The 207,118-nt window shown below is 33.2% G+C and overlaps 5 protein-coding genes across 10 annotated transcripts; 3 read left to right on the forward strand and 2 right to left on the reverse strand.

The window, feature by feature from the left end:
* Nucleotides 1-33,771: 33,771 nt before the first annotated feature.
* LOC148279639 (protein held out wings-like) lies at nt 33,772-53,654 on the forward strand. Of its 5 annotated transcripts, none has more exons than XM_088229636.1 (7): nt 33,772-33,887; nt 38,096-38,236; nt 38,677-38,779; nt 39,668-39,775; nt 42,206-42,538; nt 47,106-47,204; nt 48,197-53,654. In XM_088229636.1, exons 1-6 carry the CDS (start codon nt 33,807-33,809, stop codon nt 47,189-47,191), a joined length of 852 nt encoding a protein of 283 aa, XP_088085762.1. In that variant the 5' UTR covers nt 33,772-33,806; the 3' UTR covers nt 47,192-47,204; nt 48,197-53,654. The 5 variants fall into 5 exon arrangements, with proteins under 5 accessions (XP_088085762.1, XP_088085764.1, XP_088085765.1 ...); XM_088229638.1 differs by having other exon boundaries at nt 39,698-39,775; XM_088229639.1 differs by lacking the exon at nt 39,668-39,775 and having other exon boundaries at nt 42,245-42,538; nt 48,197-53,549.
* Nucleotides 50,153-157,018, reverse strand: unc80 (unc80, NALCN channel complex subunit). Its single transcript, XM_088229642.1, is given in 61 exon segments — nt 50,153-53,893; nt 55,274-55,392; nt 56,831-57,006; nt 58,506-58,729; nt 59,408-59,545; nt 61,117-61,254; nt 62,325-62,444; nt 63,457-63,634; nt 64,714-64,898; nt 65,282-65,479; nt 65,671-65,794; nt 66,089-66,223; nt 68,053-68,169; nt 69,613-69,816; nt 70,440-70,592; nt 70,679-70,853; nt 71,434-71,579; nt 71,760-71,978; nt 72,383-72,578; nt 72,800-72,994; nt 73,148-73,293; nt 73,833-74,026; nt 74,599-74,739; nt 74,884-75,016; nt 76,509-76,564; nt 76,567-76,756; nt 77,368-77,531; nt 78,021-78,216; nt 78,847-79,072; nt 80,854-81,083; nt 82,896-83,007; nt 95,007-95,170; nt 97,361-97,480; nt 100,243-100,478; nt 102,017-102,287; nt 105,347-105,503; nt 109,224-109,407; nt 110,797-110,932; nt 111,017-111,081; nt 112,698-112,839; nt 112,928-113,118; nt 115,302-115,559; nt 116,604-116,799; nt 118,685-118,811; nt 120,132-120,280; nt 122,659-122,846; nt 124,640-124,878; nt 126,059-126,195; nt 126,791-126,976; nt 128,747-128,938; nt 131,641-131,779; nt 134,738-134,767; nt 135,888-136,039; nt 136,609-136,990; nt 138,780-138,956; nt 139,053-139,228; nt 140,376-140,485; nt 143,127-143,340; nt 145,741-145,903; nt 148,290-148,435; nt 156,884-157,018. Coding segments are annotated over 61 exon segments (10,203 nt in total). The 3' UTR covers nt 50,153-53,780.
* On the forward strand, nt 84,448-91,648 carry LOC148279641 (glutathione S-transferase-like). Its single transcript, XM_088229641.1, has 4 exons — nt 84,448-84,670; nt 88,772-88,939; nt 89,531-89,670; nt 91,391-91,648. Exons 1-4 carry the CDS (start codon nt 84,511-84,513, stop codon nt 91,559-91,561), a joined length of 639 nt encoding a protein of 212 aa, XP_088085767.1. The 5' UTR covers nt 84,448-84,510; the 3' UTR covers nt 91,562-91,648.
* Nucleotides 157,019-168,319: 11,301 nt separating the features above from the next.
* Mlc1 (Myosin light chain alkali) lies at nt 168,320-178,628 on the forward strand. 2 transcript variants are annotated; one of them, XM_088229635.1, is made up of 7 exons: nt 168,514-168,644; nt 168,956-168,983; nt 176,154-176,311; nt 176,646-176,796; nt 177,045-177,131; nt 177,569-177,640; nt 178,141-178,628. In XM_088229635.1, exons 1-6 carry the CDS (start codon nt 168,642-168,644, stop codon nt 177,592-177,594), a joined length of 453 nt encoding a protein of 150 aa, XP_088085761.1. In that variant the 5' UTR covers nt 168,514-168,641; the 3' UTR covers nt 177,595-177,640; nt 178,141-178,628. The 2 variants fall into 2 exon arrangements, with proteins under 2 accessions (XP_088085759.1, XP_088085761.1); XM_088229633.1 differs by lacking the exon at nt 177,569-177,640 and having other exon boundaries at nt 168,320-168,644.
* A 5,059-nt stretch (nt 178,629-183,687) lies between these two features.
* Nucleotides 183,688-187,382, reverse strand: LOC148279643 (uncharacterized). The gene is made up of 2 exons (XM_088229632.1): nt 187,071-187,382; nt 183,688-184,388 (listed from the first exon to the last, which is right to left on the reverse strand). Exons 1-2 carry the CDS (start codon nt 187,258-187,260, stop codon nt 183,880-183,882), a joined length of 699 nt encoding a protein of 232 aa, XP_088085758.1. The 5' UTR covers nt 187,261-187,382; the 3' UTR covers nt 183,688-183,879.
* Nucleotides 187,383-207,118: the final 19,736 nt, after the last annotated feature.

Here is a 207,118-nt window from a genome sequence, read left to right on the forward strand (position 1 = left end):
AATTTATTAAAAAAAATGCTTTGTTTTAAATATTTTTTTAATTATGCTAATATGTCTTCTTGCCCATACTCATCATCGTGGTTTCGAATGTGGCAGGGTTTCCTGTATATCTAAGAAGCGTTCGAAAAGGGAGGGAATTTCGGCTGTGGACCTTTATAGGAACTTCTCCGCATTTGCTTAATGAAGAGAAAACCACAGAAAACTCATTCACGGACTATTGATAGACATCAGTAGGCCTCCCGTTTCGCTTGAAGACATCACGGCATTTTGTGCCCTGTTATTATTTATTGTCCTTATTACCTGTACTAACCTAACCATTCAGCAAACCATCTGTTGTGATAAGTCATTGTGACTTATTACGGAATGGATGTGCCTCAGATCCTCACCAAAGCTTCTGCATCGCGCCTCCAGGTAATCTCTTACAACGCTGAAATGGGGGCAATGCATCAACACGTGGGGAACATCTTGAGGGGTTTCATCATCACATGAACATCGGTCGATCTTGGCGCAGGTAGCTCATAAACCCGCCATGGCCCGTGAGGATTTGTGTGAGTTCGAAGGTCATACGTTGCTTTTTCCCGAAATCGCATGAAAAATAGAAGGAAATTGATTTGCAATATTTTGAGTTGGTCCAAATGTTTGTTTTACCCCCCAGGGAGTCATTAAGATTAACAAATTACAACAGGGATGGAGAACATTTTAAAGAAGGAAATATGGAAGTCAAGGCATTTACAGGGATTATGACCTGTCATTGGCCGGTTCAAGTGGTTTATTGTTTAACATTTACCATTTTGAACATCCATATTTCTTCGAAACCAGCCGATGACGAACGAACGATTCGAAATTTTAAATTTTATTATACATACCTATATGGTTTTTGTCTCGACGTTTCGATGAAGGTTTTAAAATTATTATAGCCGCCAAATTTACGGTACCTGTTCTTTACAACGGCTCTTTTTTTATATTTCATCAATATTTTACTTTTACACATTTTTGACATTTATTTACATATTTATTGTTGTATAATGTTTTCATCCTTGTTATATTGTTAACGTATGTGTGAGCAGTTTTAAACGTGGCATTGAAGCAGGCGCACATTATATACATATTCGTATGTTGACAATGGATCTCGGGCTCGATTCCCGGCATGGTTGATAAGAAATATTTATTTTAAAGGGGTTTTTTTACACCAGAATATTTCATAGTCCCTAGACTGGTGCCTGAAGCGTAAGACTGATCATCTTACCTGCATGTATCTTATCCTCCTAAGGAGTTATGTAACCAATGCAGTGCCCTATGCACCATTAGGTGCGGAAAGGAATGGTGAATATGATGACGTATGTATTTTATTTTATTATCGTGCTCAAACATTCCATAGGCCCTCTCTAGATGGTATATCGGGACGGGAGTAGTAGTTGCCACACTGTCAGCGTATAGAAATAGGAGTGAATGTCGTTTACGAACTATTTACCAAGTTTCAGCAAATATTCTGCCGGAGAGAAAGTTGCGCAGAAATGTGGAGTTCAAACATATTAAGTTCTTGCAGGATCACTACTCACTACATTATCATTTTGTGTACAATTCAGAAAACTGTTCAATAATTTAACTGCGTGGTTTGTGTGAAATAATCTAATTAATTTTACTGACACGAATTTCACAAAATCAGTGCTTCATATACTAATTTTATTATGTAACTATTTTTAAAATAAAGTATTTCATAAAGAATCTTTCGTTTGAAAAAAGGACGAAAGCTATGATATATTTTGATTATTCCACCTTAATGTTTTTTTACGAAAAGCTCTTTCTGCCTTATTTTTAAAAGTTCATCCAAACCCAATTTTGATTTTCTTTACGTAATAAATTCGCATTTATTAGTTAATAACAAAGCTATGAATGTACCTTTCTGAAACTTTTAGATGCAGGTTCTGCAATGCGGATGATAAAACTTCTGTACACATCCTATGTAAATGTGATGCTTTTATTATTTTTATTTATTTATGGCTTCAAGTGCAGTAAATAAGTACTTTGGCGGACTTATTTCTAAAAGTGATATCTTCCAGCCTACCAAAAAACAGACTGGTCAAAAGAAGAGTTGGTCGAAATTTAGTACTAAAAAACCATAAATATAAATCAAAAGACACATACATGAAATAAAAACAACCTAATTAATTAAAATTAACAGCTGTAAGGGCGATAAGGCTTGCAAAGAAAAATGGATGAAAATATATAAGTAAAAACAGTAAAAATTCAGGGAATTCAGGATTCTGGGGATAGATAATAATGTTTCGGGGGTCTCTTGAAGGTGGCTAAAAAGGTGCATTTTGTATATGAAGAGGTAGCTGATATCAATGCTTGAAGGGGAGATTTAGCAATATGAGAACACTCGCCCTCCACCCAGTAGCCAGGCTCTTTAAAGACCTGGGCTCGGAGGCCGAGAACTAATTTGCGGGGACCCGTAATAATAGATCTACACTGGTCGCTCATCCACATTATTGTTTTATATATTTTATTTCATGTAATTATCTGAAATCCGACGACAAACTCAAACATTCGTTTCGCTGTGGTACCCGTACCCCCCGCAATTCCAATAGCAGTGTTCCATTTTGTCTAATCTTAGCAACCGACGGCCTTAAAACATAATGTATAAATTGAAAGAGAAGCTGACTACAAAATCCTTGCATGTGCGTACATAACTTAGTCTATAAATCTAGAATCTAGAGTGGTCGATGCGCGAGTAGGTTGTTTCTAGACGTGCTCTCAATATTGCGGACGAATGTGCCCAGTGCCCACTTGTTTGCTCCACTCGCATTCGGAAGTGGGCAGATACAGGTATATATTATACGTAGGTACTATGATTATTTACTTGTGCAATTCTACTCAGGCTGGATCTATGAATGAATCGAAGGTCGTTTTGTCAGTAGTCGGTAGGTACATAAAAAAATGCGTAGGTCGATAATGTCTGTTTGAAAGTAAAGTCGATGTTAAATAAATTAAAAATACTTCATATATACTAAGAATATTAAGAACACATATATAGAATTATCGATTCTAAAAAAACACAGAATTTTGTTAAAAAGTTGATCAAAGCTAACTTGAACATGAACATAAATAAATACCAGTAGCTTAATTACAAATAACTATCGAAGTGCTAATAAGCGACGTGATAACAATTTCTCACCATGGTTGTTTATCGTATTCGCGATCACAATGCAACATCCGTGAACACCTAATATTGAATGCCAAAATTTTTACGTTTCGCGACGTATAATCATGCTGCGCAATCACATATTTTAATTACACCGGTGTAGATACGGAAAATATTCCAAAACTGCTATTTTTATTTATTATTTATCACGCTATTTATTGCATTTAGCTGGAGGTTGGCAAGCCAAACATAAAAAAAAGCAGTTGCCATAGCAATTATAATTTAATTTTTACTGTTTTGTATTAGATACTCCTTACTATTTTGCAAATGCAATATATTGTGTTTTTTTTCATAGTAAACGCCCATTTTTCGCCGGTGAACTGTATTTAAATAAATACGAGGAAAATAAAAAACAAACTGGCACGAGCTTAGAATTAGAGATCTTATGACTGCGATAACTTAAGCATGTTTATTATTGTTCATTGTGATCGCTCAAATGCTTAGCATGTTTTTAAGCACGTCGATAGTTATTTGTGATCGATCTACTGAGAAAAGTTCAAAATCAGACTCCCGCTAAGAAAAAAGGCGAAAACACAAAATTCTATCGTATATAAAAGGCAGTAAAAAAATATTATGACAAAATTTATGGAGAAACAAATTTAAACTTAATGTTAAGACGTAATTAATAGAGTACAGATAAGAATATGTTTTTGAGTGCCCTACTTCAAGATATTTTTCAGTACCTCCTTCCATATCCCCTCTATCCCGACAGCTGACAAGACTCTAAATAGAGGCTCAGCGGGTTATTCCTTTAAAAAATATTTTAAAATTTAACTCAGGACCTCAATAATGGTAGGCGAACGCGTCAACCACCACACAAGGCAGTTCATATTTAGGATTTTTGACTAAGAGCAGCCACCGAGTCGAAAAATACTCGTTCAGGGTTCTGGCTCTATTTTGCACACAGAACTGTATGGAAGAATATACGTACATAGAGAATTTGTTGTTTAGTCTTGTGATATTATTTTCTATTATATCCAGAATATGCTACTTTTCCTCTGTTTATGCGGAAATCCCTAGAAAGAACCAGATGATTATCGTTGATGAGAACCGTTGATCCTTTTAAAGATCGCTGTTACTAAAACACTGGATAATCCCGTGTTTTGAGGATGCCGGCATCAGGTTAACGGTAAGTGTCGGTCCACACTGCGCCCTCCGGTTCACCTTACCGGGAGAGGTGCTTGACTTATAGCTTTGTTGTTGTTGTTATTATTATTGATAGAGGAAAGCATAACAGACGGGCACATGAGTTCCCACGCGCCTTCACTGACCGGAATCCCCATAGAGACCACTTCAGTACTGGCCATATGGCCTTCTTTAGTGTTTTTTTGTACCGCCCTTGCCGTCCACTAACATAACTAATTACTCCTATCCTATTTTATTTTAACAGTGATTGCTAAATATTACCGAATAAATATACATCGAAACATATGGAGCTAATACGTCAAGTCTTTTTGTCACGTTGTTCTTGTAAAGATGGGAATCGTAAAGTGAGATGGATACGATCTTTATTAAAACTAGTCAGGTGTGGACTTAAGGAAATATTGTTTATTTGGTTATTTATAATTTTTTCCTTATTTACGAATTGCCTTTTTAATTTCTTAAACTTCCAAATTGTCTTATTCTATTTTCAACATAAAGAACTTTTTATCCAGTGTCTTTTTTGAAATTATGATTATTTTCTATCAGATGGTTTGCAAATTCAGAAAAAATATTAGTTATGCACCTGAAGTGTTCTTTTACTCTAATATTAAAGTTTCTTTTAATTTTTCCAATGTAGATTGAATCGCAATCATTACAATTTAATTTTTATATGCTAGATTTATTATATCCAGGGACTTTATCTTTCCGTTTTTTTAACAATGTTCCTATATTATTAGTTGTGTAGAATGCAGGTTTAATTTTTGATGGCAGGGAATTAGACAATTTTATATAAAAATTGTCATTTATAAAAATAATCCGCCTCTTTTGTTTAGGTGGGTTAGCTTTATTTACTGTGGGAGAAGAATATAAATATTTATTTATAAGTTTGCGTTTTTGTTTTTCTAATTAAAATTCTAAGATTGTTTATGTTAAGTTACTTCACTGTATTATATATCATAAGTGCCAATCTATTGGGGCTTTCATAAGCCTGTTGATTGGCTTTTATAATGTATTTTAAACATCCATGGGTTTTGTAATAATAAGATATGTTATAGTTCCTTTATTGTGTACAGCTCCATTAAAGTGTGTGTTTTTGTGTAAATTGCGTTTAATTTATCATCCTAAATTATTATTGAATTAACAGTTATTAGGAACAATAACTTAATTTGTATTGGCTGAGGCCAAATATGACGAATTTTGGCCGAGACGTTAGAATTCCTGAAATAATAATTTATACTAACCTTAAATAAATTCATGTACTATTGAATGATATGTTCAATTTTTGTAGCATATTTGAATAATCTCGATTACAATTTTGGTATATTGGATTTTTGACAAATTTCTTTTATTAAAAATAACAAAAAAAAAACAACATTTACCAGTGCACTCAACAATAAACTTACGCAGTATGCATTTATTAAGCTCTATTGCATAGAACAAAAATGTTTCAAATTTTTGGTTTGGTTTTAGTTTGATTTTTTGTTTGACAACAAACGTGTAACGGACGGTTTCGGTTAGCGCTTGCAATTCTCAACCCATGTACCTACGGCCCGTTGTATTACTGCAGTCTTTAGCTAACTTCGCGGTCAATAATCATAGAATGGTTTTTCTCCGTATAGGTGACTCTATTGGGTTATTACTCTAAGCATAATACACTGAAAAGTCTTTATGACGCCTTAGATGATTTAAAAATCAATATATATTTAGATTTACCTGGGACAGGACAGTTATTACATATCATTGTTTATCTTTTTCTTGTCATCGAATTAATAATATGATCGGAATGGATGAATTGCGCGCACGTAAATCAAGATTATCTGCAATTACATTTCGTGTAATCATCGCTTGTCCCGCAGCCTCGCCTTCGTACTTTTCGAACGGTCTTTCTTTCTTTCGAGAATATTTCCCATTTCTCCGTCACGCCGTTTCGCAGGCTCTTTGTCATGTTTGGCAAATTGCCCAGCTGTTCCTGCCTCGTGCTCCCGAGAACTCTGACCTCTACCGGTGCGCAGATTCTCATATCTCGGGGCTTTCTTACCTTTCTCCTTCGCCAAGGGAATCTCGTATTTGCGGGATTAAAGGCCACATTCGGAGGCCACCGCGAATGACCGTGGACGATGATGACTCGAATGAAAACATTTTCTTTTTGAAAAATATTGTTCGTCCGCGAATTACATCTTACATCTCCGGGGTATTCAATTATTGCACTCCCGTAATTATTTTATATTTTTAGCGTAATTAAAAATAATCATGCAATTTAAGTATCGTTATGGATTAGACATTAATTGTCTGTACGTACTCGTGTATACAGATTTAATGGAATATTAACAAATAATATAAACAAAAGTTTTTTTGGTTTGAGAGTCAGTTGTTACGTGCAATTACCTACAGTTGTTTCAATTCATTTTTATATATGAATGAAACAAAGCTGCACGCGGCTATTAAATATATGAACCGAATCAATCATGTGTATTGTCTGTCAGCCATCGCTAAACGTTACATAATAATCGTGTAATGATGTTTAATGTTGCTATAGTTTGTATTTCTCCTAATTGCGCTAGAACCGTCATTGTTTTTTTTCTTATTCTGTTGGTTTTTTGTGTTGCTCGGAAATCAATTCACGGTTCTAGGTTATGGGTGCTGTTGCCTGTCGCGGCGTTCGCGTTCGCCCAAATAATGTCGGTCTCGTCTGTTTTGACAGGAGATTGACTGCCGTATTTAACAAATCGATTCTTTGGACGCGACTGTTATCTTAGCATTTTAATTTTATTCACATTGCTCTTTCGTAAGCTGTGCAGCTATGGTTTTTCTTTTATTTGTAGTATTTATCTATGCAGCAAGAAAAATTGTTTCGCTCAAATCGATACCCTTTTTACTGACATAGAAGTGCAATTTCAAATTTGCAAACTTCAGTGTGACATTCAAAATATAATTCAATGGAGCGAACAAAACAAATTATTCTTCTATGTCTCCAAATGTTTTGTAATGGCATACACAAGAGCACCCACAACAATATACTATCGTTATCTCATGGACGGAGAGAAGCTTGAAAGGGCTTTAACGTCCAGAGATATAGGGTGTTGTTTGACGCTCAGTTATCTTTTAATCTTCATATAGTTCATCTATGTAACGACTCCCTTAAAATGCTTGGTTTTGTTCTTAGAAATGCCAAAATCTTTTCTAATTCTCGGATTATGAGGACATTGTATGATTCTTTGGTAAGAAGTCGTTTTTCGTCGTAGTCGGAGTTTAGTTCCATTATTTGGTCGCCACATGAGGCTCGATACTCTTCGATGGTGGAGAGAGTGCAGGAGAAATTTCTGCGCTATCTGTACCTAAAAGAGTGTGGATACTATCCTTGGCTCTTCCCAACCGACTTTTTGCTGGGGATGCCAGGCTATCCGTCATTATGGAGGAGGAGGGACGTTCATTTGGGTGTTCACTTTTTCCAGGTGATCGGTGGTCGCATACATAACTCAGAAAATCTGATGGATGTGGGTCTGTTCGTACCAAATAACTATCTTCGACAAAGACAGCATCGATTGTTTTACCTACCACGATGCAGAACCAACCTGCCAATGGTTATGCCGGTTGGTAGAGCAATCTTGCTACTTAATCGCATCACCTCGGATGTCGACATATTTCACGACAGGGGGCCTTCCCTTAGGAATGCACTCTCTAACTTTTAATTTTTTTTTTACATTCTGTTATATTATTTTAATAACATAACTATCTACTTTAATTTGTGATCTATTATTGTATTTAGAATGAATTGGGTCTTCTTTCTGTAATGTTCTAAATATCTGAATAAAATAAATGAAAAAGAATTTATAATTTTTCTTCCAAAAGTGGCTCAAGTTTGAACTCTACGAATCTCCTTTTTCTTCATAATATGTTTGTTTAGTTGGTCTATGATACTCGTATCTCTTGATCGCCTGTAATGTAAATGATAGTGATGAATTATTGTAATTTATGTAACATTCTTGCGCTTATAAACACACATGGCCCATTCATTCGATCTGTTGGTGGTATGAAGTACATTATAAATATATAAAGAGCGCCTCGTCAGCATGCGCGCCGGCCTCTAGCTTCCGCGTATCCCAGCATCGGTTTAGGAATAAATTCATTGCTAGTAATAATTATTAAAATCAAATTATGTCAGAAACAACCTACCGAAAGTTGTATCAATTAAGGTAAATTAAAGGCAGGTTTTTTTCCTTCGCTACATGAAATAATAATAATAATAATTGTCTGATTTATATAGCGCAATTTTTTGTGAAAAATCACTTTAAGAGCGCTTTACAATTGTATACTTAAACTTACATTCTAACTAAGCTAAACTCACATATTGTATTTTCTGATTTAAAATTAAGGGTATGATAAACTAAAGAACTGAGATTTTAGTTGGGATCTGAACTGACTGGGATTGTCGATGATTCGTAAGTTTGAAGGCAATTGGTTCCAGGCAGAGGGGCCGGCAACGACAAAAGCACGATCTCCGAACCTAGTGTTTGGAAAGCGCCGAATTGCGACAAGTTTTCCTCTGCCTGAATCAAATGCTGACCTGATAGTTGATTTTCTTTTATATGTATTTTCTATTCTATTGATAGGTATTTTGGAGCTATTTCACGGAGGGATTTGAATACTGTCCAGCAAAGCTTGTATTTCATTCTATCTGGGCTTTTTAACCAGTGCAAATCTCGAAGAGTTGTGAGATGTGAGAATATTGTTTTACTCCCGTAATAAGCCTTGCTGCTGCATTGAAAACAGATTGAAGTTATCAGTTTGGTATTTTGGGAGATTTGGATATATTCCATTACAGATCATATATGTAGGTAAACTTTTTCAACGAAACCGACATTAATTTTAGCTAAAAAATATTTGAATTTGGTGATGTATTAATTTTTATGCATTTCCATCTAGGCTTTTTTCTTATTTCTCACAAACGCTTGAATTGAATTAAATTTTCGTGTTAGGCGTTGTAAAGCGAATGTTTGCCTGAAATAAAGGTTTTTCTTTATGCTGAAGAACACGTCGTGGTATTCCACTTGACTACTCATTAACGTTTGTTTTCAATGTTCCTGTCGAAATTGTATCGAGTTTCTCGCTTCATGAGTGGCATCTCGCTCTCGAAACTTCGGCTGCAAATATTTTAACAGTGATGCCTGCGAAGTGTGCTTTTGTCTCTCGAGTCGCTGTCAATATCACGATGTGCATTCATTCTAGATTCTCGAATTGAACTTGGGGCTGGGATTTTGCTCGATCACTATTATTAATCGTAGGTATATCTTATTATAAACGTATCTGTAGGTAGTAAAGTATAGGCAGGTGAACATCGTATTGGGATTTATGTAGGTTCACTAAATCCTTCGGTATAGCGATAACAATTTAGCTTGATTTTTAAACAAGAAAACAATTTACTGAAAAATCACTCTGGTTTGAAAAAACCCATTTTTTGGCAATTGGCCTTTATTACCTCCGCTATCATAACGTTTCCTCACAAGGAAAGAACGTTGCAATGAAACTCCGTTGGCCTAGAATTTTGATGCAATTCGATTAAATTGTTTCCCTTTTCTGGGCATGCCGATTCCAATAGCTGCAAATCAATATTAAGAGACAACTCGTCCCCTAATATTGTCTGTCAATAAATGAACCCGATAAAGAACTATGAATATTCTGCACGTCACGTATGTGGCTTTTCACCCTCAGAAGCATCACGAAGGTTTAGACTTCCAGTTCTGGTTTGTTTCCAATGATCTTTTAACCTTTACGCCAATAAACTTTATTTAATTCTCTGAAACACAATGTCGGCGATGCTTACACGAATAATTACACCATGCACGACCAAACACCTAATTTTTAATTACAGATTTATTTGAAACTCGTTCATCACTTTGCTACACGCGCGATTGTCATTTAAATTTTATCGCTGCTATGGAAAAACCGATGTTTTATCGATGCTTAAATACGTGTGTGTCGAATCCACCGAATTATCATCAATATTTCACCGAGCACGCGCGTTCAATTTAATAAACCGAACTTTTATTACTTATAAACGACCATTAACGTAAAGTTAAAGTAAAGTAAAATACGGTCGCCTTTTTACTACTGTGGATTATAACAACTTTTCTTCAGATAAGTAATTTTATTATCTCCTTTTGAGTTCGGACGTTCGGAGAGTAAAGTTCCTTTCTTGACTAGTTTTACTTTTTTTTGCACCACAACAGGCCTAGAGGCCCAATTGCAGTGGTGAATTACATCACAGGACATCCAGACTTGAGAACAATCTCGTTAATCATACATTCTGTAAGTACCTAACAGCATGCATGTTATGCGAACTGCTTTTATTTTAAGGAAATTCCGTTACAAAAAAAGTTATCCCTTATTATATTTGTGCTTTACCGTATCAGGGTACTACATAATAATCATACATGAAATGATAATACGAGTTTATTTTAAATTTCATACCGTTTCTCTCAATGTCACGTCAAATCTAGTCTATTGGTTTTTCAAAATATATCGAAGGCGCCGGCGCTACACGAATTCGTAATGTTCTCTGATAGGTTCGAAGGCGCCGCCTATTATCCAATGAGGAGTCGTCGCTCTGTTCCATTTAGCGGACGCGGACAGGAGTAAGTTACGCCTTTCGTTCAATTGTAGTAATGGGCACGCAAACGAATCGGGGTAAATACTCTGTAGTGTAAATAGGGTTGGAAGATCACTATACCTACATACAAAAGGGATTCGTATGGCGAAAGGGGATACTTGTTCTCTCTCTATTCATCGGAAGACAGATGCTGGAAGAATTGAACGCGCCATATTATTCGTTTTGTTCCCTTTCCATCACGCGCAGTGGGTTGAGTTGATCCGATTTGTCTGTTTTCTGTTCTCGTTTCTCCTATTCGCTCTTTGTACTGGCCGCCGTTCGTTTCAATGGTTCCTCGGTAGTTATCCGTGTTCTGCTCCGCCGGGCGTGTGATCGATCCAAGCCCCGATTAAACCGACCGGTCAGTAACATTTACGCATCTTTATCGCGTATCGAAGTATTCCGCAACCATCACCGTCCCTTGTCTGCAACTTTCTCTCAATTTTTACAGTCATAATGACGCTCTTTATCGGTTGTGTCCCTGCCCAAAATATTTATTCTGTCCTTGGAGATGTGTCTAAATGAACGGGTTTCGTTTCGGAATAAAACACACTTGTGAACCGGTTGAATGTGTGCTTCCGCCCACCTATACTTTCTCCCGCAAAACTGTCACAATTGCCGCCTTCCGAAATCTTCCGCTTGATTATCATATCCATTAATTATGTATTCAATTTTGTCTATCATGATGTTGTTTATTCGGTACTTTTAAATAACCTCTTATAACTACCGTCATGAAGACAATGTTTATGTTATCTTAGAAACAAAATCATTCCGGATGAGCGTAAATTTCACCCCATAATAATTACGAAGATCCGTTACCTACATTAAATAAGCTGGAAGGTTTACAATGGCTCTCGGTGTCATAAAATGATAATTCTTATTGCCTATCCATCTACACTCTACAGCGAGGTCAGTGACGGATATTGCCGCCAGTGTTACGGGTCAGAAGTGGCGTGGAACGCTATACCTCATGGTTCAATGGCTATTTAGACAGGGTTTACGGTCGCTACTCGCATCGGTCGCTACTCGCATCGGTCGCTATTTCTTATTTCACACACGAATGTCGACGGTTACAGATCAGCACTTTTTTATGCATTTAATTTTGAGACTGCCTGAACATGTTTGTACACGAAACATTCTGTTGTAATTGAGTGCCCTTATGTCCGTGCCTTCGAAAAATCATTTTAAGAGTCAAAAGCGTGGCGAGTACGAAACCCTCTGACCACTTGAATCTCCGCCACTTGATGTCTTCCTTCTTGAAACCTTTATACGATTGTTGAACTGCTTCTACCACAGGCCCTCAGTGAACGATTGAAGTGTTGGCATCACTGAACCATTTATATGGATATTAAAGCGCACCGTACCACATACTCGTTTTAGATAGATTATATATGTTATCTTCTCCGTCATTAAATGACTTAAGAAATAGTTTATTTTCATCCCGTTCTTAGAAGTTCAACCATTAACAATTTTAAATCACAACCATTATTGTTGTTGTTCACCTGTCTTTTCTTGATCAGCTAGACTGATTAAGAGAAGTATGTATTACTGCGATTGATGAAACAATTCATGATTAAGTTTGCAACTCATTCGTGACAACTATGTTTATGGGAGGCATATTATTTTCATCTCTATTGACAGGATACACAGACAGCCCCAACATGGGATGTCTGCCAAATTGTCAATACATCGATAGATGTTAAATTAACGCAATTCTTTGTCGTTCTGCTGAAATGTTTTTAGTTTGTATTTTATTTATTTAATTAAAATAGTTTCTCGTCTCCTCTTCTCTTCTCTCTCTTTTTCTAATTAGAACCTCTCGGTCTACATTTTGATCGAATTAAAGCCCTTTACGAATATTGCACTTCATTCGCCCATTTTCATTCATTAATCTTTGTTCCAACACGTGTTTTCAACGCCTCGCGATTGTCCAATCACTGGTTACAATTGACATGCCTAACCAGTCCAAGCCCGATTAATTAATTGGCCGTGTAAATAAACGCCAGGAGACCGTCACCCATCAGTGTGAATTTTCCTCAGCGTTTGACTTTTGTATGCGATTATGCGTCACCAGTTCCTCATCACGAGAAATAGCTTCGATCTCTTATCGCTTGCCAGAGATAATTAATTAGTTACCAGATCTATAAATCACTAGATACACCCGACTAGTTAACGATGGATTACTTCACCTTCGACCAATATGACGAGAGGGCACTGCATTTGTATAAAATAGCTGATTTTTTGCTTTAATTGCTTCGTAGGGGAATAAAGTCTTCAATCAAAATAAAACAAACAACTTTTATTTAAATTTATTGCCAACTGCAATTTTAATATGCACTTATAAAAACTAATTAAATGATTATTGTTATCTACAAAAAATATAACTAATGGAAAATAAACAAAGGCATGACAGCTTGTTATAGATTTTGTTTAGATCTGAATCCTCATAAACAATTATTATGATTTGTTGTCCGTGTCATATTTTGACCTTAAAATAAAGTAATACTTAATTTAGTTTTATTATTTGATGTTTTATTTGCAAACGAGTTCTAGGAATATCGGATAAAGGTACTTGATGTCTTCGTAGTTTTGATTTAATCAGCATGTTAATTAGTCCGTTACTTGTAATTATTAGGTTTTGTATGTTGGTTTGATTGGTGTCCTGACGAAGAGACGGGTACGTCTCGAAACCGGTAGACATAGAAAAGTCGGTAAGTGGTTATATGTTTAGTAAAATGTTTGACCACAAAGTTAATAATGCTTTAAATATTTAAAATATATAGCTATTAATTCTCGTTGCCCTTTTTTATTGTACCATGTCGCAGGTAAATTTAATTATGAAAGACTAGGTACTTTTTTATTTATTTATTTTCGTTTTTACTTTGCGTTTCGTCAATACGTAATGGTGATGAAGATACCGCTTTATCAGCTTAAGCATCTGCAGAATTAATTAACTGACCTTATTATAACTTTTTTGATATCGCACTGCGATGAGTATCATCATTTTATGCATTTATGTCTTCATTGGTGATTTTATCATGGACTTATTTGATCTAAAGCTTAAAAAGTAAAATACACTTCATATGTAACAAGGAATTTGTAGTATTTATGCCGGAGAGTAGGTCATAACTAACTTACTGAATTGATAAATACATGTGCCCTTGAGGTGATTTTCACAAAAACGGCGCTATATAAATTATCCAAATATATATAAATATATATATATATATATATATATATATATATATATATATATATATATATGTGGTATGGCTAGTATAGGGTTGCCATCCGTCCCGATATATCGGGACTGTCACCGTTATTAAGCCCCCTGTCCCGACGTCCTGATGAAACCTATAATCTCCCGATTTAGAGTCACACAGTGCAATGTTGTTAATCAACATAAATATTCTACGGCCGTACTGACTATGAATGTGTAAATATGGTTGCAAATGCTTCCAGCAATTGATGTATTTAAAGAAATTCATTGAAGCTCATCTTGCCTCGATAGAATGGAAGTTGAAGAGCTCTGTGAAATATATTTTTTTTCAATTTTTTAAAATTAGCGAGTATTTAATTTCCATTTCTACTCATAAAACCACATTGAAAAAAGTAATATACATAATTGATGTTGGCCTAGTAAAAAGCAACGATAAAAAATGTCGTCTGCCAGGGACTGTAGAATCAATAGTGCAGTATTACGTCAATATTAAGTCAGAAAAAATATATAAATATAAATTGAAGCACCACATAAAATGTAAGAAAAACATATCTATTACATTTCTGAAAAACCATTATAGAATTGCCTTTTTTTGTTGCTGCATATCCCCATTCCAGAACGTCCCGCAAGACCCTAGCGAAATATGGCAACCCTAGGCTAGTACATTGTTTATCCACGAAATTCCGGGATTATGATCATAAAACCAAAACAACATTCAATTATCATTTGATTTTGCCATATTTACCATTGAGTATAAATAAAAAGCAGATTGCATGTAAACATTGCTTTTATAACTGTGCTTCTGTTAAAACTGTTTAAAAAGTGTTTATTTGTGAAGATCGAGTGCCGAAATTTAACTATTTATTATAAAACAATTTCTGTATGATATAGTGCTACATATCTATGTTCATTTAAAAATACAAATGATACCTTTTTTCCTGTATCACGTAAAATTACTCGAATATCAAAAGTAATACACAAGTTTATCTGACATCTTAATCAAAGTAAAATAATAATAATCAGAAATTTTAGGCGGGAAACATGCGTTTAGTAATAACAAACTAAATTAAAAAGAAGCGGATATATTCCTTGGTACCTACACTCTACACTACGCACACAGATGCGTTTCTACTATCATCTCCCAGGGAACAGCTAAATGTGAACCAAGTGTTTTTACGTAGAGACGTTTTTAAATTACGCTATTATGTAGGTAGGTATAGTTTATTTTGGCATCAATAACGTTTTGGTGGAAGTTTGCTTCTAATACCCTCATATACAGGGTGTTCTTTAAACCCTGTCACATCCGAAACCACGATGATCAGTATAGGCAAGAAGACATATTGGCATATTAAAAAAAATATCTAGAACGCAGAAATTTAAAAAAATATATATTTCAAAAACAAATGGTTGCTTACTTTTGTAAGGGAGAAACGAGGGGGGCGCCGCCGCGCGGTTGACGGTATATCAGACTCCTTCCTCCCCCTTCCTGGTTTTCCCCTGCAGAAGTAAGCAACCGTCTGTTTTTTTTAATATTTTATTTTTGTAAATTTTATTCATTCTAAAAATTTATTTTAATGTGCCAATATGTCTTCTTGCTCATACTGATCAGCGTGGTTTTGGATGTGACAGGGTTTAAAGAACACCCTGTACGTTTTTCAAACATTTTTATACCCGTATATTAAAACATGCAATCTTTTGCTTAAGCAAAATATTACATTAATGTAACACGACGTTACAACACCGTCTCCAGACGATTTTTTTAGCACAGTCTTTTAAGATTTACTATAATCAAATGCCACACGTATTACACCTAGGTTCTATCGGTGATGCCTGGCAGCATGCGGAGAATCAACCCACAATTACCGCAACTTTGTACAGGCTGTAATTTCGTGGCGCTTGGCATTTCGGGGTGCGTTTCACGTGTGGGAGCCCTTTAACGACTCGCCAGGTACGAGAAGTATCAAACAGGTCGGCCGCACTGTCGTCAGTGGCCACTCGCAGCTCTCAGCAGGCTGGCGGCTGGAGCCTTCCCACCTCACGCGCGTGGGACCGGGCCCTGAACGCTCCGAGTCCCGCCAAGGCCGTAGCCCACGTAGACCTACGCCTTCCCTATGATGCCCTGGTAGCTCGTGTTAAATCAAACCAAATTTATGCGCATTGAGAGCGGATTGCACGCATCCTCTGTCTACTCGTTTATCAACAAAGCTCTACGCTGGCACTTCTTCGAGTTATTATTTTTCAATGTGCTTCCATTGCCACGGATTCCAGTAAAATACAGATAAATATTATTCTGAAACTCCTTCCTCCAATTTGCAGGCAGTGATATTTAACGTTTTATACCGGTATTTTTTGCTTGCTGTGAAATAGTCGAAAATGTCTGAATTAAAAGCGAACAAATGAGCCGCCTCTATTGAACATTTAACACAATTTTAAATAATATCCTGTGCGCCAGGTGCTAGGTGAGTCGTTCACGACGTAAAGCGTTTGGAACAAGTTAAAAGAATTGCTCTTTCATCAACTGTTTATTATCCAGTGTCGTCCCACGGTGACTTGTCTGGACCCAGTCATGCTGAGTGCTGAATTATTCACTCGAAACTTGCTTATCAGCGGAGGAAAATACAACAAAAACACAGGTGTCTACGCCTACAGCGAGGATAACGCATTCGATGTTTCTTATTATCTTATTTTCTCCATTGCATAGCATAATAATAACAGTTTTTTATTGGTTTATACTGCAGAAAACTCCCCCTTTTTATAATATTAAAACAGTAAATTTATTAAATGAATGCTGGAGCTTGAAAAGAACATAACGTCTAGATCTCTCTGGATCTGTGATTTTTTATATATTGGCCTTAAAGATATTTTTAATCGGCCATAACAAAAATACAGCGTAAGGTTTTACACTTTTTACCTCCGTAGTGAAAAACTTTAGGATGCATTTCTAAAAGTGTTGTTTATTTTTTTTTAAAAAAAGTAAACGTCAGATAACCTTCCTTTATGTACTTGGGTTGCACGTACACTAGGTACTTACTGTAAGCAAAGCATTCGAACTACATTTCTCTGTTAGCAATTTATTACTTGCATCAACATAGGTGGGCGAGAATTGCTCGGTGTACTTATCATAGTCATTACCTTCCTACACTTACTATTCGTCACTATCGACCGTCTCTTCAGCACCACCTCTAGAATTATCATTGGTTAAATTATTACTTTTAATGTAAATACGTCACTCGCGCGATTTATCTCAACTGTTTATTTTGTATCGACGTTTTGCTGGACAACCACGGAACTGAGTGAACGCGTTAAGAAAATACGTAAACCGTCTTCATTCCTTAAAAAAGCACATTCTACAGTACATATCTGTAATATATATCTGCCTTATTGTTTGTTTATTGTTAGAATTTTCATTCGTCGTTTTATGATGATGCCTTTAAAGAAAATCTACACAAAGATCTGGCTCTTCAACATTTAGAAGAATCTTACGAAGGTTTGTTTGTGAACGGAGATATTGTCAGCTTTAATGAAGTAACTTTCCTGAAACGATGATGAGTTCAATTTTACGTAATGACCATTAACTCATTTTACAAGTTTTTACCGCAGTTTCAATATTTTTGATGAGTTTATAAGATTAACGAACTCATTTAAACGCACGATGATCTCAATTTAGTAGCTTTTTAGTACTCTTAATGTAGAATTTCTTCCACCGAAATGAACCATTATTTACCTAACCTCGAAATTTCTCAATCTATTTACTCAACACAGTAACAAGTATGAAATATTCGCCTTTTGAATCAGTAGCCCACGGGCTTAATAACGATAATTGTTTCTATTTTTGATAGAGGAAACGTTCTATTTACACTGACTTGATTATACAATACCGCTTAAAATTCACGAAAATGCCACGGTCTTTTGCAAAAGACCACCATATTTACAAAATGACAAATAGCGATACAACGTTACCGGCCCGGAATACTCTTGTATTGTTTTAATGTTCCGTAAAAATAAACATTCATAACGTTTTACTTTTTACGTGTCTTGTATATTTGGTATTTGAATATTCATCAGTTTGAGATCACGTCATGGTGTAGTAGATGATATAATATTGGGTTCGCTACCATACGATACTGCTATTGTTGCCGAGAGTATTGTTATAATTCTTCATTAATTCTTAGGTATCTTGGGATGGGTCGCACTCTAATCTGGAACACAATGACCAAATTGTTAATTGTCTCTGTCATTGATTCCATTATATCGACCTCCTCTTCTCTAATAGTTGACCCGCTGCGGTTGCCTTTTATTATATTGCGATCCGTGTCCATCTCGCATACCTGGCGTGAAAGGATCAACCCGCTTTTCTGTAATTTAATCAAGTTTAATACGTCTTTACGTGAGGTACTATCATACATGGCAAAAATAGTAAAGGCAATTGTTGCAAAGTTGAGCGGAAGGTCTGTTGATGTCTGTTAGTAGTCCGGATTTTCCTAAATGAGTTTTCTGTACGTTTCTCTTCATCAAGCAAATGCGGAGAAGTTTCTTAACAAGGCCGCAGCCGACTATCCCGCCAGATCCTCACACGATAGTTAGAACAGTTAGAAATAACATACCTACCTATTGCAGTCAATATATAAGCCTTGTACATAATAAGCAACTCCCATCTTTAAAAAATACATTTAATCACGTTAGGATGAGTAAGGTAAGATTGACCAAAAATAAATGAATACAGATTTTATTTTACCACACATTATCCGATTTCTGGTTTCATTGTAACCACTGTAAAATCAGTATATTTTCATGCAAATAAAACATACTGATATCTCCGTTTTATATTATTTATTTTATATACATATACAATTTATATATTATGCATATGAGGGCGGGCATATTGCCCTAAGATTCAATTGTCGGTAAGCTTAAATATTACCGATAGCCGAATCCTCACTGCCATCTGAAATTCAATATAGTCGTTAAATATTCAGTCGAACTTTTATTTTTTTGTTTCTCATTTATTCGAGTAATTGTTATAATAAAATATTGCTAAATTATGTCGTGAGTGGATTAAAGTACCGACTTGCCATTCTGTCAACACCGAGAAATTTCTCCAGCGTTTTGCATATGACGCGTCAATTATTTTCAGTACCTCCTGCGTTGAGTGATATTCTGTCAAAGGTTTCCAAGGTTCGCAGCAAGGATAGGTGCCATAGGTGGGTCTCGGCTAGTTCTCTCCGGGGCGGAATCTGATTACCGATTACCATAGTCTCGTTAACAATATTCGCCGCACCCGTCAACATGGCTGACACACCACGGAACATAGTATAACGCGTGCAATAATGTCAATTAGACACGCCACATTGCTGATCAGCCACACAAAGATTTATTGTCTTCTGACCTTTGTTTCATAACCTATTAGACGCAAACCACGTTTCTGTTCACGATTATCACTTATCCGCCGTTTTTTTCGCTCTATGCTACTACAAAAACTACCTTCCTGATATGATCGTGTTCGATATTTTTGACGTATTATCGCTACAGAAATAATTATAAACAACCAAATTGATAATTGCCGCGCATATAAATAACAATTCTCGTTTTGCAATCTTGATTTAAGACGTCAATTAATTGGCATCAACAAAAGTTTAGAAACCTTCGCCTTAGTCAATAAATCAATCTGAAATTATCCCGCAACCTCTTATTAAACCTATCAAATTCGAGTTATCGAAAAGCTACCATTTGATTGGTTCTCTAGTTAGAAAAACACCGAATAAAAACCTAAGGACGGATCTTTGCAGTATGAAACACTTTAGCCGAGTCATTACAGATAAGTACCGAATTGTAATCAAGGCAGTTGAGTAGTTTTGAATGGGACACCAAAACGGGGCATAACTACGTCCGCACATTGTTACAAGATGACTCTGTTGTCCATAACTTCAAGACGAAGAAAGAACTACAAAGTATACGCAGTTCTGCACGCGTCCTTGCAAAATGTGTATTGCAATGTATTAACATGATTTTGGTAGCTAATTTTAGATGGCATTTTTCTTTATTTATTCTGTATTATAAGGATGTTAATATTATAAATAATAAACGACCGCTTCAATAACGAAGTGTGCTTATCTTTTAAATCGAATTCGCAGTCACTCATTGTATGGTAGCTCCAGCTGTTATGACGCACGTTTTATGTTATTCCCATTAGATTTCTAACAGCGTTTGTTCCGAAGTGCCCCTGTACATTTTCTCGAAACTCTCAACTGCCTCGGGGCTTGTCTTCCATTTGTATCTTTCCCTTTTTGCTAGTAATCTGTTGGGAGTCCGAGGGTTATGCGGTATATTGTTACGACGCGATATTTGTTATTACTATGACTTAATCGCGAGTTAGTTGCATTTTAGTTTGCAATCCAACTTCCGAAGTAGTAAAATATTGCCACATATTGGGTCTCGCAGGTGAACCTTTACGAATCTCAAACAATGCTATTTATCGCAAAAACGGTTTCTTAGTTTCCAGATGCATAATACTCTGCCCCAGCGGTGCTAGAAGCACTACCGTACGTAGGTAATTCGATGTAATTTTCCGCGCATTTAGGCACCGACAAGGTTAAATAATTAGTTACGGTTTAACGTTATTGCAGTTCTCAGGCAATGCCGAAACCTTTCGCCCCGACACTATTACCGCAGGTGTTTCCATTGTCGCGTATGGATTTGCGCATTATGTTCCCTTTCTCACTTTGAGAATGCGATTAAAACAATTTAGGCACAAATGTATCGTTCTTCTGCATTTCTGTTTTGATGTTTTGTTATTGAACCGTTTAGCAACTTCTGGTTCTTGGCTGCCACGAATCTGTCGCCGCAGTCAGATCACACTTCAGTAACTGAATCATTTTATTTTGGGTCGCGTGTTTAAACTGTAAACCTGTCCTGTTCAGACAGACTTGCTCGTAAACCCGCCATTCGCCATTCGCCATTATTCCAGTACGTGTAAGTAACAGCACGCGCCCAGAGCAACCATCAACATCTCCATTTTCCTCCCATTATCTTCATCTGCCTCTACCAATGCAGCATTTATAAATGCATTTACTCGAAATATGTATTTGATTGCGCCTTGACGACATAGATTTTTGAAGTAGCGCTTACCCACCGCGTTATAATATTCCTCGAGGTTGGGGTCAATTGCATACGATTTCCGTCGTCGTGAGTATTCAGTATTTACTCATTTAGGTGTATTCCTACACAAAATGGAGGATTCTGCCGAGGAACGTAAAAGCGCTATTACTATTTATCCACACGATAAAATAAAGTGAAGGATTGATATTTGTATCTAGTATAGTAGTTATTGGTTTAATTTATGTCGATATTTACGTCGAGCTACAAATTTCTCGGGTAGATTTATATCTAGCAAATCCAATTTAGATCCCGCTTCTTGGAAATCTTCATTCTAATTCGAAGATTAGTCGAATGTACTCGAGCTTTTGCGCCGTCTGTACCACCGGCTCGGCAATAATTTTATGTTATTATAATTATGAATATTATTATTGCGATTCTCGATTAAACGAGTCGGCCTCTTGTTCGCTAAGTGGAGGAGTTATGTTCAGTTTTTACGAGCACCTTTCTGCCAGCAAACAGTATCGGCACGAGCTCCGTTAATCTGAGTTTCGTGAACTGGTTCTTCTGTACCCGTATCGACCTGGTGAGGTCTCATTACCGAACTTCTTTTTTTGTTGTTGTAATATTTATTTTATCGCGAGCCGTGTCTTCCGTGATAACAGTTATTCAAAAGAAAAATGTAAAATTGGATCTGTTGTTCGTTGTTTCTACCCGACAAAAAAGTATCGAGCAGTTTTGGTTAAATCTGAAAATAGAAAATTTTCAGATTTTTACACAATAAATTAAGTGTAAAAATCTATCATAATGTTGGCATTCTCGGTCTAATTTTGTTCGAGTAGTATTTATTTAATTTTTTGATCATTTATAAATTATTATCCAACGCTAACATTATTCATCACGAGAGATAGAAAATGGATAGTATTTTGTAAACTTGGAAGAAAATCAAAACGCAGAATAAAATTATTAATGAGTTACGCCTCCTAGTTCAAATATGTAGGTATAACTTCCTGTTATGTCGAGTCTTGATTTGTCAATATCGGTGATCGTGTTTTTGTTTGTTTGATTACGATATAATTCAATCCAATATGAACTTTAAATTTACAAAATAACGATCGTAGCACGACACGATTTCCCAATGGCCGTAAAATTTCTTCAACAATCGCGTTTATCTGAATGAATGAATTCTGTGTGACATCCGAAGGTTAAATGGTAATAATTGGGCGAATTTACAGTATCCTATCCGACAACAGCTCTTACATTACCCGCGCAGTGCAACGCGGCGATCTCATTATTATATCCCCCGAGATGTCATTTCACAAAATGGCGTCATCTTCGGCTCATCTGTAAACTGAATCGGCGCCACTTCCTTTTAAGGTCTCTTCAGGCCCACAAACATATTCGAGAAAGGCCCACGCTATCTAAAAAAGGTCCGGGTTCGATCGCTGGTTGAGGAGATTTTCGAGAGCATTAATTATTGCGGAACGTCGGTAATACCAATGCATTGGCAGCTGGTGATGAAAGCTGGTCTCTGCACTCCACGCATATATTACGAACATACCTGTTTTGATACGATAATCTCGTGTTTAATGATGCTATTTCTAGTTTGTTAGTGAAAATCTAGTCGAAGTTCAGTGTGTGTAATTTATTAAGATTTAATATGTCTACTTTTACTATAATACATACATTTTAATCTACGTGCTTTATTATTTGTAGCACATAAGCTCTCTGAGACATTTCTCGTTTCAATCCCGAGTGTTGGCTGCAGCGAGCATTTTCCCTCCTTCTCCTCCTTTTAATCGTATTTTCAAAAAGAAGTATCATAAATAATTATAAAAAAAACATCTAATGATTTCAAACTTTAGCGTTCAAATGTTAGCGTTGGATAATAATTTATAAATGATCAAAGAATTGGGTTGTGGTCCTGTGGCTAGTGTCTCGGACTCACGGATCGAAGGTCCGTGGTTCGAATCCCAATCTACCCCAACTTGATTCCCATTTTCTAAAAGTGAGTTATTTACAACTCGTTGAAAATGGCCCTCAAAATTAAATATTTGTGTAAATTATAAGAACGCAAATATTTCCTTTTCCCCAAAAAAAAATAAAAAAATAATGCAATAAATAGCATGTTAATTAACAAATAACAACAGGGATGGAGAATACCTTAAATAAGGGAATATGGAAGTCTAGGCATTTACAGGGCTTATGACCTGTCATTGGCTGGTTTGAGTGGCCACTTTACACACTGTGTAACATTCACCATTTGCCTATGTTTGAACATCCATATTTCTTCAATTCTTCCACTTGTTGATTTTAGTGAAGTTAACGTGCTGAAACCTTTATTGCTGCGAACAGATTCATCTGACTGAATTATTTCGCATACTAGGCAACGCCTGAAAACAATTTTTCAATTTTTAAACTTCTTCTTGATCTTTATTTTATTTCGTTTTATTTTCTCTTTCTATTGTTTTCTTTACTGGTGGGAGATTTTAAACAGGGATAGTTTGGCGCCAGTTGTAAATGAACCGATAGAATATCTGACTGGCCTCCATCTCGACCACTGAATTGTATATAGTTTTTCTCATTTTCATGCTTTTTTCTTTCCTGCCATACACTAAATGATAATAGTAATAACTAGTCACAACTTAACCGATAACCACTCTACATATAGATATTTATATTGCATTACTTACTAAAACTGAATGTTTCATGTACTATTTTTATTTATTGAATAATATTACCCGTAGTTTTTCATTAAATATTGCAGCTACTGTTATATATATTATAAACTGTCTCGGCCAAACGGAATAGTCGCGTGTGTCCTCTCAGCCCGAATCTGACACAGTGACCCGGGAGAAACCGCCATTGCATCCTCATTCCGATTTGTTCCGCAGGACCCGAGCTGGTCAGACCGGTCGACATTTCGGCGGTAATCGGAATCGCTTTCGCAACATTGTTTACCGCCTGCCTTCGTCACTCGCCGCAGCCTTCGTCCCCGTATCTTCACTCGGCGCGTCCAGTAATGGGCCATTCGCCGAACGGGTCTCGAGGGGGGTTATCGCCGATGCTCGCGGCGCACGAATGTCCAGCACCTCGCGATGATCGTGCATGGGCGCTTCCTCCCGCTGACGTCGAACTTGTATAGTGATCGAAATATATTATTATCTATTCCAATACGTTTTATATATTAAATGTATGTATGCACTACTGTATGTTCGCATTGACATACATGACGTTAAAATAATAACATCGTACATATTTTATTTATTCTGTTTGGTAACAGCCGCTACATTTTATATGTGTTAGCATTCTAGGCCAGTATTTTCGCTTCTTGAAAATTTATTGTCGGTTGTCTTTCCCAATTAAAATACCCACGTTTTTACAAAATGTTTGCAACGCTGTAAAAGATGGACAATGATTTATCTCGACCATCTATTGTGGGAGCACGTTGTGGCTTTATTTATATTTTCAAAAATCTCCTGGATGTATCAAGTATCCCGATTCGAAGTGCATTTGTTGTTCAGATATTCCCTCTCGACCCTCCAGTGAGGCGAGGGAGCCGATCGAGAAACAAACCCGTCCGTTTGAACTTAAAACGAGTACGTTTGGTAATTTTATCGCGGTGTTACTTGTGACTATTTTTGTAGTGTTTTGACACTTTGGTGTGGTTTTCAGAAGTATGTAATACTTTATTATTGCACGATTAATCATTCCGGTAACCGTAAAACTCTACAAGCGTGGCCGAGAATGTCTTTGAGATGAGAGAATTTATTTTCGTATAGGTCAGAGATATCTAAGAATATTCGTTCTCATTACTCATTAGCATTAGAGATGACGTAATATTTAAATATTGTAATTTACATTGCAACCGTAACCCTTATATTATTAAAGGTATTAGCTATTCCACGTATGCCCATGTAGGTAAAGTGAATCTTCCAAACGTTCTCGCCTTTGCATTTGCCTTTGCGTGATTATAGAGGGCACTGGTTTATGGTGTTTTACTGGCATGTGTGATGTGTGTCAACAATAACAACGACGTGGCTTTACCGATAGTTTTACACTGAAGACATTATCCATAATTAGCCAATTATTCGCTTTTTTATTCCCATTTTAGCACGGCATAGCAGAATATTATAGTCATCGTATGTAAATTAGTTGCATCAACATTGGCGTTCCCCGATTTAATGAAACTGCTTTAGAATCACACGCGGTGATTACAGACTCCTTATTTTTAAGTGTAAGATGCTATTTTATTCATAATAATACATATGATATTTGCATTCCTATATGTAAATTATTTTGATTTCGATTGACGCAACGTCACTTTAAATTTACAATCTAATCTCGCGCGGTGACTAAATCTTCAATTCCTAATTGTGTAAACATCCCGTTGCTCCGGTTTTATAATAGCGGCATTTTTCTTCTCAAAAGCTTTCTACATCTTCTGATATTTTTGATGCGGTTAATCCGTTTTCTGCAGTTAAAAACGTTCCGGACCAGAGCCATTTGTTCCGGCTAACGAACACATTGGGATGCATTCTACGAGTGTGTTATTATAATATTGTTTATAGTTATAGAATCCGGCTGGATTCAGCGAGCGCGAGCGTCTTCATCTCGGAAGTGTTGCGTTACTGGCGCCTTTTAGGATAAACAACGGATTCGGCGACTGGAGATTTGCTACGCGATTTTAATAGTCCATTTTCTACAAACATCCATCTTTATAGCGCTGGTCCGTCGGCACCGGTCGGCGCGCCTGCTCCCGCTCGTCTCGTTCTCATGTCACGTCCCGCTTTGTCTTTCGAGCTGCCGTTTTTTATATCTGCATTTTATTCGAGATTTAAGTAATCAAACTCCGGGATACGATAAATACTATTTTTACTGATTTTATTACTGTTGCTTTTATAAAATACACAGCGTTTCCTCGCCGTTCTAGAGAGAATTAACGAATTCGAGGCCATTCGTATTTACGCGTAGAAAACATATTCCGGTTGTTTGGTATTTTGATTTTCATCTCGCCACTTCAGAGCGCTCTCGCTGTCGAGAGACTATTCGCTATTCGTTCGAATGTGATCTTCGGTTTTTAATAATATTTCTCAGTGTCGGTTGCATGACGCGTCTTTGTCATCCTCCTGGGAGCTTCGAGGCATAATAAACTTCTGGTGATTTATACTAATTTGATTCAATAAGACATCTCGAACGATTTTATTGACTGTGGTCATTTATCACGATGCGTGCAGGTCACCGTAACTCGGTAGCCGATAGCGTCTATCAAAACACCGCGTGATAATTTTTACAACAATCTCACTTGGCGCTGAATGTTGCAATATCTGTTGACATAACGAGTGTTTAATTAGTCGTTTACTTTCCTGTTCGCTTGAAAACTGCCGTTTCTGGTTTATTTATACTGTTTGCAACTGCTTCGCTCATGGTAATTAGTGTAAATAATGATGACATTTCATTGTTTTATTTTTTAACATAAATCGTAGTCTAGCGCGATAAGTAATGTGTACCGTTCGGGAATTATAGTATCCTTTTATTTGATTAATTAATTATACCAGTTTTCTGCTGGTATCATCAATGTAGGGCATTTTATTACGTAAAGTAGTAAATTAATTGCTGTCGTTTCTGCGGAGAATATTCTGCCATGTTTCAGACCTCGTAGGTTATGGCGACTATTTCGCCGTATTGTATTAGAGTTCCTCCGAAAATAGTTGTACTCGTAGCTAGCGTCGTTCTCCGCGGAAAGTGGAATGGAGTGAGTGTGCCGCGATTACTCAGTCAATGCCAGCGATGGGAAGCGAGCGGAAAGCAGAAGAGACGCAGGAAAGGGGAAATGATGGCAAATGGAACAGTTGGCGCTCTTCCAGGGTATTCATAGACCACCCGCTCCCGCACCCGCTCCCGCACCCGCACCCGCACCAACGCGCCGCGCGGCGGGGCTAACAGACTGTCTGTACGCCGGGGATGGACGATCCTGCTTCAACGCCATGTCGATCTACTTCCTCATTGTGGATTTTTTATTATACTTACCGAAATAATATGCCACTGATTGTTAGATATTTGTCGGTCATTCAAATTATGGTGAAACGGTAAAATTCAACCACGAGTCTAATGTTGCACATAAAACCGTATCTTTAGTTTAAAATACCCGAATGAAGCGCATTCGCTTCGGATTTCGTTGGTACATTTTACCACGTATCTTTGCCCTGCCAAAAACTCAACCATACACCCATTTTTATGCCTCTTATAAAATTTTTCTCATCATTTTAATGCCTGTTTTTTTCAAAGAATATCAATTTGTAATTTTATTATTCGACACGAGTCGTCCCGTCACGGCATTTCCGGGGTAGGCGGAAATTATATTTAAAAAAATACACCGGAAATGCCGTGACGGACGGACTCGATGTCGAATAATAAATTACAATTGATATTCTTTGAAAAAAACAGGATTAAAATGATGAGAATTTTATAAGAGCATAAAAATGGGTGTATGGTCTAGTTTATGTCTTAAGCCTTAACAAGATTAAAACCGTCAAGAAGGCAACAGATATAAAACAATACAATTCTCCTTGACATTCAAACTACAATGGCGTTCGCTTTTTCAGCCTATGATTCCTCATTCCGACGCAGTCTGACTTTTCTACATACAGACGTGTTCCCATATTTTCTCCCTGGGTTATGGCACTAGAGCAATGATTTTTATGATAACTATTTTCGAAAATTTCATTCTGATATTCTTTCTTTAAAAAAAACTAAATCGGTTCAGTTTTGTGGTGCGAAAAACGGAACTACAAAACGTCGATTTTATTTAGGCGCAATGAGTCCGACGTGACGTTGTCTTTTTCTCTGCCACCGCATATTCTCTGAAGTCGTATTGCAGAAAAAGATGAAAGTGTCTCGGACATGTTGGTTTAGTTACGAAATTCGCGGGCCGACGAAAGCTGTGCCATTCCTAATCACCACAATAATAATATTGAGTTAGTCGACTGAATGGCTCCCAACGTCTCGCCAAAGGCCACCCGGTAGCCGACATGTCTGATGCTGAGAGTTTGAAGGTTTCGAAGATATGCGCTTATCCTACTTAAATGGAATAGAAAGGGCTGGCTCCAATGAAAAACATAGTTTTTTTAGTGTTTTTTTTTATTTGCAATCCTGCAAGAGTGTTGGCCATTTTAGGCTGACTCGATGGCTACTCTCAGATAAGAATCCTTGAAAAGGAAATCGACTAGAGAAAAGTTCACCTCTTAGTGTATTGGTTTGCGTTTTCGCCCTGAGGTCATGAGTTCGATTCCTGGGAGGGTCAACAATAACTGTTTGTTTATGAGGTAGTTTTACATTGGAATATTTCACTGTCCCTGGATTGGCACCTGAAGCGTAAGCCTGTAACACATGATCAAGGTGTACTGCGTACTCTTCTGTGTACCATGAGGTGCGGATTGGAGTTTGATGATGGCAATTATCAAACTTAAAATATTATAATTTTTAAGTCGAATGAGAAAGTTCAGTGGTTTTATAAAAAAAATAAAAAATTAATAGACTATCAAACTTAGCCAATTAAAAAAAAATATATCGTAGCATCATCAGCGCTGTGATTTTTTAAGTTTTGTAATTTTTAAATTACCCCGCCCGTGACGTCACAATTTCTCTTCGTTGGGTTCTGCTTTTTAATGAGTTAGTTAACTTCCCGTAAACCAGAAATCTATCACAACACTATTGGTTAATTTCGGAGTAGTGACGTCGTTCAAAGGATTTAGTTCATTTTTATGAATTTGTTTTATTATTTTGCTCTACGTTTATAAGCGTTTTATTTCTCTCGCCTTTTAAAGTGGCACGTTCTGTTGATATGTTTATTTACTTTTGATTTATTTGCTCGCTTTAATTAAACCGGCCATAAATATTTTAGACTTTCGTTATTTCGAAAGCTTGAAATTCAATTAGTGATTAATGTTTTTGAGAATTTCTTGGACAGGAAGTCCATCTTGATCCACTGTCGCATGTGGTGTTTGGTGTTGTTTCGTCACACAGTTCAGCTAATGTCTTTCCTAGACTCGTAAAATCGTCTGAATTATTTGCCGCCGATTCGGAATGGATATTAGCCAATGCTGTTGTGTAAAAGTTCAGTGATTTTATTACATTATTTATTTATTTGAAAACGAACTCACAAACTTATGCACGTCTGATTTATTTTCAGATGTCTGTCCATCACTTGTGGTCGCTTGCAAATAAGGTATTACGAAATAAATTAGTGGAAAAACTTTATAATTAAATTAAACTAAACTAGCTGTCGCCGACATTTTGTTCTAGAATATTCGGCCCTTCGGATCTCATTTGATTTCCCCCCTCCCCCCCACCGACCACGGTTAATTAGGTAGGATCTTCGACACGCAGAAATTTCAACCATTTGGGCCTCATAATGTATTTTTTGTTCGGAGCGATCGAAAAATTGTTAGTACAGAATAAGAATAATATATCACTCAATATAATGCTACATGCTACTACACAAAATATTCAGATGATTTACTGAATCTAGTATCTCGACAAAATTATATTTTCATTTTGGGGGATTTATAACTCTTATTAGATGTTCCGTAATCATACGATATGTGTGGGACTTGATGTTGATGTGTTAGATTTGATTTTCAGAATAGTTTTTTCTGTCTCTTGGAAAAAGTTGATTTAGTAGATTGGTGGTAACGCACGCCGACCGACAATGGCGACGATATCAAATCCTTATTCAAACAAAAAAATGATTCGTTAGCGATCGGAATGATTGAAAGATGAATCGGTAATTCAAAATAATGTTTCCAGAACCATTTATTGCGGACGACAACAGGACCTGCATTGAATTGAAGAATAATTATACTAAATGTCGTAAAAAAGATTCGTTAGCGATCGGATAGCTTGATGATTTGTCCATCGTACAATTGCGGCATTCTAATTATATCCACGTTTGCAGCAAACATTAAATTTATATATTTGAGTTCTTATTATTTACCCAAATATTTGAATTTTCAGACCATTTCCTAAAAGTTGTAAATAACTTGTGCTGGAAAAATGGCAGAGTTGTGTTCGAGTGGGATTTTTGTAATACGCATCGAATGATGAGTACCGCAACACTCGCACAAACAGGCGTCGTGGCGCAGTTGGTTAGACGTCCAACTGACTGGCATCGCGGGTTCGATTCCCGCCAGTTGCAAGAAAACAATCTAAGAACGATTTTTTATCAATTCGTCCGGGTGATGTGTATTTTTCATAAGCTCCTGCCATATTCTTTATTTCCCATCAGCCGGCTAGTCTCTGTAGCTCAATCACAAATAACTATCGACGTGCTAATAAGCGACGTGATAACGAGTTCTCACCATGGTTCTTTATCGTATTCGCGATCACAATGGAACTTAAACAATGGAAATTAAACGACATCAACTCTTTGCGACTCTTCATGGCTTTGTGAAGTTAACGCGCTGAAACCATTATTAATGTGGGTGAATTATTTTACATATTAGGCAACGCCTGAAACTTCTTAGGCAGAATGGTGAATGTTACACACTGTGTAAATTGGCCACTTAAATCAGCCAATGATAGGTGTTAAGCCCTGTAAGTGCCTAGACCTTCATATTACCTTCTCAAAAATCCATTCTGTTGATTCAATATGTTAATGATCGTAATACTCAAAATACAGTTGGTTAGATGAAAATATTATGTTTGAACATAAATAGGTACCTACTGGATAATGTGGTGACAGTGTATGTATGCGTGTGTGTGATTGATGTGTTCTCGTGTGCGTGTGTTGGTTAGCTCGACCACCCCCGCGGAGAGACTTACAAACATTCCACAAATAGACGCCTGGAACCGAACCACAAACTAACTCCTCTCTCCCAAACCTGTCGTTCTAGCCTCACTGGATGGACAGTGGACGGTGCGGTGGATGACTGGATGATAGTGTTGATTAGCTTTGATAATCGTTGATAGTTATTTCACTTCCAGTTTCTTTTTGATTATGCGCACACACACACACACACACACACACACCCTCACACACATACACACACACACTTAAGTGTCGTTTACGCGTGGACAATACGATAAATAGGACAATATTGTCTTGTCCCAGCTCCGTGAACAGCCTCGACCCTCGGGACGGAACGCTGGGACAATACGAAAATTCGGCCGCAATTCACGTGTGAGCGCTGCGAAAGTGAATACACGACGGCGTTTATTACGAGCGAGTTCATGAAAAATATTTATTTATTCAATTATAATTAAATAAATAAATATTTTAGTAATTATTAATATACACGGCACGCAGTACCTTTTACCTTACAGAAATATATATTTAATAGAAACTTCAATATAATGTGAAAAAGAAAAAGAAAGTATCATGTTAAATAATTACTAAAACAGCAGTTTCATATAAAGAACATGCTTAGATTATATAAAATTAAAACAATGTTTGCATTTAAAATATTTAAAAAATAATAAGGATTTTGAAAAAAAATTTAAGAGGTAAAAAATATAATTATATTAAATACAAAGAGAAATGAAATACTTTTTTACTAAATAATAAAAATATTGTTTTTCTTCCGCTATTTTCGGCAGAAAAAATGCGCGGGAGCGACACGTACACGTTGAGCAAGTCGCTATTTTCATAAGGTCCTGTACGTGCCCGTTCACACAAGGACAATGCGGCCGCGCGCGGTTGTGGGGGTAATCATTGTTACGCGGAGATAGTCGCCCGTCAATCTCCGTGACAACGTCTCGGAACAATTTTTTGTCCTACAAATTGCTGTCTACACGTGGACGATGGTCGAGTCCTGGGACAGAACAATATTGTATTGTCCACGCGTAAACGGCCTTAGGCCCATTTCACACCATGGTAAAAATCCACATGGCACGATAAAATGACATAGGGTGGATTGATACTTATGGTATTATATTTTTTTTATTTATTTAATTGCAGGAAAGTGCACTAACCGGTACACCATGAGAGCATCTTCACTCGATTTCGTTTTGCCGGATTTTAACCTGAGTAGGCGCTGGATATACATTTTTAAAATACAAAAGATCAATTATAATAAACGTCAATCCACCATTCCGTCCCGTGTGGATTTGAACGATATTTGTGAAATGGGTCTTGCTCTCACTCTCATCCAAATAAATATAAACACACCCTCTTACAATGTTTTGAGTTTGTCCAAATTTTTGTAGACAAGGACTGGATTCAACCCCGTAGGGAGCTGTTAATATCAACATATTACAACAGACACGAAGAACATATTACTAGAAGGGATCCATAGTGCCGATGACCTGTCATTGGCTGAATTAAGTGGCCACTTTGCACACTGTGTAACATTCACCATACTGCCTATATTTTAACATCGTTGTGAAGAAAAACGTTAAGTAAAACGTTAACAGATGGAAGGGTCGAAGGAATATAGATCTTCCAATATAGGCAGAAGGGTGCATGTTACATGTGTGTAAAGTGGCCACTTAAACCAGTGACAGGTCATCAGCCCTGTGGAAGCCTTGACTTATGTATTCCCTTCTAATAAAATGTTCTTCATGTCTGTTGAAATATGTTAACACCCTCTTACATTGAATTTACTCACACACGCACAAATTTAAGCACATATCATAATTAATATGGGTGATTGTTAATTTGAAACTTCACCGGTCTGATCTGTCTTTCAACTTTATCGAAATATGTAATTAATTATCGTTGGCTGTATGTTTTCACAAAATGAATAACGGATAACAATCAAACCAATCGATGCAACCAAAATAATGACACAATAATTGCAGTTTAATATCATTCACTTCAATAAAAGTTTTTACTCCTGAACTTCGCAAAACAGTAAAAAATTGCTTCATAACCACCACAATTTCTCTTTCCGTGTCCGTTAATGCATAAGGCACTGCATAAAACAACAAAAGTTCTTATTTAGTATTCTCCTATCCCTTCCGTGCAATAATTGTTAATGTTAATTAATTAATAATATACAAATATTGCTAGTTCTATTTTCGCATATTTTTTTTCTCGCATTTGAAACTAAAATGACATAAATAACGCATTTTAATAATAAATTTGGCAATAAGCCAATACAAATATTTATACACAAAAATTTAATATATCAGGTAGTGGTCTTGTGGCTAGTGTTGCGGACTCTCGGATCAGAGATCCGAGGTTCGAATCCCACTCTACCCCAACTTGATTTCCATTTTCTAATAGTGAGTTATTTACAACTCGTTGAAACTGGCCAAAAAAATTTAAATATTTGGGTAGAGGTTATAAGAACGCTAATATTTCTTTTTTTTTTTTAAATAAATAAAAACATGTGCATATTTCTTTTCAATAACTTTTCTGTAATAAGCTGACAATGATTCCTCTTTAAATAAATAAATGAATTAGTAATACTAAGTAGTGTTTTTTGATCATTAAATAATTATTTTTTCTTTTTTGTTTCCAGTTCAATTTTGTTGGACGGATATTGGGTCCTCGGGGCATGACTGCCAAACAGCTGGAACAGGAAACAGGATGCAAGATCATGGTCAGAGGAAAGGGATCCATGAGAGACAAGAAGAAGGTATGTTATACCATGTATTGCTCTGCTGGTGCATCAAAAGTGGCTCTTCATAAATCAGTCAAATAATTTTACTAACAATTTTCACTCTTCTTACTTGCCATTACAAATAGCCCAGTCCCGATTGTCCAATCTTCGAAGGTTCAGTATTTTATATTATGTTTTTCCTAAGGTAAAACAGGTCCAGTCACCGGATCGAATTATATAATTACATATCTGAAAAATAATTATTAAGGCTGAACCCTTTCATTCAGGGTTTGAAAATATCATGATATTTATATCAATATCAAGATATCCAGTACACATATCATATCTTCGTCAGTAACCTGAACATGTTTAGAATAAAAAATTGTATGTATTTTCGGCTTTTCATACAGAAAACTTTATTTTACTTGGTAGATAAAATTGAAGATAAATGTCAACATTTTATTTTATTGTCCAGATAGCTGCATTACTTTTCTTTGGTGGTCTATCGTTGGTTTACCAGGATGATTTGGCAAATTTTAATGACTTTTTCATTGGTTCCGGCTATTAAAGGGCATCCAGAGCAGGGTTGGTCATCAATTGACATTTCACCTCTTTTAAAATGGGAAAACAACTCAAACACTTGAGTTTTCCTATAGTTCATCATGTTTGTAGGCTGTTGTCAACATTTCATGAGTTTTTGTGCCAGTTTTCTCGATTAGGAAGCAAAACTTCTAGTACTTGATCATCCATTGCAAAAACAACTGTCTCAAAAAAATTCACACCAGCCAAACGGAACCGTCTTCGGAACCAAATTTCCCGGTTGTACGAGCGGATGAACGCAATAGAACAACTTTACGAATCATTTATGTTAATCTTGTAAGAAAAACGTTTTATATGGAAACCACGTTATAGGAGGGTTGTTTGCAATTTTTCGCCTCCCGTTATATGGAAACTGCGTTATAAAAATACCGCGTTATAGGAGAGTTGACTGTACTCGGTGCGATATGTATTACTGAAATCTGGGTGATGTTTATATTTTGATTTTGTGACAGTGTGCTTTATTAACACAAAAATTAATGATCAATGACTTCAAACATAATAAAAATTATTGAACCAACAAAACAAACAAACCATTACGCCGTTTCCCTGTAAGGGTAGGTAGAGAGGATAGAATGCCACATCGCTGTATCTTTGCATACAGATCTTGTTTCCTCTACATTCATCTTCTCATGCACGCGCGCCGATTATTCCGACCTTTGACATGTCCATCTTCAAGTATTTGTTAGATTTGGTCATGTCATGTCTTTCTCGGTCTTCCTCTATTTCTGAATCCATCAACATTCGCATTGTAAATATTTTTAGCCGTTCTTTTGCTGTCCATTTGCTCTACATGTCCAAACCAACGCATAGCTCCTTTCTTAATTTTGTCGATAGTGCTAATCTCAGCCTTTCATTATGTACGGCTCTCAACATTTGTGCATTTATCGTACATAGTTTTACCACACATTCGCCTGAGAAATCGCATTTTGACAGCATTCAGCCTACTTTCATTCCTGTGTTTTCCAAGCCCATACTTCGCTCCCATACATCAGGGTCGGGACCAGAACTCAATTGTGCTAATTTTGCCTCTTGCGACAAACATTTATTTGCCAAGGTTGATTTAAGTACACCGTTCACCCTGCTCCCGGCACTCACCCTCCTTTCAATATCTTTCTCAGTCATTCCATCCCTAGTAAAAATACTTCCCAGATACTCAAATTCCTCTACCTGTTTCAGTATAACTATATACTTTCATTTCTTTAAAAAACCATCACATTCAATTTATTTCAAACCACAATGTGTTTGATCCATTTACCCTATCTCATGCTGGAAGGTTACTTGATTTCATATAAAAGTTTAGAATAAACAAATATTTTTCTATCTAAAACCATTTTAATTTTCTCAATAACATTTTTACTCCTTAAATCTAGATTTAAGCTTTTCACTGTTTTTAAGTGTGGGTATTAGGATTTCATATCTATATGTTCTTGAAAAAAGGTTTCTTTAAATTTAGATAATCTTATCTTGATGTGAATTTCTGAGATATTCATAAATAAATATCGTAGTTTCAACTTGTCCCCAATCTCAAATTTCACCATGTGAGGTAACAACAGTTCTCCTGACCCCGGTGAATCATAATATGAACCTGTCGTACGTAAAGTCAACCAATGTTAAGTGAATCTGTGACACAGACTGTTGTACAAGACTGTTGACATCATAGCCTGCACCTACAGCGATGAATATCTCGATACTTATTTGATTAAATTGTTAGCTTCCTATTGTGGTCAAAACTTGCAAATTCTCAAAGGTAAATAGTATCCGCTTTGTGACGATCAATTCCGCAATGGAGGGAGATAATATTTTTTTTTAATTCCCGTTTATCAAGCTTCCCTTCAGAAACCAGGAATGGAAGAATGGAAACCAGGAAAGAATGGATCAGGCTTTGTCTCAAATGATCTTATTTGGTCTGCTAAACTTTAAAAAAAAAGAGTTTCTTATTAGCTTATTTGTCGATCTTTTAGAATAATTGTATTGCATTGTTATTAGATTGTCTTACTTTCTAATAAAAAGTATACCAACGCATTTCTGTACAAATTAGGAGGTAAACAATGTAGGAAGAAGCCACTGGAATGCCAGTATAGATTTTTTTTTTACAGTAATAATTTGTTAAAGTACTTTTAATTCTTCTGTTTTCAACCTTAAAAAAATGTTTTTTAACATTGACCAATAGTTAAAAACTGCATAAATGAATTTTACTATAATGAATTCTACTACATAATAGGACTGTGTCAAGTATACATAATTCATGGACTTGTCTGTGAATAAAGTTTTAAATGGACAAAACCTTCGCCAATATAAATATTTAGAGCTCTGAATTCTTCTGCATTGTTCTGCATACTTCTGTTTTCCTTTAAGGTGACCTTATTTTATATTCCTGTACTAATATCTTTGACTAATATGTGTATTTTATTTTGGCTGCAATTGTATTATGACAGGGACTCTCAAATAAAGGTAAAATTATTATATTTTATAATTTCATGCATTGTATCGTGACTACAATGAATACATGTTTTCTAAAATGAATGTGTGATTTGTTTTAAATAACTATTTTTATTTTAATATCTTTGTTTTTGAGCAACTTTAATTTGATTGTAAATACGTATATTATATAAATGATGTTGCATTAATTTATGAAAACCAGCATAATAAGTACTATACTAGGTACATGTAAATATTATATATACCGTGTCAATACAATATAATTGATAATATTTTTAACAAAACCCCGTTAAAATCACATTTAAAAAAATATATTTATAAAATATTTACATGCAAAGTTACCGAAATAAACTCTAAGTAATAAAAATCTTCAAGAATGTAGATTTTAGCATTTTATAGAAATGTATATATATGTAATTAAAGACATGCTATACATATAACGAAATGTCTCTATATTTGCTCTTAGTTATATTGTCGACTAAGGAATGGAACAAATATGAAAATATCCATCTAGATTTTGCAATTTTTCTTTAATGTTATCAATCCTATCATTTCAATGCAGTGTCCCTAGAATCAACCCTGTATTTACAAATAAATAAATACTGAAGCGGGTTGTGGTTTAAAATTTAAAATTTTTCAGAAAACCTTCAAGACAGAATATAGCTTAGTCCCCAAATAGCTTAGTAAATAGGTTTCATGGTAATGTTGCACCTTAAGTCCAATGGATTATTGAAGCTTCACTGATTCAATATATTCGTCTTTTTTTTTGCACCACAACAGGCCAGGAGGCCCAATTACAGTGGTGAATTACAGCACAGATCATCCAGGCTTAAGAAAAATCACATTAAATTTTTGTATTCTCACCGGGAATTGAACCCGGAACCTTCCGTTTGTGAGTTAAGCATCTTGACCACTACACCACAGAGGCCGCCATTATTCAATATATTAAAAAAATATTCTTTATATAAACTCTTGATTTTAATTACAATTATTAAAACCTTATTCTATTGTAATTTAATTTATAACTAGTATTTAAATATAAGTTAGTAGTATATAATTACTTAGTTATAGGTTTCTTCATTTTTACCACTATTTCTCAATCTCTATTACTTACTGTACACACATCTTTTGTAAATGTAGTAAGTTAAGAATTTTACGTTGACTTAAATTATTTATGAATTAATGGTCACGTTTTGTGGGTTCAGGAGGATGCAAACAGAGGGAAACCGAATTGGGAACACTTGGCAGATGAACTTCACGTCCTGCTGACAGTTGAGGATACCGAGAACAGGGCGGCTGCTAAACTGGCTCGAGCTGTCGACGAAGTCAAACGTCTCCTCATACCGGTAAAATATTCAACTTCTTTATACTTAACACGGTTGAACTAAGCTCGATGTAATCGGGCAATGAAAATATTTATCATCAAGAAATAAAAAGATTCAAATGTTTTGAAAATGAAACTGTTTGGTAGAGATCTAGCCGAGTAGAAAACAAACGACAATTCTTATCACAGGATAAAATGTTTTTAAAAATAAAACCACTGTCGCTATCTATAATAAGTTTTGGTTTGTAATCCTGTTTTTAAAAAATATAAATATGTGGGTATCTTGTATCATCAGATTTCCTAGAGACCACTTAGTTTATCTTGAATAGGATAAATATTTAATCTTTGTTTTACATATCCAACAAGCATTTAGGAATAAATATACTGGCAATATAATTTGGCAGTTATTTGTAAAATTAATTATCAAATAATGTTTGGACGTTTAATGTTCTCAACTTACAGCAAGCGGATGGGGAAGATGAGCTCAAGAAGAGACAGCTGATGGAGCTCGCCATCATAAACGGTACCTATAGAGACTCCAGTGCTAAAGCCACCGTCGCCACCGGTAAGTTACCTAGCCCACCCTCGGGGGCTCATTGTCACTGGGTATTGGGCAGTTCAGTCACTCTGCATGATAATCAATTAATCCATTCATCCCGATGATTTCTCGCAGAGCATTCCATCAAATGGGATAACTCTCTTTCGCTTTAGAGTAAGGATTCAACCAACATAACATCTGACATCATTTCCTGTTTACTTGCAAACATCTACGGATACCGCCCAATAATTCATTAATTACTCGCAGCGAGATGGACCTGCTCTACCATAATAGCGAATCATACAGATAACTTTACCACTGAAAAATCTAAAATGTCATCTTTTCTTAATGCAATTAATTTGTTTTCAGTTGAATTTGTGAAATAACATGTGTTTTGTAACAGTAACAAAATTCTTAAGTACAATTAACAGTTTTGAAGAATCATTTGTTAAATATTGTTAAATAATCATAATTTTCGTACCTGCAATGTGAAATATATGTATATAGCGACTTCAGCATCAACCCATGAGATTTTCAAATGACTTTGAACTGTTCCTCCGAGTTTTGCTGCGTGCTGCTTGCACTTGTTCCCATAGTCTCAGACTTCATTACAAATGTCTTTAAAAATATCAGAAATTATGCACAATATGTGGCATAATCATCAGCATTTTTGCTGCTTTATTCTGAGAAATACAACCGCGAAATACGAAATACCCTTGAGGTATTTTGTTACGAAAATGGCGCTATATAAGTTATCCATAATAATAATAATTCACCTACATAACATGCTCCTGCACACATTTGTATTATATTCCGGCGATGTTACTAGTTTCACATTGAAGGTACAAAAATTCCAACTAATCCCATTGAATAGACTGTTGACTAATAATGAAATATGTCTTGTATGCACTGGAGGTGAGGCTGACTCTTCTCCTTACAATGCAGGGATGGGCAGGCTGGATGGAGCGCCCATCTTACCGTTCTTGACACACTACCCCCGTTTCCTCGACACTTCTGACTCAGGCACGTAAAACAATAACAGCCTCTGTCTCCCCCACTCCTCACTAACGCATCTCCTCTGTACACTCGGATTAATACTCTCCCCCCCTTCTTCCAATCCAGCACTTCGGAGTCACGAGAAGTGTCAGCCGTGAGGATTACTGGTCAATTTCTCTATATGTTTCGTTACATTGTCAGCAATTTCTCTCTCAAAGCGTCTTGACTGATTTGACTGACTAAAAATTTTATGTTCATCATGTATTTTTTGGAAACAAGAAATATTTCTTATATATATATATATAAAATCATTTACATACTTTAAAGAAAGATCAATATATACAAATACATATTCTTTCTAATAAAGAAAAATTATAAAATTTAATGCTGTTCTGTATATTACGTACATCGAAAAAATGCTTAAATGATATTATACAGATTTTTGGCATAATTTATTTTGGCTCTTTGAAATTTGCAATTCGACTGATACATGGTATTTTAAATAGACCAGTGATTAGTCTCAAGGAGCAAAAACACACGAGAGCAGCTGTTGTTCTATGTTTTTCTTGTGGTAGCATTATTTGAAAACAATTCCCTTTTTTTGTATCGCGAATTACAATTATAATAATTTTGTACAAAATTCAATTGTCGACTGCTAAAAAATGTATCTATTCGAATCCGTGATCATTATCTTCAACCTCAGTTAACGCACAAGACAGGTGCACTAATTATGCATCTTTGTTGGACTTCTGAAAAACTGACAAGATGAATGAATGTTATTGTTTTCCACAATCATTAAATTATTTCGGCTGATTAGCTCCATCTGATAAACATGTTTCATCTCTTGTAATTTCTTTTTTTAATGTTTTATTCTTGCCATTGGATTTGGCACAACTCCAAGATTCGTCAGAGAGCAAAAATTCGAAGATTGCGGTAGATTGTCCACAAAATTTATCTTGGATTAATTTTATTACACCGTTTCATAGCGTGTCATGGAAATTTGAAGAAATATAACCATACGATGCACTGTGTTGAGTTAAAAAAAATCTAAAACGTTTAAAGTTTAAAACGTAAAATGTTTTTTGTGTTTTGCCTTAATTATCAGTGTTGGTTTGTGACTCCGAAGATTGATTATCCTCCCCATCCTTGTCTTAACATTAGCTTAAATAAAAATTGCTTTATATTTATACATATTATATAGAATTGGTGTTATTTTTTGCCTATGGTTTTACAAATTTTATGTTTGTTTTAATGAGTTTTTACTAAAATTAATATACCAATTTCATCAAAATCATATTCATTATATAAATAATGTTCATTCGGATATAAATAATATTGAATTATATATTGCATGATTTGTTTCAGGTATTTTTTTTCACATATTATTTAGAAAATAAAATTTCACAAACTTCCTGTCCGTTTAGTGGATAGTGTCATCCAGTTTTATAAATAATACTATGTTTTTTAGTGGGTAAAAACTTAAAACACTAGGTTGACTGCCAAGAATATGTTGAGTGTACATTGTACATTCTTATTGGATTATCCATTCTATAAGAATATCTTATTATGTTAAAATTCCTCCAAACACTATTATTACAGTACTCGAACAAAACTTTGACAAAAGGTGACAATTACTATTGTGTATCTTTATACACTTTTGTGGAAGGTATATGTAGCTGGGAAGAAACTTCATTTATATCAATTAAATGTCACGGCCACTAAATCCATAATTGACTTGCTATTATCAGAATTTACCTGATCTAAATCATTCGGATAAATAGTTTCATTTGACTGTATTAAACGCCCTCGGGGTATCATTCGGCCTCCCCTGTACTGTAATTAGGGTTGCCAACTACATCGACAAAAAATCCGGGAGGTAAAATAAGAAACAACTAAATTAAAATAACGAGTTTATTTAGAAAAAAGTAGCAGAATTTATTTATTTATAAAATGTAATTTTGAAAATTATTGTTTCTGAAAAACATCACAACTAGGCGTGTTTTCTTAAAAATTGTTATTATTCACACTGCGTGCAGAATCAGAGAGACTTTTTTTATTTACTATGCTAAATGAAACATACTAAGGCATTTGCGATATTGATGAATAACTGCAACTTTTTAAAATTCCTTTCCCGCATTCATTTTTATAATTAATTTTACAAATAAGTCAACCCCCCCTAGAAATCATTATAAAGGAATAGATTCCGGGAGATTTTAGGTGCATTTCGGGGGTCAGCAGACTAAAAGAATTATCAGCCTATTTCCTGGAAAATCCCGGAATTCTCTGAGGGTCGGTCTTTAACTGCATTGGCTAAATTTGCCTCAACATGGACAAAATGTTGCCATATTACTTTACACTAATCATATTTGACGTACATTTGTTGGACAATAATGAAGTTTCTCTCCGCTGTACACTGGGCAAAATGTCTGAGCGCGTGTGTTTTCCCGCCACGTTTAGACGAGGACTCACGCCGGCAAATGAACTTTGCGTTTGCAGTGAGCGAGGAGGAGTGGCGGCGCGTGGCGGCCGAGACGCAGCGCCTGCTCGGGGGCGGAGCGCTGGCGCTGCGCGCGCCCACCGCGCCCCTTGGCGCGCCGCTGCTGCTGTCGCCGCGCGCGCCCGCTCCGCACGCCGCGCACCCTGCGCCGCAGATGCCGACCGCCGCGCTGCCGTTGGACCACCAGCTGGTGTACGCGGCGGGCCCCTACGCCGACTACGCGGGCTATGCCGCCCTCGCCGCCGCCGGGAACCCCCTCCTGTCGGCTGACTACGCGCAGCAGGACCACGCCGGTGGGTTGATGGTCTACTAACTAACGCACACAATGGATAAACTGGCTCCTTTCCCCTTGCATCATTCGAAAACAAGCCTGGAAGCGTTTTTCTGTGTTTATATATGATTCTGTCGAAATGCGATCTCTCAGGCGAATGTGTGGTAAAACTATATACAATAGGTGCATCGATGTCGAGATCCGTGCATTATAGTATAAGGCTGAGATTAGCATTATCGACAAAATCGAGAAAAGAGTTTTGCATCGGTGTGGACATGTAGAGCGAATGGACAGCGAAAGAACGGCTAAAAAGATTTACGGTGCAAATGTTGATAGATTCAGAAATCGAGAAAGGCAGAGAAAGATATGGCATGACCAAATACTTAAAATGCATGCAAGAAATGAGAATAATCGACGTGTGTATGAGGAGATGTATGAATGTAGAGGAAGTGAAGTCTGTATGCAAAGACAGGATGATATGGCATTCTATCCTCTCTGATGAATTGTTTGTTTGTTTATTTATTATATGATATCAGCTCGGATGCCGTCCCAAACATCGATAAGAAAGTACAATTGACTCGAAACAACACCAGAAAAACGCAACCAACAATAAAAATAACAACTGTGAGGTAAGGTTGTACTATCTAACCAAACTTGTGGTCAGTTCACGGTTCACACACATGTTAATTGTTATACTGTGTGTGAATTATACTTTTATATCAAATACTCCTACAATGGAGAATCTGATCCTGAATTCTTAAAAAGTGTCAAATTAGTGCATCCAAAATTCTAAATAAATTCAATCCGCGTAACACTTTATAACAAAATACGACTGACAGGTTAGGTTGTATAACCTTACATAACCTCTTAGTTAGATATGCCACATTTATACAGAGCGTCTAATGGAGAATCTCAAAATGTTCCAGTTATCACATAAAAAAATGAAATAGTTTATCTATAACTTCTTGAACCATCAAATACAACTTACTGTCAGATTCTGTAACTTTACAATAACCTGGAAATCGGCTATATCACCGAGTGTCCAATGGAGAATTTTATCAGTCACTAAAATACTGTGTTACTAAAACACATCGGAACACAACGTGTAATGTTCTCTTTGAACAAATTTGTTGTTCAACTGCTGTGTTAGGGCTAGATTTTAAAATCAGATACACTTTTAGTGCTTTACAAATGAATATTAAAGTGTATACAGTAATCGATGCTTCTCTTCGCCTGTATTCAACAATGAAGTCAACAATGACAATAATATATCATCTCCATTTCTCACTTTTGTGCCGCAATACACAATACAGAACACATGACTAATTTTAAAACTAATCATTTTAATTAGCATATTGTGCTCCATTTGAAAATTATTTATATGCTAAACTAAAAACAAATGAATAATTCTTCAGTAACCTACTCTAATGAAATATTCACACAATTTTGTCAATAACTTCTCGTTTCACACAATAATAACATGTATGTCTTATTCGTTGATGACCACGAACAACGTAATACTTGACGGAATTGGACATAGTTATTAAATTAGATATCAACCTGTCCATGCATTGATTTTTTTTATAATGCATTTTATTTAGTTGCCTGTTATGTTTTTTCTTGGTCGTCAATATTTTATATTTTAATTTTCAAAGGTCCACTATTTTTGAAATAGCTAATCATGTTCTATGGAGTGAAAAGAATTAATAAAAAGCTACAAATGGTCATCTAACATAATGTACTAATTTTTTCATTTTGATGTGATCATTTTTACAAATTTGAGTAATTTTGCAAATCTGGGCTTTTTATAAATTTTTTCCACACTTGTGTATTTTAATATTTTTTGACATTTAGCAAAAGAAAATAGGTATGCTTGATATAACCAATTCATTTGTATTCTCTACTATCCTAATATATTTATCTTCATATAGTATTTATAATTTACAATAATCACAATAATTATTTTTACTCTTCTCGGCAATGCAAGTTTCTTCTGCACATTTCGAACATTTATACTTTGCACGTTTTCAATTTTAAGGTAGTAATTATAATAATAATATGAAAATTCTAACAATAAACATACTTAAGGAATTTTAACATAAGGTTTGCGAACGGTTAAGAGCTTTAAATAAATGAAATAATTATTTAAGAGATTTTAAGAAAACAATAATAACACTTCATTATCGCAATCATCCAAGAATAAAGATTTCTCTAAATAATGTGGACGTTGCGGGTTTGATTCCCGTTTAATAAAAAAAATCTGCAGCGTGAGACTGATCACCTTGATTTTGTAAAAGATAATAAGATTATGGGTGGAATGTACCCCCTCACGCATCATGATGGAATGCGATCAACAAAGAAACAGCGGTCCAATAACCTTTCTAACACTAGAGATATGACGAAGAAAGAGAATATACATATTACTAACGCGATAACACTGGATTCCGGATTGCATAAAGCGTGTGGCTGAAGGTTTTGTGTGGGTTTACAGCGACCAGATATCTGCTGGCGGGATTCTGACATGGACCCCAGTGTCCGGTCAGTCCCCCCCTAAACAGAGCGTCTCTCCGCAACTTGCTACTCGACACGCCTCCGTTCTGTTTCCGCTGCGACGGCGCTTACCTCCGCTAGCTAGTGTCGCACCCACACCCCCCCCGTAGTCGCTCGTATTCCGAGTTCGCATCAATATGTCATACTTGTATCATTAGGCTAAGAAGATTTTTTATCTGATTTATATATATAATAGTTGAAGATATTTAGTATTATTTTATTTATACACAGATATTTTAAATGAATTAGCCATGATTATTGTATAAAATTATGATATAAGATTTTAGAAAATATATTTGAAGCAACCGATGAACAGTTTTAGCGGGTGGGAATATAATAGTTGAATATGTAGTTACCCGGAGTAGCCTTTTAGGGAAGAATATTGTGCCCGGTTGTGGTTCTATGCGATATTCTTACATTTTATAAACCGTCCACTATTTATGGACTGACCGACTCTTTATTTCTTTATTTATATTTAGTTTTCGGATCCCCGCTTGTAACATAACTAATCAATTTAATTAAACTTGTAACGGAGAAGCTTTCGTCTCGAAGTTTGACATTAATGTTTGATATTAACACGGAAATGGATCGCCACTATGACGAGGAACACTGTCACGGTTTAATGCGGAATGTAACACTCTGTAACATAATGACATGTCATGTGACAGGTAGTGGCATCAAGGAAAGTAAAATTCCATAGAGTAAATATTGTGAATAATTCTAATACATGAAAAATCCTTTGAATCAGGACCGACAATTAATTTGATCATTAACTTCCCTCTACTTAGTGTCCGCTAACCAATAATTATGTAGCATTTGGTGTTATCTAATAAACGTTGTGAAATTGACAGACAAGCGCGTGGGACCAATTGTAGACCGTACGAGATAGGTTTTCATTTTAGCTTTTAACATCACAATTAATTCTATCTTTAAAATAACACAAATAAAAAAAGAAAAGCGAGTTATGCGCCGGAAATTGTAACTCTTAATAGGAAAAAAGCGTATTTAGGTTAGTATTGTTATTATGAGAATTATCAAATCTTTATCTCGATGAAAATCATGGACAAGCAGGTTGCAATATAATCTCATAAAATGAACAGAAATGGAGTAATTGTTCTCCATTGTCTCTTTTCCCAGTATGAAATGATTATTTTAGAGTATATTTTTGTTTTCATGATATTATTATAAAATAATTTACCTAGTTGTTATTTTATTTTAAAGAACATGTCGAGGACATCACTCTATTGAAGGGTTAGTTCAGGTGCCAAACAGTTAGGAATATGGAGTTCAGTGCCATTAAATAGCTTTACATCACCGAGACCGCATAATAGCGAATTACTAAATGGGTTTGATTTATAGAACTGTATCCATGACATTAAATTTTACGGCAAAAATCTTAAGATTGTTAAAAACTGTTTAATAGTTATGACATTTCCCCCAGTGATATCTAAATTTAAATTTAATTTTTATTAGAACTCGATAATGTAAATCGAGGATAATATTTAATGTTATCGCAATATCTGTAGCTTATTTTAAGTAGAATTGTGTGTTTGAGTGTGTGAGAATGTTGTCAATTTGATGTATTTATATACGCGATATACCGTAGGAACCCTGTGTTCTCCATTTGATATTACAAATGTTATGAAGACATATTTATTTATATTTTATATATCCACCGTAGTTTCTTTTGCTAAATTGACATCATTTATATAAAACTCAGATTATATAAATAAATATGTCGTGACAATAGTTGCGGTGGTGCATAACGGCCACAAGTATCCGAGGATTGGATGTATTCATTCGTCTGTTGTCATGGCATATTTCCAGTATTTAATGTACGCATTTTGTCTAAAAATGCTACCGATAGTTTTGTTTTGTTGTCCCGCATTCGGGTAGAATGAAACATAACGTATTTAATGTTAATGATCGCAAATCGAAATGCCGACCTGCACATTTTCAACACGATAATGAATGTGGTGAAAGTCTGCGGGCGGCGTCTGGGTTTGCGGGGACGGGAGTTGAGTGTGTGTGTGCTCCAGTGGCGGGAGGTCGAGCTGCTGCCAGCAGGCGACACTTGGCGCAGGTCCGTGACCATCCGTACCAGCGAGCCGGCGCCCTCTCTTAACATTACTCGCAAGGTGAGGCGCTGTGGCTGATCTGATTACCTCTATTCGTGTTGATGTTTATCTGTCGGAAAGAAGGATCGTACAAGAGATTTAAGCGCATTTCTATGTATACCTTGAACTATTTATTTTTATATTTACGCTACTAGACTCGTTGCGAGAAATTAGTACTGTTTTTAAAACTAGTCCCGCGTGCAAGCGGTTTCGGGTAGATCGTGGCATCGGGGGCCGCGAGATCCTTCTTTCCGCATTCTGTCGATAGTGTGTCTTTTGTATGACTGCTTCCTATTGTTATATTAAATCCGATACGGATCTATTTATAAATTAAGTTTACTTTAAGGCTAGTTCTGTAAATTCTATTCCTTCAGTCTAATTGCTGTTTTATATTGGATAGCCTCATTCGACTTGGGCCTTTGTGGAAACTGTAGCTTAATTTGTTATTTTTCAAAGACCGTGAAATGCATTTGCTTTTGTGCTCCTGACTTGTTATCCTTGCAGAGTGTTGCAAAATGATTATTTAGAGAGAGAGGTGAAATCATTTCACGGTACAGTTATTTTTTTATACATTTGACAGCAAAATAGTTTATACAAGCCGACCGGACCGACAAATTGTATTGTTATATTTAATTTACCTGAGATTTTGCATTATATATTTAATGTTATTTTATACAAGGTGCTATATTATTCGATGCGAACAATTATTATGAAATAAAAGAAATAAATTGACCAAAAATAAAACGAGTATTATTTTCTTCAGTAAATATCAGTTTGCACCATTAAACTCACAATAATCTCTCTGTTCTCATTAACACCGGAATGGATACAATCTCAGTGGAGTAACAAGATTAATTAGCGGTTAGACTAAAACACTAACTTCTGTCCACAAGGCCAAGTTGTTGCGAGTGTATATAAAGGAGCATGGAGTGAATGGGCGCCGCACCAGAGCGGGAGCATACACCTTGTGGGCGATACTAACTGTTTTCTCTCTTCTCGTGTAACCCGACTAGGCTTGGTTGGAGTGCTAACGGAGGACGGACTAACAGCGGACTGCGGCCGTAGCTTCCCATCATCTGTAACCACCATTAACTGCTGTATACAGCCTAGTGCACCCGAAGCCTCCACTCCCTTGGGATTCACTCGTATTGTTCATCACCATACGACTACGTACCTTCCATCTGCCATTACTTAGTCCGCGTGCCTTGACGATACCGATCCTTATATTTTATACAGAGTATTGTTTGTCGGGAGAGCTCCATCGAGTGTCTTCTGTAGATTTATATCTAATTCGAGTATTGACCTTTATAACTTGAGACGAGTCTGTACTCAGTATGCTTTGTAAATGCTTTATAAAACTTTAACATTATTGACATGTAAATGTATACAAATAAGAACAAATGCAATCCGCACTTAAGCATCATCTGCAAACGTTATGAATTTATTGTTGGAAGTTTATTATGTATATCCAATTTTATGAATTAACTTTGGTGCTCTTTTCGTATATTGTGTGTTCTACATTTTTCTCATATTATATTTTCTCATCTTTATTTACACAATTCAGAATTTATGAAATGAATTGATTTTGTTATAGAAATTATACTTCCAAGTTAATGTTAAGTAAGTAGATTTTATGATTAGAATCTCAACCTTAGTGCCAAAACAAACAGTTTTTTGGTGTCTCTCGGGAAGAAAACAACGAATGACTATTATTATGTTGGATTGTTTGTATTATAAATATTTAACAAGTAAGAAATGTAAAGCTATAGCATCGCTGTTAATGTTATGTTAAATGTGCCATTATATACCGTTACTGATACTGATGGATCACCCTCTAAATCATCTACCTGCTGACTGTATCTCGGGTGTCAGGCCAGTTACTTACAACTTGTTGTTTAATGTTGTCAAATCTATTCGCCTCTTAATGACTCCCGTCCACCTACTGAGGCACACCTCCGTGTGTCGACACATCTAGGGTACTTAACTAATTTTATGTCTCTATAGATCTTCGGATTGTGAATAACAAACGTAATTATAGTAGACGAAGGGGTGGTGCAGGCAAACTTTACTCTCCCTCCCCCGAGTGGGGTGATCGTGCATGCGCTTCACACTCGGATAATGATATTAATCCACGAGCAGTATTCCATTAACCGAGGGCCGCGGCATGCTAAGGGCGGTCCCTCGCACCCGACAGAAGATCTTTACCAAAGATATTGGACAATTTTATCCGATGATCTGTTTAGAAACTCATTTTTCTTATTCTTAAAAGTGAAGATCTGGGGAGAATACTCTCGGTTTATTAGGTAGATCTGTTATTATTATTAATTAGTTAAGTTATAATACTTTATTCACAAAATAATTTAAATATAATCGAGAAAATTAGAGTAGTTTAATGAAATAATTAAAAAAATACAAATAATTTTTAAAAGATTTTTATATAAAACAGTATACATATATATTTCATATATACACATATAGTTTGTATTTAATATGGTGAAGAGAATAATTTAACTGTGACTTAATGTTGGTCCATTGCAATAACAAAATGTCGGCAAGAGATGGTGTCGAGCGTTTTCTATGTGTGTTGTATCTTTGTTTTTATTTCTTGGCAATAAAATTTATTATTATTGTATTTAATAGTTTTACTTAATTATTTAACAAAACCTAATCCTTATCATAACTGCCGTACATTATATTTCTATAAAATGTGTTAACTCCCCCTAACCGTAGATCGGGCGCTGACCCGGTACTCGATATTACATAATATTTACGTACCTGGACGCTTGGGAAACTATATTAACCACTGCCACCTACATGTAATATCACCCACTGCCTAACTTCCGTGTCGACTTGCATCTACTGGGACCTAATACTACTAATCCTGCACACCAACTAACGTAGACAACAGAATAGGGTGGGTGGGGTAGGGAGCTACTTGGAACTTCTACGTGCCAAAATAAAACCACCTCTCGGCACTAAAACAGTACAATATATTACCCGAATTTGGCTCTAACGACATTCAACAAACAATATATTATCATTTGAAACATAATACGGTTTTACATAACAATGTGTGTCGGCTAACAAACGAATGGGAGCAAATACAAAACATTATATCACTCACTTCCTAGTCAAAAGTTAACATTTTCATAAGAACAAACAAACACGTGGGACATTGGACACATCCACATTTTAAGGCCCCAGCAATACAAACTGTTACAGTCATAATCGAACACACATGTCTCATGTCACCGGAGAATTCCATATTCAAACACATTTTACTTGAACATAAGCTGACAGAAAGGGGAAATATTCTCTCGGGAGTAAATTGTACATATTTATAATCTATATACGTAATGTTTTATAACTACATATTATTTATTACAATGTGTTATTTTGTGTAATTCTTCCGATGCCACAAGTACGATTAGTGTCTGCCCTGATCTAGAACCATTTTGTGTTGTTATTTTAATTTAAAAACATTTTATAAATTGATGTGTATCCCGTTGGGAATCCTACGTACTTAAAACATAGCTTTACCTTCAATAGTTGAGATACGTGTGCAAGATATTTTGAATATCTTAATTGGGTATTTAGATAAATATATAATCTGACCTTACGTACCTATTCGTATCAAGTATTGTGCAATATGATGAATACATATTTTACGAATGTTCAATATTATTATTTAAGAAAAACGCAACATTTTTTATGTTGAAAATTGACTGTTTTGAGCAATTTTCTTTCTTCTGTGATTTTATTTTCAGTTATAATTTATTTAAATATATTTTACAAGAAAGTTTTAATATTATTTTTTGTTTAACCCTTCCGCTGTCATTACTTGAAAATACAATCTAAATGAATAGGAAAAGAAAAAGGTAAGAAGTAAAATGAACAGGGAACTAAAGAAAACCTTTGTACATAAATACTTGAAGTATGTGTTCATCTATTTCAAACATTTATTGGAAAAATTACTCATAAAATGGGTGTTTCGCCAAAAAAATATTTATAGAGAAAATTAACCAATACGGGTGTACTAAAATTGTAGTGTAAGACCACAAAATATTAAAAATTTTAGTGAAACATTTAGCATTTGCAAATTATAGCTGTAGTGTTTTTTAACTACATAATTATTTATGATATTCTGAGTTTGTCCAAATGTTTGTAGACAAAAGACTGACCCCCTAGGGAGTCATTAAGATTAACAAATTACAACAGGGATGGACACTTAAACCAGCCAATGACAAGTCATAAGCCCTGTAAATGCCTAAACTTCCATATTCCCTTTTCTAAAATGTTCTCCATCCCTGTTGTGATTTGATAACATAATTATTTGTTTATTAAAAATGCCTAGACAGTATAATTAATATTCGTCAGTGAACGTACCAGAAAAATCCAAATTCAATTCGACAGAAAAAAGTTTTTACAAAGGCTAATTTAATAGCATTACAATGACGTAGGATGGACTCGAGTGGACTTAATTTTTTTTTAGTTTCATAAAAAAAAAAGTAATTACAACAAAATGTAATAGGATAATTAGTTTGTAATGAGATCACCATAACTCAGTTGAAAACGTCATAAATATTGGCAATCGATATCCTCATTTATCGCATTTACCGAATTGATGGATTCTTTATCAGGATACTGAATAAGGGTGAAATCACCTATTCAATCAATCAATTAGAAAATTCTAATTACCAGTACCCGTATGATACTTAAATGGGTGGTCAAAACATGTGCTGATCACAGGAAAAAAAACACCCGCTGAATCATTTCATTATTAGTGGAGGAATTGCAAATATTAACATTTCAGTTACCCAATGAGGAAGTTCAATGGTTTTTTCATTACTTGTTAATGACTATCAAATTAAGCGAAAAATATGTATCATATAACAGCACCGTGATTTATTTATGTTTCGTAATTTTTAAATTACTCCGCCTGTGATGTCACAAGTTTGGAGAGTTCTGCTAATTTGTGAGTTGGCTTCCCGGAAACTGGAAATCTATTACAACACTATCATTGGTTGATTCTTAAGAATTTATGACATAGTTCGTTTTTGTTAAAATAATCTTTAATTTTTTTTTGTACGTTTTTGAGAAACTTCGCCAAACTATTAAATGCTCTAATTTTCACCGCGTTAAAGAAAACATTTTTCTTTCTAATTAACCATAGAGCTGAGCTTCCTCATAAGAAAAACAAATTAGAATACATTGTTGTATTCTAATTAAAATTTTGATTACGGATAAAAATAATATGAGTTCCTTAAGACTAGCGTCTTAACCTCAGAGTAATAATGCGCCAAGCTATAGAGGAGCCCAAACGTAGGAAAACCATTCTATGACCATTAGGTACTAAGTTAGTTACAGTTCGCAGCAAAACAATGAGCCGTACTCAGGTCGAGAATAAATTTGCATTGTAAATATTTTTAAATATGTACCTGTGTATTTATTATTGCAGGGTTATTACAATTTATTTTTCTATAATTCGTATATTTATTTTATAAAACTGAAAATACATGTGTGTTTTTTTTAATTTTATTCACAATATAGTTATGTTACATTTATTGAGACATAAATCCCAACTCCATGGAACCAAAGTCCTGTGTTGAGTTTGTTTGTTTGTCCGTCACATCTCCGAAATGGCGAGTCATAGCGGCCTGAAATTTGGACACCTCATATTAGATGCGATTTCAAGGTTAACATTGCTATTTTCGAGTAAAATTTGAATCGACCTCTACTCGATAAAAACTCAAACTTCATATGGATGCCTAGTGCGGCCCCGACATATTGCCCGTAATCAACTGTCATTATCAATAGGAAACATACTTTATTTCAGAAATTTATCTCCCAAATTGAGAAAAAATAGTATCTGAAGAAAAATAGTATATATATGTTGATATAAGGAATGTTTTTAAGCAACATAATACACGTGTCGGGACAATAAATGCCAAAAATCATGGGAAAATATTTGAAATCAATTACCTGTGAAAACTGACTCCTTTAACACCCTTGACACTCCTACTGCATACATGCGAACATACTGCAATTCACCATAGTAAATTTTTATTTATTATAACGTAAATATCCAAGTTATTTACGAACAAAGCCAAGAACAGCTACAAAAGCATCCGATTGAACCGTTATGTTTATGATGTAAAAAAAAAACAAAATGGCCACCAATTGGTTGCTAACCAACAAACCAACATCGCTTGCGTTCTATGAAACATAGTGATAGGGCTTCTCTCTAGGTTATGCATTATTACTCTGAGGTTTTAACGCTATCAAAAGAATATGTTTTCTTAAAGATAAAATAAGATCTATAATGACTTTTGTAGAGATTTACAGGATTTTATCAAGATAAAGTTGATATTTCCACAAAGAAATATGGAGTTGGAACATATCAGAATGGTGACCAAAGTTATTAGCTATGTTATTTATTATGCTATGCCTTCCATATTCTTCTCTTACATAAAATTTCTATCTTTGTTAAGACAATATATACATGTATCTGCATTTATCTTGATAAAATCTACATTTGCTCATTCGAGGATGATCGACAGTGCACCTAAGTCATTTGATCAAACTGAGTGATGATGTCTATATGAGTGTGTCCTCGTCTCTCACGGAGGGGGGGGAGAGGCGCGAGGGAGGCCGGTCCCCGAGGAGTGCAGTTCTCTCCCCTGAAGATGAACCATTGAAGCTGAATGAACCTGGGAAGGAATTTTGTTAAATATATTTTTTATATTCAAAATAAAAACACTGAGTTACGTACAAACTCATTTCGGGACAGAATATAGTAATGTAAAGGTAAAGTAATAACAATACATAACACTGAAATAATATTATAAATAAAATACAGTGGAACTCTGTTTGTCCGAACTCCGGTCATTTGGATTGTCAAATATCCGGATCGTTGTCAAGAAGTAAAAAAAAGATATAATAACAAATAAAATAAAGCTATCAACTTTGCTGGAAATGTTTAAGTAAGTTTGTAATGTGATTCCAATTCGCTGTATTATTTCAAAAGCGATGTTCTAGTAAATTTTGTGTTTTCTTTCAAAATATGGCCTTAATTTAATGGTTAATCAAATTATTCAGATTTCGGCATATCCGGGTAACGTCTGGCACTCATTGATCTGGATAATTGGAGTTTTACTGTATATCAATACATTAATTTTAAATAGCAAACAAATATTTCGACACATACATCAATTAAAATATAACACAATCAAACAAGAATTAGGTAGGCTGAGTATAATATAGGTACGTAAGTATAGAGAAAATAAAATAAATCTGTAAAGTCAATAAATACTCAATATATTTATATTATTTTAAAACCACACGCATGTATTATTTGAAAAACATAAGTTTTGGATATTCAGTAGGTATTATCCATAATCTAAAATGTATATTATTAAAAAAAATAAAAAATGCATTTGTATGATTTATCCAAACATATTATTTTTGTGGGCTATTTTCAACAAGTTGTATTACCCACTGAGAATCAAGTTGTGAAAATGAAAATCAAGTTGTGGTAGAGCAGGATGTGAACCTCGGATCGTTGATCTGTGAGTCTGTGATATTAGCCATGGGACCACAACTCGGTTCTACGATGAAATAATAGTAGAAACAAATAAATGGCCTCCTTTTTGTAAAACATATCTATTTTATAATAAATCCCATTAATGTGTATGTTGGATTCAATAAAATAAAAAATCCACACCTGATCTGTTTCCGTATTTCACAATATCAAAAATTTATTTCAAAATATTTATTTTTCATCTAAACAGTTTTTTTTATCTTTACATAAATAAAGGACAATAAAAATTAAAAGTATTTTCATTACTGGCAAAAAATACAGCACCATTTTTTTTTTTTTTTAAATCCTCAAAGTTGAGCTTCACACACACAGTTCCGGGCTTGATTTCCGGAGAAATTAAACAGTAATAATGGGATTTTTCAAGTTTTAGATTCCATTTTCTGTGATTGTTCTGCCCTATAATTCTCCCCTATCATTGGGAAACTAGGCTTGCTGTGGCGCTAAAACAAATCTAACTGTAAAATGTAAAGAGACAACCCGATACACATACCATCAGGACTGCGGTGGTGAGACAGAGTAGCTCCGCTGGAAGAGGAGGCATCGTGGGGCTCGGGAGAGGCGAGGGGAGGAGGGGCGCGCTGAAGGCTGTAGCTTTCCCTAGAAATTATTCTACTTTATTTTCATCTCACTCTAAGTGACCACTTCTCGTTATTATGAAACCGCATGCCTTTTCATTGAAAAAAAAACATTTAAAATACAGTTTTCCTTTCACTTAGAATTGGGGATGGAAAATTTTATGATCAGTTTTGCACAATCAAACATACATTTAAAAAATAGCACAACATAAGTTGTATTATTTGATCTCCCATTAAAGAGTGAACTTTGAAAACAATTGTTATGATGAGTTTTTTGTTGTATTGATTTAATCAATCACAAATGAAAACACCATACTCCTTAAATTAAATGAAGTGTAAGTGCCTCCTGCAAGACGAGAGGTACAGTTGATTTGTATGTGTTGATAATTTATTGTTCTTTTTAGTATAATTATATAATGTAATTTTTAGTTAATATGTTTGCAAAATAAAAAAAAAAACATTATTTAATAAGAGTTCAGATTTAATAATACAAATTAATAAGCAATGTCACAACACATAATAAACAACATGTACATATATATGTACAACGCATTAAAATGTTTAATAACCCTATGTTAGCCTGTCTGTAAAACTAAGTAAACATACAAATTTTATTTGTGTTAGTAGGCACACTAGAATGATTTAAATGGTAAAAAATTGTTATACATACATAAAGCAGACGGTATTGAAGATTTGAATGGACTGTACAACATACTGGTTTTCAAGACAAAAGACTGTTGTAATTTTGCGTAAAAGTGTCCTTGAGGTAATAATATATTATGAAAATGGCGCAATACAAGTTAATCATCTTGAGTTTTTCTGGATAATTTATAAAGTGCCATTTTTTGTGAAAATCACCTCAAGGACGCTGTACAGTAAATATCTCAATACGTTTTGCAGATACAAAGCTCATAGGCGATTGAGATTCTAGTTTTCCATTTCCAATTGAGTTAAAATTTAATTATGTATACGAGTTAGGTAACTACAGGTCTTGCAGCTACTGAGCGCATAGACTATAGAAATCTATTTTGAATTGAAATTTAATTGAAATATATAAGAGTTAATATTATATATTTTTTTGCTGCTATAAAGCGTATTAAATTAAATTAAATTTTATGACTCAAAAACAAGTTTAACAATTAAAAAAAAAAAAAATACATTGAACAAAGTAGTAAGTTCGGCAAGGTTAAGTACAAGATACAACGGCATAAAAAATAAACAGTAAAAATTAACAAATATAGCATTTCTTACATTTTATGGTGAAAGCTATGACTGCGATAACCAATAATAATATTATGTAACAATAAATAACAGAACCAATTAAGGGTTTTACGTAGGAAAAATATAAAACATAAAACTAGGAGTATATTTAATAATAAAAATAACCCATAAGTACAATAATTCTAAACAAATTAATTTAGTTTTTTTTGTATTTTCTCACTCAGACAGGGAATCATTATTCAAGAAAATACCTGTATCCCGAAGTGGAGGAGGTTTGCGAGACTTGGCTCTCGCTGTCCCAGGATAGGTCTGCGGGGGGCAAGAGTGGCGGCGGGGGTCGCAGGGTGGGGGGCGCCGACAGAGGGGCGGGGGGAATGTCCTCCGCGGGGCTCGAGCCCCCGTCAGAGTCCAGGCGGATGTTAGATACCTACATAGGTACAAGTTATATCTTCTTTTTTTTGGGATATGTAGTTTAGTTATAAGATGAAATTAGTATTCCAATTAAAATAATATGACACGCTTGATTATTTCCTTTATATTGTCGGCCTAACTTGTAAAGCTGGCAAGTCCCAAACTTACTTTGGTTCAGGGGAGATTAAAAACAGTTTTTACTTCAGTATATTAGTATTCAGTATATTACGAAAGTGATATTTTTTTCATATTTAAAAATATATATAATAGAACACTGTATGAGTATACAAGTTTTACACACATATAGATTATTTGAAGTCCTAACAGACAATGCAGTATTTTTCATTTTTGACCATTTATGAGTTTAACAAGTTAGGATGATGATTGTTGAATGAAAAATTTCATTGAAATATGTGATTAATTGTACATTTTTAATGAAATTATTTAATAAAGTACGCCAACTTTAGATCCGACAAATTCATTAAAATGAAAATAGATCAGAATGATGCCATAACTTTATACTGACAGAATTCATCCAAAATAAATTAGACTAATAAACAACTATTGCTCCATCTTACACATCAATACAAACAACTGAAAATAAATGTTAGTATATTCATTTTGAAATACCAATGCAGTGCCCTATTCACCACTGGGTGTGGATAGGGATTTTTTTCCACCTTTCACAATTTGAAATTGTGTTTTTACCCAAATTGCTCAACTAAAGCTCAGTCTTTACCGATTTTGAGATCGTTAGTATAGATTGGTCTAAAAATGATTACCTTTTGATTTTCAACTATTACTAATGATTAAATCGGAAGTTAAGGAAGTCCTACCTTCACCATGACGGTATGGTTGAAGACAAATTCTCCTGAGCAATTACGAAGATACACTGCTGACCCTCCATCTTCATATTTTGAGTTGGTACATCGATATGTACTGTGATTTGATTAATCACAAATTGACAATACTGCAGTGAGGGGTAAAATGAAAGCTTTTGAAGTCTCTATGTTTTGTTATTTTCTTGGTTTGATTGTCGATTGTAAAGAAACATTAAATTTTCCCCAAATTAAATTTAAAAATCTGATATTCAATATGTGAAACTGAAGAAAGACATAAGTCATTATAAACAGTGTTTGGAAAGGGGTGGGTGCATTCATTGTGAAACAGGCCTAAACAATTTACACATGACTTAATATTTTGTTTTTAAATATGTACCTGTATTTCAAAATATCTCGTCTTTTGCATAATATAACACTACGTTACGGTACCGTTTTCAGGGGGACTTTTTAGCACGGCCTTTTAAAAGTTATGAAAATTTGTCATTGTACGGCAAATATAATTTGTTATAACATTGCCTATTATTTAGGTTTAAAGAACTTATTCATGATTATTTTTTTTAATTTTCACGGTCATTCGGATGCACAACGCATTACAGCGTCCATCACAGGTTGGCATCAACCCTGTGTTAATGATACATGACTCAATAATCCACAAAACCTCATTGTACAGTACCTTATTCCTTCTACTCCTCCTGAGGCGGAAGGTGTTGCGCGACTGTGCCTTGCAGCGTTGCAGACGCGGGGGTTGTTCCCCCTCGCCCCCGTCCCCCTCGCCGCCATCCCCGTCCACCTCTGCATCCCCGACTAGGTCGCTACACATGTCACTGCGCAGGTGCTTGCTGCCCTCTGCATGCGACACACCCTGAGCGGGAGACAGGGGAGTGCGCGTTGTTTCACCTACAAATGATTGACACGAAACAACAATATTATTGTTATTATAGATAATTAACATAGTGCTATTTTCGTGAAAATCACCTCAAGGGCGCTGTACAATAAATAAATATCCCAGCACGTCTTGCAGCTACAGAGCGCATAGACGATTGGAATTCTAGTTCCTCGTTTCCTTTTATGATCTATTTCAATTATAACAAAAAAAAACTACAATCGATATACATTTCCTTACTCTAAACAACTGTAAAAAAATCTCGAACCTTTATTGCTAATAATAATTATAATTTAATCTGGCTGTACCTATTTAAAAAGGTTTTTTTACATACTTTTTTTTGTATGCTTTTTGTATTGGTAAATATTGTATATTTTTTTATAATATTTTTTCCCGATATATGAAAATCTAAGGCAAATTTTCCGAGGTTAAATTTCTAAACAAAACAAACTAATTGAAAATTGTTCTCGGCCTCAGACTTCTGCTGGATCCTGCATTAATGTAAGTTTGTAATTAACCCTGAAGAAGGCATAGTGTTTTGCCGAAACTAGTTGGTCATTAAATTATAAAAAATAATGTGATACATAAAAAAAACTAAGTTGTTTCATTTTAATCTATTGAATTTAGAGATTACATAGATTTTTTCTTTAATATGGAAATAGCACGCCAATATAAATGTGTATGAAATTTACCTGATTGGTACTTGAACTCCACTGATGAGACAAATCTTAACTTGGGGTGGGAGGATGCGGGGGTGATGTGTGTGAGCGGAGGGGCACTGCTCGGAGGGTGGGGGTGGGAGGCGCTGTGCGGCAGCCCGCTTCTTACACCTTTCAACACAATATATGTTTATTTTTTAAGGAAATCATAGTCTTTATATAAATACAAAGTACAAAAGAACAATAAAAAAAAAGACCAATTACAGATGTCATACTAATTTATTATGAATGCAGGAGAAGGGGAAAAAAATAATTAAATTCTAAATATATATATAAATATTAATATTAAATAAAAAGTACATAAAAGGGAGAAGAGATTCTATAGCTCCAACTATACTTTCCTCCCCTCTCTCTCTGCTTCCACGAACAGTTATATTTCTTAGTAAAAATTCACAACCAACAATAATTAATTAGATGCAGGTAGTAGATGTACATATCAATAAGTAAAGATTAAGAGTTAAAATTAAAAGTTTAAATGAAAATTAAAATAAAAAATAAAAATTAAAAAAGTTAAAACTAAAAGATAAAATTAAAATTAAAAATTAATATTACTACATATTATTAAAGCTTTTGCTGATGCACCTATATTTAGGACACTGAAATACAGTATTTTTATTGGTCTACTTCGGTCATTCTCAAAGTGGGCGATGGCGCCCCCTTGTGGGCATTATTGGAGGCCTTCAGGGGGGCGGTAGAAGACTCTGATTGAAAAAATTGGGCGGTGTTGAGGAGGTTCAGGGGGATATTTATCACAGCTTTCTTCGCCTGAGTGCTGTGTTAGCAATCGAGTTCTAACAAGCTTTTGTCAAACATAATGAAATTAACAAATTCGAAGTGCATGAGATTCATCTTTCACATAAGATAAGTTTTAAAATGCTTTTTTTTTTTTAAATAAAATTTCTCTTATTAAAAAGGCTTCTTTAAAATATAAGTTTGAACTCATAAATAGGATATTGCACATTTGGACGTAGTTATGCAGAAAGCGTCCAATCCTCAAAATGCTAAAAATTAGTTTAATGCCGATTTCGATAGCATACTACGATATCTTTATGTGCTGAAAACATCCAAGCTCTAAGTGCTATACTTTTTTGCCAATTAAAGAAATTTAAAAAAAGAAAAAAAGAGCTGCAGAAAACAGTCAAACCACTTGGATGTTTTCAAAGTTAATATAACAGTGATAGCCGTGATGTGGGTTAGAAATTTATTTGATTGGCAAATAAGTATAGCATTCAGAGCTTGGACGTTTTCAGCGCATAAAGATATCGAGGGTTGGACACTTTCTGCATAGCTACGCCCATTTAAAGGTATTAATTGCAATGCCTGTTTTCAAGATGCACAACAGAAGGTAAGATAAAAAAAAATGGGGGCTCTCGAAAATTGTTCATTCAAATAAATTTGAGAACCTATGGTCCACTTGAAAAACACAGAAGTTTGATAATTTTTTTCACAGCTAGGTAGGATTTTGTTTTAGTTGAAGTAGAATTGGGGACATTAAAGTGATTGCCCGGTAAACGGGTTTTAAAGTTAGGTTGATACATTTCTTGCCGTGTTCAGTCATAGTGACCATTGATATTGTATGTTTCAATCATGTTTTCTTCTACCGTCACATTTTATTCATTGAAGGAGCGCTAGGCCAAGTGTTTTCACTGTACTATGCTAGGGTAAATAAATCGACAGTATACCGGGATAGAAGTGTTGCGAATTGAAAATAATTCCAGAGTCAGGATTAGAAGCGAGGGAACTTCCGTTCATTCCATCCGTAGGTCCGTCACTGACGGATATGTTCACTTGATTAGTCGTAGAACTACTAGAGACAGATTCTGAAATGAAAATAGTATTTTAGATACTAAGCACGAGGCATAAGTTCAAATTTAATTAGTTAAACCTGGTTATAAAAACCTAAATAACTTAAAATACGAGCGAAGATTTTCACGGTCACTGATATCAGTACGTATCTTTTTTGGGTGATCCCGTCTAAGTTGGATTCGTTCCGATCTTTCGGCTACCATTGCAGGAGCCATCTTCATTTCATTCATCACACAGTTTACCCTGAAGTTAGCTCCTGCAATGTTAGTTGTGTAATGGTAACGTCAGAATGAATCCAACTTACATGGAATCACCCAAAAAAGATGCATAATAAATAAAAAAAATTGTTTTCGATTTACAAATTTGCATTTATAAATAATTCAAATAAATTAAATATCTTTACTTTATATTTTTATATTAAGAAATGATACATTTTTCTAAATGTATTTCATCAATATGTGTGTTCCAGCTGAGGACAGAAAAAAGCCTCATTGAATTTGGACGCAATAGTGTGTTCAACAGCTTAATTAAGGCCCAGTTATTTGATCTTGGAGCCAGTTGTTTGATTATTAGCAATAGTCAAAAATGAAAAGTAATATTAAATGTTTTGAAAAAATATTCCTATTATATTATTAACAGAAAATATATAAACATATATTTACAGAAAAAAAACAGTTTTTGAAAGTTAGATTTTGACTACCGATTTTTAATTCTTACTAATGATTAAACAATCGGGCCTTACATATTAGGATATTAGAAAAATTATAATATTATGTAACAAAGTCTCATAGAGTCAGTGAAATGTATGGGTTGAGGAATGTGAAACACATATAAGCCTTTAAAAAAAATCCAAAGTCTGTTGAGTAAAAAAAAAAAAGCGTAAGATTGATCATCTTTCTTTCACAAAACAAATGTTACAAGATACATTTATATACCTACATTGTTTTTCCATACCAATAAAGTGCCTTATACTCCGTTATGTGCAGGTAAATGCAATTATAATTATGTAGAGCATCTGTTTTCTGGTCAACGTAAGCATAATATATTTTTTAGGACCAGGCTTTGAAGAATAATGAGTACCTACCTCTCTGTGGAGGAAGGGTCTGGGCCCGGGTGGCCTTGGGGTGGTGGCCCCTGAGGGAGGCCAGGGAGGCCCGGGACACCTCCGGCCCCTTCTTGGTCCCTCCTGCAAGCTCTTCTGCTTCTATAAGTTAAAACAATATTAACAGTCAGATAAATTGAAGAAATGGGTTTTTTAATACATCATCAGAATGGTGAGTGTTACTCAGCAAGCGATCGGTTGAACCAGCCAGTCATAAGTTATGTAAATAGCCAGATTTCTATATTCTCTCCTCAAAAAGTGTTCTAATGAACCTGTATATGTCTATTTTTTTTTAATGTAAAGCTTAGACTTGCCAATGACAGTAACCTCATAAACAGTGAATGAACATGTGAAGAAAGAGAAATAATTGAGTATTTTTGTATATTTTTTGCAACACAATAAAATGTGTCTCCATTTCTAGTAGTGAATTAGAGCACATAAAAACTATGTACATCTAGGACACTCCATTTATGTTCAAATGCTCTAGTGGTATACGGATTCCACAGTAATAAATATGCATGTAAATAAATAAATAAATAAAATTACAGTGATCTTATTCGTAAACCAGGAAATCCCATGCGTGACGCAAATGTCTTAGCCATTACACCACAGGGGGCACTTTATAATGGGCACCTATTAAAAGTATGCTTTGAATACGAGAACGAAGAGGTTAGCCATGATTTGATAAAAAAAAAAATACAGGCGTAAAAGTACACAGAAGCAAGTGTTAGGAATACAGAATTACAATTTCTTTGTCTAGGTAAGGATATGTTTTGATAACTAACCTGTAGACTTCACCCGGAAATCAATGTTCACTATCATCTGACCTTCTATCATCTTAAAAACAGTGCAGAAGGGAGTCATACATTTCTTATATGTAAGCAATAAACAAACAGAACAATGTTGAATTGCTGACCTAGAAAATAACCTCAATTCCCCACTAGGAAGTAAAGTAAACACTGGACAGTTACCATATAAGCAGTAGTACCCTTAGGTACCAGCAGTTACTCAACCAGTTGAATACTGAGTTCAGTAAGTAACTCTCACGCTCTTTTTTTTATGTCCAACAGGAGTAGGAGCTCCCCTGCCCTCAAGAAGAAAAAATCCTACAAACCTGCCCTGCTCTCGTCCAGTTCTTCTCTTAAAGTCCTGACTTCCCGGGCCAGCTCGGCCAGCAGCGCCCCCTTGCCCCCTGCCCCCGCGGCGCCCCCTCCCCCAGACACCCCCCGCACACGTTCGCGGATCACAAATTGCATGTGGCGCTCGTGGTCTCCTATGGGAGGCTGGGATAGCTGGAATGCAGAAAGATGGAGAATATTTAATAAAATAATAACTTTAACCAAACTACTCATAATTTTCATGTTTATAATATTAATTTGTGAGCTAGGTATGTTGAATTAAATAAAATCGTTACCCTGCAATATAAAATATTATAATAAAATGGATGTAGTGGGAGGATCGAATGTCTTGCAGGGAACCTGCTTGCACAGTCTAGGCTTAAACTTTTCAAGTCTTTACCCAGTCTGTATAATGTATGAATGTGATAACAATAAATTCAAATCAGTGGGTAATCTTTTTGTTTTATTTTTAACATCACTAATTGTGTCAGGGTGAGTTATTATGTGTTTTTAAAAACACCACCAGTGCTATATATATTATTATTAAAAACCGTATTACATGCAACATAAAAAGGCTGAAATTGCAAGCAATGCATGGAGAATGCTTAAAATATGCAAGTGAAGTGTGAAAATATGAAACTTACATTTTTAAAAACATGGTTATTATTTTTCTACTAGGAAAAATTTAAACAATCTTTGTTTTTATTAATATTGAAAACAGTGTGTTTTTATAAATTTTCTGCTGTAAGGTCCTGCCTTCAATCAATCAAAATATTTTTATAAATTGAGTATGCACGTGTCATGTTCACCGGGGGAGAGTGCTTAAACTTAGGTGCTATATTAAGCGCATATTGTCTGTGGAAAAATTTAATTTGACATATTGGTTCGAAGTCAGGGTTGTTTTGTGAAATGTTTTCAAACTTTTCACTACATTTACAACAATTAACTATGTTTAATTGTTTAGAGAGAAGCCGCGCGGCTGCTGAGAGCGTAAGAGGACTCATACAAGCTGTGTGTTTCATTTTTTAAGTTGCTATAATTAAAGATCTGTAAAGATAGCGCAAATATGACCCATCTGCAGGTTTTCAGTAAAATATGCTAAGACCTATAAAAATAGCTAAAATATGCAATTGCTATCAATCTCTAATTATTATACCCCACACTTCAACCTAGAAAAACGCTGTGTGTTTTCCAATTTTTATGTTCATATAGTCATTTGCATTAATTATTTATTGACTTTGGAAGTTCAGTACCTTGTGAATGATGAATGGCAGCAGCAGAATGTAAAGAGGGCAGCGGTGGGTGACCACAAACTCTAAGAAGTTCCAAAGGACGGGAGCGGCTTCATTACGTTTACCCAACTCCCGCATAGCGCGAGCTACTCGACCCCATTCCGCCACCAACTCACTCTCGAAGCATACCAACATTATTTTAAGAGCTGGAAAAAAAATGAGTTTGCAATTTACAATGCAATGTATAAACAGATAATGTATATTTTCAGATGAAACTCTCATAGCCAGGCCGTGTTGACACCATCAATTGATAAGATGGAGTGTCATAGAATAGTCAGATCTGTCAGGTGTGCCAAATACCTACCGAGTAAGGAAGAACCACTCCAGATGAAGGAAGATTTTCCATAGGTAAGGCTAGGCTATGACTTAAGTCAGCAAATGATCACTGTCCTCAAACATGAAGCATGGATTTTAAAGAGTATTTTTTCGATTAAATATGCAAATTTTTTACATTCTTTATTCTTACAATTCACCTTAATAATAAATAAATATAATATGTCAAATTAAGGGATATTTTAGATGAGTTTACCTAAAAATGCAACCCTGTAGAGTGAGACGGGGATGCGAACAGCTCGTTTGGCATCACGACCGGCCGCGGTGAAGGTGAGGGAGGGGGCTCGAATGTCCCCCCCGGGAGGCCCGGGACCCAGGGCTGCCCCCGGAGACATGGCCTGAAGGACAGCCGTTAGGGCAAACGATATATCTGATTGTCGCATCCTCGGGATGTCTGAAAGCAATGACAAATATTTATACATTTAATACAAATTTTAACACAATGTTCATCTTCCTACAAAATGTCACAAAAATTAGAGAACACAGTTTCAAGTATATGTTGCTTCGAATATTGTAATAAGTGTCTTATATTTTTTAATGTAGTAACTTCTACACAATACATATTATTTACATCTTGCTTCTAACCTTTTCTTCCACTACCAACTCGCAGGCACAGCGGCATGAAGAGATTCATGAGAATATTCTCAGCTTTCTCTTGTGTGGGAAACACAGAACTGCCTCCACAGGTCTGTTCCAGAGAATATGTTTCCTGGAAAATAATCGTTACTTGGTTTATTTCATAGAAAAAAATCAATATTAATTATAATTTCTAAAAGACATTGTTTTTATTTACATTCACACACACCAGCATGACATCTACAGACAGATCACCTTGCCCTCATGTAACAAATGATGAAGCGCCCTTGAGGCAATTTTCAAAAAAATGGCACTAGATAAATTATCCAAGAATAATAATATATGATACACAGTAAATCGTGTAACAATGCATTGCTCTATGCATTATAAGGGGAAGATAGGAGTGAGAAGAGCGAGTCATATTTACCCCGGTGTTTAGTATTTGTAGAGCAATAAGCCTGACTACCGTGCTGCAAAAGTGGGGAGGGGGGGGCTGGGCCATCAGGGCTGCGGTAGCCGAGGAACATCCCTCCAGGCACCCGCTATCTGAGACTATCAGGGACTGCAATAGATACAATATTCATCTCTGTAATGGATGGAGAACAGCAGATCTTGCAAAAGACATATTATTGTCAGGCTTATATTTTAACGCTGGCTTGACAAGTCGTGTTAGAAATGGAGATGGGTTGAGGTCCTGTGGTGGTAGTATTATGGACTCTTTTTTCAGAAACAACTGAATTTTTCAAATGTTATAATGATCCATATAAGCAAAGGATTAAATATAAAACAAATATTTATTGAATTAAAATTTAAACTATTAACTGAATAAGTTCAATAAAGCAGAATATAATAATTGAAAGTATTTTTTAAATTCAAATTTGTGAAGTTTGATGCACATAATATTACTGCTTTAAAAAAAATTATAACTTACGTAGTTTTGTGAAATAGTTTATAATTAAAATAAAAAACACTTTAATTTTAATCACTTATTATTTATTCAACTGCCTATTTAGTAGATTATTGTTAAAATTATAAAATATGATAATATTAATTCCTAAACACAAGCATTTTGTTCAATTATAATAGAAACGTCAAATATAAAGATATAAAATGTAATTATGCACATTCCAAAATAAAGAATTGTAATACTTTTTTTAGTGAAGTAATTATTTTTTTAATATTCCTCGATATGATAGCTTATGATGTTTCAAAACCGGCTAGTATTAAAACAAATATTAAGTGGTTCAAAACCAAGTATTTTTATCTTCATTATCTTCTGTCTCATTGATGCCCCTGAAATTTTGCAAAAGATTCTTTTTAACGTTCCCACCCGTAGACTAAGAAATAATGAAATGCTTTTCCTCGGTCACTACAGGACCAATTATGGTGCACAGTCGCCTTTGCCCAGAATGATCAGGCGGGTGAACGATCATCAAGATCTTGATTATTATGGTGTAAGGATGTCTTTCTTTACAAATCAGCTAAAGAATCTGTATAGTTAGCCTATGCTTTTTACTTAATCTAAAAAATCTATCATCTGTCTTTGCTGCTTATTTCTGTTCCTTATATTTTTTTATTCCTTTGTAAAAATTTCTTTTAATTGTAATGTTTATAATGGACTTTGTCCGTAAATAAATAAATAAATAAATAAATAAATAAATAAGATGAATAATCACAAAGTTAGTGCGTAAAATATATTTTTAAATTTATTTTGCCAAAGTAAATTAGATTTTTTTGGAACAAATAGAAAAGTAAGTTATGTATCGTCGGGTTTCTGGTACAAGTTGGTAACTACATTTTACTATTTGAGAGATATTGCAGTTTTAAAGTTAAAAGCTCATCCTAAATCAACAATTCAAATAAAACTGCAAACTGACTATTATAAAATATCATTTTTTGTATCTATAAAATATTTTTATTTACTTTTTAAATAAAAAATATTTGACACTATTTATGAAGACATCAAAAATTTTGTAGTTATTCACTTGTGCCAGAAACCCAACGATATTATGTAGCTTATGAAATAAATATTGTAGTTCATCAGAAATTGCATCTTACTAGGCAATATGTATATCAATATGTGAAATAGTATGTGAATAGCCAAAAATATTTTAAAAAGTAAAATTACTGTGAGAATTAATGTGAATAAAATATAGTTTTGAAAGTGTAACATGTGTAGTATGTGAAAGTAAATAAATCTCAAATCATAATAGTGAAATAAATCAACCAAAAAAATACACACCAATGAAATAGAATCAAGAACACAGCAGGATCTGAAATGAAATCATGAAAATTAAGAAAAAAATTGTTGAATTTTTTTGAGGTAAAGAAATTTAAAATTAAATTTGGAGATAAAAAAGGTCATGTATAAGTTGCAGAATATGTTTGTACCTGACATGTGTTAAGTAAGGTTTTAACATGTTGCCAGTGCATGATGTACGGGCAACGATTCATGGTCTCGTAGATTCCTTTAAGGAGACCAGAAGCTGCATCCCAGTCGGTATTCCTCTGAAACAAAATATTTCCAATCAATAATCGGAATCATTTTTACATAGCAATAGAAGATGATGTTTATGAGTTATAGGCATGAGTATAAAGAAAACATTGCTTTCGTAATCAGAACTATGGGGAAATTATTGTTGTCAAATATTTAAATATAAAATAATATGTATCATTTGACACATATTATAATGTGTATTACATCATAAAAATATGGCTATAATGTCAAAACCAGCTAAAAATCAAGCAAAAGCAAGGTCAGTTGTGTGTATTATACTCGTATCATGGGGTAATTAAAATTCATATAAATTATAATTCAAAATCAGGATTTTTTATTTAGAAAACACATATTCGTATCTTCCTCAATGGATTCTGCAAATAGATGCCATAATGTCTTTTTGTAGCATTCATAGAGGAGGATACAAAAATGTGTTTTAAGTGGTTCACTTCAAAATTTTAAGCTACCTAGTTATAGTAATTACGCCACGATATTATAATTATATCTAATCTGGCTTCAGACTCGAGCTGTGAATATCTAAGTGTGAATGGTTTTCATGCCTTTCCATGGAGTATAAGCCTTGTTTCCCATTCCGAGTGGGAGTTATTTACGATGTGAATTCATACCACAACTTCACATCATCAGTGGGCTCCTCTTGGGTATGCTTGGGACCAAAAGTTTGCAACTTAGAAGGGATGGGTCTACACTGACCCATTTTTTCAGAATGTTAAGGGGTTTCATCGATAACTCGGCCATTTTAGAGAGTATCAATTTTTATGTTCCTGATAGCTATCTCCGACAGCGTCAGCACAGACTGTTTTACCTCCCGGTTTCCAGAACCAACCTGCCTCTGGTCATGCCGATTGGAAGAGCAGTCAAGCAGCTGAACATTATCACTTTGGAGATCGACATCTTTCACATTAGTGAAACTATGTTTAAGAGGCAAATACTCTTGCTATTAGAGAGTATTATACCTTAATAATGTCGAACCATTGCTCAAGGGTTCTTGATTTGATATAAAGTTCCAATTTAACGTCTTAAATCCTTTGTTATTTGTTATGTTACTTTGTGAATAAATAATTTGGATTTGCATTTGAATTTTTTGAAATATAATAAAACATTGTTTGTTAGTGTAATTGTAATTTATTGTAGAAATAAAAGACCAATGACACTTTTTCCATTCAAAATTGGTTTTGATTTAAGTATCACTCTCATTTTATTTCTATAATATAAATATGAAAAAATAAAAAGATAAACAAAAAAAACAATAAATAAAAACATCAAATACGGGTGGTTATTGCTACACGTTGGCTACGTATAAAATTTAATAAATAATGAAAATAATTTATCTCTGCCAAGTCTTTTTTCCCATGATTTGAAAGCAATAGAGAGTGTCCGCACCAGTCTGGTTAGTATGATTTATTATTTCACCGTTCTAATAATTGAATATTTACCCTGATGCTGGGTTTTTTCGATATCTTCAAGAAGAGCTTGTCCAGTCTGCGGAGTATGGTGGTGAGTGCCGGCCGCATGGCGTCGTTAGACCACTCGGTGGAGGGGAGGATGAAGGACATATAGCGTTGGAGGCCGCGGCAGGCCATGGACTCGGGGTCGTAGGGCGAAACCTTTAGAAGGGAATGCGCTATGTCTGCAAGGCGCTGAAAGGGAAAAGTGTTTGTGAGAAATCGTTTCTATATTCAATATTATTCAACCACGATTAATATAGACTGTCCACGCGGGTGAATAATTTAGAGAAGTGCAAATTTTTACATGCACAGTGAAAATTTTGACTTCCATGAGATCAATAAAAAGGATTTACATATATCCTTCTGGCACAAGTTGGTAACTAAAATGTCACTATTTGCAAAATATTTCAAAACATTCTTTTTTGTATTTTACGTATTTTTAAAGGCGCTCCTGAACTTCCTTTTAAACAAAGATTTTTTTATGCCAGTTATGAATCAATCTATTTTTTTTCAGATTTGTAGTCACCGACTTGTTCCAGAAACCTGACGATATCACCTTTGATTTACCTTACAATATATATTAAGGATAAGGTATTCCAGCAAAAAAATTGTTTTAGAAAATAGTATAAAGTTTTTTAGAAATAATAAAACTAATGACATTTCAATTATAGAAACGATGATACATTCATTTTTTGTTGAGATATCTAGCCATCTGCTTTTGTTATTTTTCAACTTATTATTTATATTTATTATTATATATTTATTGAATAATTAAAATCCTAATATAGTAAACTGATTAAGATAAAAAAACATACAACATGAGATCGGGTATCCAGCAATTCCAATGGCTTAGAATCTTGGGGAGAGCGCTTGGCTAGTTCCTGTAATCTCACTGTACACCGACCAATGAATTCTCCAACAAGTGACAAAAGAACGTCTCTGGGTCTTCGATATTCTGCTCGAACCATCTGAAAAGCAATAAAAATAATATGATATGATTGTTACTCACTAAAATTCTGTCTACAAATAATCATCAATTGTAATTGTGTTTTACCTCAGAGTCTTCATTGATGGTATCAATGGGAGGATGGGCTCTTGAGTGATCACTAACGTATTTAGAATGTGATTCATCATCAAAATCGAATCCTGGAGAGTAAGGACCTCTACTGAAATTTCGTTGAGAAGATCCTTTGTGTTCAGGAGATGATCGGTATGGGCCGTTATAAGATCTGCAAGAAGAAAGGAAAGAAAGGTTAGAAGGAAAGGGAGGAGAAAAAACCTAATGCAGATTAAAAAAACCTAATGCCTAAAATTTTTATTTATAATGTTTTTGTTTGTATTTGTGATTAAGATTTTATTACATTTAATAAGGTGTGTTTCAAAATTATATCAAATGTTTCCTTCGGCAAGGGACACGGCATGTAAAAAATATATACGTGCATTGTGAAAGAATAAATAAATAAGAAACAGAAAAAGCAACAAGTGATTGGGAAAAAAAATTAATTTCTTGAAGATTATACCGTGGGGTAATTACTAAAACTAGGTAACTTTAAAATCAGGATTTTTGAGTTAACCACTAAAACACATCTTGGTATCTTCCTCCATGAATGCTACAAATAGACAAGTGGTGATACATTCAAATAATAGTATGATGATTTGAATGCACGACATGTATATTTGTAGCATTCATGGGGAAGATACAAAGATGTTTTTAGTGGTAAACTCAAAAATTCGGATTTATAAGTTACCTAGTTTTAGTAATTTTCCTAGATATACTTGCCGCCAAATAACAAAAAAACTTGAACTTACTTAGAAAGACCTTCACAATTGTTGACGAGAGTTTTGATAGCTACAGCCAGCTGTTGTATAATTTCTTTCTCTGTTTTCCCTTCACGATTGTAAGATGGAGATTGAATTTGTTTAACATAGCATGGAAGGATGGCCTCTAATATAATCTAAAAGTAAATATAATGTAAATACAAAACATTGTCATACAGTTAGAAAAATATTAGTACACAAAACATAAATTTAATAATACATCAATAAAGCTTTTTGAATTTTTGGAGCATGATCTGTTCGAGTAAAAATACTTTTGGCTATACTCTATGTAAGATTTAGACTATAGATAAACGAACCAGCATTTGATATCCTCGCACACTCTCAGCAGAATAGGAGACTACCATAACGCACAGACTGATACAGTCCAATACGGTAACCATCTCATTCTCATCGTGGTAGCAGAAGTCAATGGCTTTCAAAGGTTTTTCTTCCTTCACCAGTTCAGCAATGTTAAGAGGATCTGGAGAAGGGGTCTCCAGACTGAGCAGAAGATTGAAGAGACAGCTGGATTGTACCTGGCATTAAAATTAAAAGTTAACACCAAAATAAAATTTAATTTATTGATAGTTTTATTTACAAGCAATGGGTACAGTGTACATAAATAATCCAGCAACATCAAACATGTGGAAATTATATTTTATAAAATGAATTAAATATAAATGTTTAACCCCAAATTCTCCGATGTTAAATCGAATTCATATTACACAATAAAAAATATTATTTGATAGGCGAAATCTTTTGAAACACACATATACTTCCGATGCATAGGAGATTTTTAGTTTCTTATTGAAATAATTGGAAGACAAAAACTGTAAAGATTACAAACTGAGGATCGAATTCTCAAGTTAAGGACAAATTTAAGATTCACTGTGTTTTTTAATGAACTCAATTTGGTGATTTAATAAATCAATGCAGGTACCTTGTGAGCGTCACCATAAGCACCGTCTTCATCAGTGTCCAATATGGCAGAAACAGAACCAAACATTTGAAGGATGAATGGTTTCCTGTTCATCAGGTAGAATTGCTTGACGGCATACTCTATGGTGGTGGTTACCAGCTTGTTAGTTTGATGATTAGAGTAGATTTGAAGGAGAGTTGGCATAATGAGCAAGTATCTAAAAAATAAACAAATGAAATTATAAAACATAATCTTATATTGAACCTTTACAAAGTAACTCTTCAAGTGGTTAAGCAACGTAAATGGAAAGTAGAATTCATTGAGCATGGAATAAAAATTCAGATGTTTGTTATATTTTTTGTCACTTGAATTATGTTCCATTAGTAGGTTTCTTTTTAGATTTAGTTTTATGAAATATTTCTAGTTCAATAAACTCACCCATTCGTGGAGAAGATATTCTTGAAATTAAAAGCCGCGTTGATGTATGTTGCCATTACATATCTGAGTATACAGGAGTCTTCGCTGTGAAGTATGACGGCTCCATTTAAAACATTGAGGAAGAGATGAATATCTCCCGAGTAGGCAAAGTTCCCCGCCATGGCTTCAAACATTCTAGCAATGAGACGCACCCACCTAAAAATAGATCGTAATGGTCAGAGAATATATTTTGAAAATGGAAATTAAAAATGCAAGTAATGTGGCATAGTCAAATATGCCCCTTAATTTAAAAAGAAAACTTTACAATTATAGAGGTATTTGTCATTTTTTATTGAAATAGAATATTACATGAATTTATGAAGAACATCTAGCCCCAGCAATTGCTCCCCCAACTCTCCCCCTTCATATAGGTCCAAGTCACATTCCAGAGCTTTCCGGGGGAAGGAAGGAAGCTTCATTAACTCTTCATGTAGAAACACAACTCTTTGAACCACCTGAAATAAACATTTCCAAATACACACCCAGTTTTTATTGAAAAAAAAAGATAAACTTGAAATAATGTTAGACTAAGCATATATGTAATAGTGCGTTGTAAATGCTTTATTAGATTATGATTATTATCATAAAACTAAATAAAATAATAATCATAAAAAAACCATTTCAATCCAAGAAAATACAGACTTGACGTAATGAGGAAAGAAATCTGAAAAATTATAACTGTCACTAAACCAAAAAAAGATTAAAAACTCAAATTACAAACTGGTTTAATTAAAATGGAAGCACCTGTTGGAATGCTGATTCAAAGTTTGTTTTAAAAACTTTAACTTTGTCATCACAAATTAACTTTTGGGCCAGTAATTACCCCAAAATAAGAAAACAGCAGATACTCCAAAAACACAGGGTCTCAATTTTCTCAGAAATATTTTTTGAGACAAGCTCTATTTGATTATTTATTAAAGTATGACCCAATTCCACCAATATAAAATTTGCAAACATATAAAAAGAAAATATGGTTTATATGCTATATTCTTACCATGTCAACGTTTTTGAGAATGGCCCAAGTGAGATGGACTTTCCCAATCTCTAAAAACTTGTGCAGTAATTCCTGCCTCTGTAGGGCGGCTCTAGCGCTGCTAGCCCTCATGTGCACCAGCTGAAGTTGAGGATACTGGGAGCGCTTGAAGAAATACATGTCCCGGACATAGCGAAGCGGGTTGTGTATTTGATCTGGAAAAGGAAATGAATTTAGGTTGATGTAATTCAGAGCCAGATCTACCATAGGTCAGTAAGTGTCGAGTCGCTAGATCCTGTTAGATCCGGCGCTGGATGTATTAAGTACCAGCTACAGAAGAAATGCTATAATTATAATAATTTTTAATAAAAATTATGAATAAAAGTGGAATAAAACTATGTACGTATTTTTATTATTATAATTAAAATGCAGTTCCACCAAGAAATGTCAGTAGAAAAATTCAATCTAGAAAATGGTTTATATAATTTCAAATTCACATAGTTCAATTTCAGCTTGATTAGGGCAGATAGGTGAATAACAATAACTTAAATCAGCAAATGACAGGTCATAAGACCTGTATTTTACAACTTCTATATTCCTTTTTAGAAAAAAATATCCGTCTCTGTTCATACCTATCATCATAAACAAGATTGATATTTAAAAGTATTTGTCTATTTTTCTGTCTATCTAATTTTTAATTTACATAAATACCACTTCATTTGCAAGTTGATGCTAAGATAATTTTAAAATAATTTGATACAAAATAAAAAAATATATACAGACTTACGTGTTTTGTAATCTATAAGGACAAATTCTTTGTGTTGGGGTTCATCAATGCCAAAGAAATCTAATGATTCTCTTAGGATCTGACAGAATTGAGTATCCTCTTGTACAGGGAACTGAGAAGGAATTCCACCTTCGTCTCGATCTGAAAAAAACATTTTGATTTTGAATACTCGTAATTTAAAATTCACAACATAAATTAATTTAAGCAAATAGTTAATAAATAATAAATTAGAATATTTGAGATAATCATAATAACTGTACATGTAAGTAAGTGTTTAATTTGTACCTTGGGGACCATGAACTATTATTTTTTTGGCCGAGGGTACATTTGCTGTCAACAGAATTGAAGCATCACATTGTTCTTTCCTTAATATTTGCTTCAAATCTTTAAACATAATCCCGTGTACGCTGTGGACAACCTAAAAAAAATAGGCAAGTAATAATAATCTCAGAGTAATAATTCACTACCCCCTTAAAGAGACGCCTTTTTGCACTATTCCATAGAACAAAAGCGTTCAAAATGTTAGGTTTAATAACAAATGTGTAACATATGGTTTCGGTTAGCACTTGCAATTCTCGACCTGAGTATTTACGGCCCATTGTATTGCTGTAAACTGGAGCTAACTTCGTGATTGATAATCATGTAATGGTTTTTGTCCGTATGGGCGACTCTATACGTGGGTGGCGTATTATTACTCAAAGATAATAACAAACCAGAATAATTACCGTGAGAAGTTTTATTTATCAAAAAATAAAGAATAAAAAATTGACTGCTCTTGATCATTTAATAATTTGTAAATTCATTAGATTCATCATCATTCCCCTTTGCACACCCAGTGGTGCATAGGGGACTGCATTTTAAAATAAAATGCAGTTTATTTTGATCATCAGTTACATGAAGGTAAGGTGGTCAGTCCTACGCTTCAGGTGCCAGTCTAGGAACAGTGAAAAATTGCAGTTAGAAAAATCTTTTGTCAGGAATCGAACCCAAGACCTCAAGAATGGTAGGTGAGCGCGCCAACCACTACACAACAAGGAGGATTTATCTCCACTTAATTTCCTCATTCAGGATTTTTACCAGAGAGCAGTCATCGAGTCTAAAACACTCGTCCAGGGTTCTGGTTCTATTTCACACACAGAACGGTATTCTTCATCTGCCTAGACCAAGAAAGTTTGGTTTTATTTTTATACAATATTTTGTGTTTGTATAGTATATTTTGAAATACAAAAAAATGCTGGATTGGTTTCTTTGTATAAAAATCAATTTGGGGTTAAATAAAAATGAAATAGCTATCTAAATTGTACCTTTTTAAAAAAAAAAATAGCATAAGGTCAAAATACCTTGAGAAATCATCAATCACTATAATATATTATAGATCAAGTAAGTAAAAGAGCCGTGTAGGGGATTTCAATAAGGAATACCATAAACATATTACAACAGAGATGAAGAACATCTATAAATCTTCAATTTTTCCATCTGTTGATGTTTGTTAAATCCAGTCCTTGTCTTAAAAAATTTGGACAAACTCAAAACATTGTTAGTGAAAAGTATAATTAAAATACTCTTACTTCTTGTAAAATTAATGTCCAAAAATTTGTGTTACTTAATTTTTGGACCATGTTATTTCAAGTTTGTGTAAAACGAGGTTCTAGTGGGCATATTTATAAACAATTATCTATGGATGTAAAACCCTTGTAGGCATAAATAAATGCATAAATAATATTAACCCATGAAATTTTTAAATTATTTAAAAACTTTTTGATAAGACTTGTGACCTTTTGTTTATTTTCTCTCTTTTATTACAGCAGGGGTTAAACTTTACATTACCTTTTTTTAATATTAATTTATAAATACATTAAAATGGTGTATTTGGATACATTATATTAAGACCGCTTGCATGTTTTTCTTACCATCCAGAGAACAGAAAGTGCAGTTCCAATGAGCATCTGACCATCCTCGTGTGGGAGCGCACATAGAACATGATGTATCCTATGATGTAGTTGTAGAGAGCAAAGGCAGCTTGCTGCGGTAATTTAGGCACAAAGCGAATGAGGTGGCGCAGAAGCTGGAACATCTGTTCTTGGCGCTCTCGAGTCAACCTCTCCAGGACGTAGCGCAGAAACAGGGCAGAATCTTCTACCAGGCAGCACCAGATCACCTGAGGGATATGCCATTTGGATATTAAACTTTGTCCACCTCACAGTGTGCTGATTAGCACATTGCCTGTTATGGACCCTGTTTTGATTCTCGGTAAAGTCACATTTATTTGAATAAGCTATTTTTATTAAAATGTTTTTTTTTAAATAATATGATAAAAAATAAAGGTTAACCATTCGTAAAATTACTATGAAAAGTATTGTATTATTAAGAAAGGTGGAAATTCATTGTAATTCTATTAGTCTAAATAAAATAAAATAAAATTACAGGCGCAAGAGTGATAAAATCAGTTATTATTCAATAAAACCAAGAGTAAGTAATTAATTAGATTTCCAAAAATTAACTGTGTTTTTTCTAATCAAATTACTAAAATTATCGTTTTGATTGTGTGACTAGTGTTCCAGTCTTACACATCAAAGGTCCAAGCTTCGAACCCCACTGTACCACTAACGGATTTCCATTTTCTAAAAGTGAGTTATTTACGATTTGTTGAAAATGGTCTCAAAATTAAAACAGTTGGGTAAATCATAAGGACACTAATATTTATATTTTGACAAAAATTTAACCTGAAACAGAGAACATTTCTGCAGCGTAGGTAAATAAAATTATAACCTGATAAGCCACTTCATAGACTGCATTTCCATCTGGTGACACGGCAGCATCATCCAAAAGAGCCACGATATGGATGACAGCTGAGCAGAGGCAAGATGGGAATAGAGAGTTGGCCGTCTGAGCGTGGTGAGAAGTATTACGAAGACCTTCACCAGCTTCTTCATCTAAAATCAATTTGAAATTTAACATCAAATGACTATTAAATCTGCTTCAACAGTTTAAAATTGTACCTTTCATAACACATTGCCATTTTTTAGATGTAAGTTGTTCATTTTTTGCCTTGCATAAGGCTAATATATACTGCAAAGAGTATATTCCATCTAACTGCTATAACTATTGTCTGAGGATCTGGCAGGAAAGTTAACTGTTGCCTTATTGAGGAACTTCTCTCGATTTGCTTAATGAAGAGGAAAGCAGAGAAAACTCATTCAGGAGAAGTAAATAATTTGAGAAGTTCATTTTATTTGTCACTTTATTTTTCTATAGTAATGTTTTAGAATAACAGTACAACTAGCTAGTTTTCTTAAGATTAAAAAAATGGTTGTCAAACCAGTATTACATGTGCCAAAATTTACTTGAGGTAATTGCTTCCACAATCATTCATGTTGTAATAAATTCAGTACACGGTAGCTTTGGAGATTATTTAAAAGAACCTTCTTCACCTTCAACATGGTCATCCTGGGGATGTTCTAAGGACGGTTCCCAGGCAGCCTGACGAGTGATGGGTATAGTGGTCAGCAGGAAGCCCTCCCTCTCAGCCCGCCTCTTGTCTTCTCGCTGCTGTAGAGCGCGTCGGATGGCCTCAGTCTGCTGCTTTTTGCGGGTCTTAGTAGCTGTCACTAGAGAGCGCTGTAAATAACGATTTTAGATGATGAGTAAATCTACAGCATTTAAAATTTATTATTAGTTATTATCTAATTGATGCATAACACTAAGCACATTTCAAAATGTAGAAGTATCAAAAGATATAACAATTTATATTTTTTACCTTTTTATGGTAAGAGAAAGTCATATTTGCATTTGTTACATCGGAAAAGGACAAAATAAAGTTAGTGTTGTCAAATTCATTTTACCTACTTTTATTGCACATTATATTTATTAGGGGCAGTAAAACAAGTTTGGAGCTGAATTTGATAGAACAGTTTATAATTGTTCAAGTTGAGTTTAAATTTTGATAAACACAAATGAAAAATTTTGGTAAACACACTATAAAAGAGTTAAGTTATTTTGTTGGGTGACAAAACAATTTGGTTTGCATAATATGTGGTTTGTTTCTGGTTCTGACATTCTGGGAAAACCGAGATGGTATTTTAAAGTTTATAATATTAGTGTTTCTTGGGCCTTATTATAAATCTGGTATAAAGTTACGTCTAAGCATAGTGAAAATGGAAACACCTTCCTTATTCTACCACTATGCTTAGGCGTAACTTTACACCAGGTTTATAAGTAAGGCCCCTTATCTAATTATACGAGTCTTACATGTCTCTCCTGATTTAGAGTGACTTCCATGTCCTTGGTCTTGACATGAGGACTCCACGGGGGGTCCACAATGGGCAAAGACTCGATGCCAATCTTGGGAGATGGGAGAGTGAATTCGATTCCCGGTGGAGGCACTTTGAAGGTTAGGGATGCTCCCTCCTCCATACGCGGCCAAACCTGATATCGTAGTTTCCACATCACTTGGAAACGAAGGATAGCATTTATCCTGGAAAGATATGGTAAATGTTAACAAAAATAACAACACAGATGAAGAACATTTTAGAGATGGAAATATGGAAGTCTAGGCATTTATAGGGCTTATTACCTGTCACTGTCTGGTTTAAGTAGCACTTTACACACTGTAACATTCACCATTTTGATCATCAATATTTCTCCAATTCCTCCATCTGTTGACTTTAGTGAAGTTAAACAGCTGAAACCTTTATTGTTGTGAAGAGATTCACCTGATTTAATTATTTAATGTACAAGGCAACTGTGCAGTGTTTTGTCTACAATCATTTGCACAACCTTAAAATTTTGAAAAAAATAAATATGGTTAAATAATAACCTTAGCATGTAATATAATATGGAAACTTCACTGATCCATTAGAATTAAGTCTAATTTTGTCTAAAACTATATTATTGTTCTGTATGTTTCCTGAATAAAAGAAAAAAAAAATGTAAGGTCAATGTGCCAAAAATATTTTATTTACTTTTAATTAAAAACCTAAATTAGTGTGTTAAGTTATACAGAATTTATATGAGACAGCATCTCCTTAAAATTAACAAATCAATCACTAAACGTTAAATCAGTGCGATTAGATAAATACATATTTTATTATTATTGATTAAAATTTTTAATGTGAAATCATTTGAATTATAACAAATATTATAAGAAATTAGTTGAGAATGAATGAATGATAATTTGTAAGATTTCTTTGTTACATAATTACTTTAATTTGTGGTCTGGTTAATTATTGTTCACATGATGATAAGCTTTTCGCATACTGTTTTCTTAATGTGATATTGATAAAAAAAAAAACTGTTTCTGGCAGTTTTTTCTGGGTCGCAATTCCATGATTCAATAATAGTTTGAGTCCCGGTAATTCAGACTTTATCGCAGCATCCATCATCAGGGCTACTGGTAATATATTATTTTTAATTAATGATATGATTTATGAGTATATAAGTGAAAGTACTGAATATAAAATTTTGAAATCGTAGATTTATGTTCATATTTTTCAATTACATATATCACTAATTTCAGTAAAAAACAACTTGCTTCCTTATTCAAAGTTAGTGGTTCCATGGCCTCGATTACAGTGGGAAATTGACAGAGTTATCTTCAGTTTTCTACACAGTACAATCAAATTTTCCATACGAAAATACAGATATTTATTGATTATTTGAAGCATTTTCGTCAGTAACCTGCTATTAAACATGTTAGGAAAGAAAATTCACACAGACAATTAAATTATTTGGGTCAGTATTTGGTTACAATGGAAAGATATTTCTGAATTGAAATCTTGCGTTATTTATTTAACCATTTGTTGCAAAATGTATGTTATATTGACATTATTGGAGCACAAAGAATAAAATAATTTCAATATTAAGTCGATGTTTAATAATATCATCATACCAGAAGGGTTGTGGTGTATTTTTCATAACCTCTCTCCATATCCTCCCTTTCCCTTCTGCTGACAAGCCTTTAAACTAGAGGCTTAGCTGGTTATTCCTTTTTTTTAAATCCCCAATGGTGGATTTTGATTCTGATTCTGATTTTTTCAGATGAAGAATACAGTTTTGTGTGTTAAATCGAGTTGAGATACATAGTGGTTTTAAAGGCGGTTCTACACTACAGTATTTCATTGCTCCTAAACTGGCACCTGAACCGTAAGGCTGATCAACTTACCTTCCACGTAACAAAAATGACCAAGATACACTGCGGTTGGTGTAGTAATGAAGGATGTGGATAGGGAAAAGGATGTTCTCATGATGATTTCTCACCTCACGCTAGGGTCTGTATGCTGGAGGTCCTTGAGCATAATGTCGCTGGCGTGATGGGGCACCTTGACCGCGGCGAGGATGAAGAGGGAGGCTGCGCTGGCGGCCACCTCTTGACACGAGTCCAGCAGAAGGTTCCAGCAAGCAGGCAGGGATCCAGCCAGACCATCTTCGCTCATGATCATGGCTCCCTTCACTAGCGTAGCCAACGGGGAGTGGAAAGCGTTCCGAACCTGGAAATTATCAGTCGTGTCACATATTTAAAACGAATTTATTTTATGAAGCATAAAAATATAAACACCAAAACAAAAATAAAAATATAAACAGAACATATGATAAATAAAAGGCATAGAAATTCATCATCAATCCCCATCCAGTGGTGCATAGAGCTCTGCGTTTCTAATATACAAAATAATTAAATACTTAACAATTTCATTGGTACTTTCACTCTAGACAAGCATCTTTGGACTGGTAAGTGTACAGAATCACAATTAACTGTATGTTTTGCGACAATTATTGTATATAGAGCTCCTTTACCTTAACCTGTATACTTGAACCTCATACAACTTATTGCTGAGTCATAATAGTAACAAAAAATGTTCTCCTTAAAAATATCTTTCAAATTCATTAATTCAAAGATGGCATTTTAGGGTAACAATAAATTATTGTCTATACTTGTGGCAACCAATGCACCTAGTTTATAGAGGTCCAACCCCCATATTGGAAAAATGATATGCTAATTAGGAAACATCTTAAAGTTAAAACAATAGCAGAAAACATTATAAAAAAAATAATGTACATACACTTATGATTTAGTTTATACACGAGGAATGCGGCAGATACACAATATACACTTATATGTTTATAAATTTGTATAAACTACTTTAATTTAGATTTATACTTCGACCAGTTTCGAGGTTACTACCTCATCGTCAGGAATTAAACTAACTTATAATTACTCTAAGAAAGAGAGAGAATCTCTCTCTTTCTTTCATTTTTCTGTCTCCTTCACAAAATAATTTAGCGAGTAATTATAAGTTAGTTTAATTCCTGACGATGAGGTAGTAACCTTGAAACCGGTCGAAGTAACACTCTGAATTAAAGTGGTTTATACAAATTTATAAACATATAAGTATAAAATGTCATACCACAAAGTGAAAAATGTTTTTGATAACAATAATAGATTCACAATATAATAAAAAAAATATAAAAGCTAACTAGTTATAAGCAGGAATGCTCGTGGAGGCAGAGAAGGGCAAGCACGTTCAGACAATAATTTACTGTTGTCGCTCTGTTTTTTGGTTCCTACACTCCTTTGTGCATTTGTTGTGTGTAAGCTATTTTTTTTTATTCATTCATTTTTGTCCATTTTTTATTTTATTTATTTTTTTTACAATATACTTAAGAGGTAAAACAGAGTATTAAAAAATAAAGGATAATTACATAGCAATATAGCAATGAAATACATATTGATGAAATACATATTAACAGTAAAAATAGTAAACAAAAAATCCCACAAAGGCATGGCCTGTTTGTGGGTATACAAGAAATGTTTACGAATTTTCGCTCCCATAACAAATAGACAGTTTCAATATTTTTGTGCAACATAAAGAGAAAAGAAAATATTCTGTAACAGATTCTAAGGTATTTTTTTTTATAGTAATTAAAAAAGGAAATAAAAAATATAAAAAAACATAAAAATATTCCTTATTATTAAAGGGCAACAAACAAAGGTTAATAAAAATAATATGACCTCACTGGGGTTACCCGTGCCAAGAACATTTAACAATATACTTTTAAAAAATATTTTTACATGTGAGAATAAACAAAGAAGACTTATACCCGTATGCAGAGACAAACCTTAAGGTGAGGAGAGTACATTCTATTGTCTTCACCTTCGGGTTATTCTCTGCATTTGAAATTAGAATGTACTTTCCTCACCTTAAGTTTTGTCTCTGCATGCGGGTACTAATATACAGAGATAATTAACAAAACTTTAAATTTAGTTGGTTCAAACTTAAAACTGAAGGTATCTGTTTGCTTACTTGAGTTTTGATGTATTGAAGAATCGGTGATACTGGGGGAATTTTCTGCCCAGAACATTTCCCAAAGGAGAGGTTTTCTCTTCCTGTACTGTCGATCACAGATCGGTCTAGCCTGTAGATCAAGAATACATAATACATCAGAAATTAATCAGAATAAATGTTGAGCATTATAAAAAGTATAATATGCAAGTTCATTATGAGTCTTGAAAATTTGGGTATAGATGCTAATATTATAATAATTATAATCCATGTAAAAGGTGTTAAATTCTTCGCATCCTTTCGTAATCTCATCTTATTATAATTCAGTATGCAGTACTAACTTTCAATATGATCCCTGTAATTCGAAACAGTATTTATAAAATTGACTTTACACATTTTTCACTTCTTTTGAATAATTTTTTTATTTAAATTAATGATTTTGAGAGTAAAAAGTTAATGAAGTAAGTTTACGTAACATAATCTGTCATCTACATAACTGCTAATCTTAGTAGCGTTAATTATTATAAAATGTAAACTAATTATAGAAAATATTATATTGTATTAAAATAATACTTTAATGAGATTGATTATATAATTATTCTTACATTTCGATTGAAAGTAGATTTTTTAAATACAGGATGCGAATAATAATAAATATAATATGAATAAAAAAATATATACTATAAGCCATTTCATGTGTAACATAGACTACGGTGACTGAGTGAAAGCTGTTTTTTTTAATAGTTTATCTCTTTGTTCAATAATTAAATATATTAATTGATTATTCTAAATGCAAATGTAATACAAACATTTAAAACAAAGAAAAGAATAAAAATAAATGAAAACAAAATAAAATTAAAGCTTCGTGAAATCAAACAATAATGTATCTACTTATTTTAAGTTAAGCAAAATTGTTGTTATCTCATGAGCCAATCTCCAATTTAATTTTATGATTCAGCATATTGCAGTTTATAATATCCTTTGGTATCAGATAAGAAAATTCAGGCACAAAATATAGCAATCAAAGGGTTTGGTGTCCATAAGTATTTATTATTATATTTTGAAACAGCCAATCTTCTACTACAGATCAGTTAAGTGCCTTGTGTATGCTCAATTAGTCATTATTATATTATAATTATTAGTTATATACTTTGATATTATCAAATGAAATATTTAAATTTTATACCAATGAAGAAAATGACCTTTACTAATATCAAATTAGGTTAAAAAGCAAATATGTGTAAATAATTCATTACTCCATACTAAATAGTCTTAAATGGAAAGGAGAAAAAGAGAGTAAAGTCGGAAAGAGTCAGATGTTTAAAAGGAGAAACTGAAGATTAATGTTTCTTTAGATGTAAGAATTATAAATTAGATTACAAATAAAAGATTTTAAAGTGGATGAGTTAAAGTAAATAATAATGAAAAATATATGTACAACAATATGTATTTTTTAATTGGAACATCCTTGGTAATATAAATAAGAGATATAAGAGTAACGACTTCAATATATACGCTTCAATATATATGTACTTTATTTGTGTTCTTATCTCTATAAATTCAGAAACACAGAAATAATGAATTAGTTGTTAGCCTGTAGACCCTGAGAGCGGAAGCTTCAGAATTTATTTTTAAAATGCCTGCCCATTATAAATTAACTTATTTCGATATCAAAGGGCTGGGGGAGTGTATTAAATATATTTTTGCCTACAGAAATGTTGAATATGAAAGTGAAGTAGTTATCTTGTTTACCGCAGAAGTTATAAAGGAAAGCAAATGGTTTCAAATGAAAAAAAGTATGTTGTTTTAAATTTTTTTTTGCAGTAATATAAGTTTTTTTATAAAAATATTATTGTTCACTATGAAGATTAATGTGCTGTGTTTAGCAAGTATATTCACATATTATAACTGGATCAAAATAAAATATTAAAAAAAAAGATTTCTCATAACACGGGAAAGTTTAGTTGATAATTATTTTATTACCCCATTATTAAAAAAAAAACATGGTTCTTTTTCATCATCACTGCGATTTTTAAAGCTAAAGATTAAAAAAATCACTGTTTGAATTTTGACTTGTTTACTCGTATTCACACCGGGCATATTTCTTTCATTTAGTTGAAATAACACAACTGACAATATAATTCGTTTACCTATAAACAACATAGCGGAGTGCGTATGGATAACTATTCCTGCCGGCAAATTAATCTTAAACCAAAATGTTCACATAGCGTGTGTCTATTTACCTCAAGGACGCAATTACAACACAGCGGTAAATTCTTTTTCATCATTATTAAGTTCGGTCCGTGACCAATGTCCCGGTGACGCTGTAATAGTGATGGGTGATTTCAATATGCCAAACATCACCTGGATTATTGGACAACATAACAATTCTCTTATACCGCACTCCGTAAGTCATCACACTGACGCTGCATTTATAGATACCCTATACTACACTGGACTTTTACAATATAATAACATTTTGAATCTCAACGGTAAAATACTTGATTTGGTTATTAGTAATATTGAATGCCAAATACTGCAAAGTGATTCACCTTTAGTAAAGGAAGACTCCCATCACCCTGCATTAAAGATCACACTTCTGGTAGAACCGGTTAATAGCTCTCTTTTTGGTGCTCAAAGGGAAGTTTTACTATTTCGATACGGTGATTACAATCAAATTAACAATTTTTTGACAAATATAAATTGGACAATTCTAAGTGAGATCGAAGATATTGACTCTGCCATAAAATATTTCTATAACAATATCAATAAAGCCATTTCTACATATGTTCCGAAAAAGTTATTTAATCCAAAAAAATATCCGAAGTGGTACAACTCCTCTTTGATAAAAATCATAAAAGAAAAGAAAAAAATACATAAAAAATGGATAAAATATGGTAATCCACGTGACTATTCTGAATTTTCAATACTTCGATCACGACAAAAGAAAGTTCAAAAAGACTGCTACAAATGTTATATCAACACTATTGAACGTGAAATACCACAAAATCCTAAAAAACTATGGTCTTACATTAAACATCAGAATAAAGGATCAAATACTCCACAAACCATATGCTTTGAAAATGAAGTTGTGTCAGGGGGAGAAAACGTATGCAATCTCTTCCTGAAATACTTTAATTCTATTTATTCATCACCAACCACAGCTTCAATTACATTCACAGAAGAAGAAAATACCACAGATCAATGGGCTTCTGATAATATAGGTTCTATAATTTTAAACAAGGTAGAAGTTTTTAAATATTTAATTAAGCTCGATGTAAACAAAGGTGCAGGCAGCGATGGGATTCCACCTTTATTCGTTGTACGCTGTGCGCAATCTCTAGTGACTCCGCTGACTTTACTTTTTAACAGATCACTTAAAGAAGGAATTTTCCCTCAAAAGTTTAAGGAAGCACTTGTCATTCCAATACATAAGTCGGGAGCAAAAAATTTAGCTAAAAACTATCGCCCAATATCAATTTTGTCGGTATTTAGTAAACTTTTTGAAAAAATAATATACGATCGCATATATCCCCTTATTTTAAAATATATTCCAAATCAACAGCACGGTTTTCTAAAACAACGGTCAGTTTTATCGAATCTTACAATTTTCACAGACTTTGCTATGCAAAACTTGCGTAGTAACAATCAGACAGATGTCATATACACCGACTATTCCAAAGCATTTGACAGGGTAAATCATCAAATTTTAATTAATAAATTACGGTGCATGGGTATCCATGGGGATTTACTCAAATGGTTTACATCATACCTAGAAAAAAGGTTACAGAGTGTAACAATTGAAGGCTATAATTCACACTTTGTAACTATACCTTCTGGTGTACCACAGGGTTCTCACCTGGGCCCTCTACTATTTAACGCATATACATATGATATAAACAAATGCTTTAAATATTGTAAATTCATATCCTTTGCTGATGACATGAAAGTTTACGCCTGCATTAAATCTCACACTGACTGTGCAAAAATGCAAGAAGATCTCGACAGACTTTTTCAGTATTGTAATCAAAATTTACTGGAATTAAATATTAGTAAATGTCATTCATTTTGTATTTCGCGCAAACAAACAACAATCAGCTTTCCTTACTCTTTTAATAATACCCCGATCTCTATAACAGATAGTCAAATTCGCGACTTAGGTGTTATTATTGACTCAAAACTAATGTTTAACATTCATATTGAATCAGTCCTAAAAAAAGCATATAAAATGGTTGGACTTATTATGCGAGTATCAAAACCTTTTAAACATGCGGAGACATATGAAAAACTCTACAAAACATTTGTTCGTCCCCAGGTAGAATACTGTACTCCTATTTGGTCACCTTACTATAATGTAAGTATTAATAGACTAGAAAGGGTCCAACAAAATTTTTTTAAGCAGGTCGACTACCGGTTAAACATTAACCTTTCTAATCATGCTGAAAGTATGCAGTACCATGGAATAAACTCTCTTAAAAATCGAAGAATAATGTTGGACCAGTTATTTTTATTCAAATTAATTAATAACAAAATTGATTCTCCTAACCTACTAGAAAGACTTCCATTCCGTGTGCCATCTAGACCGACAAGACAAAATCTTTTGTTTTACACTGAAAACGCGTCAACAAACTATTTTAAACAATCTACAATACCTAGAATATGCGACCAATATAACAATATATTTACCGAGGCTGATATTTTTTGTGACAATGTATGTAAATTTAGGTCAAAAATTATTGAAATTTTGAGAGAAGCAGACATTTAACATTATTATTATATAAATATTTTTTCATTTCGTTACTTTTACATTTATTATATTGAACATAATTTAAATTATTGTATTAAGTGTAAACAATTTTTTTGGTGTGTGCATGAGTTTCTTACTCTAATATACAAAGAAATTGGCAATATATGTGTACATACTGTTTGTTTACCTAGTAAAATAAAATAAAATAAAACATAGATTTTTAATAAATTGCTTGACAAACTCTTTTTCTGTAATTCTTAACTGCATTGTAAGTTTATATATTGATTACAAGAGTGGTGATTATTTTGAATGCAAAAGTATTCAGAGATAGTCAATGGCGAAGAACAAAAGGCAGTTAGTTAGACATATTATTTTTTTTATTTCTTTGCCGAGTATTTAATTGTTGGTATACTTATTTGAAACTTTAAAATGGTAAAACAATAAAATATTGTTGAAATTATCTTCCAGTATTTGTCTATTACTTATTTATAAGCAATATTTTTTTGACTTCCAAATATTTATGGTACTTTTAATTTATAAAAAAAAATTACTAGCAAGAAACAGTCGGCTATAGGCTATAGCCAACTGTTACATGCTAGAAAATTCGGCCTTTTAGGCCTCATTTTATCGGTCTTCCGGGCATCGCTTTATCGGCTCTGCAAGCCTCGCTTGGTTAAGATCTCGGATACCCGGAAATATCAACCCTTTATTTATTGTTGTTCGGAGCAAGTATAATGTAATAAAGGGAAATCAGTCCCTTAAAATAATGCTATCAGAACCACACAACATATTCACATATCATAGGCAGTCAGTAAGCGGTCCAAATATAAAAAAAAGAAGAACTGTAATTCTAAAAATACTTCCAGAGCTGCGCAAAATATTCAGATATATTAAACATCCAGGCAAAACATTCGGTTAGTGAGTGATCAAAATGTAATAATGAAGAATCTGTAATTAAAAATAATTCTACCAGCACTATACAAACATAGAAAGTAAAAACATATTTAACTTAAATTAAAGGATCTTTTGTAATAAAGTAAAAATAATTTTAGTTAGTGTTAATTATTCTAGTTGATTGGAGGCATTAAATGTATTGTACTAAACTTATAAGACATATTTATTATTGAATTACATATGTATTTGATTTCAGCAATGCCGTTTGGTCAGTTACCAGTTTTGGACGTGGATGGAAAGCGATTGTACCAATCCCAAGCTATCTGCCAGTACCTGGCCGGCCAACATGACTTGTTAGCTGGGGACGCCTGGGAAGATGCCCAGCTAGTGGCTATAGGCGGTTCTCTTCAAGACATCCTCATTAGTAAGTTCACTAGAATATTTCATAGCCTTTCTGTACTGGCATAAATTATCTATCTATGGCATCTATTATTGCGTCATGACGCATAAAAGTGATAATTTATCTCACATGTAATAATAATTTCATGAAGGCAGATTAAAACTAATTTTTGATACCTGCATTGCGATTCGTACGCGGATCATAGTGAGAACAAGATAATTAGGAGGAAAGTAAAAAGAAAGTTTTTTAAGAATGATCTTCATAATCCATTTTAGTGCTATTTTCATTGGTTCAAGGATTGAACTATGAATACATTCTTACTTAATTTTAAATCAAAACATTATTTTTCACAATTATTTGTCTTTAACTCAAACACTAAGCACTTAATAATATTCTTAGTGCTGAATATTCCAATTCAAATTTGTTTTTACAATCCAACATTAATTGGCTTCCCATAGTTTTGGGTGTTTAGAGTATAAATCAACGGTGTTTTACACTCAAATGATGCATCCAACCATTGGGAACATTTTCTGGAACAAAAGTCATTTTCGGCGAAATGTGGTCTAAAGATAGCTTTAACAATTATACATACAAATATTATTTGTTATTTTGCAGGGGTTGCGAGATTCTTTTACGAGAGGGATCAAGTAGTAAGAGCAAAACTCAAAATAGAGAGAGAAGAAACAATGCTCCCTTTCTACTTGGAAAGGTTTGAAAATATTCTTAAGGAAAAGGGGAACTACTTCGGCGGAAAGGTATGCATTCAAAAATACATTAATAATCAATTGTGAGAATTTGGCAAGCTTCAGATTTTTTGATCCAGGAGTGGTATTTTGAATCTTCTCTACCTCCTAGAAAGTGATTAATTTAAAGATGTTTATTTTATAATGCGACGACGCTTTGCTTCATATAATGGCCACACTGATGATTAAACGTCAAATGGTGTATAAAACTGCTTTAAAGTTTAAAAATGGAAATAAAACGAATACAGTTTGGTCAATTCAACCTAATTAAGTGTTTTGGGTAATGCTTAAGGTCACAATAATGTTCTAAATGAAAATCACCATGTTTGATTTCACGTGTTCATATTTTTTGACGTTTAATAATCAAAGTGGCCATTTATAAAACAAAAATTAGCTGCATAGTAAAAATAAATATCCCCAAATTAACTACTTTCTAGGGCAGCGGTTTCCAACCTTTAACTATTGTGCTTCCCCAAAAAAAATATTTTTTTTCCGCGCCTCCCCACGTTTTACTTTTTTAATTGTTATAATAATATAGACACGTTTTAAATAATAAAAACTTTATTGCAACAAAAAAACTGAAAATTACAATTAAAAGAATAAAAAGAAGTTTATGATCATATACGTTCATTTATATTTATTTTGGAGGATGGTACATAATCTAAAAATTGAGTGTGAGGGTTGTTGTTGTTTATCGGCGCAAAGTTTATCAAATCTTGGGAGTAATGTGGAGACTGCCACTTGAATCTTTTTTTCGACTACTAACCTGGCTCGATATTTGGTTTTTATTGCAGCAAAATAGCCCATTTTGCATAAATAAGACGTTAAAAAGGTAGAAGTACCTGCATTTCTTTGCAATACAAAAATTCATACTCTCCGCCAAGATTCATCCAAAATTATAATAGATAATTCTATTTTTTTTTAATTTGGCGCCTCCTCTGGCATAGTCCGCGCCCCCCAGGGGATAGAGAAGATTCATAATTGCCCCCCAGAGTAAGCAACCACGAGGTAGCAACTTGTTTCAAATATGTTTAATTTAGAATTGAAATTTATTGCAACTGAGAGGAAAACACTTTTGAAAAGGGAATATGGAAGTTTTGGCATTAACAAGGGTTATGACCTGCCATTGGCTGCTTTAAGTGGACACTTTACACTCTGTGTAATATTCACCATTCTGCATATGTTTGAACACGCACTTTTCCCAAACGCTTCCATCTGTTGACTTTTGTGAAGTAAAAGAGCTGATATCTTTATAATTATTCTGGGTGAGATTCGTCTGGTAGACAAGTTTCACCAATTAGGCAATGTCTAAAAATTTGCGATTTTTGTACTTCTTATATTATCATTTATTTTTAACAATTCAAGAAAGTACAAAAAATTTTCAGACTAGGCTGATATTACTTCCCTAGGGAGATACTAAGATTTTAATTTTTGCAAGAGAGAGAGAAAACATTTTTGAGGGAATATGGAAGTGTAGGCATTTACATAGTCAAAGTTTTTAACGTTACACGGTATGTAAAGTGGCCACTTACAGCAGCCAATGACAGCTCTCTAGTTATATTATAATCGTGATATTTTCCTAGGGAGTTAAATCCAGTCCTTGAGTGCAAACATTTGGAGTACATACTCAAAATATTGATGTTCAATTTACTTTATCTACTATATTTATTGCAAAATGTTGATGCCTGTCAAAATTTTTAAAAATCATAGAAACTTTTAAATTTATTTTTAGTTGACTTGGTTAGACTTCTACATCGTAGCGGGATTTGAGACCATAAACGGAATGATGGAAAAGGATCATATTTCTGGAAAATATCCAGCTCTGGAGGCACATTCCAAGAGAGTCTGGAACCTCCCAGGAGTTAAGGAATACATTGCTCAAAGACCACCAGCATCTCGCTAATTATTTCTGGATTAAAATATTCTTTAATTTTCCTACTGTGTTATTTACATACATATTTACAAATAAATTTGATAATTCACCCAAACATTTAAAGTTATTATTTTCTTATTCTTATTGTTTTTTTATTTATTTAGTTGTAAAATAAATCACCTTGACCAACTAATATACCTTTTAACAAAAATGTAATATACGATACATAATTATTGTCTTCTATTTTTAACTATAATATATGCCATCTATTTTAACTAGTCATGCTAGAAAATGGGAATCAAGTTGCGGTATAGCGGGGTTCAAATGTCAGACCTCAGATCCGCGAGACAGCTAACAATATTTTGAGTGACACAAGAACTGGATTCCACCCCCTATGGAAGTATAGAATATTACAAGAGAGCTGTCATTGGCTGCTTTTAGTGGCCACTTTACACACTGTGTAACATTCACCATTCTACCTTTGTTTGGACATCCATGTTTCTTCAATGATCGTAAGCCTTGACTTCCATATGCCCTTTTATTAAATGTTCTCCATCTCTGTTGTAATATGTGAATCTTAAAGTTTATATCTAATTTAAAGTAAGAACTATGCACGTTTTTCCCCCTATTATTTGACATAATATTCTGTCACCTAATAAGTGTACCTATGTACATTATTTTTATTGAAGATTGGTTGTTTACTCAGAAATCAGTGAACTGAATTTAGTATTTTAATTTAATGGTAGGCCAAAAATTCAGGCGAAAAAAATATTTAAAAATAACAGCTTGTCTAATTTACTATTGAGATAAAAAAAAAAACAGTAGATAATTTTTGATAGTGGGGTCAAAGATGATATTAAAGTCATTCAGATCTAAATTTATTGCAATGGAGAGGGAAACATTTTTAAGAAGTGATTATGGAAGTTTAGGCATTTACAGGGCTTATGACCTTGTCATTGGCCGGTTTCAGTCCCCACATTACACACTGAGTAACATTCACCAGTCTGCCTATGTTTAAACATCCACATGTCCTCAACTCTTCCATTTGTTGACTTTTGTGAAGTAAAAGAGCTGAAACCTTTATCATGTGGGTGAGATTCATCCGACTGAACCAATTCACCTACAAGGCAACGCCTGAAAACAATTTTCTATTTTTTATACTTCTTCCTTTACCAGTTAGTTAATTCAACAATGTTTTGAGTATGTCCAAATGTTTGCAGACTGGCTGGATTTCCTCCCTAGGGAGTTATTTAGATCTAAATTTGTTGCAACAGAGAGGGCAACAGGCGAATTGGTTCAGCCGGATGAATCTCACCCACACAATAATGTTTCAGCTTTTTTACTCACAAAATTCAACAGATGGAAGAGTTGAGAAAATGTAGATGTTTAAACATAGGCAGAATGGTGAATGTTACACAGTTTGTAAAGTGGCCACTTATGACAGGTCATAAGCCCTGTAAATGCCGAGACTTCCCAAAAATGTTCCACATCTGCTGCAACAAATTCAGATATAAATAACTCCTTAGAGAGGAAATCCAGCCAGTTTGCAAACATTTGGACATACTCAAAACATTGTAAAATCATTAAATATAATTGCCTACCTATGCGCATTTCTTATCTTCATATTATAGTGTCAAAGGGCAAATACAGTGTGCGTTTTATGTTCCAGACCGATGTTTTTTCAAATAACTTTTTAATGAAACACAATCTCATAATTTAAAATTAAATAATTGTTTTTTTTTTTGTCTTTGACAATTTGTTTGAAATACGATGTCGGTCAAGTGGCTGCCTCTTTCCGTGGCTAAAATCCTATCTCAGCCTTTCTTTACGAATGTTGTCCTTAAGCATCAGAATTGCCGTAGATTTGCTGGTGTACACAGGGGTAGTCAAATCAGAGGATCGTGGGGTCTAATCGATATCACCACCTTTTGACATTATTCGGCCGGGAAAAAGTTTCTCTGAAATTTTGCATCGTTACATGAGCTCTGTGTGACGTGGTACGATCCCGTAGGAACCTCAAATGATGTAACCCTATTGATCCAATTCGGGTACAAAAAAGATTTCCAAAATGTTATAATGGTTTTACAAGATCTTAATTTTTGTGCACGGCATCGATGAGAGGTGCCCGGATATTCACAAATACCGTGCCTCACCGCATCAATAATTTCTGGCGTGTGTTGGGTACCTACGTTGTTGTCCAGACTGTGTTTTATCTCCCAGTGTACGAAAATTTTCAAAAACATTCATAACACGCTGAATATTTGACTTGCTTGGCACCAACGAATCAGGCAATTTCGTTGGAGAATTCACAATTGAACGATTATTTCAATACATATTTTTTAAATACTTTCAACGCGTTATTGCCGCATTAGATGCTTCATAATAAATTGTTACGAAACACTCTTCCAAACTGTCAAATATGAGCCGACAAATGACAAACAGTATTATTATAATTCCATGTGACAACCAAACCAAAATGTCGGCCAAACAACATCAGTGGAACATAAAATGCAATCTGTATACTGTATACATACGAGTATATCAAGAAAAGGGTGCTGCGTTGGTTTGGACATGTAGAGCGAATGGACAGCGAAAGAACGGCGTAAAGGATCTACGATGTGAATGCAGAAAACGAAGAAGACCGAAAAAGACATGGCACTGTGGAGAGCACCACCAACTAGCCGTGAAGTTGGTGGCGCCCTCCACAGATGGTGACCCCGACGTGATCCATTTGTATGGATGGGTGCGTGAATTGATTTGAAGTTAAACGAGAAAGATGGATTACAATTGAAGTTATTTATTGAGTAGATATACACGAGTTACATCTTTACAATTTTGTACAGAAATAATTTACAATAGCGAACACTGGCAAGGAGCTGGTGGACGGGCGACACGAAATGCCAAGATGAAATGTGAATGTTTTTCCGATGCACGACGTTTAATAACTTGTCCGAGCTGACGTTGCTTCGGATTACGCGTTGCAGGCCAAAGCGGTGTTCGGCTCTGCCAACTTCATGGCTCGTTAGCTGTGCTCTCCACAGCACGATTAAGTCCATCAAATACTTGGAGATGGACATGTCAAAAGAAGGAATAATCGGCGTGCGTGCATGAGAAGATGTATGAATGAAGAGGAAGCGAGGTCTGTATGCAAAGACAGAGTGATATGGCGTTCTATCCTCTCTGCCTACCCCTACGGGGAAACGGCGTGATGGTTTGTTTGTTTGTTTTGTATATGTAGGTACTAAAATATGTTGGTATTTAAATAGTGAAATATGTGTGAGAAGTCAGAACTACTAGGAATAAATTATTTTCGATGAAAGATAACACGTAATAATTTTTAATTTGATAGAAGGTTTGAATTACCTGAGTTCAATTCTTGGCAGGGTGAACGCGAATCCGCGGACGATGGTTTATACAAATTAAAATTGTTAAATAAAAATTACGTTGTAAATAAGTAAAAGTAAAATATATTTACTTGTCTTTTCTTCCAACACTATCTTTTCGCCTTATTGGTGATGTTTGAGAACTTGTCTGATCAGACACTTTCCTTCCCCTTCTGTCTTTTTTCATCTGCTGCTTATCAATGTCCACATCAAAGGTTGTTGTCTCTCCAAACACTCCGAAGTTTTCACCGTAAATCTAAATTAAAACAAACAAATTGATCAAGCACATAAACACGAATCTCGCTGTTTTGACTCGAGAAAATCTGTCAGAAAAACAAATGACAACTGATAACTATAGACAACGCTTGAAACAATAAGAAGGATTTTGAATATGGAATAAAACATGTGAATTACTATTCATAGAAAATAAAAAGGTACCTGTCCGATGAGGAAGTTCAGTGCTATGAGAAATAGACAAAAAATGTTTTCTTAAAACTGGTGAAACCTAGAGCTGAAGTTTCTCGAAAATGTATGCAGATATTAATAAAAATTATAAATATTTAAGAATTAACTTTGTGGTCAAACATTTTACTTACTGTTATTCAATATTTGTATATAACCACTTACCGATTTTTCTATGCCTACCGATTTCGAGACGTACCCGTCTCTTCGTCATGACACCAATTAAACCAACATGCAAAACCCACTATCCACCTTCACCATAATTGTTGCAACACATAGCAGCTTCACATAGTTGTTGCAATAGTGCATATTTGTCCTAATAAGTGCATGTGCTTATTGAAATGCTTGTCATGTTGGTTTTATATTTTTGTGCAACAGCTGTGGTGAAGGTGTATAGTGGGTTTTGCATGATGGTTTAATTGGTGTCCTGACGAAGAGACGGGTACGTCTCGAAACCGGCAGACATAGAAAAGTCGGTGAGTGGTTATATACAAAATTTAATAACATTAAATTAATAAAAATATTTTTAAAGAAAGAACTACAGTAAACCCCCCTATAACGTACACTAGTATAGGGTTTTTTTATAACGTTTGCTGCAGTTTTTTCCTATAACGGTGGTTTCCCGTATAACGCAGCAGGTCTGTGTCCCTTGACCTTGATAGACACGTTCAGCGGAACTAACATTGATGACTCATTGGCACATCGCTGCTCTGTCCCAGGGATATTCATTTAAAAAAAAAAAAAAAATATTTGGAAGTTCAATAAAAAAATACATTTTTTAAGTAAGCATTACCAACGTTCTTTATATATATTCTCAATTTATATATAATATATTCTCTTTCATCAATTATATAAAATAAGTGTGTAAAATCAAGTTAAGTCATAATAAAGATTAAGTTTAGTGAAAGATAAGAATAAAGAAATAAAATTGAGTTAAACATAAGAAACTACATTTTATTTAATTAATAATAAATTAAAAATAACAAAATAGACTAAAATTAATTTACATACACAACAATAAGGATTAGGCATTTGATTTAAGATACATAGACATATATAAGATACAGTGAGTAAATATGTTCTACTTGGAATAAATAATGATCAATTAAATCGATGCACACTTAAAAAAATTGAAACTTAACATGTAAAAATGCGTTCAATAATTTAGTAACAGCGTGTGCCATTGTTTGACAAATATTTCGTCCCCATTACTTTATTTGACGAGTGAGCTATTATTTTTATTAGTGCTAACTAGCACCAACTAGGTATATAATCTTAGTGCTGAACTATGACAGTTTTAGGGTGTGATCAACCTTACTCACTTTCAAGTACCCTACATACGTACCCGGTCTAACGTTCGCGCGGTAGATGTCATACGCATTATCTCTCGATGTAGATAATACTTATTTACAAAAATAAAAAGTCAAATCGTCACGTTGAACTACCCTGCCCGCAAGTTCCGGGAAGAATACGTCATCCCGCACGAGTTACGCCCCCCCTATAACGTTCCCCCCGATAACGTGGTACCTATCTCAACGTTATAGGGGGGTTTACTGTTCTTTAAAACATCATAAGTCCTAATGAACAGCTGTTTAGAATAGCCAATCAATTATGTATTTAGATATATTTCCGGATTTCAGAAATCCGTATTTTCATTCGTACGGGTTTCACTTTTTAAATGTCAGGACAACTCACAGACAACTAGTGACGTCACGGGAGGAGTAGTTACAAAACTTTTAAAATCATAGCGATGATAATATGATACATAAAAGTAGTAAAAATATGGCTTAGTCTATCAAATAAATAAAAAAACACTGAACTTCCTTATTGTGTATGACGCTAACATCGGCCTTTTATGAAATTTGGCAATCGATTTTCTTTTAAGGAAATTTTATACAATATTATTTCTAGTGTTAACAAATTAATGTACATGATTGAATGATCTTAAAACATAGTTGTAAGTTGCAAAAGAAGAAGTGCTTACTTTTCGAACAGATTTGATAAGTCTTGAGCTGGCTCTCATACTCCTCTTATAGCAATATGGATGGCAGAAGTTTTGATGAGAACAATAGTAGTTGAAGGAGTTAATTGTTTGAACCATGACCTAGAACAAAAAAGAAAAACTAAGTACCTTAAACAAATATTTTAGGTATATTTCAAATGGGATGATCTTTAACAATATATTTCTTTTTTGGGTGATACCGCGTGTTGTATTTGTTCCGACGTTTCAGCTACCATTGCAGGAGCCATCTTCAGGGTAAATTGAGTGTTTTGTAGAAAAAAATATGTGTTTAAGAAATAGTAATTTGTACCATGTCGCAGTCGGCAGTAGGCACATTTCCATTGGTTTTTGTAGTATGTAGTGCTGGGAACCATGTTGAGTTTAATTTAAGCCCGTCGTCTTTGTTTATGTTATTTGGGTGTCTGTGTATTTCAATTGCCTCTTTTATTATTCGTGCACTGTAATTACTAGGTTTATGTAAAATTTTCGATTCAAAGGCGAAAAAATGTCCAGTGTGTATAAAGTGTTCCGCTATTGCAGATTTGTCAGGGTGCCCAAGTTTACACGCTCTTTTTTGTTCGTCAATTCTTTTCTTTGCCGTGCGCCCTGTTTGTCCTATGTACACTTTATCACATCCTTGGCAACTTAGTTTATAAACAGCTTCCGTTTTCAGGGGATTCTTATCTCTTGGGTTTAATAAATGGTTCTTTATTTTTACCACAGCCCCAAACGTTGTTCCAATATTATGTTTCTTTAGCACTTTGGCTATCCTGTCAGTAACATTCTGTATATATGGTAAGTATGCAGTTCCTCTGGTAATATCTTCTTCCTTGTTCTTCTTTGTAGCTTGCGATTTGATAATGTTGTCAATTTGCTGCTTCTTATATTCATTACGCTCTAATGGATCTATAATTTTGTTGACCTCATGGTTAGGATGATCTTTTTATAATATTGTTTCCAAAAGCTACCTTATAAATTAGGTAATCGTAATTTGATTCAAATATTGGTATCGTTAGTGATCTGGCAATTTATACTATGTTCGGACCAACACTCAACCAAATCTACCAACCCGTCCTTTAATTTCCTAGTGCACTCTACAAACCAATAATTCTACATTGAAGTGCCGGAAAAAACGTTCTATATTTAGTACTCATTCTACGAGTAAAGGTCTTCTAACGCACAAAATCAACCACCGAGCTTTGAGAGCGTCTACTCAGACCGCCATCTCTATTCAACCTGTGCCTGCGTCGCGAGACCGCAGTTTCTTCACCGGGTTCCAGCATCACGTCACATCTCACCATCAGCAGGTTAATAAAGTTGCGCAAACTTCCTACCCCAACAATACAGTCCACTCTCTAAATTCTCCTTGGTACAAGATATTTCTTCACAACTCGTCCACTCATCAACATGCTATCAATAAAATAATATTTTGGAGAAAATTTGAACTCATCTTAAGTTTGAATTTAAACATTGCAATTCGAACTGTGAATTTCGGTTTTGTTACGAATTTAATGAATTACATATTTTTTTATTGCGAAAACGCTTGGGGCAGCGTAAATGGCTTTATAACATAAAATATAAATAAATAAATAAATATAAGAAAAACACTTAAAACTTTTGATAAGTTAGGCCATATTATCCGATCGCCAACGGTATTTGTAATTACAAGAGTAAAGTTAGTGTAAAGCGCATTTGAGGATTTTTTTCAAAAGTGGTGTTATATTGGCTAAATACATACATACTGGCCAGCAATATTATTGAGTGTGTACAAATGTCTGTAGATGGTAACTGGATTCCAAAGTTATTATAAAAAAACAGTGATATTAAAACAGAGATGAAGGTCACTTGAGAAGAGAATATGGAAGTAAAGGCATTTACAGGGCTTATCATTTGCTGGTTTCAGTTAATATTTTTCACACTGTAACATTAACCACTCTGCCTATGTTTAAACGTCTAGCCAGCACATTTATCACATTCTTACATGTTTCGCCATCGTGGCTTCTAAATTAGGTTTTTAACTTTTAAAAGACTGTCAAAAAATTTCGTTACAAACGGTTCTAAAATGTGTTGTGTTACATTAGTCAAAAGACGAGATATTTTGAAATACAGGTATTCAAAAACATATATGGCGGCCTAACTCGGAAGGTTCCAGGTTGATTCCCGGTGAGAACACAAAAACATTTCAAAAATATTTTTGTCAAGTCTAGGTGTGCTGTAATTCACCACTGTAATAGGGAAATGTCACATACTACGAATACCGATAAAAATATATGAAATGGAATGAATTTAGAATAATTAATTGTATTTTCGAAATCAATGTGGATATTGTGGAGAAATGTTTTCATAAATGTAAAAAATAAATTCAATAAAAATACGTCGGTAGAAAAACGCAACATGTTGGCCTTGACAGTTGTGACGTCAAGATTTGTGACAATGTTCTAAACAAATTTGAATGGGCAGAAACAAATAAACATGAATCGTGACGTATTAGGGGCGTGGCCAATGGAAATATCGTTTTTGCGGCAATTCAAAATTACAAATTTAAAAATATTTTTTATGCTTCTAATAACTAATAAGTAACAAAAAAATATTTATTTTACTGGACAGTATTTCATAGATCTTTATTACTTTAATAATATAAGAAAAAAGTGATATTTCCTTATTGGGCCTCCTGGCTTGTTGAAGTGTAAAAAAATATAATTAAAAACTGTAATACATGTTTATTGTTTAATAATCTATTTTCCATAATTTGTAAAAACAATCTTAACATTTAAGTCTGTTATAGCAAAATACGACTTCATTATTATTTTTAATTCTTGATATTCTAACAAGGGTAAAAAAATATTCTTATTAAATCTGCCTACTTTTATCCACGGCATTCCTTTGCTAGTGTCATCGGTATCATTGCTGTCAGGACTCTCGGGGGGATGGTCGTGGTCGTCGCTCAGTACTCCCGGGCTCTCCTCCCCTCCGCTGCCCTCGTGGGGCCCCGATACTCCCTGCCCCGGGGGCCCGGTGCCCACAGCACCACCCCCGACGTCTGAGTTATCGCTGCGGTCAGACAACGAGCTGACCTTGCGACGGGACTGGATGGAAGCATCTGAGAAATCAAAGAAAAGCCACGTTGTTATGTTTTTTAAATAATAACATAAAATATCTACCAAAGAACACATTACAATGCGACCTATTAGATTTTGCCGCAACGTATCGGTTACTCAAAAGAGATATTGCCCATATAGAAACCGATACTCGTACACATTAATATTCAGCTATACCAAACCCACTTCACCTGTTTGACCGTTCCTTGTTCTTGCAAATTTGAGATTTTTTAACGTTTCTTATTTTGTCAAAATAAATCAGTAGATCAATCACAAATAACTATCGGCGTGCTAATAAGTGACGTGATAACAATTTCTCACCATGGTTATTTATCGTATTCGCGATCACAATGGAACATCCGTGAATATCTAAAATTAAATGTCAAAATATTTACGTTTCGCGACGTATAATCTTGCTGTGCAATCACATATTTGAATTTCACCGGTGTAAATATGGAAAATATTCCAAAACGACTATTTTTATTTATTTATTTATTACTTATCATGCTATTTATTTCATTTAGCCGGAGCTTGGCAAGCTAAATAAAAAAAAAGCAGTCGCCATGGTAATTGTAATTTTATTTTCACTTTTTTGTATCAGACACTCCTTACTTTATTTGCAAATGCATTATATTGTATTATTTTTTATAGTAAACGCCCATTTTTTGCCAGTGAACTGTATTTATTTACGAGGAAAACAAAAAACAAACGACACGAGCGTTGATTTAGAGATTACAACGCGTTGACTTATGACTGCGATAACTTAAGCATGTTCACTATTGATCATTGTGATCGCTCAAATGCTTAGCATGTTTTTAAGCACGTCGATAGTTATTTGCGATTGAGCTTCAGTCTTCTGTATGAGGACTGCCGTTTATCTTTTATCTAGTTTAGTTTAATTTAGTTTAGTATATTCTTCACATAGGATTTATAAATAAATTAGAAATACATTATACAATTCAACAATTATTAGCAAATTAATCTCAACAAACGAGTAAATCAAATCCACAAGACAAAAAATTAACAAGATAAAATCGATAAACATGAATCTAATGCCAAACTGTCTTGTACTGCAAATATTCTTCGACTCTATAGAAGCTTTTTCCAAACAGTCTGTACTTGACATTTAAAAAAAAAGCCAAAGCCTGAATTTTAAGAGGTACCTCGTTATAGAATCGTATGCAGTTTGAGGCAAAATATATATTTTTAAATGCAGTCTAGAAGTGGGCACAACTAGCTTATCTTTATTTCCCGTGTTAAACTTATGGAAATATTTTAAAATTAAAATCTCTTAAAATCATAAACATTTTTGTGATAATAAATTCCGACTTTTTACAAGTCCATTCACACCTTTTCAATCAAGACTTTTCACAAGTATCTGTTGGATTTGCCGATCTTTCGCTGTCCACTCGATTTACATGTCAAAACTAACACAGAACTCCTTTCTTGATTTGGTCAATAAAGCTTATCAAAGCCCTCTCAGCTTAGCCCTACAGAATGCATGGATCTCGCACTTGTCTTACGAAACGAATGAACTTACACTCTTCCATTTCCTTCCCATCTTTCGTGTTCCTCCGTAGCTTCAGCGACTTTCTCTTGAAGGAGCCCCCTCCGGCCGGGGCCCCCTGGGGCGGGTGGTGCGGCGGCAGGGGGGTCGGGGCGTGCTGCAGGAGGGGCGGCGCCCCGTGGGGAGGGGTGCCGGCGCCCTGTCCCTGCTGGGTCCCCCGGCGGAGGAGGAACGGACGCCCGGTGCCGGGCACTACGCGGGCTCTGGCTGTTTTCTTCTCTTCTATAGCTGTACCATCTTCCAGCTAAAAACAAATAAGTAAATTTTTGCGGAGATATTTTTTTACAATTTACCTGAAAGAATTTCACTAGTGTCTGTATTATAATAGCAAGTTAAAAAAATTATCTTCAACTGTCTATTAAGTCGGCCTCGTAGTGTAATGGTCAGAGCGTTTGCCTACCATGCAGGAGGTCTCGGGTTCGATTCCCGGTATGGTTGATATGAAATAATTATTTCAAAAGGTGTTTTTACACTAGAATATTTCATAATCCCTGGAATGGTACCTGATGCGAATGACTGATCATCTTACATTCATGTAACAAAAATGATCATTATACGCTTCGGTTGATTATCAATGCAGTGCCCTATGCACCATTCGTTTCGGAAAGAGAATGACTATGACGTCTATAAAGTGAAATTGATTTTTTATAGGAAAATGTATTTATTTGAATGAAGATTTGAAATATCATCGTCGGTAACCTGAAAATGAACGAGTTTTTTATATTGAATTCATACAAAAACACATATTTTATAGACAATTGAAGATAACTCCTAATTGAAGTTAAGTTTCCATTGTAATCGAGATCAGAGGTATACAGTAGGTGTAATATTGCAAGATTGTTTTCTCAAAAGCTGTTATCTAGATCTGCCAACAATACAGTAATGATTGAATAGATCTGAAAAAACAAAATGTAAACTGAAGAAATGTTCACATACTGGTTAGGACGTTAAGACGAATACCCATCATCCATCATCTCTTCCTCACAGAAATATTGCGAACATTAGGAAAACTCACGTACAGCAATACTCACGTTTATACTTACAGCATATATTTTCTCTAATTCCCCTGACTGTACTGGTGGGTTTTTATAAGCTGGCGCGTGCGCTATACTTACACATACGCATTGCGTAGCATCCGTGAATAAGCCCATGGTATGACATCGCACGGCATACGCATTATGAAAATAATATCTGTCACTCTCGCGCTCAGACGCGCTCATGAGCGTGACATAGACAACTATTGCTTTATTAGTTGGTAATGATATGGTAATACAATATACACAAGATGCTTCTGCGTTCGTCTGAATTTCGCTGCGATTCTTAATAATAATAAAATAATAATATATACGAGAATTAGGTTATGTATTAAAAACACTGATTTATAAATATGTAAGTATTTTCATTTAATCGAATCATGAATAGGTCGATTATGTAGTGATGGCGCTTTCACAAAACGTACACAAAAACATTTTTAATGTACATAATACTGATTTAAAAAATCTCTTTTGGATTAGAGCGGAAAAAAAAACAATTACTTAATAAAATGTCATGTATTTATGGCGAGTATTTATTTTGAAACAACCATATTTTTTATTTAATATTTTGTGTCCATTATAATAATAATGAATAGAGTGTAATTAAAATGCTCAGTACAAATTATATCGGAAAAAATATGTACACACACTTATTAGTAAACAATAAATCTTGTTATTTGTATACTTAAAACAATCTACACAACTTTGCATTCTAGTTTTGGAATAATTGACTAAAAAAATATATTTTTGCAAATTTAAATTGCCCCGTGTTCTTGGAAAGTCTACAATTATTAAAATGCAATATTTTAAAAAATTATTCGAAAAATTAAAAATAATGAAATAAAGTATTTTAGTCAATTAATATTACATTTTCTTAACCCATTGTATTTTTTTTAATACACAACCCTCTAATATAACACCGAATTAAAAAAATCAAAGTGGCACATTAGGTCAAAATTAAAAACAACGTTTTTTAAAATCAACATCCTGTAGATTTTAAATGCGTTAGTGTGAGTTTTCTGAACGCGCCAGCTTAAGTAAAACCACCAGTAAGAGCAAGTATCTAGAGTTTTAGGTACGTGGGAGTGTTTATGAAGGAAAATGACAAATGAAATGGTGGCTCTAATAAAGTTCAGTTTTTGCTTGATTTTTTAAATGAAATCATCACATGAATTGAGAACAAATTTAATCAGATGTCAGCTCTTGTGTGGCTGTGATGTCACACTAGTCGATATGTCTTATGAGACACAAGACTTGATATATCTCTATTATTTTTTTAAATGATGAATTCGTATTTTTTGTAATCTTCAAATGGACATTTTCACACCCGATTTGGAAAATGAAATATGTATGACTATGCTAAATGTTAATACAAAGAATATTTATCCTTGCTACGCGAATAATGAATGTCCGCCAATTCAGCAACACATCTGTACAGATACCTTATAGGTACAAGAGAGAACACGAAGATAGAAGTCATAACAAGGAAGACAGAGACGCTGTTCTGCGGCGGGTGTTGTGTAAAACAGATTCAGTCTTCAGTCGGTTGATGACAGTGATAGGGGGATGCACGCGCGTAACATGAGCGGTGTATTTTTTTTTTTTTTTTTAATATTTATTTTTGCACCACAACAGGCCACGAGGCCTAATTACAGTGGTGAATTACATCACAGAACACGCAGGCTTAAGAAAAATCAAATTGAAATTTTGGTATTCTCACCGGGAATCGAACCCAGAACCTTCCGTGCGTGAGTCAAGCGTCTTGACCACTACACCACGGAGGCCGAAATTAGTGATTTTAAATTTACTTTGCTACAACAGGGCTAAATTATCTGTTTATTTGCATAAATTATGGAAAAGGAATTATTAAAGTTTTTTTTTCAAATGTCTGAATTTTAGAATATTCCGTCTTTTACTAGTGGTAACACGATGTTACATCACCGTGCTCAAAGGGATTATTTACCAGTCTTTTAAGAGTTAATAAAGACAAAAAAAACACGTTAATCTAAAATATTTTTAATGAAATGCGCACGGTGATGTTTTTGAGCCTCTTTCTCAATGCCAATGGTATGTCCTGATGAGATAACTAACTGTAGAATTAAAAAAACTTTGGCTTCAAAACATGCAAGAATGAACCGGGATTAGAAATATGAAGGAGCTTTTTCGCACTGCTCAGGACAGAGAAGCTTTCTTCCAAGTGGTTGTTAGTATTGGGGGGGACCTGACTTGACATGAGAAGGAAAAGATTTTTTTTTTTAAATAGACTCACAGTGGCGTTGCTGCTTCCTTCCGACTCGTTCTCTGGCTCGTGCAGTACAAAGGAGATCTTCCTGTCGGCATCTCCTGCTATGGACTGCAGTGACTGGGCGGAGGCCTGCGAGTGGCCCATGCTGGATAGGGCCATGCTCCATCTCCGGTTCGCCTCCCTGATCCAGTTTACGGGAGGTGATACATTACATCCCTCTGTCACTTCGGGCACACGAGTAGCGCATTCATCCTTCTCCAGGTATTGTCACACTGTCCAACATTGCTGTAATCCCCTACTCTTTTCTTTCCAACGAGATAACGCAATACCCCACTAAGTATTCTACTAGCTTTCAGACAAATGGTGTTACATAACTGTTAGACAAACAGCAATATTTTTTGATAATGAATGTTCTTGATGGAAATTCACCGTAATTTATTATGGAGATAAAAAACGAGTGATACTTAAGTCCATAAACTTTATGCTCGAATGTGGGAAATATCAACCACAAGCTTTATTGATTTCTTATAAGAAAAGTTACCACGATAGGTGTTCAAACAGAAATAAAAGTAGTGAGGGATTACTTGTTGGGCATTCATTCAGTGGGGAAAATGTAAAGAGAATAATTAATCGATAAAAAGTTACGAGCACATGGAAGAAAAAATAACCTTGACAGTATTTATAAAATAGTGATAAAATTTTTAATAAATGTGAAATTTAAGACTAATTAAGTAGAAGTAAAAACATGCCCAGTATTATTGCAAGCAAAGAAAGCGATTTTTTTAGTGAACTTACTTTAAGTATTTGTCAAAATGAAATGGGCATTCTTTAAGAAAATATGAAAATTATGTCTCAAAAGGCTTTTAACAATATTTGGGAAATAAATAATATTGTTGTTTAAGGTCATACTTACGGTTTACGGATGATATATGATAGTGAAAACATTAAAACATTGAAAAAAACACACAGGTTGGGTTTATAATGACACAAAAAGATCTTTATAATCAGGAATGCATGAGTTTTATGAGTACTATCATCATTTGATTGTACTGCCTATGTAGGTTTCAGTTCAAATCGAATGTGATTTCATTTCAAAGACTCATTGATAAAACTGGTCAACTTAGCGATTTTATTGATGAAGGTGAAAATGTCTTTGGTAAATATTAAAATTAAAATAAAATATCAACGTTATTTTTACACAGTTGATTAGTTAAATGGTTTTCTTTAGAGTGTTTTTGATTTTGTGTTCATTTCTAATACGCATTGTGAGTTCATTGTACTGTTAAATTTGTGTTGCTTTGATTACAGTTATAATCAATGTCTTTACCATAGAATTAAGAATAGTCCAGAAGGAGCGTAGAATTATATTTGAATACATCGGACTGTGTCCTAAAATCCTCCCACTTTGCTCCACCTTCGCCACGCGCATGTTTGAAGTCACCGCGTAATGTTGCCAGATCGCGAAAAATATAACCATACAACAAATGTAAAATAATTATATTAAAAAAAAACAATTGGTTAATTTCTCTGAAATCTTATTGTACACGCGGAAACATTGATTGACACAACATAGTAGATACGTAAAGGGTTATTTAATAAGAGTTATTGAATTAATGAGCTTTAAACTTAAAAAATAAAACAAATTTTGTTTTGCATAAAACGGATATTGTTATGTCATGTTAAATAATATTTGATGTTTTAAAGATAATGTCGGTCAAATTTCCACCACGACGTTGTTTAATCCGAGAGATACAATTTTAGATGAGCAAATTAGCGTAAAAAAATTGTCTACCCATGCAACACTAATACAATGTCCATTTTGTTTTCTTTGACAATCTGACAGATGTAAAAATAATTAAATTTTTAAGTAATGCATTTGCTACTTATACATGCATTTGCTACTTACACATAAAATGTGATCCCATCCTGTTTCTTTAAGATCCCAGCAGTATTTCTATTCTTTAAAACGAGACAACACGGCAGAGTTGAATTCAAATCGGGAGTTGCGTACTGAGCGACGTCTACAAAGAAACTAATGGGTCAAAACGTAAAACTACTCCTTTAAGAGTAGTTTGGTCGCCTTCTGTCTGATGCGCGTATGCGGTTTCTGGACTATTCATAATTATATGGTCTTCACGTTTGTTGCATATTAGTGATAGTTCGTACCAGTTTTTTAAATGTCATTGCAACAGCACTATGTGTTTGCTACGTGCAATAATGTCCATAATGTAAGTGTTGTTGGAAATATTATATGATAAAACACATGTAGACAATACAGAGGGATGCATTAATATTTCGTGTATTAGTAGACACAAAATTATGTAGGAATTAAAACATTGAAACGTCAAAACTTATGAACATTCTCAGGCAATGATGCAAAATGTTTTACAACACTTAAGCCCATGGAAGTGATGGAAAGATTTACTGGAACTGTAAGTCTGGAATTAAATCTATTTAAAATTTATGAGTATTTTTTGTTTCAAATCATGGGCCGAATTTAATTTAAATTACACATAGTTGGTTTTAAATGTTTAAGGTGAGTGTAAATTTTGTGAAGCTTTGTGATATTTTGAATCTAATTGTATATATTTTGTGAAAAGGTTTTTTTTATTTATCAAATTTTAACTGCCACACCTTTCAAAGATTTCTCAAGAGAAATACTATATAAATATAATGATAGAGTTAGATTATTATAAATATTTCAGAAAAGGTTGAGAAAAATTTGCAGTGATGTAGGTAGATTAAAGTTTAGTTAAAAATAAATAATAAAATTGAGGGGGATATTGGAACCGATAAACAATGATAATAACGATTAATTCCAGACTTTGTGTCAATGCAAAATAGACAGATTAATTGGCTGATACATCAACACAATGCAAGGCCAGTTACTTAAATCAGTAGTTTCCCAAACAAACAGACGAACTTGCATTTGAGTGATGGAGTAATTTAATTCAAAATGTCTAATTATTTTGGATGTTAGTTTTTTTATGAAACCACTGATCTTTTACAACATAATCAATGCTCTGCATATCTCAATAATTTGAATAGATGATTCCCGACTTATATTTGCCTCCGTTGACTACAATAGATCACAAAAAATTAAGCCACGAACCGAAAAATACTGCATACTCCCTGACCCAACAATATATTTTTTTTTAGTAAAGTTACACAGTTTTATACATTCACTATTTACACTTATAGATTACGCAGACAGGGTATAGTCTAAGCTTATAATCAACCAATTTGTAAGTTTTTGCATATGTTATCACTAATTCATGCTATTTTTTAAATTGTCGGGATATGATTAGACAGAACGTATTCGCTGGGAGCTGTCGGGCGTGGAAAAGAGAGTGATCTGTCTGGTGTTCTTCGTTTTATTTTGACAGCGGCCTTTGTTAGCAGGTCCTGCATTCCATGCGATGTTCAGAAATCTTGTTTGACTTTTGGCTTTTCAGGTAATTTTTCAAAATAAGAACCTACTTTAGTTTACAAAATGTCCATCAAGAACATATGAAATATTCTTTATTTGTAATTTTTTGACTCAAAAAATATTCTTAAATATTTGTTTTAGTGTTAACTGATGTATTATACAAAAAAAGAAACGTAATTAATTATCGTATTAACTAGCCGAAAAAGCGTTTAATTTCAGCATTCAGTAGTCTTGTAATGGGTATAGGGGTGTGAAGTATCATGGCTTAATTAATCAGTTCAAGTATTTACATGGATGATTTTACGGTAGATATTAGAAACGTGTCAGAATATTGAAAAGTTTGGCTTTACAATGTCGTGTTTGAGATATGCGAAGCGTTAGGCACTGAACAGCCGCAGTCGAGAGAGAAAGAGACATTCCGGGAGAGAGAAAGCAACATGTATACATCTATGGCTCCCTATAAGTACCAACGACCTATAAATCCTCTCCCAGGGTGCTGGCCTTTCCTTCACCGAAGCTCTGGAGCTGGTCTTGGGCAGGTTCTGGTAGGTTTCTCGCAGGAAGGCGGTGATTTCAAGCAGCAGGATGCACGCCACGAGGCGCAGGGCCATCGGGCATTCTGCTCCGATGGGACCGCCGGCTAACTGGAGACTCGCTGTAGGAGAAAGGGATATTTTGAATGATTTTATGTAGGGTAAAACCACCAATGATTGGCATTTTAAGCGTATTGATTGAGTCAATATTCATTTGTAAATTAAACAATCATCATTTGAATGTAAACGTTTTTTTTTTTGCTTCATCAAATTAATGTTAGTTGATTTTAAACTTTTAATTGATATAAAGAGGATCTTTCAATTTTTTAAGATAAATAAAGACGGTTGAAAATATACTATTTCAGCCATTTATTGGCACCTCTAGTTATTAATTGGCACAGAAATTTGGTCAGTTAAAGCACTTTTAAAATTTCCATGTATTTGGAAAAAAAAGACGTGATATTTTTTATAATCATTGAATGGATTTAATATTATATAAAGCTAGGGTTTCCTAGGACAGCGGTGCCCGTATTTTAACGGCCGTAGTGAACGGTGATGCGGTGGACAGCCGGCGTAACGGTGACTAGAGTGTGGTTTCCTAGGAAAACGGTGTTATCAACACCATTTAACTCCGTTTCCCTAGGAAACCACTCTCTAGTCGACGTTACGACGGCTGTCCACCGCATCACCGCTCACTACGGCCGTTAAGATGCGGGCACCGCTGTCCTAGGTAACCCTAGCTTAACTCAATCTGAATCAGACAAAGAGGCAATGCTCTTTCTATTTAAAAAGTTGTTTTAAAACTAATTTTCTTCGGAGTTTTTCTTTTTATATAATATAAGCCAATCATTTTTGTACTAAATGCTCTAATAATTTACTTTACTTGCCGCAAATAATAAACAAAAAAAATATCAATAACGCATGTAGAATACTGATTGGCATGTGTCAATAATTCCAATATTAACACTAAAACATGTTAGTTATTGGCACAGTGCCAATCTCTGATTTTGTACAATTTTTTCTTTGTATAGTTGGCACCCATTAAAAAAGATAATTTCTTAGTAAAATAATCACATTTGATACAAAACTAGATTAATAAACATGTATTCAATCACTGGTAAACATAATAAAGTTAAGTTTTGTACTAACCTTGCTGAAAATTAAAGTTCACTACGCTCTATCCTTAAAAATCTTAAGAAACTCTCGATTTCTCGCACGTTTGAGTGGAGGACATTGATACATGATTTTAAATAAGAATACTAACATAATAACAACAATTAATTGTGGCCAGTATTCATGAATATAATTAAACTTGATAAATTTAAGAACTCCGTTTTCAATACTAAAATGACTTTTTTGACAATATATTTTTTTGATTTTGAATAAGAGATTACCGGCGGAGGGGGGGGGGGGGGTGCCGACGATACCCTGGTTTACCCTATTATAATTTAAAATAAAAAAATAAATATTTTAAAATAAAAACAATACCTAGCATTATTAATCAAATGTACCTTCATCGAGGAAGTCTTCTTCTTCATCTTGCTGCAGAAGTTCCTTTTGTTTCTCAGGATCCGAGACCATGGAGATAACTTGAGCCATATGCTGTTTGTCTTCATGCATCATCTCTTCCAATCTCCCGGCAATGGCCTGTAATAAATAAAATAAAGTGTCAATATATGACGGCAGTTAATTCAATGCGGAAATTATTAACATGAAGGACATTGCGTTTACCTCTCCCCACTGATAAAACATTTTCCCTGCTGCTCTCAATCTTCTGATTCCAGGATGTGAAGAAACTAGAAATGTGAAAAGTATAATGAAATCAAACCATTTCAAAAGAGGTTTCATAAATTACATAAATTACGTAAAGACAGAAACATTAATGAAAGCCTTTGGATAAATATTGAATAAAAAGTGAGAGATTGAATTGCATGATATATTTTGCAGTGTAACTCCATAAACGTATTTTAAGCATAAATAAATTAGAAAATAAATTTAAGAAGGAAAAAATAACACGTGCGGACAACTTTGGTAAAGTGTTTGATTTGTTACACAGGAAATTCCTAAATGGTCACTATCAAAAACGAAACATGAATCACGACAGTAAAATAATGGTAATTGTTTCATTATGATTAAGATAAACGAGTAATACCCGACTTCGACAGCAAAAACTGGTCTAACGATAAAATTTACTCGTTTATACCAAAACCGCACTTGATTTTTACCCAAATAGGGCAAAATATACATTTCACTGTGACAGTAAGATTTTACATTGATTAAGAATTAAAATTTTAACTGATGCCCTAATATAATCAAAATAGTTATTCTTTCAGTCCGGCGTTTCTGTTTCACACGAACAATATTCGGGGCCATTTTTATCCCAGTATTCTCATCCCCGTAAGCTAAAACTGAAAGAAAGTATGGTCGAAAAAATGTTCATGTCGTAAAGCTTGAATTGAAAAGTTTGAAAGATTTGTTGACCTTTTTTACATGATAAAGACAGATAATCTTAAATTTGTTATTTTTTTATTTATTATAATTCGTTACTCGGGGATATTTGCGATCGACACTCGGCATAAAAACCCAGAAAAACTAAATTAATTAGCGTCTGAACGGTCGTGAAATCCTGACAATGTTTTTTATTTTTCGCAAGAAGCGAGGAGAGCTGGTGGAAGGGGGACAGCGCGGTGGTCGGCGCGTCTATCTCCCCCAAATACAATTACGTCAAAAATGCTGCTTGAGGAAACTCCATTTATAATAACTTTTGCAATTATTGACTGAGTGTAAGCAAACCAAAAGCTTGATATGCAAATCATTTAGTGTCCCTTATGTCCAGATAATATACGCATATTGAGTTCAGAGTACTTTTTTATTATTTTTATCATATAACACAAAGTATTTTACAAGTATAATACGTTGAATTACATACTCAGGAGTTACAACAACTCAATTCGGGACATAAATAATATTAACAATAAAAAAATAACACATATTGAGAACAACAAAGAAACACAGCAAGTTTAGAACCTTTATAACTAAATATAGCACAACAATATATACGCCAAAAACCCTTTCTTACACAAGCAGAATAAATATATATAAAAAACGCTTTTAAGAATGAAAAAAGAAGTGAATCTACAAAGTGAGATAAGGTCATTAACATCACATGCCACGCAGATGATGCAGCCATAGTAATGATGAGAACATATCCATCTCAGTCAGTAAACATCTGATTTCCTAAAAAATGTCGTATAGTACAATGAACACATGATTATTGGAAACATAATTCGGATATCCAAAACGTGTGTAAGACCGATCATGGTGTATACAACAGAGGCGAGGATAGATAGAGAGAAAATAAAAAATACGAAGAATCAAGGAGTAAAACTAAATAGAAAAACCTTCCTCTTACCTCTTCCTGGCACAGGAACAGAAGGTCTGATGTTAGGCATATCCACTTTCATCCACTGTGGCCACTGCCCCTTGTTGCACGAATGTACCAAGTGCGCGCACTCCAATATAATACAAGCCCTGGAGACTACTGGAGTATGAGGCTAAAATAAGTCATTTTCATAGTTGAAATGTTTATCCACATTTATAAAATTGACAATGTATAGTCCAAAACTGTTTTATTACACTCACCAAGTCTAGCAGAGCAGCCATCAGATGAGGGTCAGGTATGGATCCTGGTTGGCAGGTGTCAAGTAGAAAAGAGAAACGTAACATTCCGCTGTAAACTGGTTCCAATGGAACGAGTTTTCTCTCTTTCAGAACGACGACTTCTGATTCCCGAGTACTGTCGCCCATCTCAAAGGAATTTCGACGACTCATATCTAAAATGAAAGATATGATCAGTTTGTCAACTTGGCTCAAGACCTGGAGAAATAATGAAAAGTGGTTTGAGACCATGATATAAAGGATGTGATGATTTGTGTTTGTATCAGCACGTGGAAGATCCCCAAAACAGCTTTGTACCGTCCGCATCCGCCAAATAACGGAGTGAGGAAACATTGTCAATAGAGGGTACTTTTTGGCTTTATCCCACTGTATTCCTCTTGGGCATGCTGGGACCAACAATTCGCATCTTAGAAAGGATGAGTTCACCACACTGACCCATTTTTTCATGCTGATAAGTCATATCTAGAACTCGGTCATTATGAGGTGAATCAAATATTATTTTTTTGGATGGACATTTCCGAGTGTCGGCTAAGACTGATTTACCTCCCGGCTTTGGGAACAAACCTGCCCCTGGTCATGCCGGAAAGAAGAGCAGCTAAAAATAACTTTAAACATCGACATCCTTCACATCAGTGAAACTATGTTAAATGGCAAATACTCTTGCTATTATTGCCTTCATAATATCGAGCGTTGCTCAATGGTCCCTGGCCTTATATGTTGTCCTAATTTAACACCGTACATATTTGATTTAATTTGTAATGTTATTATATTTTGGTTAAATGAAAATTAATTTGAATTTACCTTGCAGAGGCAACAAACATTCGCAAGAAAGAAAACTACAGTTTTTCATTCAATTTACACCTTCAAAGATATCTCTTAGTACAGATTAAAGTTCATTTTGTTAATATATCAATAGTTTGAAGTGTATTAATTATACTGTGATGTTGAAACAAAAGTATGTAACAATCACACAATGAATTTTTTGGCTTTGTATGGCATCTAAATAGGCGTGAAAATAACGTAGGAATCGTCATCAAAATATCAACTACCTTGAAACCGTCTAATTCTGCCCGCTTTTTTTGCAATTATGTTAATTTTCTCAAAAAAATGTAGGTTATGCATTGATTTTTAATGTCTAAGAATGACCTTGGTTATCATTGAATTGGGTTACAATTGTAAATTCGATCATATTTAAATGCAATTCCAAGCAATTTAAAATTTTGATGGCGGGCAAAATTACTTCCATATTCGTCCATGTTTGCCCGCAACCATTATTTGTTAAACTGTAGCTCATATGGCGTTCTTGTCTAAGAACTTCTTTATTGAATTATTATTTTCAATAGCTAACTAATAAAATATTCGTCTAAAAACAATTGGGCAAATTTACCCGCCGAACTCTATTTGTTTTCATACAAGCAATTTATAGGCCTTAGGGTTGTCAAAATCTGGTTGATAACTTAAGAAAAATTAATCTATCTTGTTTATTTAAAGAAATGTTTTATTTAAGTACACATACCAATAATCGTAGTCTTAATTACCTAAATGTCAATTTTTAATATCAGGTAGGTACACACACACTTTTTGAAATGGCAAATACTTGTACCTATGTTGTGAGAAATAACTGTTTCAGAGATATACTTAATGAACAACTAAGAAAGTTAAAACCAGATGACATCAATTATAAAAATTATTTCGGAATCTAAGTCCATAGCTACGAAAGTGAAAACATATTGTTTGACGGTGGATAATAATAAAAATGTTAACTCCAGATATAATGAAAATGATCAAATATGGAAATAAATTGTATACCATGCAAAAATGAGAAATGCTTCAGAAACTATTAAAATGCAATAAAAGGAATATAAAAACACATTATCAAATTAATTAAGAAAGGCAAAGAAGAATTAAATTGAATTATCCACAATGATGATAAAACTTTTGAAAATCTATCGGCAGTCAGGATCCGATCAGATCCTGTCGTCAGGAAGGAGGGGCACTTAACGTGGTTTCTTGAATATTAAATGCGATTACACGAAACGGTGGATTTATTGATCGCAAAAATAACTTATTCGCGATCGCGGCGAGAATATCAAAAGCACATGCGCCACGATCAGTTCAGTTATTATTATGTATTGGTACCTACGGTAGACATTGCAACATCTTAACCAGGGCCCAGGAGGTAGTAAATAAATTTGAACGCCTCAACCTAGTCAATGTGTTATACTCACATAGAGTAATGTGGCGAAACCTCCCACAGCGTCTTCGATGCTTTTAGCGCACTCTATGAAACATTAGGCCAATACACGTATGAGAGTAACGATAAGTTACATACACTTACAATTCCCCGGCGTCTCCTCCATACTGCCGTCCCTCTTCTTCCCCATCTTGCGCAGGCCCAGCCTGCCCAGGCGGTCCTCCACGCGGCGGCGCGCGCTGCGCAGCGTGCGGCCCGCGCGGGAGCCCCCCGGGGCCGTGCTCGCTAGGCGGCTGCGGCCTGCGGGGGCCTGCCGCACTGGAAGCGGCGTCTCACCGGGTGGGGAGTCCGAGTCCCCGTAGGACGAGGAGCTGGAGCCGTACGGCTTGCGGAACCATTTCACTGGAAGTTACGAAAAAAGATCAATAGAAATACATTTCTATAAAATATATTTTGATTTTTTGTGACTCATTATTTTTTTTCATTTTTATAACTAAGGTCTTCAGAAAGTCAATGTATCTTTCCTTAGTGGCTTCATTTTTAATTACTTCCTCTGGGTTTTCAAAAATTTGGTCGTATTGTGTGCACATTTATTTGTAGTTTAACCTCTCGGCGTCAAACATAGGACAATCCTGTAATACATATATGGAGGACTCCTGAAAGATGAGTCCATCGCGAGGGCAGCAATCTATTTGGACATTTCCCCAGCCTTTCTCTTATTCAAAATGAATAGATTGTATATTTAGACTACAACTACCATCATACAATTTCCCGAAGAGCTAGGATACAGAGGATGTGAATGAAACTAGGAATGTAATGCATGTCTATCCTGAAATTCCTGGAAAATATTATTAGCATCTTCCACATTCGTGGCTTTCGATTACGCCCACTTTTGTCATGACCGGACTTCAGAATTCGATTTGTATTATACTTAATTGACCGTCCTTGTTCATTCACACTCGTCATATGTTTGACCATTATTTTATCATCCATTCATTCCACACGATCAACTCATCTAGTGACTCAATCTTATCTATTACACCCGCCTCAGATTTGCATTTTCGTCTATATATGAGCACGAAACCTTGTTATACAATGACTTTCATAGTACGGATAGTACAGGTAATAAGGACAATAAATAATAACAGGACACAAAATGCCGCGATCTCATCAAGTGAAACGGAAGCACTAAGCAAATGCGGAGAAGTTCCTATAAAGGCCCACAGCCAAAATTCCTTCCCTTTTCCAAAACTTCTTAGATATAGATAGCCAGGAAAGAAAATCCACTTATGAAACATAAACCTTGTACAATATAAGCAAGGTCAATAATTCTGCAACTCCCATTTAAAAAAAGAAAGAAAAAAACCCTGTCATGCATTGATATCGCTGCATTGTTTTGCTTCATCATGCTGTCAATGTAAAAATAAAATGAATGTGACAATTTACCGATTCCTCCAAACTTTTTGGATTTCGAAGAAGTTGATTTGTTAGACGTAGTTGACTCTCCCATGGCACATATTGCTCTTTCACTCTGTCTCGGAGTAAGTGGATGCAATATGCCGGCATGTTTCTTCCGCAGGTTTCCCAGGGGACTCTGACTGGCCTTGCTACTATCATCACACGCATCTGTCTCCAAAAGACTCTGGAAATGAAATAGAACAGCATTAAACTATTATTATTCGTAAGCTCCTGACGTTACTGCGACCTGTGTAGATTTATTGTGACGTGTTTTTGTAAATTAGTTCTTACCCTCCAAGTCTTGGCCTTTAAAGAGCTCGGCTACTGAGTATTTTATTTATTATTTTATTAATACTAAATATTATTTTTCATTTCAGTATTTTATATTATTTTTCATATTGCGAAATCTTCCCTTAAAAGCTTAGATCCTAAAGTATCCGGCTTTAAGGTAAGGGGCGAGCGCTCTAATATCCTAAGATTTAACCAGTGCCCCCCGAGGATGCGGCTTCTTCTATATATTTATAAATGTATAATATCACATTCATTTGGAGATGTCCTATTCTTGAAAAGAAAAGGAGACGATGCTTGATGGCATGACGGAGGTAATGAGACCGACAAGGAATTCCGATTTCTTCTGCAAAGCGAACAATTTTGGTAAACTTTCAAAATTGGTTAGCGCATGGGTGGAAAAGTGGGATGCCCATCGTAGAATCTAAATGCGCATCGTTTTTTTTGGCTCTAACGGGATTTTAATCGGATCACCTTCATAGCGACAGTGCGAAACCAAACTCAAGTCATGTATTGTCTATTTCCGTAAAAGAGAAGAGGATTTATCAACTAAAACACCAGTCGGGGGTGCTGGGCTGCGCTTTCGCCGCCGTAGTGTGTTATTAAGGACGCTGTCCTAGTATGTAAGATTGGGTTTCCATATTGCGTGGGGTTAATTAGGTTGGTTAATTGGTTGATTGATAGATTGGTTGATATGATTTTACTAGGATGATGCCAGGTTCCTCTGACGGCGATAGGGGCATTAAAAGCAGTCAATGTAAACAAAGGATTCAAATCGTTTTTGCAATGAGCTAATCTGAAAAGAGGCCACAAGACCTTTAAACGGATCCGGATAAGTGGGTGGGGCTTTAATATCACATTCATCTATAATGTGTTTAGGTGTTTGTAACGTGTTTGTAATGTAACCTCTATCTAAAACAGAGGTTCCCAATTTTTTTTGTGTCGTAGACCCATTGCCATGTTTTTCGGTTTTTGGTAGACCCCTCACTTACCTGATATTGATTTTTCATAAATTTCTAACTGTAGTGGAGTTTAGTGTTAAAAACTTCAAGTTAAAACAAATGTTAAGTTTTATACATTTATTAATTGAATTTAAATTAAAACTACTCAAATTATTTTTTTTTATCTGTTATATAAAATAAACGTAACATAAAATAAACTAGGCAATGAGTAAATGTTTTTAGTGAGAAGGATGAACCTGATGCTTTGATAATAAATTATCAACATTTGGCGTCAATTTTGTCAGGTTTAATCTTAAATCTCCTCGGCCAATGATGTCCAGTCTGTTTCTTTTTTCGTTAGGAGATTGGTAACAGCGCTGAACCCCCTTTCCACTAGGTATGACGATGGAAAGGAAATTAAAAATTTGCTGGCCATATTCCATAATACAGGATAAGTAACGGGTATGTTTTTTTGCAGCCAGAAGTACAGAAATACTATCAGTGTATGTTGAGATCCACTTTCGTGGACCCCCATTTTCATTTCATGAACCCCCAAGTTTTTTTTTCGTTGACGTAGACCCCTTGCAGGTTGTCATAGACCCCGGGGGTCGATATAGACCACGTTGGTAATCACTGGTCTAGAAGTTTCAGAAATGTTAATACTAGCAAGGTGTTAATTCTATCTGCAGTGTCTTGTACATTAACGGCTCCAGCGATAACGCTCACTTGATTTCAGCTATATTTAACTAGAAAATAAACTTATATTTATCCGATAAAACCGTCAATACGCGTAAGGTTAAGTGAAATATATTTAAGAAGAAAGATGAGAAAAGAACTTACTGCACAGGTGGATGATGTGCTTCTTTTCTTGAGCAAAAACTTTCTATTGCTTTTGTCTTCGACCACAAAGCTACTATCTGCTCCAGTATCTGACTCCCTTTCTTCCAATTCTGAGTGATGAATGTGTCTAAAAATAAAACGTGTTTTGTTATCTTAAAACAAAACCAGAACCTGGCAAATCACTAGGAACTGAACATGGCGTGGTAAAGATTAGATTTTTTGGTCAAGGTTTTTATTCAACAATGTTTGATTATGTCCAAATGCTTGCAGACTGGCTGGATTTCCTCCCTAGGGAGTTGTTCATATTTAAATTTATTTCAACAGAGAGGGAAAACTTTTGATAAGGGAATATGGAAGTCTAGACATTTACAGAACTTATAACTTGTCATTGGCTGGTTTAAGTGGCCACTTTACACACTGTGTAACATTCACCATTCTGCCCATGTTTGAACATCCGCATTTCCTCAAATCTTCCATCTGTTGACTTTTGTGAAGTAAAAGGTGAGATTCATCCGGCTGAACCAAATCACCTACTAGGCAACGCCTGAAAACAACTTTCCAATTTTTATACTTCTTCTTTTACCAGGTAGTAATTCAACATTGTTTTCAGGCGTTGCCTAGTAGGTGATTTGGTTCAGCCGGATGAATCTCACCCACGTGATAAAGGTTTCAGCTCTTTTACTTCACAAAAGTCAACAGATGGAAGATTTGAGGAAATGTGGATGTTCAAACATGGGCAGAATGGTGAATGTTACACAGTGTGTAAAGTGGCCACTTAAACCAGCCAATGACAGGTCATAAGCCCTCTAAATGCCTAGACTTCCATATCTCCTTCTCAAAAGTTTTCCCTCTCTGTTGAATAAATTTAAATAAGGTTTTTATTATTTAGAAACGAATGACATACCTATAACAGACGAAATTGACTATTTATAAGTTATTTAAATATTATTCCATCCATTTCAAATTCCATTCATCAAATTTTGCATAACCCGGCTGAGCCCGGCTCTATTATTCATTTTTAAAGCGGTATAAATCTTCCGTTTTTTTTTTGACGGACTGTGAAAGTTAAGGGTGCGAAATAGGCAAACAAGGTATGCTGTGGGCGTAACTACTGGCATATATGTAAGAAAAATATGTAATGTTTACTATGAACAAAGATTTTCTAACCCAAATTTTGTATTAAAGTTTTGCCAACATTGGCCTTTATGGATAGCCTTATTGCAATGTTCGCACATATACAACACGGCCTCACTCCTTCTTTTGTGCTTTGTATCCCAGAGCCGTGTAAACACGTGATTACACGGGACCTGGACACAATGCGTGGTTATATAATCACGTGTTTACACGGCTCCGGGATACAAAGGTGTACTTAATGGAAAATTAGACTGTCACGCCGTCCATACGTCTAGTTTCTTTTTTTAAACTTATGCTTTAATAATTACGGTACCTTATTACTCTGGTTGTCTGCGTGTTTGATTCAGGTTTATTCGGCCTTTCTGCAGAGTCGAGTAGGCCACTCAGAGCCACTACTCTGAAGACTCCTCCGTGAGCTTCTTTGACGTAAGTCATGAGGTGGCGTATATCTCGATACAGAACCTGAAACAATAATCACAGAATATTTTTCAGGTTTTCTTGACGTTTGAATGGATTGTTCATTTACTAAAGGATAACAATATCATCGCTCGCTTCGAAAAATAGCGTGGATGCTTGGACTAGAAAAGAGACTATTCATATACTGATACTCGTATGGAATTAATGTTGAATATTTATATAGTCCTTAAAATATAGCTTGATTAGAATAACATTTGTCAGAAAAAGTGACGACCTTACTTTGTAGTAACGTCAAAGGAGTTATTTATATTGACACACGAAAACTCGTTTGTATCTGGCGTGTTGATATTTTTTTTTAATACAATGCTTGACACATAAATCAACATTAATGTATAAAATCAGCTTTAAAACTTAAAAAAACAAAAATAAACCTAATTATTAACGACGTTCTTACAAGGTTACACAATTTTGCAAAAACGGACAAACGGCAAAGATGGACAAATTGATCGAATAAAAAATAATTCATTTGATGTTGTTCATGAAAAAAGTATAAACGTTTTATTTTTCGGTGAATAATTGTGTTAAACACACTATAATAGGCTTTTTTGCGTTTTTATACTAATTTTCGGAAACAGAGTTTCATGATTGCATGAAATAACTGATAAAATCGATTTGATCAGGGATCAGTAATTTTCCATCACTAATGAAATTAGTTTGAGAGCTGTCATTCTAATCAAGCTTTATTTTAAGGACTATAGTCTACAAAAACGTAGAACTAATATTGACTCTATACATATCTATGCTCGGCATACTAAATGGTATAATCAATGTGCCATCATTACTGGGACAGGTAAAATGCTATATTCCGACTCGTAGGTTAAGAAACAAAGAAGTACTGTTCATCGATTAGCATAGAAAAAACTATGGCCTTAATTCTCCAATGATCCGTGTATTGTTAACTCAAGACAAGATCTGGACTTTTTTGGTTTAAGTTTACACCGATTTAAACGAGCACTAAATAAATAGTTCAGATCTTATCTCGATGTCCCTTATTAGTCAATGCTTTTTTTAAATGTTTTTAACTGTACTTATATTGTAATATTTATCCCTATCAATTGTAAAAATAGACAATTTCCGTACATAAATAAATAATAGGGTAATGAACATTCAAGTTAGTGTAATTTATTTAAGGCGACACGCAACGACTATAAAATAAAAATAATAATACGTTAATATGATAAAACGTTATGCGTAAAGTAACTGTAAAAATATTAATTTTTAAGCAAAACAATAACGAATATTGCACTGCTATCTGGTCTCCTGTTTAGAAATAAAATATTAATAGAATCAAAAGTGTTCAAAAAAAATTCCTGAAAAAACTAGAATACAAATTTCATTTGCATTTTCCAAATTATATAGCTTCATTAAAATTTCATAACCTTGATTCATTAGCACACACAAGAAATATTTTTGATCAGATCCTGCTTTACAAAATTAAAAATAGTAAATTTGATTCCCCAGAACTCATTAATCTACTTGCTTACAAAGTAAACTAATCATCGGAAATATTCTACGATCCCTCGTATATGTGAAGCATTTAACAAAAAATTTAATAGTCTTGATATATTTAACACCCCATACAATGTACAGAAGAGAACTAATAGGCTTGATTCAGAATAACAGAGATTAGACGTTTTGTCTATTTTATTGCTCTTCATTCATAATTCATTTAATCATTAAATCAAATGCAACTTTCCACTCTTACTTTCGTCCAATCATCATTTACCACTCCTTATCAATTTCCTCCTTTTCCTTCCCACTATCTCCTTGTTTTGTCCATATTTATCTTATTTTAATATATGGTATATTTATTATTTATATGGTTTAAGCTTTAAGCCGTCGTCGCTTATAACAGTATTATTTAGTGAATACATACAGGTGTTCTTTAAACCCTATCACATCCGAAACCACGATGATTAGTATGAGTAAGAAGGCATATTGCCACATAAAAATACATTTTTAGAACGAATAAAATTTGCAAAATTAAAACATAAAAAAAACATATGGTTGCTTACTTCTGCAGGAGAGACACGAGGAGGGGGAGGGGGAGTCTGATATACCGTCAAACGGGCGGCAGCGCCCCCCTCGCTTCTCCCCTGCAGAAGTACGCTAACATTTGTTTTTTTTTAAATATTTTCTTTTAAAAAAAATGTTTGCTCTAAATATTTTTTTGTATAATTGGATGGCAGGCCCTAATATGCATACATTTTATATGGTTTTTTTAAATACTAATTTAACCTGTACATCTGTTTGTAGATCTAGTCAAAAAGTTTCTTGAAATTATTATATCAAATGATTAGATACACCATATAAATCACATGTTGTGTATCCGAGAAGCAAAAAGTCAAATTGTTAATACTTACAATATCTTCTTGGATCTTTACATCTTTGGTATCTGTGACTAGTCTTGTCACCAGGACTTTAAAAACACACTGAATTAATTGTCCTTCCATACTGGGTCCTCCTGCGGAGCCCAGACCGGCTCCAAAGTTAGTGGCATAGCCCCCGTGAGTTGCGTCAGGAGATTTCACATTTCCACCTCGCTTCTGATCTGTGTAATACACAACATGGTCAGTACTACGAAGGGTATTAACATATTTAATTGCTTTAGAGCTTAAAAGCGAGAGAAGAAATACGGAAGTAAATGAAATGTTTAAATAGTTTGAATAAGAAGAAGAAATGACGGAGAAAAAATGTGGAAACGGTAGGGTACAGGGTAGAAATGGAATGATGATTGCTGTCATGGTTATTAGTATCTGATTTCATAAAACTAATTTCACAGATTTCATAAATCTTTAAAAATCAAGTATCTACTGATTTAAAAGTACCATATTATCTGAATAGTCGAATTAGCATATTTATCTTGGAAAAACGGCTTAATGTTAAAATATCCCATAATAATTTTGGATCCACTTTGAACTAATCGATAATAATTGAGCTATAAAATGAAAGTGTGAAAGTTATCTGGAGAACAAAAGTTTACGCCGTGCAGATTAAATGTCATGCCATAAAATGTCATATCATGGTATTGTAGGATGGGGTGGTGCATATGCCAATATATTAAACCCTCTTAAAATATTAAAAATATTAATTATTAAAGTAATTTTAAAGAAACCCTCAACATTCAATACGGAAAGTCCATATTAAATATACTTAAATATTTAAGGTTCATACAGTACACTCTTTATAAAATAAATTCCATTTTACTAATTTGCAAAGAAGAAAAAATAAAAGAATTTGAGATGAATAAGTCACTCAGATACCAAAATAATATTAAAATTCCTTTAATTCCACACAAGTCATGGTCAAAATAACTTTGTCTTCAAAAGGTGTAAAAAAATATAATAATCTCCCCAATGAACTAAAAACTATTAAAAATAATATATCAATAAATAAATTTAAAGTAAATCTAAAGAAATTTTTTGAACACGTGTGAAAACTGCATCAAATTTTAATTATTATGAATGTATTATTACTTTACGTTTTTTTTCTTTATATCTATGTTTTTTTTTCTCATGTACTCGTATATTCAAAATTATATAAACTCTTATAAATAAACAACTACAACAGTGTTAGTCACTTTCTAAGCACAAGAGTTAGTTTTTTTTTTGAGAGTTATAGAATTTTAAAAAAACATGTAGGTACCTTTTATGAAATTTATTATTAAAAAAATAAAAAATATTCCCTACGGATGCAAATCGCGGCACCTCTCTAGGGGCCTCTAGGGCCCAAAACAGCAAACTATTAAGTTTTGAGAATAGGTGCCCCGGAAAAATACTGGTGGTATGACTTTGTGGGATGTGGAAGTAAGACAACAGACGCAGCTACTTCTGGTGACAACTGTCATCAAGGCCTCCGCTCGACCGCTTCCCGGGCCATATATTACGGATGCCTCCCGAGAGCCTTACCTACGCTTGCCTACTTTACGAGGCATCAAATTCTCGCGGTCCTGGTCAATCGCGGCTGATAGTCCGTTGGTGATTCACTTCTAAACTTCTGAACTAGGGACGCGGACCTGACTTGAGAGGATACACGGGAGTTGGCCACAGACAGAGAGGCCTGGAGAGATTTGACAACACATGCTTCACATAGGGAGCGGACAAGGATTCAGTAAGTAAGATATGAAATAGTGGTAGTTCGACCTTTTGTTATGAGTTCGTGATACTCGCAAGAGACTCGGAACCACAGCCCAATTTATAATAAGTGGTGTCGAGAATAGGAGGGAAAATTAGATCTGAAGGTTTTGTCAGTCAGAAGAAATGATCCGTGGATGTTCATGCATTGTAAGTGAGGCGCCGCGAAGCCAAGCTCTATTAGGAGGGGGTCCAGTACTGTTATACTGACTGAGCGGCGACAGCAGTGTGCTGGGGTCCACACAGAAGGCCAGGTAGGCGTGAAGGAAGGCTAGCAGGCGCGCCAGGGGGGCGCGTGCGGCGGCGGCGCGCAGCAGGCGCGCGGCGGGCGCGGGGGCGGCGCGCCGCACACGGCCCAGCAGGCAGCGCGCCTGCACGCGCAGGCACTCCGCGGGTGGCCCGCGCGCCCCGCCGCCACAGCCCTGGCTGCAGCCGAGCTGTTGGATCACCCTGGCAAAATATAAACAATTAAATCATCAATCAAAGGAAATTCCCATTTCGGTAAAAAAGAGTGTGTTATATATACCCTCGACTCGATCATCAAAACTGTTTCAGGTGTGTAAATAACATAGTCCATTACTTTTTCTGGTGTCTTACATAATATCCGCATAGTGTCGCATTTACAAGGAGTTTTTTTTCTTTATGGAAATGTGATTCATAATTATTGATCAGATTTTAGTTTTAAGCCCGTTATTTTCTTGACTTAAAAGATATAACTAAACTTGAGTAATATATAATAATAATAAAAACTATAATCATGGTTTATCAACAAAAATAACAATTTCTTTATCTACTACATGCACACTTAGGCAATAGATTTCTCTGGATCATGTCTAGTCTGCCTAACTAGGTACAACCTGTTTTAAGGCAGACATTTTTATGCAAAATAAACATTACCACCAACTTGTTAATTTATTATACGGTTATACAATATAAATTTATACCATTTATTATTTAAGAATGTTTTTGAGTAAATTTTCCGGTTTTTCTTCACCTAAACTCAGTATCAAATTTTTAACAAATTTATTTAATTGAATCCAATGTTTTGCAATGTTCGGGTAACATATTTAATATTTTGGGGCTTAGAAACCTGAAATTTCTTTGCCCGAATTCTGAGTCTGTGGTAGACCACATGACCCCTCGTCTAGTTTGACTTCTGATAGTGTTGGAGTGTTCCTGTTGGGATTTGGTACAATAATTTACTTTCAGAAACATAATTTGCCTTATATCTAAGATCTCAAGTTCTTCAAATAACTTGACGCTGAGATACCTGAAGGGCTTTTTAAAAATTGTTTTAATTATTGATTTATTAGTGCCTCCCCATCCTATTATGCCATAAGTTCTATTTGAGTTACATAAAAAATATAGTTGTTTGAGTTTTATTAGGGTTAAGATGTTACGTATCGACTTGAATATATGGGAAAGTTTTCTAATTTTTTGTGTTATATGTTCGATGTGTTCTGTCCATTTAAAATATTTATCGATAATTATTCCCGAATATTTTAAATGGTTTACTGATTCAAATATTTCAGAGCATGTTTTTATTTGAAGGTTTGGTTTAGGCTGAATATTGAATCGTTATTTTGTGACATTCCTACGTCTATTTTTTTTTAATTAAAATTTTACTTACCGCATTATTATGTTTAAAATAAGATAGTGAGGGCACGTGGCTGTATCCGTTTTGGTATTATCTTTACGTTGTTCGGGCTTTTCAGCGGTTGGTGAATCTTGGCTTGACTGTCCCATTAAAATATTTGGTTCATCATTCTGTAAAACGCAAACATCGAATTTCGAGAAAGAACATCATCGTAAAAAGACACAAAAATCTTCGAAAGCATTCGTTCTTGAAGCCTTAAAATAGTAAATAACCTAATGCATTTTTAAAATTATCATTTTTAGGCCACTGATTGAGGAAAATAAAATTTTAGAATTAGGATTTCGCCGTCAAAAATAACTAAAAAAAAGATTTTAGGGAAAGCTTGATTAATATATTATGATATAGTACAGCAAAATTAAAAAAAAAACAGCTTATTCCAGGGGCACAAACACTATCTATTATTGACAATATTTTAGATCTATCCAAATTTCTGTAGACAAAAACTGAATCCAATAAAGGTTTTAGATCTTCAACTTCACAAAGATCAAGAGGTGAAATAATCGAAGGAATATAGATGTTTATACATAGGCAGAATGGTGAATGTTGTGTAAAGTGAATACTTAAACCAGCCATGACAGGAAATAAGCCTCGTAAATGCCTAGACTTCTGTATTACCTTCTTTAAAGTGTTCTTCATCTCTGTTTACGGATACTTTCTACCATAGCTGATTTCTGATGTCCAAACATAATTCAAGTATCATGTTACCTTATCTTTACACAAGTCAACAGAACACTGTCCTTCCTTGGTTGGGGAGTCGGAGTGCGTTTTGGAGTGACATCGTCCTAATTTCAGAACTCCAACATCAAGTAATACTTCAACAAGATTCAGCATCACCTCAATCACGCGAACAGTCCAGCATAGGTTATCACGAAGAGCAGCATAATGAACCGCCTATGAACATAAAGATATTTATTTTTAAATTAATATTTATGTTGAGTAAGAAATAAAAAAGAAAGGTGGGGTAGTGAATCTAAAATAAAACTATTGGTCACAGGTATGAGCAGTTGGAGATGCCGAAAATATTTTGATGCACTTCTTTTATACCATATCTTATAGGTACTTGAGTATAAATAATCTTTAGCTTATTTTAAAAAAATATATACACTATAATTATTTTTATTTTTTTTAAACCAACTAAACTTCTAAACACAGTTCTATATTTTATTACTTTATATTGTATTTAAAAAAATTATGTTGTTAATGCACTCATCTTTATATTTTTATTTTTATACCAACTATACTTCTTAACACTGTTCCTATCTTTTATTTCTTTATATTGTATTTTTGAAAAATTTATGTTGTTTATATACTCATCTTCTTTTTTTATACCAACTTTACTTCTAAGCACCGTTCTACCTTTTGTTGCTTTATATTGAATTTTTTAAATTTTATGTTGTTTATATATTCATATTTTATAAAACTTTCATGTATGTAAAAGCCTCGTGGGCGTGAAAAGTTAATAAAAAAAAATAAAAAAAATAAAAAATAAAAATAAGGTTCAGCAATTCTTGAATGTCTTTTAATAATCATTTCAAAAATATTTCATACCACCCTATAGAAGCCTGTTTTCTTGCACTTTATTTATATTTCGTAAGTTATTGTTTGTTTTATGTTTTAGATTGTTTAGTGTTTAGTAGTAACATACCAAAGTTTCGATTTCGGTTTCAGCCAAAAATTGGCCTAAACTTCGGGTCACCTGTGGTTGGGATGTGTCGGATTACATTCGGCTGTACTCGGGTGCGTCTTATGGCTCGTGACTCCAAGTTCTCGTGAGTTCTAAGATCTTTCATATTTATATTTTTGTAATCACTTTATAGTTACATATTATACCCAGCAATGTTAGACCAAAATAGCCATAAACAGAAAATGTTTCATAACCAGCTGATTATTTGCACATGTGCTCTAGATGTGGTACTTAATTAATACTCAAAACTCCCCGCCTCTTCCCCGCTCGCGTCTTGAGATATTTCATTATACAGGATGTTTGGTGGTACATTATATACTTAAAACCGTAAGAACTTTTAAACGCAAGTAGCTAGAATAATTTGAAGTATGACGTTTTAATCTCAAAATTACGTTCTTATTTATTACATGAAAACATTGGTTGAAAGAGCGGCGTTGTTTCGCTATCGAGGCGTAATTAATATACGATTTTTGCTCACTGCAACGGCGGCGCTACGCAAATTCTGTAAAAGTTACAGTATTTGCGCGATAAGTTTAGTTCCTTGAATAAAATAAATGGGGAATTGAGTTGCCAGACAAGAGGCTCCAGAAAAAGCTGTAAACAGTCGTGTTCAAAGCCTAGCTTCGTCTGTATCATCTGCGTCTGATGAAAAGGTCAAGCGAGGAAGTGATTCAGTGTTGAAAAATCGACAAATGTCAACCCCCGATAGCAAAAGCATGTCATCCAAAGTATACTAATGATTTAAACATCTGCAACTTCTACTCCAAGTTTTTCTAGTTGCTTGCGTTCAAAAGTTATAACAATTTGAATTTGTAAGTTTTAACAATAAAAACGCCTAATTTTGGGCGTTCTGAAAAGACTTTTAACTTATTTAAATAAGTATCAGTTTCTGCCGAAATAGAACAGAAGCTGAAATTCTGTTTCGATTTCGGCAGAAAATTTTGTTTCGGCTGGTCACTAGTGTTTAGATAAGTTACCTTCAAAACAACCATGAAATCAATATCTCCATCTTTAGTTATGTAGCACAGAGACCCGGGAGCTTCCTGTATTTCATCTGTGATATAGGTGATATTGGAGTCTGTCTGTGATCGTGTTAGACTTGGTTTCCTCTCTGTGGTGATGTGAGCTCCTTGCATGCTCACTGAATCCATTTGGGATTCCAGACTTCCCTGGAATAAAAAAACATACATGTAGATTATCAAATATCTTGTGAAGTTACGCACGCTGCTAGACCTAAAGCTATCTGTAATCTAATAGTCTGCATCCAGATGAAAAATTAAATAATCCAGAAGTATGAATGTAGTCTGTTGCCAGTCTACAAATGTAGCTCTGTAAGATTTGACGCATGTAAATGTTAACGACGTTATACTTCGATGGTCTATTCATTTATTTCATGTTGAATAAATAGTGTAACGGACAGAGTAATTACTTTAGTTACTGACTGATTGTATAATGTATAGTGCTGACTAACTGACTGTCTAACTAAGGATGCTACTACTTATACTTTAAAGTAATTGTCTATTGTTAAACTCTTTCCCTGGCTGTCAGCAATTTGTTATCCGCGCGTTGTCAGCAATTTGTCATTAGTAGTTTGAATGTTTTGATAATTGTTTCCACACAGGAAATGTATGATTCCATTTTGCACTGTCTTTAAGACGATAGTAGGTCAGATAACTGTGGTCATTCGTTTTCGGGTGAATCGTACAGGTCCACATTTATTATTCTCTACTTTATTTTTACAGACTCTTAACTACTGCGTTGGAAAAGGTAAAGGTTAAATAAATTCGTCGTTTACATAGAAATAAATTGGTTGAACGTAATCATCAATTTAACGAGAGATGTATGTACTAAAGCCAAAACCATTTAAAAAAAGAAATCGACACAAATATCTCTTAACTCGAATTTTAAATACACCATGGTAGTGTTAAGTGCCAACCCAATGCCTTTTGTTATATTCAAAACAAGCTTAAACCCTTGTTAGATAATTGCCATCTCCCACACCTTAATAACTTATATGGTATCGTAACTATTTTATTTTTGATCTTTGGATTGACATTTTATTTTAGCCAATGGTTATTTATTAGTCGTAGTCTCTACTCATTTGACGATTTATATCTAAAGTCTATACGCGTCTAATAATTTACCTATCTTAATGCTCTCACCTGCAAGGGGCGGATGTCCCAAGGGACAATATTGTCTTTTTAAGGATTGACTATCTAGATGCACCTTGCGATGCTCCAAACTGAACCTTTCATAAATTAACCTATTATAATCCCCTCCATTTACTGAAAATGTACACTTTATAACCCAATACATTGGTTCCAGGAGGACACATTGAAATTAGATTCCTAACTTAGTACGTCGTGACTACGACAATTTATTATTAAATGTAAACTTGAATATTATTAAATTATAAGTACAGTAAACCCAACGAGTGTAGTTGGACACATCTTGTTCTCTTCAAAAGTGTACTAAATAAAACAATACCATCTTCGAAGCTGCCTTTTATTGACTACTGGAGGGCGATTCAATTACTCATTACAAAGTGCCCCTCAACACCTTACACGGCACATAACAGTAGTTTGAATTTGAAACTTTACGAGTACCCACTTACCGCAGGACTTTTCACTCTGTAGGAATAATGCATCATGCCCTTTTTGTAATGAAGCATTTTGTGTATCTTAAATTTCCATTTCCATTCGTGGTTTAGATACAATTTAATCAACACTGCAAAAATTTTGCGAAGTTTTCTTATCTTTATTTATTATTTATTTTATTATTTTATTTATAAATTTATTGCAAAAAAATAATATACATACTTAATAACAGGAAATCTATATAAAACCAATTAATGTAAAATGAAAACGAAGTGTTCTCTGTTTATGATAGTCTCCATCTAACATGGCATGGCCTGTGCTAAGATGCAGATTTTCTATCTTTAGAGCGTAAGTAGTCCTATACTAATAAAACAATAACATAAAAAAGAAAAACTAAAACTACTTAATTATAAATGCCTAGCTAATCAAATGTAAGAAATTAAAAACCGTTATTATACAAATAGAATGTATATTTATGTGCCAAGAATACATGTTACTTAAACATAAATAATATGGTATAATATATAATAAAACAAATATAAAGCAATGAAATACATAAAAGTATAAATAACATGTGTACCAATTATATAAAGTACTACGTTTTTTGATTTCCATATATTTTTCAAAAAAATCTCTGGCTACACTATTTATATGTGCAGTTATTTTTTTTTTTTTTTTTTTTACAGTTTGAGTCTTTTATATTTGGCAATAAATCATTAAATATTTTTGGAGCAATTACATTGTACTGCTTTTTACCAAAGGCGGTTGATACAAATGGGACAATACAATTAATTTGTGTTGCTGAACGAGTGTTTATATTTTGTTGGGTTCTTTTGACCTCACTTAATTTATCATAAAACTTAAGTAGTAGGCACCTCACAAACAATTGTCTTACATCCAATATCTTTAACTCAGCGAATATATCTTCCGTTGAATACCTTAAGGGTTTTTTGAAAATGATCTTCATGATCCATTTTTGTGCTATTTTTACTGGTTCAAGGATTGAACGAGAGCAACCTCCCCAAGCTAAATTGCAATATGATAATTTGTTTTGGGAAAAAGCAAAGTATATTTGTCTCATAAGTTGAGCATTCAAAATATTTCTTAGGCTTTTATAAATGTATGCTGTTTTCCGTATTTGCTTGGATATTTCTATAATTTGATCTTTCCAGCTATGTTTAAAATCTATTATCTTTGATACCGTTTGTTCTCATTTATGTTTCAGAAATCGTTCGAAAAGGAATTTATTAATTGAAACTGATTTTTTTACCAACCTGCCTGGTCTTCATATAGTCAGGTGAAGGTATTGGAGTATGTTCAGTGACAGTGATGATGGGATTCTGTGTGGCTGGAGGATGGCTGTGCTGAAGGTCGAAAGGTTTTCTTCTGTCACTTCTCATTTCCCCAATGTACCTATATAATATCATGATAACAAGATAAGGTTATATGATGTGTTTCAACCCTTCTCTGTCGTCAGATAAATTATTCAAATGATCAACCATAATCGAGTAAAAACAAAAGATCTTATAACAATAATAACAAAAAGTAGTTTGTGTTTCAGAACCTATTGCGCTGCTAAATTTTGTTTCCATCGATGTTAATTCTTCAATACATCGACGCCCCGATGTATCGATGTTTTGGTACGCGATGTTGCATAAGAATATGGTTTAATTGCCATAAATATATCAATAAATCCGTATTGAAAGCGCCAGGTCTCAGAAATAGAGCAAAACAAAGTACAGGTAAACGTCGTTCGCTTTACACCGATTTACAATTAAGCTAGGGTTTCCTAGGACAGCGGTGCCCGTATTTTAACGGCCGTAGTGAACAGTGATGCGGTTGACAGCCGTCGTAACGGTGACTAGAAAGTGGTTTCCTATAAAAATAGTGTTGATAACACCGTTAAAAAATAAAAACACTCTCTAGTCACCGCTACGACGGCTGCCTACCGCATCACCGTTCACTACGGCCTTTAAAGTACGGGCACCGCTGTCCTAGGAAACCCTAGCTTTACGCCGGTTGGTGCCGGCGTGGGATTCCCCGGTACGGCCGACACCAGACAACAGTAGGCGCCGCGATTCTAATAGCAGACACACTTTTACACATTGTTTTATTATATTACCGTGTACGCAAGCAGCCTATTGTGTGTGTGAAATTGTTTCCGAGCTAGTTTTCGTTTTGTTTTTAAGAAAAATAAAAAGGTATTATTATATTTTTCATTTATAATTATTAAAAATAAAATAATATTGAAATATTTGTAGTTTATGCTATGATTCTGCAAGTAAGGAAGCAACAATCAAAGCAAATAAAATTGAATGCTTTTTTCAAAATAGTGTGAGAATTTAAATTAGTACCGACGAATTGGAGAGTTAGTATTTATTATAAAACATTCATTATTTATATCAAGAGATTATTATTTATTTTGTAAACGAATTTCAACTATATTTTTGAAATACATTTATAATTTATTTTGATGTAGTAAATAAACATGTTAGACTGTCCTTATAATTTTGACACGGAACCGAACCTTATATCTTCCATTATATTTGTGTTCATTTTACACCGATTTTTTTTACGCCGGTGTCTCTCGGAACGTAACCCCGGCCTAAAACGACGTTTACTTGTACATACCTACATAGTTTGCAAAATTTGTATTTAGTAACTTCAAAATTATTTTACCTTTATTTTGAAGATGCTTTAATAATTTGATTACTTTTCATGCAATAAATTAATGTTGTCTAAATTGGCAACTCTGTTTAAGAATTTTCATAAAAAAGGGTTTGGAAAAAAATACGTGGGTTAATATACTCAGGTTTAAATCTTTTGAAGATTTAATTTGGAATGATTGGAATGAAATGATGTGATGGCAAAAACCAAAGAATCAACATGGCGACGTGGACTAAAAATGAATAATTAGATTTAACATAGTTATTATATTAATGGACATTGTAACATTAAAATAAGATGACAGTATGTTATTTATAACACAAGACGTTACAATTTGGGAATATCAATTTCTACAAAAGAGAGCAACTCTATCAAGGGATCAAAAAGCCTTTCAATTTGAATTGTAGTAAGAAGAAGTGAAGCCTGTTTAATGTAGTAAAAAAGCTTTGTACAAAATTACTTCTAAGACTAATACGTCATACATATGAACTACGAAATAAAAACAGTGTGAAATATTATGTACTATAATGCAATCCGTAGCACAAATATAATCCCATTGATTGATGCAATGGTTTAGAAATTATAGCATGACCCAAACATTGATGTCCAATGATTTAATATTAGTTCGATGCCACCGTTTTTTACGGCGAATTTCTTTGCGGCAAATGATAGATTAAAAACGATAAATAGGTATTATTGATGGCCAAATAAAGTAGTTTGACAGCTAGAATAAAACCAACAGTTGCTTCTTGTCTGCTAGAAGCAATATCAATAATGTTATTAATTAATGAAGCAATATGGTGCAAAGTGTCAATCCTGTAATCCTAAATTCGCTCAGTACATAATATGAAATCTTAAAAGGTGAAGAACTTAATATCGTCAATGATTAATGCTTGTAAACCTTGTAAATTGAATTGATACATCACGAAGTGATTTAAGTTCTTGGGTTAAAAGATTTTGGTATTTAAATATGTACATACTAATAGGACATATCAACTAATGTTTTCCTTTGCCAGAGATTCTTCCATCATTTATATATCATACTTTTATTCAATTTTAAATAAATAACCTTCAATTTTTTGTAGGTAAATTTATGTTTTTCCCATGTTCATTTAAATTATTTTCCTCATTTTGTACTTTATGGGTCTTACTAATAAACATGGTATAAAGTTACGCCTAGCCATAGTGGTAAAATAAAGATGAGTATACCACCCTTATTCTACCACTATAATAAGAATGGTGTTCCCATCCGAATTCTAGCACTAGGCGTAACTTTATGCCAAGTTTATGAGTAAGGCCTTATATATTCCAATCAACCGACAAATTAAAAGCTGCTATTTTTCTGTTACCTAAATTCAGAATTAAATCAAAACAATCTGATGCCAAAAATATTTAGGAGATTTTTTCGTGATTTATATCTCTCTGGCAAATGAAACACTATTGCATTTTTAGTTTTAATGCAGCCGATACGTCTTAGCTTAGCGAGTGCCATATTCCAACCATCGAATCTAAAGCCTGAACTCTAAAGACAATGGAACTTTGTGATCATGATCTGGTTTTAAAATAATGCTCAGTATATACATACATACAAAATTACACAAGTGAAGAGAAGTGGCGTGAACACAGCCCAATAAAACAGCACTACAAGAAGCTAATTAAAGTGATACAAGATAAGTGTTAAGTGTTCCTCTCGTGGTGACTTACCCGCCCGCTGTCAGCTCGTCTATCAAACAGCTGTTTGTGTTTAAGACAGAATAGGACGGAAAATATAGAATCAATAAAGGAGAAAGGTAACAGAAAACAGAAAGTGGTAGTATTTTCATTACATGCATTTGAAACATTACTTATCGAATTAGACTCGATAAATTTAAAACAGACAAACCGATAACAACCGGTGTCTCTTCATTCAAAGCTAAAATAAGATACTCAAGTAACTAGGTTTTGGTTAGCTTTTTTGTCAGTTTCGATACAAAAAAAGCTTTTATGTGTTTTATTATCCTTTGTTATTTTTAATAGAATTAAATATATATTTTGAGTAGGTAAATTCATTTTTACATGTTCTACCAAATCTAACGGCTTTGAATGTCTCGAAAGCACTGATTGATTGATCCAAAATATTTTGGAATATCTTCTAAATCATTTTCTAACTATTTTAGAAGAGAGAATTTAATATGTCCAAGTATTAGATAATTATAAATTAAATGAACGGTTTTCCAAGTATTACTTTTTATAGTGAAAATATTTAAAAGGTTTACGTAATTCTTAGTTTGGGAGAAATGTTGAAAAATCTACAAAACTAAAGGGGCAATGTACAACTGAATTTTGGGGGTGCTACTTATTTTTATCAATTGTTTATCTATAGGATAAATAAGTTTTTTCTAAAAATAAATTTAGTAAATAAATACGTCTAGTTTGTTAGATTGGCGATCATGCTTTAAGATTTATACAGCAGAATGGTATATACTTGAATCATCCAAGTAGGTTTGTTTGTGAATTAAATTTGTAACCGATTGTTACCGAATCTGAAAATCGTGCTTTACCTTGATAAACAATATCGTCACTTACTAAGTGTCTGGGATTTTCAATAAAATAAAAGTTTTTGATGTGCATTTATTTGCCATACAAGGATTTAAAAATCAAATTTCATCACTTATTAAGTAAAGTTAAACTATTTAAATAATTATATGAATCATGATTGGAAACATTTGGTTGGTCAGATGTTAGCTGACAATATCGTAAAATGTGTAATCAAGTTAAAGTAATAATTAATAAAAACGATAAGTAATTTATGAATTTGTCAAAACTATATCTAAAAAGTGCGCTGGATTTAAAATAAGAAAAACGATGTATTTACCTGAGGCTTGGCATGCTTTTTCCTTTAACCAAATTGGAAGGTGTTGCCATAACCTTACTGTGTGCAGCCACAGGTGAGAGGGGAGGAAAATTGTTCCCGAGAGACAAACCAGATCTATCTCCATCTCCGGTGTCTAAACTTCGATGATATTCCTAAAAAAAACATTGTGCATAGTTAAATGGTTTCAACTCGTCACAACAAGAACGCGTTCTTTTTTTGTAAATATCAATAAAATTTATAAATTGATAATATTATATTATTATTCATAAATGAAAATGAACTAAATCCTTACCTAACTAAAAACATCTAAATATTATACTACATTACTTGTTCATCCCAAATCCTAATCGATCCATATAGTATTAACTAAAAGTCATGTAAAGTTATGCACCTAAATATAAAATATTCTTGACTATATTTAAAAAGGGTATCGGTCACGAAATATATTATTTTGGATATATAAGTGTACTACATTTTAAATTATCACACTATTTATGTACATGAACTGTGATTTATAAAGGATCTCAGTTGGATCCCTGTGGAACCCCTAAATGGCAAACAATTTTTTTTGTCTCGACACCGCCAATAGTTAACCAATCAATTGCTCAAGAACAATAAGTGAAAATAAGGGTAATGATTCATATTTTATGTTCGATCAAATCCAATAATCTATTTGAAATAATATCTAATATGACTTATTTTAGTATACAAACTTGTTTACCACAAAACTCACCAACTGTTCGTAGGGAACGACTTTGGGATCGTCGTGTCCAATTTTCTCTAAAGCCTTTTCTGATTTCGACATTAACTTTGTCTCGACGAACGCTTTGAGGTCTGCCATTTTCATTCTCCTCTTGACCTTCTCACTAGCCCTTCGTGTGATAGTCGGTTCTTCGGCAACTTTTGCCACGCCGTAGAATGGGTTCTCCGCAATCGGAGATACGTCTTTTAATTCGGGAACTTCCATGAAATTTTTCAGTGACTCACGCTTCTTTGACTCGGGGCTCTGATAAATGGATACTTCAATTTTTGGTATAGGAAGTGAATTGCTCCGTTTTCGTGGTTGACTTTGGTTGGATACATCATCGCTAATATCTCGCAATCTAAAAAGTTTAATTGGAAAGCGACGAATAAATTTCATATGATTTTCTTAATTGACAGGTTTCTCCAAAATACGTATGGCAAAACAACAGGAGATGTTTATTTATTTATTTATAAATCAACGGTTCAAATAACCTTTTACGATAAAAAGTTTTACAGAAATAATCACAGCAGTGAACAATTCATTATGTAATATATAATAAATAAATAATAATAAATAATTCAACTAAATAATTAAAACTAAACAAATAAGTAAATTATTTTTATTTTATTTAAAACTGCAAAAAAGTCAAAAAAAAACATACAAATATAAGATGACAAATAAAAGATAACAAATTGAAGTGAGAAAACCTTATGTTCTAAATATTAATATACCATTATAATAATAAAAATACTTTATAGTTTTATTCCACTTTTATTTATAATTATTTTATAAATTTTTTACCAGTGACCGGGTTTCGTCGTGACCGACATCGTCAGACTGGTGGGAGACTAAACAAATTTATATGTTATATACAAGTGCAAGCAGGGGTTGTAAATCACGATTTTATATAATTATGTAAATAAAAGAATTTAAATGAATTAATTTAAATTAAAATAAATATAGCAAGTTAAAATTGAGAATAATTTAACATAAACATAAAGTGACTAGTATTTAGCTAGGTTATAATGAAAAAGAAATATAACGCCACAATAAGATTTTATAAATAATACGTTTTTTGAATCAATGTGAAAACTTAAATAATCTTAATAACACCTTTATAGTATCAGTTGGTTGGAATCTGGCAATGAAACCACAAATGTACAATTTATATATAAAGAAATAAACAAAAATACATATCCAAAAAAACAAAGTTAAATTTATTAATATATTTTTAAATAAATTCATTCCTTTTCTAAAAAATAACGAGTGAGATTACATTTTAATGCATTTACAGAGTTTGTATAAAAAATATCAAATATTTTTTCAAACTTATTTCCATACCTATGTATTCTGGATAAAGGTGAATGCATTTCGAAGTTGGTACGAGAATTGTTACAATAAAATAATTCTCTACATCTAGTGCACCTACCAGGTATTCGAATTTTAATTAGTTCAAGTAAAGCAGGGCTGTCAATTATTGATTTCATTATTTTAAATAAAAATAACATATTAGCTATAACTTTTCGGTCTGACAATTCAAGTAATCTCATTTCACTTCTAAGAAAATCATAATTTAAGGCATTTTTAATTTATAGTTTATAAAGCGTAAGAATTTATTTTGTACCCTTTCAATAGCATGAGAATGAATTTCATAATAGGGTGACCAAACTGAAGAATTGTATTCAAGTCTACTCCTTACTAAGCAGTACAATTGTTTAACAGTAAATATATTTTTAAAATTTGACGCTACTCTCAAAACAGATCCAAGCATCTTCATTCCATCATTAGAGATCTGATTAATATGAAAGGTAAACTGTAGTTTCTCATCAAGTAAAATACCTAGATCTTTTATTTGAGACACTCTGATCAAATCTATACTATTTAACATATAAGTAAATTTAATCGAGATATACCAAATTATATAAAAATGCTTCCAACAGAAATAATTTTCGTTTCTCATGCAAAAAAGAGAGACATATATTGAAAGCCTGATCTAGATTTTATTCTTATTTTCAAGTTAGGTTAAAAGATGTATCTACATACGAAACGGTTCAGTAGAACATAAAAATATTACATTTTGATTATGAAGTTCAATTTAAAATATTGTATTTCGCAAACATTAATTTAATATTTGAAATGTTCGTTACCTGTTGTAAATGTAATGCAATGCCCAATAAACGCCCTCTTCTTGCCATTGGGAAACAAATAAACACCTTAAAACAGCTACATCCAAGAACGTCGCTGCTAAAACATCTCCACCTTTTGACGAAGAAGCAACATGAGGAGATTTACCGCTGCTTTCCACTGAATCTTTATCAGAAGAGCTGTGAATATCAAAGTTGAATCTATTTATGTTAAAGGATAAGACAATACAAATTCTGAGTCTGTATTTAGTTTAATGAGAATAATGCTCATGGTACCTCAATTTTTGCACTTGAGGTGTTGCTGCCTTGGCACTTTTCGTGGATTCCTGTCCCATATTGACCACGATTCCTCCCTGATGATGAAGCATACTCGTGTCCGCAGTGTATATGGAAGGATCTCTTAGCAAACCGGAACAGTAGTTATTGTGGATTGAAGGAAGCCGAAATATCACCTGAAAATTTTAAGAAGGTATTTTTTATTTGATTTTATAACTCATCATGAAAGAGTTTTGTTTCAACCATTTGAAATATCCACAAAAAGGTTTGTTTCTTTTCGTGTGTGTTATTGTAAATGTCCGTATCAAAAGAGATAAATTCATATGAATTTTATTCGGAAAACTGTTTTTAATTATGCTGTATCCCAACTCAATACAGGGGTCTTGGCCTCATAGAGTTAGGATACGTTATTATTTTTTTGTAACATGTATCTTTATATGAATAAATAATAAAAAATAAAAAGAATTAATGATTTAAAAGTTAAGCGTTAAACTATTAACAGGAATGTCTTTCTTCAGTTTTCAGCATCGTTTTCAACATGGTGGTACAAAATAGTTATGTAAAAAATCATCAATCATATAGACTCCCTTTAATTGATGATGACCATTTATTGATGTTACCTTTGAATTTAATGTCAGAGAGTAAAGATTTTCAGGCAGAGGATTCTGGATTTAGATTTGAAAATAAAGTGATTTTCTTGACTTTGAAGTATAGATACGTAGATTTCATTTTCGGCTTTCCTTTAGATGAGAATTTTCCTCAAAATTAAAACCGCAATTATTTTTAAATGTATAACTCTTCTTAAAGCTCTTTTGCAAGAATGTTTTGATACGATATAATTTAATATAAACTTACCACGTGTTCCTCCTCTGTGCTCGAGCTTTCCTCCGGTATAGTTTCCGGGAAGACGGTGTCCTTTGGAGAGGAAACCCAACCCTGAGAAATGTGTACCTACATGTAGGTAATTTTACACATTAAGTGGTGATTTCGAATTTTGATCATGCGTCGATATTCCATCCAACTTTAAACCCAAGTAATTAAGAACACATTGGTTTTTAATTTAATATGGCGAAAGTATGTTTTGGTTGTTAGAATTGCTGTGTGACGTGGTGTGGGCGGCAGCGTCTCAGTCATTTTTAAAATTCGGACGACTTTAAAACACTTGCCTATAGCGTCAAAAAATAAACCAACCTACGTAGTAACTAGGAGTGTTCTATACAAGTTTAAATATATATTGTTTGGTAATTTTAAAGATGGATGGGCAATCGAAATACCAATTGGATGAAGGAATGAATGAGAAGAAAATTGTACATAATATTGTACCTCTTCATCAATATTGACCGATTTGGGAGTCTGATGATCTGAGAAAGATACGCTGACAGTCTGACTTGGGGGGCTTTCTCCTGCCATGTATTCATCCTTGGACGCTTTTCCTGGAACATTAATGACAAAAAAAAATACTTCAGTATTATGATGAGAAGTAAAATCTACAAAAGCGCATTAATAACCTTTTCCTCACTGGCCCCAGAACATCCGGGCGTTACGGTGCTGTGTAGTCATTACGCATGCAAAAAGTGAGAGATTTTTAATCGGAAAAATGTAATATTGAATTGCTTCTATTATTTATAGTTGAAGTCAAAAGTGATGTATTGTTGATCTAATTGCTTAAAAAAATAAAAAAAACCATTAGCTCATTCTCGCAAAGCTGGCGACAGAACTGCTCCTGACGAAAGTCGGCGAGCTGCTAACTGGCGTCTGGGAGAAGTACTAGAATGCACACCAAAACTACTAGAAACTTTACTGTTCGCGCGTGAGAAACGTAAAATTGTCTCTCTCGCTCCCGAATATACCTGTAATATCGAGAGTAAGACGTAGTGTGTGAGACAACTATACACAAGGATTACTATTTTAGTACGTATTCCGCAACATTTTATTTATTTTATTTTATTTTATTTTATTTATTTTATTTCATTTTATTTGGGATTTTTACAGCTATTACATAAACAAAATAATTAGAAAAATCTTAACAATACTAAAGCCAATTAAAAAAATCCACTGTAAATATATTGACACATAATATTTAAGAAAAGAAGTTTAGTAATTGTATTTGTGTGACGTTTGTATTCATGTGTATGTGAATGTGTGTATGCGTGAATGAATGAGGGAGAGGATACATGTGCGTGTGGGAATGAAAGAGGGAGAGGGTGCGTGTGTATGGGTGCGTAAGTATGAAAATAATATATTTGCTTAAAACTTGTAAATTGTATTTAAAATGGTACAATAAAGAGCTTAGTAAAAAGTTAGAAACCTTTTTGTTAAAATTCAAATGACGAAATGATATAAATTGTTTTTTTTTTTTTTTAAGTATGTTTGATTTCAAAACCGTATTCTGAAAAAAAAAAAAAGCATTTTATTTTTTAAATTTAACTGATACACATCGAATGAATAATGTGCGACGAGTCCTATACAATACAGTAACATGCGACACATTGGTAAACGTTCTATTGTATTAATGGTTTATTTCTGATTTTTGATAAAATTCTTTTTCTGTTTCTAATAAGTAATAATTATTTAATTAAAAAAATATGTAAATATTATTTAAAATAATATAACCGAAAAATACCGAAACTAAAAATTTATTATATGAATGGAGAGAAGCTATTAAAGTTATTAAATGCAATGTGTAGTAGCTACATATTACCGAGAAGGGAGAGTTATTTTTTTTTACAATAGAAGCAAAATAGATAAGTTTTTTTCTTAAAACCAGGAGTAACCGACTAAAGTTTTAGTTTCGGTTTCGACCAGTTTCGGCCAAAACGTAGCCGAAACTTCGGCTTAGCCGAGACTTCCGGTCGGGATGTGTCGGATTACGTTCGGTTGTACTCGGGTGCTTCTTATGGTTCGTGACTCAAAGTTTTATGCTTATATTTTTGCGATTCCATTATACTTAATAAGTTTATAGCGCCCACTGAAGAACTGTTACATATAAATTATTATGGATTACATAACAACGAACCAAAAAGCGCTTAAAAATAAACAAATTTACTCATTAAATTTATGTTTTTTGATGTTTTTTTATTTTTATTTTTTAATTATTAATAAAACATATAATACAAAAAGTACATATTATACTCTCGGGAGTTATTAAAGAAGCTCATTTGGGACCGTACATAAGAAAAAACATTTTTTGGACAATACATAATATCATACAAATTAATACATCCGAAATAAAAAGAAAACATTATTGTATAAGAAACATAAAACACCATCTTATATAAACTACATTAATAATTATCACTATCAAAAAGTTTTAAGAAATATTTTTTAATTACGACACTTCTGGATTTTTTATTCAATTTTTCGTGTCTTAGCTCATCAGGCAGTTTATTATATTCGGAATGTCCAATATTTTCCAAGGACCTACTGCCAAACTTTGTTGAGCGAAACTTAGACACATGAAGATTCCTTGAATAACGCGTATTGTAATTATAAATATTATGACCATGTTACGTTTTCTCAGTACTTTTTTACGGATTCGAAACGTAGACACTCATCCAAAGCACTTCAAAAAATATCGAAGCTTTTAAAATGTGGTGCTACAGGGAGATATTAAAAATCTTCTGGGTGGACAGAGTCCAAAATGATGACGTTCTCCGACGGATGGAAAAAGATAAAGAGGTCCTGAAGACGATAAAGAAAAGAAAACTTGAGTACTTTGGGCATGTGATAACAGGCGAAAAATATAACATTTTATAAGCCATTCTACAGGGAAGGGTTGAAGGAAGACGCAGTGCAGGTAAAAGGCGCATCTCTTGGCTGAATAACTTGCGCGACTGGTTCTATTGCAGCACTCAGTCCTTGTTTAGGGCAGCTGTTAATAAAGTGAGAATTGCTACGATGATATCCAACCTCCATCGGGAAGAGGAACAATAAGAAGAAGAAGAAGATAATGATTTTATACTGCAATATTTGGTTAATCAATGCAGTCCCTATGCGAAATCGGGTGTGCAAAACAACTCGTTATAATCTAAATATATTTATTTATTAAAACACTACGTGAAGGTTGCATCTTACGTCCAGGGAAAAGGTCTGTCGTTTTCTTGGTCGACAGGGGCGCGCAGGGCAGGGCCCTTGGCCGGGGCCGGACCATGGCGGAGAAGCACGGTGCGTCCGGCCTCCTGAACTCCCAGAAGGCCTGCCAGATCTTGAGTCCGTTCTCCAGACGGAAGTTCTGGAAGTCGGATTCCTTCAGGTGTTGGGCAATGGGGGCGAACAGATACACGAAAAGCTGGAAAAAATAATGTATTTGTTTATAAAAACAAATAGTAAATCGACGGTAATAGATGGAAGCTAATGGTAGTTGACGTTGATGGTGAGTGGAAGCTGATACAACATACGATATGATCATATCCAATCAATTTAATCTCAGTCAGTGAAGAATTCACTTCTCTCTTTTCTCAATCCAATGTATGTGGGCACTGCTAAAGAGCTTTATGTTTTCTCTTCAAATTGTGATGTGGTCTCTTCGATGAATGTGTAGAAAATAAACGACAGGGTTACGAATGATGAAATCAGGCGAGAGTGCAAACCTGAGATAGGTGTACTTAATAATATTAAAAGAGGGTAATTAAGATGGTTTGGTCATATAGAACAAACGGATGACGAAAGAATGGTAGAACAGATATATATGGCGAGAATGAATTGTAACGTAGGACTTGGATGACCGAGGAAGACGTAGCCTGATCAGATTAATGTCAAAAACAAACACAACCGAAGGGCATGTATGACAAGATGTATGAGTCTGGAAGAAGCTGGAAATGTATGTCAGGATAGACGTGTGTGGCGGTCCATCCTCTCTGCCTACTACGGGAAAATGGCATACTGGTAGTAGTAGTAGCAGTAGCAGTAGCTGTAACATGGCAGTAGCAGTAGCAATAGCAGTAGCAGTAGTTTGTAGCATGGCAGTAGCAGTAGCAGTAGCAATAACAGTGACAGTAGCAGTATAGTAGTAGTAGCAGTAGCAATAACAGTGACAGAAGCAGTATTAGTAGCAGTAGCATGGCTATAGCAGTAGCAATAGCAGTGACTGTAGCTGAATCAGTAGCCTTAGCCGTAGCAGTAGCAGTAGCAGCAACGGTAGCAGTAGTGGTAGCAGTAGAGGTAGCTGTAGCAGTAGCAGTAGCAGCAACAGTAGCATAAGTGGTAAGAGTAGCTGTAGCAGTAGGAGCAACAGTAATAATAGCGGTAGCAGTAGCAGTAGCAATAGCAGTAGCAGTAGCAGTAGCAGTAGCAGTAGCAGTAACAGAGTATTAATAGTAGTTTATTTATTTATTTATTGTGGATAACTTATATAGCGCCATTTTCGTAATAAAATACCTCAAGGGCGCTTTACATGGTGATTCTACTGTTAAGTTAATTTAATTGAAGCTTTAAATTTGTAATTTGATTAAAATAATTTATTTTGTTGTCACGTGCTACGGATTTATTCAAATGATTTAGAGAACAAGTGGGTTTTAAGTTTTTTCCGAAACATCACTTCACTTTCACAGCCTCGCACCTCTGCTGGGAGAGCATTCCATGCCATAGGGCCTGCGACCGCAAATGCGCGCTCACCAAATTTAGTGCGCTGTTTGCGTAGAGGTATAATAACTTTTCCTCTCGCCGTAGACGTAGCTGATCTAAGCGTGAGACGCCTGTCAGCTAGTTCATCTGGAATGCATAGTTCCCTTAGATATTCCGGAGCCGAGTTGTGCAGTGACTTATACATAAGCCAACAGAGTTTGTATTCGACCCTCTGTGGAAAACGTAGCCAGTGTAGTTCCCGAAGTAGTGGAGTGATATGACTGAACTTAGAGATTCCGAAAATAAGTCTCGCTGCGGCATTCAATACAGATTGTAGGCGAGTCATTTTGTTCATTGGTAGACCTGCATAGATACCATTACAATAATCGACTCTAGACACTACAAACGCATTTATTAATTGACGGGCGGCATCAACCGGCAAATTTTTGCGTATGCATTTAATTTGTCTCAGCTGGTAGAAGCATGAACTTATCGTTCTACTAATTTGAGCGTCAAGAGATAGGTCAGAATTGAGTAAAACTCCCAGTAGTTTAACGGTGGGTAAAACGGCACTCCCTACATTAGTAGTACTACAGTACTGTACAGTACAGTACAGTACAGTACTACAGTAGTAATAGTAGAAGCTTATTATTTTTCCAATGGTGAGTCTATGAAACCATTCAAGAGGATTTTATATGGGAAAACTAGTTCATTATTATGTTACCTTTTTTGTAACGATTCTATTTAAAAATTTATAAGGGAGGTATGTTTATAATTATCAACGTTTCCAAAGCGATATTCAGTGTTTTTGAGTTTTTTTTTTGGTTACATTCAATCTAATTAATTTGTAATAAGTTCGTATTTAGGTTGATATAATAGTAACAGTGAAGCAAATTCAATTTGCTACGATCATGAGCAAATTTAAAATGTTTGCGAGGAAGATATGGAGAAGTAAATGGCTTTGAAATTCGTTCAATTACGGGATGAAACTAGCACAAGAATATGCATAAAATCAATAGTGAATGGTAAAAATTATAACAGATTTTCAAAAAAGACATTGCAGTAGTACGTACAACGGAAGAAAAATGTGTTGTTAGATCTAAACTAGGAAAACTAAGTTACTTACTGATATTGAAGGAACAGAAAAGAGATAGTAGAATGGGTTGGAATGATATATTCCTTTCTCAAAGTCAGCTTCAGCGCATTCTTCTGCTGCATCCAAGATAATCCAATGAAGGGTGTATAAGAGCTTAGTTTCCACAGCTCCCAGACTCTGCATATCCTTCACTCTGAAAACAAGTTTGAAATATTGAATTAAAAATTACACATATTATCATTGACACAAAGGGCTATGGAAAGGAGAATGCTAGTTATTTCATCGAGAGACCGAAGAACCAAGACATAGACACGAGCGAGATCAAAGGTCACCGATGTGGTGCACAGGGTTACCAAACAGAAATAGAGCTGGGATGGTCATATACCCAGAACCAAAGACTATAGATGGACTGAAAAAGTCTTGGAATGTCAGCTTTAGAACAGGTATAAGAAGTGTCGGCAGGCTTCAGGCAAGATGGTCTGATGATATAAGACGGGTTGTAGAAAGTGGCTGAATGCGGTTCGCTCAGAATAAGAAGATGTGGAGATCTAAGCGGGAGGTCTATGTTTGCCATCGGACACGAGGCTAACGATAATGATGATTACCTTCTCAGTGCTAGGACTTCATTGTTAACGGATGATCCCGTAACAAACAGTGCACACCTTATCTTGCTTTTAATATCTTTATTTGTGTTTCCATTCCTTGTCAACATACTTTCTACATAAGCGATTTTTTTATTTGATTTGCTTTATTCAGTTCCATGACAAACATAGTCTTATATAATATTTACAACACAATATTTACATCCACACTTATTCTAACATTATTTATCACTATTGTACGCTTCATCATCATCATTCTCTTTCCGCACCAAATGGTGCATGGGGCACTGCATTGCTACACCAATCGCATCTTGATCATTTTTTGTTACATGAATGTACGATGATCAGTCTTACGATTTAGGTACCAGTCCAGGGACTATGAAATAGGCAAACGCACTGACCATTACACCACGAGACCGACAAATCGTACTCTTACTGTCCTAATTTATAATATTTAAACTGTTCATTTATATTATGTACACTTACATTAACTTATGTATATTCACTATTTATAATATATCTAACCAAGTATTTTCTACATACATAATATTTACATTTGATTTGAAATACATTTACATTTTTTTATTTTTAATGTTTCCTGGCATTTCTTCAAACGACAGGCGCCACGCCGTGGCGCAGTTGGTTAGACGCCTAACTGTAAGACTGACGTCGCGGGTTGTGGTGTATTTTTCATTGCTTCCTTCCATATCCTCTCTTTCCTACCTGCTGACAAGCCTTTGAAATGGAGGCTTAGCGGGTTATTCCTTTTTAAAATAAAAATTAAAAACTTTATTCCCTTGTACATAAGGCAGTTCAGGGACATTGCTTTTGATTTATTTTTCAGTCTTATATTTTTAGATCCTCTTGTTGCATAGTTATTTTCTACCTATTAACAATCTTCTCGCATTCAATCATACTTTCATATTTATTTCTAGAAAAGAGAAAAAAAATCTTTAAAGATTTTTACTATCTAGTATTATGGGCGGGTTTTTAATCTTATCTCCCTCTGAAGAAACATGGAAAATTCTGACCCCCCAACGCATCGCTTTTTACATATCTTTTCCAAACCATTCGTCAGCATTGTTCTATAGGAAAGAAAATTGATGTAACAATGGAAAAGGTCACGGGAACGTACTTTGACATTTCGCTCAACACTTAAAAATGTTAATGATTATGGAGGTAAACAGCGGGCAACAGTTGGGAATAAAACAGAAAGAGTGCAAAAGATAATGATATCCATGTTTTAAAAATAACTTGGCTGTGAATTCATCCATTTTAAAGTATAGTCAACAATATTTTGAGTTTGTCCAAATTTTCGTGGACAAGGACTGGATTCAACTCCCTGGGGAGCTGTTTATATTAACAATTTATTGTTGATAAATTACCTGGTCCATGAAGAAGTATAGAAATTGAAAAAATAATATTTTCAGGCGTCGCCTAGTATGTAGGTGAAATAATTCAATTAGATGAATCTCACCCGCATAAATAAAGGTTTCTGCTCTTTAACTTCACAAACATCAACAGATGAAAGAATTGAAGGAATATAGATGTTCAAATCTTGGCAGAATGGTGAATGTTACACAGTGTGTAAAGTGGCCACTTAAACCAGCCATTGACTGGTCATAAGCCCTGTAGATGCCTAGACCAATTCCCTTGAGTTAGGCTTTATGTCGCAATAAATGTAAAATAATAAATTATTTGTAAATGTAAAAGAATAAATCTAAAAAAATCACACCGCGCTTAAAAACAGTTCGAGCTTTTCTGGGGCATCATTATGAGATAAACGATTTTTTCTTTAAATTATTCGGCCATACGGTCTAGCGTGAAAATGCAGATATTTTGTAACATTATGCACGAAAATAACTTTGACGCAAATAACTTTGACAAGGAACAGAAGTATTTTTACCAGGCTGGATCTACGTGCTAACTGTTTATCTTTAAGATAGATCACATTATTTATTATTAAAGTCAATTTACCTGTTGTGAAGAAAAGTAGCTGCAGCGTGCATAACATGAGGTAAAGCAGCTTGTATAAGTCGCCATCTAGGGATGGATTGTATGGCCTCTGTAAGACTTGGCGATAATCCGAATTGGATATTCTGCACGAGAACTTTCTCGAAGGACTGCAAAATTAAACACGTTTTTAATTAATTTATTTTTTTAAACGGAACAGTGGCTGGTGGTCCTTAATTCTCTGTCAGTTATCAAACATCAAATAAGAATAATAGTAACTGACAGTGAGAAAAGAGTTTTATTTTATTTTATTTTTTTAATAGGGTAGAGTGGGGTCAATTGAAACGCGGTGTCATATGAACCACCTAAAGTAATCGTGCATGCTTAAATTCTTCGCTGATAATTTCATTTTGTATGCAACAAAATACAGCACAATACTCCCCAAATAACTTCCTTTAAAAAACATAAATTACCTTGCTTAATTGATATATGCACATGTTTTTATATATACACACTTATTAAATATGTGCATACATTTTCACGGTCCGTGTGAGTTGGATTCATTACAACGTTTAGGCTACCGTTGCAGGAGCCATCTTCAGGGCAAACTGTGTGTTTTGTTGAAAAAATATTTTTTATGTACTTGTAATGTGTACCGTGTCGCAGTCGGTAGTAGGCACATCCCGTGTCAGTTTTGTAGGGCGTAGTGACGGGAACCATGTTGAGTTTAATATAAGCCCGTCGTCTTTGTTTATTTTATTTGGGTGCTTGTGTATTTCGGAATTTGAAACGTCGTAACGAATCCAACTTGGAAGGGATTACCCAAAAAAGTTACTTTCAAAATATTTCATATGTATTTTCCGATTTTGTATTTCCAACATTTAACCCCCTTTTTTAAGTTAAGTTAACAATAAAAACATTGATTAACTGAATCGTATTATGTTCTACATGCAAAATAAGATCATGTGAAAAAGTAATTACTTTGGATTATATTATACTGTTTATTCAGAGATCATGGATGTGAGTCTAAATTCAGTGACGTGAGACATCCAAAGTAATATGCGTAATATATATTTTTTTAACAAACTTAACAACAAACACCTGTGATTCTTGTGGTGTATAGATTTATTTTTTAATGTAAAAATATCTGTATGCATTCTCGTTAGCGTTGACTCGCGGGACAACTTTAAGATAGGCAAGTTGCCAAAGTATTTCTCTAGTCGCGTTTACCCATTTGATTTATCTTAGTTTGATAAGAGCTTAATTGAGACATTGGAAAAAAACATTATTTTTAACGTGAAACATTTTTCCACAAAATTTCGTGAAATACCAAAATATTTGGTAAACTGCAAATCTCTAAAAGATGATTCCTACTTATTATTTGTAAACAATTTTTGTCAAAATTTAAATAAAATCATTAGATAAATTAGTTTTATTTGTAGAAAAAAAGGTATCCGATGAATAAATGTTTTGATATAATATTGATCAACGAATTCATTTTAAACCTGATGAATATTTTGAAAATCATTTATAATGTTTGGAGTTCAAATTTTGTAATGGAAATAATGCTGAAAATATAACTTTAAGAAAAAAGACATATTTTTTTTTTTTAATAAAAGAAATATTTTCGTTTTTATAATTTACCCAAATATTTAATTCCGAGGGCCATTTTTAACGAGTTGTAAATAACCCACTGTGTGAAAATGGGAATCATGTTGGGGTAGAGTGGGATTTGAACCACGGACCTTTGATCCGCGAGTCCAAGACACTAGCCACGGGACCACAGCCCGATTCGATTGTAAATCTAAGAGTTAAAATTCGTATACATTTAATCGATTAAACAAAAGATAAAATGTTTATGGTTAGAAAACTAACCTCTTTGTTTTTATTTTGGATATCGATAAAAAGAAACACTTCACTATTACTGTATAAATATCCTTGGTACCATGAAAAAATTTAAAATATTTATTCTAAAAACGCCTAGTTCAAAATAATATCGGCGTAGAAAGTAATCTCTATTTGGCTAGTTCACTTAACACATTTTAATAATTGAAATGAAAAGTTTTAATGTTATTTATCTTGTTTTTTTAAATAAACAACTGATAAAATTATTAAAATAATAGTAAACACATATTTATTTATGTGCGCATATCACCGAATTTACATTCAAAGAAAAAAAAAAGTATTATAATAATAAACTCACCTTGCATGCTTCTTTGGTTTCCTTTGGGGTGAAGCAATGAAACATTATCAAGTAACATATTAGTACATAGAAAAATACAGGTGAAATTACCAGAAATGGTAAATAGGTAATTAAATATTGGTTAAGAAATTAAAGTGTAGAAATGATATGAGCAGTCATAATTTTAACATCGTTTTAATTTAAGCATACAAAAATATCATAAATTATTGTGTTTAGTTTTAGTGTTGTTTTTTATATATTTCCGGAAACACATTTATCTTGGGATAGAAGCAGACCATTTAAAAAGCAAAGCATGAAATGAAAAGCAACGATAATATATATTTATATACTAAATTCAATATGAATGTAATTTAAAAATGAAGTGCTAAATACCCGTTATCAAATTTGTACAATTTTAATTTACATTGATTTCTAACGTTCTGATGGTCAATAGGTGAATACTAGTAAAAATACCACATGTCATATATTAATTACTCGTAAAATATATATTATTTATGGTACCAATGCAATATTATTAAACTTGCATTTATGATATACGTTCCAATGACGTAAAAATTCAATAAAATGATTAAATCAATTTTCAAAGCAAATATCGATATTGTTAAAACTATAGTAAACAGCATATATGTGAATTATGGAATTAAATATTTTAATTAATTATCTATTCTTAAAATGATGAAATATTTATAATATATATTTAAAACAAAAAAAATACTGAAGTATAAATGGTTTTGCACATCATGGAATAAAACTGATTGGTTCTATATCATTCATCATCATCATCATTCCCTTTCCACACCTGGTGGTGCATAGGGTACTTCATTGTTACACCAATCGTAGCGTATCTTGATAATTTTTGTTGTATGTAAGATGATCAGTCTTACGCTTCAGATACCAGTCCAGGGACTACGAAAAATTCTGGTGTGAAAACACCCTTTTGAATATTTTTTTTATATCAACCATGTCGGGAATCGAACTTGAGACCTCTCGCATGGTTAGCAAACGCGCTGACCATTACACCACGAGGCCGACATGTCATTAAACGTAGTTTTCAAAGTTTTATAGATCTATGCAGCGAAAATATGAAACAGTAAATAGCATGACGAAAATGAGCAATTATTCGATTTAAAAAAAATGTATTATACAAAGCGGAAAGAATGTAAATAGGTGGGTTTATTATTCCAAACATAAAAGATTTGAAATTTCAAAGAAAGGATAATGCTATCCAAATGCTATCAATAAACATTTTTTTTTATGTGTAGTCAAAAAATAAAAATATGAGTGTTCTGAAGACATAAGTGTACTCGAAAAATAGACTAAAGTAGTGTGATGGTCATACATAACTGTCTAGTTCATAAAAAGTTATATGTGTGTAAAAATGGGAAAGTAATAAAAAAAAGCAATGTGAAGTCACGAAAAAAATAAATGAAATAATAATACAAAAGGCGGACACAGTGAGGTCAATTGAAACGTGTGTTTTCATAATTATTTTATTTGCATGGAAAATTGCCGAGTTGAGTACAAAATTAGAAAATGTGACTGCCATCGTTTTATTATTTGTCAATATTCAGTGCCTCAAAGAGCATGTAAAAATATTTATTAGGGAAAAATAAATATGGCCCTGTTTTTGCCTTAAAAATACCACCAAATTCTATGAGCGGTGGTTGTCGATTTAGATGTTAAAAATGATGCTTGAATTTGTTATAAAATTCAACCGATCGTACAAGATGCATCTCTTTAACCCACAAACAAATTGTGAGGTTGCCTAAAATTAAATTTTGTGGTTTTAAGTTGTAAGGTAAATTTAGCCAACAAATCATAGGCAGACGGATACAAATCCAGAATTTGATGAAATGACATTTCGATTTTCTTATCCAGATTGTGATAATGTCCATTGATTTTGAAGAAATGTAAGTCTGATAATGAAAGATTCGTATCGAAAATACAAATTAATGCTATAAATTATTAGAAATCACTCAGAGAAAGTAGATTCTTTAGGCTTTTGTTAAACATTTGACGTTTGGATTGGCATCCGCCTGCTTCTGAGGTCCAAAAATTATCTAAGATACGTTTGGTATAAATCAATTTCAAACGATGTTCAACTAACCCCATTTTAGCCTGATAGGAAAAGCAACAGGTAAAAAAAAATAGAAGCAAGTAATGAATGAGGTTATAAAGCAATGTGATGAAATAAATGTGTAATAAAAGTACTCACGTGGTGTCCAGGAGCGTGCTGACAGAACTGTGTTGTAACAACACATAGAGAAACATAACAGGCGCGAACATAGCATGGCACGAGGCATGTGGGAACATACAACATCATATCACATCATATTTACACATGTACACATTGACAGAACATTCGGGGAGAAGCACATCGGTCAGAACACTGGCAACACCATGGAACTAGGGTATTAGTACTAACGAGGTAAAAATAACAAGAGATTTGGAAACATGGTAGACCGGATTGTCATTCAAATTTTCACCTTAGCGACAATGTCGCTAAGAAAAATGAATTGAATTGCGGTTATTTTCTACACTGGTATATATTACTTGTTAAATCCATTTTTATTATTTTAATTTTAACCGTTTCCTTTCAGAAAGAAGAAAAAAATTCTTGTTTAATATACATATTTTAGATTTGTATACATAAATTTTAATTTTAGTTTTTTTTATTTTGGTTGCATTTATGAGGACCCACAAAGTTTCAAATATATTCAAGTATATGTTTTTTCTCTAATTAAATTGTATTTTATTCAACTTTCAAAAAATGTTTTACACCATTTTATCTAGTTTACTTAAGTTTTTGTTTTCATTCTTCTTAACACTATTTTTTTTTCAAAGCATTTTTTTTTTATATATATACGAAGGGAGATAAAAAAACGGAAATTTCGCCATAACTTTTTTATTTTTTAATATTTTTACACCAAATTTTGATCACCTTCAAAGTATTCTCCATTGACCACAAGGCACTTCTGCAAACGATCCTTCCATTGTTCGAAACATTTTTTAAATCACTTATTGGGATGTTCTTTTGGTCTTCCAGCGATTTTTGTTTTTCCTACTCCACAGTGGCAAAACGCTTTCCTCTCATGACCCTTTTGAGTCTGGGGAGTAAAAAGAAATCACAGGGGGCTAAATCCGGTGAGTAGGGTGGTGAACAATTGGTGTCATGCCATTTTTGGTCAAAAACAACTTTACGAGAGCGGCGTGAAAGAACCAGTCACCTGTGCGCCAAAGATCTGCTCTGATTTGCAAAGCTGTTTTTGACCAAAAACGGCATGACACCAATTGTTCATCCCCCTACTCACCCGATCTAGCCCCCTGTGATTTTTTTTTACTCCCCAGACTCAAAAGGGTCATGAGAGGAAAGCGTTTTGCCACTGTGGAGGAGGAAAAACAAACATCGCTGGAAGACCCAAAGAACATCCCGATAAGTGAATTTAAAAAATGTTTTGAACAATGGAAGGGTCGTTTGCAGAAGTGCCTTGTGGTCAAGGGAGAATACTTTGAAGATGACCAAAATTTGGTGGAAAATATTTAAAAAATAAAGAAGTTATGACGACGTGAAGTTATGAAATCCCCGCTTGTTTGGGTCCCCCCTCGTATGTTCACAATAGTCTGAACTCTTTTAATCGAATCTTAATTAAAATTAATATCTGAGCTCCAGATGACAAACTATCATTTAATGGTTTCTTTTTTTTATAATTTTTTAATATTGTAAAATAATGTGTATTTTATTGAATAAAGAATACATAAATGTAAAAAAAAAGAGATATGAAGTATTTTTGGTGTAATATCGAAATGCACGTCATAGATTGTTTTTTTTATTTGAAAATTTAATTAAGCATGTTGACATGAGTCGCTAAGGATCGAAAACGATGAAGAAGAAACCGATACTGTCCCCAATCACAATAGGAAGTTAACAGGGTAACCATCAATTGTCTAAAAATAAAAAAATATTTTATATTGAAAAATGAAATTGTTGACTTTTTCTAAGTTATAACACAAAGCTACTTTATTAGCTCGATCATTGACCATAAGCATAGTTTTTTTTATCATATTTATTAAGAGACCCAGGTTTGAACTAGCAGCATCTATTGAAATTAAACAAGTTTTGAATATAAAAAACATACAATTACGTGCATTTTCGTACAGAAAATTCCGATTTTACTTGTGTAAAAAAAAGGTTATAAACATTTTATTTTTCATGCTGAAAACTCGATATTAATTTAAAGACAATTGAAGATAACTCTGTTAACTTCCTATTATTTATAATACGGGCTTAGATATTTATTGCAACAAGTATCGACATATACGTATTATATGTTTGTAATTGATCTTATGACGCCGCCGCCGCCGCCGCGCCGGTCCTGTCCATCAAAGTGCGTCGCGACGTCACGCGTCTGAAAATTGCATACATGACAAAACGTAATATGGCTGTTTTTTACAGCGAGCGAGCAGTTCTGGAAAAAAGTTTGTTACACCAAGCAAACATTTAAACACAACACACTTCTAGATCTAAAACACAATATTTACATAAACATGTTTAAAGTTAAATTTGTGTTTTTTATGGACAATTCTTGATGGAGTCCTTAAATGAGTGATAATTGATCAAGTATTTTTTTTTTTCAAAATATAAGTTGTTATTTTATTGGTTCAGTTGTTTATTTACAATAAAAAATACCCAGGAAAACTCAATTCCATTTTTAATTGCATTTTCAGGCATTCAATCCATTATTTTCAAATATAATTTTTACACATTCTCGTATATTCCAAAAAGATTTTTTAAAAATAATAAAATTAAGATGTAAAGAAACATCAAAAAGAGTAAGACAATAACTAAAAAATAAAGTGTAAAGGCGTTGATAAAAATAAATATCAATACAATCGAAGTCGGGTTTTTTTGCACGATTGACCAATGCAGTAACTACTACACGTCGAAGCGAATAGGTCCCAATAAGTATTGAAATAAAAAGTTCATGTACTGCAAAAATGATATACTCACAACTAAAATATTCCTGAGATCTAAATTTGTTGCTACAGAGAAGGAAAACATTTTTGAGAAAGGAATATGGAAGTATAGGCATATATTTAGATCTCAACAAATCCCTTGGGAGGAAATCCAGCCTGTCTACAAACATTTGGTTATGCTCAAAACATTGTTGATTACACTAATATATTTTTTTTTTATATAAGAGCGATTTTTGTAATAATAATAATAAATGGTAATTTTATTTTAATTTTCTTGCTTTTTATCAGACTTATCAGATTTATATTTTTATATAAAAAGAATCACTATCTCTGTTAAAAAATATGAATTTGTCAAAACGTTTTGCGAAAATAAAAATGTTCAATTATGAAAAAAATTTCAGTACTCTGAAATCCGTGGAAGCTTCTCGTGAAAGTAAATGTAGTTACGTATTCTGTTTGTTATGTATGTATTGTATGTGTTCGCAGTTACGGTACTCTTAGGCGCTAAAAGCTCTATCCGGTTCTTTCTATTTTCCGTCTCTTGTTCTATAGACTGTACTTCTAAATACACTTGTAGACGTACAATAACTTTTTAAGCACTTTACCATTTACTAAAACGGTTGACAACGAATTATCGCTCAACCCCATTTTAAAGTTTAAGGCAAATTTTTGTTTGTTTATTTTTTTAGTTAAAAAAATCTAATCTTAAACTTGCAGAGATTTCATCATTATCATCATACCTTTTTCACACCTAAAAGTGTATAGGGCACTGCATTTGTACACCAATCGCAGCGTATCTTGATCTTTTTTACCACATGCAGGTAATATATCAGTCTTACGCTTCAGGTGCAAGTCCAGGGACTATGAAATATTAAACAGTGTGTGAAGTGGCCACTTAAACCAGCCAATGACAGGTCGTAAGCCTTGTAAATGCCTAGACTTCAATATTTCTTCTCAAAATGTTTTCCCTCGCTGTTGCAACAGATTTAGATGAAATATTCTAGTGTAAAAACACATTTTAAGATAAATATTTCATGTCAACCATGTTGGGAATCGAACTCAAGATCGCTTGCATAATGGGCAAACGCGCTGACCATTTCACCACGAGGCGGCCATGGAATAGACATTTATTTGATGTATTTTACACTAAAAACGGCTAAAAGACCTAATTACAAACCAGGGGTGGTATTCTGAACGCAAAATCACGCGTAGAAAACGCATTGTTAACGCGTATTTACGTACTAAATACACGCAAAAAGAACGATTGCTTCGCGAGGAATCCCGTTCAGAATACCAGCCCAGGCCTGAGAAAAATTGCATTAAATTTTTGTGTTCTCATCGGGAATCGAACCTGGAATCTTCCATGCGTGATTTAAGTGTCTTAACCATTACACTACGGATAAAAACATTGTTTTGCGGGTAAATTAAAAAATGATCTTACCATGCACGTTGCTTCGTGCAGTTTTCCCAATTTGGGTCTGATGAAGGGAGATATCTGTCTCCAAAGGAATATCTGGATAGGAATAGGCAATGCTTGGTCGTTCAAGGAATCATCCATTGGTTTATCTTGCTTCATTGTAAGATTTTCATTGGGGCCTAGATAGAAAAAGTATTAAGAATAATTAAAATACCCGAGTACAATAATGAATTTAAAACGTTGGTTCTTTAAGATCAATGTATGTAGTTCTAGTATGTTTTATAACTGTCTTTCGTTATCGAAATTAATTAATAAAAAGTCTTAATCTTTTAAATTCCCGTTTTAACGGGTTGACCCAAGTTAGATGAAGATTAGCCTAAAATATTAAAATGCTCTAGTGTTTTATAAAGATTTCCTGAAAATATATGTGTACATTGTCGTTGAGCTAGCAATATCTGTAAAATAATATTTTTTAAAAATCAGGAGATAATTTAAACACTGTACCATTTGATGATAGATTTAAAAAAAAAGTTTTTAACACTAAATTGTGTAATCTTAATAACAAATTATAAAATTATCACTTAAGTTCATTAGGAAAAGATTTTGGTAAAAGTCAAGCATTGATTTAGTTTTTTATAAGGTGCTTCCCACTTTTCAAAAATAAAGTCAACGCCATTAACACAAAAACAGCTTAATAAACTGATTGAAAGATCCTTATTTCTAAGTCAAATATTTTTAATTGTCATGGGAAAACGTATTTTTTTATGCAAAATATTATAAATATTTTTTCTTCAACACTAAAATATTAATATTATTAATTTATTACAATTAATCGTTATCAATCTTTACTTTAAATGCCAGTCGGTAGATATTAAAACGCTATAATGCAATAAAAAACATAAAAAATGTATGCATAATTTCGACCATCTTAAAAATAAAACTATAAATCTCGAACATGGCAAACACCTTTTATTTTTTATTTAAAAAAAGGGATACATGTTTCTAAATCATTAAATATTGATGATATTAACAAATTATTTAAATTTAATTACTTATTATAATAAAGTATAGTTAAGATTAAATTTAATACCTTAAAAAAATAAAAGATGATTTACTGCAAAGGTACTTATTTTATTTAAAACAACACGTTTAAATGCAAATAAGAGTATACATGTTTGAAACAAATTGTTTTCGAATTAATTTATTTGGTATAAAATCATTAAATAATACAAAATAAATCGTATTTAAAATATTCAAAATAGAAAACCGCAAATACGTTTGAAGTATCTGTAGAAAACCCTTAATCTGGGTCAAGATTTCAGTCACAGCATCCGTAAATATCATCCCTAATCTGAATTTAAATAGCTAAATAATTTCGAAGAAACTTACCCTCAATATTTCACTCTCCCATCATTCAGATTCCACTGTCACGGTAACCGGGAAGGCACTAAAGAAATTTGAGATAAAAGTTTCTATTTAAAGGAAGGCTCTTTGGCAGACGTTAGCTCCCGGCTTGAAGGGTTCTGAATGAGTTTCCCGGAAATTCTAGTGGGGGAGGAAATACATCCTGCGCGCGCAACCCCTCAGATGCAGCAACATCAACAAAAATATTTGAAGGAGTTACTTTGAATTATTAACTTTTATCATCGAAACATTGATAATGTTGGCTGAATAAGTAAAGTTATTTAATAATTGACTTTTATTTCTACGATAATTTTATAAAATTTATACATATTACATAACACTTTACAGTAAATACATATATTCGTAAATGACAACATATATTTAAATTTCGTATTATTTTTTAAGGTATTTTATATTATCATGTTTGAACATATGCAGAAGAACATCATTTATCTGAACTCCAGTCATTCAGATTGAAAAATATCCAAATAGCCAAATTAAAAGGAAATAATAAAGGAGATGAATTTAACTTTAAATTAATTGTGCGATTAACTTTGCTGGACATGTTCATTTAAGTTTTTAATGTGATTCCAATTCGAAGTTTTATTTCAAAAGCATTATTGGAGATTTACTGTATTTAGATACACTTTTATTCAAACATTTATGTAAAAAATGTATTTGTATATCTTATTGGACCCAATTAAATATAATAATTAGATTTTATTAATTTATTAATTTTTATTTGGGAAAAAAACAACAGTTTTTACATATGTTGTAGTCAGAAAATGAGAATTTGTGTAAACGAAAATTGTGAAAACAATCAATATAAATTTTCCACAGTGGTGTAAGCTATTGATTAAGTACATTATCGGTATCAACATATGAGCAATTTAACAATTAAAAAATGTTAGGCACTTAGAAGTTGCAAATAAAATAAAAATACATAGATAATCATATAATTTAAAGAATAAGATATACAGTAATAAAAAATATAATAAATTTAAAGAATAAGAAAAGAAAAAAGTTGTTTAAAAACAATGTATAAGGTACAAAATATAATAATGAACATACGAGTACATACATAATTACTGAAATCGAATAACTAAACGGGTGTACTGTCTATAAGGAATCTTCTATATTTCATAAAGGAAAGATAAAAAATGTCTGCATGACCGGAGATTTATCTCATGATTTAATAATTGTAATAAAATAAAATTAATAATTCCTATTTAACTACAAAAACATTTCAATTGTATTTATTAAAGTCACTGTATTCGTAACATTTTCAAAAATAATTGATCGAATATATATGCAGAAGGTACCAATAAATAAATATTTGAGTGTGCCATTTTATATTTTATTATTGTTACATTGCCTTATGCACCATTATGTGCAGAAAGGAAATAACGATAATAACAATGATTTGGTATGCGATATTTACATTTATTCAAAGAAGTATGCATAAAAAATATCCCGTAAATTCAGTTTTGATTATATTTTTATAACGCCTATTGTTATTTATTTATTTTATTTTTTTGCGAATCAATTTCTTATATTGGTAGATATGATACTATAATCGATCGCAAATATTTCCTTCTTGTTCCCTTTTCTCTCTCTCTAGCTATTTCCTCCTCTTTTCTCCCCCTCGGGATGGCGAGAGTGTTGTCATAGCAACCAGACGGAGGCTGTATCCGCCGCCATCTTGGAACAGCTGTTTTGACAGGTTACGTAAACGTCACGCTGACTTCCACGTGAAGATGTCGAGGAAATGTATTTATGGCAATGTCTTAATTCAGATAATCAAACTCCATTTAAGCGATTTTCTTTGGAAGGCTATTTAAATGTTGAAGCTAAAAATAAATGTTTTTTAAATTGATTTTAAACCGTTTTTTGTTAACGGTTATGTAACATTTTACATTTAGAGTGAGAAGGTGAAACCCGAAAAATAATTAGTATGGCATAATTGGCGATTAGTAGTCCGACATCTTTGTGGCATGAAAAAATTTGTCCTTACCGAGATAAACTAAAACCCGTCTATGGAAATCAATAAACAATAAACATAAATGATTAAACAGAGTATTAAAAAAATAAAGCATAATTACATAGCAATGAAATACATATTAATAGTATGTTTATAAAATAAATAGTAATTCTTAAATATATATTTTAAACATTGAAAACAATATATTTGTCTTAGATCTAAAAGTTTAGCTTCTTGGAACAATTGGAAAGAGGGAAAAGTACGATTTTTGTGAAGCATTATTTTTAAATAAATTTTTGAACAGTTTTTAATGGTTTAATATGATTGTTGTAAGTTCCCCCGTCCAATTATTCCATAGGAAAGCGATGACTGTACAAGTGCATAATATACCATTTTAATCGTATTTAGCTAGGCGTAAATACTTAGTCTTTTGAACAACTTATGACCTGTCATTGGCTTTCGACCTGTCAACTACAATACCGAGCAGATACATTTACACTATTAGGTGCGAGTTATGATAATGTTTATGAAATATTGTGTATAATTTTGTTGCGAAACTTGAATTGATAGAAAAATAGGCTTGTTTGAGAAATGGTGGTAAAAGTATGTTCGTCCCAAGGTGATATCTATTTATACTTACTAATAAGAAATTCAAATCTCTCCCAGGGCTAATTGTGGACTGAGTTACTCATTGGCAAAACACGAAGCTTTAAAAGCTGTAGTTTGTGGATATTCGAAAAGAGCTTGTAGTTCCACTGGTATGCATGCAGTCGAATTTTTTTTGTTGTTTTTTTTATTTTACTTTAACTAAATCGTTTGTTTCAATTATACTTATAATATAATAAGATATTTTTCATAAATTATGTATCACATTGCAATTTGTTCACTAGGCACGGTGATTATTTTTGTGTTACATTTTTTTGTAAAAGGTTCTTTGAACCGTCGATGAATAAATAAATAAATACAGTTCTAAAATAGAACCGATTTCCTGGACAATAGTTTTCGATTCAATGGCTACTCTTACGTAAAAAAGCTGAAAAAGGAAATAAAGTGGAGAAAAATCCACCTTGAAGGGTACTGATTAGTATGTTCGCTTACCATGCTTTAAATCGAACCCAGGCGATTTCTAAAAAGGCCAAAATAAAACATTTGATAAAATAAATAAAACAACTTTGTTTTATTTATTTTATTATAATGAATAACCACAAAGTTAGTGCTTCAAATATAAACTTTATAAAACATTTGTATAGAGAGTGGTTTTGCAGTGCAATATTTAACTGTCCCTGGATTGGCACATGGTGCGTAAGACTGATCCTTGCCTTTTTGTAACACACAATCAAGATACACGTCATGTACTTATTCAATGCAGTGCCCAATGCACCTTCAAAGGGAAGTTAGTATTTTAGGAGAGCAAAATCAGCATTATTTTTTAATAAGTATTACTCTATTATTCTTGTCTGTTTTAAATTGAAAAGATATTTTTTAAAATTACATCATTTTATATAATTTTCCCAAGGAGTTTTTGTAAAAAACTCTTTTAGGGACATGCAGATAACAATATTTATTTACATACGTTTTTATATTTTAAAAAATAACATTATTTACAACAGCAGAATGAAAATAATTATACATTACAAATTAAAAGGGTGTAAAAAAGTATCAAAAAAATTACAAAATAAACATAATACAAGGTATGGAAATGAATTCAAAATGATATATACACAAAATAATAAATGAAAAAATAATAATAAAAAATAAAAAAAAAATAAAGTTACATGTATGTACTTATATATTAATATATATACAAGCTGAACAGGAGAATGCAAATGTTAAAAAATTACAAGAAAGAAAAAGTTTTAAGAATACAAGTTTAAAAAGTATGAAAAGCGTATTGAAATAACATATACATAATACAAGCTAAAAAAGTATGAAAAAGTATAAAAATCATTTCAAACGTATTAAAAATTACATAAATGTACAAGCAAAAACGGTAAAATATTAAAAATCACATGTTCAAGATACGCATTCTCTGGATCAAATAACATTATTTATTCGAAGTACTTCTGGAAAAAATAATTCTTTAATTCGCACGTTCTGTTTTTGTATTTTGAAATTGGTACTTTAATTTTTTGTGGCAATTTATCAAATTCCTTGAAACCTAAATGTACTGTAAAGATCTGGTACCAAACTTCGCAGACTTTACAGATCCAATACAAATATTATTTTTCGATCGAGAACTGTACTGATGGATGTCTCTATTGAAAGCGGGCTTTACGTTACTGTGCATTGAGTCGAGAGTTGTATTGATGACAGTGCTAGTTATCTCGAAATAGGAAAGCACACTAAAGGCATGATTTTTGTTTCAAAATAAATGTCTTATACATGAGTATCATACGGTAGGTGAAACACGTTTCTGATCGGTCTATTTTGAATAACCTGCACCTCCGAAATTTATTTATCTCATTATTATAAATAATAATAATGGTTTGTTAACAAAAATTACAATTTCTTCAACTACTACATACATACTTAGGTAATAGATTTCTCTGGATTATGTCTAGTTTGCCCAACTAGGTACAACCTGTTTTAAGGCAGACATTTTTAAGGAAAAATAAACAATCACATGACTAGGTACCAACTAGTTAATTTATTATAAAGTTATTATATATAAACCATTTATTATTTAAGAATGCTTTTAAGTAAGTTGTCCGATTTTTCTCTACCTAAATCCAGTAACCACTTTATTACAAATTTGTTTAATAGAATTTAGGTCATGGTTTTGTAATGTTCGGGTAACATATTATTTTGGGGCCCAGAAACCTAAAATTTCTTTGCTCAAATTCAGAATTTGTGGTAGACCCAATGACCCATCCTTTAGTTTGACTTCTGGTAGTGTGGGAGTGTTCCTTTTGGGATTTGGTAGAATAATTTGCTTCAACAAATTATTAATAATTAATATTTAATATAATTATTACAGAAATATTTAATTCCCTTATACCTTGAATATATTTTGAAGATGTTTTTTAAATTGACCTAAATTTAATGTCTTATATTTCACTTAAAGATTCTTCTCATCGTTTCTTTGAATCCCTTAAAATAAATATGTGTATATTTATGTTTTTTAAAAAAAAAAATATTACTATTTTATTTTGTTTTTACATCTGAGCATGTTTTTCATTCTTTATTTCAACACTTAATTTTTAATTACTCTTACAAATTTTCTTCATTTTTAATATTATTTCCATTTGTAAATACTCACTACGAACTTTAAAATATCTTTTTTTCACTTAAATTTTCATTTTTAAACGAGTTTCATTTATGATTTTTTTTTTCCTTCTCTTTTTTATACTTTCATAATTAACCTTACATATAATTGCTTTATAATATGGAAACTTCACTGGTCCATTAGAATTAAGTCTAATTGTGTAAAATATTAAACTTTGTAACTGTACTGTATGTTTCCTGAATAAAAGAAAATAAAAATAAAATAATAAAATAAAATAAAAATTATTAAATTCCTCGAACTACTTGACGCTGAGGTACCTGAACGGCTTTTTAAAATTAATTTAATAATAGATTTTTGAGCAGATTCGAGAGGTTTTAATATTGATTTTAATGTGCCTTCCCATCCTATTATGCCATAAGGTATAATTGAGTTAAATTTAAATAAAACACCAAACATTTTCATTATTCCGATAGTTTGTATGTAGTATGTAGATAGGTATTATATATTATGATAAAATACGTATTTCTTCCATATGCAAAGTAAATTTGTAAGGTGTGAGGTAATACACCGCGGGTCAATCTATTCCTTTCTGCTATTTCTATATTCCACTAGTGGAACTTCTTTACACAGAGGTGTGCCTGTTTGATGCTATCAAGTATCGCCCCCTTTTATCTTAATGATCTGTCACATCGTGTAATACCTTTATAGTCGCCACAAAGAAAACTCTTACACCGCACCCGGGAAAATGTCCGCCTCGTAGAGTAGTGGTTTGCCTTGTGCATATATTTATTTATTTATTTGGTTAACAAACAACAAAAAATAGTATTTAATACACAGAAATATTCAAAATAAAAAAAAGGCACTTCTGATTTTTCATCAATAGGGAAATATCTCTTTTTTTTACATTTTAAAATTAATAAAGGTCCAGTAAAAAAAACGAAATTCTATGCTTATTAGTAACATAAAAAATATTTTTAGTACTCTGTAAGTAAGTACTCTGATTTACGTACAGTAAATACGAATAACATCTACTATTCGGAATAACCAGTGTCAATAGGGAAATTTAAGTTTTTTTTTAAAACATTTTTACAGTAATAAAGGTTTATGAAATATTGTCTAGTAAAAAAACACTTTTTTGTTATTTGTTAGTGGCATAAATAATATTTTTAAATTGGTAATTTTGAATTAGCCACGCCCCTAATACGTCACGATTCATGTTGATTTTCAATATTGTTCCTGATTATTAAATTTTTTCAGAACATCGTCACGAATCTTGACGTCACAACTATGTATGCCAAAAATACCGCGTTTTTCTAGTGACATCTTTAAAAAAAATATTTATTAAAGTTATATATGTATAAAAACATTTCTTCATAATATCCATATAGATTTTGAAAATACAATTAATTATTCTGCATTCATTAAACATATTTTTATCGGTATACGTAGTATGTAATATTTTCCTATTATACTCGTATGTAAACACTAATAAAATACATATTAAAATAATTATTAATAACTGTCTTCTGTATGTGGATGATGCCGTGCTTCTTGCTAGCAGGAAAGAAGACCTGCAATTATTGGTAACAAAATTCTACGATGTATGCAAGAAAATCAATTTGCTTATGAATGTTGATAAATCCATACCACTATTTGGTATATTTGATTATGTGTGATTCTTAATTTGTATAATTTATATTTTAAAAATTATTTCTGAATATCTTTTTTGCATTGTATTCTTTGGAATTTGATTATTTTTTACATTTACCTTTTTTTCTAGATTGTGATTCTATGTCATTATAATTTGATCTAATTAATTTTACTATGTATTTTTATTGTTATTTATTGTGGCTTGACACGGGCATAGCCTTAAAAGCCTTAATAAGTTCATAAATATTTAATTTTGTAATTTTGAATGAATAAATAAATAAAAATAAAATAAAAAATTATCGTATTATCATTCTTTAACAAGGGGGTTAATGTTTATTTTGATGTTATCAAAGATTCGCAATATGTTAGCCCAGCTGGCAAAAGTAACCATGAAGTATGGCCAAAAACATAATTGAAACTTGTCCAAACTGAGGAAAAATATTATTAAATTATTATTCATTTGAGTCGGTCGTTGGCAAAGGAATATATTATTATAATACACAGCGCCCTTGAGATACTTTTTAGAATAACAGTTGCACTAACCAAAGTTCCTGTATTCTAATTGATTACTTGTTTATTATTTATTTATTTTACAAATACATGTTGTATGAATATTTGACCAGCTAAATCAATCTAGTATTTGTAAGTCTTTATATTAAAAAATTAAGAATGAATTATTTTGCAAATAACAAATTTCGTAAGTTCAAAAACTAGATGTTGTTTGATTGGATAATAAAACCACGTGACAGTAAGACCGCAAATGTTGGTACAAGAAATAAATGTTGGGTATACAAAGAAGTCCAATTGTTTTACATAAAAAAACACTTTAACTAATAGCAAACGAAAATTTATCAAAAATCTTGAATTAATTAATGTATTTATTTAGCATCAAAAGCACTTTAAAAAAATCGTTACGTAAATATTAAGAATCAATTTAAGTGCAAACATACTTCAAAATAACATTTTTTACTTAACAATATTTTGAGTTTGTCCAAATTTTTGTAGACAAGAACTGGATTCGACTTCCTTGGAAACTGTTTATATTAACATATTACAACAGAGATGAAGAACATTTTAGAGAAGGTAAAGTAGGTGACAGGTCATAAGCCCTGTAGATGCCTAGACTTCTATATTACCTTCTCTAAAATGTTCTTCATCTCTGTTGTAATATGTTAATTTTTTTCTTATATTAAATTAAACTATTTTAATGATCTTGATTATAATAAATAATCATAATTAACTAACGGACTTAAAATTAGGGTACAAATTTTTCTTGCTCATTCTTTGGAACATAAAATTTTTAAAGAATTAAAAATAATTTATTTTTTATTGTGAAGAAACTGAAAGAATCAACTTAAAACCATAATTATTTTCTGTAAAAGGAAATATATCAGTTTGTGCAATTAATGGTTTTTATATGATATGAATTTTAAATAATCGCACGTGACTTTTTCATACATCAGTCAGGTGGGGAATTTGTAATCTTACACGCTAATCTTTGTAAGCTTCAGTAACCTCCAATAAGATTAATATCTCACGTGTTAACGAGCGTAAAAAAACTGCTTTTTCGACGTGAAAAATATTTTGAAAGGTTACAGTAGTTTGATAAATGCACAAATAGTTTTGAAGAATAAACAAAACAAGCGCTAGAATAAATCAAACTTCCTATAATGGGTACTTTGTATTTTTTCCCACAAAATTATAAATAACTGTTGATTAAAAGTCCTAAATAATGTAAACCATTGGCAGTGAAATAGTTTTGAAAATGATGATTATGTTTGTTATTCATAATATATATTTTTTATGTATCTCTGAAAATCATACAATCATATGTATAATCGTAAATCATAATGATATTTTTCTTATCAATATATTTATATTGAGTGAAATATAAACATGGGTCAAAATGATTTTTCTTAACATCGAAATAATTAAATTAAAAATAGCAGGGTATAAAAGGAACATTCAATTAAATCGTATGTTTCTTCAACATTGTTATTGATTGATTGAAATAATAATCATCGACATCATCCGCAGCCAAAATGGTGCATAGGGCCCTACATTGGAACACCAAATGCAGCGTACCTCGTTCATAATATATATGTTACATGAAGGTAGGGTGATCAGTCGTATGCTTCAGGTATCTATTCAGGGACAGTGAAATATTTTAGTGTTGAACCCCATAAACCAAATATTTCACTTCGACCCTGCCACGAATCGAACTCGAAACCTCGAGATAGTAAGTGAATGTGCCAGCCACTATATTATGAGGCCGATTTATCCCCGCTCAATTTCCTTTATCAGAATTTCTACCTGAGAGTAGCCATCGAGTCGAAAACACTCGTCCAGGGTTCTGGTTTTATTTCACACACAGAACTGTATTCTTCATCTGCCTAGACACTGACAGAAATAATAAAAAGTGTGTATTTAAAATATTCCATTGAAAAATGCAATTAGTTTTGTGATTTGCAATCCAGCCGTTCAATTTGATATAAAAATCTCATCAAATATTTGTTTTTTTATTTTTTTATTTAAATTTCATAAACCCTTACGGGTTACATACATTTAACAAAATATTTTCACTTTTAAAATTCACATTCTACTGTTAATAATAATATTTTTAACATCTTTTGTAATGGTTGTCTGAGTCTTTTGTTTAGTTTTGTCTGGTAGTTTATTGTATAATTTCAGTCCATGGTTTATTAGTATCGATTGTCCTTTTCTCGTTTTAAAAGATTGTATATGATATTTTTCTGATATTCTCGTATTGTGTTCATGTTTACTACAGTTTTTTTCAAGTTTTAATTCTTCGTCTGCAATTACACCAGTGGCTAATTTATGAATAAATTTTAAAGATTCTAGTTTAAAGAGTTCAGTTACATTTAATTATTTAGTTTGTTCAAAAAGTTCTTTAGTTGCTGTTAGATAGGGAAGGTCATATACTAACTTTAATATTTTATTTTGCTGTATTTGTCGTCTGTTTATGTCATTTTGATTTCCTGTTCCCCATAGTAGTGTTATTGACGGATTTCTGAATTTTCTTTAAACACTTTCATATTTATTAGTAAGGATACATTATGAAATAGCGACTGTCCTTGCACCATTTCCCTTGCAAGGAGAGCTACAACATAGTTCATAGTTTCTTCTCATTATATCCCCAAAACTTCAGTTATTTTCGCGAGGCTCCTACTCGAGGATCAGTCTGAAATAGCTTAGCATAAAAGTAGTGTTACTTTTGAAACAATCGCAAGTTTTCCCCGACGCCGCGTCCCGACTCCAGCGGAGCAGACGGACTATCGCCATCTCGGTCACGGGTCGAGGGGTTCGGGACAGCCAGAGCGAGAGGCGAGGCAGGAGAGAGGGTCTTAAAATAGAAGCAAAGCAGATTCCTGGGCCAATTCTCAAATATCCAGACTCGAGCGCCATCTAACCCGGATAAAACTCCGCGTCGTGAGTTGTCGGGGCCCCACTTGTAGTTTGTGTTTCTGCGAGTGAACTTGAAGAGGGATAAGCCGCAAGCCATGGTGAGTGAGACCTACCCCTAGCCATGGTACCGACCAGCTTTACTGTGCCCAGTTTAAACAAACCAGTTAAATGCGAGTGTTTTGAACCGCCATTTGTGTCCGCGTTCCGATTCTGGAAGAAAAAGCTCAAACGAGCGCTGATTGTAATTTGACACCTTCTGTTGTTTGTGTGAAGACTAGTGTTCTTTCTCTTAATTGGTCACAGTACCACAACTCCTTAATATTTCCCGGTGAACCTCCCCTTTACCCCCGAAGATCCTGGTGAGTTTAGTTGTTTTCAAAAACCTAATAGACTTTTTCTTTGTTTTCAGGCTGATTTAAGCGCAAAGGACGTGGAAAGTAAGTGGACATTATTTTTGCTTTGAGTGTGAATCTGAATCAACAAGTGAATTTGTGTCCATCGATGATATAAGTGGACGCTATTTGTGTACGAACTACGAGTGCTACAAATGAAATATACATTATCATGAAAACGAACGCCGTATTTAAAACATGTGAATCAAAAGTTTATTTGACATTGAAATGGGCGTTCACCATTCAACACAACATACGCATCCCATTAATTGATCGAAAACTATAACAAATAAGATTAGCATCTTTTTAAGTTTTGCTATCGGTGTTAATCTCACATTTTATTTTATGAAATTTGAGCCATTTAAATTAAAAACCATTTCATAAAATTTATACTTGTTTTAGAACCCAAATAAACATATTTTTTAAACATTAATTCATCGATCAATCATTGATCGATCAAATAATTAAGGCAATTAAATTATCTGTAAATTCAACGGCTTTATTCACTATTAATTATAAAATATTTAAAAGAAAACACCATCAATCAAAACGAATCGTATAAAATATTTCAAATAATGTCCTTTAACTTATGGAAAAAAAATAGTGCATTAAAATTAACAATTTAAAATAACATTAAATCGGATTGTGGTTCCGTGGCTAGTGTCGCGGATATGAAGATCAGCCGTCCAAGGTACGGCCAACTCTACCACAACATAATAATTTTCTAAAAGTGGGTTATTTAAAACTCGTTAAAATGACCCACAAAATTTAAATATCTGGGTGAACCACGGGAAAGCAAATATTCCTTTTAAATAAAATAAAAAAATTTAAGGGTATAAAAAATAAATATAAATAAAGCAAAGAAAAATGAGGAAAGGCGTTTGATTATTTCTGCATTTTTCCCTGTGGATTTTTTTATTTATTTTTTTAAATCATGTGTTTTGAAATGCGTATTCAAAACTTTAAAGCATGGTTATAAATTTCGGTATTAATGTTGCTTATCAGCGCAGTTGACGCATTTTAGATATTTCATTACTTTTTCACGAGTCCAAACACCTGAGTCAAATCCACCTCACGTGGAGAGAAGGGGCGTCTGGAATCGAACTCTAGCGGATCTAAGTTTAGCCCCGGACTTATAAGGAGACGGATACTGGCGGGGAGCAGCGCCAGTAACGGACCAAGGCGTGGCTATTATTAGCGCGGATGCTTGTAAAGAGGAAACAGACCACATTTTCCGTCCTATTTTCCACCGGACACCATGCGCTAATAAATGTCAACAAGTAATTGATGACGTTCAGTTGTGCAACCGCTTTCATGCACCGGATATCCGCAGCACTACCAACAAATGCAGTTTTTATGAATGAGCTAACTTAATAATTTATCAAGGAAGTATATCCGAATTTCGTAAATTTTTAAACCTTTGGATCAATGTCAATGTAAATATCTCATCCAATAAATTTTCGTAGGTACTGAGTTCCATAAGTTTTAAGATTTTTATATAATTACTAAATTCAGTTCTAAATAGGTCTTGAAGGGTCAATCATTACAAAACTTTAAATGCAGGTTTTTTTATCAACAATATTTTGATTTTGTCCAAATTATTTTAGACAACGACCAGATTAAACCCTGAAGGGTGTTTTCAGGATTAACATATAACAAGAGTGTTGGACAATATTTTTGAGAATGGAATACGGAAGTCTAGGCGTTTACAGGGCTTATGACCTGTCGTTGACTGGTTCAAGTTACCACTTTACGCACTGTGTTAACATTCAAAACTCGGCTTGTTTTTTTTTAAAAGAAATATTAGCATTCTTATAATTTACTCAAATATTTCAATTTTGGTAGCCATTTTCAAAGAGTTTTAAATTACTCACTATTAATAAATGGAAATCAGATAGGGTTTGAACCTCGGATTTCTGGCTCGTGAGTCCGCAAAACTAGCTACGGAACCACAACCCGATTCGAATATTCAATTTGTTTAAATAGCCATATCTTTTTATTTATGCAAGATTCATCTGACCGATTTCTTATTTTTCATCGCGCTAATATCTACACCTAATGGTGCACGGGGCACCGCATTGGTACGCCAATTGCAGTTTATTAGATAAAAACAATACGAAAAAAAAGTTTCACTCTGAAGACTCCGATTTAGGAAAATTAATAAATAGAGGAAAAGAAAATTCATTAAAAAAATAGTCATCGATTTTCTCGGAAATCGAATAACGGATCTTGAGCCAAAAACAAATCAATTACAACAAAAAATAATAACAAAAAATATGTTTTTGCAAAATAAATATGTCGAATTGTATTAATTTTAATAGTTAAATTCAAACATTAACTATGTCCTTTCATAAAACCGGTCTTTTTAAAGCAGTTTATTTTCTTAACATATTAAAACTATTTTTAATGCTTTATTTACTTATAGCGAAAAATAATTACATATGTGCAGCGTCTGTGCATTATTGTGTTAGTGTAAAAATACGCACGGACTCTGCATTCATTCGGGTTTTACCTTCTAGGTTAATCTGGCCATTATAGTACGAGGCGGAAAATCTTTTTTATTGGATCTCTTTGAAGATGTGTGTCAAAAAACATGCTATTGCATTGCATCTTTTATTAAAGAGGCAAAAACAGAATTACAGCAAAGAAAAAATAAGTACTCATATGGATCATCAAAAAATAACTTAAAATATTTTTTTATCAAATAAAGAATGAAAAATACAAAAAAAAATAAATTAGGAAGCATTATGTCCCTGAATTAAATAACTTGCAATAACAATTATTTTTGTACGGTAGAATGTAAGTTATAACTAGTTGTTTAAGTTTTTTTTACAACTATCTAAACAAATAAGACTATAAAAAAATAGATAGTGGAGCTAGGTAGAAGTAAATTGGAATGACTCATTCGCCCAAACCAATATTGAATCACCTGCTTCACAAACATTTAGTTTATGTTGTGTTTTTGTTCTTTTATTGTGCGTTTTATAATATAAATAATACGGTTATACATAAATCAAATATAAACATAAATACTTACTGTTTAAAGCTGTCTGAACATTTTGTCATTTCTCTGTATATTTAGTCATTGTATATTCTCACATGTAAAAAAAAAGAATATTTTAAGTGTCCTCGGCACGGGTAACCCCAGTGAGATAACATTATTTTTATTATTAATTATTGTTTATAATGTAAAAAAAATGAGTAAATAAATAAATACATTATGTTACATTTTTACATTGCTAAACTAATCTAATTGTATGCTAAACAACATATCTTTCATTATTATTAAAAACTTTGAAAGCGCCAAGATTCACGAATATTGATTTAATTTTGTATTATTTATAATAATAAAAATACTTTATAGTTTTATTTCACTTTTATTTATAATTATTTTATAAATGTTTTACCAGTGACCGGGTTTCATCGTGACCGACATCGTCAGATGGTATTATTTGTTTGTTAACAAAACAGTTTACAAAATAAAACAGATTGGTAATCATACTTAAATAAAAGTAAAAAGCATATGCATGCATTATATTAATATATTTTTTCTTTTAATTTTATTGTAATATTACCAGTCAACCTAGGATCTTTACGCCATACTAAGACTGGCAAGTTTTTTTAAATTTTTTTTTATAAGAATGTGTATTTTTTTTTTGATTTAGTCAATATAAATTACAACAATTCTTTTAAATTAATTTTTATATATCTTCAAACTTTCTCAAACTTCAAGAAAAAGATATGGATAACGAATATAGTGCATCCGAGATCCTAATTAACCAAGGCACCAAGAGCCGATCAACTAAGACCCGAAGGGCCGATTTAATACGCTTAAATGATGTTTATTACTTTTCAATGCAATTTAGGAATGGGAATTAGAACGCAGAAAATATTTTTTTAAATTAGTAATCGGGACTCGAACATACGCGATGTTTGCCACTACGCTAAAATAAAACGTATCTATGGAATAAGATTGACACAGGTGTTTTATCTTTAAAAACATTACCTTCAGAAAGAGTGCGGAAACAATATTTTACATATACAAGTATGTAATATTGAAACAAAAATACATGTACTTACGTATGTAGATAAACGAAATTTAACTAAAAAATTTTAAAATAAAAAATAACACATTCATTACAAACTTAAATTCAAGACGAACAATTTACAAAAATAAAAAAATACGTGGAAAGACTCTTGCCAAAGCAGTAGGAAAATCCTGATCAGGAAAACCCCTTCGGATACATGGAACATAAATATTAACATCCAGAGCGATGTTGTTCAGCATAGCGGTGCCTTTCCAACAGGCAAAAAGTGGCCACTTTACACACCATATGGGCAGAATGATGAATGTTACACAGTGTGTAAAGTGGCCACTTAAACCAGCCAATGACAGATCCTAAGCCCCGTAGATGCTTAGACTTCTAAATTACCTTCTCTAAAATGTTCTTCAACTCTGTTGTAATAATCTTTGTTTGTTTCGCCTTGCCCATTCACATATATTAGATATATCCACTTGAAGAAGACGCAAATCGTCACTACGATATTTCAACGGTCCTGGACTGGCATTTGAAGCGTAATACTAATCACCTTAGCTTTCATGCCATATAAATTATCGAAATACGCTACAATTTGAAAAATAATGTAGCGTACAAGGCACAATTGGGAGCGGACAGTGAAAAATAATAATTAAATTAAATGTAAATTAAAATAAATGTAAATCTACCATATTTCCTTTAAAAAATATTTAAATACGCATAACATAGTATTGTGTAAATTGTGTTTTTTTTTCATTTGTTCTCTATAATTATTTGTTAATTGGCAGATTTCCAGAATTCCTTACTCAGAAATAGATTCTTGATTTCGTAACATTCGTTCAGACTGCACGAATTTGAATAATCACACTTGGAATATACGGCCAAGTAAAGCAAATTTATTAGCCATTATTGATTTATTATTTTTTTATAAGCTCTTATGTGGAAATCCGTTGCATAGAAAAAATAATTAAATTTGATTTTATATTTGTACATAACATATTTTAAATTACGATACCCAAATAATTCATAAAAAATATGTATGTATGTATGAAAAAATATACTGTATTAAAAAAACAACATTAAGTAAGTACAAATAGATATTTCACACAAGACTAATAAATTGATTTAATGTTCATTTTCCGCTGTCATTGTAACAGAGATGAGAAAGAAAATGTTTTTTATGATTTATTGATTTTAAACGGAATATTGTGCCAGTCCACTGCCTATCCATTTTTAAATTCCTTGGCTGGTATCTGAATCGTAAATAGTTGAAAAATGTGTTATTGGTGTTATCGGGCCCCGTAAGATAAAAACAGCCAGGATGCTTTCATACAAAAAACTGTGATGATCACCTTCTGAAAATAGTATTAATCACAAAAACGATATTTCTGAATTTGCAGAAAACACCCACAGTATTACGAAAATCTTACGGTCTAGATGCTGATAGAAGATTAATGCTTTCCGAAATTCGGTTCTCTTAAATTAATTAAAATGGATAAATATACTATAAGTATATTAATTTTATAAATTCATAAATATGTTTATAGTTTTAATCATCATCATCATCATTTTTTTTTTGCACCACAACAGGCCAGGAGGCCTAATTACAGTGGTGAATTACATCACAGAGCACCCAGGCTTGAGAAAAATCACATTTTAATTTTTGTGTTCTCACCGGGAATCGAACCCGGAACCTTCCGTGCGTGAATCAAGCGTCTTGACCACTACACCACGGAGGCCGCCGCCGCCGCTTAATACAGAATGTCACCTCATACATTCAAAGTTTGAATAAGGTATAAGATCAGATCTGGCTATTCTAGTTGTGTGATCTACCAAATACTAGTCAAATACATAATTAAATTATTTTTTGTATTTAAAAAAAAACTAATGTATGCATTAGTTATCATTTTTTAAAGTTAAAAATATCCCAACTGTTGTGTAAATTGGATTATTCACTCTTTTCGCAAAAGTTATTTAAATTTAACCTTTCCATGGCTGGCTGCTTACTGCATAAGTACATTCAATTGGTGTGCAAATGCAGAGCTATATGCACTATAAGGTGCCTTAATGGCTCACTCATTAAATGGTTTTCAATGTATGTGTACATTTGTTTATTTCAATATAAAAAATGCAGTTTAATAAAATTTCAACTCAACAGCTCTTTCAGCAGAGCGGAAATGTTTTACATAAGAATAATTAAACTTGTTTATCATATATTCGAAATGACAATTACAAATAATAATAGTAAAAATAAACATAAGTTAATATATCTTAAATTAAAAAAATATTTTTAAGTAGCCACAGATAAAAAAAGTTGCCAAAATGAATTGTTAGTATAAATGTAAAAGTAAGAGAAAAAATAACTTTTCATATTAAATAAATACATATTTAAATATCAATTTAATTTTTTTAATAAAAAAACTGTGAATTGAATAATAATTCATTAAAACATTTGAATTCCAATGATAATTCAAAACGAATTAAAGTTATGCAATAACAAATAACAACGTATTTATATTTAATTTATAAGAAAAAAATCTATCTAAAAATAATTAATAAAAAACATTTTGTGTGAATATAAATGATGTAAGTATGTATGTATTGTAAGTGTCCCTACTTAACAGGGATTTTCTAGCGAGTCGGGACAAGATCACAGGCGTGTGTCTTTAATGGCGGTGTTTATAAAATCTATGTCTCTGTGATCAACTAATGTATAATGTTATTCAAAATTAGTAAAAACATTATTTTTAAATATTAATAATATTTTTAAATAAAAATAATTTGTATAGTAATTTATAATAAAAATAAGACAGTAATAATTTCAAACAAAATAAAGTTTTATAATAAAGAATAAAAACGTTTTTAAATATATATCTGCATTCATTACAAAAAATGCAATATACAGTCAAATATGTAGCAACAAATTGTATTCTATAAAATAAAATAAAAAAGATTTGAATGAAATTAATCCACCGTATAATATATTGAGTAAACATATTTTTAAAACATTCAGTACAGTATTCGAAAAAATTCAGTATACAATTTATTTATTGATCATATGAATTGGTTAGATACATGTATATGATTTAATTAATAAGATTCTAGTTAGTTCTGTGACGCTGTTTCGTGTATTCTATTATTCTATCATCTCTAATTGTTTTTTTCTTGTCTTCATCAGGGGCGAGCTTCGCTTTCTCCATCTTCGACTTCGAGGGTGAGGGTCAGGTAGATGCCTTCAACCTTGGCGATGTGCTCCGCGCGCTCAATACCAACCCCACCCTCGCCACCATCGAGAAGTTAGGAGGCACCAAGAAGAAGGGAGAGAAGAAGATGAAGGTACATACATATACATATACTATCACAAATTGTCCTCCTTTACCCTTTTTACTATTTTAATTTTAAAAAAGCGTAGATGAAGGTACATATCAAATTATTTACACAGCCCGCTTTAATCTTAAATATATTATTTGTGAAATATTCTCGAGTTGAAGATTAGATTGATATATAGAAGATCTTTACATCGAGTAGTTGTGACTGTTAGAAAAATGGAAATAATAATTATTGGTGTCTACAGTTTTTTGTATATACTAGTTATCATTTCGAAACTGAAAGCCTTCATGTCAGTTGAATTGTTTCCTTGACTTACCTCTATGTTATTGTTTTTCCGAAGGTTGATGAGTTCCTTCCCATCTACAGCCAGATTAAGAAAGACAAGGACCAGGGTTGCTATGAGGACTTCCTGGAGTGCTTAAAGCTCTATGACAAGAATGAGGATGGAAACATGCTCGCCGCTGAGCTTACCCACAACCTGCTTTCTCTTGGTAAGGACTCGCCAAAACTTCACCACAAGCAACATAAATTTAGGAAATTAAGCAATGGTAAAAATCAGACGATAAGGGCAGTTTAAACCTATATTTTGTGGAGATTTTCACAATATAACAGAATAATAAACATATATCTTCCAGATTTGATTTTATTTCTGATTCTAGATGTTCATAAATGTATCTCGAAGAAAAATTTGTACGGTTAAAGCAAACGTCAAATTACTAATTTTTGTTTTTTATTACAGGTGAGAAACTTGATGACGCACAAGTCGATGAAGTAATAAAAGACTGCATGGACCCCGAAGATGACGATGGCATGATCCCCTATGCGCGTAAGTTTCTTTCAGTACATTTCATTATTGTACATTCTTTGATAAACTTGAAGGTATCCAGAACCCCTCTTGATGCATTTGAATCCTTAGCAACACAACTCAACTCAACCTAAAAAGAGGCGAACCGGAGAATAGTAAAAAAATATTAGTTAAGTAATTTCTGAACACCCGTAGTTCGCATGATCTAGATAATGCATTCCTTTAAAGTTCTTTCACCTTTTATATATATGAACCCCAATTGCCTAGATGTATTTCGCATTATTATTAGAACCCTACAAGCATTGCGCATTTGTAAACCTTTACACATAATTATAATTTTAAGTTTGTAGGTATTTGTAAATGATTTCATCTTCCTTGTCTATAACAAAACCCTGTAAATGCACTACCCGTTTACCCATACACCATGATTGCACGATTTTGTCCATTTCTACTTTCAGCTTTCCTCAAGAAGGCTATGGCGTAAGTGTTTGACTCGTCTGGACCTCGCTATGCAGTTAGTTCATAAGATCGTAAGTACCTATTCTGATTGAAGCAGCCATTCTTCGGCTAACGTGTGTTGTGATTTTCTAATTATTTCCATTCACAGATTCTTGGAGTTCTATCGCCAGAAGTTCTACCACTTCTTCATTCAATGCTTTTTTGTACTTGAATCATCCACTGTGGAATAATTATTTTTTTACCTATCTACTTAAAAAAAATAACCATACAGATTTTCCATAATCGATGATCCAATAAAATAAAAATCTAATAACTGTTTTCAGATTTGTGCTCTACTGATTACTGAGGCGTGATTTTACTATTAACGTAACCATATTTGTTTCTAATGAAATGTTATAAATTAATTTAAAAGATTTTACTGGGCCTTAACACTTCTGCTTTGATGAAAAAATGTACTTCTGTTGTATCATTGTACTATGGGCAAATAAATACAAACCTTTTGTTGGTTTGACCACTAAAATGCCTAGTGAACATTTGAATGAAAGTAACATTTTTATGTTTCTGTAAACAGCTTTCCTCCGGAAGATGTGTGATGGTTGGGGAACAAAACCAGAAGGGGAGGAAGGAGCGGAAGCCTAAATCTATTTCCGAAGCAAGATTACTAAGTTATCAAATGTCAGCCGTCAGCTGATCTTGTTGCAGCCGCCATCTTGCTGATCTTACCGCCGTTTTCTGGTGCTACCAGACAAGTTCATGACAGTCACACAAAAGCTCAGGGGCCCACGTTCTGTTCCTTAAGACCAAACAATCAATGCAAAGAACTTTCACATCATATTATCATCAGTTTTATAAACTTTTTTATCCGGATAATCACACACCAATTTGAACATCTTTGTGTACATAATAGGTATATAAATTAATCTGTATAACATTAATTTGTTATTTATTTGTAATGTAATTAAATGTATTATATTATCGCTACATCTCAATGTCATACGAGATAGTTTTAATTTTTGTTAATTTATTGTTTATTTTAATTTGTCAACAAAAAAATAAAAACATATTATTTTATAAATAAATATTTCCTACAACGATGTTTCAATAAAAACTGACCATAGAAATATACATTCTCTGACAGTGGAGTTTTGTTTAACGTACATATACCTAGGTAAAATGATTATTTATTTTTAGAACAAATTATTTACAATTCTAGCATAGACACATTCTTATTCTAAATATAGGGGGTCAGCACTACATAAGCTTCCGGCGTCACTGCGACCTGTGTGTATCTACTGTGACAGGTTACCTTAAATTAGTTATCGTCCTCCAAGCCGTTCTTAAAGAGTCTGGCTACAGAGCAGTGGCTAGTGGCTACTGAATGCAGGGCGAGTGATTTCTTATTGCTAAATCTCCAATCCCAGGTTTTTTAAGTATCGGACTATTAGGCAAGGAGCGAGCACTCTTACACCCTTAAGTTTAACTAGCGGTCTTCCGAGGATGCAATTTCTTTTCTTTCGTGATAAGGATCACACTCACATATAATGTGTATACATAAGTGTTTTATCATATGCATTGCAGAACTTACATCTAGATTCAGAAAGGTTCATTCTAGCAAGGTGTTTATTCAATCTGCCGTGCCTTGTAAGTTAAGGGCTTTAATGACATCCCATTAGTAGTTCCTTCGCTGACTGACAGCTTCAGTTTCAGCTTCGTCAATTCATAAGCTGCTTTGTTACCCTCAATATTTGAGTGTCCTGATACCCAAATCAATGTTATGCCGTTGCACTCATCAACACAATTAAGGCCCAGTAGATATTGCTTATTTAATTTAGAATTGATCTCCACCGAGCAGCTTTGCTTTTATTTTGTTCATATTTTTGAGTTTCTCAATAGTTTTAGATTATTTATTTATATTTTGGAAAAAATTGTTGTGATTTTTGTAACTAATGCTCAGCAAGCTGGGGAAGATTATAAAGGATTACTGACCCAATTGTATAATTGAGCTCCACTGAGCAAAAATACAATTGGGTCAGTTATCCTTTATAATTGTCCCCAGCACGCTAAGCATGAGTTAAAAAATATTTTTGATTGAAGAAAAAAATGTAATACAATCCAAAAGTATTGAGAAATTCAAAAGGGGTGGGTTTATTCTACAAAAAATGATTTAGGGCTCTAGTGTAATAAAAATGATTGGAAAGCACTTTTGAAAACGCTTAACAAGTCTCCAGTGTCTTTGTGAAACTTACTATATTATCTACATATTATTTTTTTATTTCACATTTTACATAACACTTTTTTTTAAATATGAATACCTCACTGGGCTCAACCCGTGTCGAGGCGTTCGTTTACATGATTTAATATATATACTTATGGTGTCTAAAAAATAAACATAAAATAATACATATTAATACTTAAATCCACACAGATATATTATATACATAAATAATAGTAAGAAAAAAAAAAGAAAAGAAGAAAAAGAAAACAAAACTATATTATTAGTACAGCTCACATAATTAACTACTGTGCAGACATTAGGTCAAGTAACAAGTTACTCTCAGTTCCCGGTGGCCCAACGTCCGCATAAATGCCAAATATACGAGTATATGACATATATTATACAAATACAAAAATATTTTTTTATAAATAGTCTACTGCTTTGGTGGGGTGACCATCTCAAGACCATTTTTTTACAAATAATTTATATTGCTCAAGATTTTAATCTACTTTTGTGGCAAATGGTATATTGTTATATATTCTTAGAGCAAGGTATATTTGACTCCTTTGACCAAATGATGTTGTCATTTTAGGTGCCATGTACAGCTGTTTTGTTTTAAGACGTGTTTCATAGCTAGTATTGTAAATTTTATTTCCTCCGTGTTTATGAGTGTGAACGAGAAGTGCCTTAGCATACAGTTGCCTGACGTTCAGAACACCTATTCCTTAAAACACCTTAGCTGTAGGTGTCCTGATAGGGACCCCGAGTAGAGCCTTGAGAACAAACTTTTGTGCGATTTCTAATAGTTGAATAGCATTTTTCCTGGCCCCACCCCACGAAATTATACCATACTCAATTAGACTTTGATATAATGAGAAATACACTTTTTTCGAATTTTATTTTCTGGGAGATAGAGGGTTATAATATCCTGTATTGGTAGAGAATTGATGAACACTGAATGTATCTGGATTACATTATTACATAGCAGTGGCGAGCGGTGATTTTTTCATAGGTACTCAGCAAAAAATGTCCATTAACTTGTACCTCCATAATATACAAGCAATATAATATAACAAGCAATATAATTAAAAATGGCTATTTTTTTTGTGGATCTGTGAAAATCAACTCAAACAACAATTAATATTAATTTCGCGATATGCATAGCTTTATTCTACACTATTTTAATACAACACTTGTACAAAAGTTCATTAAAAAATATCACAATAACATTCAGTAGATATTTCCATTTTAATTGAAATCTTAACACTTAGCAGCGGCCGATTCCCTTTAAAACGAATAATGCCGAAAACGGCCACATCAAACGCCACATACATACATAATATGTCAACGGTATCATGTCAAAGAAAAATAGTTCTTCGGAAACATTGTTCGAAAAACCAGTTTCCCAATAGAGAATCTTTAAATAATATTTGTAATCTACAAGCTTATTTTGGTACAAAAAAACCAAACTGGGTTAAAGATATAAAATATAAAGTGTACTTGTTTTATGGAGGAATAAGCTGAGGTTATCGGCTAGTTTCATCGTTCATTGAGAACGGGCTGGGCGCTAGGCGCACATTATAGATATTTTTTTGTAGGAAGATATAAACGTTGGCGGTGATTCATAATATAACAATTATTTTACTTATTTTCCCATAAACGTAGTTTCTATAAAACTTTTATATCATTACTATACATTCATTGTTTATTATGTGTAAAAAATGAATAAATAAAAAAAAGTAAAATATAATTGTAAGCTGTGCATAATTGCTTATTTGGATAATTTGCCCCTGTTACATAGTTATGGGATAGTGTGTATATAAATACCATTAGTTGTATCGAGGCGGTAGTCAATAATTTTATATAACCAGGTAAGATCTTTCGCATTCCTTCTTTCATCAAGACTTTTAAGTTTGAAAAAAGTTAAAGATCATTACGAGTATTATTGCATAAATTTTATAATTTACCATTGATCCATGCAATATGTAAGCATTATTGACAAATTCGAGAAATGAGCGCTGTGTTGGTTTGGATGTAGATTGAATGGAGAGTGTAAGAACAGTTAAAAAGATTTGCGATGTGGATGTTGATGGTTGCACAAAATGAGAAGACTGAGAATGATAAGGCATGACCGAAGTAAATAAATAATTGAAGATGGACAGGTCCCTAGCCCAATGCAACAGAGATTTTGAGATACACATGAAGTATGTTAATAAATTAATGTTTTTAAATAATAAAATATTGAAGTTAAATAGTTCACCTATGCGAAAATATTGATCTCATAATTTACTTGAAATAATTTAATGCAGTCAGACCCTTTGCGCACCTCAAAGTCCAATTATTTCAGAATGTCTTTCATCATCTCTCGGTTGCTTTGGGCTAGCGATGTCAAAAATCAGAATAATTGTTGTGCGTGCATGAGAAATAGCATTTTATTTATTCATATTTTTCTCTTACAAACTATAACTAATAATAATAATAATGTGACCTCACTGGGGTTACCCGTGCCGAGGACACTTAACACGAATGTAGAGGAAGCGAAGTCTGTATGCAAAGACCGAGGGATATGGCATTCTATGCTCTCTGTATAACCCTACGAGGAAACAGCGTGATGAATAGGTGCGAAGGTTTTCACGGTCACTGTTATCAATATTATGTATCTTTTTTGGGTGATACCGTGTATGTTGGATTTGATCCGACGTTTCGGCTACCATTGCAGGAGCCATCTTCAGGGAAAACAGGTTTTTCAGGTTTTCCCTGAAGATGGCTCCTGCAATGGTAGCCGAAACGTCGGATCAAATCCAACATACACGGTATCACCCAAAAAAGATACATAATATTGAAAACAGCGTGATGGTTTGTTTGTGATGTTATAAAAATGACAATAAATGCAGAAAAAGAAAAGAAATTATTAGGTTTATGTTAAATATTCTCTTGTATTGTCGAAGACCATCAATTTGGCTGCAAAAACATAAATAATTATAAAAAGTTCTAATGGCTGGTTTCAATCATTATTTAACGCATAGTCAGATTCATCTAATGATTTTCTTAATCAACAGGTAGAATAATTTAAGAAATATGTATGTTTATAAATAGGCAGAATGTTTAAACCAGCAAATGACAGGTCATAAGTTCTGTTTCTTGAAAAATATCCCTCTATTTGAAATATCAAATATGGGAATTTCATTTGAACCGGAATTATTTTTAAAAACACAAATTCAATCGAAATTCAAATCATAAAGGATATTTAATGAAGTACATATTTTCCTTGTAAAAACATAATATTTATTGCTTTAATACATTTAAATAATTACAGATTAAAAAATAATCACAGTAATCCCTATTAAGGGCAGTGACAGGCAGTCTTATATGTCTTATTATTATATTATTTATTGCTTTAATAAATAAAAATGAATATGTACAACAAGTACATAACTTAATATAAATATATATTTTAATCAAATACGATTTTTGGTTTAGTATTTTTATCAAAAAGTTAGTTTAGATGAGACACCTTTCCTTTTAACATCAAAGCTAAGTTGTGCATAATGTTTACAAATATTTTTAACAGATGTCAGTAATGGAAGTAAATATATATTAAAAACAAAACAATCTAGAACGATAATTAAACTATAGTTAGAAGAAATACTTATTACAGTAAATAACCTGATAATTCTTCTGAAAATTAAACTAAGGCAAGAAATTAAAACAACTACCACCTAAACGATAAAGAAAAACCAGAAAAACGATGTCATTGTGGTGAAAAGCAGTTACAGTCAAATTTACCTTGAATCACTACAACTTAAAAAAAAATATGATGGCAAACTTGTATGGAAATACCATAATATTTATTATACCTCCAAATAAGACACATATTAAAAAAATTCAACAATAGACACAATATTTTGGTTTAATTTGTATTGTCAGTTATTAAAGAAGAAAAAATGGCTGTTATTATAAGACCTATTATAAAAGTGGAGCCCAAAAACATGTTTATGAATATTAAATTAAATTTAATGTTGTTTTGAGTTTTCCATGTTATCCAGCATTTCAATAAATAAATAAATAAATAATTATATCACTTAGTTCTTGGTTCTAATAAAAGCCACGTTTTGATAGTGGATCTGTTGAACTAGCTCTTGCTCTTTTAAAAACTTCTAAAATTTCACATTTGACATCTAATTTCATATATTCTGGTATTTGTTTCATTTCTTTGACGAGGGAAAGTAAGAAAAGTCTATCTTCATCATTCGATTCCTCACTTTGAAGTGCCTTCAAACGTTTTTGCTCCCCGTATTTAGCTAGAGACTCATCCGAAGAGCTTTGTCTACTGATCGGTTTTCTTCTTCTGGATCGCTTTGTCACAGGAACTTCTATGGTTTCATCAGATGGGTTATTGTCTTCGTTATCGGTATCATCATCTTGTTCTTCTCCACTGGAGTAACTTTTTCTTAATCCTGGTCGCAGGAATTGTAAGCGATCAAAATATACATACTGTTTTCTTCCAGTCAAAGCTGCGGAACTTTTCTTTTCACTTTTCCTTTTGACTAACTCCCTACAAAATGAATTTCTAAGGCTCTTCCATTTTCTTTGATAGTCTGCAGCTAAAAAACAGAAAACATACGATAACTTTGATTTTCAATATAAAATCTTGTGAAAATGGATGATGGAAGAAATACTAATGTAGGCTGAATTTATATTGCAAGTAAAATTCATAAAATTTTAGAAAAAACTGAAGGGCTAGTTTTATTCCCTAATCCTATAACACTCAGTTTAAAACGAATTGCAAACTTCACTCACAGATAAATCCATACTTAATGTTATGAAAGTGGGTTTGTTTGTTTGTTTGTGTTTACTTCACATCTCAACGGAGCGACTGACTGACCAATTTTTTTGCACAAGGATTGCTGAAGAGGTGAGAAGTAAAATAGGATACTCATTTTTCATCCCGAATTTCGAAAAATGATTATGGGAAAAAAATATATATCAACAATGAGCAACATTATTTGAAAATGAGTAGGTTTAATTGTACGTCGAAGTTTCTCGAAAACGTACAAAACATAAAGATTCATTACTGTGAACTACGTCATAGGTTTTCGATAATCAATTAAGAGTGATATGATAGATTTCCAATTTCCGGGAAGCCAACTTCACCAATCAGCAGAACCCTCCGACGGCAATTTCAGCAAACGCCTCTCAAAAATTCTATAAATTTGAATTAAAATCTGTAAATGAGGTTAAAAGCACTGTTGTGGCATTACCCAACAAACAATGTATATTAAATCCAATGCCAACATGGCTTTTAAAAAAAAAAAATTAACGTATTAGCCCCATTTTTAACAGACTTATTTAATATACATCAATGGAGCACGGCATTGTTCTAATAGCCATAAAGAAAGCTAATGTAACTCCACTTTTAAAAAATTCACAACGAAGATCTTTCCAGTTTTTGCCCTATTTCAAATCTTCCTATCTTATCAAAAATACTAGAAAAAATTGTTTCTTATAGGCTCATTAATTATATTGAGCAGAATTCTTTATTTTCAGTAAGGCAATCGGCATACCGACGTTTTCATTCCACGGAGACAGGAGTGATAAGAGTACTGTCTGACATTATAACGGCTGTAGGCTCTGGTAATCTGGTGTTGATGACTCTTATGGACATGAGTGCTGCATTTGATACTGTAGACCATAATATTTTGCTTGAACGCCTGGAGAAAACTTATGGTATCCGTGATCAAGCACATATGTGGTTCAGATCATATCTTAATGAAAAATATTATGCCGTTGTGTTCTAGGGTAAAAGTTCACTCGACTTTCAGGTGTCTACTGGAGTGCCTCAAGGGTCAGTACTCGGACCACAACTCTATCTCCAATACACTAAAGATATAGATAACATCATCAAAGAATGTGGATTGTGGTCTCACTGCTATGTAGATGATACACAGATTTATTTTTACTGCAAACCAGGCGAGAAAAGTGTGCTCGATAATTTAATTGATGGATGCATTGAAAAAAAGGAAACTGGATAGCTGAAAACAGACATTAAACCCATCAAAAACTAAACAATTATGGGTGGCTTTAGCCAGACGACAGAAATTGATTCAGGATTCAGCACTACCCGATGTAGAGAGTATCGCTTTACCCACCGTTAAACTACTGAGAGTCTTACTTAATTCTGACCATTTTCTTGACGCTCAAATTAGTAGAACGATAAGTTCATGCTTCTACCAGCTGAGACAAATTAAATGCATAAGCAAAAATTTGCTGGTTGATGCCGCCCGTCAATTAATAAATGCGTTTGTAGTGTCTAGTCGATTATTGTAATGGTATCTATGCAGGTCTACCAATGAACAAAATGACTCGCCTACAGTATGCATTAAATGCTGCAGCGAGACTTATTTTCGGAATCACTAAGTTCAGTCATATCACTCCACTACTTCGGGAACTACACTGGCTACGTTTCCCACAGAGGTGGAATACAAATTCTGTTGGTTTGTGTATAAGTCACTCCGCAACTCCGCTCCGGAGTATCTAAGGGAACTATGCATTCCAGATGAACTAGCTGACAGGCGCCTTACGCTTAGATCAGCTACGTCTACGGCGAGATAAAAAGTTATTTTACCTCTACGCAAACTAAATTCGGTGAACGCGCATTTGGGGTAGCAGGCCCTATGGCATGGAATGCTCTCCCAGCAGAGGTGCGAGGCTGTGAGAGTGAAGTGATGTTTCGGCAAAAACTTAAAACCCACTTGTTCTCTAAATCATTTGAATAAATCAGTAGCATGCCAAAATAAAATAAATTGTTTTAAATAAAAAACAAATTTAAAAGATTCAATTAAATTTATTTATCTATATAATCACTTTGTAAAGCGCCCTCAAGGTATTATATTATGAAAATTGCGCTGTATAAGTTTTCCATAATAATAATAGAACTTGTGACGTCACAGGCGGAGTAATTTCAAATTACAAAGCTTATAAAAATGGTAGCACTGATAATATGATGCAAAAAAATAATAATAATGGCTCAGTTTGATAGCCTTATTAAGAAACAAAAAATAAATAAAAACCAATAAACTTCCCCATCGGCGGGACTTACGAGTTACTAGAATGACACAGCGCCACATTTGAAATTTTTTGAGAATGACAATCTGACAGAATTACAGAGGTGTAAACAAATTTCGGACACCGTACAAAAAAAACACAATATTTTACATCTATTGCATTATGTTTTGTATGTTTAAAACATGCGCACATTATTAAAGAAAAATGTAATGTGTTTTTACCTATAATATTCTTTTCCTCTGTGGTTTTCTCCTTGAAGTCCGGGCACATCGAAATCATAATTTGCTTCCAAGCGTTATTTTTGCTTATTTTGTTTTTGTATTCCGGGCACTCAATATTCCATAACACTGGATGGGCCTCAATTTGATCTATGAAAGATTCCTTGCCCGTGTCGATAGAAAATCGATCCATTGTAATCAGAACTATATCAATAAGATTATATGAACGTTTATCGTTGGCCAAATTTTGACAGTTCGGAAACACGAGTAGAACGAACGCCGAGTGGTAGTAGACGGGTGGCAGCTAGCGGCGGCCACGGTGGCTTGTGGTTTATGTACAATTACATAGTCGATTAGGTCGGTTATTGCATGGCAGCATTTGGGCGACGCGCGCGCCACCGGTGGCGTTTTCATTTCGTTCGAAGTATTGATGCTTTGAAGCTACATATTTTTATGTTTTTTTTAAATTATTTTGTTTATTAGGGAAAACAGCAGCAATACAATATTATACGTAATCATAAAATAAAGCCCATAAATTAATCCAAAAATATAATTTTAAAAAACTAGTAAAATTATAAAATAAAGCTTAAAAAAAAATACAAATGAGATGGAAAACCATTTTAGCGAAGGGAATACAGAAGCCTAGGCGTTTAAAGGCCTTATGATTTATGATCTGTTATTGGCCTGTTTAAGTGTCCAATTTACACACTATAACATTCTGCCTTTGTGTTAACACCCATATTAATTTCCTCAACTCTTTCATGTGTTGACTTTTTGTGACGTAAAAGATCTGAAACCTTTGTAGATGGGGGAGAGATTCATCTGGCTGAATTATTTCACCTACAGGGTAACGCCTGAAAATACTTTTCATTTTTTATCCTTTTATTTATACCAGTTAGTTTTATCAACAATGTTTTCAGTAGGTATGTCCGAATTTTTGTTCATAGGCTGTTTTTTTTAATGTTTATAGAACTAACTTTGTGGAACATTGTTATATATAATAAGTTGCAACCGCAACAATAAAGGTTTCAGCTCTTTTACTTCACAAACGTCAACAGATGAAAGAATCGAGGGAGTATAGATGTTCAAAATTAGGCAGAGTGGTGAATGTTACACAGTGTGTAAGTGGCCACTTTAACCAACCAATAACAGGTCATAAGCCCTGTGGATGCCTAGACTTCTACATTTCCTTTTCTAAAATGTTCTCCACCTCTGCTGTAAGATTTTAATATTAACTGCTCAATAGGGTTGAATCAAGTCCTTGTCTTCAAAAATTTGGACAAACTCAAAACATTGTTAATTAATTATATATACCATTTTTATATTATAATTGAATTTTCAAATTTTAATGAATTGCATTCTACTTTTTTATTCAATACTTTATTAGTTTTTACTATTCATTATTTTTACGTCTACAAGAAAGTTAGTTTTCGCCATAAATATCATTAATTTTATCATGTAACAAGAACAACAGAAAAATAAGATGTTTGACCGTTTGATAAGTGATGAAATTGACGCATACGAGATACATATTTTAATTGCTTCACAAACATCTGAAAATAATTTATTTTCTGGAAATTTTCCCGCTAAAATAATTCGCGAGGAAAATGCAGATGCTCGGTTGTTTCCGTCATACATCGGCCGCTTCCGATGGTGTTCGGGTGCCTTCGCTGCCGCTCGGAAAACTTCGCGTCGCGAAAATTTGAACAGGATTCTCTAACACTTTGTTTTCAGTTTAAAAAGACGCGTCGCGTCGTACAGAAGTATCGGGTGATACGTCGTTTTTTTCTAAATCAACATTGGTAAATAATCCATGATTCATTATTATCAAATAAATTACTATTCATTTTGTTTATTACTTGTTTGGTTGTGTTAATTGTTACTTCGTGAGCATTCATAATAGCAATTTAACGACGAATGTGAACAATAATAATAAAGGCGTGTATGTAAAAAAAAAAGGTTTTTTCCAATAAGAAAGTGTGTTTTTTTATGATAGTAAGTTTTTACGTGTAAATAATTTAAAAAGGTAAGAAACTTGTCTGACTTACACATCACACACATTTTTATGATTAATAATGAATAATTATTAGATTAACTATAATAATTGAATTCAACTTTTATTTTGAATATTTCATTTGGGAATTTGAAAGTGGTGCTATAAGCAATAAAACACGTGTTATGTTTTAATTATTTTGGTATTGTAATTTAATCAATAATATTATACTTAGATACACTGTTGATTTCATTACACCAAAAACTAATTAAGATAAAAATATTTTTTGAGAGTTTAGGACGAACATAATCTTATCACATAAGTAATTATTTGCATAATTATAAATAAGTTTTACTTTTAAAAAATTATTTAAATACCTGAAGTCAGTTTGTTTCACAAAAAAAAAACAAGATTCCAGAAGAAATAATTTTTGAGTAAACATAATATTTCTAAAAACACTTTTAATGTGAGTGCTTTTTCACAATTTGGGTAATGAAGAAAAATGCATACATTTGTGAGATGATTATCAGTAGTGCAATAAAACTCAATTAGTTTATCTAAATATTGTATTTAATTTACAATATACAAGATTTTTTACTTCCATACAGCGAGGCACATTTTTTATGATGTACTTAAAAATATCTGAATTAATTGTTTTAGAAAATCTTTTAATAAATAAAAAAGTATTTGACCAACGAAGCGATACGCCTCGGATGTGGAATAGGGAAGCGATTAGTTAGGGGAGGGTTAGGCGTTTGTGGAAGGGATGCTAGTGCGAGAAATTAAGGATTGTCTATATTTTCTAATAATTATAATATTAAAAATAAAAAGATTTTTAAAAAGATTACTGTGAGGAATGTTCCTCTAAAATTTGGCGGCCAAATACATAATGTTAAAAAAATATAAGGGGGTAGAACAACCCAAGGGCTGTAAAAAAAGGCAAATGTTTTCTACAAATTGTGAACCGTTTCTGAGAAACACATTTTTAAAATTGATTTTTTGAGTTGATTTCACCATCGTCGTGTCGTCTGAAATATTTTTTTTGGGATAAACATTAACTTTTTTTTCCATTATTGGTTGAATATTAAGCATGTTATTGAAGAAAGAAAAATAACACGTGTCGTTCAGTCGGAAGTATCATTAAATCGTCACTTTTTATTGAATATTAATATTTCTCAAGAGTGCATCGGGGACGCCGACACTGATGTTTTTTTTCAGATCAGGTGTAAAGATCATGGTATTTCAAAGACTTAGGAATAAATAAGCTTTCTCATAATTTTAAAAAAAGTAGCCACTTCCCAAGTTTTTTTTTCTTTTATCCATAAAAGATCTAGGGGTTGAGTTTCTTCAATAATATACTAAATATTCAACAAATGAAAAAAAAAAAAAAATTAAAATTAATATTTATCCCAAAAAAATAAATTTTCAGACGATAGTGTTGAAATCAACTAAAAAAATATATCTCGGAAACGGTTCACAATTTATTGAACACATTTGCCTTTTTTTGCAGCCTTTGGGGTGTTTCACCCTCTACATTTTTTTTACGTTAAGTATTTGGCCACCCTTTTTTTTCTCGTGTTATAATTAGTCTCATTAAATTATTGCCGTTTATGCGTTTAATGAAATAAAAATATTAATTGAAAAGAGTATTATTAACACTGGAATATTTCATTGTCTCTGGACTGGCACCAGAACCGTAAAATTGATTAACTAACCTTCATGTAACAAAAATGATCTAAGTACGTTGTGGTTTGTGAACCAATGCAGTGCCATATGCACCATTAGTCGTGGAAAGGGACTTGTGATGATCTTGAAGGTATTTAAATAAATACAAAGTAAAAATGTGTATTTATAATATTCATAAAACATACATTTTCATACTTCGAGGAGTCTACTACTCATTGCGGGACGGAGCATATATTTTTTTATACATTCTTTTACATTTTTTTCAACGTTTTTTTATTTTAATTAAATGAGGATGAGGAAACATTAGCCACATGCGATTATCACACACGTTTAAATTTAAACATGTTACAGAATACTCCAGAATAGTCTCCATTTTTGGACGAAGTAGGAATATTGTTGCTTAACAAAGGACACAGGTAAATATTAATGCGCAGTGTTTTTAGAATTCATCCAAACAAAATAAAGGTCAGACGCGCCGTTCATTTTGGCAACAAACACTATCAGGGTCAGATTGTTAATGTGAGTTTACTTTCTTTCAAAAGGTTATTGCGTACTCCGTCACATCCCGCATTACTGATAAAACGTCTATTAGACTTTTTAAATATTAACTCCAATTATCTAACCCATTTGCTTAAAAGTAAACGTTTTTTTATTGGATTACGCATTATTTTTTCATAGAATTTATATTAAGTGAGCAATATTTTTAATTTATTGGATTTTACTGTCAGTAAATTTTACCAATAAAAATAAATATCTGGGGGCGTCCGTGTTGTAATGACTAAGACACTTGACTCTCGCTCCGAAGGTTCCGGGTTTAGGTCCCGGTGAGATCACTTAAAAAAATATGTGATTTTTCTCAAGCCTGGGTGTTCTGTGCTGTAATTCACCGCTGTAATCATGCCTTCTGGCGTGTTGTGGTGCAAAAAAAACATATCTCAATCGAAATACTGAAATTTGTCGGTTGATTTCCATTGTAAAAGCTTATTGGCTTCGACGACTTATTAGTCGTCTGTGTGATTGATATTTTTTCCAAAAAGGCCTTTTTAAAACACATTGAAATACAAATGTTATTTAAAGGCTATGAAAATAGAAATTTTTCTACTCACTACAACATAAAATTAGACATTTTTTCAATCAAGTGTTTAATTAAGAAATTGGAGAATATTTTCATGCAAAAATGATACAAAATCAACCTTAATAGGGAAATATCACGTTTTTAAAAAAATATTTTTAAAGTATTAAGTCATTTCTTTATTAATGTTATACATAGGAATCGGACCGTGGTCCCGTGGCTAGTGTCTCGGACTCACGGATCAAATGTCCGGGGTTCGAATCCCACTCTACCCCAACTTGATTCCCATTTCTAATAGTGAGTTATTTACAACTCGTTGAAAATGGCCCTCAAAATGAAATATTTGGGCAAATCGTAGGAACGCAAATATTTATTTATTAAAAAAAATATATGGTATTAATGAAAACATTTCTCCACAATATCCATATTGATTTTTAAAATACAATTAATTATTCTTAATTTATTTCACACATTTTTATCAATAATCGTAGTATGTGATATTTCCCTATTGCAATCGTGTGATTTTTTTGGCTAATTTTGTTTTATTTTGAAATTTCAATGTGTTTCCCACATTTTTTTTCTTCTTAGTATTAATGATTTTTTAAACTATGATCGAAATAATAGTCCCACATAGCCCGCCATTAAACTGTTACCGATGTAACAATTCTAAAGATCACATAATACAAACGTAGAGTCGATAGGTAGAGTAGATAAGTATCCGCGCATTGAGTATCTATTGGAGAACATAAATAATGTCGACAAACTCTTACAAAATCGTTATGGTCATGAATAATTATTATAGCCAGTACGTTTATAGATAGTGGATAGTTCATACGACTGCCAGTTTCACATTTTTATTATATTTATGGCAATATATACATATTATGACACAACAAACAGATACGTCAAGTCTTACAGTAATTAATTAATCAATTAATTTAACTGATATAATAATAATACACGACATAAAGTCAAAGCACCAGTAAATGACCACCCCCCAGCAAATGACCATTGGTTAATAAAACACAATATAATAAGAATTGTTACATGTGTCCAGTTAAAAACCTTTTAACACTAGAAACTATGACAAAAGCAGTAGGCGGACACATCTTTTGGTAAGAAACAAATCTATCAGTTTTGAACTGTGAGTTGTCAAAGGGTAATAGTGCGTCTTCCCGTTATTGTTCTGAGGTTGATAGTGTTTTTTATAAGGAAAGATGTGGTAAGTGTTTTATTTGATGCTATTTCTTATGTAATTCTTTAAATATATCCATATTCAAATGTGTTAGGGTGTTTTATAATGTTATGATGTAACTGAATCTGAGTATTATTTTTACTGGGGTAGGTAGTAGTCATTCACTGGTGATTCTGCTATTTTTTTAGAGTAATATTATTATTATTATTTTTTTTTTTTTTAAGAAATAACCCGCTAAGCCTCTATTTTGAGGCTTGTCAGCAGGTGGGATAGAGGGGATATGGAAGAAGGTAATGAAAAATACACCACAACACGCAGACCAATTGAGAAAAAAATCTTTCTTGGATTTCTTTCTTGCAACTGGCGGGAATCGAACCCGCGACGCCAGTTTTACAGATAGCCGCCTAACCAACTGCGCCACGGCGCCTGTTATAATTGTAATACTCGTATTTTAATAAAAAAAGTAAAAGTACTTGGAAAAATTAATGTGTTTTTTATTGGGTTCTTTTATTTTGTACGCTTAAATAATTAAATTTATACGTTTAATGTGGATTTCACCACAAGCTGAACCTTAAACGGTCATTTATTGGTGCTTTGACCCTAGTTTATAATAAATAAATAAAACATTGACTTTCATATTTTCTTTCTGTTCTCCATCTCTGTTGTCATTTGTTGATCTTAATGACTCCTTAGGGCATGAAATCCAGTCTTTTGTCTACAAACATTTGGAAAACTCAAAATATTGTACATTAAACCAGCTGGTACAAGAGGAAGCATAAAAATGAGAAAATTGTTTTCGTGCGTTGCCTGGTATGTTAAGTAATTTAATCAGATTAATATATTCGGAGTAATAAAGGTCTCAGCTCTTTTACGTCACTAAAATCAACAACAGGAAGAATTGAAGAAATATGTATGTTCAAACATGGGCAAAATGATGAATTAAACCAAACAATGACAGGTTATAATAAGCTTTGTAAATGCCTAGACTTCCAAATTGCCTCCTGTAAAATGTTCTACGCCTCTTTTGTAATTTATTAATCTGAATGACTCCTTAAGGGATGAAATTAATCTAGTCTTCTGTCCGCAAACATTTTGACAAACTCAAAATATTGCAGGTACATATGGTAAAATGGCGGACTAATTACTACTGGCAATATCTTACGGTCAAACCAAACATAAACTTACCTTTTCCAAATAATTATTTATAGTATAAAAACTTAAGTAGAAGAATTTGTATCTGGGATGCATGTTTTTAATAAATGGAAGAGTAGAAAAAGATATTTTTATTTATTTATTTATTTTACATAAACGGCATAAATTGCCTTTAACATATATTGAACATAAATATGAAAAAAAAAAATTAAAAAAATTAATAAAAACATAACAAATATTGAAAGGAGTATGCGAGTAACAAAGTGAATGGCGCACTATGCATGGAGTAATTGTTAATAAAAATACGTCAATAGAAGCTAAACTACCAGTGCACAACGGAGTTTTAGTCCCAACAATTATGTATGGAGGTGAAACATGGAACTGGCAGAGGTTAGGATGAAAGAAAAGTGAACGCGATCGAAATGCGATCTCTTAGTCGAACGTGTGCGAAATCAATTCAATGTATGACAGGGTTACGAATGATGAAATCAGGCGAGAGTGCAAATCTGAGACAGGTATAATTGATAAAATGCCTCTTAGATAGTTCGATCATATAGAACGAATAGACGACGAAAGAATGGTAAAACATATATATATATATGGCGAGAATGAACGGCAACGTAGGACGAAAACGACCAAGAAAAACGTGGCATGATCAGATAAATCAAAATCTTAAGTCTGGTCATGTTAAAAGTAGACATAACCGAAAGTCATGTATGACAAGGTGTATTAATGTGGAAGAAGCTAGGAATGTATGCCAGGATATTTTATTTATTTTATTTGACACTTTATATACATATACAATATATATATACATATAAGGGCGGGCATATTGCCTTAAGGCAATTTCTTCCTACCCACCCAAACCGTTCAGTTATATTCAGGATAGACGTGTGTGGCAGTCCATCCTCTCTGCCTGGCGAAATAGCGTGATGGTGGCAGTAGTAGTAGTATAATAACACTTTTAACACTCATGTAAACACTTCGATACCATTTACTATCTTTTTTAGTTTTAACTGCTTATTATATACTTTTACGGCCACGCTCTTTTCCACGAATTTTGTGTTTACTTTTAATTGTGTTGTAAAAAAAAAATCAAGTAACAAAATACTTCGAAATTCAATCGAGGAGCCAAAACATCCATATTTCATCTTCACCCGTCAGTTGTTTTCTATGAAATCTAATTTTATTTTATTCTAGTTTAAGTTAATCGTCTAGAAAATTCTTTACCTGCTTGCTAAATTACGAAACCCGCAGTTAAAATGTTAGGAATACGAGGTAATAGTGTATTATGAATGCTAAAATACCGCTCGTTGCAGACTATTACTATTTTCAATGCGTGACATCACACTTGTAGTTGCTCGGATCACCTTGTGACTTGTGGCTTCAGATTAGTGGTATAAAAATGGAAAAAAAACACTCTTGTGTAATGAACTGCAATACCTGCGTTCGTGGCTTTTAGGACATGCATCTTAAAAGGAACATAAAGGGAAATACTTAGATTTGTCGTCTTAAAATAATTAATTACGGAAAAAGTGCACACAGCGAGTAACAACTGTATGAACATGAAAAAATATTATTTATGCTTTAAATTATTTATTTGATTTATTTACAAATAAGGACCGTAATATAACCATCGAGCATTTTTTTCCTATTACCCAAACTATTTAATTACATCAAGTTTATATTTGAAGCACTAACTTTGTGGATATTCATTATAAGAAAATAAATAAAACAGCTTTGTTTACAACCACTAATTATTTATTATTTTTTTCCACCGAACAAAGCACTCAAGCTTCTTCGTCAAGGTTTACGTAACTTATGAATTAATTCCTATTTTATTTTTATCATGTTCACTAAATACTACACGTGAACCTGATAAATCAAGTATTTTTTTCCTTGCAAGGGATTAATTTGAATATGAAATCGATAAAAAAATAGTGGTTAAAAACAATGTTGTTTTATTTATTTTATCATTTAATTACACTTTGCTGACATACGTAAACGGTAATAGTAGAAAGGAAAGAAGGAAAAAAAAAACAAGTATTTATAATATTATGTGGGTGTACTTTAATTAATTATTATTGTTCGTATTATTCCCTACCCGCACCCAATGGTGCATAAGGCACTGCATTGGTACACCAATCGCAGCGTATCTCGATCATTTTTGTTAAACTAAGGTAAGATGATCAGTTTTAATCTTCAGGTCTTCAGTCTAAGGAAATGCGCTAGTGTGATAACACCCTATTGAATAAATATTTCATATTAATCCTGTCGGGAATCGAACCCGATACCTCTTGCATGGTAGGCAAATGCTTTAATAGTTATTATATTTTTTTTATATGATTTTATTTATTCTATATTATGTTATGTTTTAATTGCACGTCAACAGTGTTTTCAAGTATTTGATTTTTTTGTTAAAAAATAATGACGAAATTTGTTTTTTATTGTGTCCGATATTTCAATCCTTGTAAATAATTACCGGATTTTACCATCTTAGAAATTTATGACCCACCAGAAGTTCAAATATTTCTGCGGCTTGAATCTACAAAGGCCAATGTCTTAAATCGTAATATTACAGGAGACTAATTATATACCGATTTTGTGGCGTTGTAGTGAACTGTTTGAAAACAAATATTAATAAAAAACATCACAACACATGTATGTGTGAATAAAATAGTTAAATATAAAAGTTTTTTAATTGACATCGGCCCTCTACAAAATGGAAGCAAGAAAAATATGAAATTCTAGATCCAAGCCACATATTTATCGCACCAGTTTTATTTTTTAAACAATTGAAATTGTGACGTCTTCGAATTACCGAAAAAATGCTCACGAAGTAATTTAATTAAAATAATTTACTCTTGTTATAAATTAATTATAAATCTACTATTTAAAATGTGTTTTTTTAAATGTATTTACGTGTAAAGTTGTGAAAAGTTACATCGGAAGTTGTATAACGAAGTTGTGAAGTCGTTTATCTGGTATAAGTGGATTAGTGGATCAAGTTTATTCAAGGATTAACATGACGGAGCTTCAAGAAACCGTTGCTATTCCTGACGCCCAGGTCTCCACTAATATAACAGGTAAGTTTATTTTTTATTTTTTTTTATTTTTATTTTATTTTTTATTTAGTCTTAAAATAGTATAAACATAATAAATGAATGTTCTAATATTAGCTTATATCTAATTATTATTAAAACATATAATAATTATTAATATTTCTAAACAATATACGCACTTATAAAAAGAAAACTTCCATACAGCTAACACGAATAAGATTACTGTTTAAAAACTAACTTATCAGCTAAACACATGTATTTTTAACTGACATTTAAATGAAATAATATTTTTTTGCTCTCTTATTTCTAATGGTTTATTACGGCACTTTCATATTTAAATATTTTTTTCAACTTTAAAAGGAAACGCGGTCTGAATTTTCTTCATTCAAACGTATTCCTGTATTTTCTCCCTGGATTATGTCACTAGATCAATGATTTTTTTACGCACTATAGATATTTTTTAGCATTGGTGTCAATATCGTTTTGTTTTTTTGATAAATAGCTTATTATGTGAACCATAGAAGAAATCACAAACAATTAAGAATTACAAACGGCTTATTGTACAACAATGTTTGAGTATGTCCAAATGCTTGCAGACTGGCTGGATTTCCTCCCTAGGGAGTTATTCATATGTTAATTTATTTTAACAGAGAAGGAAAACATTTTTGAGAAGGATATATGGAAGTCTAGGCATTTACAGGGCTTACGACCTGTCATTAGCTGGTTTAAGTGGCCACTTTACACACTGTGTAACATTCATTATTCTGCCCATGTTTGAAAATCCACATTTCCTCAACTCTTCCATCTGTTGACTTTTGTGAAGTAAAAGAGCTGAAACCTTTATTGTAGGGAAGAGATTCATCTGGCTGAATTATTTCACATACTAGGCAACGTCTGAAAACAATTTTCATCCCTGTTGTAATTTGTTAATCTTAATGACTCCCGAGGGGGTGAAATCCAGTCTTTTGTCGACAAACATTTGGAGAAACTCAAATATTGTAGTAAAAATTATCGATTTTTATTTTAATGGTTTGTTTTAAAAAAAATGCAGTTTATTAATTTTATTTCATTTTACAATACGCCTAAGGAGCATTTACAAAAATAATACAGGTGAGTGCAAACATAGTAATAATAATATATAAAAAAACACACATTTTTTTAAAGACATGTAGAAAACAAAAAAGCATACTGCAATGCAAAATCCAAAGTAAAACTTTGCGTAATACAAAAAGTAAAAAATATGGATATAATGTAACATTAATGGTTAGATATAAAAATATGCTTTAAAAAACTCAATTATGAAAAAACCGTACGTTGATAAATAAATTGTAAATATATTTGTTTTAAATACAAAAAAAAATAATATAAAAGATGCATAATAAAAATATAAATTACAGCTTAATTATAAACCAGCTAGCACGTATAATTGTACAAAAAATTAAAATAAAATGTAACTACAGCTCTGTCTGTAAAACTAAACCAGAATCCTGGACATGTTTGAAATTAAATAGAGATAAATCCACCTCCCACGCTTGAGGTTCTGGGTTCAATTCCTGGCAAGGTGGAAGTGAAATATTTGTTTTTTAAGGTGGTTATACTCTGCGAGCTGTAAGACTGATCACCCACAACACCTAAACAAATAAGAACAAACTGTCACGCTGTAGAAGTAGTCAGATAAGACAGAACGCCACGCCACTCTATCTTTATATATATTACAAACCTCGCTGCATTCAAGCATCTTTTCTTCTAAATTCTAAAGCTAGGGTTTCCTAGGACAGCGGCACCCGTATCTTAACGGCCGTAGTGAACAGTGATGCGGTGGACAGCCGCCGTAACGGTGACTAGATAGTGGTTTGTTAGAAAAACGATGTTGATAACACCGTTAAAAAATAAAACCACTCTCTAGTCACCGATACGACGGCTGCCCGCCGCATCGCCGTTCACTACGGCCGTTAAGATACGGGCACCGCTGTCCTAGGAAACCCTAGCTTTACTCTCCATTTGTCTTATTTAGTAAGCATACTATGGAGTGTTTTTTAAGCGTGTTATAACTTTAAATTGAAATTAAAGACGCAAATATTTGTTAGAACGAGTCAATTTTTAAAGTGTTCGAAATTTTAGCTAGTTTTTTCCAAAAATCCGAAGTTATTTCCGAAATGGACTGCGGTATATTGGCTTCCAATGCTTCTAGAGTAATAGTTTTGTTTCTATTTCCATAGAGTACAGACCATAGACCAAGGACTTAAGAGGAAATGCGTTGCCCGACTAATTTGATAAATAGGTATTTGAACATAGTTTTTCTATCACTCTCGAAAAAGTGCGTAAAAGACATTTGCACGTCGGACCGATTATTCCTAGCTAAAATCGTCAAAATCGACAAAATCGACGTTTCGTGAACCCGATTTCCACACGCAAAACTGAATCGATTTCGTTTTTCTTTGAGAAACTATGATAATTTGAGAACGAGATCGGAATGAAATTTTTTATGTCGTACCTTTTCTGTTTTTCAAAATGGTTTAAAATACTTATACACCGTAGGTCCAAAGACGGCAGATAAAACTGGGCGGTTTTGTGGGTTTTTGGATGGTCCTAGCTCTCATAAAAACAATTTATCAAAAAAACAAAATTTCTTTTGTGTAATATTTAAATATCTAATCACTACTCGAGTGCCGTAATCTAGGGAGAAAATGCGGAAATACGTTTGTATTAAGAAAAGTTAGACCTCGTTTCCTCCTAACATAGTACCATATGAAGTAATCCAAGGGTTCCACATCACAGGATCAGGGAGGCCAATTAACGGGACCATTCCTGTAAATGATACTATCGCCTAACTTGTCACGAAGTAAATTTGTGGTTTTACTAAGACCCCTATTTGTACGTTTGGCGAACTGGTCTTGAAAGTAAATTTCTTCAATTTGCTAGTGTTGTCTAAGTATCAAGCGTTCCATTATCAATTCGAAGACAGCTGGAAGAGGTCTTAAAACTTGATGTTGCCATTAAGAATTAAATATTTAGGTGTAATGTTGTATTCAAAACTTACATTTCACCAAAACGCTAAGATGGTAATAAATAAGATTGCAAAAAAATATCAATTTTGGGAAGGATCAGAAGATTTATTGATAAGAACTCCTGCAAAACTATTTACAAAGCAATTATTGAACCACACGTTAACTACTGTAGTAGCATTTTATTTTTATCAAACAAAGAAAACATAGATAAACTAACTGTATTACAAAATAAAGCCTTTAGAATCATTTTGAAAAAAAAACAGATATACGAGGGTAAAGTCGATGGTAAATGAAATGAAATTATTAACATATAAACAAAGAATATTTTACAATACAATGATATTTGTTCATAAAATTATAAACTCTAATAAAAAAACAGAATTTTGGAAAAAATTGATCGGAACCAGCATGAACACGATCACAATACTAGAGAAAAGAACAAAATTAGACTTCCATTTAGGAAAAAGGCAAAGTCACAAAATTCAATTTTATTTAAAGCAATTAAAAAGTATTACGAAATGGAAAAAAATATTTATGAAGAAAAAAACATATCAAAATTTAAAATAATGGTCAAGACATATGTGATAAACAATTTATAAATTAAATATATTTGCAATGTTATTATTAGAACACACATAACAATATGTATGATATGTGTGCCCTACTTTAAGATTTAAATAATAATAAGAATCAACTTTTTTGTGTGTTATTTACTCTTCTTCATTATCATTACTATTATTATGGATAATTCATAATAGAAATGCCTCAAGGGCGCTTTACAAAATCATTCTATGAATATTAGTTAATAATATTTACCAAATATTTATAACTTAAGTGATTTTTCATTTACTTTCCATTTAAAAAAAAAAAACAAATTTTAATCAGTAATTAAACTGGTTTTAATTTAAGGTTTTTTTTCAATTTGGATTGTTATCCGTATAGAACGTTTAGTTGCATATTCAAATATCTTAATTTTTATTTATCAAGCTTTTTATTACAATTTTATTTTTTTAATTATTACATTAAAAAAAATCGTTTGTATTTTATTTTGTAATTTCTGTGTTTTTAATTATAAATACAAATACTCGTATGTAGCTTTAGAACAGGTACTTTTGTACATAGAGAAGCTGCTACGAAAATATATTTCCTTGAAATTTTACTAGTCAAATTGCTTTTGTCAACTACCTACTTTATACTATAGGCACATATTTTTATTTTGTTTTATTATTTTGTATTGCAAGTAAATTATTCGTACCATTTTTTGCCAATAAACGCCGTATTTCGCCACTAAAACTGAACCTGAATTTAAGTATTGCTACGTAGCGCAAATAATTGTAAAAAAAATTTGTCATCATTAGACTAGAGAGAGACACGACAAAAAAACATTCGTTACTTACTTTACAAATAGCTTCTGTCCTGAGTATATTCATCGATATATTAATTTTCTCTGTAACATATCAAAAGAAATGTTAGTAATACAATTATATTAAATACACAAACTTTCGTAAGTAAATTTTTAGTGTTTCATTTCCAGTTTATCTAGATTTTTTCAGCAAATAATATCACGAAACAAAAGTGTAATTTTTATGTTATTATTATATTCATACATTTTTAGAGATATTTTAGAGACCTGAAAATTTTGAGAGTATTTTATAGAACGCACCTTAAACTAATAAAGGCTTATTTGCTCAACTGTTTTTATGACAACCTGTTAAAATTGGTGTCAATAGTAGATACAATATATGATGTATGTACGTCTACACTGTTTTATATGCTGAAGTAAATATTATGTAGGTATTTCAATTTGATATCTTAATAAATTTTGTCTACTTAGACTGTATCATTGAATAAAAAAAATAGATTCTATTGCGAAATTTAGTGGTTTGATGTTAAAATCGATTATACTCGTATAATTATGATATGATACAAATAAGCTTATGATATAAATTATTTCATAAGTAAATATGTCTCAATTGATGCAGTTATCTCGTGAAAGAGACATTAATAAAAAATGTGTATGTAATGAGTTCTAATAATGTGCATGCTTCTTCTTTATATTATGTTGAATCCCAACTCAACACAGGGCTCTTGGCCTCATAGAGTTAGAGCCATGTTATTATTTTTGTAACATGTATCTGTGTGCAAATAAATAAATAAATAAAAAATAGTTTAGATATTTTTATCAACACGTGCATAACAAAATATAACTGTGACAGTATATTTTATAACTGTCTACAGATACACCTCGAACGAATCACAGGAAAATAAAAAAATAAGTACAACAAAATAAAAGCAAAATATAGGTATTAGAAAACAATACATCGGACTTTTTGGAAAAAAAAGGCGAAAAATTGGACCGACAAAATGAGCTACTCGTACGTGAAAACATTTTATCGGGTGTAATTTTAAGAAAACATGTATGTATTTTAATTTTTTCGAACATAATTAAAACAAACTCGTTCCAAAAAATATTTACTTTTTTCATTTGTTTTTTTTATTACCTTTTAAAAACTTCCGTTAGTTAAATGTTACCCAAGTTGACCCAATTATTTAATATGGATTAAGAATATGGGGATTAAGTTTTAAATCTTATACGGATAGAGTCTTGAACTTACAGGTACAAATTTTAAAAATTATCGTACCTGTAAAAATAAAGAATGAGGCAAAAGACAACAATAAAATATTATTTGATTTTGTTAACGTTTTGCCAATTAACAAACAGTGTCAGTATAAGATAATGACAGATCATTTCCTCGATTGCAATTTTAAATCCAAAATAAACCATCAGATCATGACCCGACAAGTATCGGCACAGCAGCTGATGGTACCACGACAGAAAAACTACTATGGTGACAGAACAATGGGTAGTGTAGTACCAAAACTGTACAATTTAATACCAGCTGAAAATCGTGAAGAAAGAAACCTAATTTCATTTAAAAAAATAGTCAAAAAATTATTAAACAGCAAGTGAAACTTAAGTGTATAAATATATTTTATTCTTTAATTATTATTAAACTATGTACTTACTTATAAATTAAAAAAAATATATAATGTAACCCGCAGACAAGCTTCGGCTTTGCGGGAACAAAAATACAATTTTGTATGTTACTTATTTGTTAAAATGAATAAAACTAATAAAAAAAAAATAATCAAAAATAAAAATCCTATCTGCGAGATGTTCAAAATAATATTTAAGAGTCCCTCTTAAAAACAGAATATGCATGAATGGTCTAATTAGTCAAACTGGCGTTATAGCGCAATAAAAATAGTAAAAATTAATTCTCATAATGATTATGATTTACGATTTGGTAACTCTTCTAATAGGAGATGACACTGCATGACATTAATTTACTTTCATTTCTCAGAGTACTACTTCAATTGCCGAATGACAGAATATGGGTGATGAATACAACGATGAACCAGAATCCCTGGCCACGTTTGACGAATAACTTTCTCATTTCTCTAACGGGAACAATAACATTAAATCAAGCTTTAATGCGACTGTACCGGGAAGTCTTTACAATATTTGTTGTATCCCGCATGAGGAACAAAATGAATTTTCCGTATTCTCGTTAAACCGATGATAAGGGCTCTGCACTAATTAAAGCGAACTTCGATAGTTTGTTACAGGAAGTACTCGTATACAGGTGTTTTTAAAACCCTGTCGCATCCAAAACCACGATGATCAGTATGAGCAAGAAGACATATTGGCACATTGAAATAAATTTTTAGAACGAATAAAATTTAAAAAAAAAAATATATTTTTAAAAACAAATTTATTAATTAATTTACACGCCCTATGGGCTTTTACATATTTTAGAAATTACATTTAAGTGCAGCAGTGAAACATGAGTATGTAAATTTAGTTAAAATTAAAGATAACATAGGAAAAGCTAAAAGATACAATAATAAGTAAAAGTCAGGAAATGTACCAACATAGGTATATGGTACATAGAAAAATATTTAAAAAATTTACATATGAAAACATACACGCATACATATACATACATATAAGTTTATACATTATTATAGAGATACATGAGAAAAAAAAATAGTAAATAAAGAAAAATATTAAGAAATTTTACACAAATTAATTTATAACCTATATTTATATAAAGACAGACAAAATATATCAACTTCACCATACTCGTTGCCTAGCCGGTGTAGTCTAGGTATTGGTGAATTGTAATAATAATTGTGACTGCCAGGAGATTCAAAAAATAACGTTAGCTGCCGAGTATTTCGAAGAGGTACTTTCAAGCTGATAACACTAGTTAATTCCGGGACGTCCAATACGCCATTTGCTATTTTATATAAATTTAATAAATCATTTATATTTCTTCTTTTACATAGAGTTGACATATTTAGTGTAGATAATACATTATCATTATCAATATGGTTGCTAACTTCTGCAGGAGAGAAACAAGGTGGGGGGAGAGGGGAGTCTGACACACCGTTAACCCCGCGGCCGCGCCCCCCTCGCTTCCCCTCTGCAGAAGTAAGCAACCATTTGTTCTTTTTAATATTTTATTTTTATAAATTTTCTTCGTTCTAAACATTTTTTTAAATATGCCAATATGTCTTCTTGCCCATACTGATCATCGTGGTTTCGGATGTGACAGGGTTTAAAGAACACCCTCTATAGAATTAGTTCAAAGTTTTAATGGCAAAGTTTAAAGTTTGTTACTGAAAATTCTTCGTGGAAGTTCATTGTAATTTATAGGAATAATATAAATAAAAGACGAATGATGCCCTAATCCACAGATTCGTAATAACCAGTGACCGGTTTCATAATTTCAGTAATACGTTGTAAAAAGTTCATTCGGACAAAAAACACTTGATTCGATCAGGTACTAATTTCATATTATTTTTTTAGTTATATATCCTAATTGATTATGTATAAAAAGATTTAATTTTGGTCACGAAGATATCGTGAAAGCGATGAAACCGATTAGAGTCTATTCCAAATTTGAGAATTTCTACCACTACTTTCACGCCATTTCCCCGTAGGGGTAGGCAGAGAGAATAGACCGTCACACTTCACACACGTCACATTTTCGCCATATATACTTGTTTTTCCATTCTTTCGTCGTCCATTCGTTCTACGCGACCAAACCATCTTAGAGAACCTTTCTTAATCTTATCAATTATACTTGACTCAGATTTACACTCTCGCCTGATTTCATCATTCGTAACCCTGTCATACATTGATTTCTCACACATTCGTTTAAGAGATCGCATTTCAACCGCGTTCACTCGGCTTTCATCCTTCCTCTGCCAGTTCCATGTTTTACTTCCATACATAAGTGTTGGGACTAAAACTCCGTTGAGAATTTAAATTTCATTTATCTGATATTTCATATAAATTAAAATAAACTTTTTTGTAATACATAACACCTTTTTTCAAATAATCGTATTTTTGTACTAAAATTACAACGACTTTACCATAGTTGTGAGTTGTGAGAAATAGTAGTAAAAAGACAGAGGGGATGTAGGGAGGGGCGTGAGTTTCATAAGTGACCATTGCAAAATCATTTAGTTAAATGTTTGACCACAAAGTTAACTTTAAATATTAAAATTACTTTTATTTTTTTTTTGAAAATAATACAATTTAAAGCATTTGTGATTCTCAATATCAGAGAATAATGATAAGGTTCTAAGTATAAGATAAGGACACTTGAGTAAACACACAAACCAACATTGCGAACAGTTAAATGTAAATAATAGGTGTGTAAAAGTATTGTGTAATAAATTGTTAAAGTTATTTTTACAGTCAATGAAACCAATCCTCTTGTTCCTCTATTGCATACACAGAAACTCATAGGTCGCACAAATACTAATACACGACAAAGTAAGGGGTTGATTGCGTTGACATGTGTTGTGATAGATTTCCGGTTTCCGGGAAGACATTTTATTCAACATTTTGTATATTTTGACAGCTACGGGGTTTTACTTTTAAATATCAGGACAACTCACCGGAGCGGAGTAATTTCAAAATTACAAAACTTAATAAAAATCATACGATACATGCATTTTTTTAAGTTTTGGCCTAGTTTGATAGCCTATTTGTAACACTTCAATATATATATATATATTTTATTTTTTATTTTTTTTAAAACCGAACGTTCTCATTGAAGATAACATTGGTAACTTCCCAATGTTATACATTAGTAAAGTAGTTAAATCACTGGGTACTTATTACCCATACGAACACTTGAAACCTCATACCTGTGAAGCTTATCTTTAATGTTTATCGAAAAAGATAAACGTTTTTTTATCAACATAATATTAAATAACAACAATTACTATCGCAAATGTGAAGAGATTTTTAGCGACAGTGATTCGGGTCTAATTATTTATAACTATTGTGGGAAGGTCATGTAATTAATTTGCAATCATAAAGAGCTCAAAAATAGCAAGTCAGAAGTTCTGTAGACGCCTAGACATCTCTTCCTTCTCTCGAGACTTGAATATTCCGTCATCATCGTCATTCTCGCCCCGTACCTTATCGTGTAAAGGGCACTCCAGTAATACACCAACCGTAGCGTATCTTGATTATTTTTGTTACATTAAGTTAAGATGGTAAATCATTTGATATTGTTCAAAATGGTTTGAATTTCTTTATTGACGTTTTTTTCTTTCCTTATATTATGTATATGCACAAAATATTTATCTTTATAAATTTATTTTACCAGTATATATTTAGATCGACGTCGTGATGTAATGGCCAGCGCGTAACAGTCGTGAGGTTGGCAGGTCCGAACTCTGATTTGGCCCGCAACGCGTAGTCTGCCGCAACGTCAGCCCGTACGAGGCTACTAAACACCGTACATCGAAAGTACTAGACACATTATTCATCTTGACAGTTTGTGTTGCCTGGCTA

Source organism: Micrasema longulum, unplaced genomic scaffold, assembly GCF_059751315.1.
Source record: "Micrasema longulum isolate JH-2025_06_02 unplaced genomic scaffold, ASM5975131v1 h1tg000690l, whole genome shotgun sequence".
Lineage (NCBI taxonomy): Eukaryota > Metazoa > Arthropoda > Insecta > Trichoptera > Brachycentridae > Micrasema > Micrasema longulum.

Coding starts and splice junctions, on each gene's coding strand:
- LOC148279639 (XM_088229636.1), top strand. CDS start 33,807: ATGACTGCCAAACAGCTGGAACAGGAAACAGGATGCAAGATCATGGTC. Junction 39,776..42,205: donor CCTCGACACTTCTGACTCAG/GCACGTAAAACA, acceptor CGCCACGTTTAG/ACGAGGACTCACGCCGGCAA. Junction 42,539..47,105: donor CGCGCAGCAGGACCACGCCG/GTGGGTTGATGG, acceptor TGTGTGCTCCAG/TGGCGGGAGGTCGAGCTGCT.
- LOC148279641 (XM_088229641.1), top strand. CDS start 84,511: ATGCCTGCCCATTATAAATTAACTTATTTCGATATCAAAGGGCTGGGG. Junction 88,940..89,530: donor TCTTCAAGACATCCTCATTA/GTAAGTTCACTA, acceptor GTTATTTTGCAG/GGGTTGCGAGATTCTTTTAC. Junction 89,671..91,390: donor GGAACTACTTCGGCGGAAAG/GTATGCATTCAA, acceptor ATTTATTTTTAG/TTGACTTGGTTAGACTTCTA.
- Mlc1 (XM_088229633.1), top strand. Junction 168,984..176,153: donor AAGCGCAAAGGACGTGGAAA/GTAAGTGGACAT, acceptor TGTCTTCATCAG/GGGCGAGCTTCGCTTTCTCC. Junction 177,132..178,140: donor TGGCATGATCCCCTATGCGC/GTAAGTTTCTTT, acceptor TTCTGTAAACAG/CTTTCCTCCGGAAGATGTGT.
- LOC148279643 (XM_088229632.1), bottom strand. CDS start 187,260: ATGGATCGATTTTCTATCGACACGGGCAAGGAATCTTTCATAGATCAA. Junction 184,389..187,070: donor AGAGGAAAAGAATATTATAG/GTAAAAACACAT, acceptor TCTGTTTTTTAG/CTGCAGACTATCAAAGAAAA.